Source organism: Abramis brama (assembly GCF_963993115.1).
Source record: "Abramis brama genome assembly, chromosome: 11".
NCBI lineage: Eukaryota > Metazoa > Chordata > Actinopteri > Cypriniformes > Leuciscidae > Abramis > Abramis brama.
Window position 1 is genome coordinate 12646433 of NC_139973.1, and position 288358 is coordinate 12934790.

At 37.0% G+C, this 288358-nt stretch overlaps 7 protein-coding genes across 16 annotated transcripts in view; 1 reads left to right on the top strand and 6 right to left on the bottom strand.

Annotated features, from left to right (window-relative positions):
- Positions 1–47075: 47075 nt before the first annotated feature.
- negr1 (neuronal growth regulator 1) lies at positions 47076–179166 on the bottom strand. Its single transcript, XM_084129807.1, has 7 exons — positions 178737–179166; positions 150247–150485; positions 139586–139711; positions 131551–131682; positions 111203–111323; positions 102972–103120; positions 47076–48955 (listed from the first exon to the last, which is right to left on the bottom strand). Exons 1-7 carry the CDS (start codon positions 179090–179092, stop codon positions 48855–48857), a joined length of 1224 nt encoding a protein of 407 aa, XP_083985933.1. The 5' UTR covers positions 179093–179166; the 3' UTR covers positions 47076–48854.
- A 19009-nt stretch (positions 179167–198175) lies between these two features.
- Positions 198176–208488, bottom strand: traf3ip2l (TRAF3 interacting protein 2-like). Of its 6 annotated transcripts, none has more exons than XM_084128723.1 (10): positions 208320–208488; positions 207472–207561; positions 206364–207016; positions 203204–203246; positions 203010–203077; positions 202083–202180; positions 201910–201978; positions 200615–200728; positions 200459–200533; positions 198176–199886 (listed from the first exon to the last, which is right to left on the bottom strand). In XM_084128723.1, the coding sequence occupies exons 2-10, from the start codon at positions 207501–207503 to the stop codon at positions 199740–199742; spliced, it is 1299 nt and encodes a 432-aa protein (XP_083984849.1). In that variant the 5' UTR covers positions 207504–207561; positions 208320–208488; the 3' UTR covers positions 198176–199739. The 6 variants fall into 6 exon arrangements, with proteins under 6 accessions (XP_083984849.1, XP_083984847.1, XP_083984850.1 ...); XM_084128721.1 differs by having other exon boundaries at positions 206364–207043; positions 208320–208482; XM_084128724.1 differs by having other exon boundaries at positions 207472–207615; positions 208320–208480.
- Positions 208489–208776: 288 nt separating this feature from the next.
- chd1l (chromodomain helicase DNA binding protein 1-like) lies at positions 208777–229653 on the bottom strand. Of its 2 annotated transcripts, none has more exons than XM_084128728.1 (25): positions 229441–229653; positions 228775–228887; positions 228558–228664; positions 227979–228093; positions 227839–227870; positions 227279–227360; positions 226970–227132; positions 225709–225864; positions 225524–225616; positions 225336–225432; positions 224563–224636; positions 224028–224138; positions 222760–222874; positions 222368–222521; positions 222035–222206; positions 221796–221941; positions 221081–221244; positions 220763–220965; positions 220575–220673; positions 212553–212623; positions 212340–212454; positions 211638–211746; positions 210845–211111; positions 210602–210683; positions 208777–209577 (listed from the first exon to the last, which is right to left on the bottom strand). In XM_084128728.1, exons 1-25 carry the CDS (start codon positions 229532–229534, stop codon positions 209455–209457), a joined length of 3057 nt encoding a protein of 1018 aa, XP_083984854.1. In that variant the 5' UTR covers positions 229535–229653; the 3' UTR covers positions 208777–209454. The 2 variants fall into 2 exon arrangements, with proteins under 2 accessions (XP_083984854.1, XP_083984853.1); XM_084128727.1 differs by having other exon boundaries at positions 210602–210679; positions 210841–211111; positions 229441–229649.
- A 146-nt stretch (positions 229654–229799) lies between these two features.
- On the bottom strand, positions 229800–232338 carry sft2d2a (SFT2 domain containing 2a). The gene is made up of 9 exons (XM_084129912.1): positions 232316–232338; positions 232142–232225; positions 231863–231952; positions 231461–231546; positions 231267–231348; positions 230730–230765; positions 230573–230631; positions 230419–230448; positions 229800–230196 (listed from the first exon to the last, which is right to left on the bottom strand). Exons 2-9 carry the CDS (start codon positions 232205–232207, stop codon positions 230145–230147), a joined length of 501 nt encoding a protein of 166 aa, XP_083986038.1. The 5' UTR covers positions 232208–232225; positions 232316–232338; the 3' UTR covers positions 229800–230144.
- A 306-nt stretch (positions 232339–232644) lies between these two features.
- On the bottom strand, positions 232645–239978 carry tmem45a (transmembrane protein 45a). The gene is made up of 6 exons (XM_084129982.1): positions 239697–239978; positions 237540–237741; positions 235677–235889; positions 235333–235517; positions 234373–234515; positions 232645–233711 (listed from the first exon to the last, which is right to left on the bottom strand). Exons 2-6 carry the CDS (start codon positions 237733–237735, stop codon positions 233615–233617), a joined length of 834 nt encoding a protein of 277 aa, XP_083986108.1. The 5' UTR covers positions 237736–237741; positions 239697–239978; the 3' UTR covers positions 232645–233614.
- A 514-nt stretch (positions 239979–240492) lies between these two features.
- lnp1 (leukemia NUP98 fusion partner 1) lies at positions 240493–250321 on the bottom strand. The gene is made up of 4 exons (XM_084129930.1): positions 249647–250321; positions 246677–246913; positions 242851–242949; positions 240493–242517 (listed from the first exon to the last, which is right to left on the bottom strand). The coding sequence occupies exons 1-4, from the start codon at positions 249794–249796 to the stop codon at positions 242365–242367; spliced, it is 639 nt and encodes a 212-aa protein (XP_083986056.1). The 5' UTR covers positions 249797–250321; the 3' UTR covers positions 240493–242364.
- An 8398-nt stretch (positions 250322–258719) lies between these two features.
- The window catches only part of opa1 (OPA1 mitochondrial dynamin like GTPase), a 34870-nt gene continuing 5231 nt past the window's right edge, over positions 258720–288358 (top strand). Inside the window, exons 1-29 of one of the 4 annotated variants that reach the window (XM_084128560.1) lie at positions 258755–258927; positions 260683–261001; positions 261249–261345; positions 262144–262251; positions 262954–263001; positions 264340–264428; positions 267008–267163; positions 269201–269254; positions 269356–269460; positions 269546–269632; positions 269991–270104; positions 270231–270311; positions 270490–270564; positions 270666–270737; positions 270860–270959; positions 271058–271188; positions 271411–271483; positions 271557–271629; positions 271718–271833; positions 274058–274122; positions 274416–274492; positions 275660–275825; positions 276424–276576; positions 276719–276827; positions 276903–276982; positions 277115–277255; positions 277358–277474; positions 277981–278074; positions 278223–278333. In XM_084128560.1, coding sequence (XP_083984686.1) covers positions 258899–258927; positions 260683–261001; positions 261249–261345; positions 262144–262251; positions 262954–263001; positions 264340–264428; positions 267008–267163; positions 269201–269254; positions 269356–269460; positions 269546–269632; positions 269991–270104; positions 270231–270311; positions 270490–270564; positions 270666–270737; positions 270860–270959; positions 271058–271188; positions 271411–271483; positions 271557–271629; positions 271718–271833; positions 274058–274122; positions 274416–274492; positions 275660–275825; positions 276424–276576; positions 276719–276827; positions 276903–276982; positions 277115–277255; positions 277358–277474; positions 277981–278074; positions 278223–278333 — 3040 coding nt within the window. In that variant the 5' untranslated portion in view covers positions 258755–258898. Of the gene's footprint in view, positions 258928–260682; positions 261002–261248; positions 261346–262143; positions 262252–262953; positions 263002–264339; positions 264429–267007; positions 267164–269200; positions 269255–269355; positions 269461–269545; positions 269633–269990; positions 270105–270230; positions 270312–270489; positions 270565–270665; positions 270738–270859; positions 270960–271057; positions 271189–271410; positions 271484–271556; positions 271630–271717; positions 271834–274057; positions 274123–274415; positions 274493–275659; positions 275826–276423; positions 276577–276718; positions 276828–276902; positions 276983–277114; positions 277256–277357; positions 277475–277980; positions 278075–278222; positions 278334–288358 lie in introns of all 4 variants that reach the window. The other 3 variants (XM_084128561.1, XM_084128562.1, XM_084128563.1) reach the window with 3 other exon arrangements.

The window sequence follows — 288358 nt, forward strand, 5'->3', positions numbered from 1 at the left end:
GTTTTTGATGACGAACCCTTCCACCCACGTTCCATTAGAGTGACTGCTCGAGGTGATGATGGAAATCATCAAAACCCACAGATACCAATAACATCCTGACTTAACGAACCTCATAGGTATGGGTTTTACTCTCTAGCCTCCATTTAAAGTTCAATGTTTGTAATACACAAAAAAAAAAAAAAAAACAAAAAAACCTTTTGGTAACACTTTAGTTTAGGGTCCAATTCTCACTATTAACTAGTTGCTTATTAACATGCATATTACTAGGATATTGGCTGTTTATTAGTACTTATAAAGCACATATTAACTTGTTCTGCATGACCATATTCTACATCCCTTAATCCAATGCCTAAACTTAACAAATACCTTACCTAGAACTATTAATAAGCAGTAATTATGAGTTTATTGAGGCAAAAGTCGTAGTTAATAGTTAATACTGGGAATTGGACCCTAAACTAAAGTGTGACCAAATTTTTAAATTAAATGATTCATACAAAACATTTTTAAATCCCAAACCTGTATGACTTACTTTATCTGTGCTGATCACTCTTTTACAATTATGGGGGCTGGAGATTATAGGCTTCAAAAATAATTCAAAGGAACAATAAAATAAGTCCATATGAATCATGCTCTACATTTAAAGTATTTCTTTGGATCGTAATAGCTTTGAGTGATGAACAAACCTAAATTGAAATAATTTACTGATCATTTTCCAGTTATTTCTAAGTCATTGTAACTGGATCATCGAGCTGAACTTGAGAACCAGATCATCCAATCCATGAATGACTCAAATGTTTGAATTGAGTGATTAATTGAAAAGATTTTACTCAAAAGAAGGATTTTTAGATGAATTTCAGTCAGATTTTCAGTCTTTCACACAAAACATTGGAATGACTACAGAAGACCTGGAATATTATTCATTTGGACCACTTTTATGATAATTGTTTTGGTCATTTTGGAGCATTTTGTGAATCTTAATGTCCAAGATATTCTTTAAAAATTCAGGTTTTATGTTCCACAGAAAAAATGAAAGAAGAGGTGTTTAAAAGATGGTGAGTAAATTATAGAATTTCCCTTTTAACAGATGCAGGCTCAAATCCAAAAGCTAAATAAATAAATGGTTTCACTAGGGGGCACTATTGATGCACCCAGTATTGATCATCCCCTCTCTACTGGGGAACCACCCCTTTTCATCTCCAACTAAGCTTTAATATATTATTTGACAATGTGTGAGAGTTAATTTGAGAATGACACACACAAACGCTCTATCCTAAGCAGGTTTGATGATGATGACATCAATCTTAATGCACTATTTACATTCAGCTCTGTCATGCCAGTCATTCTGTTGAAAAGATTCTTGTGAAACAATATAATTGTGACTGCTAGTTTTAAAAAAGGGTTTCAGCAGAATGTGAGCTACAATGTATGTGGGTCTTTATTTTATGAAGTTGTTCAGTGACTTTTGTTAGACTGGTAAATTACACTAATGCTTTTTAAGACAAAATATAAATATGTTGCTATCTCTCGGTGCAACAGAATGAGTTCACTCATCCCAGATTGTGCACCAACCTCAGTATAATAGGTCAGTGACCCACTTCTCACCCTGTTCTAATGGCAAACCATTTCTCTTTTGTTGTCATGCTCACTTCATAAGAGAAAAAAAAGACATCATGAATGCTCTCTGCCCCAAGTGCCTTAGTGCAGAGAGGAACAGTTGACATGCCGTCACCATGGTAAAGAACTCCCAGCAACAACAAAGCTATCGGGGCTCCCACATATATGCCTGGTGACTTTGAGAGATACGGTCTTGGAGCAAAAAAATGCCTTTTTTTCAGGATGAACAGGGCGTTGGCTCTTGGTGCATGTCTGTTTCTGTGATAACAAGACATAAAAACATAATAAAACAAACGGAAGAGTCTCTCATGCCAATACTGAGAGCTCTATCCTTTGATGAGGATGTCACGCTCAAGTTTTCAAATGATTGTGTCAGCTACAAGAGCCTCGGTGCTTCCTGTGGTGTCGCTCAAAAGTGATTCGAACTCATCTAGTTTGACAGGAGCTTTTCATTGATGCCGTTGCCTCCCTTGATGTCAAGAAATTAATAATTTAGTCTATAGAACCGGTCTCATCTGATTGGCCAAGGTTGGCTTTCCAAGAGCGATGATATTTAATAAAACAGTTTAACAGCTTGTACATTAAGTTTCGTTTGTAGGTTATCACTCTGCTTGCTTGTGTTTGCACATTCAAGAAAAACTGTAAGTCTGGGCATTAGTGATAGGGATTTTTTCAATCCCAATTGTTACAATTAGGTGGCGGCAAGTGTGAGTCTTTATGAGTGAATCTTTGACACATTCATTCAACCAATTTATTCAAAAACACTGATTCATTTTGGAGCTAAACAAGTGAACGGCTGAATCCGAACATACCTACTTTACTACTATATAGTAGGCAAAAGATTAGGAGAGTCCCAGTATTCATAAAACAGTAGGCAAAGAAAGTACCCAGATGACCTACTACTTCCAGCGAGATTATGAAGTGTGCATCTAATGGACACTTTACTAAGTACCTACTCAGAGAGAATGTGTTTATAAGTGAGTGATTGAATCATTCACTCAAATGATTCTTTAAGCAACACCACTGATGTGTGTGTCGCTCTGAGATGCAGAGCGTTTGAATGTGCTTTGGCTTTGAATGAAACTATTTTCATTTGCAGAGCAAGAACAGAGAAAGTAACTGCACCTATGTAAGTTTCTCAATATAAATTCACCATTTATTGAATAGTTGTATAAAATCAGTAACAATTAGTTTTTTCCCCTGAAATATCAGCATTGATGTGTCTGATATTTAGCACAACAGCATGTCTGCTCATGTGATGCCAAACTGTTTGTGTTTAAAATGGATGGCATAGTTTTTTTGCTTACTCTGCAAAAAGCAGCAAATAAATTAAGTGAGGGGCAATGAAAGTGAAGTCTAAGTATTTGTGAACTCATTTTTCCTTAAGCACTTTGGAATGGGATAGAGTCTAGGCCACGTTCCAAGGGGTATTCCTTCACAAGAATATTAATTCAAGTTATCTGTGCTTCAGTTCAATCTGCAGATTTGACTGCTTGCACTTCAAGCAATCCATGTGGAAATAATCTGAGATTATCCGTCCCCTTCTGATGCTCCACATTTTCAAAACGGATTTCCCAAAACAAGTGCATCCCCATTCCTACAGTGAAATGACTAGGTCATCTTTTTGTCTGGATAGCATCTGTTTTTGTCAGCAAGCTCTCTTTATGATTAAGGACAGCAGACTCTCTTTCGGAAAAACAAGACGCTGCTCTGCTGGAAATATCACAGCGAGCTGAATATATGCTTGCATGTTTGTTTTTGGTCTTGCCCTTCATTTTACACAAGAATACAATAACAACTCCCACCTATGGTTTTACAAGATTCCAGCCTATGAAGAACAAGCAGGTTTTGTGTAATCTTGGCCAATCATTGTCCCTGATGATCTTCTAAGCTCAGATAGAAACATGTTTTACAGATGTACTGAAACCCCCTCAGGCTTTCTCTATACTTTCAGCTGTGGAGTCCTTAAGGCACTGCTTCACTATCCTACAAGCACACCTCTCCAAGTACCAACTGAGTGTTGATATCAATCCTTGATGAAGTGCTAGAGGATTGGCAATGGCCTGAGGGGGGAGAGGATGCAGGGATCACAAAAAACAAATATTAGTGAAAGGATTTAAGAGTGAGACTGCGAGACTGTGGGTGGGAGTCGACTCAGATGGTGGAGAATTTCACAACAACATGTGATGCGCTGAGGTGCTGAACCACAAATCAACTAATAGATAGACAGACAGACAGGAAATTACAAGGAACCGGTGTGTGGAAACAAGCTTTTCTTTTTCAATTTACATCCAATTGATTTCAAGTAATTGCCTAATGCATGGTTGCTATCCTTCCTTCTTGAACACACTGCCTTTTTTTTTTTTCTAACAATGTCTTTAAGATTCATCATCATAATAACTGAAAAGCCATTTTACATTGAACTTTATTAATACCAATCATGCAGGACAATCATATACTATATACATTAAATGAGATTAGAAATTGCCTACATGAAAACTCCATCTCTGAATATACTGTGACAACACTTTTCTAGAATAGAAACATTTGCCTAAGGTAGACAGTGCGACTACACTTGCACATCTATATTAAAACGCGGCCAACGGCCTGTTAAAATTCAAACTCTTCACGCTCTCTCACACTTCTGACAGATAAATCTGAAATTGTATTCTCTTTTTCAGGCTACAAGGGTTACCATGTGGATGACTAGGGGCGTCATGCATTGTTTTTCTGATCAAAAATACAGTAAAAACAGTCATAGTGTGAAATATCATTACAATTTAAAAAACAGTTTTCTAGTTTGATATATTTTAAAATGTAATTTATTCCTGTGATGGCAAAGCTGAACATGAATATGCTTTATTTTGGATACATTTCTTTTTCAGAATAGAAAATAGTTTAAAAGAACACCTTTTATTTGAAATAGAAATATTTTGTAACATTATAAATGTCTTTACTGTCCCTTTTGAACAATTTAATGCATCCTTGATAAATAAAAGTATTCATTTCTTTAAAAAACTTTGAATGGTATGTACACTAATAATGATGATAATAATAATGTATTAAAAATTCTTTTTTTAAATAAGTAATAAATTGCAACAAAATTTGACAGCCAGTGATTTAAAAACAAAAAAATTATTATTGTTGGCAGTGCATTCAAATTTACTTGGCTTAAAAATCTGTTGGAATATTCATGATGTATCTTTGGAAGACTTAAAGACTCACTCTCACCACATGGATCTATGAAATCCGTGTCTGTCATTGATCTGGGACTCCTTACAGGCCGATGAGATGGCATGGAGGCAGTGTAAGATTTTGGTATCTGGTGGCCTGCAGTGTCTAGGATAAATAAGCTCTAGATTGTTTGTTTACTCTGTGAATGACAAGTGGGAGTAGAGAGGCCGGGGGGAACAGATGGAAAAGGTCTTCAGGGGGCTTCAGAAACACTTCAGTCGCAAAGCCGTTTCACCTCACTGAGGGGTTTGGCAAAGTCAAAGACACCCTCTTGTCTGCTCATTCTCCTGATGTTTGAAAATGAGCTCAGGCAGTTCCCTCACCACGTTCAGATCTGTCAGCCTGATTGGTGCCTCCATAACACCTCACACTTGTATCGACAGCAGCTTTCGACAATCACGGCTGGCAAATCAGGCTGTTCTCTGACAAAAATGACCAGCGGACACCATCCTGTTTCGACAAGGGGGGCAAGGCTCCGGTCACTCACGAGCACCTCTCATTGCTAACAGACCAAGACCGAATCTCGCAGTGCTCCCTGGAAACACGCACCTGTTTCTGCACTAAAAATATCAAGGAACAATATCTAAGTCCATCTGTCACTTATGAGACTCCGCTGACATTTTTAATCAGATGGACAATGTGACTGTGCGGCGGTATTATTGAGCCACAAGTAAACAGCCAACTTTGGCCATAGAGGTTGGCTATAATTGAATTCAATATGATCTTTTTTGTCAGGGAAGGAAACAAAGAGAGCTTGCTGATATGAGTAGGCAGCCATAAAAAGCTGGCTTTTCTATGCAGTCTGTAAAATCCTTTGAGGTTCAGCCTTGCTTTTAGATTATTAAGTCGGAAATACATCAAAGAATGAAGCAATGAATTGCCCATTATTGCCAAATTATTACTGCTTGGAGATGCAGCCAGGATTGTGTGCAGCTATTTTTCTCTCTCCACCCTTTAATACTTTCCTAGATTTCTGTCATGGGGATAAAGCCTGCTACAAAACAAGCAGCAAATGTGCAATTTCATAACACAACGGCTGTACATTGTAAGGATCACACCCTTCGATTCAAATGAACAAATTCCTTAAAATCATAATCTAATAAACTGGCAAAGCTCTGATTTATGAAAGAGATGCACCCTGTGTATGTCCTGCTTAAAAATGTCTACAATTACCATCACAAGGCACCGCAGTACTCGGTCACTAATGTTCGGGGAATTATTTGTGTCTTTTTATTCCACATAAGAGTCCATGAAAGGAGGCTGAAAGAGTAAATAAGGCAGCAGCGGGTGTTTGAGCAATGGCGAAATTGGCCCCGGTGTGTAAAAAGGAGGCGGTAATGATCTTAATGTCTCTCCTATAAATTAAATTCAAATAGCCATTTCATCCACTAATGGATGCATAATTCCAGAGTTATAATTGTACTCCATTAGATCATTTACTAGCCTGTGTCTCTGAAAGGGTACCTGGAGGAATGGAAAGCCAGGAAGTGGCACTGTTGTCTTCATAGCTGAAGTACCATCGCCTACATACATCAGATAAACTTGATCCATTGTCAAATGCTTTCATTCACTCACGGAATGAGCACTGTATGATCTCAAGCACCCGATTCACATTCATTCTCTACTATTCCTCCTTCTTTCAGAGCTTTTGGCAAGCTTTAAGCCGTGCCTGACAGGTCTATTTCGCTGTCCTTCACAGTCAGTATGTGCGGGTCCCGGGAGCTCCAGTTGGCTGCTGACCCTCTGGGGGATTATGTCTCTACACTAACCTGTGAGAGTGAGGGTTGAGGGGCTAATTAAAACTAAATAATAAAAGTTGCTCTTCAATCTAGGGGTGAAATTTCAGATCAATGAAGCCAGAGGGAGGGCAGCTGTTTCCTGCCCTAGTCGTACACTGCTTCACACAGCGTAATTCAAACACTAGGATACTGATTCAGTCTTCACAAATCCATTTTCTTCCTGAAACCATTGACACATTGAGTTAATAACCAAGGTTATTATGTAACTGACAATAGAAATAAAAACAATTAAATGATAACGTCTATGTAAACTTAGACAAGATTATGACTGAAACAACACTTACAAACAATAGCAACAGTTAGTTCTTGCAGAAAACACCACCCACTACATTCAAAACAGCCAGAAGGTAGTTTAAGGTGATTGTATTTGCTTCTTTGCTACAATAACATCATCTTTCACAATGCATCTGAAAGCTTTAATGCTAAAAACAAGTGTTGGAAATGCTAATTCTGCTCTAAATATAAATGCTATGAAGTCAGTCCTAAAGTTACTAGCCATATTAGTCATGATTGCGTTGTAAGAAAAACATAAAACCAGAAAACCACAAATAATTGTTTGTGCTCAAGAAAAACATGGTGCCTCATGTCATTGCAAACACAACGATGAAAAAGAAAAATATGAGGGATTAAACAAAGCCTTTTGCATAAACAAAGAACAAATCCAATAAGGAGGTCAATTGCTGCTTTGGTATTTTGCCACTGCAACATGCTACAAATGGTTGGTTTCGCCCTAGGTAAAACGGCTGTTTTATATTAAAAAAAGAGAATAAAGTACAAAGGACAGTGTCACAAAAGGGCTATTTCTAAAACGAACCTAACCTCATATCGCTTGCAGTACCTACTGTAATACCACAGTACTTTTATGTATAGGCTACAATGGTGCTGAAGGATTACCATATTTACAGTAATATACCATATTCAAAATAACATGCCTTTAAGAAATGAATTGAGATTAAGGGTGTGTTTACACTTGTAGTTCAGTTCTCTTGGTTCTTTTGGCTCTTTTGGTCCGAACCAAAAAAAGAAAATAATACATTTAGTCCTGGTTCGCTTAGCGTTCACACTCTCATTCTTAAGACCAAATCTAAAGAAAAAATCAAATAAAGAAGACCTTACCGAACATCCAAAACAATGCTGTTTTCTGGGCAAAATGCACTCGTTGTGTGTGCGTACATGATGGTATTTTGACCAGATGAGAATTCCTGAAGAGCTTAAAATGTAACAGCAGCAGGAATTCATCCGTTGCACACAAACAAAGATCTGCTGCGAGGAGATGCCGTTTCTGATGCCTGTACCGAATTGTAATGGGCCACGTAGCTCCTATAACAAGAAAAAACAGGTATGCTTAAAGGAGAACTCCGGTCAATTTTAATTTTTTTTTGTAAATTTGGAGTGCTGTCAGTACAGAGAACAACAACAAAAATCGGTGTTGCCTACACCGTGTTATCCTCTTTTTAAAATTTGCACCCTGTTGACTTACAGTGAGGAAAATAAGTATTTGAACACCCTGCTATTTTGCAAGTTCTCCCACTTAGAAATCATGGAGGGGTCTGAAATTGTCATCGTAGGTGCATGTCCACTGTGAGAGACATAATCTAAAAATAAAATCCAGAAATCACAATGTATGATTTTTTAACTATTTATTTGTATGATACAGCTGCAAATAAGTATTTGAACACCTGTCTATCAGCTTGTCTATAGGCCGGTCGAAGTCCACAGTAGTCGATTGTCGAGTTCACGCGCGTGATCATAGGTAACTAAGCAACAGTGGAGAACTCGACAATCGACTACTGTGGACTTCGACCGAAAACAGGAAATAAATACAGGTATGTGCGCTGGCCGAATTAACTTCATTTTTATTCATATCTTTCACATCTACTGCAGTCAGATTCACCCGTGTTCACTCTGAAGGAATCACTCACATTGGCTGTGCACTTTTAATGACACATCAAGGATGTTAAGAGGCTAAAAGCAGGTTTAAAACTTGCCCCATTTAAGTCAACAGGGTGCAAATTTTAAAAAGAGGATAACACGGTGTAGGCAACACCGTTTTTTTTCGTTGTTCTCTGTACTGACAGCACTCCAAATTTACAAAAAAATTAGCTCAATGTTAAAATTGACCGGAGTTCTCCTTTAAGCATTGGGTCCTTTTGGGTCGCATCTAGTGACATCACGTCCTCTTTTTGGTTCGTTTAGACGTCTTTGTCCATGTTGCGTTCATATTTCAGTCGAATCACACCAGAGTTTGTTTGAAAGTGGACAGAAACCCATCTTTTCAGCTGTTTCAGTCTGCTTATTCAGTGCGCAGCAGTGTTCACACTTAATCAAACCGCATTTACAGAGCAATTGCACCAGACCAGATTTTTAATCGAACCAAACCTGTCAAGTGTGAACACATCCTAAAATGCTGTTTAAATTCCAAAACTTTGATATGATGTCGCAAACAGTACACTGTTAAAAAAATCTGTAGAAATTACAGTATTATTGGCAGCTACTTGCCAGTAACTTACTGTAGATTTAAATTGATGTCATTTACTGGCAACAGTTTGTTCAAAGTTAAATGAACATTAAACATTAACAAGTCTTTATCTTTACAGAATAAAACTAAAATAACAGCCTCATGCAAAGCATTCTGGGAACCAAAATCTGAAGGAAAAAAACAGAAAAAGGTTGATGAAGATTTCTGGTTCCCAGAATGCTTTGCATTAGGTTGTTATTTTATAGTTTTATTCTGTAAAGACAAAGACTTGTTAATGTTTAATGTTCATTTAACTTTGAGCAAACTGTTGCCTGTAAATAACATCAATTTAAATCTACAGTAAGTTACTGGCAAACAGCTGCAAAACTACAGCAAATTTTTTACAGTGATGCAAAATTGTAAAACATTTAATTTCTCAGTTGGAAAAATTTCACCATATACACACAACATATGGGGTATTTTCATAAATGAACTTTCATTTTGAAGAATGCTGTAATTTACCCCTCAGTTCTTCAAATTTGCAGAGCCAAACAAACTAAAGCATGCGTAAAAGATTTATTTGAATTACAATTCAGTAAATTTAGCCTCCAGAAGGCTTGGGATATAGAGCAAGAGTCTTATGGACCTTTTCATGGTGCTTTTGAGTCCTTCTTGGAGGCTTGAAAGCTTCAGTCCCCATGGGGAATAAAAGCAACCAGTACAATTATCCTTTTGTGTTCCACAGAAGAAGAAAAGTCATATGGGTTTTAAACGACATTAGGGTGAGTAAATGATGACAGAATGTTAATTTGTGGATGAACTATCCCTTTAATTCCACATGATGTGAGGCGTGGCAAATGCAAATTCTGACTTATGAATTGAAAAGGAGTCAATTTATAAACTTTTACTATCAAATTTTTGCCAAAGCCTGATTTTTTTAACTACTTTTTTCTTAGTAATGCAAAACATGAATGAGACTGACCATGATTTTTCCACTCCATATTCTAAACTAGGCTACTCCTGTCTCACTGGGAGACATCATTAATCCTTGTAACGTTCTTTCACTGTTGCAATCAACAGAGACTGAAGTGTCATTTGCACTGTCAGAATGACCTGGTCTTTCTTCCCCGGTGAGTGCGACAGGAGTGTGAACACAAAAGCCAGCAGTGAAGGGTCAGCTCCATGCCTGGAAGGGTTTGCCGTTACACCGCATGGCCTGATGGGCTTTTCTTCGAGTGCTGCGTGGTTGTCTGAAAACTCATTTGTTGGTGGAAACCACAGATAACTATTTCACAATATGATTTATCTTATTGAAACGGCAACAGAGGACCTTCTATGCCACTCTTGATAACTACTGAGTGAATGAATTTCTTATTTGTACAAATCATACATCAATCCCATAATTAATTTTGATTGTCGTTATGGGATTTTTCTCTGAGAAACAATTTCAGGATTAATACTCTCTAGAGCGATATTTTCATATTCATTATATCTGGCAGCCGCCCTGTAATGATTACTTATTATGTATTATTTCAGTTCCCTTAATTCACAAAAACGATATTTTATTGCGTTATTACAAAATACTATTTTAAACAGAACAATGCATTCTATTAAATAAAAACGTTTGTAAGAGCATCTGAAAAAGATTTTAAAAAAATGTGACCAATTACTTACAATCTTTGAGCAACTGGACAATTTTTGACTAGTAGAGTGCAAGGATAAGTTTTTTTGCGAGCTGTATTTTATAAGCATGCTAGTGACATGTCAGTGAAATGAGATGGTAACTATGCACTCACCCTTTGCCACAGACACTGCAGATCTATGAGAGTGTGAGCCTTGTTGCTAGGATACAGACCATGGCTCCATAAAGGGAGCGCTGAGGAATGGAGAGAAATGAGAGAGAGATTTTTTTTTTTTTTAACTAATGGCTTTTCGATGAATTTTGAAATAGAGATGATCAATGTAAATAATTACACATAACTGTACTGGCTTATTTTGTTGTTCAACATAGCTCTCTCTCTCTGATCTACGCAACACAGCACAGGAGGCAATAACAAATAGGCTACTATACACAGAAAATACTGTTTTTGTCTGCTTTAAACGCCCTTAGTTAACTTATATTAAAGCATAATATACAGTCAATTATCGCAAAAATAAACAGTCTGAATAAATAAATACGTGGACATGAACATTGAATTGGGGCTGAAATTATTTTGTAACTTTACCTAAATCCTAAAGCTTCGGCCAAGCCAAAAATAGTCATTACAATGTACAAAACAGCTTAGCAACAAAGCCTAACACTGCAACAGTATTAAAGTTATATTAATAAATATGTCCACTGAGATCTCTTTTTACACAATTGATGGTTACACCTTATTTCGATGGTCCACTTAAGACATTCAACTAAATACAAAGTTCTGGACGGCGCAGGCTAATAGGACCTTAACTCAAATGCTTGCAATCATATTCTCTATAGGGCACAGCTGATTGGTTCCTGCTGTATCAGTAGCCAATGAGCTCACTGCTCAACCTTCAAATACTGGTTAGCATTTGCCTTAGCAGTGCAGCGCGCTTTCAGAAACCCTCCACCTTCCCCAGCTCCACCTGTATAGATCTGCTACGAGTAATTTATGTACACTATATTATACAGCAGCAGCATGTCTTAATTGCTCACAGCAGTGTCATGATTGTATTGTTCAACAGATTTTGTGTCTGAAATAGTATATAAAAACATGATAATTTACTATTAGATTTGATTCTTGATCTGATTTGTGTGTGTGTGTGTGTGTGTGTGTGATAGCATGACACATAAACTTTGCATAGGAAGCTGTGATGAAATGGCTTTCTCTCTGCCTGTCAACAACAGCTCTGACCCCATAACCCCTGGTCTTAATTACATGTAGGATTAAAATGGATTGTCGTCCTTTAGAGATCCATTGTGAATTTTATTAGATAGCCTGGTTGCAAGGTCCTTGAGTGGATAATTAAAACAGAAAGGCAGTTTGGGTGATGAATTCAAAAATTCTGCCACTGAAATTATTCAAATGGTTAAAGAGTTCTAAGGCATCATATGGGAGCTGTTATCCTCTTATTAATAATAATAAAAATGTGGAATGAAAAAAGAAACCGTGGTGAAACATGCCTTAGCAAATAAATCTTTGGGGTCCCTGTGGACAATTTGAAGGTTCTTTTGGAGTGCAGGTGCTCCTGACACCTCTGTATCATTTATTCTCCACCTTTCGGCCATGACATTTAGTTTCTCCCCAAGTAACAGCAGAAGGGCCAATCAGAGATGAGAAGAGCAGCTGTGTTGAGTTGCACTCCTTTGCTCGGAGAGGTTTGTTTTAAATGTTTGTGTGACAGGAGTGGGGCATCATTAGGGAACTTGCACACACATGAGCACTGGCTGAGAATGCAAAGACCTGCTTACACTGACAGAAAACAGGATGGCCTGATCTTGATGTCTTCGTCAGCCAGACAATCGATAGATGTGAGGAACTGTAAGGAACACTTGCCACCATTGAGACCTGGCAAAGAGCATTTATAAATAGCTTGTTAGCAAAATGTATTTTGTCCCCTGCTACCTTAAAAAAAGAGAGTTTTATCTGATGAGATGAACTCATAAAATTACAGCCATGTAGAATAATCTTCAGTTCTACTAAATTAGCAGAGGCCATTTGCATTTTGGAATGCATAAATATACCCTTGAGATTTTCTCAGATGATGTGTTGTAGGAGAATCTCCAATTTTGCATGCAAAATACAGTGACCCTTCTAACCCAAGACAAATGGAATCATCTAGGCTTAAAATTCTAATCATTCTGAAATGATTGAAATTGGTAACACACATGTTTATTCATAATATTAACACATTTATAGTGATTGCGAGATCTTTAGTTTGATATTTCTGATATTTGAGTTATTTTGTTTCATGACTGTTTTACTGTTTCAGTTTAGCTGAAAAGCCTATAATAGGCAGTTTAATAGCACTGTGACAACTTACCCCATTAAGTATGACAACATTCCCTGCTATTGAGGAATGTTTTCACAAAATGTTAACCTGTGTTAAATTAACTCTGTCTGTTTTCATGGGCAATAATGATGGAAATGTTCAATATGGTTTTTATAGCCAAGGTATGTAGCCTACCAATAGAAAAACTGACCTTCAAACATAAACCTAGATACTAGCTACATTCAAGACATGTTGTAATGACCATAGTCTCTAGGTGACGTTTAATTCGGAGCTGTATATGTCCTCAGACTGGGAATTATGCATTTCTATGACAACACAATCAACGCCTAAATGAATCTGCAGCAACGTGAACGCTTTTTACAAGTAATTATGGTAATTACAACATGGCGTGAACGCACATTTTTATCGGTCATAACTTCTGGAAAAAAATAGCTAATTTTGTGTCAACCACCTGCTCGCGCACGCTATAAATCGAGAATAGGCTACATTGAAAGGCTACGTGTTCGTCTGTACGCATACGCTAGTGCCTGTGTAAAAAAACAACAAAAAAAACACTGAAGTATACTTTGGGAGAGGGATAGATTGAATTACTATGTAAATGTACCTGGTGTAAACATTTGCAGAGTTTTTTTGTGAGTAACGATGTAACAGGTTTTAATGCCGTAGAATAAAGGAAAATATAACTGAATGGAAATGCTAAATTAAAATAAAATGTATCCCACATTTTAAACAGGCTAAATAAAAATAATTACAATGTGGTATTCATGTTTCTGTTCACTGTTAGTGTATTTAATCAGTGTTAGAGTGGTCTGGATGGCAAAATTACACCACCTCAGCACTAAAACTAGCATTTTAAATGTCCTGGATTTTTTTGTGCACATACTACTGTGGCTGTGGCACATCTTAGAGGAAGACAAAATTGACAGCTTCAAACCATTCATTCTCTCTCTCTCTCTCTTTCTCTCTCTCTAAATAATTCTCTAAATAATTATATATATATACCGTGAGGAAAATAAGTATTTGAACACCCTGCTATTTTGCAAGTTCTCCCACTTGGAAATCATGGAGGGGTCTGAAATTGTCATCGTAGGTGCATGTCCACTGTGAGAGACATAATCTAAAAAAAAATATCCAGAAATCACAATGTATGATTTTTTAACTATTTATTTGTATGATACAGCTGCAAATAAGTATTTGAACACCTGTCTATCAGCTAGAATTCTGACCCTCAAAGACCTGTTAGTCTGCCCATGGGACAGGGCGACTGCACTGTATTAAGGAGAGGATGACCGGGGCCATGTATTGCGAGATTTTGGGGAACAACCTCCTTCCCTCAGTTAGAGCATTGAAGATGGGTCGAGGCTGGGTCTTCCAACATGACAATGACCCTGAAGCACACAGCCAGGATAACCAAGGAGTGGCTCTGTAAGAAGCATATCAAGGTTCTGGCGTGGCCTAGCCAGTCTCCAGACCTAAACCCAATAGAGAATCTTTGGAGGGAGCTCAAACTCCGTGTTTCTCAGCGACAGCCCAGAAACCTGACTGATCTAGAGAAGATCTGTGTGGAGGAGTGGGCCAAAATCCCTCCTGCAGTGTGTGCAAACCTGGTGAAAAACTACAGGAAACGTTTGACCTCTGTAATTGCAAACAAAGGCTACTGTACCAAATATTAACATTGATTTTCTCAGGTGTTCAAATACTTATTTGCAGCTGTATCATACAAATAAATAGTAAAAAAAATCATACATTGTGATTTCTGGATTTTTTTTTTTAGATTATGTCTCTCACAGTGGACATGCACCTACGATGACAATTTCAGACCCCTCCATGATTTCTAAGTGGGAGAACTTGCAAAATAGCAGGGTATTCAAATACTTATTTTCCTCACTGTATATATATATATATATATATATATATATATATATATATATATATATATTATCCTTTTGATATTTCATTAACAAAATTCACAAAATTCTAACCTTTCATTAAAGTAAAACATTTGAAAGTGGGGGAAAACACGGTTTTCTCCGGCACAATTCTTGGCGCCACTAGAAATTCTTATGAGTAAAATATCTCTTAAGTATATTCCATTAATATTTAAGGGGTTTTTTTTTTTTTTTTTTTTTTTTTTAGCACACCAGGGTGACTAGGAGCATGAAATTGTCCAGCCATGAATATGAGGAAACACAAAGGCTAAATTCCCTTAATCATCCTTAATCATTTACTCATTGTGATGAGTAAAAACAAAGAATATAGTTCTGATGTGCAGCAAAATATTGTTGAGCTTGACAAAATAGAAAGTGGCTGTACGAAAATAGCTAAAGCATTGAAAATCCCCATTCCCATCAGGGCAATAATTCCAATCAACTAAAGATGTTACGACTTGGAAGAGGATATGTGTCTATAACGTCCTAATGTCCGGTGAGGAGGAGAGTTTGAGAGGCCAAAGAATCTCCAAAGATCACAGATGATGAATTTCAGAAAATTTGTTGAGTCTTGGTGTCAGAAAGCCTAAAGTTTTTTTATTTTTATTTTTATTTTTTATCAAATAGTACCTACATCACCACATGTTGTTTGGTAGGGTTTCAAGAAAAATCACTCAAACTCGGACTGGAACTTCAAAAGCGACCTGCTTCTATGGTCCGATAAAACTAAAAAAAGAGCTACCAGATGGATCCTACCCCATGCCCGCGGTTAAATATACTGCTGGATCTTTAATGATGAGGTCCTATTTTTTTGCTGGAGGTGGACATCTTGTTCAGATACATGGCATCATGGATTCTAACAAATAACAACAGATAAAAAATCAAAACCTGACAGCTTCTGCTAGAAATCTTATAATAGGCCGTGGATAGATCTTCCATTCAGGACAATGATCCAAAACAAACAAATCAACACAAAAAATGTGTCACTGAGCACAAAATGAAGCTTCTGCCATGACTATCCCAGTCACCTGAACCCCATATAAAATGAGTGGGATGAAGAACTGAAGAGAAGAAGCGCCAATATGCTGTGAATCTGTAGGATCTGGAGAGATTCTGTATGGAGAAATTGTCTCTGATCTCTTGTCAGGTGTTCTCCAAACTTATCAGGCATTATAGAAGAGGACTCTAGAACTGTTATCTTGGGAAAAAGATGCCAATAATTGTGGCCAACATGAAGAAAAACATTTCTTACATAATGTGAGTTTCCCCCCACTTGTAAGCGTTTTACTTCAATGAAATGTTAGAATTTTGTGATGTTTTTTTTTTTTAATGAAAGATTAAAAGGATAAATAATGCAGATTTATTTTCACAGCCGCCTTTGTTCATATTTACCAAGGGTGCCAATATTAGTGGAGGGCACTGTTTGTATATATATATGAACTTTTGACACTAAGTTAGTCTTCATTTTAGCCAATTTGCTTTTTTATTTATTATATAACAATTGGGTAAATGAAGGCTTGCTTGGTGTCAATCTTTTTATATTTTTTATTTCATATCCACTGCAATAGGCTTATTTACATTCTTTAATCATTTAAATTAGATCACTTATCAAATTGATGCTTGATATCATACCAGGATATATTTAGTAGCAGCTGCTGCAAAAGTGTTCAGGTTAATGATCATGAATTTAAAAATGGACAAACTCTCTGAGAGCGAAGTGTCCATATTCAGTCATCAAATTTTTACTAAAAGATAAGAAACACAAGGGTGAAAGGACAAATAGTTTGTTTAACTACACAGAAGAAAATAGAAAAATGTAGTCTGACATGTTTTAAAAATGCTTAAGGATAAAAAAAATAAAAACATTGGCACTTATCTCCAGAGGACAGGTGCTCCGGTTTGCTGTAAATAAATGCTAGCCAAGGCAGTTTTCTGTGAAATTGGCATATATTTGGCATAGTGTTGAAAATATGCCATAAAAGCAATGGATTTTAACCAGGTTTAGTCCTTCACGAGGCAATCAGATGTTTTAGAGACAAATATATACTAACTGAAAAAAAGATGAATGATATCTCCATGAATAGCTTGAGAATCAGTCTTGAATGTCCTTCACCTAATAACCGACTGTTGTTACAGCAACACACACCACATAGCACATAGTATTACTAGCTAAATAACCTTGTTGCATCACACATTACAAATTACATGTCTGTTTTACACAGAATACCATCCATCAAGACAAAGCTGATGCTTGTACAAAATCCAAGAGGACATTTTTGTGTGGTGAGATATGATAAGATGACAAAGATGTTTTAAAAAAGAATAGGGAAAGCATTTTTCTTTCTGCTCATTTTAATATACTCAACTGTCTTTTCTTTCTAATATGAGACCGGAAAGTGACAGGGGCCATTGTGATGAGTTTGGTGCATTCCCAGCCCAAGAGGCCATGATTCATAGCACTTTAATTGGAATAATGTATGAAATGAGTCATGCTTGCAGCCAGGAACGCTAACTCCCAGCTTCGCCAGTCTCGACAGAGATCAATGCACCTAACCTCAATTCAAGAAAACATCCTTTAATGGATGCCCTGGGGAATCATGCCAAGCTTCTACCCTTCATTTATTTATTTATTTTTTAATTTGCGCGACTGTACTGCACACTTTCTAATTACCCACCAGAGTACAAAGGGGCTTGTGTCAGAATGCAATTTTTAAATCCCATCACACTAAACAGTGGTGTTTTATCATCTTCATTCAACTTGTGATGTGCAGGTTTATTGTCTCTTTCATGCCTTGATAGTTATGGGGAACATGTTCAGACGAGAGTTGTAAAGTACCTTGTGCTGTGGTAAAGATGCTCTAACAGCACAACATCTCGCATTTATAGAGAGCTTAATGCTTGAGATTAATGAGGTGTTGCAATGATGGCGTAATATAATAGAGTTTTAGTACAATAAGTGACATAGTTTTAATCTCTTTGAAAATTGCTAAAACAAGTGTGACCTTTGGAGACAGTCTGTTACCTCTCACTTTCTTTCATTTCAGAAGGAAATTAAACACATTAAATACATGATTTTAGCTAGTTTAGACATGGCAGGAGACTTTTTCCTCCGCATTTTATATGGAGGTTTTCTCAACCTCTGTGAAAGAAAAGGTGAATTCCAGACACATTAGCTGATTTCTGCAGATTGCATGAAAAGAACCCCAGTGAGTGGGATGAAAAAGCAGTCAGAATAGGAGTCCTGCATTTTACATCTGAGCTTTTGTGTGAGGTATAATTTTGTTTGGCCGCTTTCTTCAAAATAATAAGAGGATTTTTTTATGGCAAGAGCACAAGAGGTCTCTCACCTGACGTTGTATATACTGTGAGGAAAATAAGTATTTGAACACCCTGCTATTTTGCAAGTTCTCCCACTTAGAAATCATGGAGGGGTCTGAAATTGTCATCGTAGGTGCATGTCCACTGTGAGAGACATAATCTAAAAAAAAAATCCAGAAATCACAATGTATGATTTTTTAACTATTTATTTGTATGATACAGCTGCAAATAAGTATTTGAACACCTGAGAAAATCAATGTTAATATTTGGTACAGTAGCCTTTGTTTGCAATTACAGAGGTCAAACGTTTCCTGTAGTTTTTCACCAGGTTTGCACACACTGCAGGAGGGATTTTGGCCCACTCCTCCACACAGATCTTCTCTAGATCAGTCAGGTTTCTGGGCTGTCGCTGAGAAACACGGAGTTTGAGCTCCCTCCAAAGATTCTCTATTGGGTTTAGGTCTGGAGACTGGCTAGGCCACGCCAGAACCTTGATATGCTTCTTACAGAGCCACTCCTTGGTTATCCTGGCTGTGTGCTTCAGGGTCATTGTCATGTTGGAAGACCCAGCCTCGACCCATCTTCAATGCTCTAACTGAGGGAAGGAGGTTGTTCCCCAAAATCTCGCAATACATGGCCCCGGTCATCCTCTCCTTAATACAGTGCAGTCGCCCTGTCCCATGGGCAGACTAACAGGTCTTTGAGGGTCAGAATTCTAGCTGATAGACAGGTGTTCAAATACTTATTTGCAGCTGTATCATACAAATAAATAGTTAAAAAATCATATATTGTGATTTCTGGATTTTTTTTTTAGATTATGTCTCTCACAGTGGACATGCACCTACGATGACAATTTCAGACCCCTCCATGATTTCCAAGTGGGAGAACTTGCAAAATAGCAGGGTGTTCAAATACTTATACTTTCCTCACTGTACCTTGAAATGTTTTCATAGTATACATCTTTATAAGTTCAGCTTATAAAGATAAGATCCAGCCCAGCCCAAGATAAGAAAAAGTAACGCAAAAATAACGTAACACATTACTTTTCATAAAAAATAACTAAATCACTAGTTACTTTTTCAGGAGTAATGCAATATTGTAATGCATTACTTTTAAAAGTAACTTTCCCCAACACTGTACTTGTATTCAATGGATTAGTAGCTATATACAGCCTAGAAAGCATGAAACACCGCTCACTTTACAATCACAATAAAGCCGTCATTCATCTCAGTTCACAATCTCACAACGTTCCATTAAAATCAGTAACGTTGCTGGTAATGAATCTCTTACATCGTGTCTTTCTTTGTTAATGAGAGGATTCGCGAGAGCGAGCAGAACTCAGCACTTGAACAAAAACTCTGGCGTTTTGAGCGGTGACTGGATTCTAACTTAAACACCTCTGATTGGCCATTACGTTCAAGAGATCAACAAACATGTCTGTGATTGGCTACATTTCTCACCGCTGCAAAAACATGCTGTAAACAGGAACATTTTACGTTCTCCAGAGCGCAAACTCCAAAATTCAATGGAGAGTTGGCCAAATCTGTTTCGCCAATAATATTATATTATTACAGTATCAACTTATGGGTGGTCTTGCTTTCGTTTTAGGGTGCTTATATTAAAATTTTACTTTGTGATGGTTTTTTTTTTTACCCATGTTTAACAAAAAAATATTTGTGATCAAACATTAATTGGCGGACCCCATGCAGTAGGCTACCGCTGAAGACCCCCGGTTGAAGACCCTTGTTGTAGAGTTTGATTGGTCAACAACAAAAAGAAATGAAGCATGTTTTCTTTATTTATTTTGCTATTGTACAGTATCTCAGCATTATCATATGGTTAGTTGAATTGCATTATTAGCATAGCATTGTTTTCTGCTATCAGAACAGTCACTGATATTCAAAAATTAGATGTGTAATTATTCATTACATGTCATGCACACTTCGCATAGCTCAGAGTATGTTATTCTCACATATTGTATGCGGACAAAAAAGTTATTAATAATAAGACAATGAATAGCCTCAATGTCACATAAAATATTTGTTTTACCATTCTTTTTTTGCAGTTTAGCCCATAGTGCAGACCTTTTTTTTTTTTTTTTTGTGAAAGCAAAAGCATTACAGTATCTTTGCAGCACACATCAATTATTCATTCTGGAATACTATTATTTTTCTCTGTCTACCTTTTATTACCACATTGAATTTCCTTTCACATTGATATTATAATGAGTACCTGAATCCAGCAGCCACCCATGCTGGCTACATCCTCTCATTTGTATTTACTTTCTCAGCTTAGTGTCACATATTATGAAAGGATTAGGTATGATTTATGTCTTCCAATTCATGAAACCGAACACAACTACTAGGTATTCCGAACCCGTGCGACAAACAATATACCATTATATATTGCATTACACTGCCTTTCAACCCGGATGTTAGAATGTGCTGAATATTAGCTAAATGAATCAAATCCGGCTAAACATAAACCAAAACTCAGAGAGTACCCATTGTCTTCACTCTCAACGAACTGAAAGCATTGATTTGCCACAGTCCTTTTATCTCCTTGCCTCACGATTTGCCCCTTTATAAGACTACTACCTGGCCAGACTCCCCACCAGTCAACACTCCACTGACAGGCAACATGATCAAAAGCCAGAGCTGTCACCACCTCACATTCACTCTTTAATCGCTCTGAGGGGGGAAGAAGGGTAGGGGATCTACTTTGGAACTGTCACTGTGCTCTTTTTCATACTTTTATACAGCCATTAAAGCAGCTGAGACGGAAGCGGGCAGATGGAGCAGGCGAATCAACAGCACACAAGAGAGGCTTTGCAAATTCACCCTCAGCGTATGCTAATGACTAGTTAGCGCATTTAGATTTCACCTGTCATTTCTTCACTGTTTAGGGTTAACGAAAGCAAGGAGGTGCCTATTGTGTCGTGTAGGAGGTTATTTGGTTTGATTACCGAGGGAAGGATTTTTACTTCAGATGGCCTAGCACAAGTGCTTGTGATTGGAGTTAATCGCACGCCTGCTTCTAATTTGTGTTTCAGACTCGCAAATGCATTAAAGAAATTACCGTTCCAAGGTATAAATTATATTGTCAGACTACGGAATCTGAGAGATTCGACAGGTCATCTATGTTCGAGACAGATTGGAAGTGAGGAACACAGATTTGCCTCTTATTAAAGGAAATCACTCTAAGGTAGTCAAATCATGTGCCACAGGCCATCATTATCCTCTTCTCATGTTCAAATCATTATTGGAGGCTTTGAGAATTTGCCCCAGTTATTGCGAATATGAATAAGGGGATATCACAAAGCAGGCATTTACAAGCAATAATCTATACTTAAGAAGTGAATCAGTTGAATTGGATCAAGAATACTCCTCTTACGCCAGCATTATTCTATTCCATTAAATGTCATTACAAGTTGTTTGTGTAGATAAACTCAGACTGACTAAAAGAACTAAGCATGACTGATGACCGCAGAGTGTCTCTACGCTCCGTCCGTGAGGCGAATTAATCATTTGAAGCAGTAAATTAGCATTTAAGTCAATGATTTTCACTCACCACTGTTTCCAAGTGGCGAGAGATTTAACAGTCACTGGCTCAAATACGTTACACAACCCTTAGATACTTCACCGGGACCTTCACAGTTCAAAAGTGGCCACACGGTTGTCTGTGAGTATCCTCTGAAAGCCTTTGTCATGAGAGTCACTTTAGCAATCGGAGAAAAGGTTAATTAGATTCCACCTGATTACAAGCCAGGCTTATGTACAGACGACTGGCATACAAACATGCTTTTAACTCTCTTGCCCAAGCCGACTGCCTGTCACAAGTCTGACGGAGCAATGGCGTTATTCATTCATGCACAATGGAATCTATGCTGCCGCCCCCTCATGGTGCTGCATTCAATGGCTCTCTTACTACAACACATTAAGCACCAATTACTGACTAATTAAAAAAGATCTGTGCATTGGAAAATACAAGGAGGAAAATAATACATTTGATAGGATTAGTTGCCTGAGAGATTGTTTAAAATGTATTCAACTATCAATCAAGGTGCACTTGTGTCTTGTAGGTACTTGGGTTTGAAGGCTAATTGATCCAGATAGGTAAAATATTTGCACGATGTTACTGAAGAAGTGTAAAAAATGGAAATGTCACCAAAGAGCCTGACATTTAACTGACTTTGACAGATGCCAATAGAAGATGCTTTTCTTAAACCATTTGGCAAACATTACGTTATTATATCGTTCGCAAGACACAAGAATGAAGGAATTTAGCACAGATCTGCTGCAGCGCTGACGCACTTCTTATGAAATTAAATTGCTTTTAAAAATATGAGGTGATAAACTGATATGGCCTTGATGTTTTTAAGAGCCAGCATGACAGAGTAACAATCTGACCACTATCAGCCCTCCATCTTAAAAAAACATCAGACATAAAGCGCTGCTAGCTCATAAACAGAGATCAGGGTTCAGATTGCTTGATCTGTATTTCGGCAAAGCTAATCTCCCCCTGCAAGAACCTTCTAAATACTCATGCTGTAAACTCTTTGCATTTGATTTAGTGCTGGAGCAATTAAAAAAAAGAATGTAAAAGCATCGCAAAAAATAAAATGCTATTTCCATACGGGCTCAAAATGCAAGCTGGCATTGAAAACGAGAGCTAATCAGGTATTAATGTATGTAAATGTCAAGTGAAAAATAGCCCAAGCTCAAAATGCATTAGTTTCCAAATAACAGGAACAGGTCTCATTATATTACCTGTGCAAATGTCAAGTTCTGTGATGTTGAGATGGCACAGCTGTGAAAAATGGAAGAAAGGACAAGAGTCAGCCGAAAAGGGGAATGAAGTTTTGGCTTGTTTAGTGATGGCGTGTTAGCCTTAGGGCTTGACTCTCTGTCGGTAGATTCTAGATGGGCAATGTCTTGAAAGGTGAAGAGCACTGTCTATATCATTTCATTTAAGAGGCCGCAACAATAGCACCAACTGAAATTAAATCATGTTTAGCATGTTTATTTCCTCAAGGGGCATTTTTAGAGAGAGTTCATTTGTAGGGTAGAACAGATTTGCTTATCCTCCTAGAATACATGAAGAACACCATTAGTGAAGATGCACAAACTGTATGCAGTTGTATCTTTTCAAGATCTTTGTCTCAGCTATTTTTAATACATTTCACTAGATCTAAATCGCAGCTATAGCACTTTCCACAGATATAATATCCTTTGACCTTTATAAAAACAAAAATAAATACCATGTTTTTATTTTTATTTATTTTTTGTGAAATCTATAAAATGTTTGGTAAACTATTATGTACACTGTAAAAAGGGAACGTGTATTTCTACCTGATTCTACCTATAAAACAAAATTTTGTTGTTGTAACATAATTTAATCAGGTTTATGTAACATAAAACAAGGGAATGCAAGGGAATTTTGCTTCATTGTGAAATTGTGATTTGAGGTTATTATACACATTATGTTGCATCAAAGTAAAAATCATAATTGACATTATAAAACAAATATGCCTCTTGTTCTGTTTAATTAACTAAAATGTGCTAAAGGAACACAATTTAACTTTTAATTTTGTCACAACTTAATTTATTGTGTTCAATCAGCCTAATAAACAGTATTTAAAAGTGAAGTGTACTTATTTAATTTGTGTTAAACTAACTGGTCAGTGGATCTGTAGTTCCCAGCATGCTTTGCAAGGGACTGCATTAGGAGATCAAATTTAGGGATTAAATGTTATTAAAGTATTTAAGTATTATTTTTCAGTAAAGGGAAATAAGTTGGTAGTTTATGTTAATGTTTGATGTTCAGTTATGTTGGACATTTAGAGTTGTTTATGTTATTGAATTTTGTGGTTATCATTGTGCTGAAGAGTAGCGCTTGTGGAAACTCAGTGTTCTATGCTAATGTCAGTAATGACACCAGTCTTTTTTTAGTGGTTCATTTTATACATTGTGTGTATAATGATGGATGACACTACTTGTTTGAAAATTAAGTTTCAGTAAATTAATTAAAAAAATTAGTTTGGTCCAACATAAAAAAAAATATTTAACTAATGTAATGAAGTTAATGTAAACATAACTATGTAAACTAAATTGTGTTGGCTTAACTAAACTGATTTATTTTTAATGAACTAAATTATAATGTGTGTAAAAATTCCTTCAGCTAAATTAAGTAAGGAATTAATTTTTGAGTGGTATTTACATTAAGATGGAAAGTCATTTTAGATGTCACCCCATAAAGTTAATTTTCTAAGTTGAACTGACAAAACAGTGTATTATGTCAAATTAAGAGATTAAAGAATTTTAACTAATTCTTTGTAAACATTTCTGTGAATAATCACGATTAATCACACTTTATACTAAAATTTCTAATCATACATACAGTATACAGTATTTAAACAATTAATCTCCAAATGAATGTAGTGTCTATAAAGGAAATACATTTTACATAGTATTTGTTTAATTGTATATTTTTTACTAACTAACAATCAAGGCTAATATTGCTAATGTCAATACATTTGTTAAATTGAGGATAAAATTACTAATAATAGCAACATTTAATTAACTGCAAATTATCAGACTACTGTTATTGTTTATCATTAACAACAATACATTTCAGTGTCAGTTAACTTACAATCATCTCATAAACCCATAATAATAAATCTCATTTAACTTTGCTTTTATTTATGAGAAATAAATCCAGATGTTTCTCTGCCATTACTCAATCCACTTTCCTGCTTGAATGAGAGATGTCTTATGATTATTTTACACAACAATGTTCATGTTAAATAAGTAATAAAATGCCTAATTAAAACATTTAGTCTAGAAAACAATATTTTCATATGAAGATAGATTCTCTCTATAATGTCAGTATTGCAAGTATCAATTATTCTGTTCACACCTGTGTGGATTAATCTTTGAGATCAGTTTGGATCAACCAAGTAACCAGATGAAGACTGTATTTAGACTGTAGTCACAAATTTTGATAACAGTGTTGCCTTTGTGGCAAACATTTAAAATTAATAGAAAATAAAACACCTCATATAATATTTAGTGTAATCTCCTGAGGTTGACGATCATTTTCTGAAGGTTAAGCACCCCATTATCTGACCATTTGTTTTAAAAAAGAAAAAAAAGAAAAGAAAAATCAAGTCAAGTCATTTTTTCAGCTCTCTTCGTGAAAAGTGCCTATAGTGCCTGAGATGAAACACACATTCAACAAATGCAACCGCAAATCCTCTTTTCATGATAATGGAGGTTGAAGAATAATGACTCATCCATGCTGAGTAAGCATATGGGCTTGAGCGGTTAGAGTCACAGGATAAAGTGAATTTTAAGACCATAACATCAGTTACATAATATACATATGGTCTGATTTAAGTGCCAGGCTTTACCTCTGAGGGCAGCATGCAGAAGCTTGCTGAGATAAACAGTCTATTTCAGGAAGTGGTGTATGTTTGATCATCACCTTGTGCACTGATTTATGCCCGCTATACTACCTCTGCATGTTTTCTTATTGTTTTTGCTTATATTAAAATTAAGGCTAGACAGACCTTGCGTTTCTGACGTAATGTGTACACAAACTATGTAAATTGTGGAAAATATGTGAATGGAAATTAATTATTACTCATTTGTGTTAGCAGAGCTGAAATCCAATGTATTCCCATAAGTATCATTTATAGTCCAGATGATGCAGTGAGGATAGTCGCCGTCGTCCGTGCTCGATTTTGCATTCAGGCTGGTGTATATATATAATTATATTTATATTTATTTTTTTAATAAACGCAGGGTTTAGTCCTTCACAATGCGGTTGGATAAAAAGGAATAGCAGGGTTTCAGTGAGTAATTGGATCAGGTGGTATGGTTTCACAAAGATAAGTCAAACCCATTACTATACTGAATAAGAATGGACAGCAGATTTGAATGTACTTTTATTATAGTGTGGCTGCATTAATATTTTCAACAGCAGGTGTTTTCGGAAATGCTGGGTGGCGTCTGAGGAACGATGACCTTGGGAAATATCCATAGAGATGAGAGGATACATTCGGATTTGTTTGAAAGTGCTTCAGATGTCTATCGGCCACTCCAGACCGAGATTAAACAGAGAAAAATGATAACGGTATTGAACTCACCACAAATCAATGTCTGTTATGTGATGGAACTTGCCCTAAACTCTTTTCTGTATGCACTGGTCCCTATACACAGTTTTATTGTGCAGCAGCAGCAGCAGCAGCAGCAAAAAACAAACAAAAAAAAACACCACTGTGGGTTCATTCATTGTGATGTAATCTCTTGGCGAAGAATGTTAATCTCTCTGTCTCTCATCTGTCACAATGATGGATCTTATTGTTTCACTACTTTAAGCCTTTATCTTTCATTAAAGTGTGACATTTATTTCGCAGAGTGTTTTCCTGCATACGGATGGCCTGAGTTAACACTGGGAAAATAAAGCCATTGAAATGGATGACTTTCCAATATACAGAGCCTTTGGTAGCAAAGAGGAAATGTAGTCATTTTCAGATCTCCCTGGGGACATTCCTGAAATAAATTAACAAAAATGTTTTTTGTTTTTTTTTATGTTTATTTTTGCACTGTTGCTGAAACGGATGGCAGATGTCCCTGAAGGCTTGATTGAAAAATTCTGTCAAAATGTTAGTCTCAAGTCTTGAGACTGAGAAACTGAGCATATTTTATCAGGTATATTTATTATACTGGCTAATTTAAATTCTCTACATCCTTATAATGATTTAAAGCGTTGAGAATTTATGTTCTTACACATTTACCTCATATAGTGAAGGAGACGGGGGTGGGGGCTAATTGTCACACATTGAATATTTCAATTTTTGTACAGGCCAATACCTTTAAGTCCAGGCTACAAATAAGCTATTGAACCTTTTTGATTGAACTATTGATTTCCAAAGACAAAAAAAATTGACCTTCTGTTTACACTTAATGGGGTATGTTGATTATTAAACTACCTATAATAGTTTTGAAGCAAACACAAAATCACAGCAAAAGCACAATACATTTCTAGAAGAATAGCTTCATGTGATCAACAAGATTATTTCACATGCGTTTTTCAGAACAAAAAACATATGTTGGTACAAAAACAAACAAACAAACATTCATTTTAGCTTATTCCAGCAGGACTTCCGTATGGGAGTGATTGTTTCTAGCTGAATAATGTTCTAGTCACTATGGGTTGCTGGGATATTCATCTTATTTAAATATTTCAGTGTCAAACTGGCCATATCTCTGCCCTTATATTAATAAAGGGAGATAAATGAGTGCATGTTGGCAAATCAGATGAGCCAAGTTATGAATCAAATCTGTTACAAGACTTCCTGGAATAAGGGAAACCTTGAGTTTTCCCCAGAACGAGAGCAAGATTATGACTGGAGAATCCCCATCCATATTGTTGACATAAATCAATTTGGTCTGCATTGAGGATGAAATTAGTTTAGTGCCAGAAGGTAGGAAATATAAAAAAATAAAGAAAAAACAGTTTGTCTGTGTGTGTTGAAGGAAAGGTTGGCAAATCCAACAAACTGCATGAGAAAACAAGCTGTTGTGGCTTTTTGGGGGGGAAAGAAAGCAACTATAGATTATTGATGCTATCGTGACACCACAAGACGCAATTCTGTAAACATGTACACATCTCTTGACGGGAAGTCGGTAAGTAATTGTATGTCAGCAACAAAATAGACAATAAAAGTCAGACAGGCCTTAGAGGTATGCATTGAACAGCCTACTGACTTCAGGGCCACTTTTGCAGTCAGTGTGACAGCTCCATTAGTGCTAATGACAGTGTGTGATACTCCCTGAAACAACTATACCTGGGAAATAACATCAATAGTCGCTTCTGAAGAGATCGAGCATTTGATTCTAAATAGGTATTCTCCACGTTAGAGACTTCTAGTCGCTTTATCTCACTAAGATCACTTTTATGCAACATGTAATTTAATGCAATATGCTCTTTGGTGATGTAGAAACCAAAGAGTCAAGTTTTGGCTGTATAATATAATATAATATAATATAATATAATATAATATAATATAATATAATATAATATAATATAATATAATATAATATAATATAATATAATATAATATAATATAATATAATATAATATAATATAATATAATATAATATAATATAATATAATATAATATAATTTAATTTACATTTTCCAGCTTCTCCTGAGTGATTCACATGGCATTTATGACTCAAGTTATCAGCTAAAAAATGCCAGTGATCAGAGCCTCTCAGGAACTATCAGATTTATCCTGTGACCTTCTCCTCAGAGACTGTGGTTAAACAAAAGGCCAGAAGATTATGTTGGAAAATACCATGTTACCTTTATTGAACAAACCTAGATTAAGTCACAGTGAGGGATACATTTGGTTTGATCCAAACTCCATAATCCTTAATGTAAAAAATACCCCTTTAAATACCTTATAATATTGTGTTGTTTAATGCTGTCCCATTTCCACACACAACTGAACATCGTGGATCTGTTGCAATCCAGCCGCTGACAGTTTACAGAGCTGAGTTAAACATATTCTGAATCTGTAAGCAGTGCACTTGTTTGAAAGAATTATGAATACCGCTTAATGTTTCTGAGGCGACATTTTGCACAGCTGTCATGACTGTGATTTTATTCACAAGCAATCCAGGGTTTTAGCCGCTGATGGTGCTTGACTGAAGTTGAAGTGTGAATTACTTCTAATGTGGAGGGCATCCCTGCTCAATGGCCATACGGTGACTACATGGGAAGATTCTGCATATATCAAGAGAAGAGACATAATCAACCTGAAATTGAGGCTCATTTCAGTGTAGAGTGCAGGGTTGAAACTCTTTTGGTATATATTCAAACACATTATCACGAAGCAGGTTTAAGTGGCTGCTTGGGTAATCCTAAATTTAGTTTGAGCCAGCTTTTGATTTTCAGTGTGATGAAAGTGTAAAAACAAAAAGAAGTAAATTCTGATCAGAAAAATCTGAGTCAGTAAGAGACTCTTGAAAGAATCTCTTGAGACTCTTGAGTTTCACTATCATGAAAGTTATCAAGAAAAATACTTCTAAAGCATTTATTAATCTTAGTTAATGCTAATTTAAACATTTAATGCATTATAAAATAAAATGTTTTTAGTTGTTTACTATTATTTAATTGATCTGAGCTAACATGAACTAACAATTAACATGTTTATCAACTAATATTAACAAAGAAGATTAATAAATACTGTTACAAATGTTTTGCTAATTGTTAGTTAATATTAGTTAATGCATTAACTAATGTACCTTATGGTAAAGGGTAATCATTTTTCACAGTATTACTGTTTTCACTGTAGTTTTAATCAAATAATAACATTAAAAACTATTTAAAATAACTGTTTTCTATTTTAATTTATTCTTGCTGAAAAAAGTATACATTTCTTGAAACAAACAAAACAAAAACAAAAACAAAAAACTACTGGCTGCAAGCTTTTGAACGTACACTTTATTAGGTACACCTTGCCAATAGGTTGGATCCACTTTTGCCTTCAGAACTTCTTTGTGGCATTGATTCAACAACGTGCTGGAAACATTCCTCAGAGATTTTGGACCATATTGACATGATAGCAGCTTGCTGCTGATTTTACGGCTGCACTTCCATGATGCCTCCATTTTTTCCAATGTTCTATTTTCCACTTTTGGTAAGCCCATGTGAATTGTAGCCTCAGTTTCCTGTTCTTAACTGACAGGAGTGGCACCCGGTGTGTCTTCTGCTGCTGTAGCCCATCTGCTTCAAGGTTTGACGTGTTGTGAGTTCAGAGATCCTCTTCTACAAACCGAGTGGTAACGAGTGGTTATTTGAGTTACTGTTGCCTTTCTATCAGCTCGAACCAGTCTGGCCGTTCTCAACACGGCATTTTCACCCAAGAACTGCCACTTACTGGATATCATCACTTTTTTTCAGACCATTCTCTGATACCCTAGAGATGGTTGTGCTTGGAAATCCCAGTAGATCAGCCTGTCTGCCATGTTCAAAGTCTCTTAAATCACCTTTCTTCCCCATCCACTTCAGCAGATTGTCTTGACCATGAATTGTTGCCATGTGATTGATTGGATATTTGTATTAACGAGCAGTTGAACAGGTGTACCTAATAAAGTGGCCAGTGAGTGTATATCAGGGATGGACAACTGGCATGTACTCTCTTATGTGAACCAAAATGAGCAAAACGAAAAGAAAAATTGACAATGAAAATCGTGTTTGGATCTGCAATGAAGGATTTTAATTGAAATTGCGATTACACTGCTGCACACAAAGAGGAGTATGAAAGATACACCAGTGATGCCAAAATTGCTCTTAAAATATATTGTTAACAAAACGGTGCAAGAAAGGCATCTTATGCGGTTTCACTTGTGCCTGTGAAAGCAGAAAATACGTTATTAGAGGGCGAAATTGTAAAGCAATATGTGATTGAGATGACTAAACCATTTGGAGACAAGAAAATGGCCAAGAACATTGAATCTCTATCTTTGTCCCGCCGAATAGTAACACGTCAAATTTCTGACATTCAATGTCAAGTCCAAGAAAAGCTTAAACATGCAATTAACAATTGCAAATACTTTACAGCATGATTATACGTACAGGATGAAAGCACAGTTGTGACAGATGTCAATCAGCTCCTGATCTTTGTGAGGACTTTGATGTTCAAGAGGAGTTGTTAAGAGTTGGCTTCATTACACGGCACCACGAAGGTAGAGGATATTTTCAAAGCTGTTGAGAATGTGCTAAATTGTCCGCTATTGTTACTGATGGAGCATCAGCAATGCAATAAACATAATCTGGATTCGCTGGGCTTCTTCAGAAGAGTGGCATTAACAGTCCACTACTGCAATACATCAGGTTAGTTGGCTTATTTTTTATTTCGTTATGTAACATGATCTGTAATTTTCTTTGTTACAGGAGGCCCTGTGTACGAAGATTCTGGACTTCAGCCATTTCATGAATGACGTGACGAAAGTCTTTTTTGATTATGTCAGTGCTGCTTATGGGCATTTACTGATGCACACTGACATCAGATGGATGAGCCGTGGGAAGTATCTGGAAAGATTCTTTGTGCTGCGCATTGAAATTCCTCTGTTTTTGGAGGACAATATCAAATCAGACACAAGCGCTTACTGCAGCAAACTACGGGATCCAGAATTTAGTTGCATCATGGCTTTTCCTCACAGATATGACCGTGCATCTGAATAATCTGAACACACAGTTACAACTAGGACTGTCTCAGATTGTTTCAGACCTCTAGGCGCTTATGAACGAGCGAGGAGATGCGAAAGATGCTCCCAAATGCGAGAAGTTTTTTGCCAAGTACAGAAAAGAAATCAAAAAGTCTACAAGAGCAATTAAAAATTCAATTCCAGGACATGTCATGCAGCCTCGCACAGACCTCGTCGCAGACCCTCTGACCGTGGCTGTCAATGAGCAGCCTTGAGAGATGCAGCTACAACTCTTCAGTCAGACCCCTTTTTTCAGGCATGTCGCAACGAGAGAAGGCTTGAATTTTGGAAACTGCTACCTGGGTCCCGTTTCCCCTCCTCAAAGAAATCTGCACTGTTAATGTTAAGCATGTTTGGCAGCTAACACTTATTATCTGTGAAAGTAGTTTCTTAACAATGAAGCACATCAAATCAAAAGAGAGAAACAGGCTGACAGATGACACTCTCTTTCAGCTACTGCAAGTTGGCTGTACAAACTTTCTGACTGACATTGATTCAGTCGGACACCAGCAGTTTCTCATTTCGAGACTTTTTGATAGTGGGAATAAATGGTAAATGTGTTTTGGGGGTGGTCTGGTATGGAAATTTATGCACTGAATTGTTCTTATATTCATTTATTTTTTAATAACTATTTTTTTAATAAGCACTTTTTAACTGTTCTCTGAGTGTGGCTTGAGAATGTTCTCTATAGGCTACTAATCAAAAATAGGGCATTTGTTAATTTGTTTGATGCAAATTTACAGACAGTGCAGTTGGGATGTTTACATTTGCTTGTTAACTGACAATGAAGTTGCCCTTTTGAATTAGCATAATTGCACAAGTTTTATAGTTGGTAAACTCTTTAAAAACACATTGCATTAATTGTACACTGGTTTTTTCACAGAAAATTGAGTAAAATGATGTAAAATGTGTGAGTGCGGATTAGTAATCTGGCCCCTTAGTATAAAGGAGAAAAAATGCTGGCCCTCATCATGACCAAAGTTGCCCATTCCTGGTGTATATATATACAGTATATATATAGTAAAGGATGGCTTCAATAAAGTGCTTGGAAATAGCTGGTAAAGTGGATTAATACACTGATATCACTGATGATTATGTTAACAGAAACTTGCAGCTCCTTACAGTCTCAATGTAGAGGTAGGCCTACATACAGCTCGTTTGTCTTTGGCTAATCTGACATCCAGACATTGGCTGATCCCATTAGCCCCGACAACAAAACTGGAGCAGCTGTTAGAGGTGCCATCATCATCATATAGTATTGCACTTAAAGTTCAATAAAACCACACTGGTATACCAATTAAGTCTTCATTGCTTTTCACATTGCAGGAAAAATATACAAGGTCACTCTAATAACCAAATAAGGCCATGCAATTAAAATACTGCCAATAGCAGGTTATGATTCATTCACTGTGCACTGTCTGCTGGCCAGCCACTGACCTCAGAATGGGAATCCATATGTGTGTGTACTGCCACCAACATCACATCATTTCCTGAACTGCAGATAACACTCACACAGCCAGCCATAGCCTCAATTAAAAAAATATGAACTCAAACATACCCTGCATCAAAGAGCTTTGTTTGGAGGAGCCAATACCAGATTGGGCCTAATGGGTCTCCTCCTCTGCCACAGTGCAGACCCTTCTCCCAATTTCTCGACACCACATTTTCCTATTTGCTGCAGATGATTTGTGTGTGATAATGTACACAGCATAGTTTGCCATCCTTATGAGTTGGGGTAGCATCTAATTATAATGAAGATCAGGCATAGTCTGCAAACTCTTTTTTCGGGCTAAAGCTGTGATTCCCAATCAGGGGTACATGTACTCCAGAGAGTACTTAAGCTGGTTGTTAGGTCTTTCTAAAGAAAGTGATTGCCCTCAGAACTGACAAAGCTTGGAATAGACATTTAAGCTCAGGTGTCTCATTAAAGGGATAGGAATCAACTTCCTTAGTTTGTTTTATCTCCCACAGTGCTGACTGCATTAAGTTTAAAGGTGAATAAAGAAAATTAATGTAAATGGCGAATGATATCAAATATAACACCCTTTAAGAGGAACACACTTCTATTTTGATGCCGATGAAGGGGTACTTGAGTATTATTGAAAGCGCGGTGAAGGTAAATAAGACAAAACGTATTGGGAAACACTGGGCAAGAACATTATATACAAAATGAAAATATATTAGGCTATTTTAAGGCTATATTTTAATTATTAGCATTTTGTTGTGGATTTATAGGCCTATTTATTTATATACTTGACAGACTATCAATTTTCTTTTGTCTTTAAAATGCTCCCAGAGTTACTCATTGTAATTGTATTTTTACCAATAAAAATTTAATTAGAGAGCTATCTAACTGTAACAAGTGAAAATGATATTACCACTTGAGTGGTACGGTCCCATATGTGGCACAACAAGCTACTCAAATAGTGTTTACGGGCACATGATGTGTTTATATGTCAGAGACACTTCCATTGTTACAGAAGTACCACAGCAAAAGTTTATAGGGCACAATAATGTCAATATATCAATGAAATATGGTCACCTGATGTGTGTAGCCATGTTTGTTTTTAGGTTGCTAAGCGGCTGTCATTTACGTTCACTCAAACAGTGTTCAAAGCCACATGGCTGCGTATTACTATACAGAAAAATATAAACAAACATGGCTTCCTACATAACAGCTAACATGGTGGCGCCCATCGCGCATTATAGATCAGCTAACATGATCATTATAAAGGTGTTTAAAACATAAAAACACATTCATCGGAATTGGAATATCAGTTAACAAGTTTGGAAAACCGGGAAAAAAAGCAATACATCTGTCATACAGCGCTATTGCTGCGTTGTGTCACGTGACAAGCATGATGCGTCACTATGTATATACAGTGCAATGCATAAGTGAATACACCCATGCTAAAGTTGACTAAAAAGAGGAATAAAAAATCATATTTTGGAAATTGAACTTAATGCCTTAATTTAAAAAATTAGGAAAAATCCAACCTTTATGGGAATTTAACATAGGGGTGTACTCACTTATGCACCATGTATTTTAAGGAAGAACATTTATTTATTTACGATACATTATTCATTCACAAAGAAAATTGGTGTCCTTAAAGGTTGGATTTTTCCTAATTTTTTAAATTAAGGCATTAAGTTCAATTTCCAAAATATGATTTTTTATTCCTCTTTTTAGTCAACTTTAGCATGGGTGTATTCACTTATGCATTGCACTGTAATAAGAACTCAGCTAGAGTTAGCTCTTGTCTTAGCTAGAATATTTAAAACTTACATGCAGAATAATAATAATAATAATAATAATGTTTATTTTATATAGCACCTTTCTGCAAACTTAAGGTCGCTTTACAATATTATAACAAATAAACATGACAGCCGACAAAGACCCAATACAGATAAACTGAGATAGGTAACATAATAAACGGAGATAGATAACATAACATACAGTACATAACATGAATCAGATCATAAAGTCATGGCTTTAATTTTCCATAGCTACGCAGATGACACCCAACTTCACATCCGTTCTCAACTCAATGTTCATTTCCCCACCAACTCTATATCAGCTTGTATTGATGATATAAATGCTTGGATGACCAGCAATTTCCTCAAACTCAACACAGATAAAAGATCTACTACTTGTTGGTTCACCTCAAATTACATCCCGTTTTTGTGTTGACAATGTTAATATTGCTGGAGTCTTGGTTCAACCTTCCACCACTGTTAAAAACCTTGGTATAATCTTGGATTCTTCTCTCTTTCCTTCCTCACATTTCCTCACTCACTAAGTCTGTCTTCTTTCACCTCTGTAATATCATTCGTTTACATCCGTTTTTAAATGTCAGTGATGCTAAGACCCTGGTTCACACTTTCATCACTTCACAGCTCGACTACTATAATTATCTTTTCTATGGCTTACCCAACACAACAATAAAGATCCAATATATTCAGAACTTCGCAACTAGGGTCTGTCCTCACATATACAAATAAATCTTCCCACAAAACTCCTATTCTACACAGACTCCACTGGCTACCCATTCGCTTTCATATTCAATACAAGATACTAATTATCACGTTCAAAGCACTCCATGGTTTTGCACACCTGTATATTTCTGATCTCATCCATTTCTTCTGATACATGTCTGTTGTTGATCCCATAACACAAGCATTGTTTGGTGGAAGAGCATTTTGTATCGCTGCCCCCACTCTCCGGAATTCTATTCCCCAACACATTTGCGACCTCTCATCATTAAAGGATTTCAAAACTCACCTTAAAACATATCCTTTTGCTTCCTGTTTCTCTGACCCCTGTTGACGGATAATGTTACCTAAAGGAAGTATGTAGATGATGAAGAGTAGAGGTCCAAGAACAGAACCCTGGGGAACACCATGTGAGACAGGGGCAGTAGTGGAATTAGCTGGCGAATAGAGATGTAATGCTGACGGTCAGACAGGTAGGAAGTGAACCAGGATAGGCCAGTTCCAGAAATACCAAGAGCAGAGAGTCGTGAGATGAAGACGTGAGCAGAAGGGTTAAAGAGCTCTCTGGAATTCTTACTGTAATAATTGATTTAGAAAGCTCTCTAATAGTAATTGTAACTAGCAAGTATTCAATTGTAGAGCTCTCTAATTTTCTCTAATCGCATATGAATAGTAAAAATTTATTTAGAGCTCTCCAATCATAATTGTTACCATTAATAAATTAATTAGAGAGCTCTCTAATCACTATTGTTACTAGAAATAACTGAGTTAGAGAGCCCTTTAATCGTAATAAATAAATTAGAGAGCTTTCTAATCATAATTGTTACTAGTGATAAATGAACTAGAGAGCTCTCTAATTGTAATTGTTACTAGTACGAACAGAATTGTAAAGATCTCAAACTAAATTTTTTACTAGTAAAAATGCAATTACGACAAGTAACGGTTGTAAAAATTTAAGCTAAAATGGCCTGCCATACCACAGTGATGGTTATGTTTAGGGGTTGAGCTTCATTCTAACTTCTTTTCTAAAAACGTATGTGTAACAAAGGTTTGTGTTCAGGGAAGACAACATAACTTTATTCACAAAATAAATATAACAAAACGAAAGTAAAGCGGCAGCCCCTCATGGACGACTACTGACAACAAAAAAAAGCAACTCGTCACTCGTCCTTTTATCCTTCCAGATCTCCTCCATGGGACTCGAGACCAGTGTGGCGCAGGTGGCACTCATTAACTCTTGTGCCACCGCCCTCACTCCGTTCCCACGGCTCTCGGCCTGCCCTACTTGCCACAGTATGTCTTTGTATGATTCACATCATATGAACTCATACTCATATGAGTAGTCAAATAGTCACCTCGTAAAATAGTGACATTTTCCAGTGACATCAAGTTGAGAGATCTGTTGAGTGATACGTTGTCCAGTGTGTGTTTTTGATTGGTGAAATTAATAATTCAGACTTGTTCTTTGTGAACAGGTATTCAGATTCAAAATAATCAGATTGATCAAAATATGCAATTCAAAAGAACTGTTTGGGAATTGAATTGGATTGCGAATTTACACTGTGATTTTTTTTGCAGTTCGCTGTTGAAAATGGGTGGGTCTCAAAAGAGAGTTTAGGGCCTATTAATTGTATTTTCAAAACTGAAGTAATAGAGAAAGTTAACATAAATACTCCAGTAAAGCAGAAATATCCCAAAACTGATACAAACACATCTGATATCCATATATTTTAACAGGCAGTACTACATCATGACATAAGTTACAAGCAAACATCAGCATTAATGCGATTAACATATTGCAAATTATTGTCCAAATGAAACCTATTGGATATACAGGCCACGACTCTCAGGACCAAAGCATTAGAACAGAGAGGGTTAAATGCCAATCATGCAAGCTTGATTTGAAACTCGTGTGAAGTGTTTGCATGCTTCGAGCCTTAAGAAATCCATTTCATGGGTAAGTTGAAGCACGGAGGATGCGTGGTGGGCTGGTGGAGCATCCCAGTTTTGTTCCTTTGTAGATTGCGGTTTTATACGCCGTCTTGCTCATGGCAGTTCTTTGGTGGAACAAGATAGCGCTCTGTTTACCAGTGGGGAAGTTGAAATGGGATAAGAGGGATTTGTATAGGTTTTGTCATGTGTAGTCAATTTAACCCCAAGTTTTGCAAGCCATTTATTGGTTTAATCTTACAAGGTTCTGCCTGGAGAAAGTATGAAAAATGAAAACCAAACAAACAAACAAGGAGCCAAGAAATAACTGCTTAAAATCTTGACGTCCTAATTAGATTTGCTCTTATTGCTATAATGAAAAAACATAAACAGGGCTATTTGCATCCTTGTGCCTTATGGTTTTGCTGGAGTGCTCATTTTTGTGGCATTAAAATCAATGAAAAAACATTCATAAATCAGGCTTTAAATAAAACACTCACAAACAAGAAACAGCCATCGGCGCTTGCTGCAGGAAGAATGAGGGTATTTTCAGTCTGTCAGCGAAGCCTCCCTTAACCACTATTTGCATCTCTCTGTTATTCCTTATCGGGGTGCATTCAGTTTGACATGCATTATGACTGATTCTCCACTCTTGTCACTGATTAAATTTCCATTAGCCATGCTTACCAGTTGTTGTGGCACTGAGAGCTCCTGAAAGATGTTCTCCAAATATGATTGCTGGGAAGAGAGCAGAGGTGGGATAATGACACAGTAACATGATTTTAGGAAGCGCTCTGTGTGACGGCTCCCTCCCTCACCACTTCAGTTTCTCCCTCACACGTCCTTTCTCATTCTTCCTCTTCTGTGTGGAGTTGCTTCTCATCTGCCATGAGCGTTGCAATAAGGCAACCATATAGGGAAAGACAGAAAGTGTGTATGTGTCTGTGTGTAGCAGGGTGAGATCTTTTTAAATCCTAATGTGCACACATGCACACTCACAAAAATAGCCATGTTTTTCACATTCAGATAACTCCCATAATCCCTTTATAAATTGTGGTGATAGTTCACCCCCCCAAAAAAGGGTATATTATGCCCTTTTACAAAGTCTTGATTTTGTTTTTGAGGTCTAATAGAATAGGTTTCCCTCAGACCTCACTCGTACGATTTTTGCTAAATCGTACATATTTTAGTATTTTAGTACATAGTTACCCAATTCGTATGAATTCGTACGAATAACCTACTGACCAGCCCCTAAACTTACCCATCACTGGGGTTTAGACAGTGGTCGTACGAATTAGCCACCTCGTACTCACTCGTACGACTTGGTTGTGAGATAGCATTGGAATAACTCCCTTCTTTGTATCTTTGCAGACATCTTAATGCTCAAACAGCAACATAACACACTAAAGAAAGTTGAAAATGTAAAAAAAAGCAAAGTTAGCTTATACAAAGCTTAAAGTATTTGTTCACAGACAAATTCCCCCACAGTGAACAGTTAATTTGAGAACTGCAGCAGCTAGATAATTGAGTAAACGCTGATTCATGAATGAATCAGTCCAACAATTCATTGATGAACCGTTCAGTCCAATTTGTGAACCATATCAACCAGTTCATTCAAAAGGAAGGCACAAAGCAATGATTTCTTCTCTGATTCAGTTGTCAAGTCAACTTACTGAATCATTGATTCATTTGAAGATGTTCTTGAGTTAACGGCTCACTTGAAGTGAAGTTAATTGAATAAAGACTTAAATTTGGTCACTTTCTCACACAAAGCTATCATATGGCATTAGAAGACTTATAATATGGACCACTTTTGTGTTTTTTGTTAACTGAATTACCTGAAGTTTTATGCAGCTTTGTTTTCCCCCCAAGAAATGTAGAATAGCAGAGTAAATCAGGTAAAACTAATAAATAAATAATGTCAGAATTTTTATTTTTGGGTAAACTGTATATTTAAGAGCAACCTTTGCCCTCATAATTTCAGCCTATATGTTAATCAAGGCAGTTTTACAGTGCAAGTTTCATTATAGAGATAACATAAAATGCTTGGTATTTGAATGAAGCTAACCGTTAGTGCTAATGACCAGCAGGATTAATTAGCGAGAGTATATGGGCAGCTCGGAGAGCAGTCTCTCCCTCATTAATCCGCTCGCAGGTGTTCTCCTGCCACTCTCTCCCCCTCCGTCTGCACATGGAGAAGATCGACGAGAAGCAAACTCACACCAATTCAATCTTATTAGTCCTCTGCAGAAATAACATCCCTGTAAGAACCTCCAGTAGAGGACAGCTGTATATAGATAAGAGGAGCACGAGACTCTGAAACACAAAGATATCAGGAAATTGTGCAAACCAGTGGAACTTTTGTGTGAGTGTGTTATCTTCTGTGCTTAGAGACCAATGAAAGATGTTTCCGAGAGACTTTCTCAGGTTTGTTTTCAGCACATTTTCTTCAAGCTCCAAGTCAAATCAGCATAATGAATTATTTCTGTCATTATTTATAATGTCACTACAATGTCACTAATGCATGAGATGATCAAGAGTAGGGTAACCAGATTTTTCCCCCCAAGACTATATATATATATATATATATATATATATTAGTGCTGTCAAATCGATTAATCGCGATTAATCACATCTAATATAAAAGTTTGTTTACATAATATGTGTGTGTGCGTGTCTGCGTATACATACACACACACACACACACACACATATATATGTGCATAAATGTGTGTGTATATATACAGTATACACACACTCACACAGACGTATATATAATATATATAAATATATACACACATATATTACGAAAACACAAGCTTTTATGTTAAGACGCGATTAATCGCAATTAATCGTTTTGACAGCAGTAATATATAGCCTTCTTATATATATATATATATATATAGAAATTTAATTTGCAAATTCTAATAAAAATATTCAAATGATATCAAATAAATTACTGCAAATAAATGTAAATTATTTAAAATAAATGTACTTTTTCGGCTAACATTTACATTTATAGAAAAACACTCTCATGGCAGTTCATAACTATTTTACTTTTTGGCGAATTGCTGGCTAATTAAAAAGAATTTGTACGATCTCATGCGTACGTTACCAGCTGCTTATGCTTCAGAATATGGTTATGTTTAGGGGTGGGGTGGACCTTCATGCTTGATTTTTCTCGAAAAATCATTCCATTTCAATCATTCCAAAATTTCCATACAAATGACATTGTACAAATTAATACAATATAATATTCTGACTTTCCGACACATTAGATCAAACAAATTTAAACATGAATTAATCATTAATCATAACATTGGAAACTAAGGCCAGAAAATGTATTTCTACATTGCCCAAACACGGTTCAGGGTGCATCATCGGCTTTTCCCTTTTTTCTGACCGCCTTTAACACCCCAACGGGGCAGTTTGAATATTTGGTCTCCCTGGAGGTCTTCCAGGCACTCATCACTCATCAGAGACATGGTTGACCGGTTTGTATTTGTTTACCTCAACGACATCCTGATCTTCACCCAGAATGAGTGTCACCATGTCCAGCACGTCAGGTGAGTGCTCCAGTGGCTGCTTGAGAATCGTTTATTCGCCAAGGTGGAGAAGTGCGAGTTTCACACATGGTCAGTTCCTTTCCTGGGATTTATTCTTTAACCCGAGGGTATAAGAATGGATAAAAACGGTTGCTGATTGGCCCACCCCAGATAGTCGTAGAGCAGTCCAGTGATTACTGGGGTTCGCCAATTTTTACAGGCGGTTCATTTGGAATTTTAGCCAGGTTGCCCTTCCTCTGACTGATCTCACCTCCACTCGAAATCGTTTCTGTTGGTCGCCACAGGCGCAGTCTGCGTTTACAAACTTAAAGAGCTTTGTTTGTTCTCCCATCCTTGCTACTCCTGACCCATCTTGTCAGTTCGTTGTGGAGGTGGGAGTGGGGGAAACTTTGTCTCAGAGATCACCTTCGGACGGCAGAATACATCCCTGCGCCTTTTTTTCTCATCTTTAACCCCCTCGGAACAGAATTACGACATCAGGAATAGGGAGTCACTGGCTGTTAAGTTGGCGCTGGAGGAGTGGCACCATTGGTTAGAGGCCACAGGGGTCCCTTTTGTCATTTGGGCTGATCATAAAAACCTAGAATACATCCGCACTGCTTAACAGCTAAATCCTCGCTAGGCTCGCTAGGCACTGTTTTTCGGTTGTTTCAGGTTTAACATCTCCTACCACCTAAGTAGGGTGGCCTGAGTCTCTGATCAGTCTCTGATCTTTGAGGCAGAGGCAAGATCCACCCTCCCTGTGACTATTCTGACTCCCGATCGGGTGGTGTTCACCTGGGGGGTGGAGTCCAGAGTCCGCACGGCACTGCGCAACATCATGGTTCCCGCGGGGTGCCCAGAGAGCCTGTTGTTTGTGCCCGAATCGATCCGAATTAGCATCCTACAGTGGGGTCATTCATCCGAACTAGCTTGCCATCCAGGAGCGACTCGTACTTGTATGTTAACCAAGCAGCGGTTTTGGTGGCCGTCCATGGCGATGGAGGCTCGTCAGTTCATGTCGACCTGTTCGATTTGTGCTGCGGGCAAGAGCTGTCATAGTTCAGAGTGCATCATCGGCTTCCCCGTTTTCTGTGTTGTCCTGTCTTTTTCTGCAGCTCATGACCTGAGCAATCAGGGCTGATTTTGCAGCAAGGGTGCGCACAGATCACGAGCTGATTTCTCTCACCTGTTGCTTGTTCCCGCTACTCTTATAATCTCTGCTGTGTCTGCCCTTCTTGTCATTAGATCTTTACGTGCTTCGTCTCATGTGTTGTGGCATTGTTCTGTGTGTGATCTATGTCTTACCTCTGCTCGTTGCTGTGTCCAGGACGCTTAGACAAGGAGTGACAGCTGATCGTTGCCCTCGCTGTTCTCTCGGTCTCGTCTTGTTTCTTGTTCTGTGTAAGCGCTGCATCTCGGGTGGTCTCCACAGTTATGCTGTCTACTGAGCACTGTATGGACAGCGCTGGAGCTCCCAGACAATTCCTCTCATTTTTGTTCATATGGGTTGCTACTTTGGAGGTTGTTGTTTTTTTATTTTACCAAAGTTTAATAAACTGTGTTCAAAAATCCTCTGCATTTTAGTCCTCTGTTCACCCCCTCTGACAGAACACAGGCAATGAGTTGAACACAATTTCATACTCAATGTCAAAAAACAAATAAGTCCATTACTGATTTTAAATACAGCAGAGGATCACTGATCTATGTCTACTGTAGGTTTGGAGCTGTACTTAGTAGGGGAGACACTGAGTAAGTTGCAACAACACCATCAGTTTAGCCAATTAGTAATGAGCTACAGGGCGAAATCACTGTCACACATGATGACCACCACTCTCATGAGTATTTTTGAATTAGTGATTTCTATGTTTTACCATTTTGATTTAATCATAATTAGTTAATTTAATAACTTAAATAATTATTTATATATATATATATATATTTTACAATTCATGTACACAGTTTAAACTGGTGTATATGTTTTCTCTTAGTGTTACAACTTGCCCTAGTAAAGGGATATCAAGTGGAATATTTGCACTTTAATTTGTAGCAGTTAAATATAGAAATACTACAGCAAAATTTGAAACACAGTGCAATTTGTTTTTAAACAAATACAAAACAAAATCACTGCAGCATTACAACTCCTCTAACTGGTGTTCTCTATTCAGTGAAGCATTTTCTTGAAGTTGAAAGAACACTGTGATGTGGGCCATTAACTGAGGCTTTAAGAGGGCCATTGAAAATGACCTGGCCTGATCTCCAAATGAAAGATAAATATGCTGCAGTGTGGACATCTGTCATGGGGATGTGGGAGGAGGCTGACAGACTCAGAGTACTAAATCATTTCCACTAAACTCTGAGTATGATTCACTCCGTGACCGCTCTCACACAATGTTTTTCACCACAAAAGGTGAAAGGTTTGGGGTTTTTTTGTGTAGAATGCACTCTATAAACATGAATTGTACATGATGTAACCAAATGTAGTCACTGTGGAATGGTCTTTTTTTTGGCAATTTGGGGTTTTCATCTAGTGCAGCAGGAGATCAGCTTGTTCCCAGCACACATAAAACGCTGTCTCCCATGAGGCACTCTAGTGTAGCAGGTCATAGACCACTGACATGGAAACTCAAATAGACAGGGATTAACTCTTTAAACTTCAACAGACTCCCCAGTACATTATGTTCCTGATTAGAAACCAAACGAGGAAGGCTAGCATGAAAGACAGAAAAAATACTGCTATAGCATGAGGAATGAAAGTATAAACTATGAAAGCCAGAGAGAAAATTAGAGGAAATTGTCAACTATAGACCAGCATCAGGGTGTAAATGCACTTTAAAGGGTCTATATGGTGCCTGAATAGTTGCTTGCATTTTATTAAGGTGCATTATCGTTCACTGTGGGACGTAGTATTTTGGCATACAAGTCTATAGATTCATTTTATTTATCTTAAATTTATTCATATTTATTTCATATGCAATAAAACACACCATCTCATGTTCTTGCTTAATTATATCATATGCAGATGACTTTTTCAGGTACAGTGTTTTAAAATAACATTTCATTAAGTATCATGTAAAGCACATTTCACGGTTCCATCACCAACTTCCAACTTTATTAGTATCAAACCACTGCTACAAAATTACATCAAACATGATGAAAATGAACTTGCATACGTGCTATACACAATGTAAGCTTTAAAGTAATTAAAGTATATGATTCTTTTTTTTTCTTGACAAATATCAATATATATCAATGCCACTTAAAGCCATATATGTCATTCCAGTGATCTAGAGCCTAAAATATACAACTATATCCCTGGTGGCTAAAGTATCTCCATACACATGTAAGTAAAGATGACCATTTCAAATTTCTCATCACAGAAATTTCAGCTTCAAGAGTTGAGGAAATAAAAGTACAGCCATCCCAATATGGTTACAATGTCTATTTCACACCAAATTGAACAAAACAAAATAAAAGATACCAAAATCAAATAAACGTGTATACAAAAGAAACCAAAGCTCACAAAATATTTCTAAAAAGCATTAGTGTAAATTTGGATCATTCTGGCGGGTGTCCTCAATCTGTGCTCAATTACTCAGTAGTAGACTGGTGGTTTCACTGGTGGACTTATTCCACTTCACAAAATAACTGCTTAAGATATGAACGGTGCCAACACAAATAACCCATGCCATTCAAAACAGCTAGCAACAAATTACCAGGCCAACCGACATCTAATGAGACATAACAGTGAATTCAAGAGAATAGTGTGTTTTTATAAAACCCTAGACTTGCGTTCTAAATTGATCCCTTGTTTTTTACGTAAACGCTTCTCCCGATGAGACTCAATTGCCAGTTTCAAACAGAGCTTAGCAAAATACAGCTGTGTTAAAACCTTAGCATTATCAAAACCACTGCATCAGTGCTTGGCTAACTTATTTTCCAGCTCAGTGAAAATAATGAGCGAGGGGGTTGACAAAACACTTCATGGCGAGGAAAAAAAAAGCTTTAGAATTCACTCATTCTTGTTTTGGCAGCTACTTTATTATCCAGACAAATATTTTGCCAAGGAATGTTTCTACAGGCTACGTACAGTCATGGCGGCCGGTTCATTTGTCATCAGTTTCATATCATTTGAAGGTTTAACACAATAGCCGCGAACCAAATGGGCTGCGGTAAGGATTATAGGTTTTTGTTCTTTACGGTGCTCCGTGGAGTCAATTAGAATACTGCAAAACTGCAATTACTGGCAAGCATTTTGAAAAGGACAGAGGTTTATGTAGATTACTGTCAGCCCTGCCAGAGTGCTGCTGGGAGAGTGAGCGCTCACAGCTGGTTAATGCAGCACCCTCCAGCACTCCACAAAATCATCCTCCAGAAACTGACAAAGGCACAGGAAGAATTTTATTAACTGCCAGGTCAGAAGAATCACCTCCCCTGACCGCACACACAGCACTCTCAAACCGACTTTCAAAAGAGTCTGGCCAAGACAGAGATGGAGCTGACAGGTTTTTAATCATTGAAATACCGCCTACCACCCTCATTCTGTCTCGCCAGCAGCTCCGTTCAAGATAGGAGATGAAGTATCTTAAATGTTTGGCTTTTTGGACTGTACACGTGTGGTTACACAACACCGAAAACTTTTCTATACTGATATGTGCTCATAGGATTTATATATATATATATATATATAAAAAAAAAAAAATCGAAATTTCTACCTGATACCACACTGCGACGGATTCAGGAAGGTGTTGGAACTCAAGGGGTCTCCTCAGGCCACAACATAGGCCTACTGTGTTGCTTGCAGTAATTTGAACCCATTCGAAAATAGCATCTGTCTATTGGGTTTTCATGACCACCGGCACCATGCGAGATCTGTCAACAACTAGCGCTTGCCTGACACGAGCCATTTTGAAACTCATCATTGAATATTAATGCATGTCCAGGAATGTGATTATCAAGTCATTAGATGTTCAGAGTGGAAATTTGCAGCACATTTGCCTGTTATTTACAGACTCTTTTGAAAGGCTGTAACTTTCAGGAGAATTATGCATGCATGAATGCCTCTTGTCTGCTTTTTTTAGCCTTTTTATCTTGATATCCACTTACGCAGTTTTAATGATGCTTTAATGAGCTCTTTGTTGATGTTTAATTCTTAATATTAATTAAAAGAGCATGTGCTACTTCTACATCTTTACAGAACTCAAAATTGGCAAACGTTTAAAAAAATGATCAGCTATTAGTTTGGACTGAAAGAATCAAATAGGAAGCAAGAAATACTGCGCAACACTGATATTTGTCTGGTATGCTAGTTATGAATGGCAAATGCATGAGGCTTAGACATGGCGTTTGACATGGAATAGCAACAGATCATATCAATTAATACTTTTAAAGGCACATTTTATACAGTACTTGCTTCTAAAGTGGACTCAAAATTAAGTTTACGTCGATATGAAATGCAGCGTATTTACTGTTCAAAGCTACTGATATTAATCTGGGATTATGAATGTTTGTGGTTATGACAAGCAAGTGCAATGTTACTATTTACATCACAACGGCAAGAGCCAGGCCTTGGTGTGATGACACAGCGATGAATATTTAAACGTCCCTCCGTTTGATCTTTGAGGCTTTCAGGTCTGTAATAAGCAAAGGGACATTAGGTGAAACCTATATGATACTGTGATACCTCATAATAAAGACTCATGTCAGAATATATCTGTTGTAAGTGTACATGAAATAGTCTGATGACTTTTCCTGTCCTTCAAAATGTATTTTGTGCAAGAAATAATAGACAAAAAGAATGTAAGCTTGTCACGCATTAACCAAATAGCCTAAATATAGTCCATAGGAAAGGACCCAATATTGCGCACTGAGCAGAAACTATTCTGTGATGACTTTCACATGAAAAGAACATTTCATCATAGCTCAACAGACAAGCCTTGTGATGTCCAGTAGTGTGGAACACATTTCATTAAGTCAAAGCAGCCTCGAAAACTGGTTTTGTTCTCAAATGATCAATTTATGGTAAGTGGCCACCTTAACATACATATTAACTTGACATGCAGCACATTTATAATTTCTGCACATCTTAGTATACAACAAGTGTGTGGGAACTAGGGTAGAGGTTAAACTAAACCTAGACACTGGCTCTACCAATAAGATAAAATGAATTCTACTTTCTTCGAATATACACACACGTGACTCGTTTTCTATTATACCGTATGACTGGTTCACACCCTCTGAGTTAAAAGTAGATTATTTGATTACAAATGGTTCTTTTTTCCAACTTCTACTCATTTGACAAGAATCATCAACAGTTGTGGCATCTAAAATGAAAGACAACATTGTAAACTATGCCATACTGCATACGTATTTTGTAAATTCACATGTTTGGATCCACACTTGTAAGTTTCATATTGTCCCGACAAGGGAAGTGCATATTCTTTTTTTTCTGCTTCCCTATTCAAAACTATTTCACACTGACAGAAGCAAAGCAGGTAATATGTTCATTATAAAAATCCTGTTCAAATGAATCCAACCATAAAACAATCTTTAAAAAAAACAAAAAAAACAACAACAATGAATCATCATCAGATAAGTTCCATTAGACACTGTCCATAATTTCCTCATTTAATCAAAGTGCACATCAAATATGACCCATTTTCTGCTGTCTTTCCCATCCAGTATGGACTTTGGATCGGCCCATTACATTATTTTGCAAGCTGCCAACTGCTTAATGTCTTTTATGCGCTATTGTTATTTGATATCTTATTTAATATAGCATCAAATGCAACACTGAATATTTTCATAGTATAGCTCTGATTTTTAAGACCCCCAGGGCAGAAGGGACATATTTATTCACTTTATAACCTTTTGGCCACTGTATGCGTCTCATTTTAATTTTACAATTAGGCTCACAAATAATTTTACAAGATGTAAATTTAAATTGTACATTTATCTCATACTACATGCATATTTTAATCTCGAGAGTGCAATCTATGATTTTTTTTCCTGCAGTAAAACAACTAAATCATGTATTTCTAGAATAACTAGAAAGGCTTATGATCTTACTCTGCATAATTCAGTTAAATGCAATTGGGGTCTCTAGCCTAGAGGTCTAAACCATTGAGGTATGCCTGCAGTTTTGGTCCAGAAAATGAATAATCATATTTCATTGTCAGTGGAAAAACCATGCACATTAGCGTATTAAACTAAAGCTGCTCTTCAATTGTTCACTTCACCTTTGATTGTATTACTTTTGATATCAATTTCAATATATCTACCTTTGTGTAATCTTAAACAATGTTTCTTGGTTCACTGGATTTAAATGAGCTCACCAAAAACCGTATTATTTAAACACTTTGCCCGCTTTATGGGTATGTGAATGATGTACCAGCATGGAGAGCAAGGTGGCACACTAGGGTGTCTTTCCTTTTTCAATAACAAAGACACTAATGTCACACACCCTCACTTTTCCAAAGCGTGATTTCAGCTAATTTGAGAGTGTTTGAAGGGGACAATGTGTACCGATTCACGAAGTGGGAAATCAAGCAAAGAAAAGAAGACAAAAGAAAGAAAACAAAACCCCTAAAACTGCATGTATTTACATGATGACAAACACCACAGAAGAAAATTACCATCCCAACATAAGCAATGCTGATTAAAATCCCTTGCAGCTTTCCAAACACACTGTACCAGATTGGATCCAGCCATCAGCAATGTCAAAGGATCTGTAAATGCTCAAAAGGGTTCTTTACAGTCATTGTGTATGGCCGTCCTCAGGGCTAGTAAACGCTGACGAGAGAAGAGAGAGCCAGGATCAGGTACCGGCAGGCCAGCAGGACTTCAGCGCATCCTTTACTTCCATACGGAGCGGTGTTGGGTGCTGTAAACAACAGAGCAGAGACACATGCTGATTAGCAGATTCTCTCTCACTACTGGCAGCAAGTCATAGTCTCAGTCAAGCAGTACCTCCTCCCTTTTCATACGAGCGGAGCTCACGCTGCCTGCCTTCACACTCTCAAATCAAGACTCACGACGAGCTCGGATGCCTGAAGGAGTCGTTCAATAAGACGCCTTGTTTTAAAACCACGCTGGGTACTTAAAAATAAGAGGGCATAACAATTCATCTCAAAGACTTGATAGTATTACCTTTGAGCCTAGAGCACATCAAATCTGTTTTATCTAATAGGAAAATAAATTTGCATAAGATTTATTTTAAAATATATGCAAAAACTTGCTGACATAACGCTTCTAGGTTGTTCTGTGTGGTTGCTATGCAGTTGCTAAGCTGTGCTGAGTGGTTCTTACACATTACTGCATCCTTTGCTAGGGTGTTCTAGGTAGTTGCACCTAGTCGTTACTGGCACATTGCTATGTGGTTGCAAGGGTATTTTGGATGGTCACCAAAGTACTTTAATTCGTTAGCATATTGCTATGCCTTATCAAGGGTGTTCTGGGTGGTTGCCAGGGAATTGCTATGTAGCTGCTAAGATGCTCTGTTATTAGCAACTTGCTGTATCCTTTGCTAGGTGTTCTAGGTAGTTGCCAGGGCATTGCTATGCAGATACAAAGATACACCAAGTGGCTACTGGCATGTTGCTATGTGGGTGCAAGGGTGTTCTGGGAGGTTGCTGAGGTGTTGCTAAGGTACTTTGAATGATATTTAACACATGGGGGGTTCCCCCTCGGTTGATATTGTGTTCCGGGAGGTGTTGGAATGGATGAGGTGGTCGCCCTCGGTTGAAACTGCGGTTCGGAGAGCACCGCAATATGACTTTATACGAGCGATTAAAGAGGCAGGGGCTCAAGCCCCCCCCATGCACGCCACTGTTCTGGGTGGTTGCCAGGGAGTTGCTATGCAGCTGCTAAGGTATTCTGGGTGGTTCTTTGTATGTTGCTATGCAGTTGCTCAATGGTCGATAGTAAAAAAAAAAATATATATATATATATTATTCATGTCCGAAGCATGGTACGAGGCAAAATTGAATCTCCAAGTATGAGCAAATAATAATAGTGATGCTTGCCTTGGCAAACGCCACAGATATGCCTGTGCTGACGTTAGGTATGCTCATATTTTCACAGTCAACACCGATCTCAATGGCAGAAAGCCTTCAGGTCTGTCCCCGAAGCAAAACAACTTGAGTCTAGTACTCAGGAGAGGCGCTTCAGAACAGGTGTGAGAGTGTACAGGCATTCATCTTCATGAGAGTTTTTATTTCACAGCTCTGTTAATGACAGACACTGGCCTACCTAAGGAGATTAGTACATCACACACACACACACACGCACACGCACACGCACACGCACGCACGCACGCACACACACATGATTATGTGTCCTGGCTGGAACTACTGACTTTCTTTTACATCCAGCAATTTTTCCAATGCTTTTGTTGTTTGCAAATACACATCTAATAGAGTCATTATGATATGGATTCATTTGTGGGAACTGTTTTCCTGCATTCAAAACCACAATAAGGCTGAATCACAGCATCAAATGGCACATCTGACAGTAATAAGTATGTTTGTGCATGGAAGGTTGATAAAATAATTGCTTTGTGACAAGTCCTCTCCCGAATTGCAAAAAATGGGAGCTCAAAGCTCAGATGAAAAGCCGCACATCCATTTTCACTTCCATTCCAGCTTTTATGGCTTTAAATTACCAGTGTTGCTTAAAAAAAATTATACCAAAAAATTACAGCCACGTGCAATGGGAAGCCTAGAATATCAGAAATGGCTATATGAGATAGAAAATGATGCAAATTGTGATGATGAGCGTGAGATGCATGGTCAGGCCGGGGAGGAAACGAGAAGAGCGAACTGCCCTGTACACTGCGGCTTCATTCTGCCTCCATCCAAAGCACCGGATAATGACACAGTTTTTGCTAGGCAGAGAGAGTGGAGCCGGTAACCATGGAAACAGCTCACATCCTGCATTGGCCCCTTTGCCAGAGCCACAGAGTGTGCACGCTACCAGTGGAACAGAATCATTTGGGCTATAGGCACCTGCTGCAGTATCTAACTATAAGCACCCTTTGTCAAAAAACAAACAAAGCCATATGGCCTGTGAACGGAAAAGGATGAAAGGCTTTGTCCCTACAGTATATTTCTTTCCACCGCCCACATCAGACTTATAGCTACTGTAACGTCAGCAATGATTCAGGGTCGTGCCAGAAACATCCTATCATCTGGCACTAGAAGCAATTAAGAAAAGCACCAATATTACCTGCCTGGTTGCGTTGTGTGAGTTAGGGAGCTGTTTAATATCCCACTGCGTCTAAATCAGTCTGTTGTTGTGACAGTGCAGGTTGTTACTGCACTTGCCATTTTAATTAACTCAAACCCTCCCCACCCAGACACTGGCTTCATTGTGATTACTCTGCTTTAGGTCTAAAGTGTGTAAATACAGTGAGAAAAGGGGTTATTGCGGTGGCTTTTGCAACAACATGGCTGTCCCAGAGACATATGAGTGAAGTTAGTGCAGGTATTAAGACTGAGATGACATTTCACACCAAAAAACAATCGGTGGATTAACCGTCTAAAGACAGCATATCTTGAGATCCAAGAGCATCAATTTCCTCATTAATTTCGGATCAGGAGGTAATCAGTCATGCGCGTCTAAATCATGGTTATACACTCTATCTAAAGCACACAAAACGCCTCGTATGATTATGAAGAGTACACGTATTATAATCCTTCATAATGATAACCGAGGACACACGGACAGAAGTTTCCGTAAAAATGTCCTTGACTCCAATTAAATGAGAGCTCTTCCTCTGTCCTCCATTGTGCATTTGTTTTGGTTGATTTAGTTTACAGCTTAAGATTTTTAAGGCATAATGTTGTTGGTGTGACACAGTGCAGAATAAAAAGAGGGTCTGTCACCCTATAATCAGCTGCTAGTTCGAGTTCCACCATTCCTTTTAACTGGCACAAGACCCATCGTTAAGCTGCTTAATGAATTTCATCCTTCCATTCAACACTCTCCCTCATTGTGCCGCTCTTATGCTGTGATAAAACAAGTTACAGTTATAATACGACTATTTCCACAGTTTCCATTATTACTGTATTAATATAAAATGGATAGTTTTGGTTCTGGCTTCTGATTAGTCAATTCCTACATTTGAATTGAATTTGAGGTAGCAAACAGGAACTAGTAATGACAATAGGGCTACATTTATCGTCATGGCTCAGGAAAGCCCTGATTATTTTTAATTTATTAAGAATTAATTTTTTTTGGCCAGCAACTGCTCTCTGGAGGACGAAACCCTCAAGACCCTGTTCTGGATCGGGGCGAACTTCCACAACACATCCACCTCCCAGACACCACCGTACTGACTTGGAGGGAAGCCGTCGTGAGGTGTCTGGAGTGCATACGGCCCCGATCCAGAACCTGGCCAGACCCAGTGCCCAGCCCGTCACCACCCCGTTCGATGACTCCTAAGCCCCCCGCAGACTGGAAGCTTCCACCTGCCGCGACGAGTGAGCCTATACCCGAGGATGGGAAGGCGGAACATAACGTCGCCCCAGAGCCAAAGCACCATGGAGAGTCCGACCAGGGGTGTGAGCTGACTTCGCCATCCATCACCATGGGAGTCCTCGGGGAGTTCGAGGGCATGGAAGCGAGCCCCACCCACCCTCCCGCCACTGAGAGTGAGCACCGGCTGGACTTATTGGACAGTTTGAGTGTGGTGAGATTAATTCCCTTTATCCCTGGAACTTATCTGAATCTGAACCTGTATCTGAATCTTCATCAGTCCTATTAATCCCACCCATCCTCCCTCTCCCGCCACCTCTACTAATTGCTATTGACACTTGAGCCCGTGATTCCGTTGGACCCTTGGACCGTCGGCTCCACCTGGGTCGGATATTGCCAAGCCTCAGCTACGGATTTGCGGGCCATCCTTTGCGGCCCTCCACCCCTTTGGCTTCGGCAAGCTCCACCCTCCCTCAGGCTCCACCTCCACCCTCGGTCGCACCAGCTCATCCTCTGCTCTCTGGATCTCCACCTCCACCTCGAGGGGTCATCGCTGCGGCTCTGTTGTGGCCGCCCAGGTCATCAGCGCACCATCACTGCCTTGGATGTCCATCTGCGTGGTGGGCTCCACCTCCCAAAGCTCTGTCGCCGTCGATCCTCGCCCTGAATCCATCACCATCAAGATTCCTACTGCCGTCGACTCTGCCTTGGGCATTCGGCATGGCTGAGCTCTGGGTCATTTCCACCTGGCCACTACTATCCATGTCACCACAATGGATGCTACCTCCTTCTGTCCCGCCCTGGTCGTCATCCTCCATCTGTCTGTCTGCTCCTTCTACCTGCCTCTTGCCACATCCTCGTCCTCCTCCCAAACCGCCTCCATCTTCCCTCTATTCCCTCTCTCTGATGTCACAGTCTGTTCTATTTCAGTTATCATGGACATTGTTTGTTTTCACGTCACATGCCTTCCTTTGTTTGTATTCCCGCCATTTCCTAGTTACCATGATCACCTCATTATGAGTTAATTCTGTTCAGCTGTGTTGCTCGTTACCTAGTTTGTGTTCCTATAAGTTCTTCCTTTTCAGTCACTCCTTGTCTGTTCACCGTCTTGGTTAGTGTGTTGCTACCTGATTGTCTGTTTGCCAGAATTACCATTAAACCTGTCATTTTGGATTTCTTATCTTCGTCTGTATTTGCCTTCCTGCAACCACCATGACAAAACTGAACAAAAGTGACAGTAAAGACATTTATAATGTTACAAAAGATTTCTATTTTAAATACAGTAAATTATGTTATTTTGAACTCCCTATTCATCGAAGAATCCCCAAAAAAGTATTATGGTTATGCCAAAATGATTAAGTAGCACAACCATTTTCAACATTAACACTAATTCTAAATGTTTCTTGAGCACAAAATCAGTATATTATATTAGAATGATTTCTGAAAGATCATGTGACACTGAAGACTGGAGTAATGATGCTTTTTAAGTAATTAATTACATTTTAAAATATATTAAAATTGAAATTATTTTCATGATTTGCTATCACAACTTTTTATCTTTTGTCAAATCAACTTAGATAACGTTGTTCAAATAACATAATATTTGTAGTTTTTATTTATCAATCTCCTTCATTGGATTAACTAATTTTTTATTTTTATTTCAATGAACTAAAAATTTTAAGGCAACCAGGTCACTTACTTTAATTAAAACCAACAATAATTTTTCACAGAGCAGTTATTTTAAATTTGTAATACTACTACTAATAATAATAATACAATATAATAATAAATACAATATTACTGTATTTGGTGAGCATAGAATACTTATTTAAAAAAAAAACATTAATAAATGACCAACTCTAAATTAATAAGTCAAATAGTCAAAAAGGAAAGTTTTTCAAGACAAGCTTTAAATGTTGGATTGAATTGACATAATTTAGTAAATTCCATATCCTGTCATTCCAACTCAAATTCCATTTAACTTCGTGTGAAGCATGACCAATTTCATTCAAATTCAAACTCATGAACTGGCAATTCTTAAATTCTGAATTTTGCACAAACCTGATGGCCCTTAGCATCATTAATGTTGGTTAATTATTTAATAAAATAAACCATATTCGACAAATGTAAAGTCAACTGTTTTGATGTGTACTGTTGTGAAAATTCAGAATCATCACTCCCTAACACAGCACTGGCAGCAGTTTACATGATTAAATGAAAGCAATCATCTCATTGGCGGTTATGTGAGGGTGGCCATATCTCCAGGTAATCTGCACAGACGACGGCTGGCTGCAGCCCTTCTCCCTGGAGGCTAGTCTTCTCCGGCTTCGAGAGAAGGGTTCAATGTCCTTGACCATCAATCAGTGGCCTATTGTTCCCTCTACTGCCTCCAGAGAAAGCCTCTCCACGCAGGCCTAAGCTTCTACCGAGTCCTTGGCAAACTGGCGTAAATCCCACATCTCCAATCTTGGATTTGACAAATATTCCCTTTAAGTCCTCTTTCAGTGTTTCTGCTCTCCATATGATAAACTACCTAATTCCCTGCCTCATAATAGAACAAACATGAAAAACATTTTGTTTTCCTCGGCTTGCTTTCGCACAAACATTGAGCCGGTTGGCATCATTATTGCGATGAGTGTACTTGGAGGTTAGAAAACTTTGCTTGGAGTACTTTCCTTAACTCAAAAGAAGGAAAGCTTTATATATTTATTAGGGTAGTTAATTTAATACATTCATTTAGCACAATTAAGCAGCACATTAGTATGGAAGCAGATTAGTCTCAAATATAATTCACGCAAAAAACATGATTCACAAATGCGTAGACAATTTCACATGCATGAAACCTAATTCACGTACACACAAAAAAAATCCACGTGCGTGAAAAAAAAAATATATTCACAAAAAGCAATTCACATGCGCAAAATAAAATTATATAATCATAAAATACATTTCACAAATGCAAAACACAATTCGTAGATATACAACTGTGCACAAAAACCTTTGAATGTTTAAAATGTACGAGCGTATCCTTGCATTTGAATGTGCAAATCGTCATTCACGTACGAATCGCCTTAGATATGTGTGTGTGTGTTTTTGAGACTTTCCTGGCAGCATAACACTCGTAACACAGAGCAGTCGTACTCTTAAGCCAATCAGATTTAAGCTTATCAATCGACCAATCAGTATCACGTGAGGGCGGGCCTACCTACATGTTACGTCATCAGCTTTCGACCAGTTCATGGCTGAGCAGAGGTAAGTGCAGTTAGTCGTTCATTTCTGTGTTAACTGAAGTTAAAGAAGTTTGAGATCAGTTGAAGCAATAGTTTATGAACTACTCACTGATGTAAGCAAGTGTTGTTGTAATCAGATGTCCCATATCGTGTCAAAAATGAAGAAGAATGATGCTTGTTTTGTTGTATTTTAGCTGAAGGTACAGACAGCTCTCACAGCTACAATCACGCTAATGATTGCAAAACAATCATCTGTGGTCAATAGTCAATACCCATCGAGATTGTTCTTTAAATAGTGAATAGACCTATTTTAATGAGCAGCCAGTGTTTTTTGCCATTTGTGTATGATGTTAAATTATTATTAACACTTGTTTCCCTGCATTTTTCAGGATTACTCGCCTTTGGTGTGACATCTGGATAGCAGTCACGAACATCTTAATTCATGTTGTTTCTTTATTCTCTTTTATACTTTTTTTTTGTATTTATGTCTTAATTGGTAACACTTTATTAAAACGTTTCATTAGTTAACATGAACTAATAATGAACTGCACGTGAACAGCCTTTATTATTTTTTGTTAATGTTAACAATTACTAATACTTAATTCAAATCTTGTTAAAATTAGTAAATGCACTGTAAACTAACAATGAACAGCTGTATTTTTTAACTAACGTTAACAAAGATTAACAAACACAGCAACAAATGTATTGCTCATGGTTATTTAATACATGAACTAATGTTAACTTAGTTATTGTAACTTATTGTAGAGTGTTACCAATATATTCAACATGCATTTCCTTATGCTGTATTGTAATGTCAAGGTTTTTAAATAAGGTTTTTTATTGTCATCTTAAGGTCTCACAGGACAATATTGTGAAGCATTAATTTTACTTTGCCTAGTAAAATAGGCAAATCTGATTTTATGCTGATAAGACAAAGGTACTTATCATAGAGAGGCAATTAAGATTATGCGACTAAGATTACTCAGTAAACTCTATTCAAATATTGTGCTTCACAGTTTAGACTGTCAGTTCATGATCTTCATATGTAACAGGAACATTAATCATGATCAAGTCATTTTATATATTTTATTCCCAAAGGATTAAGAAACTTTCAAATTAATAAAACGTGTACATCAAACTGAACTATGTCTGAATCTTTTAATTCTTACAAGAACATTTAATAATGCATGCATAGCAAGGCTTTATTCCTAAAGCGTGTACATATAGTCCGCAGGAGACAAATGAATACAGTAACAATGCATCACTTTCAACCACTTGTTGAAACAACTGTCAAAATGGATGGCTTGCAACATGACTGTTTTCAAAGAATTACAGTAGAAATGGTAAGATCACAGTACTGGTTGTCTGCAACTTCATACATCATCTGTCTTGGAAATCTGAAACAATAAAACTACATAATATATGCAGATCAAAACATGTCTCCTATATATGCACGTCATTACATACATTATCATCAGTTGAATGTGTGGTGGACAGGACATGAAAATCCATCAATACTAAAAATAAATGTTTATATTCACATGTGGACTAAACAGCAGTTAATAAACTATTGCTTCAACTGATCTCAAGCTTCTTTAACTTCAGTTAACACAGAAATTAACGACTAACTGCACTTACCTCTGCTCAGCCATGAACTGGTCGAAAGCTGATGACGTAACATGCAGGTAGGCCCGCCCTCACGTGATACTGATTGGTCGATTGATAAGCTTAAAACTGATTGGCTAAAGAGTACGACTGCTCTGTGTTACGAGTGTTATGCTGCCAGGAAAGTCTCAAAAACACACACACACACATATCTAAGGCAATTCGTACGTGAATGACGATTTGCACATTCAAATGCAAGGATACACTCGTACATTTTAAACATTCAAAGGTTTTTGTGCACAGTTGTATATCTACGAATTGTGTTTTGCATTTGTGAAATGTATTTTATGATTATATAATTTTATTTTGCACATGTTAATTGCTTTTTGTGAATATATATTTTTTTTTCACGCACGTGGATTTTTTTGGTGTGTACGTGAATTAGGTTTCATGCATGCGAAATTGTCTACGCATTTGTGAATCATGTTTTTTGCGTGATTTATATTTGAGACTAATCTGCCTCCATACATTAGGAGTACAGTATGACCCTGTTTACGTTGGTCTTGCTCTTTTTTTCTTTTTTTTTTAGGTAATATTGATACATGTGATATTATCACGTATGTCAATATGCTGTTATATAATCAGGTTTATTCATATGAATTATATTAATATGAATATCATGTAGTAAATTTGATTTAAAAAATAATCGACTGACAACCCTAATTCATATACTTTGGTTTTTATGTGGTACTGGAGTAAATTAAATGCAATGCACAAAGTTCTTTTTGTTTATCCATGAAATCAGAATTTCGCAATGAAACAGTATGAGAAAGAGAGAAAGATTTCTTTATTTCTTCATTAGGGCTGTCAATTTAACATTCATTTAGTATAATTAAGCTGCACAGAATAAGTAAGGGGGTGTTCACACCGTTATTGAATTCAAAAACAGCTGGAAAGAGCGCAAACAAAATGGAATAGAACGCAGGGGTCTCGAGACATGTTTTTCCAAACTTAATTAATTTTAACTTAACACGACCAAAGAAGTCAGTCTGAACAGCAAGACAAGACATGACAGATAAAGATGCCAATCTGACTCATGTATGTAGACCAACATTTAAAAAAACAGGATGGACGGAACGTGCAAATATGGATTGCTGTGGACTGTAGGCAAGTTATAGGCTTATGTTCAATGATAAGGAAATAAAACAAACAAGTGGTGATACAGTAACCACTTCTAAAGTTCACTGAATTTCCTCCGTTTAGTGGCTTTTCTCACACATATACATGTGTTTATTCCAATTACATTGTTATACAATTTGATTAATTAATCAGAATATCATGCAATTAATTTGTTTAAAGGTCCTATGCTTTTTGGATGCTTTTATATAGGCCTTAGTGGTCCTCTAATACTGTATCTGAAGTCTCTTTCCCGAAATTCAGACTTGGTGCAGAATTACAGCCACTACGAGGCAGTCCCACAATGAGCTTTCCTTAGGATGTGCCATTTCTGTGTCTGTAGCTTTAAATGCTAATGCGGAGGAGAGAGGCGGGGCAAGGTGGAGGGTGGGGGTGTGGCCTTGACCAGCTTGCAGCCACAGTACCATGCGCTAATGTTTACAGTGGATGTATCGCAATGGCTCATGACACGCAGTCGTTCAAGCTTTCCCGTTTGACCTAGAATCTGATCCGGATGGAGAAGCACCTGAAGAAGTTGCAACTCAGCGGCTACAGCAGGACGTCTCCGAATGGTTAGTTTAAAATATTGTCTCTGGATACGGTACTTTAGTTGGTATGTATGCTGTTACAGTTATTATCATGTAGCTAACGCTAGCCTACGTTGTTGGCTTTTCATGTTGCTCTGATTTGCTATCGTTCTAAAGCCCGTATTAGCATCTATATCAGTAATCTTTGTAGTTTAGAGAAGACTGTAATGTTACTCTGGCTCATTTTTTAATGACAAAGTTCTCCATGTCCACGTATATTGAAGTCATGTTACACATAACCCATGATTTACTCCTGAAGATTTACCTCTACTCAACACTTGCTTGTATATATATATATATATATATATATATATATATAAAATATCAGCTATAGACACTAACCAGCGCCACTATATTCAGAACTCTGCCATTATTAATTGTGCCTAAAAATGACACTTACCATACAAAATTTTGGGAAGTTGTGTCAGCGCATTTCCAGAGAAAATAAAATTAACCCACTGGTTCTTCAGAGGCTCGGATGAAGGAACTAAAAAAAGACTTTTGTGTTCATTTGTACATCCAAACACTGAGCACTGCCATGCTTCGCTCGTTTGCAAGCCATGATGTCTCTCGTGGAAAAAACAATATCGCGCTCGCAGTTTTAGCTCATTTTATCATGGGCGGGCCAAACTCTCTGGGCAGGCAAAGCAGAGAAAGGGGAGGTAACCTTTCCCCCATATGACGACATATAGGGAAGATTCCAGATTGGCCCATCTGAGCTTTCATTTTCTCAAAGGCGGAGCAGGGCTTGGTTTACACTTATCGCCATTTCTAGCCACCGGGGGACAATATGCAGGCTAGGGGAACTCATATTAATGTTAAAAAACCTCATAAAGTGAAATTTTCAAGCCATGGGACCTTTACAATTTTAATCACTCTATTATTAATTTATGATGGTATTTACGAGGTACTTCAAAGAATACCATGTCCATAAAACATGGTATTTAGTGGCATGGCATTTTTCGAAAGAAAGTGAAAGAAAGAAACAATAGGAACACTGTACAAAGAGTTTCTACCAATGAGAATAAATAATTTTGTGCATATAATAAAAACTCTACGCCTGTAATTACAATGTGAACAGCAATTGACAGAACAAACACATGGTGAAAGAGCTGCCACTTTGAGTCAAAATTTAATAGCACTTGGAGAAAGTCAAGTGTCTGTGTAACTGTCTGATCAGTTTTGAGTTAATCACCTTGCTACAACTTGAGGTACTGAGGGAGTTTGTTATTTTTCACAAATGTTTATTATGTTTCTGCTGTGATAATGATAATGGGTTTGAAATCCCAAGAATGCATTATCATAAATAGAGCCTAACACTATGTGTGATGGTCTGATGAGATAAAAATTAGCTCATTTCTGATTCTGTGCTGAGTAAACGCTCATTTCAATATTGTACACAGAAGGAGTTCATCTGACATGCTGGTAGTGAATAAGACTCGACTGTGTCTCTTTCTGGCCTTGAGCTTCACCTGAACACCACCAACACAACAGGAACTCTTTTTGATACAAGACTGCGGCAGACAATGCATAAACAACAAAAATACATTTAATTTCGCTTCCCTTGTGGTGCACTTTTCAGCACATTGGACTTTCTTAAAAAAGAGACATATTTTGTGTGATAGCCATGTGCAGTCTAGTCTACTTTTGAAATTTCAATGATCCTAAACATTCTTTCCCCTCAAAGCACGTTTCATCCTCAGCCTTGCCTGTTCAGAGCGGGGAAGCGTGAAGTTATTGCCTGTAATTGACCCAATGTATCGATTGATCATTGTGCTGCATTTTAAACGCCACTATTTCCAGCACATAATTATGCCTACTGGGTTTTGATTAGATCGCAGTGTGCTAAAGACGTCATCAAGCTCTTTGAGAATCCTCTGGAAAAACAAAAAGGAAACACATCTGTTGTGGAGTAAACATGGGAGATTCAGTGTCTTTGCCTCCTTCATCAACAAGCATCCCATGGGTGGCGTAAATAATGAGTACCATGAATTGGAGCAGTAACACAAGGCTTCGCTGCTGAATCAGCCAGTGCTGGTATAATCTGTCGATTTGTCCATTCTTCCCCCTCCTCATCATGTAACTAGAGACAACTAATGAAAAAACCTGCAACTGTCTGTGATTCTCTGTAATACATCTTCACTTCTCAATCATGCTGTGAGATCTGCATAGATATGCTACTGCACTTGGTTACAAATAACATGTCCATTAGCTTTTCACCATTTTTAACCACATCTTTTTTTTTTGCAGTTCACTTGAACATTTGTGACAATTTTTAAAAGTACAAATATTCCATGTAGTGGTTTTAGATTAAGTGTGTGTGTGTGTGCGTGCGTGTGTGTAATTGTGACAGATTTACCCTATGACTTTTTAAATTAAATTAATTATTTTACTTAGCAAGGATTCATTAAAATAATCAAGTGACAGCAAAGACATTTATAATGTTACAAAAGATTACTATTTAAAAAAAATCTGTTCTTTTGAACTTTCTATTCATCAAAGAATACTGAAAAATGAAAATTAAAGTATCATAGTTTCCATTAAAATATTAAGCAGAACAACTGTTTCCAACACCAATAATAATAACAAGAAATGTTTCATGAGCACCAAATCAGCTGAAGAAAAATGTGACACTGAACACTGGGGTACTGGCTGCTGAAAATTGTAATATTATTTCTCAATATTACTGTTTTTACTGTATTTTTTATCAAATAAATGCAGCCTTGGTGAGACTTTCAAAAACATTAAAATATCTTGTTGACCCCAAACTTTTGAACAGTTTATATATATGTAATGTCAGAGCAGATGACACTCCTTTCACTGCTTGACATTTCAACTACCATTTTACAGACTTTTTTTTGTTTATAAAAATAAAAGCAGCATAACATTTAAAGCAACATGTACTGTAATATAAAGCATAATTCCACCAATGGTGTAGAATTTAATATGCAATATAAAATTTCCCTAAGCACAGTCATGCACTAAGCCCAGATACTAAAGTATGTTTTATTTATGGAGACTGAAGTTAACATATGCATTGTTGGTAGGAGATTCACTAATTAGCATATGTACAAATACATGTTTTTAAACAGCAACAGCCCCTTTAAGCTCTATCTGTGATCATTGCTTTCGTATCATTAGATACTTCAAACTCAACACATGAAATATGAGTCAATTACATGAGGATGAAACTCAAGACCCTATTGTGCACAGCCCTGGGAAAACATGGATGAAAGCCATAGTGTCCACGAGTAAGCTATATTCAGTCAGCGCACTGGTTGTGTTATGCACTTCTAAGAGTGGCAAAGATCACCTGCACACTACTAAAAATCTATTTAATATATGTATTATTCATTTCTATTCTTCTCCTCCACTCAGGATGGTTTTTGCAAACAATTCTCACCACTGCAAGGCAGGACGGGGAAATGGTGCTTTTAGCCACCTAATGCAACAAACCATTACCACAGGCAAACAAACTGTATGCTCAAGATAAGCTAGAAGTTACATTATTTGCTGAACATTTGCCTAGAGGTTTTCTTGTGTTTTTATCTGATATCGGACCATTAGTGTGTTTGGACTCTGGAAGCTTTTGGTTCAGACGCTGTATCTCATGAAAGATGAAACGTGGTACGTTAGAGTTATCTATTTCTGAAGCTGTTTGTTTTTATTCAAAATTCATGTAGCTGGGCCTGTAGGCCATATTGATTGACAGGACTGCTAGCACCAGACAGTCTCTACAACAACTACAATGACTCTAACAAACAAGCACTTCCACGCACACAAACCTTCAAATGTTATCACCGTCAAATCCAGACTATCCTTTCTTCCATTGCTCGATCCTTTCAGGCACTCTGACACTATCTGTGGGACTTACAGCACTGCATAAATACCAAACTCCCCACAGTGACACATGCACTTTAGCTTGATATGGATGCTGTCAAACTCCCATCGCTTCAGGCCAGGAAGTGCTTTATACCTTTGTGTTTGAGCCTTTCTGGAAGGGGTCAAAAATTATTGATCAGCCTTACTTGATGATTCCTGACAAATTAGGCTGGGATATTGACCCTATCTACGACCCCCTCTGGCAGCCGCGGTGCAAATTACATTGCAGTCCTGTCAGAAATACATCCACCTCTGGGAAAAATCAAGACGAGAAACAACACAGAGGCCCTTTACACGAGGCAATTCTGTGGGTGAAAGTAACATTTAAGCTCGCAAGCGGTACATAAACCTTGCATGAAAGAACGCTTAGAAAAAACTAAAATGTGTGTTAAGAATGATTCGTCGTGGATTATCACAGCCAAGGAGGTCTAAAATACTAAAATACTAAAAAAAAGCTTTTGCTTAGCTAGTACCTAGTCTTCTAGAAATATGTGAACATAACATATAGGTAATGTAGCGTAACGTAACATAACATAACATAACATGACATAAAAATGCCACCAAAACAGACAAAAATGCTATCTTCATTTAGCAGATGCTTTTATCCAAAGCAACTTGCAAATGAGGAGAACAATAAAAGCAGTTAAACCAACGAAAGGGCAACAATATGTAAGTGCTGTGACAAGTCCCAGTTAGTCTAGCACAGTACGCATAGCAAGTTTTTTTTTTTATAAATAGAAAGGAAATAGAGTAGAAACAGAAAGTGTTAGTAGACAAAAAAAAAAAAAAAAAAAAAGGACAAATTCAAGATACTGCCATACTGGGGCAAAAAAAGCAAACAAAATAGACAAAAATGCCACCCAAATTCAAGCCACCGGGGCAAAAAAAAAGCCCCTGCACAATTAAACTAAAGCGAGCCTAAAAGATGTGCCTTTTCCACAAAAATATATTCCGCAATATATTCCGTTAATCGACATTAATATTCAGTACTAAAATCAAGGCCAACTAGATGTACCGCATGGCGGTACAAAATATGACCGCCGCTCAGGCCTGCACTGGCTTTCCACAAAAAGAAATGACGTGGAGCAATTTGGCTGTATTGCGTGTTTATGTATATACCTAAAAAAAGTAGTAGTATGTGCATGTCTGTCTGTGTGTGTGTGTATGTGTGTGTGTTTGTGTATGTGTGTGTCTGTGTGTGTGTGTCTGTGCGTGTATGTATGCGTGCGTACATGTGTGTGCGCGTGTGTGTTTGTGTGTGTGTCTGTGCATGTGGATTTGTATGTGTGTGTGTATGGGTGTGTGTCTGTGCGTGTGGATGTCAGTGTGTGTGCATGCTTGCGTTTGTTTGTATTCCTGCATGTGTGTGTGTGACAGTTAGGGTTGCCAACTTCAGAAAAGGAAAATGCGGGACAATCGTGGTTATTTATAGGAAAATGAGGGACACTCAAAATATTTGTACTGTATCACACAGTGTACGTCATTTCAGTGGCTGCAGTTAAGTTTGTGTTTAAAAGGTTATCAGACATAAACACATTTGTATTGCTTAACCTATTTATGTATTTAATTCTAAAAATAATTTTAATGTCATACATGAAAAAAGTCACATTACAAACAAACCATAGTTCAAAATAATAGCATTTATCTAAAATAGAAAGCTTTTTTAACATTATACACTAGGCTTACAGTTCAAAAGTTTGGGGTTAGTAAGATTATTTTTTGGGAAAAAAAATAAAGAAAGTAATTGCCTACTTTTATTCAGCAAGGATGCATTACATTAATCAAAAGTGACAGTTAAGATAATGTTACAAAAGCTTTCTATGTACTTTCTAAAAGCTTTAAAACATTAATAATAATCAGAAATGTTTTTTGAGCATATTATTCCCTCAGGTAGATTACATGTTTTCTTGCGTGGCTGGATGTTAGACTCATGAACAATAATCACGTTGTTTGCATTCGCCAAAATTGATTAGCCGAAATCAAAACGTGGACAGTGAAAGGAAATTACCGTTAGCGCGAGACGAGTCCGGCTTGAAGCGGAAGCGACCAGACGGCAGAGGATGTTCGCAAATCAAACAATGATTTGTCTCAAAACAGTGATTAAAAAAAGCTGTGATTGGATGATGACAGGTGTCGGTGATCATTCTCAAGTGTCGTGGTCAGCACTGCTGCTGTTGCTGTTGTATCAGTCAGTGGTTTATCAGCTTGTCAAAAAACGGGACACGGGAGGTCACGCAAGGGACAAATAAATTAGGCCCAAAATGCGGGACGTCCCGCCTAATTCGGGACAGTTGGCAACCTTAGTGACAGTATCATCCTAAACCAGCAACCCTTCGCTCAACACCACCATCTACAGGCCGATGAGTGTACAGTCACTAAATGTGCACATAAATGAATTTATTTTATATTTTATTTTTCCGTAAAAGTCTAGTGGGGCTACATGCCCACCAAATTTCATGTTCCCCGGTGTTTCGGTGTCCCTGGTATCGTTGACGAAAAATTCAGTAGATGACGAAAAAAAAAAAAAAAAAAAAACTTTGACAATCCCTATATGACCGCTTTCGCTAGCTACGCTAGCGGCGGTCATAATAATCATCAATAATTATTTGTCATATTGCAGCTTAGAGTTCTTAAATGTTTAATTTTATTATTTAAAAACTTTATGTAGGCTATTTAAAATTACATTAATCTCATAACATTATGCAATTTTATTGTGTAAATATCTTTATACCATGTTCAAGCAGCATTAAACAGTCTGTGTAAGTGTAAATAAACATGCCATGTCAGAGGCAGCTTCTGTGTCACCTTGGCTCTTTTTTGTAACAATGTCTTTCGTTGATGTTGATCAAATTTTACAGGGAACAGACTACAGCAGTCTGATTGATTTAATTAAAGCTATGGTCTACGATTTCAAAGATTGTTCATTATTAATAACCTCGTTTAGATGCTGGTTATGGTTCTACAGTACAATCCTAACAATATGAAGAGAAAAAAGAATGAAAAAAATCCATTCACTCTATTGGGTGTACAGCTGCAGAGAAGTTGACCAATGTAAGCTGTCCGGCCGGACAGCTTACATTGGTCAACTGCTCTCATCCAATCCCCCGCTCCACTTGAAACTCCACGTGGCGCTCGTGTCTCCACCCCACCGCACCCCACCCCGCCCCCCTCCTGCGACATGAAATTTCGCGGGCAAGCAGCTGACAGTCTATGGTAGCTAGCAAAGTAGCATCAGCTCAGCAGTGGATATTTGGGACTGAAAACCGACGCTGACACGGCTGACTTTTTGTTGAGCAGGTAAGCATTTAATTATACTTTTATGGTGTGAGGTGTTACATAAATAGCTTTTTATCAGTCTGACAACATGCTTATGCTGCCGGTCGGCATTGGAATGTTAGCCGTTTAGGGTCAAAGTAATTATATTTCTTGAAGTGCTTGAATATATTTCAGTAGGCCTAGCGGGTTTCTGTTCGAGCCGATCGGAATTTGAACAAGATGCGCTGTTTACTACCGGTGATCACAGCTTGACTGAGTGACGTTGTTCAGGTCGTTTCCCGGTGGGAGGGATCAGGTAGCACAGAGGGGAGGGGTGTGTGTGGAGGGGCGGGATGAGTTTTTTAAAACTTCCCATCCGTCTCAGGCTTTCTCGACCGATTTTCAACATCGTAGACTACAGCTTTAATTGATTACATTTAAATATTTGACATAAAAAAACAACACAAATACATTTAATTAGGAAACTATAAAAAATTCAAGAAAATGCTCCAGCAAATTACTTCCAGGGGGCAAATATTGCCCCTTAGTAGAAAAGTTAATTTCTGACCCTGCATAACATCGTAACATAATCGTAACGTAACGTAGCATTCTGTATCTGTTTTTATTCTGTCAGAAATCACAGATTTTGATGGCATCTACCAGCAGGGGCTGAGAGGGCCATGCTAACCAGAAAAACCCTGACCCCTTGATCACAGCGACAAGTACCTTAAAGTCATCATTACAACAGATTCTCTTACGTGTAAAGTCATGAAATTCAGTGTTTCAGTGAAATTCAGTGAAAATCTGCTTGTCCCACTCCTCTCCGCTTAGAGTCTTATTCCCACATTATGGAGCTGACAAAGCCCTTCGAATAAGTTATGTTCATGAATAAGATTTGTGGTGTTTGAGGTATTGTTAATCTCCAGGGAGCAGCCAAATTGCCTTCTGACAAAAAGCTAATGATGAAATGTTCACAAGCATTTTTGAAAGTGTCAGTTTTCCCATCATAATGAAAATCCAATTTTGTGGTGGTTCACTGTCAATTAATATGCTCTTTCAAAACGGAGGAAGGTAAACCTTCTAGGTATTCTACAGCACCTTTCTCTTGTCAGATTGTCAGGCAATTGTGTAAAATTCAGCCATCCTGTCTTAAAAAAGAATTCTGTTTATGTTAATGGCAGTAACTATTTATAAAGCTGCTTCAAAATTGACTCTAAACTTTCCACGTCTCTGTATTTGACATAAGGTCTATATTGTTAGTGGTAACACCATAACTAATTATAAAAATAAGTATGAGTCAAACCACAAAGTGCTTTGAATAGTATTTAAGAATAATTAAATATAAAAATATACCAAAGTCAAGAAATATTATAAATCTTTCTTTATAATAAAATAATAATTCTTTCTGAACACGAAAATGATATGAGGTCAACACACACAGTATGCTACATACATTGTATTTATTGTACATTTACAATGTACAAAGATTGTTGAATTATTAATTCAATGCAAACCAATATTGAAATGTACCAATATTGAAATATTCATTGTCCTCAAAAAGACAATCGAATAAAAAAGTGAGGTACTTCCACAGATCTTTTCTTATGATTAAAATCTTTTCTTGATCTGTAAAATATCATTGACTAAGTCTAATAATTTGTTCTGCAGAATAAAACACCAAATCTCACACTCATCACACATTAATTTAAACTAAACCGTAAAATATCTTTAACACTTCAAGAACTCCAAGTCTGTCTTCATTTCAACTTTTTTTTTTTTCCTGGTCAAGAGAAATTCAGCTAATTGTGAGACAATAAAGCCTCTCGTTGGTCTTATTTGTGGCATGGCCATGAAGAAAAAACGTAGCTAATAGTTACACATTATTGCTTTGTCGCTGAAGAGAGAGCATGAATGAGGCATCCAAACAAACCCACCACCCACAGGGTCCTTCATTAAAGACATCGAAAGAAACCGATACAAGACAAAAACAAATGATGCTCTTCTCTCAGGATGACTGAAAAATCCAATTATAGTTATTTGAATAACTGTGATTGAGATTAACCCTTGGAGGTGCCAAAAGTGTAAATGCAGCTGCAGTCAAAATGCCACGCTCTTTGTATCAATAGATTGCGAGTTTATACTGGCACCAAACAATATCTGATATCTGTTTGTAAAAAAGTCTCCTAAGCGAAACTGTTTTCCTTCTTCTTTCCCCAGACAGTGAGCGACACCTCTGCCTCAGTGCTCCAAAAGACCTGCTATTCATCCAAAGAATAAACCCACTTCAATCATCCAAATGTCAACAAAGAAAAGAAAGGACACACCATCAAAAACTAATCTTATTGGAAACATGTACAGCCGTTACAAATAAACAACCCAGGCTAGCAAACATATCTCAGGAAATAATAATAAAAAAGCCCCCCCACAAGAACCTCAAAACACACTTTGGTGAGGGAAGTCAAGGTTTTAATCCTCCTCTGTTTCACTTTGACGAGAGAGAAACACCAGGGTAACGCTGTAAGGCTCAAAAGGTTCTGTGACAGTGTAAGCCCGTTTATCGGTCCAAATGGCGGTCTCCAATAATACGGGGAAGGTTTTTGCGCGTTACTGTCTTTCCTTTTACGCAACACAACAAAATTAAATGAAATACATTTTCTCATATGCATTACCTCGTTATTTCATCTGACTCCATAAATGAAAAAGGTTTTAATGATATCTGAGCATCATTAAAAGTGAGCGAATGTTTGGTTATTCTTTTTAACTCTTGACTTATATTTTACCCGTTCATATTAGGAAACTATGTCGCTTTGAGGTCCTCACGCCTTTTCTGTTTAGCGCGGGTTTCACGATCACAAACTCGCCAGTTTTGATCACTAAACAGAGGTAATTGGCTATATACCTGAGATGGTCGCATTCACGCTTACACAATCAAAGATATTTTTGTATACACTTGAATTAAAGTAACGTTTTCTTTAGACAGAGGTCATGACCACTACTACAGATATACGTCGACCAACATTACTTCTCTGATAGTAGCTTTGGTTTGGTCATGCCGTGGTTTCCCCCGTACACTTGACTAGAGTAACATTACATAAAACAGAGGTAAGACACACCCAAATTTAGGTTGGTCAAGCAGCATTTTGCTGTCCTAAACGGAAACCTATTTCTTGTCTTTACAAACCAAGTACACTTGAATTAGTGACAAATATTAGTCGTCACTAATCTGATGCAGATTTTGCGGTAACATGCGATTCCATTTAATCTACTTGGGAAAACAATTTTAGAGCAAGTCAGAATAAAATCAAATGTAACAATTTATTATGTCAGGTAAATGTATCATGCCAATTTCATAATCAGTTCAAAGATAATACAAAACATCAAATGCTCTGGAATAAAGAGAAAAGATCCGAACATGACATCAGAAAATACATGATGATGAGAGTCTCGGCCACTCTCAGCATCACGGCTAATTTGAGCTACAAATCGCCAGAAGCCTTCTTCAGCATCTCCATAAATACTAGGCAGAAACCTCTTTTCAAATGTAAACATGAGTTCACAGTGGGAATTTGCATTAATCACTGTCCCAGACTTACTGGGGACAGGAGTTGATTTACATGGGGGCATAGCAGTTAACAAGATATCTCTAAACTGTCCACACTTTATTACCTTTTTGGTTTACTTCGGTGGGAATGAGACCTTTGTACCAGTCGCACTGAGACATTTCAAATGATACCAAACATGTATAATACTGTATGATAATTGTTCATATTAAACCATATAGATTTTTGGGTGAATTCAGGTATCGTGTCTCGAATGGGGATGGTAATATAGCAAGAGAGTTCTTCCAGTTTCTCCAGTCTTTCAACAGTAAAACACTAGAAAAATGAAAGCAGAGCAAACTCACTAATCCTCTTTTCTCAAAGCAGCTCAGACAAAAGTGTCTGCCAATCCCTCGCATACAAATTAGTGTTGTTAGTGTGGACAGGATGTAAGACGGGGCTTATTAATGTCGATTGTTTGACTAGTCTCGTTCTGGCGGGATCCTCAAAAAAAGTGTTTGGAACTTCCGAGGCAACATGGTCTTGGGAATTGCACCTTCAGATCTCGTCAAAGAGATCACACTGCTAACTGACCTTAATCTTTCGCACAGCACAGAAAGAGAAAATGACACGTCCCAAGGAGATTTTTACATGCCTGCGTGTAGTCTTGATGTAATCTGAGGTGTTTAGAAAATTAAAATGATGAGCCCTTTGGGAGTGCAGAGGCCTCAATGCATATTTCTTAATTTGAAGTTAAAAATAAAATATGTTTAGAGCTTATGATGATAAAGTTCATATCTGTGATTAAAGAGATCTGATTAAAGAAGTTCCATCTGATGGAAAGAGAGAGAGAGAGAGAGAGAGAGAGAGAGAAAGAGCGAGAGGTGATTGGTTTGATGAAGAAATTAGATCAGTAACTACAGTGGAAAAGCTTACAACACAAAACATCTTCCAATATTTATTATTTAAGCATATTATTGTGGTAATATCATTTGCATGTTGAAGATCATCTTTTGTAGAGTTGCAGAAATACTGGTTACCAAAACTTACGTCCATGTATGCCATTGGTCAGTCAAACAGTTAGCCACGCCCCAAACTCACAAAATTGGTTGAGCCAGTGTTTTGATAATGCCACAGTGTTTACACTTTTCAAGGAAATCAACCGATAAACGGCTTACTTATAGTTGTCCTTCCATATTAAGCTGGGATAGGAGAAAGTATTTTAACATCAAAACAATTACACATATCACCTTTTAAATGGGAACAGCTGCCTGTAAAATTACATTAACTTTCATAATCATGTTAAAAAAACATATGTGCCTGGCTGTGCTCATGACATTTAAAAGAAGCTGTGCTCACAGAAATGTACATTTGTACATTATGTACAAATGCCATTCTAGCTATATCTCTATAAATGTTTCTGTTGTTCTCCAAGGCAAAAAAGCACAAAGTATCAGCGTTGACATGAACGCTTAAGCGTACGCATACAGCCAAATGCATAGACTTTCAAAGTGTACTTCCATCTCTTCAGTATCTTTTTTGCAGATCTGCCAACCCTCACGCATTCACCGTGAGACTCACGCAATTGACACTTTTCACACGCTCTCACACCACACATCCATTTTCTCACGCACAGAAAAATCGCGAAGCAAAGAGGACACGGAGACCGACAGACTAGACAGAGCAGGTTACTTATGATATAAAAAAATCTCAGCTCTCAGATTCTGTCAATTTTATTACGAAATTCAAATTCAATTCATAAATACCGTTTTGGCGCTTGTAAATGTTACGTGACAGATCCCACGTGAACAGACACGTGAACCGATGAACACTGTTGAAAGATACAGTAGACAACTTACCGAAATGTATATTCCTCATACATAATATCGACCAATCAATCAAACAAAGGGGTCAATAAAACAGCTGGAGAACAATTATGTCACATAACATTTACCTCAGGAAAGCCATATGATGACCATAATAGGCTATAGCACGTTAGTTGGCTAGAAAAAAAGAGCTATAGAGAGTATTTTGCTAAATATGTGTACATATTTATTATATTTTTACTTATATCATTAAATAAAGTTGTTATTATAATAAAAAAACGCATTATATTTCATTTGAGTTATTTTTAACCTTAAATAATACTGCCAGCTGATAGGGATCTCTGTATGTTTACAGCTTTAGGTGAGTTGTTTTTTCTTGAGAAAAATTAATGCCTATCTTGTGTACCTAATATTTATCCAAATGAGTCAATATTAAATCAAATCACAATAATTGAATTGAAATAACAGAAATTGTACCATGTAAACATTGTAACGTTGTCACTAAACCTAATAAAATTCGGTTTAGTTACTAAAATGTTAGTGACAATCACAATACACTTATTGTGAGGCAATTATTATTATTATTTTTTTTACATCCCCCAATCACCCCTAACCTTAGAATAGCTAAAAATAGTCTTTCTTTTTTTTTTTACATAATGTTGGTCTGTGACTGAAAGTGAGTGGGGACCAGTGTTGTTTGGACCCCATTAACTTTCACTATATGGAGAAAAAAAAACTTTAGTTTTTCATCATTGAATGCTTGCATCACTGAATTATTATTTTCCTGTTTCTCATTGTAAAGCTGCTTTGAAACTATCTACAGGAGACTTGACTACATCCAATGAAAAAAACTATTCATTCAGGTTTTGAGGGTGACTAAATAATGCAAGAATTTCCAATTTTGGGTGAACTTTTGCTTTAACAAAATCTATTCTGGGCACAACATGCCTTAACAAGGCTTGTTTGTGGTTCAGGTAAAGTGAACAGGATTTCAGTTTTGCAATGGTGAGTGAGCAGGGAAGGCTGGGGTGGGTGGGGCAACTGGCAGAGAGAGAGAGAGAGAGAGAGAGAGAGAGAGAGAGAGAGAGAGAGAGAGAGAGAGAGAGAGAGATGGGGAAAAGGTGAAGAGTGACAGGGGTTTTGCCACATTCAGGTGAGAGCACAACCTGCCACTGGGATTCAGAGATAATTGGATGGTATAAGAAAAAAAAATCTAGCCAGAGATTATTCCAGAGGAGAGTGAAATTCTCATACTATAATGACTAGAAAGAAGTTTGACTTTAATAAGACTGTACAAGTCTGTGTAATGAAAGTTTACGCAGTCTGGAATATTTTAATGCAAGTCATGTCAGTGAAGAATGATCTAGATCTAGCTAGTATATTACATATATCACGTCTTTGTGATAAATCATCTTTGCTTTACCAAAACGGCTCATTAGTAACATTAGAAACAAACAAATGTCACAGTGTGGCTAAACAGCAGCTTATTTGCAAAAATCGTGCTTTTTACTTTCACATACATTTTTTCCTAATTCTCAGAAGTTGCCTTGTGAACTATGGTGGGTTTTTTTTGTTACTGCATCTAAAACAGCTTTTTTTCCACTGGATGCAGGCACACAATTGTGTATTTACTAAAACGAGTGACTTATTCATGGTTTTTCATTGAGGACAGTTTAGAATTTCCTTTCAATCAAATACTCTTCAGCGCTTTAGCTGTCATTTTCCATGTGCTGAAACGGTCATTTAATGAGCCCCTGTGAGGAGCAGATGCAACTGTAGTAAGAAGGACAATAGCTTTATGATGCAACTTTACTGCTCTGCTAACCTCACTAACATGATAACTGTGAATTGTTCATCCACAAAACCTTGAAAGCATTTTATCTCTCTGAGAATGGCATTGCCATTAGTGGCTAAAGGAATAATCTTTTGCATAAAAAAATAAAGTTTGTTCTTAGTATAGTTAAAAAGCTCTGATCGGTAAATACAGGCTGCGTTTAGATGGCTGAACAAAAAATGCTTTCTGGCAAGAATGACAGGAGCGATTATGCATCTTCACAGCATAACTACTGTATCATCAACAAAGAGCTATCCACTGACACTATCATTCTCATGTCATAAAAACCATTCCACACATATTGTAAACTGTGTCAGTGAGAAACAGATTGAGAGTTATTGACTCATCAGAGGTTTTTGCACTCCAGAAAAAAAGAAAAAAGAAAAAAGTAAAACACCCTCCAAGTGAGATCCATTAGTTTGCGGCTTGAAATCACGCTGAAAGAACATTATTTCCCCCTTTAGCTTAGCCACATGAAAGAGCAATGAAAACCAACTTCCTAATGACACTCCCTATGACATTATCATTTAAAGACAATCCCATGTGCATCTTAAATTAGTAAGCCATCGTTAGTATGAATTTGAATAACGTTCAAATGTCGAGAAGGAAGGAACACAGACCATGGCCTTTTGCTGTAGGCATGTGGTATAATAATGAGTTTTTCTTCAACTTCAGGCACTTTTATGTACCAGACGTTTCTTAAAACAAACATATTTTAGCTTTTCTATTTGTTATAAAGAACAATAAAATTTGTAAAAATATTTTCCATGCATTTATCACTTATTTCTTTCAATGTTAAAATCCATAAAACAACATGATAAATTACATTTTAAAACTGCACTAATTTAAATTATGTGAAATAAACAAACCATTTCAGTTCATTATATAAAAAGTATGTATACATTGTCACAAAAATTATGACTGTCCCTCAGCCATGGAATCATCTGTACCACAACTAATTAAGCTTTTTTCATGTTTTTGGCCACCAAGGAGACAACAGCATCAGCGAAGATAAATATTATGAAAGTTTATGATGAAAGATTATGATGTATGAAGTTTACACACACACACACACACACACACACACACACACACACACACACACACACACACACACACACACACACACACACACACACACACACACACTCTCTCTATTTCTATAATAATAATATTTATATTATTTATTTAGGATATATAAAATGTTATAAAATTAGATATATCAAGACAAAGGAGGTGGCCATTTTATTAAATCAATCAATCGATCAATCAATCAATAAAATAAATTTGGAGCAAAAGTGCCCATGGAAAAAAACTAAATGGATAAAAATTTACACATATAGTATTGGATATATATAGTGAACACCCATGTCTGTGTATGTGGCATTATGTATTACACAGACAGAAAGGACGACAGGTAATATTCAAGATGTGACTGAAATGGGACTGACAAGATAAAAGCTTTTCTTTGAGATCAAGAGCAGAGAGGAAGGGAGGGAGGAGAATTAAGAGATAAGAAAGAGAAGAGATGGGACACTGCATGTCAAAACAAAGGAAGTTCCATGCAACATCTTGTCAATCCTGAGCATCTGCAAGCATATCCATTTTCCTCTGAAGCCCTTCCAAAAATGCAATGTTCAGGTATTTCAGACTAAATGGATGCATGAGAGATTTCACTGCAAAATTACCTCTGCTGATTCTTTTGTACAAAACTTTTGCATTTATACTTGAACATTAACCTGCTCATCCTCTGCATCCAGGCGCTTGTTTGGGCCTTGATGCTTTTGTGCAGAGCTGGTGCTAGTGTATGTGGGGGGAAGGGAGAGAGAAGCTACGGATACCATTTAATGGACAGCCCAGTGAAGGAGCCCCAGAGTGGGTGAGATAATCAGGCCGAGAGTGCATGTAGGAGAAGCACAGATAATTGAGCGTAGGAGAGGGAGAGAGAGAGAGATGGGAAGGAAAGGAGGGGGTGATTCAGTATAGGAGAATGGACTGGATGCGAGTGATCATTTGCTATTGCCCATTTATGGCGGAACATGACATCTCAGAGAGGGTACAGAGCTCAAGGCTAAAGATTAATCTTCACAAGAGGAAGAGTGCATTTTTGCCCCTGGTAGAAGATTTTAGCCCATGAAAAATGCATGTTTTCGTTTTTGTGTTTAGTGTAGGTAGGAAAAAAAAGACCAGCTCTGGCTTACAGAAGCTTGAATACTTTTGCGAGGACAGTTCGTTGAGTTTTGTGTGTGCTTAGATTCTAATTTATGCATGTGGAAAATGATGAAAGCAACATTAGTGGCAAAACAACACACACATAAGCATAACCAGAGTCCAAAATCGACTTTTTTGCCACACCTGGCAATGGAAGAAAATGTTTTGTCATAAATATTGTTTACCGGCCATGAAAATGGATCTTGCATTATTTTCTATTAATATACAGGCCTATTTTTGCTATTTTTGGTTTTAAGCTGTTTTTTTCCCCTTGCATATTTGTGACAAACACAACTAAATTGTCAACGCAACAGCAAAAGAAAAAAAAGAAAAAACATTAAAATTTTACCTGAGTTGTGAATGCGAGATCGTAGTCTGTATTGAATGTGATGCAATAAAATCTGTGTACCATGAAATAATAGCAAGAATCATTCTATTGAGTTGTCCTTGTGGGCAGCACATAAAAACAAACATACAACACTCCTGACCAGTGTATTCCAATTCCCAAACTAATGACACTTATGAGTCGCTTCTTTGGATGAATAGCTGAGTTATGATGAGTAGATGAGTTATTGATTTGAATCGGTCTGAAAGATCCTTCACTGAATAAAATCACTCAGATTCAACACCTACTCACTTAACTGAAGTATTCTGAAATTGTTAACAATTTTGAGTGAGGGTTTTAAGGAATATATATAACATACTAACTTCCATTAACAAATCTATGATTTCTTTTGCTGGGGCTCTGACGATTTAGGAGGTGTTCACACTTGTACTGTAGTTTGGTTGTCTTGATCCTTTTGGTCTTGATCAAAAAAGTAAATGATACATTGCACACACACAAAGATCTGCTGCAAAAAGACTGTAATGTATCGAATTGCAATGGGCAATGTAGCTCCAAAGATGAGAAAAAACAGGTAAGCTTGAGCATTCTGTCCTTTTTAGGGCCGCATCTTGTGACGTCATGCACTGTAAAAAAAGGAAAGTTGACTTAACTTAAAATTATAAGGCAACTTTCTGCACTGATTTTTTTAGTTGACTCAACTAAAACATCTCTATAGTTGAGTTGACTCAACTATAACATCTCTAGTTGATTAAACTCTATTAGTTGAGTCAACTCAAAAAATCTATGCAGCAAGTTGCCTTATAATTTTAAGTTGTCAACTTTTCTTTTTTTACAGTGTGTCCTGTTTTTAGTCAGCCTTCGCTCCAACCCATCTTGCAGGAAGGAAAGCACAGCTCTGATCGAGCAAGTTCAAGGGTTCTTCTCGTGAAAAGAACACCACTCAACGAACAGGTTTCACTTCAACGCATAGAGGCGCCTCATAGAGGGGGCTCTAGCGGAAGTGATGGTGTCAACTACCGCCTGGGGTAGGTCACATATAACCTCCGTGCCCCGTCCAGGGACCAGACATGGAATTTCCAGAGGTCTAGACGCAGGTGCCATAGGGTGTCCCGTCTCTGAGAGAGCAGGTCCTCTCTCAGAGGAATGGGCCAGGGAGGGGCTGTCGCGAGGAGCACTAATCTCGGGAACCAGGTCTGGTTAGGCCAATATGGCGCTGCTCCTCATCCTCCCTGACTTTGCACAGGGTCTGTGCAAGAAGGCTCACTGGGAGAAACGCATATTTGCGTAGGTTGTGCGTAGGGCCAGTTGTGTGCCAGTGCGTCCGAGCCGAGGGTCCCCTTGGTCAGGGAGTAAAACAGCTGGCAGCGCGACGAGTCCGGGGCAGCAAACAGATCTACATGTGCGGTCCCGAAGCGCCTCCAAATCAGCTGGACCACCTGGGGTGGAGTTGCAAATCTCCCAGTAGCACCTGCTGCCGTGAGAGCTCGTCGGCTGCATGGTTGAGCAAGACCGGAATGACATCCTGAAAAGGAGGCAGGGTCACGCTTTTGTTGCTCTTTCAGTTGAAAACAAAAAAAGAGAAAATAAAAATCTTTCCGCGCTGAGGCACCCAGGGGTAACCGCGGCTGTAGTGAGTATAAACTCAGGGAACGCCCACCGATACTGACACACATAGACACACAGTTTAATGCTGTGAGAACAGCAGTTGTGAGCTATAAGCTCGCGGCCACCGCTGATTGCGCCGTCACACCAAAGCTGGAACAGAGTTAGAAGATTTTTCCAACTTGTAGAGTCTCTTCTTGCAGCGCTCGTGAAGTCAAATAACCTCTCGGCTCCAAAGTGAAAGACAATGTGTGCGTGCCCCCGCTTCCTGTTTATACCTGCGCTGCGGGGTGGGGCGCGTGACGCGATTCACGCACACCAATGTTCATTGGCTCGTTCTGTAGACACTCGAAGATAATAGGGCTCCCTGAATTGATCCCAATTACGTTGTCACATCGACGTTACGTCGAACGTGAACGACTGATAGGGAACAGCTCATGCGTGATTGAGGTAGTGATAGTAGTTTTTTGACGGGACGCCGTCACCATACTTCAGGGAAGTATTGTATTAAGAAGTCAGATTTAATTGGTTATATTTGTATTAAATATTTCCACAACAGTCTTGGCGAGCCTAGTCAGGAGGCCTGAGGATCTCCTCCCTTCATCGACGGGAACGGGAAGTTTTTCTTCCCCTTTTATCACTGATTTAAAATCATAAGAGGACAAATTTTCCTCACATTGAAAAAAACCCGCCAGAGGAGGGACAAATCCTTTCACGACCTCGAAGAACTTGTAAGGTAAGATCGACTACAACTTGCTCTTTGTTTGAATGAAATAATACTAATAATACTAATAATAATAATAATCAGAACTGAGATCTCAGGAATAAAATTATATGAATTAAATAGAGTAAGAAATATCCTGCATCCTAAGAAAATATTAACAAAATTATAGTTTAATATTGTTTTATATATTGTATCACGGAGTATGAATACTCTATTAAATGTCTGAAGTTGGGTGACCAGGAATCTCAGGAATAAAATTATTTATTCCTGATTGGGTGACCAGGAATCTCAGGAATAAAATTATATGAATTAAATAGAGTAAGAAATATCCTGCATCCTAAGAAAATATTAACAAAATTATAGTTTAATATTGTTTTATATATTGTATCACGGAGTATGAATACTCTATTAAATGTCTGAAGTTGGGTGACCAAGAAGAAAATATTGTAATATTACACTTGTATAGAAACCAAATTCCTACTCAAATAGGAATCAGGAGAATTGTGGAAATACATTGAGGCACTGAAAAATAATAATATCACAATCACTACTGTTTTTCTGCAAAGAACTTGCTTGCTTTTAATTATCAGTATCGCAACGTTTTTTTTCTTCTACATTTTGCAAACCAGAATTTGCTTGATTTCACAATCATTCTATAATTGTGAGTATTTTTCTATTTTGCATCTTGCAAAGAACAGCTTGCTTACTCTCACACTCTGGAAAAAAAATATTGTGAGTTTCTATCTTTTTCCTTTCTGCAAAGAAGAATTGCTTAAATAGAATGGGGAATTGCTGTGGTAAACCAGACACGGTCCCTGAATCGAGGGGACCCTTGAAAAAAAAAAAAAAAAGTGGGAATTTGAGTAATGAACAAATTGAACAGATACAATGGTGGTCAAAATTGACAAAAGGGTATTTTGACTCATGCGGTTCTATGAGTGTTTCAATTCTAGAAGAAACCAGAAAACAGTTGGAGCAGTTGCCTTTGAAGAAGCAAAAGCAGGTAGACTGGATCCTGTTCAACAAGTGGGAGAGAGGGGCAGAGCAACAAAAACAGCAAAGAAAATCTGCCACAGAACCTGCAGCCCTTAATGCTGTATAAACTACAAAGCAAAAACAGGAAGAGGAAGATAAGGCCTGCACAAGTCATTGCACCCTCCCTACAGAATTTTGACTGATCAAAGTGTCCAGGCAGCTGCAACTGAGGAAGCAAATGTCCCTTCTGCCCAATCCATGATGAGGAAAAGATTAAACCTGATGACAATGACACAGAGAGTGATAAGACACTGGCATTGCTATGGAGGGAGGTAAACAAATTGTTTCAAATTGCAAGAGAAAATTCAAAGAGACGTTTGTTTTATCCATTCCTTTCAGATAAAAAGGTGTCACAGTGAGGAACCTTGATGAGAAATATAACAACAAGGCCAGACTGGAGAGTCAAGAAGCCCTCAACCTGCTAAAGCTTCAGTTTTCCTGGAAAGGAGGGCCCATATGAAGCAACCTTGGAACTTAGAGGAACTCCGAAATGAGGCTGCTGCACTTCCAGACCCCGAAAAAGGGATGGAACGGTTTATCAGAGCAGCGGAGAACAATCGATGCCACATACCAAACCCACAGGACGAGACTAGGAAGCTATTTTCAGCAACAAGCTCGGTTTGAAATGGACTGAGGTACGTGGAACTGGTGAAGATGTTTTTTAACCCAAGAAATATAAGAATAAATGCTGATGCAGGTTCCGATGGAACTGACACTCCAGGGTGGCAGACTGCTTGGAACAGGATGAGTGCCAGAATGAGGTTGACTGGGGAGCAATCACACACAAAGCAGCTATAGAGGAGGTCACAAACCATCAAGAAGACCACTAGGAGGCTCCAGAAGGCTGTTAAGGGGCATTATATCAGTGGAAAACTGCTGCAGAACCATGTCATGTCTGTGGTGAAAAAGATACTGGGCCAAGGATTGTCCAAGTGAGAGGAAACAACATCTCACACATGAACCATCTACTCCTCACAAAAGAACCATCTCCTCTTTCCCCTAACAGCTCTTGGTTTCCATCAAATGTGAGAAACCATAAATAGGATAAAGGACTTTGATTACCTTTTTGGTGGACACAGGTTTCCTTTGATCACTGCAGAGACCGCTCTAAAAACAAACAACATATGGTTCATCTGGCATACCATCGGTTGATAAGTTGACTATGCCATTGAGGGTAACAAACAAGCTGAAACAAGTGACCCATTCTTTCCTGGTTTCTGAAACATGCCCTGTAAATTTAATGGCTAGTGATGTATTGTCCAAATTGGAATTGATCAATTTTATTTCAAATGATGGTATTTGAAATAAAAATGACCTATTGTCATGAGCTGTGGGTCATGACCGAAAGGACAAGATCCCGGATACAGGCGGCCGAAATGAGTTTTCTCCGCAGGGTGGCTGGGCGTTCCCTTAGAGATAGGGTGAGGAGCTTGGTCACTCGGGAGGAGCACAGAGTAGAACCGCTGCTCCTCCACATCGAGAGGAGCCAGCTGAGGTGGCTCGGGCATCTGTTACGGATGCCTCCTGGATGCCTTACTGGGGAGGTGTTCTGGACACGTCCCACCGGGAGGAAACCCCGTGGAAGACCTAGGACACGCTGGATGGATTATGTCTCCCGGCTGGCCTGGGAACGCCTCGGTATCCCCCCGGAAGAGCTGGAGGAAGTGTCTAGGGAGAGGGATGTCTGGGCGTCTCTGCTTAGACTGCTGCCCCTGTGACCCAGCCCCGGATGAGTGGAAGAAGATGGATGGATGGTATTGAAGTGTTCAATTCCGAAGGTGCTTTTATGCAAATTACACCAAACTGGTATTATAGTTGGGCTTTAACTCTTTCCTTTGATCTATCTCTGCTTATCAACAAATGTTGCCAGATTTAGAAAAACCACCAAGGAAAAAATTGGATCTTGATTTTATTGGTAGCCCAGCAATACCCTGCATTCTCTGTTAAAGGGGTGGTTGAATATGATTTCACTTTCTAACTTTAGTTAGTGTGTAATGTTGCTGTTTGAGCATAAACAATATTTGCAAAGTTACAACGCTCAAAGATCAAAACAACGGGAGATATTTTCTTTTAAAGAAATTGCTTTTTAAGGATACAACAAATGGCTGGTAGGGAATACACAAGCCTCCTCCCGGGTTAGTGACATCACCGACCCTAAAATTTACATAAACCTCGCCCCCGGAACACAGATTATCAAGACAGACTATGCTAATCAATGACTAGAAGATAACTACACATAAGATAAATAAATTCACCAACTAACCATTCAGAAATGTTGTCTACATGTTGTCACTTCTTCTTGAGTCTCTCCATCTTTCTGACTCCGGTTTGAACATAAAAGGCTAAAAGTTTTTGAAATTTTCAGTGCACGTCTGTGTGAGGTAAAAGGACATGAGCTCTTGAAGCTCCGCCCTCTATGCCGGGAGCAGCAGCTCATTTGCATTTAAAGGAGTTTAAATGCTTTTAGCGTGCTCGGTTTTGGTGGCATTCCACGTTTTAACTGTGTTTATTCCACATGCAGTGCATGCTCTGCTAATGTAGTCCCGAACGGCTCATTTAACTGCTACCCGTTCGCTGCACTGGCAGAACGTCTCGCTGATAATGTCCAGTGTCACATTGAAATGGTGCACCCTACTAAATCCATCCACATTGCTACAATACTTACTGAGGATGACGGAGATCCTCATGACTGTACAACACATTCAAAATTAATTATATTGCTCAAAAACCTACAATTTTCTTCAGAAATTAAAATCTGTAAATGCGCCACACAAGAAAAAGCAATGAACAGCAAAGGATGCTGCACTTAAACATCAACAGCCAATCGTGTTAACTGCATACACATCTCTGGCGCCCGATTATGTTCAGCTCCCACCAACGTTGATTGAAATGAAAAAAATGGCTACTTCCTTGAATGAACTTCCTTTTCAGCACATCATGATGGATTTCTTCGAGTTGACACCATGCCGAAGTTACATGTATTGTCTTGTAATTGTTAGCATGTTTTCAAAGTGGGTTGAGTGTTTATCAAATAGAAAAGCTGATGCTACGGCTGTAGCAAAAGCTCTAATTGGAAAAGTTATCCCAAGATGGGGAGTACCAAAAAGATTGTCCAGTGATAATGGGACACATTTTGTAAATAAATTAATCACAAAATTGGCAATAAATTTGAAAACTCATCCACAAAGTGGAGGCTCAGTGGAAAGGGCAAATCAGACTGTAAAAAACAAATAGACTTGATGGCCATGAGAGCCCGAAAAGGGACAAGGACAGACCTCAGCCCACATTACATTTTTACAGGTTGGCCTATGGGAGTGGGAATCAAGCCTCCTCCCCAGGAGGACCTTGCGGCGGTCGATGAACAATTGAGAAAGTATATGATGTCTTTAACTAAAACTTTAAAATATATCCAATTGCAGGTGAAAGCTGCTTTGCCGGTTTTAGGTGACGAACCCCAACATTCCTACGAGCCAGGACAGTGGATCTGGGTCAAAGACTTCCTGAGGAAGGCGTGGCATTGTCCAAGGTGGTTGGGGCCATGAGATCATTCTGACAACCAACACTGCCATCAAGGATGGCGAGCGTGATATCTGAATTCACGTGTCGCACTGCAAACCTCCCCAACCTGACGGCACACAAACTGAATCGAGGAAATACACCAGCCGAAAAGAAATCACAACATCTTGGAGGAAGAAAATGCTGAGACATCTGTGGGACCGGCCAGACAAGCATGGGGTCTGAGATCAACCGTGGGTCAGCAAATGATTCTGATTAGTGTGACAACAATAGTCTCTATTCAAGTAATTTTGATTATCTAAATTTTTAGGATTAATTCTGAAGTTTGTTTTATGCCTTTGTTACTTACTCTGCTTATCATAGCACTTGTAGTTTTATATACTGCTATATGTATTCATGCACTACTGAGCAAGCAAGAAGGACAGTGTGTATGTACAAATGATTAAGTTGGAGAAAAATGTCTTTGATATTTAGAGAGCAGAGAGAAATGTTGACGTCAGAGAATTTTAGAAAGAAACTGTAAGTAGGGGAAGATGAAGGTCAAAAGTAGGTCATTTTGAAAATGTGATCGTGTAAAAACGATCAGAGGGAGGAATGTGATATACATATTTTATGTAATGGGTATTTTCAACATTAAATGTACAGAGAAATGCAGACTAAGGATGCTCAGGTCAAAGCCATATATGCTTAACCAAAAAGTGCTTAACACAGTAGAACTAACAGTCATATGATTAGCTTAGATCATTACAAACCGATCACCAGAACAAATCACAGTGAAGAAGACTTGAGTGACATTGATTTTTACTCAACTGTATGATTTAAATGTATATTTCTATTCAGGAGACTCGGTTGTTGTGGCCAGTGATCTCCCGGCCGTGAATAAAACTTAATTTCTACAAAGAGCAACTTGGGAGTCGTGTCAGGTATATGCTGCACAGCTGAGAAATAGATTCTATGCTCAAAAGACAACAACAGAACATCTATGTGTGATTGAGGTAGTGAATAGAATAAATAATAAATATTCTACACTCAAAAGACAACAAAAGAAACAGCTCATGTGTGATTAAAGTAGTGATAGTAGCTTTTTGACGCCGTCACCATACTTCAGGGAAGTATTATATTAAGAAGTCAGATTTAATTGGTTATATTCGTATTCAATATTTCCACGACAGTGGCCTAATATGAGGAATATTTCACATATGTGTTACCACATGGGGATCTGGAGAAGGAAAAAAAAAATACCAGCAAACTGGCATAGAAATTTGCTTTATTTACTCTGCAAAGCCAATTTTTACTTGCAATTGGCACTCAACAAGTGTTAATTTGGAACCCTGCACAGCTGAATATTCGGGCACATCTCTAGTGAGTGATACAATTAATGTGCAATATGTAAATTTCTATTTATACATGCTACCTGTACAAGTCCATCTGTGCGATATGCAAATTCAACTTTTATTTGACATTTCTATATCTTCATACTCATACTAGCTGTACAGATCCATCTGCTCTACAAATACTCATTCTCTGCTTCACAAACCTATATATAGCAACTCTCTGTAGACATACCACTTAATATAATCTGTAAATAAATTTTTCTTCTGTTAATCAGCCTGCAATTACAGCAAGTTTCTGTTATCAATTCAAATTCCTTGTGTGGACGAACTTCAACCAAAACTGATTCTAAACATACATATATGCAATGAAACTAAAATAATTAAGGCTGAGAGACATTGATTTTACAAGAAATCTTCCACAGAGTATTACTGCTACACAATTTGATCAGGGGGTTCATCCATTGGTGCATAAGAACTAAAAAGAGAGCAACATAGTGAAACACAGCAGAAGGCTTTTCTGTGATGTACAATTAAAGCGATTCACTGTATGCCCCTGAATGCGAGATCAAAGCAGAGCGCATCAGTATGCAGAACAGGGTGCAGTATTGATTTTTGAGCTATTCCGAGGGCTCATGTAAACACAGGATCATTTAGAATGGGGATGTCTTCCACAAAAGCACACATGAGACTCCAGTTGAACCATATTGAATACAAGCATTATTGCTCTAGCCATGCCTGTTTAGAATCTAGAGGTCAAGAAAGATTTATGACATGCCACATGCTTATCATCCACAACCAGAAATGGTGCCGTTTTTTCATAACACGAAGCAAAATGAAGGTCAGGTAGCACCACATCCCGTCTATACGAGGGGTCTATCCCTCCGTTGATCTCAGCCTTCCTGATGCAGCATAAATCTGATAAGTGCACCTGAAAGAATCGCTAAACAGGATTATTCCCCGATAGGCCACTATGCCTCCATTCTGAGAGAGTTCACGGAGTGCCAGGAGACCAGAAGCCTGAAGGATTATACAAATAAAAAAGGATAGAGGCTGAACGACAGCTATGGTAAGCTAAAAAACTGAACTCATTAATATTGAACTTTGGAGGGACAAGGGGAATTTTAATACCAAATATAATACCAAATTCTATGGCAAGCCTGAAGCATACTGTGCCCTTCATGTGGGACGTACCAACCATTACACATTTTTATTTGAAAACCTGATGTGTGTGTATGTATATATTGCTGTTTATATGGCTTTATTTATTTTATCAAAAACATGAGTGCAGCTTAATATTTTTGTGGAAACCATGATATATATTTTCTTTTAGCATTCTTTGATGCCTAGAAAGTTCAAAAGAACAGCATTTATTTGAAAATATTATTTTGTCACTATTGATCAATTAAATGCATCCTTACTATGTATGTATGCATGTATGTGTATATGTATGTAAAGCAGTGCTTAAGGTTACAAACCTAAACATTATTGTAAAATGAGGTGTTACATTTTTTTCCCAAAACAATAAAATAAAATAAAATTACACCAGGGCTTACGCTTGAAAATCTAATGAAAAATAGTGAAATCCTGTAGTGAAAATGATAACATCACTAGACTGAAATGACTGACTATCTTGACAAACCTGAGATGATATGTACACTCTGGACTTCATTCTCATTAAAGGTGACAATGAAGTGACAATGAAAATTATGCACTTCTTTCAAAATAATTGACACATGGGAATAACCTATGTGATGCTGGACAATTAGTACTGAGAGAAAGAGTTGCCCAAACATGTCATCTTTTATTGAACATTATCAATTTAACATTTTTGACAGCATTTACCAATGTAATTAAACATGCTAAAGGGACAGATCTTTAAAAAATGAAAATACCTTCATCATCAACTCACCCTCCAAAAACAATAAGTACCATGTCACTCATGTGCTGCATTCCAAATTTAGAGCCATATACTAGCATTGTATAAGGAACAGAACAGAATGTAAAATGTTATATACTGACAATCATAGTATTTTTTGTCCTTTAGGAGCTTGACAGCCACTGGTCATCACCCAATTTTGTATGAAAAAGTTGTTTGAAAAGAAGCCACATATTTTTTGTTTGATAATTCATTTTATATTCCACAGAAATATATCATACGCATGATATGAGGATGAGTAGATTATGTCAAAATGTTTTAATGGCTGTAAGTGACGGTCTCATTTAAAGGGTTCTAGTCAAGTCTGGCACACTATAAACACTACAAGAGGAGATTCCAAATGTGTTGGACCTCTCCACAAAATTAGCGCATTTCTGCAAGGCATAGATAAAATGGGAGGATAAATGACTTGGATTTTAGTGCTTAAGTTAATAAAGAGTCTTTAGAAAGTTTAAGAGTATTAAATTAAGTAAATAAATTAAAAAAATTAGATTAATTTGAGCTCAAGAGGTCTAGATGCATGACATTATACACTATAGTACAGTTATACACTTTATATTCATCAAAAAAATCCTGAAAAAAAGAAAAAGGGTTTCCACAAGAATATTACATAGCTAGTACAACTGTTTTCAATATTGATAATGAAATTATGTTTTTCATTATATATTTCTAAGGTGAGTAATGTCTCCTGAAATTTCAGCTTTGCAATCACAAGAGTTAATTCAATTTTAAAATATATTAAATTGTAACAATATTTCACAATATTACTGTTTTTACTGTATTTTTTATTAAATAAATGCAGCCTTGGTGAGCATGAAATACTTACTGGTGAGCATAAAAGACAACCCCAAACTTTTGAATGGTAGTGTATGTAATCTTTTACGCTTTCGCCACTTCAACTACACCATTTTGTGTTTTCGTAAAAAAAAAAAAAAAAAAAAGAAAAAAAAGAACAACATCCATGCCATAAAAAAGCTGACGTATTCTTCATTGACTGACTGGATGATTAGCTGGTTAAGCAGGTAAAGATACCTTTTGAGGACACTAGAACATGCTAAACTTTTTGACAAGGCCTATAACAGCACATCAGCATTTTAATGCAATAAAAGTTCAATATGAACCAGAAATTAAATGGCACAGTGCATTTATTTTGAAAACCCAGCCCTGACACAAAAATGCAGACATGTACAACTAAAAATAAAAACTAAATATGGATTATAAAAATATATCTTCATAATTTCATTGCAGAACATATCTGAGGTAAACAACCTAATTATAACCATTTCCATTCTAAGCAAGCACATGTCCATGGGCAATAACTCTCTCTCTCACGCTGATGCTAATTTTGGTCAAAAAGGCCCTGTTTGCGATAATAATCAGTATTCATGCACCATGCATGCTTGGCATATGTTCTCCCATATGCTTGGAATCCACTGCAAGGATTCGGAACGCAGCGTTGTAACAGTTCACAAGAAAAACACTGACAACACTGTTCCATCACGTTTGCCAGATTAGTTCACATTGGAGATAAAATTCATTCGTGATGCTGGAAAGACAAAAAAACTAGTATCTTGATCTGCTGACAGCGGTAATTGCTTTGTTTTGTAGACACAAAAAATTAGGAATGTGAGTCTCAGAGGAAGAAAAAAAAGCAATGTCAAACTAATGACATCCAACTAATAACCTCATTTGTTGATATGGTGAATGAGACACAGTTGGGCAGGATATTAGAGCTATAGTTATGCTCTTAAACATGATTATGCTCTAAAAAAGCCCTGTAACTAAGCTAATTTGGAGGTATGAAGAATGAGATCACGAGAAGACAATTGAATGTGGACAGTGTCAAATTGAGATTCTCAAAAAGCTCTCCGTGAAAGGATTTTTGTTTGAAATATTTTACTTTGGATATTTACTTGAATTTCTTTTTTGTAAAAGTCCTATCATAAAAGCGCTTAATCAGGAATCAGGTTATGATTATATAATGTATATACCTATAGGGTACCTCAATGTATAGAAACAAAAAGTCAAATCATTTAAGGTTGCACTTTCTTCTAAAGAACAACTTCAGTACAATCTATGTGACAAAACATCAAGGGGAACATAAATCATAACTTCAGTGTTGTGGCCTGAGCTCTCAATATATATATATATATAAAATGAAGCACACTCTATTTCAACGAATAAATCCCAATAGCACAAATGCTTCATAAATCTCACTTTGTGTGGAAGCTGTCTGAACTATTTGTCAGAATGGTTACCGATAAGAGACAGGTTGGTTTTCAGTGGAATCAAAAGCATGTCTGAATGCAGCTGCTATTTCAGCCAACATGCAGAGAAACACAAAAGTGTTGGCAGTGTGTTTGGAGAAAAGCGCATAGTGAAGTAGGGATTGATTTTCACAGTCAATTATAGTCATTTTTAGCGCAGTTGTAAATGTGTAAAGAAAGGCCAAAATGTTTCAAAATCATGCAAGGGAACTATGAATAGGTATTGACAAGCATCTGGTCGGCAAAGATCTAACATCCCCTCCTGTTTCCATTCTGGCAAGTATGAAATATCTCACACATACAAAGTAAAGAATGGATTTAATAGCTATTGAGCAATGTTTTAATTTTATACATATACAGGGAAGACTGGGGCTAATAGTTACACTTTTTACACAAAGGTGGGTCCAATTTTTTTTGCAGACACATATCTTAAATTCTTACAAAAAAGCTATTAAACGTAAATCAAATCCCACCGTTTTTGGCCAGGATAAAAAATACCATTATTTTGTGACAACATGCCCCTACAGCAGAGGCAATAAGCTGTCACAATATAACCTGCCATTATAGGCTTTTTAAAGAAAAAAATAATCAATAAAACAATTATGAAAAACAAAATGATCAACAAATGTTGTAATTAATAAATTAAAATTACAACATACATAAGTCATGTAACACCTGACATTTACAAGGAAATACCCTCGTCTCGAAAGCCATTTGAAAACCAATTGCCTCGGTCTTCCCTTGTGCATACTCATATACATTTCTATATATCATTTCATTTGCATACCGTATGTATTGCTTCTTTCTGAATACCCATAATCCAACCCTCCTGTGAAGAGATGTCAAAACATAATTAGCATTTATCAATTCATTTATAGTCTTTGTCAAATAAGTAGTGCACCTGTTGTGAGGAATTCAAACTGTCCTCTCTCGGCCAAGTCGCTCAACTAGGACATCACAAAATTAACTAGATAGAAATACAATTTGGAACTTGGAACAAAACAAGAACAGTGGGACGTCGAGACAGTTTATCTCAGCGATTGATACTGCCGCTACTGCAGTGGACCATGAAATTGTCATTTGTTCTGCAAGCGTTGCATCAAATGAAAGTTAAGGGCTACACACTGGCAAAGGTCTAAACTCTGGCAGTGAGAGGACCCCATGGCTAATTATATCCATTCCATACAAATGGTATACCTACTAATACAGTGGCATATCTGAATGGAGTATGAAAATGCATTAAGATCTGTAACGTTGAATGATACTCATTGTGGTTACTAAGAGCAGCCATGCAATACAACACATCACACACGCTGTTAGTGTGTGCATTGTGTCCGTGTATGTCAGTTTATGTGTTAAAGAGAAAGCATAAGGGGAAGTAATGTATCCCATTTTAGAGATTACATTTTCACACTGGCTTTCAAAAGACATGTCTTAAAAGAATAGTTCAACCAAAAATAAAAACTTTGTTATCATTTATTCACATTCATATTGGTCTAAACCCGAAGGACTTTATTTATTCTGTGGAACACAAAAGGAGAAATTGTGAAGAATCTACTGGTTGTTCTGAACATTGATGTACATAAATGCCTCATTAGTGGCTGTTTCTATGGGCCGCTATACATAAGCAGGCCGGCCGGCATATTGGAATGCTCAAAACACCGGTCCGTAAACACTCAAGAGCAAGATGACTATGTGTCAGCAACCATAGTTAGACGCATGTCTGAATATCTATACCTGCAATAGACTTCAGATGATTTTGCACAATACTACAAGACAAAGGCGTCAGCTAACACAACATTAAAACGTTACCATAGTATAAAACCTGTAATATTGAGTTAATATATAAAACATCAGCCAACACATTCTCACCTGTGAAAGGTTATCAAGTGTAGTGAAAATGCAGTGTTTTTAACATTTTACTTATTTAATCATGAGTTCTGTGCATTCTCACATAACTCTGTCCTCATTCATTTGTATGTTCATTTGTAAGTGTTGTTTGGGCTTTTTAATATCAGGATTTTATTTAAATCCTCCAACACGGCATCGCACTGTAACATCAAATCCCGCCCTAAGCACCCCCCATGATAAAATATGTCCCTGCGGCTATGGTGGCCAGTGAACTAAGAGAAGAATTGAGTAAACTATAGTTACCTAGTTTATTTCTGGATCAGCACCAGCCAAAGCACATTTGAATTGAGCAGTTGATCATGTGATGCACTGAAAGTTCTAATCACTTTGGTGTGATCGTTCACGTCAAAGGGTTAAAGTTGATGTGTTTTGGGAGTGGAGGTACAAATTGAAACTGAGACAAGGCCTGACAAGGACCCTAATAATCTGACTGTAATCGGACTAGTTGCACAGTCAGAATAAAAAGTCATATGAAACCACGCCAATCGGATTAAAATTTCATTTCGGATTGTATATGATGGTTTAAACCTTTTCTAATCCGTTCAATAGTACATGTAAACACTTGATCAGATTGAAAACCGAATCTGGAATGTTCTAAGCATATGCAATCGAAATGGCATAATGACGTTTGTCACACGTAAACACTATGTTCGGATTCATCAATTGGAATGATTTCATTCCAGTTTAAACAAAAGGTGTCCATAGCTAGTGTAAATAAATTAGTGATTTTAAAGAAAACAAAGTGAACATTCGATAATGGCAAAGGTAATCTAAATGTGAAAATAGAAGAAATGAGCATATCCGATATCCGGTTATTTATATCCAACAACGGTCAGTGCAATTCTTTGAATTTTTTCCTTTTGTGTTATAAGAATGTGTTTGAAACAACATGAAGGTGAGTAAATAATGACAGAATTGTCATTTTTGGGTGAACTACACCTACAACTACACCCCCCCCCACCCCACCCCCTCCACACACACACTCCACATTTCCCCAGATAGAGAATATCATGGTCTGTGATTTCAGTAAGTAGCACAACAGTGAAAACACAGCGACGCTATAGATAGTGAGAGACGTTCAGAGACGGCGGAATCAGTTGCTGCTCAGGAGAAGAGAAAATGGCAGACAACAAATAAAAGAGGGATGTCGAGGAGGCGTATTATCAATATCCTGCCCTTCATGCAGCCGCGCTAAAGCAGAGAATGAGGAAGCCAGAGAGAAGCAGTCAGCGTTTAGGAAAGCCACTCGCCCCAGCGCTACACATGACAGTGCCCACCATAACGCCACAGTGCTCGCTCAGAGGGGTGTCAGTGCTGTACTGTGCAATGCCACAAGTTCAAGAAATAATACACAAAGAAACACAAAGAAAGAAAGTGAAAATTTAGGGCTGTCAATTTAACAGTTTTTAATTTAAAGTGATTAACGCATAAAGAAAATAACGCAACTAAAAAAAAACTAAAAGCATCTTTTTTTAGTAATGTCTAATTTGCTATTATTTTGATTTGGATCTTTTAAAAGATTCATTTAAACTGGTTCACAAAACTGAATCAAGTCCAGGTGGTTCTCGAGTCTACAACTCATGGAACCGAGAACCATCTGTTTTGGACATGTCAGACTCAAAATGATCCGGGTAAACTGCTCACCAACTTGTAATGTGCAAACCAATGAGTGAGCTGAAAGTAAGAGCATTCGGTGTGAACCAAGTTTGGCTGACAGGGTCAACAATTTAAACAGCCAAAAATGTTAAATAAGGGGCTTTCACAACCTTTTCATAGTTCCTAGAACTATTGGCGGAAGTTCCCGGTTTTTGGTGTGTTCGCACCGCAGGAACTAGGAATGATTTTAGTTCTAGGAACTCCTTTTGGAGGAACTAGTTTAGCTCCTACTTCAGAGTAGGGTCTAAACCAGCACTACAGGAAGTATCCGTGACGTTAGTGTACGCTGATTGGCCGAACGCATGCGAAACACCGGCACCCGCCATTTTTTTGAAAAACTGTGATTATACACAGATTATAGACTATATATTTACTCCAGAAACGAACTCTACGAACATAGAAAACAGTGACAGATGGACTTCTTAACCTTTACTTACATTACTGTGTACTTTCTATGTGTAACAGTTCTATCTAATATCATGTTAGACAGATCGTAAACTAATGAACATGGAGAATGCGAGCACTGTTTGTTTGAAATAAATATAAAAATCACAACAACAAGCATGGCTTACGTCACTTCAGAGGTCCTACTGGCGGTGCGAATGCAACCAGGAAAACGTTCCTATGGGAACCGTTAGTTCTCGGGGAACCATCCTGGTGGCTACATCCTAGAACTAAGTTCCTAGAACTATCTGGTGCGAAAGCCCCTAGAAATACATTTACACTACTGTTCAAAATATTATTTTTTTTTAAAGAAAATTATACTTTTATTCAGCAAGGATGCATTAAATTGATCAAAAGTAAACACATTTATAATATAAAAGAATTCTACTGTATTTAAAATAAATGTTGTCCTTTCTGTTTATTAAAGAAAAACAGTCATAAAAACAACATCATGGTTTCATTTTCATTAATCAGCACAATGGTTTTCAACACTGTTAATAATAAGAAAAGTTGGTTACAATTTATTTTAAGGTGTCCTTGTTACAGTGTAATTATACATAAGTATTAATTATGTACTTACTATTAGGATTATGGTTTGGTCTAGTTGCATGTTCAGTAATTATGCATAATTAAAAGCATACATGCTGAAAATTCGGCATTACCATAGTAGAAATAAATTATATTTTAAAATATATTAAAATAGAAAACAGTTATTTTAAATTGTACTAATATTTCATAATATTACACTTCATATTTTGATCAAATAAATGCAGACTTGCTGAGCAGAAGAGACTTATTTCAAAAACATTTAAAAATCTTACCGACCCCAAACTTTTGAACGGTAGTGTTGGTTTAATAAATAGCGTTGTATTAAAATACGAAAAAAACATTATATGTAATTGTAGCATTGTTTAATGTAAATGCAAATTTATATTTAGGTTATAAATTACTTTTTTAGAAGCTACATCATGGCTACAACAGCTTTTTCAACAAACATTCATATGTGATGAATTAATCAACATAATGTAAATAATATGATAAAAACAACAACAACCGATTGACAGCCCTAGAAAAATAAATAAAGTGACGACACACAAAGCTGAACGCCAGCAGGCATCCTGGCCAATCGAGAGAAGGAGAAATTGCAATGAAGAAGAGGTCATTTTTGGTTAGTGCAGCATTTCGGATCCCTTACTGAGCTGCGAACAGCATGTGACATATACTGACCTGGACTTGAGACAGCACTAGTTGTTGTGGGTTCAATAATTGCTACAGGAAAAGAAAAGGAGAGGGAAAAGAGGACATTTATATATTATTAACATAATGAAGACCCAAAAGAAGGGAAAAGAGAACAAAAACATGCAAAGACTGGAGAGAGGGGTGTGAAAACGCTTCTGTGGTCAGCGGGCAATAAAAGGGCCCTTCACACCACAAAATAAAACAAATCCCTGCTGAGGTTCATCATCTTGATCAAAATGTAACGTTCAATCAGGTCTTGTTCGGTTTTTATGTTCAGAGGGGTTTTGACGGAGTCGGTTTCAAATCTTATTATGATCGCTGATCTTTGATACTCCAAATTAGAAGCTTCTAAGCATCACTCAATTCAATGGACCGGAATGAAGCTCAGTTCAATTAACACATGAAATTAAATTTGCACCTAGCAGACAGTCGTTTAATCATGACGATGTAATATAGTTTTCGTATTATTAATAGATATCATACTCTCTCAATTGCCTCAGCTCCCTTTTTGGGAAATGTTAAAAGCAGGACTTTAATGTCAATCCATTTTTAATCTCATATATGCTCAATATTCTCCAGCGAGTTACTTAACCGATGGTAATTAAAACTTAACGTCTAGATCTGGGGGAGATATACACAAACACCTCTGTCTTCCACATTTTCCATCTGCTGATAAAGTAAAATATAAAATATACAAAATGGATCCATGCCGAATGCAAAGCAAAAGTATTTGGACACTTAAAAAGGTGTGAATGTCATTGCATTATACAAAATATCAAGTCAATTGGCATCTGCAAACAAAAGTGGCCAACTTAAAATTTCCTAGCCATTTTTGATATTCCTGTTAACCAGCTGGTCTCAAGGTAATTTTTTAGTGGATGTATGAAGTGAATTCTCCTTAAGTTACCACAGGTGTAGTTCATCACATTAAATGAGTGACACAAAATACATTTTCAAGCAAGATTTCAAGCATTTAAAAAAACTTCTAATAAACAATAGATCTCTAATAAAAATGTAATTGTTAAAATATACCATTTACTCCACTTTCCTGCAACAACGCATAAAGTATAACATGCAGCTTTGAAGTTTGTATTATTTGTATTGAGACAAGATGTTTATGATAGGTCAGAGTTCACCAAACTTGGACTTGGGCACACATCAAAAGGTGAAACTCTCTGCATGTGCTTGCGTTTCAAGTCTTCCATGTTGACTTGCATTTAAATGGAGTTCAATGAAACACAAACTTTAGCCTGACGGGATAGTTTACCCATTAATGAATATTTTGTGATCATTTACTCACGCTCATGTTGTTCCGAACTGGTATGACTTTCTTTCTTCCGCAGAACACAAAAGAAGATATTCTGAAGAACCAAACAGTTTTGGTTACCAATGACCAACTGACATTGTATGGAGAGAAACAAACAAACAAAATATCTACAATTTCTCTTTTTATGGTCTACAGAAGAAAGTAAAGCATACAGGCTTGAAACAGTGAGTAAATGATGACAGAATTTTCAGTTTTGGAACACAAAAGAAGATATTTCTCAGTATTTTGTTTTTGTCCATATAATTAAAGTCATTAGGTCCAATGTAACCCAATGTAATCCAATGGAGCCCAATGTTCTTCAAAATCTATTATTTTGTGTTTCACAGAAGAAAAATGCACACAGGTTTGGAACAATTAATAAACGATGCCAATATATATATATATATTATAGTATATTCTATTATAGTTTAAAACCAGGCACACTTCCTTTTGTGAAATGTTTTGCTTAAAAAGGTCTTTGTGTTATTTTTCTTCAAATTTCCACTTGATTAAATCTCATGCAATGACATTCAAATACTAAAAGCAACCAAATATGTTATTATAGTTTGGTGTACTTCTGCTCGCCTTATCAAATTTAATGAGCCTTTATTAATGAACAATGAATGAATAACATATGACAACATACAAGTGGTTGGATGACAGACACTGGTCATTTGCTTTTTAAGAAAGAAAAGACTCAAACTAAGTCACAAACAAACCATCTGGACATTTGTCAAAAGAATTATCATTCCCTTCCAAAATCCTTTGTGACAGTAGAGATGAACTGAAGGAAGAAAGGATCCGTGTTTTCTCTTTTGTTGTTCAAATCAACATTACAGTGACTCCGTTACAGTAAGAATGACTTTGTGATTAAGGGGTGTAATGACCTCAACAGAGGCTTCTCTTTGGTAAGCCCTTTGCTAAATTGAGTTGAGACGTTGCCAGTGTTGAGACAGAGTGTGTGTATGAAGCAAAAACACAGGGGATGTGTGTTACCGCTTTCAGCTGACGTTTGTGTTAAGTGCACAGGTATGCAACTGAGAGCAATCATCACCACTGACAGCACAATGCACACTTTGGGAATAAACTGACTTTTCAAAGTAAATAAAAGGGTATACAACCAGGTTTATCTAAGGAGTTACGTTTTAAAGATTATGAACAAAGAGTTATTTATTCATAGATGTATTGCATGCACATACATATAGGTTTATCCTTGGTTTGTATATCCAGGAGTTTCTTTTTACTTTCTACTTCTGGCCCTGTGGAATTTCAGAAATTAAAATCCCGTAAAACACACTTTCGCTAGTTTATCTAGCCTACTTTGTAGTTATGTCCAAGAGTGTAAATACATACATATACCACAGGAAAATTCTTTCATTTTAACTATCTCCCATCCATACATATTATTTCCACCACATCTCAAAGCCCAATTTATTCTTTATGGGAAATTACATTGATGTTTTTTGCTAATTGGACAAGCAGTTGTAAAAAATAATAGATGAATGGATATTTTTGCTATGAAATGGCCAGCAACATTCATAGCTAGCATTTTATGCTTCCTACACACACAATTACAATTATTTTTCTGCATAATTTGACAATATTACAACTTGATTACAACTGAGAGACAATAAAAAAAAGTAATATTTACCTTACGCATACCTCAAGCATGCTCTTCACTGACACTGTTGTCTCCTTGGTACAGAACTACACTAACCTTAGAATTACAACTTATGTGATTACAGATGGTTGTAATTTTTGATTAGAATATTACATTATTTTTCATTTTGACTTTCCTAGATTTCAGTTTAAGATAACTAAATAAATAACTACATAACAAAATAATCAGAAAAAATCCTTGTTTCTTTAAAACATATAAATCTTTAGTATCGATACTTTAGTATCTGGGTACAAATACTTGGCTTCCTTTCAGATATTTTTATCATTCATATTTTGCTAAATTTTTTATGTAAATATAATGTTTCTCATTCTTAGCAAACTTGGCCTAAATTGTAATTTTAGTTGAGAATCCCAACTAAATAGTTTTAGTTTTGCTAAAACAATGGTTCTTCTGAAACAAAGATCATGTTACTAATTATATTCTTAGTTTTTCTAAAACCTTAAAAAGATTTCTTCTCCCTCTGTTAATACTGGATGAACACCTTAATGCGATTTGTGAGATTTCTTTCCATGTGGAGCTCTCAGTCTTTATATTACAGTATTGCATGACGTACAATCTTCAGGTACTGTATAGGACAATGGAGTAGCCTGCATTGCATCCACATAAAAGCTGATGATGTGTATACTGGACGACCTCTTCTATAATAACATCTTATTTTTTCCTTTAAAATGCACAAAGAGAGAAACCCCCAGCTTCTATACAATTCACAGAAATGTAAATTGCCAAGATACAAGTAGAGCGCTCTCTGCTGTGCATTATTAGATCATTTTGAGAGTAAAACAAGACTATGAGCTGTGCATTAATTCATTTATTTTATGGCATCCCCTTAATGATTGATTTAAAAGCACACTGCAATACTGATGATGAAAAACTTTGGCTGCATCCTTGAACGGCTAAACCTTCTATCTTTCATGCATGGTCAGACGCATCGTAAGGACTGCCTATTTCTCCAGGCGGTTTTAACCGCTGTCTCCGTTAATGATTGGACAGGAGGTGTTTTATAGCCAAAACAGACTCTTTGCATCACAAACACCTTATATTTCAAGGACTTGCTCGCCGCACATTCAGCGTGCAAATGGCGAGGCGGCAAGACGTCAAAATGATGACTGTTGTAATACAAGATAAAAGTCAATGAGAAAGACAAATGTCAGTCCATCTGTTCAGCTGTCCTTTTCAGAACGGGACTGAATTTCATTAGGACTTCAAAACCACTGCAAATGAAGACAACAAAATGAAACCTCAACAAGAAAATGCAGTATAACATTAATCTTTCATACAGTATGTGCATCAAGAAAACAGCAACAAAATGGGTTAATGTAATAGCATTTGTAGTCTCGGCCTCAGACTGCAAATCCACAGTCCACTTCGTTCACCGACTGTCTGATGCATAAGCACAAAACAACTGGAAAGCACTTTCTCTGTCTGGCAAGCTCTAATCTGATTGGCTGGTTTTATGCAGCTTCTGGGACTAAGGGCACAAAGTTGAGTCTACAAGGCTGAGACAATAAGCGCTTTTTAGGAAGATCAAATCACCGGATTTACCAAAGTTTGCAAAGCTACTGGCATCAAAACTGAAAGATATTCCAGAGTTTTGTTAGAGGCACTTAGCAGAAAGTAAACTTGATATCCATGAGTTGAACTGTATGAGCTTATTTTCTAGCTATGTCTGTGAAATAATCATTATTTTTGACCAGGCTGATCCCATAATTTGCCTCCATTTTTAGCTTTTTTTGGTTAACTTTTTTTAGCTATTAAGGAGAATGTTACAAACAGCGCTGAACTCTTACACAAAAAAAATGTGTTTAGTCACTTTACATGCCAGTGTTCTCCAGAATAGTTGCAATGTGGACCAGACTTTACGTCATAGTCAAAGGTTTGGCTATGTAAGACTACATTAGTGTTGTCTATAAGTTCGTTTGAAATGTAGCCTATTCGGAAGAACTGGAATAACATGGTGCATATACCAGCCAATCAGATTCATAATCCATGGGCACTTAACACAGCACTTAAATGTATCAGCATAAACTGTGCACAGTCTGTATTTGGCAGTTCTTTACAGTGCATGTAAAGGTGCTTGTGGGGGAAGGCAACCTGATTTATGATTGATGGGGAAATAAGAATAGGATCAGGAGGGCTGGTTGAATGGCAAGACGAATGCACAAGTTTCCCAGTCTGGAGAAAAACGATATTCATGAGAAATAATAGACATCATATCTTCTGTTCTAGTTCACCTTCCATTTCATCCTTTTTTATGCCTCCACCCCGTGACTATACATTATAGTAACCACGACAACAACATCCGGCAAAACTCCCAAGAGTGGTAAAAGAAAACCGGAACAACAAGAAACGGCGAGATATGAAAAGATGACACTGAGGTTATGATTGATAGGCATGGCAAATGAACAAGGCTTCCATTAGCTGGTGCCAGCTGAAGATGTGGAGGCTTTATCAAGAAAGGCTAAGAGCTTCTTCGGGCTATGAGTGTTTTAGTCATACTCCAATGACAGGTTGGAGGAGATTATTCGGCAAAGCCTACACTGTGCTATAAGCAAAAATGAGGGGGGAAAGATAGCTTGGATTACAGAGCAGACGAAATCTGCCAATTAAGGACAACAAAATCTTTGCTTCTCAGCATTGCGCCTTACAGTCAGGACAGCAAAATGTAGAAGAAAGAGTTGCAGAAAAGCTCAGACAGGAAAACACACCAGTTATTAAAAAAAGCAGGTTCACAATATACTGTACCTTGCTTGAGACAAAGTGCAAGACACATTTACCTCACACATACAAACTTGTTTACGTTATGTAAGACATAACAAGAGAAAGCTTGGCTGTGTTAATGTATTTACATTTCATTGTTTCTATAAAAACATGCTGCATTTATCAATATGCATAACATGAATTTTTTTTTTTACACGTACACTTTTCAGATCAACAAACTGAAAGCAAAACAGCATATTCAAAGTTAACAGTTGGTTGTTCACCTACATATCCCAAAAATATGTAGACCCTCATAAACGCAAAATAAAGAACGCATTGGCCCCTTTTACACCTGCCCTTATCAATGGTATCCGGATAGTATGAACGGCATTTGTACAGTGCATTACATTAGAGAGGTTGTGTTAACTGCAATTTTTTCTGTCATTCACCAAATTTGTGAAACATGGATAAATCAAAATGCTCGCAGATTAAAAAAAAAAAAGTAATTTGGTCTATTCCATTTGGCTGCGTTTGAAACATTCCAAGAGTAAAGGATGCTAATAGGGATTAGAAGTGAAGAAAAGGGTGGGAAATAAAGTTTTAAAGCACCCACATGAAAACAGACCAGGAGAGAGTAAGGATTTGGGGAGAGAAATGAAAGATTTCAAGTGTAGTGCAGTGGAACAATTCATTGGATATTGTTCATTAAATTGGGTGACCAAATCGTAAGACCACAGAGTGAAACAGAATAAAAAACAAGACAAGAAGCCAAAACACAGCACTTGGTAAGACAAAAAGAGCTTTTGCCACAGGCGTTTTTGTGATATGAATGTTATATTAAAATGATCAAACAACATATGTTTCTCACACTACTTGTCTTGCATACTGTAGTTATAGCTGTCCCTGACCATATTCAAAATGTGGTTTCAGTGATACGATCACAATGTGTCCTGGGTGTATTCAATGAGGTCAAATGCTATCCGATTGTGATCCGATCTCCGAAAACGCAATTTAATGCCAGGTGCAAAGGGGTCAAAAGTCCAATCAAATGTGATGACAGTAAGTAATGGAGAAAGAGCCACGTAAATGTCAAGTCAATCTAATTCGCATCACCAATTTTTCTCAAAGCAACATAAAAAAGAATAAACCCCCCCAAAAAACACACCGTTTGTTAAATTGATCACCTTTGCCTCAGTGCCTGCAGATTTTTGCTTTTTAAAAGAGACTGTTCAGTGAACTGGTGTTCGCAGACAATGGTCAGGAAGGTTTTAGAAATTAAACAAAAGACACACACTAACTGCCAGACATTTGTTACCTCACAAAACCGCAAGTTTGCATTGTCACGTTTGAGAGTGTGTGCTCACTGAAGGAAAAATATCAACTACTATACAGTGACAGCATAGCACGATGCTGAGAAACTCATGGCTGTTCATCAATTCACGCAATCATTTGTCCCAGTTGTATGCACTAAATATCAACATTCTGTGAGATTATTTTCATTATAGTCAGTTACTAATAAGTGCTAAACACATCCTTAAGAGTTAATATCTTCCACACTAATGAATTCCCATTGAGACATTGGGAAAACAAAGTGTGATGACTGAGTGTGATGCTTTGACATGCATTTTTTATATCTACAGAAGAGAATCTGTCTCTGACTATTGCAACCAAGGCCATTAGCTATATTGGGGTCATTTGGCAATTGGAAAGGCTTAAATAATGCAGTTTTAAACATGTGGTTCGATCTCTGAGTGTATCTGACTCTAACGTCATTAGCAGAGTGCATGCCAACGCCAACGTTTCATGAAAGTGCACTTTTTCTTAATGAAAATTTAATCTCTTAAGCATAATGTCAGTTAATATTCTAATTCTGCTGTTAAGGATTACATTCAAACATACACTTTACGTGAAGCATAAAACAATGAGAAATAAAATATTCAGGCCAATAAAGAACTAATGGAGTTGAGACTAGTGTGCCAGCTCTCTTTTAGTGGGAAAACTGGGCCAGTGCAGATAGTGACAATGAAAACACCTGTTTTGAGGGTTAATTTTGGAGAAAGTTCATCCAAAAATTCTGTCATTATGCATTCATCCTCATGTCATCCCACCCAGACTTGTTAAATATTTTGTCTTCAGCAGAATACAAAAGAAGATATTAAATAGCAATTTTCAAATGTTTTTATCCCTATAAAGAAAGTCATTGGTGTCCAAAACAACATTGGATCGCAATGAGTTTTACTGTAGGGACAAATAATCTTGTCTTTCACAGAAGAAAGAAATGCATACAGTTTGGAACAAAATTAAGGTGAGAAAATGATGACCTAAGTTTTGGTTTTGGGTGAACTATCCCTTTAAGAAATGCTAGCAAATATTTCAAAATCAATCCCTCATTTAGTCCCAAAAAACAAAACAATGAATTTTGACATGCAAGTCCTACCTAAACGTCCTATCGAAATGGAATAATGGCCTTTACCTCCTTTACTTTCACCTTGCCACAGAGGACCTTTAATGGGAGCTGCTATTAAAGAGCATTTCACTATGCTAAATACCCTTTGTAGATGCCAAAAGCACTCAATCACCTTGATGTTGGCAGACGTACAGTACAGAAAATGACCCAGCCGGTTCCATAGGGGGGAAGTAGTTAATTCTACAGTGGTCGGCTAGGGATACTGCATGTCTAGGATGCAGAGACAACAAAACAAACCTGTGGGAATAATCTAAGAAACACTTTCAATCGATTCTAGGTATAAAATATGAGGGAGGAAATCATACGCTAGGCTAAAAATAGAGCAAAATGATAGGTTTCTTCATGCTGAGGAGAAAATCAAACACTGCACTTTGATTAGTACTCCACACCTTGTCTCTGAGGTTGAGGTCCTCCATTAAATATTAATGTGTCCCTGAATCCACCTTTGCTTCATCAATAGTTATTGACCAATATTATAACAGTAATTTAGGCCCAGGCAATGATGACCAGTTCTTGCATTTGCAATCTCTACAGATGTGGAGATGTGCGTGTTGTGGAGGAATTGCTTGCCATTTCTCATTAGGAGCACAGTAGGGTAGGTTTCCTTTTCATTAGCAATGAGGAAAATAAGAACGAAGTAACTCTGGTGGGAGGAGAAGATGCAGCTTTCTGGTCTATTCTGGGTTTCCCGCATCACAGACTGTCGGTCTTCAGTAGAACGTGAAAAATGCTGGCATTTTCATCTCAGCTGGGCCTTTGATATGCTTCATTTAAAAGCAAGGGACTCAACTTTTCCATCTGCCACTTTTAAGACTATCACTATTTTTTGTTGTTGTTTTTTTTCCTCATTTGTTTATCTTGTTAGCCCACTTTTATTATTGACTCAGTGACCACTGAAACAGAAAAACACTAAGCATTTCAAACAGACTGCTCAAAGCAATTGCATCTCATTTTAAGAGCGATAGCTCTTTGAAAATGCTTCACAGAAAAACTTCAGGCTCCAAATCAATGACCTATTTGAGTACCATCTTCTCACATTTCCTCTGCAACATTTGTTTTAAAGATGGGTGAAAACTCGACAACAGTTAACCAGGGGACAGTAATGATTGTTACTTACGAATCAGAGGCACACTGGCGTTGGCTGTTCCCAACCTGTTGACAGCCACACAGGTGTAGTTGCCATAGCGATCCTGTGTCATGTTCTTGACTGTGAGAACTGATCTGGAGTTGAGGTTCTTGATGTCTATTCCCTGGCCCATGTTAATCCTGGAAATAAGACCATCAGTTGACATGACATGTCAAGCAGTGACAACGGTGTGCTGCAGTGTGACATGCTAACAATCCATCCATCAAAAACTATTTTAACAGCACTTTCTCTTTTCATTTATACATGGCGAGAGACTACACGGAATATATGTACTTTTAAAAATTCATCTGAAGCGAACTGAAAAAAAAATGGTTGATTAAAATTGTGCAAGAGAAACCCTACACTGTAAAAATTGCATCTTTATTTCAATGTGTTACTTGCCGTTCCTTTGTAATGATTTGTAAAAATTTACTAGCAATTTCTAAATGTGAAATTGTTTACTAATATTTTCAGTGTCTCAAATGTTTGGGGATTTACATTGATCAAAAGTGACAGTAGAACTTTTGTATTGTTATAAAAGATTCTAAAAATAAATAAATAAATCAGTTCCACAAAAATATTAAGCAGCACAACATTTTCAATAATGATAATAATAAGAAATTTTTCTTGAGCACCAAATGTAGCTTAGCCATTACATGAATAAAATTAAATATGTAAATAAACATTTTAAATTGTAATAATATTTCACAATTTTATTATTTTACTGTATTTTTGAGCACAAGAGTTTTTTTCAAAAACATTTGAAATTTTACTGTACCCCAAACTTTTAAACGGTAGTATATATTTAAACATAAAGGGATTAATTGACTAAACAAATTTCAGCTTAAGAACCATATACTGTATGCTTAGATACTCTACTGTAGGTTTACATACTGTACTGTAGATATAAACCATTTGTCTATTTTGATTTGTTTAAATCTATTTTTTTCTACTTTACTTTGCTGTATTTTTTGTTTTATACTATGTTTTATTGTTATTACTATTTGACTAAAATATTCATTTCTTGTGAATGTCTTTCAGGTTACCCGTCTAAGTTTTCTGTTTTTGACACATATTAATGTTTCTTACACCAAAAGATGGCAGGTAGAAATATGGTAGGATGTGAGTTATGAAGGAAAATGTAAAAATATGTTACAATTGTCCCTGATCCTGAGGGAATTGCCAAAAGGAAAATCAGAAGCAGAAAAATTTGCAAATGGCTTGTAGCTTTGTCGAGGTCTTAAGTTCAGCAGCAGTTGCTCTTGAGAGTCCTGACTCTGGGTCATCCATGTTACTCTCACAGGTAAATGTGCTGACCTTTTGTCCCCCAACTCTCCAATAGCTTGTCTCCTGCTGACACTTACTTGAACAAAAACTTTTCTTAAAACAAAAGACCTTTGCTACCACTGTATCTGAGTGTTATAGGACACAGTACAAAAAAAAAAAAATCAATCTGTTTTTACTTACAAGTAGAGATGAACGGATACTAAATTTCTCTGCCAATACCAATAGTTTGATTTTCTCTCCTAATACTACATGGAAACCTCTCATTTAGTAGATTACTATACTAAAGGTTTAAATGAACAAAAGAGCCATTATATTCAACTGCTATTTATTTTCAGATATAATACACTCAAATATACACCTTTGTAATCATTTATGTAAATTTTGGAAATTGACTGAAATTTTGGTAACTGTTTGTTTATTTTGTATGAATCAAGTCCAGAGAGGAAAGTGACGCTCATTAAATAATTATGTATAAAGGGCAGGCATAATACACCTTTTTCAGTTATTATGTATATATATTTTTTTACTATGGAACATTATCTGTGAGGACCGAAAAAATATTTTGTTGAAATGTTTACATAGCTCAGTTGCACATAAAGTAGCTTTCATAAAAACTTTAATGACAAAATTATTCAAACATAAATAAACTCTTCTCTAGTGTTTTTTACAGCTAACTAACGAACTGTGAACATTGGTAACTCTCCTGAGATAAATGCAGTGTTATGTGACATTACAAGCTTATTGATGTTCACCCAAAACTGAAATTTCATTAATTACTCACCTTCTTGTCGTTCCAATCCAAACCCGCAAGTACTTCGCTCATTGTCGGAACTCAAATGAAGATATTTTTTATGAAATCCGAGAGCTTTCTGTCCCCCCATAGACTGCAACGTTATTACCACTTTCAAGGCCCGGAAAGGTAGTAAAGACATTGTTAAAATAGTCCATGTGACTACGGTGGTTCAATCTTAATGTTATGAAGCGACAAGAATACTTTTTGTGTGCAAACCCCCCAACCCCAATATAACCCCCTCCCAAATAATGACTTTATTCAACAATCTCTTCTCCTCCATGTCAGTCTTCTACGATGTTATAGCACACTGACATGGAGGAGCAGTCTATGGAGTGACAGAAAGCTCTCAGATTTCATCAAAAATATCTTAATTTGTGCTCCAAAGACGAACAAAGATCTCACTGGTTTGGAACGATACGAGGGTGAGAAATCAATGACAGAATTTTCATTTTCGGGTGAACTAACCCTTTTAGAGCGCCAAAACGCCATTTATGGTTTGAATTTCGTGATAAAATGGACAGAATTGAAAAGCTGACACTTTGTTTCTTATCAGAAGTAACAATGCACAAAGCTCTTTGCAATTATTGAATGGTAGGCATGATACAAATAATGTATTTTTGGTGTAGGAAAAACTACAGGTGATTCATAGGGTCAAATAGTTTTTTAACTGTTCATGTGTTATTGTCGCGTTAACTTTGACAGCCCTAAATTTAACACAAGACATTTTCTTCACACTGAAATCCTATACTCTCTTGAGTATAGGTACTTATTTTGAATAAATAATTACTTCACACGACCGCTAAAAAAGTATGTTCTGTCTATGAATGTGTGTAGTACAAATGTAATCTGGACGTACTACATTCGCCATGTTGTCATTATCATGTGACCTATCAGTGTCAGTTGTGTCGCTTCACTGCCATTCATAAATCCTTTCCAGTGGCCTCATAAAATAGTAAAGAGTCCATCATATGCACACTTCAGAACACTCGCCGGAAGTAGTAGGTCATAAGGGTCATTTTTGCCTACTCTTTTATGAGTTCTGTGAATTCAGACATACTTTTTTTTTTTGTCACATACTGTTTTACTATATAGTAGGGAAGTATGCGATTTCAGATGCAGCCACAGTATGAGTTGCAGTCTGACACGTTTTTCCGCGCCCTTTTGATTGACAGGATATAGGCCCTGATCATTGGCTGTTTTTAAATAATTGGTCAATGGCAGATAGTGAAAATAATTTATTTTATACATCTGTGCATCCCTACGTACAAGCAATTACATATTGCAACTGGGAAGTGGAATGTTTTCGGGAGTCGCAATTTAATTTCGCAAGTGCTTTCCATCACAAAGGAACATAATTTCGAGACCCAACTACCTTTATATTTATATACATATACATTATAAAAATATGATTATCACTTTTCATGATTATCTATTTTTGTAAAAGGTAGGTTATGATTTTTCTGCATTATACCTGTTGGTTTCCTCAATATTACTTGAATGGTTTCTCTTTTACTATTTCCCTGCACCTCACTACCGTTAGTTCAGAAAAATACAGTAAACCAGACAGTTTAGCAACAATGTTCAATGTAAAGCCTTAGATTAAGCAGAGTACAGACCCAATGCCAATAAGCCTCCTTTGCAATTTGAATAAATTGAGTGAAGCCTATAATTACAATTAGCACAGTGTGAACTGCTGATTCAGATCGTACTCAGCAAGAGTGGGTAAATGACGGGTAATGGGGTAATTTGGTATTTAAATTCAAGAACCACCACTTGAGTCATCACTGATTGGTGCGAAGACTTGGAATGTTCTTTAATAGTAATGAGGTTATACAAACATACAATTAAATGTAGGGTTAAGATAGTATAACAGATATTCCTAACATACTGTAGGTTTGTACCCATTTCTAGTTTAACATGACTGTATACATCATTCAGAAGTAGACTTGTATCAAAGGAAATAATATAAGATGACTCTTTTGACCAAAGCTCTGATCTCATTTCATCACATTTCATTAATTTGGCTGTTTGTAAACAATCAAATGCAGTGTTTCAAGAGTTTTAGTGAGAGTGCAGAACGCGGTAAGTAAGTGGCTTAAAGGGAGCGCTATTGACAATCTAAATAATAGTTTTGTTTTTCATGCTTCTAGAGGACCAGTGGTTACGTTCACAGTGCAAAGTTTAAGGAGTGATAACCGCATTTAAATGTGGAAGTGAACCCGCTAAATTATAGTCCTGTGAGTCATGAAATTGCGATGATTTGACATAGTAACCATAGTAATATGAGAACGTGATAACCATAGCAACATTTTGGCGTCTAATAATGTTATGATTTTTGTTACATTTACATTTTAGTCATAAGTTTACATAGACCTTGCAGAACCTCCAAAATGTTCTTTTTATTTATTTTTTAATAATAAGGATCATAAAAACGTTTTTTTTTTTTTACTGCCCTGAAAAAGCTTACAAACACAAAATACAAGACAAAATACAAACACAAACTACAAGACAAACTACATATTAACTTGATTTTTTTAACCTGAATTTTTACCTGATTCATTACCTGAATGATCCACAACTGTTTTTTTGTTTGTTTTTTTGTAATGGTTGTTCATGAGTCCCTTGTTTGTCCCGAACAGTTAGCCTAAACTGCCCAATGGTCTTCAGAAAAATCCTCCAGCTCCTGCACATTCTTTGCTTTTCCAGCATCTTCTGCTTATTTGACTCCTTAAAAAGCAGTGATTGTATGATTTTGAGATCCATATTTTCAAACTGGGACTCAGGCACAACTATTACAAACGCTGCAAACATTCAGTGATGCTCAAGAAGGAAACATCCATTAAGAGCCAGGGCGTGTAAATTGGTGTAAATTGTTCTTATTTTGTTTAAAAATTCATTAATTAATTTAGTACTGCCCTTCAGAGGCTAAATAAGATATTAAAATGTAAAAGAAAATAAGAAAAATGTACACATCACCATTTTCTTGCTCAAACGTTTACCCCTGGCTCTTAATGCATCTTGTTGCATTCTTGAGCATTACCTTGCAGATTCTGAATAATGTGACCAATCATAATGCAGATATCCACCATTTTTGTCTGACAAACAAACCAAACCAAAACCAAAAGGTGTGTATTGACATCTTTTTGCAGTTCTAATGTTCATTCGTGTTTAATTCGTGCTATAACTAAAATAGATGATCAGTTCACATGCTGCTTGAACTAAGGCGCTACACATTGAAGCGCCACAAAATGGTATTTATTGTTTGAATTTCACAAAAATGACAATTTTAAAGCTGAGACTTTATTTTATTCCAAAAGGAACCTGGTCTGTTGGCACATTGTCAGTATCCTCTTTGCTCCGCAATATATTTTTCACTGTGTGAGAACATGATGTGTGGAGTGAGAGTGGAATGGCTTGTCAGACGTAGCAACAGTAACTAAGAGGGGCGAGTCTTTGTGAAAGGTCAATTTCAAATCATTGAAATCTTTGTGGACTCGGCCGGACTCAGATGTTAAGGACTCGGACTCAAGTCCGACTCGGGCCCCTTTGGACTCAGACTTGGACTCAGACTTGATTGGTAAGGACTTGGACTCGACTCGGACTCGACAAAGGTGGACTCGGACCCAACAAAGTGTTAAAGTGTTACCGATTTGTTATACACGGAAACAGACATCTCATGAGTTCAGTGCTGGACAGATCAATTGATTTAACCATTCATTAAATGGAATTGGTTCAAAGGAGTCATTAGTTCGCGGAATCAGACGTGTCATTAGCGGACCACGGCATGCGTTGTGTGATTATCCCAGCAGTTTAGGACATCGCACAAGATATGTGTCAACACAGAAAACATTTAATCACTGGATAAGGTTTTTTTTGTTTATTCAAAGTGTTTTTTATTTCAGCTGAATGTGCGGAACGCTTTTCAGAGAAGATAAGGCAACGCTTTTTTTAGCGTTTTTTTCATAAACAGAAAAATTATTATAGTATAGAAAATATATATAGTATATATAGTATATATTATGTATAGAAAATTATTTTTGACTTAATGTTTGAAACAGCAGGTTATCAACTTAATCTATATGAAGTGCCACTATGCACTATGCATAGCCAATCACAAAATTAGGCTAACGTTACATGGAAAAAAAGGTGCCGAACGGTTGTGCAAGAAAGTATGCAGTCATACGATGTTGGACGCCTGGCCATCTGCTGTGTCTCTGACTCCACTGCTTCATTTGGATGGTAACTTGACAGGTGAGCGCGATGATTGGATGTCGAGGATGCGTAAGTAAACCGTTTTTTGCAAATTCGGCAAACTACCTTATCTTTAACGGTTACTTTACCATCTACGGTGTAGAACCCAAAATATTTCCAGACACTACTTTTTAGATGAGTTGGGGTCGTAATTGTCCGCTCAGGCTGGGCGTTCTGTGCGTTATCTTCCATTTTCAAAACAGGGTGGCTATTGGCTATTATTCGCTTGATTTGGTCATGGGCCTACGCTACAATACGTTTAGAGCGCCCGCTACTGGATGAGATGGCAAACAATAAAATAAAAAACAAACGGTCTAATCATAGACTGTAAAAAATGTGCTACACATAGCACTTTAAAAACCGAATAGTTTATTTATAGTTCGATTACGGATATTTCACGTCATGTTCGAATGCATATTCGAATATCGAATAAAAAGTGACAGCCCTAATATGTGGCGGCCGGTGTTGATTCTGTGGCGCACCGCCACGAATTAGTCTATGTGTGGGAAACACTGAAATGTTATAGTGAATCATAGAATCATTCCTCAAAACTTTTTTATTCATTTACACAATTCTCTGCTATTTATTCAGCTAGACTCCATACAAAAAACGGTTTGTGCCTTAAGTGTGCTCTCTATTTTTTTGTTTTTGTAGAAGTATACTTTATGAAATTTTTAATTCAATTCTGAAAATCTCCAACTGTGAAATAATTGGAGACGTAGAAATTCTTTTTTAATCACATCTACAATACAGTAGAAAAAAATACAATTTCTAAAATGTTTACAGAAAATGACAAAAATCCTAAAAAGAAACACTGACACTTCCAGAGAAAGGTCGAAAAGGCAATAAATTGGAACAGTTAGCAGTGTGCCAGTGTTTTCAGTGTGCTTGCAGTGATGAATATTTGCATACTTAATTGCGATTGGCATTCTTTCTTGCATTCATTTGCATATTGAATTGTGATTGGTCTTATCTCTCTTACATCTACTTAACCATCTGTAGCCATCATTATACTGCAAAAAAAGAAAGTCACATTATGTACTTGTCCACAGTTGACTAGACTGTCATGACAACTGAAGAGTTAAAGATGTGATTTAACATTTCATTTCCATAGAACCAAAGCCTATACCAAAGCATACTTAAAACTATTCCTTCAATGCCTTGTAAACACTAGTATTTCCTTCTGGAGAGTCCTCATTTTAGCACTTTTTGGGTATGAAAAATGAATTGTGCCCTACTGCCCTCCAAAACCACTTTAGACGGATAAATTGTTATTTTATTTATGCCAACTCTTAAAATAATACAATTATCGACTGATAAATCAAGACATCTTTTTGTATTGCTGAAATGTTACCGTTTGACTCAGAGCTCTTTTAGAAAGTTAGACTATTTTTGCCAGAAGTGTATGACTTTAATTAAAAGTTAAAAATGATGGTTAAGTTGCAAAAGTGATTTTCATGAGCTTATGCTGTACCAAGAGTCACTATCTTTCAAAATTAAGACTCTTTAATAAGACACTTTGTAATATTTGATAAGCTGCAGATCCATAGCTATTAGACTAACACTACTAAAGACTGTAATTCAGCTTTAGATCAACTTTCAGTGATTAAACCTTAGGCAAAATTCTCAAAACTGGTGTACAGTTTGATTGTACAGTAATTATTCTGTGGATTCAACAAATGTAGTGACTGCAAATGAATACTGATCAGAATATTACATCTTTTTGCAAAGGCACACTTGCCACAAAAGGCGGACTTGACCATCATTATTCTCCGTAGTGAGCATTCTGAATCACAAATAAACTCACTTAACATGCATGTATGATAAATGATCACTGTACAGCTAAGCTAATGAAATGAATGATTTTATCGTCTATCACTCTTGGTTTTACCTTTTCTCTCCCTTGTACCACTCAAAGACTGGAGAGGGGACAGCTGCTGCCTCACATCTCAGCAGGGCAATCTGACCGGGTCGAACCCCGTGACTTTTCATCTCATGGATTGCTGGAGGAACTACAGAAAGAAAATAAAAACCAACGTGATTTAGGGCAAGAGTGAACACACATAAACAAACTCAAATAAACTAACCCTTCGAGCCTGAGAGGAAAGGCCTCAAAAAAAATGCAAAGTTTTCATTTACAGTCATGTGAAAAGAGGCAGAAATAAATTAGCAACAAGATTCAGAGTGGTCAATGTGTGTAAATCTTATGGGTGCAATGCTGAGAAATACCGTTTGTCCCAAGGGTTAGAGAAAAGAAATTAACTGCTCAGTGATAAATTGTTTAATGGCTGTTCAAAGGCTGTGGAGCTGAGGAAGGTTCTCTGAATATGTGCATGTAAAATGAGGGTCCTTTCATGTTCACAAATGCAGTGTAAATCTCTCTAGCACCGTCGGTGAGCAAGCTTTAACTACAGGCTGAATTTTTAGTCAAGAAGCAATAACCTCTCTCAGTGGGAAAAAAGAAATGTTTATCATACAAAAACCTTTATTGTATATTATTTCTTATAGCATGAGTAAACAGAGTAAGCAACTAGAATGACATGTGATCAAACTCAAAAGGACATATAGAAAAAGGCTATGAAAGAAATGACACCATACTTAATATACACACAAATAAAGCAGGCCTGAACAGAATACTAAGTTGAACACGACAGAGGCGTGTTCATATATATATATATATAAAAAGAAAATAACTCCCTTCAAGCAGGTGATCCACTTATGTCTTTCTAGCTAGCGTTAAATTACTTGCTATGTCTGAATTTGAGTGGGGGACATTTATATTCCAGGCAACTCGTTCTTTGAAAATCACCTGCAAGTTATTGAGGTCTGTGTTCAGACAATTTTTTCCTGATTGAATTTTTGACATTCTCTTCTATAGCCCCACAGTAGAAGGTATGAAGTTCTCCAGGCCTTCTGTGTTATACGTTTCATGTTATCTGAGAGCTGAAAAAAAAAAAATTCCACTATTGTGGTGATAACAGTAACAAATGATGTTCTTAGATTTTGGGCTCCATTGTTACTTCACACAGATATGTCACATCATTTAACAAATGAAGTCATGAGCTTCCCTACACTGTACAATACATATCAGGAAAACTAATTTGCAACATTTAAAAAATCAAAGCATCTACCAGTAAGTGTTAGGGGAAAACTAATTTACAAAATTTCAAAAAAACAACCCATCAAACAGTAAGTATGAGAGGGAAACAAACGTCTCGGTTACGTATGGTAACCCTCGTTCCCCGAGGAGGGAATGGAGACGTGAGTCAGAAGTGATTCTGACGAATGGGGATCGCTTGCGAGAGCCTATTTACTTTGAGTGTAACTAAATGAGCCAATGCAAATTGGCATGCGATAATTGCCCCAGCTGCCATGCATCGCGGCACGAGCATATAATGAGCAGGTGCCTCACATCCTTATTTTTCCGCTGAGGAGCCGGACCTGTGACTCGGCCGTACAGCGGAAGCTCAGCAACTGTGGCGAGGGGACTCACATCTCCGTTCCCTCCTCGGGGAACGAGGGTTACCATACATAACCGAGACGTTCCCCTTTGTCAGCTCACTATGACGTGAGTCAGAAGTGATTCTGATGAATGGGGATATCTACCAAAACGCCACGGCTGATGGCCCTTCCAGCGCTCCGCTTGAGCCTCCTGGCCTGAGAGTTGGGCAGAAGTAGGAGCTCTAAGCAGAGAAGGTCCGTCACTGCTGTTCCGCAAGACCCACTCAGTGTGACTTATTGGATAACGCTGGGAAAGCGTTGGAGAAACGCTTGGAGAAGGGAACGCTGCGAAAGCCACATCCTACCCCGGAGGGAGGCACTGCGACGGTTACACATATGGACTAGCCAAGCAGGGTTGTATGACATACGGCAGTCTCTGGGGTGGTTTCAGCCTAGTTATAGGGGGGAAAGAACACCAGCAGAGACGACAGAGCGGGCTCTGTCTAAGGAAAGACACGGGATTGTCCGCAGAGGAGCTGATTGTGGAGGAATACACATACAGTATGGGGTCGCCGCAGGGACCACTACATATGGACACCCAACCTTACACAGGTTCCACAATGCATACAAGTGTAGGCCTGGCGTCAGACGCTCCGCAACGTCTGACTGCCGCAGGGGTGACGGAGGAACTCACTGGGTTAGCCATTTCTGCATTGCAAGCCGACACTAAGAACGGGTCCCTCGCGCTACTGGCGCATATGGGAATATACCGGCTCTACATGGAGGCTATAGAATCTAGCGAACGTGTTAGGTGTCGTCCAGCCCGCAGCTCTACATATATCTGTCAGCGAGGTGCCTCGAGCCAGCGCCCAGGAGGAAGCAACATTTGCTGGCAACCCAAACGGGCAAGGCACGCATACTTGTGTAGGCCCCGTGCCGAGGGTCCCTTCGGTCAGGAAATAAAACAGTTGGCAATGGGTCGAGTCTGGAGAGGCAACCAGATCTATCCGAGTGGCTCCGAAGAAGTCCCATATCAGCTGGACCACCTGGGGATGGAGACACCACTCTCCCGGAAGTGTAGGCTGTCGTGAGAGCTTGTCGGCTGCACGATTGAGCATGCCAGGGATGCGAATTGCACGAAGCAACCTCAGATGCTTCTGACTCCATAGGAGATGGCGGGCGAGTTGCGACATGCGGCGTGAGCGTAGACCAACTTGACGGTTGGGTCGCCATCGCTGGGTCGCCCGTCTCAGGGCCACTTGCCCTTACATTTGCCGCCTGATTTAGTGGGGGCCTGGACAGGCTGGGCGCTCCTCTTGCGACTGGCCACCTGCTGTCTGGGTGGACATTAGCTCACCCTCTGATGCAGCGACCGACATTTGTGAGGGGCCCGGGTTACCTCTCACTGTGATCCGCAGGTCACCAAGGTTATTAACCAGTCCTCGGCGACGAGCAGACGGAGGCGCCACCGACAACTGGGTGGAAGCAGCAGCTGGTCGCCGAGGCAGGATGTGCTTAATTGCCTCTGTCTGCTTCTGTGCTGCAGAAAACTGTTGGGCAAAGTTTTCCACAGCGCCGCCGAAGAGGCTGGCCTGGCAGACGGGGCGTTGAGGAGCCACACTTTGTCGGGCTCACGCATGTCTGCCAGGTTCAGCCAAAGGTGTCACTCCTGGACCACTAATGTGGACATCACCTGACCCAGGGAGCATGCAGTGACTTTCGTCGCCCGGAGGGTGAGGTCCGTCGCTGTACGCAGTTCCTGCATAACCCATGGGTCGGAACTACCCTTGTGTAATTCCTTGAGTGCCTTGGCCTGGTAGACCTGCAGGAGCGCCATGGTATGCAGGGTGGAGGCAGCTTCTCCACAGGCTCGTGTTAGCTCTTTCAGAAGTGCTCTGAGGTGCTGAAACACACAGGTAGATAGCCGTGACTACACACCAGGAATGCAACCCAGTGTGAGCACTCACTCTCTATCGTCATGCCCACCGAACTGACAAAGCTGTGAAAACAGCTGTTTATGCTGAGAGAGAAGACGCAGAGAGATCGCGACCCTCGCTGTCAGCGCCGTCACACCAACACCACGAACCAGGGATTCTTCTTGGCAGAGACTCGAAGACACTCAGAAAATCTTTGCAGGAGATAAGAACAGCATACACCGTCTGGCTCTGAAGCAAAAGACAAGGATGCGAGGCACCTGCTGCTCATTATATGCTTGTGCCACGGTGCACGGCAGCTGGTGCAATTATCGCATGCCAATGTGCATTGGCTCGTTTAGTTTCACTCAAAGTAGATAGGCTCTCGCAAGCTTTCCCCATTCGTCAGAATCACTTCTGACTCACGTCATAGTGAACTGATGAAGGGGAACTCACTATTTTTATGGATGATGACTCAGTGTGCGGGAGAAATATTAGTCACAAAATTAACTCATTTTAGATAATGAATTTTTAACAGGGATTCCTATTTGTATATTAGTTATCAATCACTTAAATTAGGCTAAATAATATTCACTAAATAAATGTAATTTTTTTTTTTTTAACTCAGGCCAAGAAATAAAAATGTTCAAATATCCAAGTTTTCATGGCTGTGAGAACTGTGTATAAAGAATATGGATATCCATCACTATAATCACTGCATTGAGATATTTTGTTCTGTGATACTGTGATGCTCATCATTTCTTCATTCCACAATCTCCTGGGAAGGAATGAAAATAGCAATGTGACACATCAACACTGCTTGAATGCAGATTTTTTGGCATATATTGGAAGAGAAGTCTGTCTGATCCAAAAAAAAAGTGGCAATGGATGAATCTTGTGCTTTGGCTGGATCATGCATTTACAGTACAGGCATCAGCCCATGAAAATGCCTAGGGAGCATTACATAACTTGAGCATCACAGAAGCACGCTAGCATAAAATATAAGGATAAGATAAAATAAGAGATTAAAGGAACACATTGCTGATGACAAAGCCGAGGACAAATGACTTCTGAGCCCAAAGGACAAGGCTGAGAATACAGATAATTTAAAATAAAAATGTTGTTCGCAACCCATTTTACTCCCGTAATCTGATGTACCTGTACAGTATGTCTGAGTGAAACATGATATTCAAAGAAAAGAAGAGGAAGGAATGGGTGTTAGATAGTGAAAACTGGGCACATGATATAGAGTTTTTATATACCAAGTTACATATACACATATACATGTAGTAACTTGGCATCAGGTGTCAAAAGCAATTCATTATGCAAACGCATATTTAGAACCGCCAGTCTCTGCAGAGAAAATCATTTTGGCACAAATCAGTGTCAGTCAGGTGGTATGAAAGTATTTGGATTTGAGATGGCAAGTTCATTTTTTAACAGAAAACAGAATATCTAGCTCTGTTCACTTCAAACATTTGCCACACTACCTGACATTTCAGTTGGGATGTAGTCGGCAATATTTCACACCTTCTCTGGCCCGTTAATCAGTGTGAGCTTACTGTAAATGGATTTGGATGCTATAATACGGCATTCAGAGGCAGAATAAGAAAATTCTCTGCATATAGAGCCAACGCGAGAGAATCCAAGAGTGCTTTTACTAGAAACATCTATGCGTCTGTTATGTGTGTACATGCTTCAAATCTGCAAAAACACCTCCATATTGGAGGTTACACAAGTGGATTTCAAGTTAATTCAGCTTATGTGTTTTGCACATAAAAACAGAGATTTGAGAGCGGCTGAAATCTGCTGAGGGTGAGATATGGTATGTATCTGTCTGTGTCATTCATCACTGAGATTTTCGCTGTATTGTAAGCTATTGGCATGCCTTGGCAGGCTGCCTAATAGCACAAGAGAAGCTGGCTCTGATATATATCCACACAGCTAACTTCTCGTATCTAACAAACCACTGCATCTGTCCTCACTGAGGGATGATCCAGTTCATTATAAAGCTGCATTAGCAAGAACTACCCAGGGAGGAAAACAAAGCATTAGCCACAACTGCAACCACAACTTTTCATATTAATTAAAATCGTTTGAGCACATATACTGCAGTGATAAAGGGTCCGGAGGGACAGAATTCATGCAAGTCATCTAATTTCAAACATCAAAAATATATTTTATAAGTAAAAAAGAAGTGAATGTTTTAGCGAGTTACTGAATACATTTTGGGGGGAAAACTAACAAACAAACAAACTACATTTGGTCAAAAATAAATAAGTAAATAAATTCAGAACTTATGCCAAATGACAAAATTCTCATTTGACTAATTGTGAATAAAAACCATTTTCTGTTTTTAATAACAAGAATCTGCTTCTCACAGCTATTCAGCTATTCACAGCTTCCAAGATACAATTACATTAGTCTTTTAATGAGCTCTCATTATACCAATCACATACCAGCATTCGCTAATGTAAAATCACGGTGTAAAAAACACAAAAGCCCTACAATCCTAGTCATTTACAGGCTTCATAACAAAAGATTGCAACTGTAAATCATTGGTGAGTTTCTAAGCTTGTACCAGATGGGAGGGTCTGAAAATAGCAAAGTTGGCATGAAAAATGAATGCTGCGGGGCTTACTGTTTGACAAATTTGCCAGTTGCGGCTTGATCACAAACGCAAATTAAAATGACAAGGTAGAGATTATGTTTGAGAATACCTGTGAACACAGCACCTCACAAATCAGTGAATACATCAATATATGCCAAACAAGGTTCCCTAGGGTTAAGCGCCTTTGTGATTTTTCTTTCATGCACAGATTTGACATGTACAAAAAAGCAGGTTGACTAATTCAAAATAGACTGCTATTGAATACTATTTCTATTGTTGGGATAAATCTTGGCTTGGTATAACCTGGTCTTTCAAGGGGAAAACAAACCTAAAGTGAAATAGGATTTTGTATTATCACACTGGAGCCAGAGGTTAATGGGTTAACTGAAACTGCATGGTAATCCACTTTATTATTTTTCCTCTTAATAGGTTTTATAACATCACAGCATGTCTGACTTTAAAGTTCACTGATGTTGGTGTCGGGTGGATGTACAGGATGACTAACTGGCACATCTCCAGTCCAACAATAATTAATTTATCACATGTAACAAAGATGCTTTGGAGGAAGGGATGATTTATATAGTCTTGCACCTTTATCCTCCCAACAAGTATAACATGTTATTTTAATTACAAGATCAATTAATAACCCACCTCTTCAGCCAGAGGCTAAAATGAGTTTTCTTCACAATTAAGGAATGGAATCATCAGTCCATGACTTATCAGCTTATAAACAGAGAGACTGCTCCAATTGCTGTCTCCACCTCATTGTCCTATTCTGTTCGCCAGCACTGGGTTTAGCAGCCAGGATTTATTAATTCATTAAGTTTTCCATTTAAAATTCAAGAATAACATCATGTTCTTTCTCTAACACATCCAATCCTTATAAATAACACTCATGCTAAGGGAACATAGGCTTTGTGTGCCCCATAGAGAATATGCGCTGTGGAGAAAAGTATTGAGTTGAATGAAATCATTAACCACAGTGTCACAAATCTATGTAAATAGACAAATGGGCTTTTAGCCTATCATGCTGAAGAATAGGAGCCATATTGTACTGTGCAGGGAAGATGGGCACTCCAGACAATCAGTTATTTATCTGTGAAGCCTTATAATATCAAAGCATTATTCATAGAGTAATTTATGAAAATGTATTACAGCCTTTTGTTAGTATGTGCGCCAGAGTTACATAGTTTGCAGTTTCAGGGAGCAAGTGGTTCAATCAGTGAGGCCTTTCGTTACTTCTAGTTTCAAAACCTACATTTACATCACAGAAAATGACGAAGGACAAAGAATAATGTGCATCCAGTGCATGCCAGAATTACATTAAAGGGGTGGTATAATGCCGTTTTCACAATATGTAAAATAAGTCTTTGATGTCCCCAGAGTGTGTATGTGAAGTTTTAGCTCAAAATACCCCAAAGATATTTTTATATAGCATGTTAAAATTGTCACTTTTTGAGGGTGAGCAAAAACGCACCATTTTGTGTCTGTTCCTTTAAATGCAAATGAGCTGCTGGTCCCAGCACAGGGGGCGGAGCTTCAAGAGCTCATGTCCTTTTACCTCACACCGACATGCACTGAAAATTTCAAAAACGTTTAGCCTTTTATGTTCAAATCGGAGTCAGACAATTATGGAGAGACTCAAGAAGAAGTGACAAAATGTAGAAGCAACGGGACATTTCTGTATGGTTAGTTGATGAATTTATGTAGCTTATGTGTAGTTATTTTCTAGTCATTGATTACCATATTCTGTCATGACAATCTATAAATCGCGTTCACGGGGTGGGGGCGGGGTTTATGTAAATTCTAGGGTTGGTGATGTCACTAACCCGGGAGGAATGTCATGTAGTCCCTACCAGCCATTTGTTGTAGTCCTTAAAAAGGAATTTCTTTAAAAGCAAATATCTCCCTTTGCTTTGAACTTTGAGCGTTGTAACTTTGCAGATGTTGTTTATGCTCAAACAGCAACATTACACACTAACTAAAGTTTGAAAAGTGAAATCATAATCAACCACCCCTTTAAAGACAGACATCGGCTGCATCTGAAAGCTTATAGGCAGCTGACTTGTTGCCTCGCTGCCCTATCAGACAACGACACAAAGGTACCTCACAAAACTGATTTGAGACATACTTCTGAGGCAACATAATGGTTTAATGCAACAAAATAGAGAGAGCTTTGATGATAACCAAGTAAATAAATGTTGGCAAAATACATGCATACATTACACACAAGCTCACATGCAACATTCAGATGTCATCTTTATTTTTTTAGCTCAAATGTCACAGAATGGAGCTCACAGGATAGTGGGACATCAAAAGCAGCAAAGGATACATCTATGCTGCCTTCAAAAATCGATCAGATGAAGGTATCTCGGGAGTCAGGAAGTGAAGCTAACATTGGATTCCTACCTTGGAATGCATCCTCAGAAAGCAGCATTTTTAAGCTTTCGGATGCAGCCATTTAAAATACTTTGTGGTTCTTGAGAACTACGCAGCACAATATAAAAAATATATTGATGAAACGTTCATTGTAATTAAAAATATCATATTTTATGCTTATTATATTATTATAGTGTTGTGCCATTACCTTAGCAACATGTTAACAGTTAGCACTATTGAAATCAATTGCTGCTTATGTAGGAGGTAGGCAGTAGGCAGCAAGGCAGTGTCATGCATTGATTTCAAAAGCCTATTGTAAGCCCTGGACAACTGCTAAGATTGACTTCTTCTTGCTAGTTTTTATTCTAGGTTTCTACTGAAGTAAAATGACACTGAATGCCATCCAAAGGCCTCCTCCACATCCTTCTTATCCAGTCTTGCAGACATAAAGGCTCTTTCATTGCATTACAATGTTCAGGAATTTTAGTATATCTACATTTACTGTTTCTTGACTGGGAAACCTGCTACACTTTCAGTCACACTTCAAATCACACAAAAATAATGGGTCACTGTTGGACTGTGCCAAGTAACAGTGCATTTCTTCTCTGATAAATCTCAATGTTCCATAAAGTCAAGCCTTGCTTTTTGCATATGCTTGGTTGGCTGCAATGTACTGCACAGCCCAATGAATACAGCTGTAAAAGTTGGAAATTCTTTCAGTGACATGAATATGTCAAATGTAAATGCATGTGTCCGTGAATGAATATAATCATTAGAGTAAAATGTCAAGCCAGTAACAGGATAAAGTCTTTAATTGCATTTACAAATACCACAAATAATGTGAATACAAATCAGGACAACCCTGATGAAGCTGTGACTAGGGTTGGGCGATGTCTACAGTTTGGCATCAGACGATGTCTACAGTGAAACATCGCGATGGACGATAACAGGGGGGTAACGTAACATTCTCATTTTCCACTAGATATTTTCCTCTACATCTCATCAGCAATTTCGAATTTGGCACGCTCTGCAGCAGCTGACCACTAATGAGGGAATGTACAGTGACGTGACAAAACTGCCAGATTCAAACTGTGCTTTCGCGCTATGGCTGGCGTTGAGCCAAAGACGGACGCGCTCAGCGCTTGTCATATCACAACTATTCAGTGTTTTTTAACCACATAATGTTTATTTTAGGTTTCAGACATTTAAATACATGTAATTTATATCAAAACAATACATTTATAGTTTGTAAAATACACAATGGTTGGTGTCTATGGAAGCAGCAATAACAATCCATTTAATTATTTTTACCGACATGTTTTATTCATATCAGATACACAGTGTAAGTATATGAAGTTTACTCTATTCTTCTCCCAGTTCACTGGCCACTTACTTTCATGTATTTCGGGAGAAACTGATGAATTCTGAATTCAGAAACTGAATCGCGATACAACACCGGCTAAACATTGTGATGTCTGTCATCCATCGCGATGGACGATGGTATCGTCTATTGGCCCAACCCTAGCTGGGACTTTTTAAATACTAGTGCAAAGTGCCCGTGCAAAATCAGTTTTTGTGTGTGTTTTTAGTAATTGTTGGTTCAGTGTGTTTGAGTGCTCATTGTTACAATTACACAGCAAAAGTTCAGTGACATTTTTATATGTGCATGGTAGAAAGCAAATACTGATACTGACATAATGACATACAATAAATATGGAAAATTGAACTACACGATTGATGGAGCAGGCTACACGGTGAACTCAGAGAAAACGCTACGCTTGAGCAAACAGTTTGTAAATAGGCTACTACTAATGATGGCCATGAAAGAGACTGTGAATACATTGAATAGGATATGTTTAGTTGGGGAATAGCATAGGCTACTATTACACAGTAGCGATAACGTTAAGTGCACCAGAATAAAATATAATATTCAGAAATAAACAGTGTAGCTGACTTACAGATTCAGTTAACATCCACAAATGAATAAGCGCGATGATTCAGGGAGCAGGCTACACAGTGAACTCTGAGAAAACGCTACTTAAGCTCCGCTGCTTTCTTCGACCCTCTCTGTCTCTGGTCCTGCTTTGTGCTCACTCAGGGCGTTTTCACACCTGAAAATCCGCACCAAGGTCCGAACCAAAGTTCATCTTTTGATACATTGTATACATTCGGTTAGTTTTGGTTTGGTTTCACATTTCAATTATGCGAGCGCACTAAAGAACTTTACATGATGCACTTGCGTCCTGTCGTCATCATCTATAGCCTGACGTCGTCATACTCAGATTCTAGTCAGAATGTGAGTCTGATACTGCTCCATTGGGCTGTGATTATGGGGCGTGTTTCCACCGAACCAGGAAAGAAAATGCCTCTGCACTCAATTGGATAGACCTACAACCAATCAGAGCAACTGATTAAGTGACGTATGCTTTCATTCATGTTTCCGATCGACAAATGCCTTGATCGCGGTCGATATCTTCTATAACAGACGTGATGGCGGAATCTACACATGATGTTTTATAAACAAAGTTCAGGAGGAGCACGTTCAAATTATCAATCCAATCAACTTGTCATCAAACAATTACCATGTCTACCCTATCAGCATGAGAGGAAGCATATATTTATTCACTCTGTCAACTCACCTAACATTCCTTGACAGTTTTTCAGCATCCCTCCACTCACTCTCGGCTTGTTCTTCCACAGCCTGGAATACGGGGGGAGTACTTTGGGTTCGGGCCGAATACCGAGCCCGGAGCCTCTCCTCGGACAGCACGCCAAATATGCATTTATTCTATCTGACTTATTTGTAAGTGTGAACTCGTGAAATCTCAATTCTCCAGCGGCAGTCATCTTTGTTGTAAACGAATTCAACCCAAGCGCTCTTTGGTGACGTAGATGATTATGTTACTGTTGATCATCTGTCCATCATCGTATAAAGCCCGCCCTAACAATTTGATTGGTCCGAACAACTTTTGTTCGGGCATAATAGCTCCTCAACGGATCAAGTCCAGACCGAACTTCCCGACCTAAAAAAATTGTGGGCGGGGCTAAGTTCGGCTGGCATCCAGGCTAATCTATATGGGCTGCATCTTGACACTGATTGGTTTAAATAAAAAAGATAAAAAAAGCACACAATGCATCGCCATGTGGGGACATGAAGGGACAAACAGGGCCATTTTGTTGATGGTTTATCACTGCAGCAGCACAGACCATGTGCAAATAAAACTATCGATTATTGTTATGACCCATCTAGAATCACCATAAGACTAAAGTGCATACAGCAGGGTCCGAAATTAACACCTGCCAAGCGCCAAATGCGGGTAGATTTTCCGTTTGGCGAGTAAATCTCAAAAGGCTATCCGCCACAGTGGCGGGTGAATGTTCATACCAAAATATGAAATATTCAGCGCGCCCTTTTCAGCGCGCACGCGCTCTTCTGCCTCTTAACGCTCTCATCTGTTGACGGCGCTGAGGAAAAAGGATATGTGAAGCTCCCGCCACTGGAAGAAGTGGTCGCCACCCATTTGTGTCCTCCCACTGCTGGCAGTTGGAGAGCAAAGGCCGCGCACCCATCTAGCCATGCAGAACGTCTTCAGCACTCGCGGATCGCGCATACTCTGCCGCTGGCCAGGCTGCTTCTGCTTTACACACCATGGCCGTTCTTTTCTCGAGAAAAGGAGTTTTCTCATAGCGTTTGCAATACTCGTTCCCTTATCTCTCAGGGAACCAAGGTTACGTAAGTAACCGAGTACGTTCTGCCTTCCCTTCCACATGAGTCAGGTAACAAAACTGAAAAAACAAAAAAATTATTTCACCCCAATGATAGTAATATTTCATATATTTCTCTCATTTTGATCAATATATAGATTTTTTTATTATTATACATTTCAAATTTTGCTCTGGACAATTTTTTATGCTTGTATTCAACATAATACCTTATTATCTCAATTAAATGTACTGAAATGAATGTATATGTGACAAAAAAATGCTGTTTATTATTTTGGCCGGTAAAAAATATGCTTGGCTGGTGGATTTTTTCATCTACCAGTCCACGTGGCAGGTGAGCCAAAAAGTTAATTTCGGACCCTGGCATACAGTCAGCTTGTAACAGGACGATGATGTAATGAACCCAAGTGCAGTTTATTTAATGTGGTGAAAATCCAAAATCCAAAGCGTGAAACAAACTATATACAAAATACAAAAAGATTCTGAAGTGTGCATATAATGTACACTTTACTATGCCATGAGGCCGCGGGAGAGGTTTATAAATGGCAGCGCAGCGACATATCTGACGCTGGTAAGTCATATGATAATGACAACATGGCGAATGTAGTACGTCCAGATTACATTTGTACTACACACATTCATACTATATGAAACATACTTTTTTAGCAGTCATGAAGTAATTGCTTATTCAAAATAAACACCTACTCAAGAGAGTATGCGATTTCAGACACAGCCATGATCACAAGAGGGGCAAGGGAGTCACATGACAAACCAGAAAACAAGACTAAGACAAATTTCAAAATAAAAGATATGCAAGCATGAACAAGACCAACAAAATACATGACACAGCTTTAAGAGTATTTATTTCCAAAAACGATGAACCTTGAAAGAATTACAGACCTTGATATAAAAAAGATGTCCATTTATAGCCTAGCTTTTATTAATATTTTGAATAATTTTTTATTTTTTATAATTTTCATAAAGTTTTTTTGTTTATCTTTTTTGAGATTTTATTCTACTTCAGTAGGAGTTTCTTTTATTTTAAGTAATGAAAATTATGGTTTTAGCTAAATATAATAACTAAAACCCTGGAGTGAAGTCCCATTATTACATACTTAGCAGTAAATCCTCAGCATTCAATGAGTGACTGAAATCTTGCCCATAGGACCATGGTGATTTAGTTTGTTTTGGGCATGTGAAAGCCATCTTTAGTTGTCTTCAGCGAGTGAAAAGCATGCACAACTGGATTAGGGAATGATTTGGTTGGTCAAGAGTCAATACCATTCGTCTACTGGGTTCTGAAAAACTCCTTGGTTGCATTAGCAGCATTCATCTTCATTACAGCTCACATTACATTAATAAGCAATCACATCACTAAAGTCAAGGGAGACAGAATTAGCCACACATGCCTGGGGCATAGCACACAGCCATGTCTCACAAATAGGGTGGTATGCTTTGGATCACAAGTACTTCTTTTTTTCCCTGTTCTGTGTTTTTCAAACTGGTGATTTGGACATATAGTACCTGCTTTGCCTCTGATCAGTTTATCCTGCTGCTCGGCTTAATGACAACATGCTTTATCAGAACTGACACGTCTTTGGTCCTCATGTTGAGAAACTTCAGCAACAAACTCGAAATGCAAATGGCTAAAATTAAGCTGCTTTCTGACAGCTTTCTTGTGCATGAAAAATGCAACAACATAAGTTTGGCCAAAAGCAACTGGCTGAACAGCCAATTTAAAATCGAATGAATGTATGAAAAAGGGACTGTAATTGCAACATTGTTCACAGATTGTTTAAATAACCTCAAATTATAGTTGAAGTTTAAGCTGCACTATAACCTCTTAGTAAATGACTATGTTTACACAGAGTGCAGAAGTGGACTCTTGGCCTCATTAGGCAATAACAGGAAACCGTCATGTAAACACATCTATTTAGCCCCTTTCACACAGAGAATCCGGAAAATTCACAGATAAAGTGACCCGGGTTCGTTTGATTTTGGTTCATTCACACTGCCAGTGATTTTCCGGAATCAGCTGGCGAACGATCCCGACTTCAGCATCATTACTACGACACAGCATTATTACGGCTTTTGTTCACACAGCGCACGTTCCCGGGACTGAACATGGCAATGTTACTAGGTCCCCAAACCGGCATCAATCCCGGGTCGTGTTTGCGTTCACACAGAAGGCGTTCTGGCAATTTCCCGGCAATTTGCCGGGATCATCACGCTGTGTGAAAGGGGCTTTAGAGACATGGACTATTACGTATAGCCTACAGACCTGGTTGATTTTTCCATCTAATTACAATGAATGGAGACAGTTTGGACATTCCAATAGGTCCACAGCAACATTACCTCAACCAGTGATGTGAGTTTAGGGCAGGGCTACACTGTAAATATTATATGATCAATAAGTTTTGACTACATATATTTTTATTTTTTACATTGCTTTAACTTTAAAAGTGGTTCTCAAAGTGTGGGGCGCGCCCCACTGGTGGGGAATAGAGACGTGACAGGTGGGGCGCGCCAAACGGGAGGAATTTTTTTTCTTTTTTATGCCTTTATATCTTTATCCAGACATCCCAACTGTCCCGGAAGTTCCAGGAGTCTCCCACATATTGATAGCGGCTCCTTAACGCCTGCAAATGAGATCCAATCTCCAGGAATCGTGCACTAGAGAGTGACTGCGCGCGCATGTGTGTGTGTGTGTGTTTGTGTGACTATAAAGGCATATTAATATTAGCGAAACAAACTTTCTCGCCCATAGATATATGTGTAGCTATATCTATGTTTCGCGCCGATGGGTAGCAGGCTAGTGTGGGCAATAAATAAATTGTGCAATGCAAAACAGGCTCATTGCAGCCACTAATGCAGGGATAAATAGACCTGTCTTGCCAAATGGATTTATCTTCTTTTCTTTTTTAACAGATTGCAAAGTGGCAATTTTATTGCTTTTCTATTTTTGAACTTGATACAAATTTTGACACAGCTGCACTTTTATTTTCTCTATTTTTGAATTTCATGCAAATTATGACACAGCTGCACTTTTATTTTCTCTGTTTTTGAATTTCATGTAAATTATGACACAGCTGCACTTTTATTTTATTTATTTTTGAACTTGCTGTTATTTGATGTAGATAGTTAGTTTGTATTTAGATATAACTTGTTACTATACTGATACTACTTGTTAATTCAATAAATTTGAACATTTTATTTCTTTAGCATGTTGAGGCAGGTGGGGCTTGGAAATTCTCCTTGTCCAAAGTGGGGAATTACCGAAAAAGTTTGAGAACCACTGCTTAACTACATTGCAATTTTCAACTTTTTTTATGTTATATAAGATTCAAATCATTTTTTAAGTCAGAGTAATGTAATTTAAGTTGTAATGACTTAGACATCCAAGTTGATTGTACTTAAAAAGGCAGCAACTTTTTTTTATTAAATTTTTAAACAGTGTGTCTGTACAGAGATTTTATGAATAGCATCATGCATAAAATGTACAAAACAAATTGCATGCATAAAAATATACTGTATGACCTTAACCAGCTCAAGATAAAACATCCATCAAAGATTAATATTCTACTAATCATTCATGCAGCTATAGAGCTTAAATCAACCTCTTATGCAACACAATAACACCAATCCCTCTCTGACTACAAATTCCTATAAAACACTAGGTTTAAGGAAGGTGAAATCTGAATGTAAACAGACTGTCTTTCTTCGTAATTTGCAGAACAAAGTGGTTGTTCCAGGACACATTAGCTCAAAATGTGACTTGACAAAATGACACATGAAGTAAAGGCATTACATTGCCGCTCGAAAGCTCTAACAATTGCATTTTGCATAAACATTCTAACATCTGTGAGCTACATGACATCACCTAATCTGTCTTATTTATATATTTCTATAGCTTGATGTCTTTAGAGCCACTGGAACTTAAAACTAAACATCTGGTGCGAATTCCAACAGGAAAATAAGACAACGCTGTGGCATATAGTTAGACAAGACAAAATGAGTTTCATGACATCTCATTTCAAATCAAAACAGTGCAAATTTAAAATGCAATAGCTGTTTCTCATATATATATATAGATAGATAGATAGATAGATAGATAGATAGATAGATAGATAGATAGATAGATAGATATAGATATATAGATAGATAGATGTGTGTGTGTATGTGTGTGTGTGTGTGTGTGTGTGTTTTTGTTTATATTACATTGTGGGAACCAAATGTCCCCACAAGGATAGTAAAACATGAGATCACCTCCATTGTGGGGACCAGCCAGCGATCCCCACGAGGGAAATGGGTTAATAAACATACTAAATTATATTTTTTTGAAAATGTAAAAATGCAGAAAGTTTTCTGTGATGGGTAGATTTAGGGGTTGGGTTAGTGTAAGGGGACAGAATATACAGTTTGTACAGTATAAAAACCATTACGTCTATGGAGAGTCCCCACAAAGATGTGTGCGCCTGTTTGTGTGTGTGTGTGTGTGTGTGTGTGTGTGTGTGTGTGTACAGGTTTATATTACATTGTGGGGACCAAATGTCCCCACAAGGGTAAAACCTTTTTTTTGTGAATGTTTGATTTGGCTGGAACTGAGCACCAGGTCTGGGTAATGTTTACGAGAGGCCGAATTTCTGCATGTTAGGAATTAGTATGCTTACTCAGAGATACAATCGCTGCACACCAACCGAAACAATAATTTATTATTTATTTATTTTTGCATGAGTGGTTACATGTGGAGGTCATCATGGGCATTTAAAGTGTTAACATTATTTCAGTTAGCTGAGTGATCTACATGACTTTCACAGAATGCTGACAGAAGACTATCTGAGGATTCACAGGGGAACGAGTAACAACAACAGTAAATTATTCAAGGTGTTTGTCACACATGGGTCAGTTGGGATTTTAGTCTATACTTATCAGAAGATTCTTGACATTGACCTGTAGGTCTTCATTTAGATATTATTATGGTGTAAATGGCTGAAAAGGAAAAAACAAACAAACGTCCTACACTGTAAAAAATTTCTAACCCTCCCAAATCAAAAATTTCAAGTGACCGATAACATCTAAATTTTTCAATTGGCCCAAGTGAAATTCTTGTTGCAATAGTCTGTTAACATTGGCTCAATGAGAAATAATACGTCAGACTAATTGAAAAATTTAGATGTTATCGGTCACTTGAAATTTTTGACTTTTTGATTTTTTTTTACAGTGTATTCATAAATTTCTACAAAAGTCCTTGTGGCTTCAATGAAGTTACAATTAACATATACATGTGTTAAATGCATTCAAACACAGAATTAGGTTTCATCTAATAAATTAGCTTATTTCAATTAGTGGTCATAATCTGCAATTAACCTGAAGGTCAGTTCCGCACATACCTAAAAGCCGTAATTATTTTTAAACCGGATTATTTTCGCGTGTATTTAATTACACTGATTACCCTTGAAATGTCAGAGTCGAGTCACACTATCTGCAGTGGTGTTAGGCTAATAAAACAAATACAAAAGAAAGGTGTCACAGATACCACATCATCAGTTATTCTGCCCATGTAACATTTTACACATTTTTGTGTACATTTAAAAAAAAATGTATTTACAACTAGCCTACTTGAAATGAATTGGTAACCTAAATTCATACAGAATGATACAACCTGAAATACACAATGAAACCATGTCCACTACATTACACTGGTAATATCCTCAGATACAGTACAGCATGTATTACTATACTCTGATGCAGAGATTTTTCTTCTTTTTACTGTTGAGTGGTTGAATAAAAACATATTAGCTCTGCACATTTCACATCAAGGATTTCTTTGAGCAAGGGAATGGGCACTAGCAGAGTAGTCCTCTCTCGCATCCTTCTCACTTTTATTTTGGGACATAATGGTGAGATAACACTTCTCTTCTAAATCAAGCATTGGTGCCTCCATTCCAGCTAATTCTTTACCCAGCTCTAGTGGGTAAAAGTGCTTTGATTGATACATTGGGATTATGTCTATCCCTTTTCCAGCTCAAAAGCAAAATGTTTCGAAGGGAACAAGATCAGTTGTTACTGCTTCCATTAGATGTCACTGTAAATCACTGTGAATCAACTGAAACATCAACCTCTTGGTTCCAGGGAGGTCTATAATGCCTGGAAAAAGCCATCCATTAGTGTAAATGCACGTGACTAAACTCTCCTGAGCCACAGGAAAATGTCAGGACAATGGCAATTGGCTGATGGCACCACAAAAATGTCTCAAATGTCCCAACAAACCTTGACCCCTTGCCACCATCCAACCCAAGAAACCGGTATGTAGCATATGTAGAATAGTGTAAAAAAATAGTGGGTATAAAATGAAGGAATTGCACATTGAAAATGGTCATTAAGCTGAAAAAATTCTGGACCAGCAGACTCAGCACTGAGCTGTTCCTCTATCTTCTCAGCTTCACTCCTCATTAGAGAGTGTCAATACAATCGACGGGGAGGAGATGTGATATGACTTATGACTTCATCCTTGTCATCTAGCCATTCCTGCTCAAATCTTGACATTTCCAAGTGGTTATCTGCCCATTAGTCTGTGTTTGCATGATAGTAAAGGGAGCTGGCGTTTGATGGTCTGAACGCCACATTTATTCTGGTGTGAGTGTCGGGCTATCTGATTTATGTGCTCTTGCTGTGCCATGATTCAGCATATGGTATATACGGAGACAAAGAGATTAATGATCCCTGTGACCGCAGATGAGACAAAATGACTTAAAAGAGAACAGAGGAGGAAGAGAAACTGTCAAGTGTCCTTCCCCCTGTATATGGTGGGAGGCAGAGCCTCACTATGAGCATGATGGGTAAAGTCAGTATAATTCATTAATGCTTGGAGTGCTCATTACTGTCTTTTCACACTTTGAGAGACTCATTACCTGCATAATAGAAGACTCCGTATAACACTGAGACCATTCCTCACTGAAAATTAATCATTCCATCCCAGACAAAAAAGGGAATTCTTTCGTTAAATATTAAGGAACTCCAGTACCACGAATTCTATTCTAATTTCCATCCCAGTCGGCCTTGGAGATACAGAAGTAAGACCGTAGCTCTGTTTCAAAATCTAGTGAGCAGCCAGATGCCACAACAAGAAGCTGAAATGGAATTTAAGATGGCAGATGACCGAAATGTGGATTATATATTTTAATATTATATTACATAATTATAATAATATAGAATATTATATTAGGTCCCACTTTAAATTAACTTTCTTTATCTACTATGTAGTAACATTTAAATTAATCATTTAATACAATGCAATTATTGTATACATGCATGTTTTTACATTGATTGTAATTACAGCTGTAATTCATTTCTGTAAAACTTACACTGTTGACCCTTCCCTTATACCTTAATTCACCCTTAAACCTAACCATACCACCAAACCTGTCCCTAACCTTACCCGTATCCCACATCAATAGCAGCAGAAGTGTTTTGCAATACAACATGAACACAATAAGTACATTGCACCTATATATCTTTTGATGTAAGTAATTAGTTTTATTTTACAGTACATGCACTTACGTGGACTTACAGTGTAAGAAAGTACTGGGTGATATAAGGTAACTACATGGGTTAAGGTTAGGTTTAGGGGTAAGTTCAGGGTTAGTACCAGTTATTACCCAGTTATTGCAATTACTGTAAGTACATAGTATGCACATGGGGAACAGGACTGTAAAATAAAGTGCAACCATTATAATTATAATAAAAGGTAAAGTTATAAACTAAATCATTAAAAAAAAAAAGAATTCAGGATCAATAAAATAGTTCAGTGTAATTAAATAAGACTAGCCTATTCCAACAGATTTTATTAGGTTATTGTCCCGTTAGCTTATCAACATGCTGGCACCACACTCCATTTAAATCAAATGTGAGGCACATTTCCTGTGTGTTTTGCAAGATTTCTGCTGTTTTATAATACATGGAGTTTCTGCTCATGTAGAGCTTTCCAAATCGGTCACTTACAATGTCCCATTTCAGTTAGGATGCAGTAGACAGTTGACAGCCTCACTAGGTTTCAGAACAGAGCTCGAGTAAGTATCTCCAGTAAGAGAGGGGGGAAAGACTCAATGTCATTGTGCATGTGATTCTACACTGTCTGACAGTACACAAACATAAACAAAATTTGGTACTCACAGTTGACTGTGACTCTCACGGTCTTAGTGTCAGGTGAAGCAATGTCGTTTTCGGCGCCGCACTCATAGTCCCCTGCTTGATCCCGAGTGATGCCTGTGATATTTAAATACTCCCCACTTTCGTACTTCCTGGCTGTGAACATAAGAAAATAAACAAGCACAATCCTTCAGAAGAGTTCTTTCACAACCAAGTACTAATTCATGGCTAAATGCTTAAAGGTACAGTACAAACAACAGTAAAAGAAACCCAAGTGCACCCAGAAAACTAAAAAAAAAAAAAAAAAAGGTTTAAGGCACATAATTGCTTTGTTGGCAAGACATCCAGTGGGATGCATCTCCCCAATGAGCCGTATTCACACAGGGAGGAATATTATTGGTGTCAAATACTGTGAGGAAAATCAGAACTGTGCCAATATAACAAATATGACTTGAGGTCCTTGAGTAATGAGAGGAAATAAAGCACAGCATGAGGCGGCCATGCTTCTATTGGACTAAAAACCTCCCAGGGTTCCCCAGACCAGGATCCAACCTTATTGTAATATTACTCAGTGAAACCTATTTATACCCTACTTTACAGTGAGGTGAATCTGTCTCATGGCACAGAGAGGTAAATCCTGCACTGGCATACGGAAGAGGAGCCTTTGACTCAGCAAAAAAAAAAACACAGAATAAAAAAAGCAAGGAGAGAATTGCGAGGCTTTGGGAGGGATGTGTTTTTACCAAGTGCTTCGTAAAGCATCAAAGTGATTCAAGATCTGACATCAAAAAGCTTTAAAGGGATAGTTCAGACAAACATGAAAACTTTGTCATCATTTAATCACCCTCATATTGTTCCAAACATGTCCTGTATAGTGTGTTTGTCGCTCTTTTCCATACAATTAAAATGAATAGGGATCAGAGTTTTCAAGTTCCAAAAAGGACACAAAAGAAGGTATAAAAACAAGTATGTTAAAATGGTTCATGCACTAGCCATAAGATTGCTCTGCAGTGTTTTCCACAGGATTTTGTGAAACTATGGTGGGCCTCTGGCCGTTTAGAAAGGTTTTGAATGTTTCAAAGTCTATTTCAAAGAAAATTTCAAAGTCAATTTCTTCACTTCTTCACTTCAATTGTGATCCTCCTTAAAAAAAAAATATATATATATATATATATATATATATATATATATCTATGAACAATTTTAGTCAGAATTTAAGACCCATCATAGCACAGAAACTGCACTTGTTAAAATAAAAAAATACTTGCTTCTAGCCTTTGACCAAGGCTGCATCTCAATACTAGTTTTACTTGATCTTAGTGCTGCGTTCAACACTATAGTATATCGATTGCAAAATTACACTCTATTCAGGGAAAGGCATTAAGGTGGTTTAGATCGTACCTACCTAGGTTACCATTTTGTTTATTTAAATGGGGAATTATCCAAGTTAACATCAGTAAATTTCAGAGTGCCACAAGGGTCTGTTTTTGGCCCTCTGCTATTTTCAATAAACATGCTGCCCCTTGGTAATTTCCACTGTTATGCCGAGGATTCTCAATCATTTATTTAATCACCACCAGATGAAATCCCTAAATGATCAAAGTCGACAATGTGTGTTAAAGATTCAAAATAACACATTCAGGTGTCAGAATAAAAATATTGGATGACCAGTAATGTTCTTCTAAATTCGGATAAGACCGAGGTATTACTTACTGGACCAAGGACCTGTACACACAATCTCTTAGATTACAATTTGCATCTGGGATGTACTGTTACTTCATCCACTACAGTTAAATACCTGGGTGTTATATTAGACAGCAACTTCATATTCAAATCATATTTAATATGTTACAAAAACAGCCTGGTTCCACCTCAGAAACATCACTGAGCTACGGAACATAGAAATAGAAACACACCCAGTTTAAATCTAGATTAAAGACAAATTACTTTAGCCAAGCATTCGCATTACCTTGCACTCCAGTTATATCAGATCAAATGTGCATGACTATCTATTGCTTGTAATGTTACGTACAGCAGCTACGCTAATTATTTTCCATTTGCTTTTCTGTTTCTACCTCAGGATGCCCATCTATTATGCCAGCTCCAGTTTGGATCCAGCCTCTTACAAAGATTTCAGATGACCCAACACTTGTGAAGAGATGACACCAACTCTGAATAAACATACACAACAACTGCCAAATGTTCTATATATCGTAATCATTATGATCAATTTGATTGTCTAGCAGATGCTTTGCCAAAGCAATGGCATAAAACATTTTTATGTTATTATGAGAAGTTAATATATAAATATTTTAATAATTAATGGGAAACAATGTTTTTATGACAAATATATGATAGATATTTAGGTTGGTTAGGGTTAAGGATAAGGTCATTGATATTTGATTTGATTTGATATTTGACATTGATTGTCCAGTGAGCTGTTAACAGCTGAGACAAAATTATTAAAGTTAAATGAAGTTGGAGTTAATTTAACTGAAAATCAGTCTGAGTCGAGAAAGAATCATTCAAATCAGTTGTGTAAACTAGATCACTGATTCACTGAAAGGATCTGACTGAAAACAAGGATTTTTTTTAACAAATCAGACATTACTTCTCTCATAAACTTACATTTCGAACTGCTCCTCACACAAAAAAAACATTATTCTGACTAGCTGGTACAACACCAATAGAAATACAAGAGCTCCAAGACCAAATTATTCAATCCTTGTGTAATTTGCATAAATATTTGTGTGTTGCATGAAAACAATTACATCTGTATAGTAGGTAACAAACTGAAAAATTGAACAAAATAGTTTGCTTTGGGGTTATCAAGAAACTGACAAAGACGTGTATCTGAGCTGGCAAGGTGCTATTTGGCTCCCAATGATTTACAAATGAATAGAGGCAAAGACTGTAAAATAGGATAAATTGTATCAAATGTATTCATGCAAAAACAACCCATATTCAAATGTACAAAGATGAAAAGAAAAATAGGCAATCAGAGGAAGTAAACATTATAGTATGAGATTGCTCACCCAAAACTTAAGGAATGTTTGTTTCTTTTACCATAAAAACTACATGTTGTTTAGCATGACATCTAACAGTCTTTGACCGAGCACAAATTATTTAAGCCAAGCAGGACATAATGCATGCTTTTCAAAGAAAGTATTCGGTATGTAAAATGTTTAAAAGATTAACTAAATCCATCTGTTATTGTTAACTTAAACTATTTAAAATTGTTTTCATTAACTGAAATAAATCTGAAATAAAATAAAATATAAGATGAAAAAAAATACAACTGTTGCCTTGGCAACTAACTGAAAATAAGCTTAAGTTGAAGTACTAATATTACTAAAATAAAATAAACTTAAGCTAAATAAATGTTATGTGACACAAAATTACTAAAATTTAAACTAAAATAAAAAAATATACAAAAAGTATTCTAGTCGTTTCATAACATTACGTTTGAATCACTGTAGTCAAATGGACTATTTTAACAATGTCTTTATTGCCTTTTCGTGCTTTGCAAGTGGTTATAACGTTGCAGTCTATGGGGGGTCAGAAAGCTCTCAGATTTCATAAAAAATATCTTCATTCGTGTTCTGAAGATGAATAAAGGTCTTACGGGTATGGAACGACATAAGGGTGAGTAATTTATGACAAAAAATAATAATTTTTGGGTGAACTAACCATTTAATATTAAAAAGTTGGTAATATGAAAATAATTTACGTTTTAGTCCTGTAAATACATCAATATTGTACATTTCAGTGTCTATGGAAACGCGAGTAAATGTATGTGTCGTACACTTAACGTACATTCAAATACTCAATAGATCTCAATAACAGCAGTGACAATCATCACATTATTAAAACAACCGTTCTCAGGTAAGAGACGAACTTATAAAATGAACAAACATTGACTACAACCTACCATATTTCTTCCTCCAGGTAAAAACCAGAGGGATCATTATCAGTGATTAACTCACTCCATAATTCCCTTAGTTCAGTGATTTATTTTCTTTTTCCTAACAGAGACTTCACAATGAACTATCATTTATCTTACTGATTACACCAAAAGAGGAAATTACCAAGGTTTAGTGACATTTAATAAAGAATGGATCCTTTGTGAAATCAACCTTTGATGCATCAACCAACTTGTTTGCTATACTACATAAAAAACACACACACTGGAGCATTTTAAAGGCTCAAGGGACACTGATTATGTGCCAGAAACGTATTCAAATGTAAACTTGCCCCTTATCGTCCGCAATCTTGCCTGGCTGCCGATTGCCGAACTGTGCATGTTGAGAGTTATTTGAAAAGCTCAAGAGAGACTCGTCGTATAGCCTCTGGGAAATGTCACTCCAGCCAAATTAGCCAAATCATAGCAAGGTTAATCTAGGATTCCACATTGCTCTGTGTTAAGTGCAGTCACAGTAAGCACTTTCCCACATTGTATGGAGAGCACAAAGTACATTTCCTTAAGGTCTGCCTGCTGCTGATATGATGAGCGCTGGTGAAGAATACATTATGGGCTAAGGTGGCAGTTCTCTGTACATCCCTTCCCTTAACCTGTGAGAGAACACTGCGGCAGCCCAAATGTTGCATTATGAGAGTCTTCCCCCAGGCATTCATTGAGTTGTCAGCAATGAACCATCAACCATCATTCAACCGCCACACATACTCGCTCTCCGGCTCTCTCACACACAAAACGCACATGCACATGAACCGCCTCCACTTTTCCATTCCCCGTATCTCACTTTAACCCTGATAGCCTCCTCATTGTCCCAAAGTGCCCCAAAACAATTGCTGAATATCGGTCCGAGCACTTTTTAAGAGCTGGTCTTTGTATTGAAACCATTTGGCGATGTTTAGACAGACTGTCAGTGCCGAGTACAGAGCTATTGTTCGGGAAACAATAAACCAGAGTAAAGACAATTTTTGGAGGCTGAGGCACGAACAAAGGATTGACAAAAGGACAATTGAACGCTTCACTGTAGCCTTATCATATGAGAAAAAAAATAAAATCTGAAGTGTTATAGTCAGCTATTTGAAAGGTCAGAGTTCCTATATCCCGAGGCCTTAAATCACAATGGAAAAAGCTTATGAAAGCATGTTTGGGATCAAGCATGCTGGGCCAGGCTGTACGAAGAGCATGAGGCCACCCTGCAGCCTCAGTATGCCCCTATATAGGGCTCACTTTCATCATCTAGCATACAGCATTTGAAATCATGTCTATAAGGCAATTTTCAATGCCCTGAGTACTGAAATGATTTAAAGCTTAGACAAGGAAGTGCTCATTTAAAGTTCTTCAGTAATCATTCAAAATCTGCAGCGCTGGAGAGAGTGTGCTGCATACTTGAAAGTCAGTCCAACATGATTGAAAGTGTTTGCGTGTAGTGTGGTTCTAGTTTTAGTAACTGAAGTGCACGTTATTTACAGCATCTAAAACATACACATTTTGAATATGAATAGCTTTAGAAATTGACAAATCTTTAAAAAATCTTTGAATTCATGCATTAATAGGTAGATTTTATTGTATTTAATCAATGACATTAAATAAAAAATTTTCAATAGCATCACATTTAATGAATGCATTATGTAATCTTTCGTTATAACAGTTTCATTCTGTTCTGTGTGTTTTATTCAAATGTTCCATTAATCAAAATATTTATACCATAGTAAAACGTAACTATACAAATATATTTATAATATAAAACGATTCACACTGTAAAATTCTAACATTTCTAAATGTAAATACATTCATATTTTAGATGATGTGAATACATCCATATTGTACGTTTTAGTCTAAAATCTACAAACGTTGTGAATAATTGAGCATAATAATGCACTCAGTCAACTACCATTTATAACAAATACTTCTTGTGGACCAAACCTTTGAATCAGATGGAAAGCTGTTCATCGTTATAAGTAAAAGGTCTTTAAGAGTAATTAACTCTTAGGTTTATCAATGAAAAGACTATATGCCAAGCAATAATTAGAGGCACAGAAGTCAAAGGTCCGATGACACACGCACAAAAACGAATGAGGCTAACTGCATTTAGAGTATTTCAACAATTAAATCTAGTGGCTCTGTTGAAGGTTCAGCCTCCTGCAGCGTCATTCGAGAACTACTGGAAATCACAGCCCATGAGCTACAGTGATTACAGCTCTGCACTATTACTACAGTGCTGCCATATATGCATCAAATACTGTTATACTTGATGGTAGATACTGATATCAGTTTGAACATAATGTTGGCTTGTTCAAAGGAAAAATGTCTACTTTAAGGCTGAGCCTTTAGCACTTTTCCAGGTATTTTTGTAGCCTCGTACAACCATCAGTTTCATGCATATTTGTTTGAGCCGTTTAAATATTGTAAATGAATCTTTTTAGTAAATAACAACCTTCAGTGGCAGAAGCAGTAGTATTTTTAAAAAGTTTCTATTCTCAATGGCTCTCGCTTATTGTCATCCTCTCTTCCCACCCAGACTGAATCTGTTGATCAAAAGTAAAAGTTCACCCAAAAATGAAAATTCTGTCATCATTTACTCACCCTCAAGTTGCTTCAAGCCTGTATGAATTTCTTTCTTCTGCTGAACAGAAAAGAAGATATTCTGAAGAATGTCGGTAACCAAACAGGCCCAGGGCCCTATTGACTTCCATAATATGGAATAAATACTATGGAAGTCAATGGGGCCTATCAACTGTTTGGTTACTGACATTCTTCAAAATATCTTCTTTTGTGTTCAACAGAAGAAATAAATTAATACAGGGTTGGAAAAACTTGAGGGTGCGTAAATTATGACAGAATTTCTATGTTTCTATAATTTGAAGTATCCTACCTTTGGTAAGAAGTGGGTTTTATGATTCTTTTGATCAGAATCTCAAAAAGCAGTTCAATCGCAAAATACACTGGAGAATGAAATGAATATGGCAGTCCAAAGATAAGTGTAGCCGACTTCAATAAAATTCACAACCACTCAAAAATACTGCTGTTGTACTGAATTTTCAATTTGCTTTGAAAATGTGCCAGAATTTCTGCTTTAACAGCTGAATACAAACTATAAAAGGTAAAGATGAGGTTGATGCTTCCTCAACATGTTGTTTACGCTGCAGCAGAGTGACATCTTTGTGAGAGCAACTGATAAATGAAGCGATAATTGATTAAAAGCCTTTCCTAAACTCAATTATGGAGGGTTTAGAACAGAAACATGTTAGTTTCATCACCTTAATCTTCTGAGCCTCAAACTCCACCACATTGAACAACCGGGACAGACATTTCTACTCTGTTCTACTCTGTTCTGTTCTACTCTGTTCATTTCTAAGACGATGTGAAATTCTGTCTAACATATTAGGGTGTTTCACACTTAAATAGTTAACCCTAGGTCATTGTAAACCCTGGGTAAACGTAATCCTCGGTTATCTTGCTTCACGTTTCACACTGCTCATAATTTACCCGGGGTTAACAATTAATCCTGGGTATTCATAAATTGACGTTTCACACTGGACATTCCTAAACCCCAGGTTAACGTCCTTATTTACACATTTGCAGTGCCAGTGTCACAGATTTGATGAATGCTACACACGATATGTTTACATACAGGCTCTAGCATTGTGCATCCATATATTGCTGACTGCACTACCAAGTTTATCCTGAATGGGCTTTTCAAACTATAAAGGCAAGAATGAAATAGTGTCTTCCTCACTCCAGTTGTTACATTTTCTTGTCACCATTTGACATTTTTCTCCTCCAATGCTTAAACGACTGTTTATTCAACGTGCTGTGTTTCCGAGACTGTTCAAAGCACATGAATATGAGACGCAATTCGTTGTCTGTTGCTAAGCATCTGGTGTACCTTTCTAACACTACATCATTTCACACTATAGTTTAACACCGCAATGCAGGGTTAACACCACAAAAGCGGTGCTATCCCTGCTAATCTTGCTTCTACATGACGAAGTCTGAAACTAGGTTTACAACGACGAGAACCTGGGGTTAAGCGCAGTGTGAAAAGCCCTATTGTGACATATTTTACAGTAACTGCTTTGAACTCACCTGATGGGGTGATGTGTCTCCAAAAGATTTTGGGCTCTGGTTTCCCACTGGCTGTGCAGATGAGTGAAACATTGCTGCCTTCGTTTACTGTAATGTCCGATGAAATGTCATAGATTTTGGGAGGAACTGTGAAACAAAACAAACAGTTAGATAAACAAAGCTGCAAATGAGCTCAATGCCAAATGCCTGGATCTAGAATGTCAAGCATAAACAACAACAAGAGTCAATATAGCTGCAAGCAGCAATTATAGAGGTCCAAACACAATACCACTTTATCCCAACAAGGTCATAGGTCTGTTATTCATATTTAAAAGAATAGCTGTTCTGCTCTAATCTTTTTGTTGGACATTGTTAACATTGTAATTATTGTTGATGGCTAAAAGTAGCCATATAGTTTAGAATAGATAAGCCTATTTAGTTTTGGAAGGGTCCCACCACAGAATATGACCTCACACTCAGAAAGATGTTCTATATGTGTGTCAAATTCTGTGAAAATCAGATACAACCATTTACATTAGACTACACCTGATATATCCATGATCACTCATTCATTTTGAATATCAACTTGTTTTTGATAATTATTGACATTGGGAGACCAGAAAATCATCTTCCATGGTTTCATTCTGACAGGGTGAAAATCCTAGGATTACTTCACAATTATAAAGCCTAAGGGTAATATGATTTAAATAAATAATAAGGATATTCATAGTCCATGAGCCAAGAGATTGATAATATAAAACGTTAAATAAAACTAAAAACTATTGCAACATCAGGTTAATTTATTCCCTATTTCTACTATCTACACTGTAAAAAAATATTGTTGGTTTAACTTAAAAAGTAAGTAACCTGGTTGCCTTAAAATTTTGAGTTCAATGAAATAAAAAAATTTGTTAATACAATGAAGAAGATTTTTTGGTAACACTTTATTTTACAGTGTCCTTGTTACATATGTTACACGTACTTACCATTGTAATAACAGTAAATTATGCATAATTACATGCAACTAACCCTCAACCAAATCCTAATCCTACCCTAACCCTATAGTAAGTACATGTAGTTGCGTAATATTACTCAGTACTTAAATATATAATTACACTGTAATAATGACACCTTAAAATAAAGTGTAATCGATTTTTTACAGTGCAGTTTATTTATTTTTTATGTTGTTCAGTATATTTCATTGTAAGGCAGAAAAAGTATACAGTAACAATGCTGACAAAAAAATTATAGAATTCTCAGAATTGTATGACTGGACCCCCAAAAATATAAGAAAGAAGAAATGAATTGGTATTGTCAAGCATTTTCGAATACAGGGTGTCTACAGACATAAACAAGTTAAATGTAAGACTTTTAAGATCTTTTTAATACCACCTTGTATGAAATTTAAGACTAAACCTGTGATGGAAATACACATTATATTACATACGTACATGTAATATTTAATGTGTTCAATAAAACATCTGATTTGGAATTCTTCATGGAATCTTAGGTAACATTTTGGTGCAAAAATTAAAGCGATGGTTTTCTGGCAGATGAATAACTAAAAAAATAAGTCTAGATGTAAATCTTTCTTTACCCTTAGTCCCTTACACCTATCATCACACACGGCCTTCACTCTTTCTAAAAAACACGTCAGTTGTCAAGGGGTTCATGAATTAATGCCTAACCTCCTGGTTTTGCTTTCCTACATAAAAAGGCAATAAATTGTCAGGAGTCTGCAAAATCAGCTATTCCCTTTGTTCATTTTTTTGAGGTCCGGCTATGATTCAGGTTGTTTGAAGTGCTTAGCATTTAACTTCTGATCCTTTCCCTCTCTACCTCCAATATAATATTCTAAACGCATGCATTTACTGGAGATGCATGTATATTGGCCGAACTTTCTCGAGAGATATTTATTTGTTCTTCTCAAACAGTAAACTGAATTGTAATTAATTTGTATTTTATTGTACATGTCACTTAATAGTTATCCTCCCCACTGCATCCATGTATAACCAGCTGCAATATATATATATATATATTCATGAATTATGCTATACTCATCTGGGGGAAATCAATTAGAAGAAAACAAGACACTGACAGAATCAAAATAAGAGCCTTTAAAACATACTGGACTGAAATAATTAGCGGGCATTCAAGTTTTCAATGAAATGCCGCTACTTCCAAGCAAAAGGAAATCAAACATTCAGGAATTTGTACCTTGCAAACAAACAGCAACATCATTCACTCCTACACAATTTGATCTTTGATCATCTTAAGTCTTTCTTATCATGTTTTTTGTAATCTGTTGGTACTAAATGGATGGTTGAAATTCCAATGTTTCCACTGATCTGATGGTCATGCTCTCCACTGCAGGTTTACTTGAACTTCCTCCCACTGTTGACAAATGTCCACAATCACTGATAGCACAAAGGGAAAATGTTGCATTCGTCTACTGATCATATCTGCCTTCAACAGGATCAAGACCCTATTAGTCAATGCCTGAGGAGTCAGGTACCGGCCCTTTAAATGAGATGTGGGGCCTTTGAGGATCTTTAAGCTGAACATGTTCGAAGAAACATCTTGCCATATATCCTAGAACTTTCTCTGTGAATGCGCACCATCAGATTTGAAATCTTTTATTATTGTGCCCCCCCCCCCCCCACCCCATGTACACACACTTCTTTACTATTACAATTCAATAATAGCAAAATTGTGTTGAAACAATTGAGCTTTTTGAGCTTCTAAGTTGCCAGTGAAAAAGTCTAGAGGATTTGATGCATTGAAGGAATATCTCTCATTACAGCCCAAGACAGTTTTGACTTTCATTACTGGTCTTGTGTGTACCACCTGTGAATACAGAGTATATTATCAGATGAAATGAAAACCTCTCTGTATTTTCAAGTAGCTTAAAAAAGCCGAGAGGACTGGCATGCCACGGCACTCCACTGAAATGGCAGCATAAACAGATGTAAAGGTCAACAACCTATCCCAGCATGCTCTTTTAACTATCACTAAATTCATAATGAAAGCACGTGTTATTTAATCTCAAGGTCTAACCACAATTTGACTTCTATGAATCCATTCCGATTGTCACCCTCAATGCTTTTGGCCATAGTTATTTTTAACCTGTTTATTTCCACTATGTCTGTTCAATTGGTAAGGTAATGATGACAAGAGAAAAACAAGACAATGCTAAAGCCCTACCCCAAGGCCCCATTCAAGACAACCTGATGCTTTGTTTTCCATTTAATTCATTAACTGTTGCACGATTGTCATGTTTGCCCATTCAACTCTAATTCTCCCTCCTCCTCTCCTCGGCGGGAGGCACTGAGATGGAGCTGCCACAGCTGATGGGGGAGGCATTTTCTGTCTCTCAGCCCCAGAGTGAATAAATAAGCCTCTAATGACGCCACCTTGAATTACTGAAACGCTTACAGCTATTAAAATGCAGAGTTTCCTCTGAATAAAGTGGAGTACATGGCTTGCCTTTCTATAAATTCTGACAGGTTCTTCAGGGCTGACTGTTGCCACCCAATTCCAAGACCCCATTGCTTCACACACTGCCAGCCCACATTCCAATTACAGAGCTGAGGGAAAAGTGGGCTCCTGTCATGATGCAGACTAGCATAGGCAAAGAGCCAAGGAGAGACAGGCAAAGAAATCAGATGCAGTCTTATCTAGTTGTTGTCTTCTGGCTGAAAAAATAATGAAAAAACAAGTTAACACGGATGTATGATAAAATGAACTTGTATGTTATTACTGTTGAAGCCAGCAGAGTTTATGAGTTTTCACACAAGAGCTTTTAGTTCATTTGGTCAGTGGAAAGACATTTGTTTCATGAACTTATAGTGAACTCTCAGAAAAAAAGCTATAAAAGCTTTTACTGAGGTGGTAAAAGTAATAATATGTACAATTTAGGTACTGATATGCACCTTTTAGGTACTAATATACAGTGAGGAAAATAAGTATTTGAACACCCTGCTATTTTGCAAGTTCTCCCACTTAGAAATCATGGAGGGGTCTGAAATTGTCATCGTAGGTGCATGTCCACTGTGAGAGACATAATCGGAAAAAAAAAATCCAGAAATCACAATGTATGATTTTTTAACTATTTATTTGTATGATACAGCTGCAAATAAGTATTTCTGGATTTTATTTTTTTAGATTATGTCTCTCACAGTGGACATGCACCTACGATGACAATTTCAGACCCCTCCATGATTTCCAAGTGGGAGAACTTGCAAAATAGCAGGGTGTTCAAATACTTATTTTCCTCACTGTATGTACGTTTAAGGTACTAATATGCACCCTTTAGGGTACAAAGGTAAACCTTTTAAAGTTTTTTGGTGTGCGCACATCAAACCATATCAGAGTCTGCCTGAAAAAAAGTATGTTTCATGTGTACAGTTGGTTTAAATGCTATTGGGTCTTCAGTCTGAAAATAATCCTGCCATAAATCACTTGACAAAAAATATATATTAGGATTTCAGTTACGAAATGTTAGGAAGGACATTACATTCACTGCATCAAGCTCACACTGACTTATCTAGAAAGAGACGATGAGATCAGGAAGGCAGAGGGTCAGTAACATAATAATAAACTTCTGTGTCCTGAGCATCCAATGTGATTCACAATGCGGCTCTTTTCCAAAAGCTAGTAAGCTGCCAACATAGGCAGCACTTGAAGAAATCCTAGGCGCAAACCCAATGCTACGGCTGTTCCAAAAGGTAGAAAGCATAATTTTGCTGCCTTCTAGGATAATAATGTAAACCAAAAGAACAAGAAAAGGAAAGAAAAACAGAAGAAACAACCTAATTATAATCCACCGTCACAGGTATTCTTCACAAGAGAGTCAACTTCCTAATTGCTCTGAGACAGCGAATATATTCTAAAATATAATTCATGCACTACTGTATGTATTTTTATGCTAAGAGTATAATTTTGTTAGCCACCAAATTAGTCTCTTTTTTGTAGTCTTGCTATTTGTATGATGCAGAGTTGCTGCAAATGTAAAGCATTCCAAATCAGTTAGGATGCATCCTTAATAGAAAGCGTAACAGGTTTTAAAACAGAGTGCATACTGGGAATACTCCTTATGATTCATCCATGCACACCATTACAGGGAATACTGAATATTTTGATCCAGAGACTATATTGTAGTACAAATATGCACATGTATTTTAAATATACTCATGTGGCTGGAAGTGGAAATACGCTACACTTGCAAAACTGTCAGATTTCACATTCATTCATAGCGGTTCCCAATTCCCCATACAACCTGAAGGCTGCTAAAACCAACCAACTTAGATCCCTAATTAGTTGTCATAGACAGAAACAAAACACAAACCCTCTGACAGGCTGCTCAACCCACAGGGATTTCTTCAGTTGGTAATGCCACGGAACGTGAGACAGTGAGGTTGTGCACGACCCAGTACATGAGCTCTCTTGGTACAACGTGTCCATTTGAAGAGTTAATTGAAATGTAGTACTTTGATTAAAAATGATGTATTTCTAATATTCTGATGATATTTCTAAATATTCTCCTCGTCATTTATTTATGTCTCATTTAAGATATTAATACAATATAAAAGGTATACAAGTAACATTCTGACATAGACACACTGCTTTGTTTCCCAGCACACTGTATCATAGGCAAGAGTGCTTACAGTATGAACAGAGATATCAGGGAGAGGAATATTAGGTATTCATGAAAGGATCAACTTTCACATTAAAGACTTTGCAGAGTTGCTGTGAGGTGCAGACTCACTGGTACAGAATCTAAAATGAGGCTTAATATTTCATGACATTTTAGATGAAGTTCAAAACATCTTAACCTAGCTTAACGACGTTCCAGCAAAATTGAGGACTAATGATTGAGATACCAGTGTTGTTTTTTGCTTGATCAGTTCAGAATAATTGTATATGCCAATACATACACACAATAATGTTTTAAATTCATATCAGTTATGCAAATAGTTTTTGCAGTAGTGTCTACATTGGACATTTCATTGGATATTTCACTGGGTCTCTAAAAATTTAAACCACTGGGCCTACTGGCCAGTAGAAAAAAACCTTAGATTTGAGCCTTGCTGGAGAATCTCTATATATGCGCAGTGCTATTAAATGAAAGACAAAATAACTGAAGGAAATATCTATTTGCTAAACTAATTAAGCCAACTAATATGATTCACATTCTTTTGGTATGGCCAATATTTGAAAACATTTTAAATGCAATGAATGTAAATACAGGTATCGTATCGGTGATCGGTAATGGCGAGTACCAAAAATGAAAGTATCGTTCTTGGATTGTTTATAGAAAAAGTGGTCGCATACATACATACATACATACATACATACATACCTAAATATTAGGGCTGTGTATCAGCAACAATGTCATGATATGATACACAGGCCACGATATACAGTATATCATGATACGGGTCTGCACTAATTTTACCTCAGCAGAATTTAGTATCACAGCTGTTTATTAAACACTACATACTATAGGGCCATTGCAGTTACCCTCTGCATCATGAAGGGCCTCTGCAGCACTGTATAACAATATAGGTAATGGCAATATAGGTAATGTTAACATTGGGCACTTCCCACCAGGTACAATATTCTGATTGTTTTCTTCTTGTTTTTTAAACACATAAATAATAATGTACTCATTCTAATAAATGTATATTGAAATGTACTCATTCTAATAAATGTATATTGAAATGTAATCATTCTGATAGGCTCACATGATTTCATGTGACACTGAAGACTGGAGTAATGGCTGCTGAAAATTCAGCTTTGCCATCACAGAAATAAATGACATTTTAAAATATATGAATAGAAACTTTGCGTGTGTGTGTGTGTGTGTGTGTGTGTGCGCGCCTTCTTAGCCATATTTTGGGGACAAATCTGTACCCAGAAGTGACCTAAAATGACTAAAACTACTTTCATGGATGTCCTTATTTGTAAAAAAAATATATATATATAAAAGTAAATACACTTTTTTTTTTGTGGAAAAATGCAGAAATTTAAATGTCAAAACAGCAGTAGATCAGAAAAAAATTATATTTGTGTAGCCTTTGAAAAAAGAAAAACTATTAACTATGCTACTGGATAATGCATAATTTCAGTTAAAAATCTTCTGTCCAATAATTATTCCAGTAAATTCTAAACATAAGTGTGAACTATTCAGTGGGGGAGGAAGAAATCAAAGAGAATTTAAGTGTATAACTTCTACACACAAAATGTTTGGCTTAATTTTTTATACCATTGAAATTTTATAAGTCTTGTTACCAATTTCAATATCACAAAGAACTAATACTAGCATAAGTAAAAATAAAAAAATAAAAAAAGTAAAAAAAACTCTCAAGCTTACTGAAGACAAGTAAACTGTCAGTGATAAAATAAGAACAAAGAAACTAATTACCAGCAAAAGGACACCAATCTACAATAGAACAAAGACAAAAATGAAATAGATTTACCTGAAAACTTTAAGCACTAGAAATAACTTTAACTAGGCTACATAAATTGTATAAATTAATCAAATGTATAAAAAAAAACACTGCATAGTCTTTACTGTGTAAATTAAATATACATTTATTCTTATTAAAATTAAAAAAGTGATTTAGTCAAGAGCATTGAGAGATTTTCTCATTTTTGTTGTTTGATTAACAGTAATGACACATATGACAGCAGGTATAGGCTGCTGTCACTTTAAGACTACATGGATCCAGTATACTGTTAAAGATGTGTTTTCTTTCTCAACTGTTTTCATTCACTTAAGACATAAATGACTGTTTACGAGGCTTTTTGCGCTTAATGGTTTTTAAACTGCATTTGCTTAAAAACGAATGCAAATGATAAGCTTTCGTGACTACACAGCACAGCAACGTCACTTCAGCGTAACCGCGATAGAGACGATAGTCCAAAATCTCTACAAATTTCTTTTGGTTTATCATGCCGACTGGTATATCACCGACCCCTAGTTTGATGTCAGTGACACAATCAAGCCAAGTTGAAGCCACTGATGTAACTGAACATGACAGACCAGTTTGGCAATGTGAAACAGGGAATGGCATTTGAGAGAGGCCACGGAGAGATCATGTTCTCTGAATAACATCTTAAATTTCAGTCTGTTTGTCTACAAAACTATTGTATGACTTTAAAAGACTTGGAATTTCGATGTTAAATAAGGTTAGAAGCCCTTGAAATTTAGATCTTTCTGTGTGACAATCAATATTTCATGACTGAACTTGACTCATGAACTCATGAACAAAACGTATAGAAACAGCAAAGTCCTTTCTATTCAGTCTTACTGTTGCCGCTATACTGGAAAGTATGCAATGCCAGGCTGCCTTATTTCTTCTTGATCAATAAACAAAATGGTGGTTGCTGATGACAAACAGACCATCGCTCCTAATATTTAACTAAGTTAGATATATAGGGTCTATGTGCAGAATAGCAATACATTTTATCTGTCATTCACAAACTAAGCACATCTATAAAAGAATAATGTGGTGGTCTCAAACTGCTCTATTTAATGGTGACTCACCAAGGACTTTGACAAATGGTACTGTCTGGTAAACAAGGCTAAGATTTAAGTGGTGGAGAAGATAGGTGATTATTCTCCAAAAAATGTGTGTGGGCAATCCTCATTCGATCCCTACAAAACAAACAAGCACACTCATTCTCTGATGATGCCCAGTATTGACCCGTCGGCTAGAAAGAATGACCTAGCAAAACTGTTTCGTCCACACAAATGTTCAGGATACATCAAGATAGCTCGAAGAGCCCACAAGTTCAGTCTGTTCAAATTTCCTAAAGGACAAATAAGACATTTTAATCGCATTACGTACGATTTGGGGTTCCGGGATTTGTGCCACTGTAAGAGTCAATCTAGCAATTTCATTTTTGATACAATTCTGCAGGAGATTAAATTTACCACTCACCGATTCCTATTACAAGACTGCTGTTCATCATGTGTTTCCTGTCGTTTCTCCTCTCTCTCTTTAGTTTTTGTCGTTACCCCAACAGTGCTTGTATATTTTCTTAGCAGTACTTATTAATTATCCTAGATCATGCAGAGATACATGCAAGTAATGTATTCTAAGGATAAAAGATCCATCATGATCATGAAACAGCCCTCGGCTAAGAGAGTGAAAAAGAAGGACATTCATTTTGTTGATTATAATTACACAGAAGAGACTCAGTGATGGGCTACAGGTTACAGCCTCTAACTACACATCTTCAGATATGAATGGTCTGTATTAGTTAGGGTCCTTACAGTGATCTTTCTCTAGTTAATTATAGACAGTGGACTTGGAAAACAGAGCGCATAGAAAATAAGCATATTTGCCACTGCTGACAGTCAGCACCTCCTACTGAGGTGTCAACCATAAACACCAAGTTTACTTTGCCGGAAAAACACACAATAACAGCCTACCAGAGAATTTAGACAAATATTCGTCATGCAACTATCTCCTAATGACTGGAATGTGAGGGGAAGCCAATAAACAAAGCAGATATCTACACAACAGCTCAAAAGAATAATTAAATATTTGTAAAAATGGATATCATATTTATATGCCTAAATATGAACTACTTTATAAAGCTAAAATTGTAATCAATTTAAATGAGCTGAAAAAAAATGAAAGAGTTGGAACAGATAGTAAAAGAAAAGCAGCCAACATGGGAACCAGCATACATGGGAACTCCTTCAATAGAAATTATAAAGCATCCCAGGTGGCATCTCATGAAAATTCTGTCATTATTTACTCACCTTCAAGTTGTTCCAAACCTGTATAAATGGATTTATTTTGCTGAACACAAAAGAAGATATTTTGTAGAATATGGGTGACCAAACAGTTGATGGGCCCCATTGATTTTTTCCCCCATACTATGGAAGTCAATGGGGCCCATCAACTGTTTGGTTACTATGATGTAAAATGTTATTTCACATGGACATTATCAGTAATTATGCTGCTGAGCAGAACGGAGAACATTTTTTAATTTTTTCCAGCATAAATTTGGACCATAAATGGAGCCACTCGTCTAAAGACAGTCTAATTTACTTTTGACTTATTTGTCCACCGTTAAAAAGAAAATTCATCAATGCATATAAAAATTAACAATCAAACCCCATAAAATGTATATTTAGATCCACTTGAACTTGGCAGTATTTAATCATTATGTTATTACGTAACATAAAATCTCATACTACATCCTACACTCCAACTGCTATCTATAGCCTATAGGCAAATTTTTTAAAAGGGGAACACACATGTAGAACTAGAATCCCAATTTACATAATGAAATGTAAAAGGTTTTCACCAGCGTTTGATGATTTCATAGTCATTAGTAACACATTCATTCCATATTTTCAGTAAGACTGCAAACATACAAGTATGAAAAACTACTCTAAGCTTTAATTAAAATTTTGTTTGACATTTTGGGCCCTTTGAAGTCAAAAAATACTTTCATGAATATGGATGTAAGTTCAACACAAATTTATCGATTCTTTTAATAAAGAGGAAAGAGGAAAAATATTGTTAATGCAATGCAGTTCAAAGCCACCCCTAAAAACTAGTTTAGTAATATATCGCTAAAGTAGTTATTTATCAATGAAAAACATGGCCAACCATAATGAAAAAAGTAGTTGATATGAAATCTGATGAAATACTCACCTTTTACAATTAACTGAATGAGCTTTGGGCGTAGGTTACGTTCACTCTGTATCGAGCAGGTGTACAAGCCCTCGTCCGTTACATCCACTTTCTGTATCTGTAAGCTGTATTCATGTTTATCCCCCACATTCGATACGATGGACACACGAGGATCCCCTGACCACTTGTCATTCCCTGCGTAAATGATACTGGAACGGTTCAACCATGCTCCTTTTGAGATCCCATCCAACAGGTAGCATCTGAAATCAGAACGAAGGCAGACATTTCAAAACTAAGGACCTGGACGACAGATATTACAACATCAGCCAGATCATTTCCATAATGACCAAGAGCAGCGCAAATTAGAGTCTGGTTTAAGACTGGTTTAAATAATGGCGCAAATACCAGTGTATTGACTAGCAGAAATTCACAAACCTTAATAAATCACCTTGCATTATTCATTTAAAAACTCTCCTCCCATAAATGTTGCATCTGAAAGGGAAACTCCTACAAATAGCCTACATATGCAATAATGTCAGCGTATCTGCGTATCTTTAGTAAATCCTGTCAGTAGTTTTTAAACGCCAAAAGAGGGTTTTGCACTGGAGCAAGCTGTTAGTAATTCTGGCTCTATGAATGAAATTGCAGATTTACACAGAACATATTGACCAAGAACGTGATTTACTAGCTGAAGACTGTTTTCATTTTTGCAAGACACAATGCGTCTTTCCACGCGTAACACTCCAAACTGACTAGAATAAACAAAAAAAGAAACAAACCAAAAAAAAAAAAAATTTTTTTTTTGATTTGATTTGATTTTAGACAGTGGGAAAAGTCATCTTGACTGTTTAATAAACACCACGTGCAATTCATACAAACGACATCAGTCCCTGGTGTGCACAAAAGAAACTGTCAAAAACAACAACAACAAAATAACTAATATTTAAGCAGTAGCTCCCAGCTGGTGGGTCGAGACCCAAAAATGGGTCACACGTCTGTTCTAAAAAAAAACAATGTTAAATGCAAACTAAAATGCAACTAAGTGTATAATCATCCATGTAGGAGAGCAAATGAAATAGGCTTATCAAATTTTTAAAGGAATGAGAAAGTGGTTCCATATCTTTTGCTGTTGATGTCAAAAGCCACACAGCCCAATTAAAACCAACAGTATTTTGGTGGAAATCCAACTGTCACTTCGTAGAAGCCACATTATGCAGATCCTAACATGGACAGGTTGCACGACATTCCTTCTTCCTCAAAAAACATGTTTTTGTTTTTTAATTTCAAGGTCATCTTGTTTTGTTTTTGATTCTGGATTTCTATCTTCTGTATGTGTTTAAACATCTTCAAATTGACAGTTCTGATTTCAAAACACAACACACAAATATTTAATGTTTTTAAATCTCATGTAATTTCCATATTCCATGGCAGTATTATCAGGCTATTTTCATGTTGGGGAGATACACTATTTAAGATATACCAAAATAAAAAATTGTGAAGAAAGTCACAGGTTTGGAAAGACATGAGAGTAAATTATGACAATTCTTTGTCATAATTGAGGGGTGGGGGGAGGAAGGGGGACCTATCCTTTTAATATCATCTTATGTTGTACGTTATTTTACTGTTATCCTAAACCTGAACAGAGATTGGTATGCAAAATTTTACAGGCTAGTTCACCCAAAACTTTAAATTCTGCCATAATTACTCGCCCTCATTCATTTAAACATGACATCTTCAAATTGACAGTCCTGTCCTTGAAACACAAGACTTTGAAAACGTAAACCAAAAAAAAAAAAAAAAAGATGCAGCTTGGAACTTTAATCTGGTGGCACATCTAACATATTTGTTGTTTGTCAGCAGCAGTGATGAGAGTTATCCACACAGGATACTCTTGAGGTTACAGGTGAGATGGGAGTCAACATATCCGTCAGTACCTTGAGGGGCTCAGCTCACTTCCTCGAAGTTGAATGGATATTTCTCAAATGTGATGGACATGTTCCCATGCCACAAAAAAAAAAAAGAAAAAAAAAGAAAAAAAAAAAGAGGCTGATGTTATGAAACGGGATTTAACTTTTGTTTCACTAGGGCTTGTTAAAAAGTGTACACACAATGACAAGACAAGATTTAAAATGACACAGTTGAGTTACCATTATGCATGAGAAAAGCCCACTGGAGAATGTGATTTAGAGCAGATCTTATTAAAAAATGTATTGCTGCTTCTAGAATACAGCCTCCTAAATTAAAAACATTTCATAATGTCAAATTGCATGCTGTGTACAGCATCATAAATCCAATAAAAGTAACAACTAAAACATTAATTGTTGCTTTTATTAGTACCATTAGTACCATCTTAAATCTGAAATGTATGAAAAACCATCTAAAATATTAGTGATAATATTTTGCCCAGAGCTTATGCATGCCACATCCCTGAATTTCAATGACAGATAATAGGGTATAACTTATGTAGGCTTAGATTCATAAGCATAACTAATTAATTTCAATACAGATGATATAGCCTTCACATTAGCATTAATGTCATAATAGATATGAGACACTGCAACAGTTTTTACACTTAAATAAATAATTATCCAAATAAATAAAAACTTGTGCTAAATGAGCATGCATACAGTATATAGCCATAACTTCACATTAAGTGTTCAACCAAGCATGCACATCTACAAGTGACTGCAGAACATGGAATCACACATCTTAAGCACATTCCTAGGGTCTGGCAAATGTTAATGCTCAACATGTTCTTACAAAAGCCATAATTCTTCTTCTTCTGGAATCCCCCTGCAGTCTATAATTATATCCCTTAAAACTCATCTTTGATAATCAAAATGGCATATTTAAATATTTTTTTCCTGTGAAAATAATTTCTCCATGCCTTTAAATAGCTTGAATGTATCTCCACTACACCCTTTCTACATTTAGCATACACGGAACCATTAGCCTAATATGCAAATTAGTCCCGCCTTCAATCAATCACACCAGCTCAGACTACCTGATCCACTCGGTCAACTGTAGTAAACGCTACACATAGCAAGTGGAAATACTGGCTTAATTCAGCCATATATGTTTGAAAAGGAAACATGATTTAGAAGAAATGGAAGAATGAATTATACAGGGTCGTCTACAAATCGATGTATCAGAATGGTAATGCGTTTTATGTATCGCTCTCTACAATGTCGGACACATAACGGTAATTAATATGATTAGCCTTTGGCTTGACTACGTAATCAAACAGCTAATTACGTGTTGCTAATGTTACACAAACCATGTTCCTTTCGCCAGTCAGACAACTGCCTTCTAAATATCAGCATCCTTAGAAACGCTTTGAACATTAAGAAAGTCTGTGAAAGGCATATAAGTGATTATAGCATCATTATATACATTCATATACATAATTCACCAGCTATATTGCTATATGTACCCGATTTTTCCAGTCCCTTCTTAAAGGTGTTCTTGTGCTCACTGTGGAAAAGCCCCGCCCCACACGTAGTCGGTACTGGTTACATGTCTGTGATGTCCAAACTGTGTTTTTGAGACTGACTTCGATACACTGCAGTTTTCAGAAGAAAATACTAAGCAATGGTTTGACTGTTGAATTTGCACATAAAGCATATTAAAACACCACATAGACATATAAACAACATTAAAAACTTGATTTTCACCACAGGGGCTTTTAACATCTTATGTAATTTCCATATTTCATGCCAGTATTATCAGATTATTTTCATGTTATTTCACTATTATTTGAGATATTACAAAAACATTTTGAAGAAATAAAGTCACAAGGGGTTTGATTGACATGATTTTAACATCTTATGTAATTTTCATATTTCATGCCAGTATTATCAGACTATTTTCATGTTATTTTGCTACTATTTGAGATATTACAAAAAAAAATGTTTTTAAAGAAAGTCACAAGGGTTTTGATTGACATGAAGCTGAGTAAATAATGACAATTTTGAATTTCCTAGTGAACTATCCCTTTAAAAGTGTGATTTGCAATGTTAGATCATGTGATGGATTTTTTAATTAATCAACTTTAATTAATCAACTAACGTTTGTTTTTCTTGCAGGAACGACATTCATATGCTTTTAAATGTTTCCAAACTCTTTGGGGAAAACTTGTGACTTTGATTGTGTGTGTGTGTGTGTGTGTGTGTGTGTGTGTGTGTGTGTGTGTGTGTGTGTGTGTGTGTGTGTGTGTGTGTGTGTATAAATAACAAATAGGGGGAGTGAAACTAGACAGATGACTAGATCTCAAACCTTGTGATAAGTAATCACAAAAACAGAGTTTGCTAGTGCCAGTGACAGAGGGAAAAGGTTGGGGCTTTTGGACCAGTTGAACCAATCATACTGAAGGTGACATGTTAGTCTTATTTGTTTTCTCGATTCTATAAAAACTGTTGTATCCGTGTTTTCTGGTGGGATTCTCAATGGAATTTGTCTGAGATCCTCTGGCCTTGCTTCTTGGGAGAGATTCCTCGGAACTGCTCGGGAAGATCTCCCGGCCGTGATTATAGCATTTGAAGGACTTTTGCTTAAGTCTGTTTGTCGATTATTCCTGCGCAGGAAGTAAGCTAGTTTAGGGAAGCAAGTTAGTTAGAGTAAGACTCGGCCAGTTGTCGACTGAAGACGCAAGAGCTAGAGTATAAAGGTATTGGGTGTCGATTAGTAGATGCCCCAGTTTAAGGAATTGGGTGTCGATTTGGAGACACCCCAGATAAAGGTATTGGTTTCGATTTGGAGACGCCTCAGTTAATAAGATCAATTGGGTGTCGATTTGGAGACGCCCCAGATAGTTAGGTTTAGGGAAAAATTATTTGATAAAAACTGTCTGATTATTTGGTAAAAGCTAAACTGTTTGATCTTCTTGTAAAAGCTCCTCAGGCAGACTCCCTACATCCCTGACAGTGAAGGTTTCATCACCAATTCTAACCCCTGAAAAAGCAGGGTGACTGGTGTTAAAGCACCGCAAAGATCTACTCGGACAAAGCCCACCATACCTCCACACAAAGGTGTAAGTAGTTCCCACTGAGGTGTAGGATACTGTGAAGGAAAGAGTACGGACCTCCATGTGTGCTATATTTCCTTTGTGCCACCTGAAAGAAACAAGTGGAAGAGGTTCAAAGGCGATTTCATGCACCTACTAGCATGTGTTAGCCTAGTCTTTGAACCTTTGGACTTCTGTGGGACTTCTGTGTGTGTGCACACTATAACTCAGGGGCTAGCTAGTTTGGTTTGTAGTTAAATAATTAAAATAAATAATTAAAGATTATTTTATCTTACAATACTGTAACTTGAACTTGAAAAATGCAGTAAACACTCAATAATAAAACAGAATGAGATTATTTAGCTTCTTATGGGTTCAACGGGTTCAAATAATGTTACTGTTATTGTTACATATAATGTGAATTGTGCTTCTAATGCTTAAAAAATATAGGCCTAATGTGATATTGAAAGTGCAGAAATACCAGCACAACTATATTGATTTAATGGAAATGCGGAAGGAAGCGGAAGTCTTTTAACTAAAAGATAATTAAACCATATGCTCACTATAACTTTCGTTAACAATTCATGGCTAATTTTAGCCAAGGTTTGGCCTGGTTTTACATTTGTGATATGTATGATATATTTTAGACCTGGATATTTTTTTTGTTTTGACATCTTACCTTCCATGTAGAAAATTTACTTTGACATGCAAAGTAAAAAAATCAAACTTAAAATATATATATTTTTTCATGAATATCTTTCAATCACAGGCAGCTGTCTATGGTAAAAATGCACTGTCGCATCTTACCCCACTCTCCCCTATCCCAAAACCACTGCAGCCCTGTATATTTTGCATCCAGATTTGTATTTCCAGGCCAATTCGCATTGTACTAATTTAAATAAGCATGTGCTCTCAAAGTCTCAAAACAGCAGAGAGAAGAGACTGTAATCAAGTCATGTTTGTTCTTCCTCTCTCCCTGAAATTTCCCTTAATCATCCTTATTCATGCCTTCAAAGCACTGCTCTATGAAGCTCATAAGGGCAAACCTCTTCACTGGTGGGATTTTTCATCTCATGATCTCTTCAAAATCCACAGAGGCTTTACACATTGTGAAACACTGATTAGGTCTTCATCTGGTTTATTCAAAACATGCTTTCTGAAAAGCAGATTCATGAGGCCTTTGTCTTTTTTTGGCTTGAAGTGCACGTTTTCGGATTTGACGCATCTAAAGAATCGTGCCACCATAAGTTAAACACACTGATATCCTTTAAACACTGACTACGTTGAGCTCCACCAATTACAGTTGCTTTTACAGTACAGGGTGTTTTCTGTAATCTAAACTGGATTTTCTTTTCATTTCAGATTGACCCAGATTTTTTGTTTTGTTCTTCTGATCCCTCTTTCCAGCTGAATGATTCACTTAAGGTATGTTTCCTGGCAAAGCCTTTGAGATGGATTCCATTAAGGTTTAAAGAACTCTGAACACACGATATGTTTATTTAAGAAAGATGTGCATTTTATTAAAAAACTAAATGCATTTACCAGAATAAATGTGTTTATTTTCCTTCTCCCTTCTACCGTTCAAAGGTTTGGGGTCAGTACTTTTTTTTTTTATATACTTAAATTAATCATTTTATTCAGCAAAGATGCATTAAATCGATCAAATGTGACAGTAAATACATTTATAATGTTATATGTTATTTCAAATAATCCTGGAAAAAAATGTTTTATACAGTTTGCACAAAAAGTTGTTTTATATTCTATCCCCTATATCCCTACCCCTAAACACAACCCTCACAGAAAACTCTCTACATTTGTACATTTTCAAAAAACATAATTTAGTATGATTTCTAAGCTGTTTTCCCCATGGGGACCAAAACATGTCCCCACAAGGTCAAAAATTACTAGTAGCTAGTAATATTATCTTTGTGGGCACGCGCACACACACACAAATTGTGGAAGCATTCAGGAGTGAAATGCCTCAAACTAAACCACAAACTCAGTGATATTCTTCCTTCTTCAAAGTGGAACAATTCAAGCCAGCAGGCACATATCCAGGCTAGTTTGGGAGTGGGAACAGGGAACAGAGTTTTGGGAGGGAAAAAGCTGAAAACGCACCTTCCAGCCATATCTGTGTTCGCTACGCTAGTTTCATATGGTGGCTGCAGCTAGCAGCAGACAGTATTTGAAGCATGTTATTTTTCCCTGCTGATCATGATGATGTCAGGCGAAATGAGAAGTCGTTTCAGAGACAAAGCATGCTATTACATTTTGTTTAAAGATTACAAAGACAATAGCATGCACAGATGAATCGGCCACAATAAGAGCAGGAACAAGTAAATAGGGTCCATTTTGAAAATACCTACATACCATATCGCATTACTAGAGCAATTTGTATTACAAGAGGCATTTAGATCAAACATCACAGGGATTCAAGCACAGAATGTCACTGGGATTGCAGCATCCTCCTCAAACCTCAAAGGAGTATTCCCACACACTATTTGTGCCTTTTTTTTCTTTCATAAGACATATGTTGTTGACCCCACTGTTGATTTTGCGTGTGCCAAAGAGCTAAAGCAAGAGAGGTACTCTTTTGTGAAGACCAAGGATTAAAATAAGATTAAGTTGATCCCAGCCAACAAATCTTGTCTCACAATGTGCCACAAGTTCTCAACACCAGATTAAATGTCAAAGCCAAGCTATAATATTGTCTGTAATGTGTTTAAAACCACCTGGCAACATTCCCATAAGTGCCCTTAGCAATGAGAAATGATGATAATTACATTTGGATGTACGTGGACATGGAAACAGAGGCTATTGGCTGCCAAATGCCAAACAATGGCCAAAATTAATGAAGATCACTGAATGTGGAGAAGCTATTAAAATGCTGCCTAAGTGCACATAGGCTCTCATTTCTAAAGGACAGAGTTCTTTTTATACAGTTTTAATAAATGAAGTAAAATGCACATTATATTGCAGCTAACTACCATTTACCTCTACCTCCCTCCCTCACTCACATACACATACTTTCACATGCATGCACAATATTATCTCAACATCTGCTATTTCAAATGAACACTGTATCTCCTGTGTCAAAATTACCCATTCAAAACCGGCAAAAATACATCAAGTAATCCACTAGGGATCTCAGCCTCCCCTAGCCATCTGTGCTTCAGTCCAAACCATCAGACAGCTAATAGTTATGGTTATTACGGTGTTACCTCTCAAAGGACAAATTTAAAGTTTCCATTTGAATTTACATCATGTTCAGATTCCACTCACCTAACAAGCTTTTGCAGGATAATAACAATATTCTCCTGTCAACGTGATTTGTTCTGAATATGTCTTTACTCTGTTTGACTTGTGTATTTTGTGTTTTATTCATTTTACATTAAAGTCAGGGAGCAGAGCATTATGGTGAGCCATATTTTCATTAAATCTAAAATTTGCCGAAATCCTATATCATCAATCATCAATTATGTCACATTTTCTCAATAAATCTTTTGCTATTTGCCTAAAGGCATTTTGGCTGAGTTTGGTTTTATGCAAGACAAGTTCATCGCTCCAATTACTATTAATTTCATGGTGAGATCCTGTTCTCTCTCTAACAAACTTTAAAAAAAAAAACAGTAATAATTAAGGCTGGCTGGAGTATTGTATATTTTTGTGCTAAATATAACATTTTGCAGGTCATTCCAGTTATGCAGTTTGAACTATCTAAGTAACTAAGTTTTAAAATATGCTTGTGTACTATTTTAAGAAAGAAGTTCAACTTTATCAATTAAACTTTAACAGTATTAATTATAGCTTGATTAATAGAAAATGAAAGTAAATTAGCAGGATGCATAAAAGGATATAAAAAACATGTTGGACATTCCCATGTCCAAACTAAATGTAACAGAAATCATGAAATCCAACAAAAAAATTGGTTTGTATATATATATTATATTATTTTTGGTTTGTATATATATTAAGACACAGGCTTATTTAATTGGGCCATAATGTACTGCCAACCAATTTCAATGCACTTTTAATCTGGCCATTATGTTTCCTAAAGAGTGTTATTCGATTCGTTTCTCAAACCTTCCTTGTGACTTGTGATGGAAGCATAACTGCAGATAGAGCAGAGATGTTTGTTTTAAAATATAGTGTCAATGTAGTAGTAAACTTACTGAATGTGACATTTTTCATGTTTTAAAATGTTTTAGCAATAGACAGCAATTACTACTAACTACCAATAATTATTGGAGCATATGAAATAATTGTAACTTTTCCCTGTGTTCACAACAAACGTGCATTGAAAATATCTAGATTTTTAAAACATTCTGAATCTATTTGGCAAAAAAGCTGTTTGGTCAAAATTACGACTGAAAAAAAAAAATCCTTTTAAGCACACATTGGCAACAGAATCACCATTGACTAGTCAAATGAGGATTATGCATAGTAAAACTAGGCATTGTAAGCTCCATATATGGTTATTTCGGGAGGAGACGGGGTTGAGATGCATGTACGCACAATCTTCAGCTGACTGGGTTTTATAAAGGGAATGTTGCGCAGGTTCTGGCGTACACAGGGTTTTATAAATCTGAAACTGTTGTGTGTATGCTCACACTTTTAAAATTAACTATTGAAAGTTTTATACAAGAGGCCCCTGGACTCAATTTACACGTCATTCCGGTCAGATTTACAGGTAGGCCTATACTCATCCACTTCTTCCCAAACACATGAAAGTGGCTGGTGAACTGAGAGAAGAACAGTGTAAACTTTATAGTTACCTACACAATGTTGCATGGCTTGAATAAAACTGTCAAATTATGTTTCAAATTTTATTTCGATTATTGCTTCCATACACATCAGAAGACATGGGGGAAGATCGCCCAACACACTAGAGAGAGATAATTATGGGCTGGTGTTGGTGCTCAAGACATTGGTCATTAGGGCTGTCACTTTTGTGAAAAAATCCTGTTCGATTTTTGAGACATAAGTGTTCATTGAATCGATTGTAAAATCAATTTTCCATGTCTAAAGACGTTTCCATTTTAAACGCCAAATATGGGAAAATCCACAGACAACTAAAAGGCATTAGGACGAACGTAAAGAGGGCGCTTGAGACGCGCGCAAGTCAGCAATATTCCTGATGATTTATTGGCGTGAAGTTTCGTGCACAATGACATAAATAAGCAGAGTGGACTGCCATAACATCAATGGAAAACATTACTGCAGGCTTCAACATGGCTGTGTTTACGATTAGAAATGTCAAACAAATTTCGCCTACGTAGGCGATTGTAGACCGTAGAATCTGTATCTGTATGCATGAGACTGTCTGAATACCGGCAGAATTCACATTTTTGTAGTAAAAAGAGACACATTATGCAGAAGTATAATTTGCTGTTATGTGTGTTTGTCAGAGCCTGCAGTTGCTGTGTGACGCGCGTTCGCTGCAGGCGTATCGTGATGAGCTGAACGCGCTCATCACATTTTAAGGCCGTTAAAATCGATTCCCTATTTTCGTTTTTGAAATTTGTGTTGGTTGGTCCGATCGATTGTGCAATCGATTTTCGAACGTAAAGTGACAGCCCTATTGGTCATTCAATGTTTCTGTAAAAAAGACTAACAATAATTCTGAAATAAGAGTCTGAAAGGCTGCTGGTCTCATGAATAGTAGTATTAATTGCTAAAATCAAAACATGGACATGTTTAATAAGTGGTAGGGAATGGGGTTACCACACTAATCCCACACACTGCATTGATATCAACGGCAATAGTGCACAGTAAAGATGCATCCAAAGCCACTTTAAGCCAAGTCTGCGAGGTTTGCAAAAAAAAGAAGAAGAAGCATAACGCCTTTTAACCATAGACTGTAAAAAAATATGGACGTAGTGTCCGTGACATCACCCGTAGGTTTCTGAAGAGCATTTTTGAAGCCTAAAGTAGGCGGAGCCGGCCGTTGCCATCTTGGCCTTGCGTCACTCCCGGATAACAGAAAATGAACAAAGAGGCGGGGCGTGAGTGGAGCTGAGGAGCTCAATTAAAAGTTCCTCTTTTTGCCCTTCGAAATATTATAATAGTTAAAAGACATGGCTACAAGTGAGACTGTGTATCGTGATTCTGTACTATTCTGCTAGTTGAAAATGCATTATGCAGTAACAATATTACTCTGAGAGTGTGTGTGTGTGTGAGACAGTGATTTATGTGCATGCATGTCAGTCACTCTTTTTTTATAGTCTATGGTCCGTCAGCGCGGCATCGCTCGCTCGTCAAGTTCGTAGAGAGCTTATTCAGTCCATTTTAAATTCTGATTTTGGCCACCTCTCCATAGATATATTGCCTATGAAGTTCAAGTAAATGCGCTAGAAAATCCGCGCTCATTCAAGGATGTGCATTTAACGTTATTGCATGGACGGAGAAAGCGCCGACGCCTGCAGGATTTCATCTGACGGTACATAAGCATATTATAATCTATCTGTTCCGTGAGAGCAGAACGAACGCCTTTATTGACGTTTTTAAATCTGATAACTCCAAAAAGCAACGAAATTGTCAGACATCCATTAGTGCATGTTCACAGAGGAAAACAACTGAAATACAGCGCTGGTTGTTCTCTCGAATGATACTCGACGACAACGACGGAACCCAAAGCCGTGGGCGAAGTAATGGGTGTTTTAAATTGTATGAAATAATCCCTAAAAAAGCACAAAACACTGCAGAGGTGGCAAGTTCAGCAGCTAACATTTGCTGAGGTGAACTGACGGCTAGTAACAGCAGACAAACGGCTAGCATTGACATCAGCGGCAATCCACCTGTCACTCAAGTGGCCACACCCTTGCAGAACTTTAAATATTAATCAACTAAACAGAAGAGTTATAAAAAAATTCACCCCCCTCACAGTTGTCATGAAGGGCAAAATTAGCTGTATAGACCAAAGCCACATACAGACACCAGGCTGTAAACATGTTTTTTTCTGCTGTAAAGTTGGTCATTTTAACATGGGGGAGATACAGATTTGACTCACTTCTGACAACAGCCTCAAGCGGCCAGTCAACGAATTGCAGTTTAACTCACTTCCGTGTTGGTTTCAAGAGAGAGACGGGGAGGTTGCCGCTTGCTTTTAACGCTGCAGGGAAGGAAACCAGTGGCCGTTTTTTGAGGAAATGGCTTATTTAAAAGGGTCCTATTATGGTTTTAACACTTTTTCAGCTTTAGTTAGCTGATGTTGCTGTTTGGGCATAACCTAATGTTGCTGTTTGGGCATAAAAAAAGATCTGCACGGTTACAAAGCTCAAAGTCTATATCAAAGGGAGATATTCTCTTTAACAGAAAACACTTTTCAAGAACTAGGCCTACAACAAATGGCTCGTTGGGACTACAATGCGCTTCTTCCGGATCTCTTGAAGTCACAATGTGACTCATTTCAATAATCCTACGGGATGTGCCAAAAAAGGGGGCAATGGTTGAGCTGAGCGAGAGACCAAAACCCCTTTGTTTTGCCTTCCTAAGGTGGACAAACTTAGAAAACAGTGGGTAAACACTGTTCCTTAACATTATAACCCTAACATCTGTGCTGCACATTTTACGGACGACAGCTTCGGAAAAAAGCATTTTAGGACCCAACATGTTTTACACTAAACAATACTTTTGTTGGGAACTATGTAAATTGTACTATGATAAAATGAAGGTAGAGTAGAGAATGTTGTGAAAGCTAGGACTCATTTACGGCATTGTACTGTTTAATAATAGATGTTTATAATATAATGTGATATTGTATAATGTCTAACGAAAAATTTTTCTTTGGCTTTCATGTTTGCCAATTAAAATAAGACTTGAATTGTAATGACTATATTTGCCATAGCCTACCTATGATGTTGATATAATGCATTTTAAATGAATAAAAAGAAAATGGATAATTTAATTATACATATTATTTTATATTGTATGTTGTTTAATAAATAAAAAAAAGTGTTCTCTCTATGGCTTCCAGGTTTCAACAAATAAATTAGACTTGAATTGTAATGGTTTATGACTGCTGTGTGCCTAATGATGATATAACGTTTTTTAATGAATGTAAAATATATATATATATTTTTTTTTTTTTTTTGTATTATTTCTATGGCTTCCAGATTTCAACAATTAAATTAATTTATAATGACTAGTACCACTGCTATGTATGAAGCTGTTTAATAAACAGATTAAAATCTAATCTTAAAGGCCCAATATGTACAATTTTTGGATTCAATTAATCAAAAAACCACTAGAACAATGTTATATATTTTGTTGACTTGTGTACCTACATTATCCCAAATGTTTCCAACAATGATTAAATCCAGAGAAATCAGCTTGTGTGAATTTAGTTTAACATCTTGGGCCCTATTTTAACGATCTGAAACGCAAGTATCAAACGCGAAATGCAAATAACTTCTCGAGCGCTGTTGCTATTATACCGGCGGGATAAATGACTCTTGCGCCCGACGCAAATCTAAAATGGGTTGGTCTGGACGTAACGTGAAATAAACCAATCAGAGCATCATCTCACATTCCCTTTAAGAGCAGGCGCACTTGTTCCATGGCGGATTGCTATTATAACGGCGGATTTGCCAGGCGCACGCCAGGAGCGGTTCACAGCCGAGGAGACCGGCGTTCTCGTCAGGGCCGTAAAAGACAGAGAAGTGACATTGTATGGGGATAGAGAAACCCACCCAAATAAGCTTAGGTTAAACAGGCGTATAATAATTTTGGTAAATGTGTAAGCTAGATTTATAAAAAAAAATTCACATGGACACCACAATGATTTCCCTCATGTGGAATATTTTTCCTTGTAATTATGTATGGTTTGCAAAAATGGCAACTGCTGCGTCTGTGTTTAGATGAGAGAAGCAAAGCGTATGTGCGTTTTGCACACGCTACATTATGGCCAAGAATGCCCCCTTAAAATAGCATCTGAACGCGCCACTGAAAATGCCTGGTCTGTGGCGGAATTGTTTTCTAGAACTGCAAAATAGCACCAGGGAACGTTTGCGCCAGAACACGCCTCCTCTTTTTGCTGAACCGCCCCGGGGAGCGCAAGTTGATTCCCTAATTTACCGACGTGCGTCTGTGGCGGGAAAAGTCCGCTGTGCGCCTGGTGCAAAATAGGAATGATACATGCGTCGGTGTACAAAGTCAATTGTGCTGGGTGCAAGATAGGGCCCCTTGTGTCAATGACATAATATCCGCGTTACTCTGATTTTCCGGTTCTACTTCCGTAAAAACCATGGAAACACCAAAGATGCTTTAATATATCACGTGTTTTATCAGACAGGTAAGCAACTGTTTAGATATCTTTATTGACAAAAGACTAATCATTGTTATCTTATTAGTTAGACTTATACTCTTTTTCTTGATGTACAGCGAGTAACGTTTGTATCCAAAAATTAAATCAAACAACACTATTTTGCCAAGTGACATGGCATAATCAGAAAGATCTTTATTTGTAGAAACAGTAATACAGCATTTTCTCCACTATACAATGTTTTAAAATGAATTGCATGCCATTTAGCAACACAAGTCATCCAACTTTTATTAATATAATATTCTAATATCTATCTAGCTTACAAGCGTCTCATACCAGCCACCGAGCTAATGCACAGAATAATGTCATAACTTTCAACACACTCAAAATGTATTTTAGTATGATTGTTTTGACCAAGTAAAACAGACCTATGTTAAGTCACAGTTTTAATTTGTCAGATAAAGTGACCTGTATGAGTAGTAGTTCAGCACGAAAAAAAACCCCCAGAGACATGTCTAACGTTACACATGAAACAAGAAGCTAATAAACACACGATTACGATAGTATATGATTTCTGTGTGATTTTCATGCGATTTGGGGGATTTTCATATCAATAACGGATGTTTAGATTATAAATGCTAAGCAGGTGTAGCGATTAGCTGCTTATAAAACGCTATACATAACATATTTCTGTAACTCTTTATTTTACAGTGTCCTTGTTACACGTTTCATGTACTTACCATAGTAATAACAGTAAATTATGCATAAATACATGCAATTAACCCCAATCCTACCCTAACCCTATAGTAAGTACATGTAGTTAATTAATATTACTCAGTACTTAAATATATAATTACACTGTAACAATGACACCTTAAAATAAAGTGTAACCCATATTTCAACAAAATGATATGACTAAAATCCACATTAGATCACAATCAGAAGTTATTACAAACACTCCTTGGTGGTTTAAAGTGAGTTTTGAGTAAAAGCATATTATTAATTGTATAAATTGTCTTATGTAGCTTGTTGCTGATTGTAGCTCTCATGCATCTGCTGCACAGGTGCAGTTATACATAATGTATTTTGTCAAAAGAATTCTTGTAAGTTCTTAAGAACATTTTTTGTTTAGTTTTCTAGAGAGACTATTCATAATAGGTGGATAAATGTATATATTGAAATCAAACCGATGTGGATGGGAAAGCCATAATGCGATAAGGCTAATAGCCTGTGAATAAAAACAAAAGAATAGGCTAATAAAGATTAGGTCTCATACCCGGCAGAGGTGTGAAACGTTTGTCGAGAGAAAACAATAGAAACATGAATGGGGCAGTTTGCCACACCAGACACGGACAATAGACTGCAAGTGAGCTTAAAGGGGGCAATACATTTTTTCATTAGCCTTTTATTAGCCTTCTCTAAAAACACACATGACATGGTCTTAGAAAATGTTTAATAATATTCATAATTTTAGAGATAACATCCTCAGATTAAAAAAGAAGCATGAGCAGACTTGTGGCTTCAGCTTCATTCTAAGTTGCTACAACGCAGCCACATACTAATATTTTTATCCATTTAAAAATAATATTCTTAATATTTGTATTTTTGTTTTTATCTTTGAGCTTATATATCTCCATATTAATTACAGTCTGAGGAATTCTGAGTATTGAACTGTAAACTCTCAAGTGTTGGCTTTCTAAATTTGGTTCTGTGTCTAGCCTTGGCCTAGCCTATATGTTGGTTTTGTCTCTAGAATGACTTTTGAGAAGCGACCTCTTTATTTTGGGTATGTCATTTATGCCCCCCTTGCCAAAATGGGGGTTGCATGAAGAGGGGTTAACGTGCAGTGAATGTTGAACAACAATAATCGGGGGCTGTAGGTGATGCGGTTAAAATCACAAACATTTTAAATTAAAACTTACAATTGACAAAAACAGCTGACTCACCTGCCTTTTTCTATCCCCAACTTAACCCTAACCCTAATACCTAACCCATGTTTTAAAGTAAAGAAGTCGTATGGGATGCAACATGGTCAAAATATATCTGTGCTTAACTTATGTTTAGCCTCTAAAGTGATTACTTACAATGTAGAGGGTTGTTAACCCATTTCAGAGTAAATTTATATTCAAAAGGATAAAAAATGTAATACAATATAATACAAGTGCTCAGTAAAAATTAATCAAAAATATGACTTGCATTACCTGCACACTAATTTAAGAGATTTAGGCTTCTCTGTATAAGGTACACAATATAAATTCTAGCAACTGAGGTGCGCAAATTCTGTATTTAGCCTTTTATGTCATTTTGTTGTAGCTCGAGTCTATCATCAGGTTTCAAGTGTGTTCAACTAGGCAGCATTTTCTCCCTTTAGAAGGTGCAGCTTTTCCATAATCTCAGGATTTGTGCCAATCTCTCAGATACCAGGTTAAAAGTGTCGGAGCGCCACATTGTCAAAGTGGAAGAGATGCAACAGTCTGTTCTTTATATGGAGTTAAATAGAGCTAGGCCTTTTAATTACACCCTAAAAAGCTATTATACAAGCTATCATTCCAATGATTATACACAAGTGGTCCTGCTCAGGGTGATTTGAATTGAATTCTTTGTAAAGCTGCTTTGAAATGATTTGAATTATGGCAAGCGCCATACAAATATCACTGAATTGAATCGAACATGACAAACAGCATATGTGAACAAGGAGCGTTCAGCACTGTACTACGACTCGACCCCTGTTGAGACTAACAGTGTGTGCATAAATCAACAGAGATGGGCAAGTGTCTCTCAACTTTGGGCCTAATTCTAATTCCTATACAACAAATACTGGATAAATTATGTCTGTTAGGGCCCACTGGGACCCTGACATATTTTGCATGACCTAATTCTGCACACTGCCTTCCTTAAGTGACATATTTCTCGCAAGCCAGCACACCCTTTGCCACCTAATGTAGTGGAAGAACTAGGCTATAGAAAATCTCGATCATTCACCCCTGATGTTTTCTTTGCGCTGGGAGATCTCAGTGCTTCAAAAGAAGACGCAGCGAGTGAAGGAAACCCGTTCTTTGTTGTTTCTGTGCCAGTATTAAAGGTGCTAACTGTCAGAAAAATCAGCCTCGCTGATGGATCATGACATAACAGACTACCAACAGATATGTACTAGGTTGCCATTTATAGCAAGAGGAAGACGTACAACATGAAGGCGTGTGTGTTAAGACCCCTTAATTTGACTGGGATGGAAGGTAGATGAATAAGGAAATTTAATGAGTGTTCCACCCTCACAAACGCTGCATTTTTGGCAGGGGCTGAACCTCCTTGGGTAAGCTTTTTTCAGAGACCATTTGGCAGAGATTATGCCCAGCTTAACGTCCGTCCCACAAAGGTCTCTGATTCATAACAGAGATTTGAAAGCACACTTACATTCATCGAGTAACTAGTGCATGTGAGAACGCTTTAATCAGATACAGCTACAGAGCAAAGGGATTAGAAACACTAAAATGTAATCAGTGTGATTAAAACATTAATGCGTTCACATACAAAAGCATTTCAACAACAACCCGGCTACGCTGTAATAGCATAGTGGCAAAGAAGGGGGGAAAATATTCCACCATGCTGACAGTCAAATAGGAAAACAATTGCAGAGCATTTCAATACTAGATGAGAGTCAACAGGGGGGACCATTTTCTTTAAAGGGACTATGATAGGTGCTGTGATGCTGCAATAGGGGAAAATTGAAATGCTGCAGAGAACGGAGGCTGAATCAAAGGAAGATCCGTTAAAAATGCGTCCATGCTAAGATGTCTTTAAGAAACAGTGAGCAACATGATATACATTAGAGACACTGTCACTGGTTTCTTCTTAGCACTTGTGTTCCCGATACAGAAAATGACACCTGGCCAAAGTAACCATGGCAACACACCCTATGGACATGCACTAGATAGCCACTGCTATCTAACACTAGTTCAAACACGTATGTGCGGGGATGAAAGATTTGCTTTGATTATTCTGTACTTTGTTGTACTTTGTGTTTAACTTGGAAAAACCCAATAAACATAATGTTAAAAAAAAAAAAAAAAAAAAAAACACTAGTTCAAACACCTTGGTAGGCATTTACATAACAAGGAACAGTCCACTTGAATATAAAAATTTGGTCATCATTTACTTACCCTCATGTTGTGCCAAACTTTACACGTAGTAGCAGTTCTATTTAGAACCATGTCGTCCCGAAAAAAACTGTTTTATGATCAAATGATTTTTTGTGTTAGAGTTTAGGGTTCTTTATTCCCGCCTTTTTGTTTTTCAAATCTGTAACTGTCAAAGCCACCTCACTGTCTTGTAAATGGTTTCCTACCAATCATGTCTTTTTCTCTTTTTAATTTAACAGAACATGTGACCAGCTCTGTTGTGTTAAGGATGCTTTTCTCCTCTTCTCCAAAGATATTGCATTTATAATCCATATTGTTAGATCTTTTTTTATAAAAACAGACAATATTGTGTGTAAAATATATCACAATATTAACTTCTTATTTATTGAACTGTTCAATCAATATCACATTTGCACTCATGCTATTCAGGATAAAAACAGCACTTGTGTGATATTGTGCTTATTACTTGTGTGATATATTACATCACAGGCATATATATGAGACAAAAACTCATACAGGGCCATGATTACCCTGATACCTTTTAGGGGCATTCTAATTGCATTCTATAGGCTATATCACCCAGTGAGTTGTTGCCCTGCATCCTGTTCACCAATCAACTATACAAAATGCAAGATGAACTACGTAGGTCTGGGGTGGTGCCTTAATTATTTCAACACATCATTTTTCCATAACTAAATAATTAAGTTAACGACAGCCCTAAAAACAACATTAAAGCTATCCCATGACTTTATATCACTTTTTCCTTTTGACATTGCACTGAAAAAAATTTGGAGTAGGATTTACTTGAAAAAAGCTAGGCAACTTTTTCCACTCAGAAAATGCTAGTAAATTTACAAAGATTTGCCAAGTAAAAACCTAAACATATTTATCAGTAGCTTTAATTAGAAATCTTTACGTTAAATTTACTTGGAATATGGAATTAAGTAAACTTTACTTAACCTAGTTAAGTGAAAGTAAAGAAAATAAGTAATTTTATCTTGGCTAGTTAAAGGTTGATTAATATCGATTTAGTTGAAATTTCCTTTGCATTACATTTGACTCAAACAATAATATTGAATTACACCAGTCATTTATAGTATGTGCTTTACTTAGATTATCTAAGTAATTTATACTACATCATGTCAGATGTTAAGCATCATGTGAATGCAAAGACCTCAATACTTGGTAGACAATACACAATGACGGTAACATTTGATGGATCATTTTTGTGTTTGAATGTGTCATTTTGAGCAGAAAATTTACTCGAAATGTCACAAAATGGCAAGTTACTAATCCTGACAACAAAAGCAATGATAAAACAGTGTAAATACAGCTGGAAACCAGTGAAAAATGAACCTCATTAATTATTCAAGGTCCAGTGCATGATGGGAACCCCAGTATCAGGAAAGTTGAGTAATTTTTACTTAATTTTATTGAGTTGATATTTACGCTTTCATTTCTACTCGCTTGAATTAAGTACTGATATGGAATTTACTTAGTTTTTTTAATTCTTGCCTGAACTAACTTTTTCATGTAAATTACATTTTTTTTCTTTTCAGTAGGCTAGTATTTACTTCACCAAAAAATCATTTTTTACAGTGTGTGAAGGGCTCATATCCTGTCCTCTTATGCTACTTTTGGCCTTCGTAAACAAACGGAAGAGACACACTATAACTCTAAACTCAATTGTGTATTTCTTCCCAGATGCCGTTACATCCCACTCCCTCATCATCTGCAGAGAGAAACTGCCACTCAATTACACCAAAATAATGGAGTTAAAGGCATCATAGAGGATTGTGAAGATTTTTCACTGGAACTTATACTGTGTCTGAAATCGAATAATTCCCTACTAGGCCTATGTAGTATGCAGTAGTAAGAATAGAATGTCAGAATCTATAGTATTCGAAATTCAGTAGACAAAAAGTAGGCCTACCCGAATGACTAACTACTTCTGGCGAGATTCTGAAGTGCGCATTTCACTTTACTATCCCATGAGGCTATATAAGAGGATTTATGAATGGCATTGTAGCGATGCAACTGACGCTGTTAGGTCACAAGCAAGGTTCTTATAGTTTTGCATTTTTAAAATAGTTTTTATTTTAATATCATTTTCAAAGTTATTTCAGTTTAATTTGAGTTAGTTTCATTAATGGTTTTGTTAGTTTTAGTTTAGTGTTTATTTTGTGAACACATTTATATTTAGTTTTTATATATGAATATATAGTTTTGTTAATTATAGTTAAGCAGAGTTAACAGAACACTTCCAGTTAAAGACATTTAAGTTTAATGTTTGCAGTTTACAGTTAACTCTTGTGCAAACCTCTTAATAATAAAAATAAAATAATTGTTTGAGATTTAACAAAGAACCAAGCAAATGCAACTTAAAAGTAAAAAATATTCATTCATAGTCATTCATATTAAAAATTATATATTATTAAACATGTGGTTTATAAAAAAAAGAAAAAAAAATATGCGTATGATTATTATGATTATTCTTTTATGGTTATTTCTATGATTAATCCTTTCATCCATTTCTGCTTCTTAGAGCTGGTTCACACAGAAAGTTGTTTTGCTTTGAAAAACAGAAAAAAGACGTAGGCAGTGGAATGGGGGAAAAGCGCAAGGTCTTGAGACACGTTTCTTAAAAGTTTAACTTATTTTAACTTGAGTGCCGCTTTTTTAGAAAGTCGTGTCATGCACAAGACGCAGCAAAAGATGTGAGACGAGCGCAGCGGTCAAAGAAAAAACTTTTGTAACTTAAAAAGGATTAATCTATATTTCATGTATATAGTGAAGACTATGCAGTGTTATTTTACATTTGATTATTCATTTTCTCTACCTGAAAATTACTGTTATAGACTTATACCTGAAACAACATGAAAAGCATTGTTTATTTTATTTGTATGTTTGTTCTATTGTATTTGTGCTATTGCTCGTAATTTGATTATTTTATTACTGACAGTTTACTTTAACAATATTTGAAATATATTTAATTTAGTTAGGCTAGTAGTTTTTGGTGTCACAACCTTATTTATTAAGGTTATGGGTCAAAAACAAGGAACAAATAACTAGGCCTATTTTATTTATTTATTATTTTTTGTGGTGGGGCCGGGCCAGTAGAAAAAATCCAGAGAAAGTCCTGAGAGGGCGCCGAGTATTACATGACGTCATATCTCGGACACGAGAAAGTGAAAAATGGCGGACGTAGAATGGAGACATGAAGGAATATACGACCTGTACCATCATGTATAAATGTATTAACTTTTCCCCATGGTTTACAGTTAAAAAGCAAACAAAAAAATCACAATAGCACTATCGAATCACAGTACTTGTAGAATCGCAATTCCTAAAAATGACTTCTATTGTACGGACAAAACCGTTCCACAGAAGAATGTAAGTCTTACAGGTTTGGAATGAGAGTGAGTAAACGATAAACTATCCCATTATCTGAGAAATTCATGTAGCACACAAGCGTCATCCAACTGACACAATAGAAGCCTTTTACACTATCCACAATGTGTGAAAAATGGCAAGCATTGTGAGTCTGTTTTTATGACTAAAACATAATCTCAGCACAGCACTTAAATAATTGCAGTTTGAGTACACTGCTTTTAGCATAATTTCATTAATGGCCTTTAAAAGAGTCTCAAGCTGTTTACAGAGGTACCAAACACCTTTAAAGAGAACTGACAACAAAGAAAAGTTGGGTGATCCAAAAAGTTAAAAGTAGTGAGCTAGTACAAATTAAATGGCATTGTTCATGTTGGTTGGGTTTTGACAGCTGCAATTAAAATTCTCATGTTCTTGAAGGAAACCAGGCGCTGCCATCTCTCAAGAGGCAACTGCTTTAATTTCATAAATAAGCTCACTTCCCATCAGCTAATATTGTGTCATAATGCCAATCCTCTCTGGTTCTGACAAATGGAAAATGCAACATTACGCGACCTATTAAGCAGCGCGAAAACAATACGAGATATGCAACGCATGAAAAAAAAAACATTTGGAAGAACTGACGGGCATCTTAGCAGCTGACAGTCAGTGATGATGGTGTGGCGTTCCCAGTCGGAGCAAGGCCTCCAGTCTGCCAAGAATGCAGAGGCAAAGCTGTTGAGATGATTGATGACACGCCTCCACTGGCCCTCTCTTCCCTGCTGACATGCACTCACAACCCAACACTTTTCACTGCTAATTGGACAACCTTGCAAATTCCTTCTCTGAGACTGTGGTCCACTAAATTAGCCACTGATAACTGTCCAGAATTGGTTCAATTTATGAACGTCCAGAACTGTCATGCTAGTAAGGTGTCACTCGCGCTGCAGAGGCTGTTGAATAAACCTGTGTCAGGCATGTAATTTCTGAGAAATTTCCAATTTTGATGTTTTGATCAAGCTTGCGGGTGACAGTTCATTTAAAGTATAGTTAGGTTGAACTTTGTTTGAAATGGTGAAATAGATGTTTTTGTTCCTAATGAGTCCCAGAAGACAAAAATCACATAGCGGCCCTAAATGGGGCATCACATTATCTACTTTTGCTTGTTTGATTAGTTCGAATCACATGCTAATTATGTTTTTATCTGATAAGATTCAAATAAAACAGATTAAGCTATATATATAAATTGATAATACGAATATAGCATTGTCAATTCAGATTTGAAAACAGTTTCTGGAAGATCTAGTGTTTACAATATAATACAGCCCTATGCTTTTCACAGACACTAACAAAGTAAAACTGCAACAGCCATCCAGACAGACAAATCTAGGTCTGTTATGTAACACTAAAGTGGTCAATGGCTATTTAACATTTTAAAAAACTACCAGACTCAGTGTGAAGCTTTGCCAATCTTCTTAGCAGAAAGCTAACAACACACAATCAGATATTTAAAATATTTGAAAACATGACCTTCTAATCTGTCTAAGGCATTCGGACTCTACAAGAACCCTAAGGAGCTTTTGGCTAAATTGTTAAAGTATTGTGCTAGAAACCAAGTTAAATGGGTTTGGTCTGCAGGAAACACACATGCTGATTAAAAGTTTACCTTGAATACACTGGAAGTAGTTTCAGATAAAAGCACCTGCAAAATAAATACAATTCATTCTTGGAAAATTGCACTGACTATCAAGCTTGTACTTATACCTGAGATTGCTAAACCAAATACAAAAATCAAAATACAACAATTTGGTAGCTGAAATGGGAATCTGTTAAATAAATTATCCCTATAAAAGAGCCCAATCATCCAGAATATTTTTTTTTTTCCAGTATACAAGGAAAACTGCAATCAACATTGCCTTACATCAAGCAATTTTTGATTTCTTTGTTGGCAAACATAGTGATATGTCACATTAAGCTCTCAGAGGGGGAAAGAAAGCCTAAATGCTATTGATCTGCTTCACTGCTTTGTATTCCATTCACTAATAATTACCAATGCAGTCCCTCCAATTACTCGGCTCTACTTAACATTTACAGCCACGTGCAATCCACACACATTGATTCATTATGCAAATGACAGGGACTAATTTAAGGCTTGCTTACATGACTCCATTTAAAAACCTGCAGCCAAGGCAATGCACTGTGCACAATTGAATTGAGAGACAATTTCCTTTTAATGCTGAACAGAGAACATTACAAACATTTAAACCATTTGTCGACAGACAGTTAGACATAGGATGGATGGATGGATGGATGGATGGATGGATGGATGGATGGATGGATGGATGGATGGATGGATGGATGGATGGATGGATGGATGGATGGATGGATGGATGGATGGATGGATGGATGGATGGATGGATGGATGGATGGATGGATGGATGGATGGATGGATGGATAGATAGATAGATAGATAGATAGATAGATAGATAGATAGATAGATAGATAGATGTCTACAGCTGAAACTCTTAGCCATATAGTATGGAGCCAATGAGAAATGAGCCTTCAATATTAACAGTGAATGTGGTGAGGACTGATGATAGGATTACTGTTAAGGTGAACTGCGCAGGTCTGTATGCTCTCCAGTTTGAGAGTAGAGTGGGTGTCTAGCACCTGAGGGACAAAGAAGCTTATCTGGTGTCTAGTGAGCCTGCTTCATCAAAAGCCATGAAAATCAGTGACAGGTTGAGGAGAAGGGAGGTTAAATCTACTTAAAAGGCACTACTGGTTTTTTCAGAAGTGCTTCAGGTATAATTGCTTTGAATATAACCATTATCTGGTAGCAATGATAATTTTTTTCTGCATATTTTATCTCATAGACTCATGACTTCTCCCACAACTGGGAAAGGGGGCTTCTTTAGGAATATTCCATTAAATTGTTGCATATACATATATATATATATATATATATATATATATATATATATATATATATATATATATATATATATATATATATATATATATATACACATACATACATACACATACATACATATACACATTTACTCTGTCGCAATGTAACAACTAAACAATTTTTTTTTCATATTTACTAAATTCCTTCAGTGCCTTCAACAAGGAAAAAAACAACATGAATATTACAGTATTATATCTTGCCTTCTGGTATTCGTGGCTGGTAATTGTCAGATACCTGATGTTAAGTTCTGGCCTGGTTTCCAATAACTGTATCACCTTTAATAACCAGGGCTCTCTCTATTACAAGAGCAGCATTTCACGAGTTCACACTTACAATTAGATAGAGTAAAGGATATGCATATTTGGCGTGCTCTCCGAGGGGAGGGCTCTGAGCTCGGAATTTGGCCCGAACCCAGAGTACTCCCCCTTCCCAGGTTTGGGATAGGACTAGTAAGGAGATGGGGTGGTGGAGGGATGCTGGAAAACTGTCATAGATCAGAGGTAAAAACTGCTGTATAAAAAACTGCCTTGGCCGATATTTGGCATTTTCGTAAATTTTTCTGTTCGGCCGATGTGTCGGAAGTGGAACTTTTATTTTGAAGGTGCCGAGAACGCCAGCACATGAGTGCGCTCCCATTCTCCATCTTCATTAGTTTGCTCTCTCTGTTTAAGTTTTTTTCTAGGTTGTTAGATAGAACTGTTAAATAGAAAGTAAATGGTACACGAAAAAGTATTATAGCGTTTTCTTTTATATTATTAATAATAGATAGGCAAACACTATAATACTTTCTCATTTACTGTCATTATTCAGCAAATACGCATTTATATAATTTAAACAAATCTTTAAGTAGGCTATATCTATTAAAAATGTATTTTCGCAAACCTTGCAGGCTCGTGTTGAATCCAGCTGTGAAATCTTCTGAAGTGTGCATGTGTAACCTGCATGATCGCCTGTATTCTTTGCGTGACTGGAGTACAGCGCTATATTGAGCTGTCATATTCATGTCATTTTTACTGTATGCTGTATGTAAAAATGAGTGTTAACTTGTCTTTATTTGAAAAATAAGATTCCCAGAGTGCACAAACTTACCAGATATACTGAGTTCCCTGTTGGTAACAGCTTACTTTCTTTTTATTCATATTTTTTAAAACAATTTATTTTGATGAAAAATACTGTAATAGGATGAATTAAGAATCTTACAGAATTAAGAAGTTGACATCTAAAGTATAAGACTGTTTATTTAGTTTTAATTAATTTTCACATTATTTATTTCAAATTTATTAAATATTAAATAAAATAAATATAAACATATATATCAGCCATCTGCCACCCTTCTCTATAAGATATTGGCATCGGTCATTAAAAAAAAAACACTATCAGTGAACCACTACACAGAATTTAGTTTGACTCCTTGGCAAAATAAATATTGAAGCTAATAATCTATTATCATGAGCTATTCTTTACTTAATTTAAGAACAACATTATTATTGTGATGTTAAACTGTATCACTGTCATCATATCTGTAGAATATGTTAATATATTATTGCAGTCAAATTGCAAATATTAAATGTAGGATCATTGGCACAAAGTCAAGAACCATTTAAGGAAGATCACAGTCATAATTTATGCTCTTTAGCTCAGGAGAACAACAATGTCAAGGATAAAGACAGATTAGATCCACTCTAAGAAGTCATTAACATTTTAAATCCAAAACACTCTCCTTAATACATGATTAAATTTGTGAGCAAAGGAGTTGCTTGTAAATATATTTTTCTATCTATGGGATCTACCAATACGGTAGGCCTATACTACTCACACATGATTGATACAATTCATCTGGCTGTACATCAGCAAAACAGCAATATTTCTACCACATCCATTAAATATTTTAGAGAGTTGCAGTTCAAGTCAATAATAAAACAGAGGAGATAACATAGGGTAAAAACGTCACATCATTGGTAACATCCTTGGGATTAATCAGCACTGACAGTAAGAGGTGTGGCCTGAGGAGAAAAGGAACAGGTTCCCACCCACAGCTCCAAGAAGCACTGATGTTGGTTAAAGTATAGGCACTAAGCATTCACAGACCACCAACTGACATTCTCTGGACATCTGGGACAGTCATGATGACAGCCCTATTCACAGTACACAATAGCCTCCCATTGCATTTTTTTTTTTTTACCCAATTCTGAGATACAATAATGTTGTCACATTGAAATTACTTGGCATAAGTGCCTTCACTTCTGAAAATGTACCAACAATACAAGAAACATTCTAGTGTGTACTTTAGTTAAAGCGAAAAATCTAAGATAACAATCAAGGCTTTATGGAAAAGGAAAAAAAAACCAGCAAGGTGCACAACTGATGCATGAATAGCCTTTTAAACACAGCCTAACCAATTGAGGAAGTTGACCGTTACTTAAGCCAGGCAAACAATTTTATGGCAAGAGGTGAACAAAGGCTGCTGGACCATAACTATTTTGCCAAAGCTTGAGACAATAAACACAGATAATACGAAAACCTTTAGGCTGCCTAAGAGCTGAAATATCGAATGGACCAGATAAAGGTGTTTATAAAGGGTTTATGAACAATTTATGAACCAATTGTTCTTTTGAGTCGGATCTTTTCAATGAATTGTTTTTTAAAGAGCAACATGTATTTTTGGAACGTTTTAGCGCGCGCAACGTGCCATGCCAGCGTGACGAGAACAACGTGATTACGAACTTAGCCTACATAAAGTATTGCTAAATGGACTTTTTGAACAGGTTCACTGAAACTGATTCAAAAGAGCCGATTCGCAGAAATGAGTCGGACTTCCCATCACTTTTCCCCACCACTAGTGGTCCTGTGCTAAAAATATGTGTGCTAAAATATATTTGGATAAATATGCAAAGCGAGTCAAAATTACATCAGAAATATATTCTGACGCATATAAAATGTCATATAATATTTTAAATGGTTTTGCAGTTGTAGCAATATGTGAACGACGTTTGGAACAATTCTTAAGAAGGTAAATGCACAATGATCAATGGGGGAATCAGTAAATTTCTGATATTGTGAATAGCCATTTTGTTTAAATTAGAGCATAATATCAAGCAGCAAACGACGAGAATGGACATAATGAAACTTAAAAAATAAAATAAAAACTTAAGAGTCAGACACTTGCATCAATTAGCTACCGTCAGACACACCCATGAAAAAATATTTCAATCAACGTGGACGGGTTAAATTTCATTATAACATGTTTTAATCACAACGTGTGACTCAAATTCATCATTTAAAAACAATGTGCAACTTCTCTATCTTTATTTTTCTCCAAGACGCAAACATCCGCGAGGCTCATTCGGACGGTGGGAATCATGAATGACTTCATTGTAATTGTGCAAAGTGTTCCGCTTGGCGGGGTTTACAAAACTCTACCCCCTTCCCCAGCTCCTTATGCAACCCCTTATAGAGACAATCTGTACCCTACACTTCAATATGTATGATTGAGCCCGTGCATCTCCCAAACTAAAATATATGTAACTTATATGCCTATCTCTATGCCTAACGTTATATGTAAAAAAAAAAAAAAAAAAAAAAATCATCATAGTCCCAACCTGTTCTGGTCAGTATGGGAACCAGCAGGGATTGTGACCCAAATAAAAGTGACGGAGCGGCACTGGGGGAATCTGCCGAGTGTTGTTTACAAAACTGAGAGCAGAGCGACCGATGCAGGTGCCAGGCAAGTTTAGTTTGAACACTTCTACAGTGACTTGAGTCTCCTACCTGAGCAGCGCGGTGTCCCCCTGTCTGCTGACCACACTCTCGCTGGACGCATAGTCCACAGTTTGTCCTGCGGGCAAACACGATGGTAAAAAGCAGCAAAGACTAAGAATTATAGCGGTGAGCCACTGACCGGAGACGCACGCATCCTGCACTGCAATCATTATGTCCATCACCGCCGAATGGAGTACGATCCGCGTCGTTATCAAAAATACAAATAGGCTACAAATATCTGGATGAAAATATATTAATCCTCCGCGAAAACCCCGAGAAATGGCGTTCCGTGTAGTTTTCCAGATTTGTTTTGATCGGAACCAGACCGCGGGAGGAAGTCGACTCTCCAGTGGCTTGCACACCATCTAGTGAGGAAATGGGAAACGGGAGCAGAGCTAGCAGCAGACAACCCCCCGGCTCTGATCCTGTTGCCATGCGGCCGTTTCCCAGGCAACCTGTTCCCTGTAGCTCGTGATGGAGCAGTTAAGCGGGTGCTTATTCTTGATACGGCAATACTATTTAAAAAAAAGAGTGAGTTTTGACCACCCGAGGTTTAACGTCCTGCAACCTCAAGACGTCCTCCTGCAAACACGCACTTTGTTTTAGGATTAGCCTATTGCGTGTAACGTCTCGAAAACGAGTCATTGAAAAGGGCGAGATTTAAAATGACAGGGGTCAGGTCTTGTTTGTGTCATCAATGGCCCGTGCAGCCCTGCAATAGGCTGCTATTCATTATCAGCAGGCTATAGCTTGACATATTTCATATTCTCTTTATAGCACGTGGTTTTTGGCTTCAAAATTAAACAAAAATGTCCTTAAATGAAACATTTCGTACAGGCCTATATGATATTGATATTACATAACACTAAAAATAGCTAAGCCCACACTGTTTAAAAAAAAACACACACAAAAAAAAAACATGGCAGGCTGTGGTTGCCAGAATAATTCTGTAAAAGATACAGTAAAATGTAAACATTTGTACAGAACAACCTGAAAACTTTACAATTGAAAACTTCAAAAGCCTTTATTTCAAACAGCCAAACAACCACCACAATGACTCAGGGACTGTAAATAAAGTCATATAAGTTCATAAGTTTTTTTTTTTTTTTTTTTTTTTACAAGCTGAGGTAAATATATATTACAAGGTGCACACAGTGCCATGAACACAATTCAAAAACACCATGGTAAACCACATGAACATTTAACAACATAAGACGCAACATAAAACCTGTGCATAAGTGATAACAAAAAAACTAAGAAGAAACATAATTATTAAAATTAAAAACCATCAAATCTGAAGTGTCTCAGGGAATTTGGGAGTATGTCAGTTTAAAGCTTTACATCAAAAAATGACAGCCTACGCAACTACCACTTTGATGCTGATTTTGAACAGATTTTGAATTCAATCTGTTCATCATATGAAGTGATTGAGTCTCATCAGAAAATTTGGTCTAAACTGATCAATTCATATGGATTAGTTTTATGATCTCTTTATGAACCTTTTGAAGCATCAAAGTGGTAGTTTACAGTGGTAGTTTAGTGGTAGTTTCTGGTCTAAATGACATTGTATATCAACAACAAAAGATATGGAAGCATTTTCTGCCTTTCAAATGAGGATAAACTAGTTTGTTATTGGCAATCAATACACACAATTAGTCTATATATTTTCATTTTGTTATATTCATTTAGAATTTTTTCCCTGCTGTCCGTGACCCAATCACTACAGACTTGTGGCACTTCAGTTGAGAAAGCCACTGCTAGAACAAAGGAAAAAGTGCTTGAAGGAAAAATCATTCACAGCTAAATAATGGTCGACAGTTCCCACAATAGAAGCTATAGGCTACAACAAAATCTTTCATTAAAGTAACCTACATTTTTCTTTTTTCCCATGCTGCTCAAGGCTATAATCGCCAGTGCTTTTCCTCTATAGCCTCTCTTTTTGGTTTTTAGGAGTCACAGTAGAGTACAATACAGCTAGTATAGTTTAAAACATAAAGTGAGGTCCAGATCAGCATTTTCACTAATAAGCTAGGGGAATTTCTTGCACTCATTGCAAGTTTTTCCTTTTTGATTTGGCGCCATTTGAAACACTGCACTTTGCACAGCAGCAACTTGTATGCTTGCTCACATTCGCCTCTCTTTGATGAGGATGATGTGCAGGTTGTTGAATAATCTTCTAGGTGCACAGAATATAGTTTTTCTTGTGCATGGTGTGTGTGTTCAGTGAATGTTTCCATTTTCTTCTCATGATGATGACCATTCCTTTGATTTCCTTTCCTCTCGCTGGTGTTCTTTTTGTTTCCTTTTAAAAATATATATTTTCGTTGTTACTGCTCTCTCTCTCACTGCTTTCTGTGGTACTGCCTTCTTTCTTTTTAATAATACACTCGATGTACAATCGCACAACACTCAATGTCAGTGGAGCCAAAGGTTTCTCTTTTACATGTGGATCTAAGGTACATGTCAGCGTCTATAAGCACATTTAGAGTATTCATGCCTTTTGTTTTATAGATTGTGCATCCTGCAACTAATGGATTTATCTAATAAGGAATATATTTACTGTTGACTCACTGACATGGTTGGGCCATTTGTAAAACGGCTCTGATAAAAGCATTTTGAACCTGCTCCTGTTGCGTATTTGCCTTTTAATTGGGAAAGACATGGTTTGGATATAATTGCCTGAATGTCATTAGCGTTAATGGCAACCAAAGTCCCTTCTTTCCATTCTGTATCTAAATTGGACTGGCATAGTTGGTCTGTGCTAATCATTTATGCTGCCAAAAGCCAAACACTCATTACTAGGTAATTCTAGCATCATGCCTCCAATAGGGCAAGAATACATGCATATTAAATAGGCCTACACTTCAATTTTTTTTTTTTTTGGGAAAAGTAACAACTATATTGATAATATTGACAATGGGATGTCGGTTTAATGGGTTATTGAAAATAACGGAGACAGACAAATATAAACCAGATGCTAAAAAGAAAATAAATGCAATCATGTTGGTATTTTGTCATCTGCTGTGAGAGGCTGGGGCCAATTATAATGTTTTATATTTTCCTTCATAACTCTCAGACTACTGCTTGCCATCTTTTGGCATACGAAACATTTATGTGTGCCAAAATGACTAGACTTGATCATATATAAGATTATATTGCACTCGCCCAATTATAGTAGTTGGGAACATCTGTAACTTGAAAAATGAAATATATCAATCCAATGTATCTCAAATAAGACCGAAATAATAATATCAGTGCATTTACATTATTAATATTTTGGAATAGTTTTCACCTTTAGGGACTGTTTTTGCTTTTATTCAACTACTTGAATCAAATAATGCTCATTACATATTTTAGATATTCCATTTTTATATTCAGTGATTTTTTTTGTTAGTTGCAAATAACAGTGTGGTTAATGTTAACTTTTAATCAACAACCGAGAGATGGAAAAGATGAACTCATTTGTTATGAATGAATGAATGAATGAATGAATGAATGATTCACACTATATTTTTGCAAGTGTCATCACTCTTATATTCTGATTGAAGAAATTTGGTGTCACAATTGCCCTAAATTACAATTGCCCCCAGTCTCAACGGCTGAGGTAACAGGTTTGAGTCACCCAACAAAACAATACAGCAAAACCCTCACTTAATAACTAGAATGACTTTTGAAATTCTCTCAAGCACACAAAACTGAGTCTACCTGCTCATGCATGAAAGCTGTGATTATTATTACTCCCCATCCTCAACACAGTTCTGTGAAGATGTGAGGGAAATGGGAGCTTTTCACACTTTTACACAATGCAGCACCTGAAATAATGGACAAGATAAATGACGCCCAGGATTCTACCTCAGTGGCAGGGTCTTTTGTTTTGTGCTGTCTTGCCAAAACCTTTATAAGAAAAAAAAAGCACATTTTGAATCCATAGTCCTTATTATTTTACCCCCGTGTATTAAACAAGCTGCATTCCTAAAAGAATGTGAACGATTCAAAGAATAACGTAAAATGTTAGTCAGGGAAACTTTCATCTCTTCATGCACTAGCTGCCCAAAAGTAAGCCTGCATGGCTGAAGGCCTGAATTTATTTCCCCTCACACTTGCATGACATCGGTTACATGCTTGACATGAGGAGTCCAAGAATAAGCAGTGAACTCAACAATAAATGTGATGTTATGTAGTCAGAGGACTTCCAGGGGCGGCGCGTGCCTATAGGCGAACAATAGGGCGGCAAGAAAGAGAGATATTTAATTTTTAATTTTATTTATTTTGTGGACATTTGCTTGGAATTATTGCACTTGTTAAGGAAATTTACAGTTAAAGACCCAAGGACTAGATATGATTAATGAAGACCAGGAGTTAGAAGTGCAGTCAATTTAAGACAAGAGTCAGAATTATAATAAATTGAAGACATTTTTTACTGAAGATAGTTTGCAGTTTCATCAGGCAGAAGTCAGCTTCAAGACTCACAAGGAGTTCGTAGGCCATCCCGCTTACAGTTACAAAGATCACAGCAGTTATACCCTTCACCAAGGTCTCAACTACGTCATTGCTCCAGGTTGAATGATTCTGATTGGCTAAGAAATAGATAAACATAGTAAATTTCCACACATGGACTGATGGGCTGTAGCACATCTCCATAGTCTGTACGGCTGCCAGCAGGACCCTGAGTTAGGGACGAGTGTCCCTCCGAGGTCACAAGACTGTGTGTCTAGTCGCCAACATGTCGAAGAAAACAAGTCAGTCAATCGCCAATAATGCCAATTGTTCCTTAACCTGTAACCAAGAATACTAACACACACACACACACACACAGACACACAGCTTCTTCAAGGTTGGATTTGGTCGGGCTCTAACTATAACCAGGAGACTCTTCCCAAACATCCAGATAACATGTTATTTCTCTCAGTGAGAGTACACTTTAATATAGAACAGTAAAGTAAATGTTTTAACTAAGAAATGGTCACTCAAACTATTGGTTCCAATGACCCTTGTGACCTATAGTTGTCATGGTGAGCTAAAAGAACAGATATATGTTTTAACACGTTGAAGACCTTTCTCAAACAAAACGAGTCCATACTTAATCTCTGGAAACTAGGCTGTTACTGCATTCCTGCATGGGCCAGACCATCAGTCACCTCTCAGATATCAAATACAGACATTAGAGAATACATGAGAGAACATTTCAGTAATGACACTACTTCTATAATTAAAAAAAAATCTCATAAGCTTAGAGAAGTCATCCAACTCATTTGATATTTAGAAGGAAAAATATTGATTAATACCTTGATTATAATCACTCATTAGTTATACATTGAAGCAGCAGTGGATTCCAGAATCCACTCCCTTCACACTACTGTATATCAAAAGGTTATCACCCCATAAGTTATTATAAATCTAAATCTAAATTAAAAAAATGAGTGCCAGTCCCGCTCCACCCCACCCACCCACCCCCCCCCCCAAACCCATTCTTTTTGCAGCTAGTGGTTGCGTGCTGATTTTTATTTTATTTTACATTGCAGAATGAAATGTTGCGAAATGGGGTGAAAAACAGAATCTCAAAGATTGTGTTTAATTGTGAGTGTGAAGTGGGGCGGCAAGACGGTATTTTGTCTAGACTGGCAGTTGAGCTTGTGCGGGCCCTGAGGACATCTATATAGGTCACATATAAATGGTACAGGTATGACATCACTTTGTAGGCCAAAACGCGGAAGCATTTTAGCACTTCTGGTTCCATCGTCCCGAAGTCAATGGGATTTTTGAATGGGGTTTTGGTTAAATGGCTGAAATAAGGTCTGTGGTGAACACAAGCTCAAGACACTCTCACATTTTACTCTACGACATAAAAATACATCAATATTACCCCATTCATGATTCATGACAGCTTTTACGTGTCTTGAAGGCAGTTGCTAACAAGTTGCTAAATACATTTTCAGGGATATTAAAGGTCCCGTTCTTCGTGATCCCATGTTTCCAACTTTAGTTAGTGTGTAATGTTGTTGTTAGAGTATAAATAATATCTGTAAAATTATAAAGCTCAAAGTTCAATGCCAAGCGAGATATTTTATTTAACAGAAGTCGCCTACATCGAACAGCCCGTTTGGACTACATCCCTCTACTTCCTTCTTTAATGACGTCACTAGAACCGTTTTTTGACTAACCTCCGCCCACAGGAATGCTCCCTCAACTCTACCGAAATTCGTTTATGTACTTGCGCACTTCTTATAACTTACTGTGTTTACTCAGCTCTTACGGTGATTTTCTGAAGTAAAACTGACGCTTCATCTTTTGTGTGATGTACACAATAAACTTTATTAAACTCATCAGTATATGTTTGATCATCATTCGGACCTGATCCGAAACAGCAGACTTGTAGGCTATTAATAAATAATGGATACATACAAGCAGATGACAAATACGTTATAATAACCGTAATTAAACTACTAAACTATGCCTGTTCCATCTCTATACAGCACTCTGACTCTGTAGGCATTATTGTCCGACTCGAAATGAACACCGTTACTGAGAGTTTCTGATATTATCATCATTCCATGAGATGAAATTGTCCTGAGAGACTGAGCGTGAGCTCATGAAGCTCCGCCCCCTGGGTCGTCCAGCAGCAGCTTATTTGCATTTAAAGGGCACACACTAAAACAGTTTTTCTGAGCCCCAAAAAATGACAATTTAAACATGCTGTAAAAAATGATCTGTTGGGTATTTTGAGCTGAAACTTCACATACACACTCTGGGGACATCAGAGACTTATTTTACATCTTGTGAAAAGGGGCATAATACGGGACCTTTAAACGCCATACACACATACAAAAATGTAATTATTTGTAATAATTTGTTATTTGTAAAGAAGTAGTATATGTTTTCCATGGTAGAAATCATGACCTGCAAGCTTTGAAGTATTTGATTTATACCTTCATTTAATCTCAAGATCCAAGAATGACCTTTAAGATGCATCAAACAGTGACAAATGGGGTCATTAGAGATAACCTTCTCTTAAACATTGCATGTTGACTGGTTGATGTGGTTGGTGAAATCCATTTCAGGTATTATTCTTTGTAGATAGGGGACTATGCTGTGTGGCAAATACATGCATAACAAAATTTGAAACTGTAAAATACCAAGTCAAGAAGGACTGAAGTTATTTGAGTCGAATTGTATTAGTTTCAGAGACTTATAAGGATTCTGCCCTTAGTAAATGCTGCAATAAAAACATGAACTTATTTTTATTGTTTATACAGCTAAGATAAAGAAGAATTATATAACTTTTTTGATTATAAAGATGGCATTTTGATGACATTTTCACTTTTGATTAGTAGATGGAGACATAGCAGGCAAGATATAATTAATGCATAATGAGAAGATGTATTCAGAACGTTAATATGTTCATCAAAAGGCTTCATTTCTGTAAACTGAGATGGTCTACAGGAGGAAGATTGGGATGAATTTAGTTATCCATGCAAAATATCCACCACACTGACAGTTATTGTTCTGCCAAAATGAAAAAGAAAATTCTATCCTGCATTATGCTCAACTGGCATCATCAAAGAGAGTGACAGTGGATGCCAACAGGATATTGCCCACCACAAACACAAATGGAGTCTTGCAGTTCTTTGATTTAAACATTAAAAACTTTACAAATACACTGGATCTTTTGTGACTGCAAAGTATAAACTTGGAAGACTTTTGATTTCAAAAAAGAAAAGAAAAGATAATTCTATTTTATTCCTATTAACCATTTGTTTGTTTTTTGTTTGTTGTTGATCAATTATCTCTAATTTTTTGAACACAACAAAAAAATGCTGAAAACTACAGTCAGGTTCCTTCTCTAAATTACAACACATACTGAGGGAAATCTTTCCAATGAAAATAGACAGTGTTTCAGTGAAAGAACCACTTCAAGAGTCTGACCTTCATATGCCAGACTGGAAGTTAATTTTACATCTCATTTAAAGCCAGTGATCAGAGAGGCTGAGTTTCCCCTGCAGATAGTGCTGCGGAAGACTGGGATTTTCAAAGCAGGTTTTAATCTGCCTGACCCTCTCACGTGGAAAGGTAGACTACCCACAGTGCACTTAGACCTCGAACGGCTTTATCAGAGCTCAGCCTAAATGCAATTTAGATCCATTGCCTTGAGCTGAATGTCCATACTAATACAATACTGAAACATCGAGTAGCCCATAAGGTCTTGGTGAGTACAAAGCAAACAGACTTTCAGTATGCTTATGTTAGAACTCATTTTATTTAAATGTTTATGTTATTTTTATTAGCGCTGTCAAATCGATTAGCCTAATCACAATTAATCACATATAATATAAAAGTTTGTAAATATATAATATATGTGTGTGTGTGTGTGTGTGTGTGTATATGTACATATATATATATATATATATATATATATATATATATATATATATATATATATATATATATATATATATATATATATATATCAGTAAATCAGACAGTTCATCACGATACGATATCGATTCACTCAGCCAGCGATACAATATTTGCAGATACCTCAAAAAAATCTGCGATACGATTACAGTTCGATTCAGGGCTATAGGGTTTGATTTATCAATATTTAGATATAATGTGCCAAGTTTACACAACCAGTTACATTTATTAACTCACAAATGCAACTAAAATATATAACATGAACATGTAATTAAACTCTTTGAAAATTGCACACCCTCTCCCAATTGTGGCATTTACAACCCCAGGGGGGCAATGTTTCACAAAACACTGAAGCTTCCCCGGGCGCCACCATTGATTAGCGGACCCCCACCTGCTGTTAGCATTCCATTGACACCCATTCATTTTGGCGTCACTTTGACAGCGAATAACTTTACATTTGAGGCGTTTAAAGACTCCATTTGTCCATTATTTATTTCTAAAGAAACACGAAAATGTATAAAAGGCTCCATTACCTTGTATCTTATGGCCCCGTAGAAGCAGTTTTTGTAAAAACAGGCTAACGATTGCGTCATAACCAGGCGACTCTCTGTCGCACAGTAGAGAAAATACCGTATGGACAGGAGGAGAAGCTCGCGGGCAATCGAGCGGACGTGGAGGCAAAATGACAAAATAATTAATCAGAATACTTAGCAAAAGTTTCTCCTGCTCCTAGCTCATGGACACCTACTCACACTCTCCATCTCTGCAAGTTTCGGAAGGGAATGATTCAGATTTCTCTTGGCACAGCTACTAGAAGACAGACAGGTTGCTCACGTCACATATACGTCGTCAAGCTCAGTTTGAGTCTGCGCAGTACGCTCAGCCATCAGAAAGTGAGTGCTTCTAATTGACTTCACTTTTCTCCGTTGAATCCAATGGGGTCGCTGTGTCCATTTCTTTTACTGTCTATATTTACAATAGAAGAGTTAATTTGCAAAGGCAGATAATTCCAACAATATATATATATATATTTTTGGGGGGTAAAAGCAGATAACTCCACATTTTTTATGTTTCAGAGTTAAACAAAACCAAGTAATTGCTATGATACATAATAAAACACTCAGTTAATCTTTGTAACGTTAATCTCCTCAGTGTAGCCTACATAACTGACCCATGACAAACTTTGTTGTTGTGATTACATAGGCTAGTGATTAACTTACACGCAATACAGAGAGCTTTTCCCTTACCACTAACGTGCTGGTTGCAAGGTTCCGTGGATGGACCCTGCTGGTTTGCGAGGTTCCGTGAAAAAGTTTCAGCTTTTATTTTCCTTTTACGTGAAGAAGATATTACGCGATAATCAAGTTCGTTTAAATTATCCATCTCGATCACTTTTAGTCAGCTTCAACAAAACTCCTCTTCTTCTTTGAATTTTTACGGCAGCTGGCATCCTTTGAACAAAACTCCTCTCAGCTAGCGCGTCTTTTCGAAGTGACTAGCAACCTTGTCACCTGACCTGAAAACTGCGTGCTGATTCGCTAAAACTGTCTTTTCGGGTTGTGTCACAAACAACGGTTTTTGTCGGTTTTCTTCCATAGACTGTAAACATTTCTGCTGTAAAACATGAACTCGCGATGCCTTGACAGTGGATAATACCGTCTTTTGTGACAAAACGTGTTTAGGCTTCAGTCAATCTTGTCAGGCGTCTATTTCAGCCGAGAAAAGTTACGTGAGGATGTGGAGAGTGTCAAAATAAAGATACCGTATATCGATATTTTGTGTGGCATCGATGCATCGATTCGATCCATATCGATGTATTGTTACACCCCTAAATACACTAGTGTGTCTCGCGAACCAAAGCTCTCTGGACCAAACCGAAGCTCTCTGACTCCCCCATTCAGACAGGGGAGCCCCAAATTTAGTGATTCAGGTAAGGAATAGTATTTTAGCCTTTTTTAAAATATTTGTATTTCTTATGCATGATATTTTTATTTCGTATGCGCGTTGTGATTAATTTATGATTATTTGAATTCCTTTTCTATGTAAAGCACTTTGATTTACCATTGTGTATTAAATGTGCTATATAAATAAACTTGCCTATATACACACATAAATGCATTGATGACAAATGTTTCTGTTTAGATGATAGTCAGTATTTCATTGTCATATATATTAATTTTAGTCAGTTTTGCTCAATCTAAAATTATGTCATTTTAGCCAATGAAAATAAAAGTGCAAAATTAATAACATTTGATGATTTTTTTATACATTTATATATATTTAACTAGATATACTTGACTAGGTGAAATTCAAGTTCAATTCATTTTGTGTGGTTCTTAAGTTAATATTATGTTTATTTTGTATATTATGTGTATATTTGTGATAAAAAGATGGAAAGATCTTTACTCTCCTCATGTTGCATTGCATTCGGAGATCGACTACTTTTGACTGACAAAATTCCAGCCACCGGAAACACTAACTGATAAAGTGAGTCGTACAAAACCTTTCTTTTTAGTAAACTTTGTGCACACAAACAATGTTGTCAATGCTCAAGTCCATGTGTAGAGCCACTGGTGATACTTCAAGCACAGTTTCATGTTGTGTCGAGCCTCCTCAGTGTTTTAAAAATAGCGATTTTGATGCTATCATTGTAGTGCCCCTTAGCACTCCCATTCAAAAGGCATTTTGACCGAAAACGAAAATATGGTCAATCTTAAAAGTGGCGTGTCCATTCTAATTATGCTTTTACACAAATGTTTGACTCGGGTAGATTAACAAAAATAGCCTATTTTTCAGTCATTTTATCCACGCAATAGAAAACTTTGCCTGAGAGTGAAAAGTTTCCCAACGTAGGTAACGTTAAGGGGTTCGACTTGATCAATCGGATTCGCCGTGTTGATCAACAGAAAGCTGCTTGGTTTGTGTGAGCTGTAGGCTACACTATTTACAATAGACAGCTAACCTTTTTTTTGCTACAAAATTTCACTGAAATTTCAACACAATCTCATGTTAATTCGTAACATAATATAAACGAATATAATATTCGTTTTACATTTAAGTGAATATGATCATATGATCTCATTCATTCATATGATCTCGTTCGCACAGTTTTGTAATCTGTTTACGTTTGGGGAGTGGGGTGGACCTTCATGCTTACAATTTTTTCTAATAATTGTACATTTTTGTATGATTCACATAGTACGAATTAATACAAAATCACCTTACATTTATCGTGAGATAAGGTTGGAAATTTCACTAATGTGAGTGACCGCATTTGAACGAATATTCACCGTCTTACTGTAGCCTACGTTTCTACCAACTTTGGCACTCTGTGAATAGGGAGGAGGAAGCTATTTAAAGAGGCCATGTCACACATTTAGCAAAGATCAATATATTCATATGAATGTGGTGACCTTCTCACATTCAAAGACAAGAAGGACTGCCCTCCAGCAGTCTTTTCAAATACTTTCAGAGGTCTTTTGTGCTGCCTGATCACTTCAGAATACCTAATTCAGATCGATAAAGCCTTATTGGTCCACAGATTCAAGTAGCTCTCTGTGCAAGATCATATCTTTGATTAGAAGTTTGCTTTCCACTTTATACAGAGATACACAGTGACCAAGCCAGAGCTCACACTGCAAGCATTTTTAGCGGTAGCTGTCAAGGGGCTCATTAAAACGGGAAATAAAATACATCTGAGGGCTGTGAGTAGTTCAGGAAATGACCAGCAATATCTAGGCTCTTCCCATCTCGCTCCTGTGGCTGGCAAATAAACCCTAGGAGAAAGCAGGAAGCAACTTATTCAGTCTGGAATTGGCTAGATTGTGATATTCAGCAGAAGATAATGAGAAGTGATGGGGCAAGGCAGACAGGCCAGATAAAAGGCCTCCAGGCATGCTGAAAGCCGTTTAAAGGTGGGCACATTGACGATTCGCACCTCACGTTCAGGAGAACTCTTTATCCACCCATGTTGTTTTTGTCCGCCGCTTCTCTTGCCACATAAGCACAAGCTTTTATTTGTAGTTCCTGACAATTTCTGCGAGCCACTGCGGAGCAGAAGCAATGGAGGTGAACATGTTTGTGTGAGGAGAAATGCTATCCAATTCCAGTGGGGTCCCTGTGGTAAGGACCCAATATCTGCAGACACACAAGCAGAGCATAAGTAAATAGCCATATAGTGCTATAGTTGAAGAGCCGGTTGGAGTCCATTTCATCTTCACTGAGCCGGTTCAGGAGATGCACTGAATTTTTACTTGCCAATTTAAATGTATGCTGGTGTTTCCATGTGGTAAATTCAGTTTACCACCTGAATTGATTTCCTTACTTTGGCTTCATTTAAATGCAGCTGATGCATTTCAACCAGGTTTTCTTTTTTCCTCTGCAGGGGGACCTCGGTGTCTTAGTGCGATACAAAGATACTTGCAGATGACACAGGCAGTTATGTGCCCTCTGGGACAGCCTTTGAATGAAGGTTTGAATGTTTCATATTCAACATGCTTTTTGTGATCACACCTCACTCATATGAAAACAAGCGCCAGGGATAAGATAAGATTTGATTTGGTACTTTTGTCCTCCTTCTATAGTAGTAATTCTTCTTTTTTTTTTTTTTAAACACGAATTGCTGCTTGCATTATAATAAGGCCTGATGTTCCAAGCACACAATTCATAGTCAACTCTCTACTTGCGTGCCTGGTATTGTTTTTAGAATACCATTCGACGTCTCCTCTGTGTATTAGTGTTGTCTGAGCTGCATTCGTATGTTCGCAGGTTCACAGATAACGTGACAACAAAGGTCTCGTGTTAACCTGGGTCACACTGCATTCAAGACAACAAATTTACCAATGTCCTATTTATGACAGAATCTGCATCAAATTGTTAATCTTTTCAAGCTGCTCGCTGTCTTCTCCAATAACTGCGTTCATTTTTTACTCTTTTTTTCAAATACATTTATGTCAAAGCCCACATCACCTTCGGTTAGAGCTCCTTTTAATATATTGCATATAATGACCACAGGGAATTACAAAGAACTGCTAAATGACCTATTCTGTTATCATAAAGTTATAACCTAAACCTCTCAGCCAGGTGATTACTGCTGGGGCTCGGCTGACTTACTTCTCTGAATACTGATGATATTCGACGATATTCAAAATATTATAAATATTTAAAATCATCATCTTGAAGATCATGAATATTAAACCGCTAGATGTATACTTCATATTGTGCATCTCAATATAGATTGTGATTCTATTATATGCTACATTTATTAAACAAAGTACTGTAATCCCAAGAGATTTCTGCTTGCCAGTCAATGATAGCACACGCCTAGAAACTGTTAGGAAGAAGGAAAAGGCAGTGGATTGTAAAATTCATTATTCTACTGATTTAGGTTAAAATGATGTGGAAAAACATTTAGCTCCCGGTGTATGTACGTAAAAAAAGGAAGGGGGTCTCCTTTTAGTTTGATCATTCATGTGTGCAAATGTTCCTATTTCTGTTCCAAATGATCAAAAGTTCTCATTCAGCTGGCACATAGAGGTCCATCAATCATGTACATACTGAAAAAGTTAGCACAGAGGATTCACAAGGGCAAACTGCAAATAGTTTTCTTCACATTGAATTATTTAATTCCAAATTAGCATCACATTTAACTTGAGATAAATAGAGATGCTGTCATAAAATCCTTTTTTAGCAAAGTCTGCTCGTTACACATCATTGGATGTTTGATTATGAGCTCTACATCTTGTGCACATTTGCCAATACGACTTGAATCTCTCTCCTTTTTTTTATCCAGCTGTATTCAGTATACAGGATAGCTGCTTAGAGAACAACTTTCCGGTCATAAAATATATGTTTTTGCTGTAGTTATGATCAACACCTTAATTTCCCCCATCTACTTCATCAAAGCAATGACCTGGAAATATGTCACCTTGTAGTGTCACCACGTTCAGTCATCTTTGGAGGCCACCTGCAGTTCGAATGTCTCATTTTCAGATTCTGCACATTTGTAACATGGTGTCTCCACAAGTTTCCATCTAAAATGACATTCTGCAAATACTTGGAAATTACTTGTGATGCGGTTTTATAAAGAAAATGCCCACATCCTTACAGGGCTCGCTGGTACAGTTGATCTCCTGATCTCATCTCTTCTGTGAATTGTGTGCAGAAGGTGAAATTAAATTGACGACAGACTGAATCCAGCATTTACAAATGTTTGAGACATTACAATGCTGTCTATTGTGAAAAAATAAACATTAAATGAAAACATTATATAAGTGAGCAAAAGCAACCGATGCAACAGTAAAGCGTATGGTACCGAAATGATTGATCTCGACGCCAGAAGACAACCTCCCCACATCCTTGACACTCTACTCTCCCTGAAATTAAGGCACATCAGAAACGATGCACCTTTTGATATGCCTACTGTTGAGGGAATGAGCAGTGCTGAACAGATGGAGAGAGCAGCAGGGGTCTGGGTGGACCCACATTCCTATAGAGATTCCCCTGGACAGACAGTGGAAACTGACTGTGGTAATTAATCCATCTTCCTCGTTTCTCTCTCTCTCTCTCTCTCTCTCTCTCTCTCTCTCTCTCTCTCTCTCTTTCTTTCATCTCTTTATAACAGGACGGGGTCACGGTAGGGCATGAGTGTTTTTCTGCTATTTTAAATGTACCTTTTTCAGCTGGAAAGAAGAGCCAGAGGTTGGTGTGATACTCATGCCTTATGTTAGAAAAATACAGGATTTATTGTGGGCTCCAGTTTAAGAATATAAAGACAGCGGATGGATGGATGGGTGGGTGGGTGGGTTGGATGGATGGATGGATGGATGGATGGATGGATGGATGGATGGATGGATGGATGGATGGATAGATAGATAGATAGATAGATAGATAGATAGATAGATAGATAGATAGATAGATAGATAGATAGATAGATAGATTTTAATGGTTCTTCTGGCATTCCATCACATGAGCAAAATATGTATGGAATCCTTCACCTTCCACTCACTGACCCAGTTTTCCATACTATGCTCATTTATAATGGACAGCCATTCATGTCAATTCCTAGCCTTAGGGCACAGGAAGACATGAATAAGGACATTGCAATAAAGTTTGAGATATGTTTTAGTTATAGAATTGAGAGCTTATATTCAATCATATTTTTAATAAATCAGAAACTCAATAGATCTATTTTGATGCTTGCTGCTTAGTTGGAAGTTGGAACCATGGGATATATTTTCTTCAACCCCCTCAAATTTAATTAAGTGTCGATTTAAGACTCTATGGCCTGGTTTCACAGACAGGGCTTAGATTAAGCCAGGACTGGGCCTTAGTTCAATTAGAGCATTTAAATAGCTTTTATGAACATACCTTAGAAAAAAGCATTACTAATGTGCATCTTGAGACAAAACAACAGCACTGACATATTTTAAGATATAAACATGCATTTAGTCTGGAACCATGTTAAGCCTTGTTTGTGAAACATATATTTGGGGTAAAAATGTATGAGGTACCTTGCAATATGTCAGTAAAATGTTAGTTATGTAGCTTCTTGTTTATTGAACTTGTATAAAATATCCAAATGTCTGAATACCAGACATTCATGCTCATGTTGCTAAACATAAAAATGCAATATTAGCCTATAGCTGAAAGTAATCCTTGTAAATGACAGTGACTTGTTTTCATTCCCAGAAAAGCTCTGCATCTTCCTTCCCCTTCTCAGCTCTTAAAAAACTGAAAGTTTAAAATAAACCGTGAAACATGGCTTCAGAAAGAGATTGAGTGGTTCTGGGGGTTTGTTTCTGGGGAATCTGGAATGATTCATAAACTGGAATTAATTTGATTTAAAATGGAATTTCCTTGGTTTGAGTTACTTCCCTTGTTCCAGGTTGAATTATTGTCGGCACACTGCAGTATCTCAATACCAAAAAATATTAGAAAGTAATTCATTTCAGGTCAGAAATATCCGACAGTCACAACTTCAAGTAATACAGAAAGACACATTTTACTAGTTCAATCGTTTTTTGTCAGGACTCGTTCTGCTCTTGAGTGAAGAGCAGGTCTGGGAAGATGACTACTTTGATTTTTGTCTCATTTCAGCTTTCATTGTTTCCCACAGGGCAAGAGATGAAGGCTTTTCCCAAAAGACTGCTGCTGTAGACTCAGTTATTTTTCTGGAGGAGGCCCTTGAACACAGAACTGACCTAAGCATTGAGTTTTGAGCCTGACTGCATTGATGTAATGGAGGTAAAGCTTCTTTATCATTTGTCATAGAGTTATAATGCCTTCTCCTTTGTGAGTCACAAAAATACTCAGGCAAATGAGCCGGAGGCGTTTCTTGGATGCATGTGCCGACCGCATATTTAGTTTTCTTAGACGTATCTCACCTGCTGCGACCAACACACATTTGAAGACCAAAATGAGCTCCACATAGTGAGAATGATAACAGGCACAATTAGAAAATGTGAGTGCGTATGTTGGTTGCTTTTCCCCCCTCACTTCTTGGTGGAGAACTGGATATAGGCCTAGTAATTACAGTACTAACAATGTTTACTTGAATAACGGCTAGAAAGTGTCAGCACAGGCAAAATCTTTCAGAGGTGAAATTTAGTATTAGTGATTTCATTACCATTTTTGATGAATATCAGCATGTATGTTCGCACGTTCTTATTGCATCAGTCCATAAATGCCATTTAAACTTTGACTCATTTTATTACACAGAACCTTGATGAACTGTGATGTTACCATGGCAACAACACTTTACAAGTTTAAGAATCACCCCGGCTTCCCCTTGCAGGAACGAAACAGAAGCCGAGATTTCATGCGTAGAATTACTCCCTCGATACTTCCTGAAGTAACTCCTATAAAACGTTCCCACAAAATGCAATCAAAATGAAAGAAATACAGGGCCGTCGGAAGCATCAAAAATGTGATTTGAACACTTCTTTTTCTTCCTATGAGAGTTCATTTCCTTCTTTGATATTCCTGTCCTTATTTGCCATAAAGAACATATTAAATTGGAATTTAATGATGAAATACTGTGTCACTGATCTAGTGGGGGTTCAGAAGCATGGCAATGGACCATTACAGAGCATGCTCAAAGAAATCTATTATGGCAGCCTCGTTTCGCATCATTATATCCTTTCTGTAAACAGAGAATCAATTGAAGTTGAAAATCGAGGGTGGTTTTTAGGTCATTGTGTATATTTATTAATGTCATTTTCTGTTCTAGAACAAAGATATTCATAGTTTCACAGCTGTATATCACTTTCGAGACTCCACATCGAGGATCAAGTGATGCAACCCCATTGTCAGACTGCTAGAAAAGAGGAAATGTCACTGATCATATATGGCTCTGTATTGAATTATTCAGCAGTGTAAAAATAGAATGTGTGAAACCTTCAATTCTGGGTGGAACTGAAAAACTATCTTAAACAAAGAGCTGATGAGATACTGCCCCCTACAGGACTGCAACAGCAATGCAGATCATGTTTTATCATGGATTCTTTTCTAATTAGGTCAGAATGTTAATGTACAGAAACTGACATTTTTTCCCCAGCATTATCCTGTTATTAGAAAGACAAATTCAATATTACCTCATTTGTTTCATATTATTTTAAACATACAGTGTAACTAGAGGACAAACCTGAATAATATATTTTACTACCTAATTGGAAAACAAATTGCAGCTATTACCTCTACTAAAATACATTTTTATAATAAACTTCCATAATAATATTTTGTAGAAACATTATAACATAAAATAGTGCTTAACATATTAAAAAAAACCTATAAATTACAAAAGTCACTGAACATTAATGTAAAGATTTTCATATTCAATATATATATTCATATTTTAATGTATATTTAAATAATTGAAGATGCACTCTTACAAGAATATAACCTTAAAGGGATCTGACAGGCGATTAATTATTTTGTTTTATTAAATTTTATAAATTAAACAGCTCAAAAATGTGCTTTATCCCAAGAAAAAAAAAAAAATGAAATAGCTAATTAAACATGAAAGTTTTATGCAATAATTTAAGACGTTTTATTGGGCCTTTTTGGCATAAAGAGTTCTTTGAGAAACCATATGTGGACTTTATTGGCACACTGCAAAAAACCTTTTCCAGGATTTGTTATCACAACTTTTTATCTTTTGTCAAATCAACTTAGATAATTAATGTGGTTCAGATAACATAAAATTTTAAATTGTCTATTTATTAAACTAATTATCGTATCAACTAATTTTTTAATTGTATTTCAATGAACTCAAAATTTTAAAGCAACTTTTTAAAGTTAAATCAACAATAATTTTGCAGGTTTCCATTGTGACAGCACGCCCTGCTATTGTGTTTCCTAGATCAATAAAGATGATCTTCTTCAACATTTACAGTAATAACACACGTGAACAGTGCCATCTTAAGGCACAACAAAGCAATGAACAGCAGTTCTGTCCTGCAGATGATGACTGATGCATCTCTAATGCATTGTGGATTTACTAAATGAATGTAAAGGTGTTAAAACACTGTCACTTCCTATTGTCAGTGACAAGCCTTCACAATATTTCACAGAGCCGTGGTGCAGTTGATGATGGATGACATATTCCTGGAATTAACTTGTTTCATCTAGAAATTAACCAGCTATAAAAAGACTACTTTAGAGATCCTGTTCCCATAACCTTTTCTGTCACTGCGTGGAGTAATCAATCATTCTGTTTCTCGTCTCATTTTAATTACAAACTGATAACCATTTCTCCTCAGCAAATCATTTTTGGATACTGCTAATATTGTTTCAAATGAGGATAATGTCAGTCTCTCCATGACCAAATCCCCTTGATTATATTGTTGCGGCTGATTTATAATAATTAATTCCTGATAAGCCTCAATAGAAGGGGTTAGTTTGTTTAATGGGGCTTAATTAACCTTCAGTAACTCCTTGAAGACACTGACTAACTGGGTTGAGCTCTCGGAGATTCCATGCATGACAGATGTTTGACAGGTTTGTTATGTTCAACAGGGTTCAGAGGCTTCAACGAATGGTTTGCTAAAATTTTTTAATTCTGATATCATTTACTCAGGTCATTCCAATACAAGACATTCTACACTCTTACATAAAAACAAAAATGTGGATGGGGGACCAAAGCTGATAAAACTGCAAAAAGGTGACCCTAAAATAGAATTGTGTGGGGAACAGACAGATATTTAAGTTATTCACTGAAAATTTTGCCTGGATATTCTGCTTGATAGCCGTGGCCTGTCGATAGACTTTTATCCAAAGTGACATTGCATTTCAAGATAAACATTTTATCAGTTCAAAAAACTTGTTTGTTAAGCCAGTGTTGAGTAGTTACTCATTTTGAGTCTCTAGAGCATGTAGCAATAGCCTCAGGCAGGTATGTTCTGCACCCCATGACATTTTTATGGCAAAACACATAGCATGACTGCAATCACATAAATATGTGCTCATACACACATCCATTCATCTAATAAATAAAATCCCAAGAATCTTCCACTAGTATTTTCAATTCAGTTTCTTGAAAAAACTCAAAAACATGGTACGTTAAACTGTACTAATAATGTCCCTGATTCTGACATCTAATTTGATCAATAAGTTGTACAAACAAACCAAATTTTTTCGTTCAGTAAAAGGGGATATGCTGATAAAAACAAGTCAGCATCATTTAGGAACATGAAAGATCATGAAATCTCAGCATGACACTGGCAGAGCATGAACTGTGGAAACCTGCTAACTGAAATCAATTTAAATGTTTTTGTCTGGCGTACTAAGAAAAATTCTAAGGCACAAAGCACAAGTAGTCTGTTATAATAAACTCTCTACAGTGTGTGTGAAGATATTATAGTACCAGGTCTAAAGGTAAATTCTGTCCTCCATCTATTTCAGGTTCATCCAACAGCAAAGAAGCGTGATGATAAATGATACATGTCTTTAAAAGTTCCTGGTCTGCTACAGTGAGTCAAGGTTAAAAATGTTCTTACATAGCTATTATTACAGAAAAACTTCCACTGTTTACGAATTTTCAAAATCCAGTCATTTCAATAAGAATCCACAAGGTCAGGTACATTGTGTGAGGGCGAAAGATTTCCCTACGCAGATTGCGCAACGGATTTGCGGCATTGACCAATAGAAAGCTGCTTAGTTTGAAAGTAAATTCTGTGTGAGTTTTGCTTCATACATCTTCTACACTGTTAACAACAGACAATGGTGAAATTTTGGCAAAACGTCACACAGTTTATAACAATTTTTCAAACTTCAAAGATGTATATATATACAGACACACACACACACATATATAGTATATATACACACATACATTATATAAACACTTATTTAAGAATCGATTATTCACGATTAATCGATTTGACAGCACTAGTAGGGATTCTGATTTATTCAACAGTCATGAGTCGTGAAATATTAATTAAATGACAGGAGTTTTATTCAAATATTACAAACTATGACATAAGCTTCAGGGGTTTTAACATACTAAACAGTCATCTAGCAGTTCAGAGGGGCAAATAAACTTAAAATGGATCACAGGCCTGTCCATAACTGACATATAATGGGTCTAGGAAACCTAATCAACTAAATGGGGATGGAGACAATAGTGGGCAGCTCTCCAATGGGCGGAGGGTTGTACTTCTCAACACGCATGAGTCGACGAAGAATGTCATCTCGGTCCCTGGGCCAGGTGAAGACTTGCGTGCTTTGAAGCCATGAAGGGACATGGCACTGAAAAGCAGACAGAAATGTTGTAAACTAACGCAGAGGCATCATTACATCTGAACTGGATTTAAGAGGAATATATTGGAGTAATCCTTTAGGTGTTACCAGAGCATTGTACAAACAAACACAGATGTCTATTGCTGTTATCATAATAGTTCATCACAAATGAGGATTTTGGCGAGTACTTGTTTAAACAAAAATACATTTTCATTAAAGGGATAGTTCACCCAAAAATGAAAATTCTGAAGTTGTTCCAAACCTGTATGAATTTATTTCTTCTGCTGAACACAATTCAAATATATTTTGAAGAATATGGATAACCAAACAGTTGATGGGCCCTATTGACTAACACAGTAGGAAAAGAATACCATAGTAAATACTAAGTCAATGGGGTCCATCAACTGTTTGGTTACTGACATTCTTCAAAATATCTTCTTTTGTGTTCAGCAGAAGAAAGGTTCATTCATACAGGTTTGGAAAACTTGAGGGAGAGTAAATGATGACAATTTTCATTTTTGGGTGAACTATGGGTTTTAAATAGTTAAATAATCAGTTGCTGAAAAGATAGACAGTTTTACCTTCTTGGCACCAGGAAACAAAATGGGGATGAATCTATAATTCCTGGCCCCATTCTGAATGAATTCGTTTTGTAACTAAAATACAAAGTTTTTTTAAGTCAATTGACAAGAAAAATAAGGAAAAAGCTATTTCCACTAATTATTTGTGAGTTGTACCTGCTTGTGTATGTAGACAGTGTTGAGCGTTTCATCGTTTTCCATGTAAAACGAGGCATTGGTCACAATCTCGTGGTACTTTGGACTAATGACTATGATGATCAGATAGTCTTTCTGTGCATTTAAAAAAAACAAACACAAAATTAGACAACTTTATGGACAGAAAGTAGCAATTAGGCCTACTTCACATAATAATTAAAAAAGTTTGTTCGCTCTGTAAATGCTGAAACTAGAAAAGCAGGGTTTATCGGTCAGAAATATGCTAGAAATATGTCCTCCCCCACTTGAGGTCTGAATTAAATTAATTAGAACTACTTGTTTCAGGGTTACATGTTTTTTTATTAGATGGTCTAAAAATGCATAAAATTAAAAGTTTTGCTGGATTTGTTAGTGGCAAGATTGTTCATGCCATTCAGATTAATGCAAAATAAGAATACCTGGGCATCATAAAACTACTACTTGTAGACATTCATTTTAAAGGGAAAAGGGTGTCAGGGATCAATCCTTGGCATTTATACGGTTTATAAGGTTAAACAGTGACATTTAATCAGATATATATCGCATCAATGATATTTTTTTTTGAGATTTGTAAGAACTGAAGACATCCTCAACAAAGGAGAGCACCCACCAATAGGCTCAATGTGTTGACCATAAACAGCGATATTAGTTCTCCCACTGCTTGCAATTCAATAGTAAGCATTGCTTTATAAATGCAACCATTGAACAAGTTCTCCTAGCTTAAGAGGTTACATACATCTCACGTCCTTGATGATGCATTAGAATTTGGTTGTTTATTTAAGAAGCCAAAATGTCATAGATAGACCTTCACAAATGACCTATGGCCTATTCATAAATAATAATAATAAAGAATGATCACAGATGAAAATGTATGTATACAGAGTAGAAGCACTACAGTCATCCACACATGATTTGGGCTAATGAGTGATAAAAACCATCTTGAGGTCATATTTAACACATCACTATGCAAAATTGTCTTATGGTCTCTTTTTCTGGTGTTTTATATACAAATTTATATTTTTTTAAAATTCACTTTGTCAGTTATTGTGAAATATGATGCTATTAATCTATATTGTGAAATATGATCTCTTTCCAATAAACCTGCTCCTGAATGGCCTGTAAAAACAAAAATGGTTTGGTTGCTTTACAGTTTTCGGTCTTACAATATTACCCTGTAGGTGATTCTTGGCCAACATAAGCTGCAATGTGGTCTAGAACTTATGCTGTGCAAGTCAAACTATAAAAAACACACTCTCTGAAATACTAGGTCTACTTACTTCACTGATGTATCTTTCCATGAAGTCAATCTTGCTTATGCTCTTGAACTGTTGTTCAAACATGTCAATCTGTGCAAAAAGAACAAACGGACTGAACATTATCTCTGACAGACCCCGTACCAGGTGACAAACATGGCTGCAAGGCAGTGTTTGGCACAAGTTGCATGTCTTACGTGAGTGTAGAAGCCATTGTGTCTCAGTAAGGCAACAAAGTTGATGATCTCTTTGACATGTTTTTCACTGTCTGCTTCATAAGTAACAAACACCTTCCCTGCAATAATGAAGAGTGAAAAAGTACATTTAATAGATCCTTCCAGAATTATAATTCAAGATATTATATTCTATTTAGTGCTGTCAAATCGATTAATTGTGATTAATCGCATGTAACATAAAAGTTTTGGTTTATATAATATATGTGTGTGTGTGTGTGTGTGTGTGTGTGTGTGTATATATATATATATATATATATATATATATATATATAATATTATTATTATTATGTGTGTGTGTACCCATATATGTTTGCATATATATATATATATATATATATATACATACATACATATGTGTATACACACACACACACATATATACATATATACACACACATATATTACATATAAACAAAAAAAAATGTTTTGTTAGATGCAATTAATCGATTTATTAATTACACGTTAGGGCTGCACGATTGTGACAAAAATCATAATTGTAGATTATTCCTTTGAAGAAACCCCTTCAGAGTGATGCAAGACCCCTCCGCTTCGCATCCTGATCACTCTGTCTGGGTTTATTTTGCGATAACAGCCAGCTGGATGTACATTATCCCTTACATATTATTATATTATATTATTAGTCCTTTTGTGAAATTAATTTTTGAAAAATATATTTTTGTGGAATTTGATTTAAAGTACCATTAACTAAATGTAATCTACCATATAGCATCTTTAACACAATCACCTTATAATCAGGTGACTCTGAAGAAGAACAGATATGATCAAGTTTAAATTGTTTCTTTATTATAATCTGAAGCTACTGGCACACGCATCTTATTCAAATTCCACATTCTTTCAGTGTTGCTCAACATCAGTGTGTACACTCACTTTGCTCCAGGGACAGAGGGGCTGTACTTGGAGTTAGTTTAGCTCGAGGATGAGGAGAGGTGTGGCCACTGTGAGAGATCAGAGAATTGCATAAAGACCTCAGAAAGCGGAGCTGAATTCATCATTGAAAACCAGCAACCTGTAAAATCACCTACAAGACCCACATTAATTGTCCCACCACTATTATACATTACCTATGAGTGAACTCTGAGGCTGATTGTCTGCTGTTTTCAAGGCCTGATGGAGATGAAATGATGAAGTGAGTGAGACATTAATCTGCATACACTGTAAAAATGCTTTTATCAGGTAACCTAACCAAAATATTATTTAATATGATTAGATCGGCCTGATAAATTGAGTTACTTGTCAGTCAGATCAAGTAAAAAAAAAACTTTTATTATGAATACTTGCCCATTTATAACATGCTTTTCCATCATTTGATGAATTTCTGCTGGCATGATCAATACAAATGTACACAAACATCTCATTTTATTAATATTACGTTTACCGCCTGCAGTAATAGCTCAATGTTAACTGTGCCAGACAAATATTCAAAATTAAAATTAAGCAATAAGTTTGAAACATAAAATAGAAATAATCACTTTTTTTTTTTTAAATGGCCTAATCAACAGACTTTAAAATGTTTATTTTAATTAATATCTTAAAGTAGTTAAATAAAAAAAAATAAAGATTTTTTACATGGAAAAATAAAATAAACTGACATTATTTAATTTGTGTTTAAAAAATGTGGTTAAATAAAACAATAAAATAGGGAATTAAAAGTCATTTTCAAATGCACATTGTAAACTACATTTCAAAAAGACATTTGTCAGCTGCTTTTCTTTATCCATTTGTCAATTAAAATGAATGAAAAAAGCCATTGTTCAGTTCACTTGTCTGTGCAACCAATCAGCTTTAGAATCGTTAGACTTTCAGCTTTTAGGCATGTCAGATGGACTATCACTGAACAGTAGGATATATTATACATTTATTAAAGTGGGAAGTTTACATATGTGTCGATTGTAATGCAATGGAAGATGTTGCAAACACAGCCAGTCAGCCACTTCAGAAATTATGCATTTAAACAAAAAGGGCTACAATCACTTAATTTAAATATGGTTCAGCTACAGTATTTCAGTTTATACCATGGTCTGGGTGAATACTCGATTCTGATTGGCTGCAGGGTGTCCATTAAAAAGTGATAGAGGACACCTAGTAAAGGAGTTCTGGTGAAACTGACTGTTTACGTTCGAAATTAATAAATAAATGCGCTGGCTACATCAGCTGTGAGTAACCATAGCAACAGGCAGTCAAAGTATCCGTTTACATGTAAAAAAAAAAATAAGTGTATTGTGATTGTCACTAACATTTTAGTAACTAAACTGAATTTTATTAGGTTTAGTGGCAACATGTTACAATGTTTACATGGTACAATTTCTGGTAAGCTACACTTTTTTATTATTTCAATTCAATTCAATTATTGTGATTTGATTTAATATTGACTCATTTGGATAAATATTAGGTAGGCTACACAAGATAGGCATTATTTTTTCACCTAATGCTGTAAACATACAGAGATCCCTATCAGCTGGCAGTATTATTTAAGGTAAAAATAACTAATTTACATTATTAAATATTATTATATATTAAATATAATGCGTTTTTTTAATTATAATAACAACTTTATTAAATGATATAAGTAAAAAATAAAATAAATATGTAATATAGTACACATATTTAGCAAAATACTCTCTATAGCTCTTTTTTTCTAGCCAACTAACGTGCTATAGCCTATTATGGTCATCAAATGGCTTTCCTGAGGTAAATGTTATGTGACATAATTGTTCTCCAGCTGTTTTATTGACCCCTTTGTTTGATTGATTGGTCGATAATATGTATGAGGAATATACATTTCGGTAAGTATACTGTATCTTTCAACAGTGTTCATTCGTGTTTATTTACTATTAGCTAGAGATGATCGGTTCACCTGCCGCTAGGGATCTGTCACGTCACATTTACAAGCGCCAAAACGGTATTTATTGTTTGAATTTCGTAATAAAAGTGACAGAATCTGAGAGCTGAGATGTTTTTATATCATAAGTAACCTGCTCTGTCTAGTCTAGTCGTCCTCTTTGCTTCGAGAATTTTCTGTGCGTGAGAAAATGGATGTGTGGCGTGAGAGCGTGTCTCTGCGTGTCTCATCACGGTGAATGCGTGAGAGTTGGCAGCTCTGTATTAATGGACTTCGGTGGAGGCCGACGCGCACGCCTCGCCGTCGTCCATTAATACCTGACGGCATTAACCCTTAAGGCCTCATTATACTTCTGCGTCGGACCTACGCCGGTGTCGTGCCGAATTTTGACTCCTGCCAAATTATTACCCCCCTAGTATTGGTAGGTTTAGGATTAGTTGTGGGGGTGGGGTTAGGTTTAGGGGTGGGGTTAGGATTAGGTAATCAGGTCTGACTTCAACAAGGGGGGTAATAATTTGGCAGGGAGTCGAAATTCGGCACAACACCGGAGCCTATTCGCCGTAGGCAACGTGTTGGTTTTAATTTATACTTCTGCGTCATTGTCCGCGTTGACGCGCACCTAGGGAGCATGTGAAACCCCGAGGGAGGGGTGTTGTGCCGAATTTCGACTCCCTGCCAAATTATTACCCCCCTTGTTGAAGTCAGACCTGATTACCTAATCCTAACCCCACCCCTAAACCTAACCCCACCCCCACAACTAATCCTAAACCTACCAATACTAGGGGGGTAATAATTTGGCAGGAGTCAAAATTCGGCACGACAAGGGGTTCTGGCACACCAATCACAGCGTTTGCGTCCGCGTAGAATTGACGCGTTGTTACATTTTTGGAGAGGTGCACGTCAGGGTACGCCGTACCGCGCGCTACACACAGCCTACGACGTAGCTACGGTGGCAGTTCGACGCAGAAGTATAAATAGGCCTTTACACATTCAACATTTGTCTAAACTATATTGTTGATTGGTGCTCAGTGAATAAAATGTAAAATGTGAAATGACATACCGCACATAAAAGTCATATTTAACCTTCTGACAGTAAGTTGGGTGAAATGGAAACTTGTTGCTCAACTAAATGCCATAAATTTGATTTGGCACAGGCTGAATTTGCTGTAGGCTTGATAACGATCCCTGATAAAGACAGCATACAGTTATTAAGTAATTTTAAAGACAATGGGCTTGTTTTAAAAGCTGGTATTATTCATCACTGTTTATGGTCTTGATTGACAATTTTACAAGTTTCATGTAAAAAAAAAAAAAAAAAAAAAAACCTCAATTATGACTCAATCATAACAGGCATTGAATTTTTACAAAGAACCGAGACTTACGTGAAGGCCAACAGGGCGTCTGGTAATGTGGTCTGTAATGACAGCCATGATCCATTTGATACACATCCACAGGGTGCTGACTACAGCAGGGCGGCCCACGGGACGCGCAGGGTTGTGCGTGCATGCAGTAGCTGTGAGGCGGGAATGCAGTTGGGATAGAGTGCAGTGAACGTGGCTGTTCTAGGCTCCCCTCTCCCAGACTGTGCCTATCTGGAGAGCAAGAGTAGCAGGAATCACCAGGATAACTGGAGTAATTTCCAGACACCAAGCAAGAGGGAAGGTTGCCACTAGGGTATTCCACTGAACTTCTGCCCACTGAACTCGAGTGGAGCAGGTCTCCGTTGTGTGGCTCTAGGGTGCTTAGACATGCTTCCGTCTGACTGGGATAGGGCGTCTGGGGACTGTAGCCGGAGGGTAGACCTAGCGGGGGTTGGTAAGGTCTGTAGCTGGACTGTGTGGATCTGTAGTTGGTCTTTCTGTCTCGGCAGATATCCGTGAAGTCAGCCTGTGCGCTCAAAGACTCATTCTCAGACATGCTACAGTCAGCGTGGAAGAGCTGGGAATCGGTGGAGTCTGAGTCACAGATGCCGTCCTCAGTAATGATTTTATCCATAGTTTCGTCGTTCTCTTCTGGAAAGTTGAGGGATTGTAAACTGTAGTGGTCAAATGGAGAAAGATTCCTAGTTAATGAGAAAGAAAACGTAAGACCTGAAAAATTCAGATAAAGAGTAGGCCCTACTTGAAAAGAAATGGAAAATCAACATTTGAAGAGTGACAAGACACAATGACACTGCAATAGATTGAGAATATTGCTGTAGCTTGCAGACTTTTTAATATTTATTCAAACAGTGATGTTTCAATCAAACAACCTTAATGCATTTTGAAAACGTAACAACTGGTTCCCAGATGCCAGAAGGCGGCTGTCAGACAAAAATGTTTGAATAAACAGGTCACAAAAATAAAGACAGCCCAGTGCGAGCTGTTGGTTTATGTTAATATATATTGCATACCATATTTTATATTATGTTTATAAATTCTTAATCTACTAGCCATAAGTAAAAATAAGTATCTTGATAAAATTGGTGTCATTATGGGAGGTATATTTTACCTATATTGTAAGCAGTGCTGAGCAGGCATCATCCTTGTGCCTAATACAAAAGAGCTGCAGCCATTTCATATCCCCAGTCAGCACAAAAATCTGTAATGTGGTTAATAAGATATGAATACAGGAAGCCTTGACTGCATGATCACCCTGTGAAATAAAGTTGTATTTGAGAAAATGAACAACCTTTGGCTACTGAAACACAGGAACCCACAATTATGCCAAGGGTTTTTCTCTCTCTCTCTCTCTCTCTCTCTATATGCTACTGTATGACATTTAAATGCACATTACATAAACAGCGGAAAACACCTCAATATGCAGTGGAAACCAACATGAGACATGGGAAATCACAAGTAACTAAGGCCATCAACCTCAAGCACAAATGGGGCACAGAGGATACCAATACAATAACTTCCATTACCACAACACTTAAAATCAAAATACTGTAGTTATATGATCAAAATACATTAAATGGGATCTGCGAGCAAAAATAATAATAATAATTGTAACAATAAGAATTATGTTTACTGTAAAACAAAAAGAAAAGAAAAAAAGTAGTAGGCTATTTTGGAAATTTTCGTTTGTGTTCCGCTTTCCGTGTTCAGACTTTAAAACTGTCACTGCCGCGGGCTTCATACTCAGGTGAACATTGTACAAGAAACGCATATTAAGTTTTTCATATTTCTAGCTTCGTAACGTAGTACTATAAAAGTAACACCTTCCAAAATGAAATCTTATAGAAGATTAACAGCTTAAATACTTTTAAAAAACGTATAAAACTCAGACTCTGGTCTTATACGACTCTTTCAATTTCACCTATTCGACGTCTAATGTCACATGAAACACGTCCATACCTGTAAGCTGACCAGCAGATTTGGTGACGTGAATGATTTAATTCCGATCAGTCTCTAATCGCTGGACATTACAGACCGCGCGAGCTGTAGCACTCGAAGAAAAGATACATACTGCCTGGAAGTTTCTGAACACCTGCCTGTTTTCACACCACAAACTCCCCCCACTTCCCAGAAAGCACATCCTCCTCGTAGTTGCTTATCTGCCTTCATCAAAAATCGTTCTTATAAGCCGATTCTTTTTAAAGATTCTGACGAACCGATTCGCACAGTGTTTGTAAATCACTTGACAGTAAACTTAAATGGGAACTAAACTGCAAGGATACTGACAATACCCTAAGTAATATGATTAATAATAATTTAATAATATATTAGTTAATATTATTGGCTACAATATTGTTAATTTTGTCAATACTGTTTGAACAACAACACATCAAAGGATAAACAACTCACAGCAGTATTTTGGGGGTTACTTTTTATTACTAAAAATGGCCAATGAGAATCACTTTCCAGAAACATTAGTACATTATCATAGACATCTGTGGTTTTTAGAGCTATACATTTCTGAGTAAAACCCACGTACGAGATCTGACTCTGAACTAACAGCTTTTACACACTTTATCTGTGACTTTGCTTTATAAACAGTATGTAAAGTAGATTTGCTGTATTGGTGTCTTTTTGCAATTTTATTAATTTGCTCAATTACATATTTAGTGCCATGAACATCTTTTAATAGGTATGTAACAGATATGAGCTTATTTATTAAGTTAACATAATTAAAAAATGGTGACGTTTTAAACCAAAGCACTGGTTATCATGTGAAATGTAGGAAAATGTCAAATAACGTAAATGTTTTACATGCAATCAATCTAACACAGATAAGAGCATAAATACATAAGTGTTTTTTACTGTAAAGTCTCTCCTGTGTGTTGTTTCTCTTTCAACAGAAAGCAATGCTTCATTATTTAAATCATACTATGACAAACCTTCTGATGTCATTTAGCCGTAACTGGATACACAGCGACAGACCAGTTAATTTCAAAGTTCAAACCCTGAACAGAAAATAGATGTGATTGTAGATTAGCCAAATGCAAACTGATTTGATCAGTCACTTCTAAGGAATGCAGGAGGAGCTTTGTCAACTTAACCTAATAACATATGTGGACACATTGACTTTTCTTTGGTTAGCAAAGCAGGCTTCCAGCCACTTTTTATTTACAAGGAGAGCCTGAGGGTACTGATGCAATAAATCTTGCAGTTCCTGAAAAAAAAAAGAGAATAATGCAAAGTATATTTCTGTTACTAAATCAAATACCAAAATATTAGTATTAATAAATATTAATCTAAGTAGCATAAGGCATATTGAAGGGGTCCTATTATACATTTGTACATTTTCAACTTTCTTTAGTGTGTAATGTTGCTATGTGAGTCACGAAGCACAATCACTACATAGGGAGTTATTCTCTATATCCATAAGCACTGTTTCTGAACTCCCTGAAACAGCATGATTGTAGTCTTAAACTTTCTTACACGAATGTACATGTGATAATATTCCTCATTTAAATAATTCCTGCCAAAGGCATATGCAAAAAAGGGACGAGGCCTGGTTGAGTTGTTAAAGTCCCCCTGTGGTGGAAATCAAGCTTTTAATGTTGTTTATATGTCTACGTGGTGTTTTTAATATGCTGTAAGAAAAACCATGTACAAATTCACAAGTCAACACCATTGCTGAGTATTTCCTTAAAACTGCAGTAAATGGTTTCAGTCTCAACGAAGACAGTCTCAAAAACACGTTTTGAAATCGCTGGTGTTTCTGACGTCACAAACTACCTTGTGACCAATCACGTCAACGTGTGGATCTCTGAGCTGGTATGAGTGAGCGGAGGCGGGGCTAATTTGCATATTCATAGAACCGTGTATACTAAATGAGGCAAGGGTGTAGAGTTACATTCATGCCATTTTAAGGCATGAAGATTTTTTTCAAGGGAAAAAAGTTTTAAGGGATAAAATTATTGACTACAGGGGGACTTTAATAGTGTGTTGAAACTCACTGTTAATTTAAAGGGGCGTGACATTTCCAAAAATGAATCACAAAACACTGGTCCAGCCGACCAATCATAGCAAATTGCACTTTTTAGAAGGAGGGGCTTCATAGAGCGTCATATAAGTCAAGCATGAAAACTTATTCTAATAGACCGCAATAGACTTTCAATAGACTTTAAAAAAGGGCATAATAGGTCCTCTTTAATACCTCTTTAAAAAGTTAAGTGTTTTGATGGTACTACCTTTGCATGGACAGGACTTTCTACCTCTCCTATGACATGAGTGACGTGTGAGCTCATGAGATCCTCTTCATCACCATCATATGTGCAGAAATGTTAAGGAGTAAACTATCAGCTCAACAAGATTTATCATCATAAATGTGATAAAGACAGACGTGTTGATGTAGTCTAATGGTTAAACGCCTTGGTTCACTATTGTTTCATGCATAGGAAATGTGTGGGTAATGGAGGGCCGTGAAAGGATATGTGATAAGGTAGCGGGTGAGCTTCTTCTTTTCTGTAGCAGCCATGTTGTAGAAGTAGACATGAACACCTCTCATGAAGTCAGCCAACCCAGGTGTGTCCTGACTTTCATGTGACATAGTGGAGATTTTTGTTTTGTTGTTACCAAGAGGCCTGGAGGAGTGTGGGGAACCTGCTGTTGATGCTGCAGGGTCTGAGGTTGATGGAGTAGCTGTGCATGTGGTGGAAGAAACTGTAGAAGAGTGTGAAGCGGCTCGTCTATAATAGTAGCTGAAAAACAAGTCAAGGAATATTCCTGTTTCTAATTCTGATATCAAATCCATTACTTCTAAAGTACTTCTAAAGCAATAAGTGTATTCATTTAGGGGTCTTTCACACTTGCCACATTTGATGTGGTCCAAACTTAAGCTTGATAGTTCCTGGTGCCCCCCATTGCATTGGTCTGGTTTCACACTCTCTTGATTCTCTCAAACCCCAGTGCTTTGTGCTTTGATCTTGCTACTTTCAAATTCACGCGAATTGTGCCCCAGTTCCAGTGCAAGCGAACTCCGACCTCCTCCTATAGGTAATTTTGGGTTTGGTACCATGGCGCGCTCTCTGGTCCACATGACCAATTTTTCATGTGAACCTATTTTGAACTAAACTGCCATTGTGAAAGCACTCTTAGAGTAGATATTACATTCTATTGACATATCTAGCCAAATGTCAAAGTGATACAAATAACTTATGGCTTCAGTTCATGGTTTTTACTAGTAAGCAGTTTTTGTAAAAAATTAGGACTTCTGGAAGAGGATACATAGATGTGGAGATGCCTTTGGTGGCCAGGTGCTTGCGAATGAGTCTTTCTGTACCGTACCAATTGAAGCCTTTAGTAGAGTGACCAATCCGAGGTAGATGGACACTTGCTATTGAAGATAACACAGAAAAGGTTTAATATCAGAGGTTAAAGACAACATTAACCAGGCATTCACACAGAATAGAACGGTGTGTCAATGGTCAAACACATTTTTAGAATGGTGTGTCAATGGTCAAACACATCCATCTAGCGCAGGGGGTGGGCAGCTCTAGCTCTCGAGATTCACTTTCCTGCAGAGTTTAGCTCCAACCCTAATAAAACACATATGAACAAGCTAATCAAAGTCTTTAGGATTACTAGAAAGCTACAGCTGAGTTTAAACCAGGTTGGAGCTAAACTCTTCAGGAAAGTGGATCTCGAGGGCCAGAGTTGCCTAGCCCTGATCTAGTGTTTACATAGAAAAAGAGTTTGAAATGAATCTACCTTTTGGAAACAATCCCAATCAAACCTCTATAATACTAAAAGGTATGTGCACCGTGCAGTAAACTTGGGTTTTAAGACAGGTTTGCAGCACAGATGGTGTAATTCAGCTGTAATAGCCGCATTAATAGATTATCAACCCAAGTCATTTGTTTAAAAGTGAATTTATGAAGCCATTTCATTGCAACTAGCTCAATAGTTTCACAAATGAGTGCAGAGTACCCTTCTTTTGTTTGGCATCTTTGTATATCTTCTTGAGGCCCTCATCCAAGGCAGTGAGCCGAATGCCTGACAACTTGTTGGCTTTATCCCTCTGCTGGGCAACTATGAGTGCCAGCTAGAGAGACAGGAGGTATAAAATTATTAAATAAATGAATGATTTAAAATAATTAACAGCAGTAGATTAAAGACATAAACAGCTTGCTGCTGACTTACGTAGTCTCTTCCACTGAGCCTTGACTGTTTATCATCAATAGGAAAAAGCAGAACATTCCCAAGTTCTAAGTCTGCAACACACAATTATCACTTTATTATTTATATCTTTTGTTCATTGCCCTTCAATTTTGACCCAATCAGTTATGGAATGGAATCTATGTCTGTTGAGTAAGCTGTCATTTCTAATGATATTTATTTAATTTCATTTTTAATTTATTGGTATTGGTTAATATTCAATAAAATGTACTGATATTGGATATTGAATTGTGTAAAGATTTATATTTCAAATAAATGTTATTCCTTTAAACTTTCCATTCATCAAATAATCCTAAATTATAATTTTGTGATCTACTTGTATTTTAAAATTAGTAATTATAATTTGAGTGTTTTATATGTTATGTAGCGTCTGGACCAATCAGACACACACAAATTATTCATTTATTTAATGAATAATCCAGCAAACTCACTCTCCCAACAAATGCCTGTGAAACTTGCCCCAAAAACTAACATCCCAAATGAAGCTAACACACTGGCAAAACGCGGTGTCGTGTTACAGGACATACTGAGACTGATAAGAGTTTTACGACCAAAAGGAATTTCTTAAATTCTTGAAGAGGAAGAGAAATAAACCCTGTAATCCTATATATTCTATATATAACCACTTGAGAAATGTGTAAACATGTATCTAATTTTCCCATCTCATGATTTTCCTTTTATGTGGTTTGGCTTTTGTATTCTTGTAAACTTTTAGTACCTGGATGGGAGACCTCCTGAGAAAAACCAGGTTGCTGCTGGAAGAGGTGTTAGTGAGGCCAGCAGGGGGTGCTCACCCTGTGGTCTGTGTGGGTCCTAATGCCCCAGTGTAGTGACGGGGACACTATACTGCCAAAAGAGCACCGTCCTTCGGATGAGACGTTAAACCGAGGTCCTGACTCTCTGTGGTCATTAAAAATCCCAGGATGTCCTTCGAAAAAGAGTAGGGGTGGAACCCCGGCATCCTGGCCAAATTTGCCCCTTGGCCCCTGTCCATCATGGCCTCCTAATCATCCCCATATACTGATTGGCTTCATCACTGACTCCTCTCCACCAGTAAGCTGGTGTGTGGTGGGCGTTCTGGCGAATATGGCTGCCGTCGCATCATCCAAGTGGATGCTGCACATTGGTGGTGGTTGAGGAGATTCCCCCATCAATGTAAAGCGCTTTGAGGTCTCAGAAAAAGCGCTATATAAATGTAATGAATTATTATTATTATTATTATTTGCATATTATGGTTAACCAAAATCATAGGTGTGGCATATTTGGTCTCTATAAAATCCAATCTTCGTCTCCGATTTGTTAATTTACATTACATTTTGCTAACTTTGTGACACATTAGTATTATAAGAATCTTAAAGATTCTTTCCTTAAACACCCAATGAAAGTACATATTCAAATGACCTCAGTGAAGTTGGCACCCCATAAAACGAAATAATTTCCAAAACTATGCCATTCGTTTGTGCTGCGTTTGTGCCGATTTGTGCCACAAAAACGAACGTTTGTGCTGGTTTGGTGTTTGAGATATTGAACATTATTTTTTGGGTTGTGTGACGTCACTCTCCACCCCATGTCCTTCAAATCGCTCCAAACCGGTGTCGTTCGTTTGTGCTCGGTTTGTGCTGGTTTGTGCCGTTAAAACAAACACTGTATCTGTTTTCCTTTCGCAGATATAACAAATTTAATTTGGGAGCTGTGACGTCACTCTCCACCCCACCTCATCTAAATCGCACCAAACCGGTGTCGTTCGTTTGTGCTCGGTTTGTGCTGTTAAAACAAACACTGTGTCTGTTTTCCTTTCGCAGATATAACAAATTTAATTCGGGGCAGTGACGTCACTCTCCACCCCACCTCATCTAAATCGCTCCAAACCGGTGTCGTTCGTTTGTGCTCGGTTTGTGCCGCTGAAAGAAACATTGCAACTACGATCCCCTCTTAAACATAAAAAAAGAACCTTTTTAAGTACAGTTACATAACTGTCCACCCCATATGGTCCAAATCGTTGCAAAACTGTGCCGCTCGTTTGTGCTCGATTTGTGCCGGTTTGTGCCGTTACAATGAACATTGTATCTTTTTCCCCTCCTTAGAAATAACACATTGGATTCGGGACAGTGACGTCACTCTCCACCCCATGCCGTCCAAATCGCCCCAAACCGGTGCTTTTTGTTTGTGCTCGATTTGTGCTGTTTTGTGCCGTAGAAAGAACCATCATAAATTATTCCATTCTTTAGACATCACAAAATCTTTGAAGGAGTAGTGACGTCACGCAAGCAAGCCGCGCTCTCCATCCATCTCGTCTACAAACCTGTCCGGTTCGTTGGTGCTCGGCACAGGGCCGCAGCTGTCAGTGTTCTTTTCTTTAGATATGGGAATGTTTTATTTTAGATTTGTGCTATTGACATTTGGTCTTTATATAATCACCAGTGCACTATGATATCATGCAATGTACTGTCACTACTCTGGCTGTAAGATACGTGTGACTGCTTAATTTTGTATTAAAATAAAATAAAATAAAATAACCAATAAAATTGTGTAGTGTCTTAAGTTTTCTGAAAACTTTTAACAGCTTACAGTGCCGGTTTGTGCTGTAAAAAGTTTAGTTTGTGCTGCTTCGGTTTTTTAGATATTAAAATAATATTTTTAGGTAATTCTGAGGTCACTCAGCCAAATTCACCCAAAATAGGCTCGTTCGTTTGTGCTTCGTTTGTGCTGGTTTGTGCCGGTACAAATTTACTTTGTGCTGCGTCGGGCTTTAAAATATTATAGACATTAAATTAGTGTTGATGACGTCACCAGCCCCCCACATGCTCCAAATTTACCCAAAATAGTCTGTTTCGTTTGTGCTGTTTTGTGCCGGTACAATTTTCGTTTGTGCTGCGTCGGCCTTTAAAATATTAGACACTGAATGAAAGCGAATTATAGACGGTGACTTCACCAGCTATCGTGTGTCTTCGTGTGTGCTGCAAAGAGTATATATATTTTTTTAACAGTAGGCCTAGCTAGTTGAAGTAACAAGGTAAGACCGAAACGGCAAACCAAATAACAGTATTCACTTAACTGTTATTTATCCTGCGCGTTTTCAACTTTTAACGGAGACTGCGGATCACAGGATGTGTGCAATAACACAAACTCCAAGGTAGGCTAAGTGTTTTACTTATATTGTTTTGTTAATAACATAATATGAACATTGTCATAAATACGCACCTAATCTGAATTTTTAGCATCATTACTCTAGTCTTCAGTGTTATGAATTTGATGCTCTAACAGCTCTAATGTGCTGCTTAATATTGTTCTTTTTTTTCTGGAAACCAAGATATACAACCATTCAAAGGTTTTGGTAAAGTAGTAGGCTATATAAAAAATACTAATTTTATTTAGCAAGGACGCATTAAATTAATTAAAAGTGAAACAATTATCACGGTTTCCACAAAAAATATTAAACAACAAAAAAACAACAAAAAAAAAACACGCAATGTGTATTAAACATTGATAAAAAAAAAAAAAAAGAGCCTTTGTTAACTGAGCAGTGAGCACCAATAATAATTGAGCACAAAATCAACATCTTATGATTTCTAAAGAATAATGTGACATTGAAAACTGGAGTAATGATACAGAAAATTCAGCTTTGACATTACAGGAATAAATTATATTTTAATTATATTAAAACAGAAAATATCTAGGCTATTTATAGGCTAATCATTTTTCACAATATCAGCAGTGTTGTGCAAGTTACTTCCAAACTGTAATACATTATAGATTACTGTTACTTTTATTTAAAGGGTAGTTATTTACCTTACAATATTAGGCTGTCTCAGAATTGTAATGCATTAGCTACTCCTGTATTACTTTTGAGTTACTTTCACCAAAATAACTAGTAGAACTTAACATTCTAAAACGACTAGGGCTGTGTAACGGTATGCAATATGAAACCGAAATCCCGACATTCAGATCCACGAACCTGTGTCGCGGTGTGAGAAGCAGAATTGCGACACACCCCTTCAAACTCCAGAGTTATCCTTCCCGTCCAGATCCAATGCTACCACATCTTCAAATTACTATTATTTGAAGTTAACATTATAAAATAGGCCTACATAGACTTACACCACAAAAATAGTTAAATTGGTCAATTCCAGCGTTATGGACGTGACATTTGCAAGTCAAAACTTGAAATATAAATTATAAGAAAATGCACTTAATACCAATATATTGAAATGTCTGTTTATATATCCATAGGCTACTCCCTTAATAAAGGAGTCCAGACATTAGAAAAATATCAGTCTACTCATGCGTTTTATATTTAATATGAGGGAAATAGCCTAGACATGCATGTGCATTACTTTTTTGTTTTGTTTGTAATTCTATGAATTACACTGTGCAAACCAAAAGTAATACTACCCACCGGATGAAGAAGCGTTGGCTCTACGCAGAACATAAATTATTCATTTTATTTTATTTTTCGTGTTTGCATTTATGAGGAAAAAATTATGTTACGGACGTGAGCGCTCTGAAAGCGGCACTAAAAGACTGCTTTAAAACTTCCACAAAGACCTCTAACAGAAAGCACAAAGCCTTTCTTTAAGGTGAAATTCATTTTGTATTAATTGTATCTTAATTTTAATCAATGTTTCATTAACCAATTGCCAGGATTTAATAGGCAAAATAAGAAGTAAATAGGCCTGTATCAGAAATAGATAATCAGGACATGGAGGCGCCGGCGCCTGAAATGCAGCTGGTCTCATAAATGAGCCGAAACTCAGCACCTATATTTGCATCACAGACATGTCTACTTTTAAACAGAACAATTCAAAACGAAAGAAAACAGACTGCTCTCTGCTTATGTATGAAATGTGCATTTCTCTGTGGCGTTCACGAAGATCCAGGTGGGGGGCTGGTGAAGTCACCGTCTATAATTCGCTTTCATTCAGTGTCTAATATTTTAAAGGCCGACGCAGCACAAACGAAAATTGTACCGGCACAAAACAGCACAAACGAAGCACAAACGAAACAGACTATTTTGGGTAAATTTGGAGCATGTGGGGGGCTGGTGACGTCATCAACACTAATTTAATATCTATAATATTTTAAAGCCCCACGCAGCACAAAGTAAATTTGTACCGGCACAAACCAGCACAAACGAAGCACAAACGAACGAGCCTATTTTGGGTGAATTTGGCTGAGTGACCTCAGAATTACCTAAAAATATTATTTTAATATCTAAAAAACCGAAGCAGCACAAACGAAACTTTTTACAGCACAAACCGGCACTGTAAGCTGTTAAAAGTTTTCAGAAAACTTAAGACACTACACAATTTTATTGGTTATTTTATTTTATTTTATTTTAATACAAAATTAAGCAGTCACACGTATCTTACAGCCAGAGTAGTGACAGTACATTGCATGATATCATAGTGCACTGGTGATTATATAAAGACCAAATGTCAATAGCACAAATCTAAAATAAAACATTCCCATATCTAAAGAAAAGAACACTGACAGCTGCGGCCCTGTGCCGAGCACCAACGAACCGGACAGGTTTGTAGACGAGATGGATGGAGAGCGCGGCTTGCTTGCGTGACGTCACTACTCCTTCAAAGATTTTGTGATGTCTAAAGAATGGAATAATTTATGAAGGTTCTTTCTACGGCACAAAACAGCACAAATCGAGCACAAACAAAAAGCACCGGTTTGGGGCGATTTGGACGGCATGGGGTGGAGAGTGACGTCACTGTCCCGAATCCAATGTGTTATTTCTAAGGAGGGGAAAAGATACAATGTTCATCGTAACGGCACAAACCGGCACAAATCGAGCACAAACGAGCGGCACAGTTTTGCAACGATTTGGACCATATGGGGTGGACAGTTATGTAACTGTACTTAAAAAGGTTCTTTTTTTATGTTTAAGAGGGGATCGTAGCTGCAATGTTTCTTTCAGCGGCACAAACCAGCACAAACCGAGCACAAACGAACGACACCGGTTTGGAGCGATTTGAAGGACATGGGGTGGAGAGTGACGTCACACAACCCAAAAAATAATGTTCAATATCTCAAACACCAAACCAGCACAAACGTTCATTTTTGCGGCACAAATCGGCACAAACGCAGCACAAACGAATGGCATAGTTTTGGAAATGATTTTGTTTTATGGGGTGCCAACTTCACGGAGGTATTCAAATGCCCTGCTAGAACACAATGGGTCGTAAAATTTCCCTCCAAAGGGAAATCTTCTCATTGGCTCACACACTTCCAGAGGTTGTGCCATCTTCACGCTTTAAAGTCACTGATCAGCTCTTAGCTCTTGCTTACTCCCTTTCTGAAATGCTGTCGTGAAGATGATGCTCAACTAGAAGCTTCTAAGGCCCCACCAAGCTTGTGCCAGGCTGCGGTCTTGTCTTTCCATTCACCAAAGATACTCTGACTACCACTGGTTCTCTCTCATCAAGACCACATCAGCAAAGATCAACTGGAGCCTCAACAAATTGCAGCAGTTTAATTCAAATGGGCGAGACATGCAAGTATCAAACTTAGTCTCATTATATGATACATTAAGTATCCTTAACCCTTTTAAAGAAGGGCGTGTTAGAACTAAACTGATGGTTTGCTCAAGGCTGTTGATCTGCTGAATTTCAAACAATGCTATAACTTCTTGCTTTCCTGTATTCTGCTTCAGGTCTCTTTCCCTTGGTAAACTGTATGCATGTATGTGTGTGTATGTTAGAGTAGTTTAAGTGTTTAGACGAGTTAATAAAATCTTGTTCATGTCACACGTAAAGTTGTCCGTGTCTCAAGCTCATAACTGGAGTCACTAATCATATAGATTTTTGCTACTGCTCTTAGTAGTACTGTAAATTAAGAAAGACATTTCCCATGCCCCGGAAATGTACATTTCTTAGAGTTAATAAACATTTAATCCTGAGTGTTCACGGGACAAACAGGTTAATTGACTGTTATATTAATTTACGACAGTAAGTTAATTATATTAACTGATCCAAATATTCATAATCAATTATAACCAGTTATTATTGATTATTAATATTTCATACAGCTAATTTGCTACAGTTATTTAGTCAATGTAGAATTTATCATAATAACATGAAAATAATTATTGGCTTATTTGTACAAGAATTTTAATATCAGTGGATTACTTTTGTACGCTTAAAGGTGAACTAAGTAACTTTTTTACCTTAACTGAACAGCTTCAGAGTCATTGGAATGGTTATATTACTTATTTCGGGTTGAATGGTGGTCGTTTCGCACCCCCCTGGTGCCCGTGAGCGGAAAATCCGCACTTGCAACTTTGAGCCGGCGGGCCGCCGGCCGTCGCATCAGGAAGTATCGCGTGATATCAGGTCTCGCGATGTAAACAATTGCTTTACGGCCAAAAGAAATCTGCTAAAATGCTGTCATTATTGCGCTCCCTCACGCTGTTCGAACCCGAATGAAGAAGACGTTTTAAAGAATGTCCCATCTGCTTTGATGTCGTTGATCTACTAGTCTCTGGTGTCTGAGAATCACCAACGAGTTTTTACAACAGTGTTGTCAATTATCTATTCCGAAGCTGTGGGGGGAGCTCTAGAGAGAAACCTGCGAGCAAAAAGCAAGAATACAGCGAGGAAATCCCGAAACTACTGAGCCCTGCTTTAAACTGCTAAAATGTTTAAGAAAACGGGCTTACAATTGTCTACAATCACCCCAGTGTAGAACAGAACTACAGAACAGAACTACATTATTATGTGAAAGTACACAGTAAACTGTTCTACCTAAAGTGTAAATACTAGTTTTATAGTTCTGATACCACAAACTGTATGAAAGCCACAACTTTCAAATATCACATTAATTATGGGTATTAAATCAATTCTGACAGCTTAATTGAAAGTCAGCTTGCAAGCAACATAGTGAACTGTGTGAACTGGATCCGACATCAGAATGGAATGTTTGTAATGGCAGAGCATGAATTAGACCTGTCACAGCAAACAAAAAAATGTTTGTCACCTTTCATGTCACCAGCCAACTCATACTGTTTCCTCGGCTCATCTGATCTGAGCTCCAGTGCGGTGAACAATCCTCCTCTGCCCCAGTATCCAGAGTCATCTACATCAAATACAGTTAATCACACATAGGGGTACTTCACCTATGGCAAAATGGGCCACAACTTTGAGAAGTTTTTAATAGTGACGTACCAACACAGTGCACAATGATAGCATCTTCTCGATCGGTCTGAGGGCGAGTCACATCACCCAGCACATAGCGAATGGCTCTGTGTTCCGAATTAGTGGAGCTCCAGCTGACATCATCATCTTCATCAGACTCCATTTCCTCACCCTCACTGTCGACACTTGGCAAGCACAGCGATCTGTAGCCACACGAGTCCCACCATGCCATCCTGCCATTGAAAAACAAACAGAGATACACATACACACAGGCAATTAAATAGACATACACAGGAACATAAAATAAATATACTATATACTGGTCAGAAATGTGCTTTTTTTTTTTACTTCTTCTTGTAATTTTGTTCTTCCTGTTGTTTCTTCCTTTCCTCCTGTAGCTTTGCCCTCTTTGCCGCACCTTCTTGTCTCTTCTGACGTCTCTGTTCTAACTCTGATTCTGTAAGAGGTCTCTTCTTCCTCCCTGGGTCAATCAAGGGTCCAGTCAGGGACACCTGATAGGCAGTGACAGACATTTGTTCAAATTAAGTACATGATTAAATATAATAAAAACAATCTTAAATCTTGATCATTAGCCATCATGAAAGAAAAAGAATGACAACAAATTAAACAGTTAAATTCACATTAAACACTACCGTTCAAAAGTTGGTAAGATGTTTTGAAGGAAGTCTCTATGCTCACCAAGGCTGCATTTATTTAATCAAAAATACAGCAAAAACAGCACTATAGTGAAATATTATTACAACTTAAATATCTGTTTTCGATTTTAATATATCTTAACGTAATTTATTCTTGTGATGGCAAAGCTGAATTCTCAGCATCACTGAAGAATGGCAAGTTCAAAATATTCAATTAAATAGCATTTATTTGATATATGTATATATTTGTAACAGTGTAAAAGTCTTTACTGTCACTTTTGATCAATGTAACGTCCTTGCTAATGCTGAATAAAAATACAATTATTTATTTTTTTCCAAAAATAAATACAGACCCCAAATCTTATCTTTAAGATGTGTGTTAAGATGTGTGTTAAGATGTAAGTTACCCCAGCTTTGTTACGAAGTGCGCGGCCCTCTTTCCCAGCATCCTCTAGATCAACTAACTGCTTCTCAAGTAACAGTTCAAAGGTCTTCTCATCCTCTGCACTGGGGTCTTTAGAGTAATCCTTCCCCTCGAAGTAGTACATGTGGTCTGGAAGTCAGGAAACACATTAACAGTTCATTTCATTCTCATTTTCAAGTGCAAGTTATTACAAGATTTCTGGAAAGAAGCTAAGTGTTGTACTTTGACCCTCCATGTCCTCATAATCACTCTCATTAAGCTTGACATGCTCTTCATCCGTTAGCCATTGCCCATCTCGAGACTCCCCTAGGATCAGCCTGAGGTCCACATCTTGAATAGAGCTCTCCTCTGACGACAGCAGTTTATCCACACCAAACTTCAGGATCTCACTCAACTAGATTGGTGGGGATATAAAAAACAGCACACTGAGAAACTGTAAACGTGTGCAGTTTCACAATAAGCAAAACCACAAGTGCACAAAGATATGAACCAGGAAACAGTGCACAGAAATGAGCTTAAGAGATAAGACGAAGAGAGTCAGAGGACTCTTTCTACCTGAAGGCCAGAAGCTGCGGATTGAGCCTGGTCCAGCAGAGAAAAACGTCCCTCCTCAATCACCGTGTCTGTGAGACGTAGTTTAGACACAGCGCGGGAATAGATGATCTCTTCTACAGTGTCTCTACCGAGGAGCCGGATGACTTTAACAGGCCTGCACACAAAGAAAAGATGAGAATTTATCTACATGGTCAAGTAAAGTGCCCTTAACAGGGAACATTTAAAGCGTGTTCAAACAGGACAAAAAACACCAATGTCCACATGACATTTTGGTCTGGTCCTCGCACAAAACCATCACATGAACCACTTTTGTGGCACTTATTCCTTTTTTATTCTTGACACTTCAAAACTAGCTGGAACAACATAGAATATGCATTTTGCCAGTGGAGTACCTTGTTTGGCCAATCCTGTGGGCTCTGGCTGCTGCTTGTAGGTCATTCTGTGGGTTGAAATCACTGTCCACAAATATCACAGTATCTGCTGCTGTTAGGTTCATTCCTACCCCTCCTAAAAACAAAGACTCTGTTGTAAGCCAAGGTGCCGCACAGTCAGCAAATACAGGTACACTACCATTCAAAAGGGCCCAGAAAGATTTTTTTAGTTTTTGAAAGATGTCTCTTATGCTCACTAAGACTGCATTTATTTAATCCAAAATACAGTAATATTGTGAAATATTACAATTTAAAATAACTACTTTAATATATTTTAAAAATGCAGTTGATGATGGCAAAGCCAAATTTCCAACAGCCATTACTCAAGTCTTCAGTGTCACGTGATCCTTCAGAAATCATTCTAACATGCTGATTTGTTCTCAACAGTATTATTTTAGTAATTTTGTATAGACAGTATTTGTCTATATAGTTCATTTGAGTTTTAGTTTGATTTATTTCAGTACATGAAGTTAAACTAAATGAAAATTAGAAATGTTGCATTGGCAACTAGCTGAAATAAAATAAGTTTAAGTTTTTTATATCTTATTTTATTTCAGCTAACGTTTGTTTTATTTCAAACTTAATTTTTAGTTTAAGTTTTAGTTTTAGTTTCAGTTAACTATAATAACCCTGGTTCTCAAGTTCACATTATTATTATTATTATTTTCACAGTTGAAAACAGTTGTGCTTGCTTAATATTTTTGTGGAAACCGTGATAACTTTTTGAGGATTTTATATGTAACATGTAATATATATGTATATATGTATCAATATAAGGTAAAGTCTTTTTACTATCAAGTAAAAAATCTTGATGACCTCAAAATTTTGAACGGAAATGTGTAAAGAGTTTAAATAAAATGTTAGAGTGAAAGTGAGGCTGTAATTATAATATGAGCAGCTCTGAGAAAAAAGGCACAAGATGAACTGAATCTCTCTCTACATCACACAGGTTTTGCACCACCATCTCATACAGAGACTGTGCATGCTCTCAATATTTATGCATTATCTTGTCACGACTTTCGGCTTTCAATTAATTGTGTCTGTCTAAAAGATGCAAATAAGATTCGCATCAAACACATAAGGCCAATATTGCAACCTTGAACGGTATTTAAATATAACACTCTATATATTATATAAAGTAACTAATAAAAAAATGGATTTGTACTGCTGTTGATTATAGAGTGTGATAGTGTGAATTTCAGATTGGCTTTCCCAGACTGTGAACTCACCAGCTTTGGTGCTGAGGAGGAATATAAAAACATCTTTGGTGCTGAAGTTTTTAATAGCTAGGTTACGTTCCTCTCCCCGGACTGAACCATCCAGACGTTCATAACTGTAACCTGCAGGAGAAGTGGGAGGGCTGGCAGTTACACGGCCGGTAGCACATTAACACACAAAGAAGCAAACACAGGATGTGATGCTAAACCCACATGAACTGCTCTAGATCAGAGGGCTAGATTACTAGAAGAACATGTAGGGTACGGTTACATAAATGTTCCAAATTGAAACGTACACTGTTTTACAAACACAAAGCTAACACACATTCATTTTAAAATTAAAAAGCCTGAGGAAGCACATTGTGGTAACATTATATGGTTTGTGATTTCACTTTAATTTCATCATTTAAAGTCTGTTTAGACGATTTTTTTTCTGCCTTGAGGTTATAAAAAAACAAGCAGTAAGCACTTCTTACTGTCATGCACATAGTCACAGGTAAATAAGTAAAGGTGAAGGCTCTGACAAAGTCAAAGTGTGTCTTAGTACCTCTGTGCTCCAAGTAATCTTGCAGAATATCCAGCATCCTGGTCATTTGAGAGAACAGAAGAACACGATGGCCCCTGAAAACAGTGACAAAAACATATATTTTATATCACCAAATCAATAAAACACATTTAAAGCTACACAATTGTAACTTTTGGCCTTCTGGCAGCTTAAAAAAATAAAACTGCATGCATCTTTAGTTGTGCTTTAGCTATGCTCCTCTGCTTAGATGAATGTGGTTCAAGGAACTGGTGTACACATGGATACAAGACAACTTTGTTTTTACAACCTGAGGTTTGCCATTTTGAATGAACCATCATTTTTTCTTGTTTGTTGTGACATCAAACTCTCAGCTTGAAACTGCCCACAGTCTGAGCTACTTTTCTCAGTGTACGGATATGGTGACACACATGGTGGCATATGGTGATATGGATAATTTGGATATGGTGGCAAATTACATATAACCATTCCGACAGTGTATTTTGGTAAAGACATGATTTGGAAGATTTTTTTTGTGTGCCATTCTATCATTAATTACATTTAATTAAAAAAAAATATTAAATTAATCAAAAATTATAAAAAAAATAAAAAAAATGATATGATGCTAAAACAGTTTAGAAGGTTTTTCACATTGCTGCAGGCCAAATATGGCTAAAAAAGTTCAGAAAGTTCTGTTTCACCATCAACTGATTATGATAACAAAATCTCAATATCTACAATAGACCAGATCAGTTTGCTTTTGGAAGGAAGCTAGACTTTAGGTCAACAAGACAAACCCCTCCTGAAGATACGCCAGCATTGTGTCCAACAAAGAGAGCTTTCCACTGGCCTCCACTAAATGCTCCCCCATCTCAAATGGTTCTGGTTCCACACCTTACATGGAAATGGTGCGGAATAAAGACAGTTAGTTGGATAAATAAATGTGTTTCCCATAGAAAATCACAGAAAGTGATAAAGTGATTACCATCAAACAAGTAGGGATGGTCCACACATTTCCTGAGCTGCATTAAAACATTCAAAAGTCGTGTCTTAGTGCTTTGTTCTGTCCTGAAGGCATCTGAAATTATTTTACACTAGAATGAACACTCATCCTTTTGTTGCTAAAGTATTCAATTTTGCCTGTTGTGACATGATTCAGGGAAGTCTTACCGAGGTCTCTCGTCAGAATGGCTTTATAGTATTTCTTCTGAAGAGCAGACAGCCCATGAAAAACAACAAGTTCTGTCTTCTTGGGCAGTTCAGCTGCCACCTCTGCTTTAACTCTGCGTAGCAAAAAAGGCTGGAGCACTCGATGAAGCTCATCAGCTGCAGACAAGAACAACAATGTTACAAACTTCCACACAAGGTCACCAGAGTACAAAAAAAAAATGAATTTATGATCTATATCCTCTAATAGCCACTGGCAAATCTGACTGGTGAGTCAAGGAGAGATGATCTATTCTGACATCTTTTTTGTGCTCTGCCAAGTTTGTGAGTTATCTGATGTGTTCAGTTTGGCACCAGATCTGTCCAATTTTTCTGTGTCCCAGAATAGTTATATCCGTGCTCTTTTGATGAGCAGAACAAATTGGTTTCAGGAAGGAGTCATGGCAGAGTAATTTTCACCATAAACAGCAATTAAATCTCTACCAGTGAAAGAAAAGAGATATTAAAAACATGATTGCTTAACTAAAGCCCTCAAGGTCAATGATGGCAGTTATTTTGGATATTTAACATTTGGATATTCCAACAACCTTAAAGTCGTTATGAAACAGAAGTTGCGATAGTCTTTTCTTCCCTATTGTGATGTGTATCTGAATGCAACGGCTTCTTAAAAGAAAAAAGACGGTGGGACTTGATTTTGTCCATCGGGAATTGATAGGATCATTGTGGTTTGCTATTGCTGTGATCTCATATGGCCCTGTTTACACCTGGTATTAATATGCATTTTGGTCGATCGGATCACAAGTTTGAGCTTGTTCACTTGTTGGTCGAATGCGTTTAAAAAAATGCCACAAAAGACTGCCTTCTCTCCGCCTATTAACTTAATGCGTAAACATTATGGGAAGCGCGCTAGCGAGACGGGATTTAAACTTTGTCGGCTGAAGACCCAAGTTTGGTATGAAGGCGAAAAGCGTACAGTGAGTGACAGGTTGTCCTGCCCTTGCGGCTAAAAACACGAGAAAAGAACAGATGTCAGTGTAAGAGAGAGGGGAAGTTGTTTTGATTAAAAATTACAAGGGTATATGAATTTTGAAAAAAATATGATGTGCACGGATAAATCATTTATAATTATAAATACTACAGTATTCTATTAAAAAACAAGAATTGTCAGTTTTGATTTCATGTTGACTTTAAGTGCTATTAAGGGTGGTGGAAGAGATAAGTTTTGGTTTTCAAACTGAAACAGCAAAGGTTGGTGATGCCATACCAAGGCCAGGTTCAGTCTGTACGTCTGCATAGGCCCTAACAAAGTCCTCAACATCTTCAGGGAGAAACAGACTGGGCTGGATGAAGGTGAGAAGGGAATAGACTTCTTGCAAGTTATTCTGAATGGGAGTGCCTGTCAACAGCACTCGAAAACCCACTGTAAACTGAGAAAAAGCAGACATCAGATGGCAGTTAATATCAAGGGAAAGCTGAAAAATTGACAGGCAGTGCTCGGTTTATCATCAGGGGTTTTACACACTGACAGTGACATTAAAAACAGCATGCCTATATTAAAATGCAATAGTGTAACCTGTTTGAGGGTTTGGTGCAGCAATGATTCCTGGTTCTTCAGCCTGTGAGCCTCATCAACAACTAAAATCTTCCATTTCCAGCTGTGAGAAGAGAGTGGAATGGTACAGTTGAATTTGAATGAAAATTTGATACCGTCACTGATACCGATAAGCTGATAATTATTTTTATGTTATGGCCAATAACTGATAAATGTCACACAAAAAAAAAAATCTACACTGTTATGTAAAAAAACATTAAAAAACACATAAAAAAACACTACAAAAACAATTATTACCAATTAGGTTTCAAAAAGATTAACTTTAAGTGTTAGATGACAGGAAAGATAATTTTAAAAATAAAAATAAGTCAAATGAGCATGAACAATTAAACATTTAATATCCAAAATCGACCAATATATCTCCAATTATGGCAGATAATGAAAAATAAAAAAGCTTTAATATCACCCAATAATTGATATGGTATCAATATGGTCATTTAATTACACGTAAAATGTCTGTGTAGCAGAATTGTGTAAATAGACTGTATTTTTTTAAAGTTCTGTTCACCAACATAGATCACCTTTTCAGGAATCTGGCATCCTTGAGGCACATCTATTAAATACGAGAAAGATTTCACATTAAAAACAGTGCAAAAACTTTGAAAGCAACCTTTTGAATGTAGTAATCGTGCATTTATCCTCTGAAAACAGGTGCACTAACCTCATAGGTGGTGAGAAGAACATGGAAGTTTTTGCCATTCTTGAGCTCTTCTTGGAGCTCTGCCCTTCTCTCTTTATCCCCAGTGTAATAGAGCACAGAAAGACTGGGACAGAAGCTAAGTAAGGAAAGTAAGAGCTAACCTTAACTAACCTTATATGTGAAGCTTATATTGCATTCAAGGTAGATACTAATCCAGAGTTTATATGCTACTGTCTCCATCTAGTGACAGTGACAACATATTGTCTTTCAGGTCAAATCAGTTCATTCTGGATTATGTACACATTCATTGGGTGGCATTTATAGTCCCAATAAAGTAACAAATCAAAATGTTTAAAGTCATCATGAAATGAAGTTGCGATAGTCTTTTCTTCTCTATTGTGATGCATATCCAAGAGGCTTCTCTAACATGGAAAAAAATTAGCTCGGGTCTTGATTTTGTCTATAGGGAATTGATTGGATGGTTGTAGTTTGCTATTGCTGTGATCTCATGTGAGTGACAGTTTGTCACATATTTTGATTTCATGCAGTGACTTTAATACACCGACCACACAAGTCTGATCATACATTAGTATCCCTTACCGTTCCAACTCTTGTCTCCAGTTCTCCAAAACTGATAAGGGACAAAGCACAAGGAATGGTCCGTTCATCTTAAGACATCCTCGAGCATATGCCAGCAAAGAGATGGTCTACAGCAGGGGATGACATCTCAGTTATCTGATATCTGACATCTTGGAATAAATCTTTGGCTTAAAAGCAAGAAATATAAACAAGGTTTTCATTCCATAACATTACTAACCTGACAAGTCTTGCCCAGACCCATCTCATCACCAAGGATGCAGCCCTCCTGGATCTCCATGCACTGTGACAGCCATCTAACTCCATCCACCTGATAAGACCTCAGATTAATAGCTGTTAGGAAGAAGATAAATTATTGTAGTGTTGTTTGTAAGAAAGCTTCCAAAGTTCCAAAGAAAAATTTCAAACCATAAAATGGACACTCAAAGCCTTTTTTTCTCACTGATTAAATTAATGAGACACATGAAAAGCTAATCACGCCTAAACATGTTGTGCGATGAAATGGATTCCATTGGCATTGCCATTGGTGTAATTTCAGTATCATTATAATAGACAAGATGATGAAACATGGCGTCATGATTGACTGCATAAATGTACTATTAAATTAAATTTGAGTAATAAAAAGTATAATTTACTGGACTCAAGTCATGGAAATATACAAGTATTCAGCACTCAATTGTGCTCAAGAACTTACATTAGGGATCCACCTTATTAGGTTGAGACACTGCAACTATATATAAATCTATGGACGTAACGTTACTCCATAAAAATATATTTATTTATTTATATTACACGTCGTTTGTGAAATAATTTCATGCATTGAATCTTAAATTCGCAAATACTTTTCCGTGTTTCTTTTAAACATAATAGCTTTTCATTCCCTCACCTCCTAGTCCCCATTTTTTCAGGTCACTTTCAGTTAGTTCCGATTTGTCCTTTTCTGGTATGTTGCTTCTGACTGCTTGAAGAAATATTGACATTGTGGTGGTTTAATTACGTTTTTCTTTCAACACTTCAGTCGAATATTAAAGTTATGTTAGGTTGCGCGCGCCAGAGGAGTTTGACATGAACTACTTCCTGCAACAGCGAGTGGGCGTGTACAAGACAGATGTAGTCCAATGAGTAGTCGGCAATGCAATTACGTAAGTCTACTTTAAAGGCGCCAGTGTTAAAAGAGAAATAAAAAATTATAAAACACATTTTTTTTAGATATACTGCATAAAAGGAAACAAAATAACAAAAATTATCTGATAAAACTGTTCTTTATTTACATGATGATATCATTATACAACATAAGGCAGAGAAAAATAGAAAGTGCAACTTTCAGAAGCCACCCCCAAAATATTTGCTTTTATAAATATCCATTTTCAGGTATCTTACAATCTTTCCTAACTGATCAACAACATATTTAAAATAAAACACCTTCAGTAAAAATTAGTCTTATTATTTATGTTCAGAGTTAAGAAAATGCCATTAAAACTAGCAGTGTCCCATTGTGCCATTCTGTCAATGATGTTTTGATGATCCCGGAATCACAGAATACTTGACCAGAAAGTATCTGGAGTGGTGAAAGGCCAAACCTCAGCCTTGTCATTTCACGCATGTGGTGAACAGCATGGAGAAAAACTTCAGGACGGCATCTCTGGTTAAGGAAAAGAGAATGTAAGGCCTTTTAAAAGATTTCTAACAGACTCAATATTCTAAAGCAGCCAGGTCCAAAAAAGCCTGTGCATGATTACTGCTGTCATTTACCAGATCTACCTATTGCAAAATAATTAATTTATAACAGAATACAAAAAAAAAAAACTACACATTTGTCAATGTCAATCTGTTAATATCTAATACTGTGCAATTCCAGACTAACCTTGCGAAAGGAATGTAAGACAGGCTATACCTATAGAGAAGAAAAATGTTAATTGATAAAAAAAGTATTTTAGTACAATAATAAACACTGGATGCTGTGCTACTGGTTTAAAAATATACTTAAAATATTTAATGCTGTGTCAATGGAAACCTACCATGCAAATGCAAGGACTTGCAGAATGACAAACAGCAGAGTGAGTGCAAAGATCTTCCACTGTGGTACAGAGATTAATGTTAATAAAAAGTTAAAATAATACTGTATTTGATTCAGAGTTGGTTTGAAATATACAATATAGATGGATTAGAACTCACCCAAAAAGCTGCACAGAGTGTGAGAACCAGACATGTCTATAGACCAAAAAATAAAAAGTGGAACTCTTAATACTTGGTCAAAAATACTGTATCTGTAATCAAAATCTGTATATGCTCTAAAGGCTGCACATAAACTAAAATAATATTTTTTTTCTAGTGTATCTGATTTGTTTTTGAGATATGGCAATAAAAAAAATTACTTTCAAAATGAGATGTAGCCTATATCCAAATTAAACAGGATATTTAATGAGAAAACAGAATGCAGCATGACAATTATTAACATTATTATTATCGCCATTCTCCCCTCTTGGTGACATTGTCTAAAAAAGTTAGTTGTTTCAGGTGGAACAACTTTTTTAGTTAAAAGATTACAAGGATAAACCAATTTTAAATGTGCACAGATGAACTGTTTACAATAACACCAAGAACATGCATTAAAAAAAGTTCTTTAAACATATTTGTATACAAAAACAGTATATATTTTCACAATTAGATTCTGATTTTTAGTTTTATATGAGGAAAAAAGGAATAACTCACTATCATAACAACAGTAGCAAAGGCTCTGGTCTTGTCACACATGCGTTTCAGCTGTTTTAATGGTCCCATCAAAAACATTGTGCTGTGGGGGTGGATTCAAATTAAACAGAGAAGTCAGTATTGTCTCAAAGAGAAAATTTAAATAAAATAATACAAAGTTAGTACATTTAACTTGCTATAGCTTGTTGACCGACCTTATTAAGGAGCATATGTTGCCCAATGTGTAAAACACAATGAAGAGAATCAATCCTATTTTGGGAATAAATAGGCAACATACTCCCTGATAAAAGAAAGAAAGAAAAAGCTAGTTATTAATATAATGATACTTAATAGTCACAAAGTTATACCAAATAAAACCAGTTTCTTTCCTAAACTTCTCACTCAAAATACTTGGATGTAGCCTCAGCGAAATGGCATTTCAACGCAATACGCATTCATTCCTGAGAGCAGGTCAAACCGGTGACACAGCCCTGCTTCTAAACATATTTCTCCAACTCATCGCCTATCCCTTCTCACTCAATATAAAGGAAGTTACCTGTGTGTGTAAAATCTCGCTGATAATAAAAATAAGGTTGATTAAAGTTTAAGTCACTGACCAGGATCGTGCACACTACTCCGATGACCATACAGACAAGGAATCCTTTCAGGCGCGACCCCCATCCCAGCGTGGACGCTTCATTCGCCACCTTTAGTCAATGGAACAGACAACTGAGATTTAGGCTACATGTTTTTTTCCCCTTCAAAATAAAAACTTTCAAAATGTGGAGTTGGAATGGAATGTCAATATGTGCAAATTAGCGTCATCTTTTAACGTTTATGTTTTAGTTTAAATATAAAAGATCTTAATGAAGATTTATATCAGAGCAGTTCCTCACCTGCAGTATATTTGTGTTGTCATTGTTTCCATCACGACCACCCAGAACCGCTCTGAGTTTGTCCATGACTGAACATTCAATTCTCTGTATTAAATGAATCAATTCACAATAAATCCCAGAGAATGTGTTGTAACATCGTCCAGCTGGCACTAACTTGACATCACCTGTGCTCACCTTTGCCTTGTGGGCTCCCTTCAATGAACATTATCACATTTTGCTCAAGCACGCCACCTACCTTCTCAAGTGCACTAAAAGTAGTTTAGTATATAGAGTATGGATGATGATAGTCAGTGGTTTTTCGTGTTACTGGAACACGTATTGAGAGACAATTTCTTTCATTCGTCTATCTATCTATCTATCTATCTATCTATCTATCTATCTATCTATCTATCTATCTATCTATCTATCTATCTATCTATCTATCATTAGTTGGGTCTTTGAACTATTCAGAAAGAGAAATATGGAAAAATATGTGAATACCAGCACATCAAATACACTGTAATAGACTAATCAAATATTTTATTGGAAAAAGTTTTGTTTTTAGAAAATGTATTTATCAAGTCAAATTAAATTAATCAATAAATGCATGTGATAAAATACTATAATGTCAAGATTCCACATACAATGGTCATTCCTGTTTTTTTTTCTTCTCCCTTGTCTTTTCCAAAGAATACCATGGAACAAACACAAAAGACTAACTGAGGAATAAACAAACACAAAAGACTAACTGAGGAATTGTAATGGCTGTCAAGAATTGTCAAGAAAATACAAAAGTATCATTATTTGATGACTGAAAAGTGACTTAAAACCCCCCAAATCCTAGGGGCATTAAAACATAATTATTTCAGCATGTAGATCATATAGTACCATTAAAAACAATATGATTAAAATATGATATTCCCTTGAGTGACAACATATAAAATACTGACAAGGCACACAAAGAAAATACTCAAATTTACACAGTAATGTGTCAAAGAGAAAATTATGTAATGCCAACAAATAGTCTACGTAATGACCCAAGAATAATCAATACATCATATTTGATTGACTTAATCCAAACTTGTATAGAAAATAATCAAGTTTTAACTAACTTCTCAGGGGTTGGTCTTGAGGTGCATCAGAGAAATGAAGTGGAAGTGAGATAATGAAATAAAAAGGAATGACCACAAAAAGATAAGACTGTTGTAACTGGAGTGATCATACTGGGAACATGCGAGAGATTTAACACTATGGCTCTTGTGATTTACTCAGAGTCACTCTTGTTGCAATTTGATGAAAAAAATCTTGGAAGGCAAGACTGTCACTGTTTGTCATCTCTCATCTGCTCTTCAGGAAATTAAGACAAAGCTAATATTTAGTGACAATGCCTCGACTGTTACTATCTATCTCTCACTCTCTGTCTCCATATTTATCTTTGGTCTGAGGCCCAAATGAATTGGGATGCAGGGTTGAACGCGTAAAGATGATAAAGACTCATAAAATCTCGTCTTCAGACTCTACTTCCTTGTCCCTTGGTTTCAAAAGCCCCATTTCCATGGGTGGCATCCTCCTCAGTCTGGAACGCACAACACTGGAGGGAGAACAATGAAGGAAAATGAAAAGGAATTCAATAAATCTAACATACAGAAAGGAAATTCCATAAAAAATATGATTTCATATGCAATATACATACACTACAAAAGTTTGGGGTAGGTATGTTTTTTTTATGCTCACCAAGGCTGCATTTATTCGATCAAAAAAACAGAAAAAACAGTAATGTTGTGAAAAATTATTACAATTTAAAATAACTGTTTTCTATTTTAATACATGTAAAAAAGTAATTCATTCCTATGATGGCAAAGCTGAATTTTTAGCAGCCATTAATCCAGTCTTCAGTCTATATGCTGATTTGGTGCTCAAGAAACATTTCTTATTATTGCCAGTGTTGAAAAAGCAGTTGTGCTGCTTAATGTTGTTGTGGAAATGCACATGATAATTTTTTTTTTCATCTTTGATGAATAGAAAGATCAAAAGAGCAGCATTTATTTAAAAATATTAATCTTTTGTAACATGATACTGTAGATGTATTTACTTGTCACTTTTGATCAGTTTAATGCATCCTTGTTGAATAAAAGTATAAAACATTTTTAAAGTACTGACCCTAATCTTTTAAAAAGACATTTTATGTTCCTTTAGATCTAATTTAGGTTTGTGTATTTCATGTTAGAATAAATAGAATATGTTGTGCTCACCATAGAACAGACCAGTACTGTACGGCTACAGTGAACAATGCAAACGCGAGGTGCCAGCAGTAGCATAATGTGACAAACATAACATTGCCATGGTCTGTCAGATCCCATTTCACTTGACTGGGCGGGTACAGCACGAAGCCAATCTAGAAAAATACAAGAAAAAATAGTTAAACAGTGTTGAGTCAAAGGGGCTGTTTACACCTGGCCACTTCATGCGTTTTCTGTGATCGGATAGCTATCTGATCGTGAAAAGACCAGGTGTAAATGCCCGCCAAAACGCATTCGAGACGGATATGAATCAGATCGCTCAAACCACTTCAGGAGGTGGTCTGGGCCGCATTCCAGACGAAACTGGACAAGTGTAAATGCATCTGGTTGTTGAAACCACATATGTAAATTGTACTCCTCCCAAAAATGCTAAAAAAATAAATGTGTGAGAGTGTGTTATAGGCTATATGTAACATTATAGCCAGATATGAGGACGCTACTGCAGTCATATCACCGCAGATGAGAAGCTGAGCATCTATTCATCAAGCCAACGCGCAAACTATCGCAAATCAAAGTGAAAGTAAGTCGCAGACGCTTAACACACAATCATCATCATTAAACGTAAAGAAACTAAATGCTCTTACCAGGGCTGTTACTGCTCTCTCTAATTGCGGTCTTTGATTTTGACATTTTAGCTGATGATCAATAAAATGCAGCTCATATCTGTTGCTTTCAGTGACGTGCACTCCATTAAATCTGCATATAGCGTAGGAATTGAAGATCGGATTTTAATCCGTTTTGCAAAAACACATTTATGTGACCAGGTGTAAATGGAATCGTTTTGATAAATCAGATAGCTATCCGATCTGAGAAAACGCATGAAGTGGCCAGGTGTAAACAGCCCCAAAATGACTTAAATACGCACACATTATGTATGCACTTACGCATGTACACATAGGCACACACACTGACCTGCCAAAACCAGCTGCCCTGCAGTATGGTGAGAGTGGCTCTGAACAGTTCTAGTAGAATATTCCCCCTGTGGAAAACCTCCAAAAGGCAGATGAAAGCTTGTCCAAAGATGGCGTAAAGGAGAAGAGTGTGCACATGGACATCAAGCAGGTCTCTACCATGGAGATGATAAAGGAACAGAAATCCTGCAAGAGGCAGACGTGTACTTTCAATTTTATGTGTTGAATTATCACAAAAACAGAAAATTAGGCATTTCAAGAGTAACAAAGAGTGCTCAATTTAGGTAAAAATTCACACATTCTCTAACATTAAAAATGCATGAAATCAATTTGAAATCAATATACCCTCATTAAAGAAAGCAAGACCCAACAGCATTCGGTCTAAAGCCAAAGGGGCGATGTCTGTGCTGTGGACAGTGAGAGATATGGCCCCTGCGATGGCAAAGAACAGGTACATGGTGGTGTGCTGCCAGTTCATCAGCTGCTCCCAGTGCTGAGTGGAAGAATCATACAGTTGAAACTTGGGCCCACCTGCTAGAAGCTGCTCTGCTAACATACCTGTGTAAATGGCAGAAGAAAAATAAATATAACAAGCAGCAATTACGGGGCCAAGCACCACAGAGGCAGAATGATGAGCTAGAAATCAAGGCAGAAAATGAGTAAAGACATTTGGAGACGATTTTAAAGCCCATAAATACAATCACTTGTAATGTGACCTAATTACTTTTGACCAATAGGTGGAACTGACACCAAATTGATCTGGTGTGGTCAGTGTTGGGTGACACATTTTTTTGTGTGAGATTTTTGGTCAAACTGTTCAGAAGTTACAAGCAAATTTGTTTTAATATATTTCGTGACCACTAGGTGGCACTGTGCCAAAACTGTACAGGTACCCTGAGGTCATGGTTGTCATAACCATAACACACACCAAGTCAGAATATGCTAAAGCGTTGCAGAGATATAGTCTTGCGTCCATTTTGGCGTGCTCTTTGTTAAATTCGCTTGCACGTTATTCAAGAACAGTTTGACAAATCAACTTGATTTCCACATTTTTTTCGCCGTGGTCTGAAGAGTATGAAGTGATGAAGATGAAAAGTTAATAGCATCAACGTAAGTGAAATTTTGGGAAGTTGGTGGAGCTAGAGGGATTGGGTTAGAGACTCCAAAATTACTGTGGTTAATATTCAGACTGTCCACTATCTATGTGCCAAATTTCACAACTTTTTACCATACGGTTCTATGGGCTGCCATAGACTTTAAGAGCGAAAGGAAGAAGAAGAAGAAGAACCAGAACAAGAACAACAACAAAAACAATGGATACAATAGGTGCCTACGCACCTTCGATGCTTGGCCCCTAATAAACATGCTTCCATAAGATTGCTCACGGGGGAGCAAGTTAAGTAAAATAAGGCAAAACAAGCATTAAAAACTAAAAATCAAGATATTTATTTTTTTCAATGACCCCCTCAAGAACTGTATTTTGTCTTTGAAGAATCAGGGTTCCCACTGCTTGAAAAACCTGAATATATGAGGAAGCCATATTATAAAAGTGTGATATTTAGACCTAGAGAAAAATTATGGACAGTTTTATGAATTATACATTTTTCTAGTTAAGCCAAGCTGTAAAATATTTGACTGGCTAGAAGTAGTAGAAAATATTCATCCTTATCCAGTACACATACAACTGGAAAGCACAGATATGCATTTGTATGCACTAGATTTGGTATTTGTTCAAAGGTTACATGCAATTTGAAGGATGGTTTATATATATTTGTGAAGTATTATCTTGGCTCATTTATTTATATTTGTAAAACACAATACATATTTGTAACTCCACTGCATTTTCACTCAAACTGACCTTTGTGCTTGCACATTGCTTTCTGTTTGTTTGCGAGTCGAGTTTTCCTTTGCAAAAGCGGATCGAGTTTGTTTGCGAGTGGAGTTTTCCTTTGCGAAGTAGATTGAGTTTGTTTGCAAAATGCTGGATTTGTTTGTTAAATTATGGCACATAATTCGCTCCATAGAAAACACCATTACACCATTCAGTCAAGTTAATAACCCTATATAGCAAAAAAGAAAGGTTCTTAAAAACAAATTTATTTCTTTGCTGAACTTAAGGTGATTTAAATACACATTTGACAACATTTATTTGTCTACATCTATAATGAAACCACACATTATATTGATGAAGGCATGGCGGCAACTCACCAATAATAGAAAATGATAAAATGACAGCTCCTTCTATGATTTCTATGCGCCGTTGTGTAGCTCGAGATGCAAGTCTGCCCGCACCAGCACTTTTGTTCCTGCGGGTGGCGTACAAAAAGGTCTGCTTCGCGGCCCACCACAGACCAGTGATCAGGAAGAAACTTCCAGGCAATGCATGGCCTTTAAAACTTCCCATGATTTCCTGGAAATAAGAATAACAATTGTATTTATTAATAATAAAGAAATAAAAACTACAAAACCAAAATACCTCATAATGATAATAAGTATATATATATATATATATATATATATATATATATATATATATATATATATATATAGACAAAATTATTGACTTCGTATTGATACGCCATACTTTTTCATCCTCAGGACTGGCATATCAATACAAGATCTCACATTTTACAGGTGTGATATTATATTTGTGTTATTTTGTGATAACATTTTACATTTACAATAATGTCTCATTAGTTAATGTATTAACTAACATTGAACAAAATATTTGTTACAGTATTTATTAATCTTTGTTAATGTTAGTCAGAAATACAGCTGTTCATTGTTTGTTCATGTTAGTTCACAGTGCATTAACAAATGTTAACAAACACAACTTTTGAATTTAATAATGAATTAGTAAATGTTCAAATTAACATTAATTTAGATTAAAAAATGCTGTAGAAGTCTTGTTCATTCTTAATTCATCTTAACTAAAGTAGTTTTGTAGTTACACTAATGTTAACTAATGAAACCTTATTGTAAAGTATAAACAGATTTTGTTATGCCAGGATGTCATATAAATGTATTGCCTTCCTGAACAAACAATTCCACACACTATATTTAGCAATGAGTTATATTAAATGTGCAATGCGAGGATAGATTTTAAAGCCTAAAACCAAGCCAAATCACAAAGTCTACACTGTTAATCTTGGAAGTATAAAACTACAAAAAGCAGGCTAAATGGCAAGTTGATTTGTACTTGACTGAACGTTAATTTTGTGTTTAACATTTAACTTTAACGATCAATGAAGTCAATTAAATTTTTTATCAGTAAAAGTAATCAAAGCAGTACATAATTATAGGAATGGCAAGCCATGTTCCTCCTTTTCTCTTGTAGAGGATGATTTCTGAGTAATATTTAATCAACAGGCTGATCAGTACTTGGCCTCAATGTCATTCAAGTCCCATGACAATCAAAAGGAAGGTGGTCATCACTGCCATTATCAGATGTGTGAGTGTCTAATCAGTGTGTCCATGAGACCAAGACCTTTTATCAGATAAAAGTATGCTGTTTACAATTGCTTTCAGAAAGAAATCTGAATTCAAACACATGAAAAGGAGGCTATGCAATTATACTGCATAGACTTTATGCATCCGCAATGCATATTTCAACAGAGGGTCTCAAATGTTGTTCTTAAAATTACATTTCTGTCATCATTTTCTCACCCTCATGTTGTTCCAAACCAATTCACCTTTTGAGAGTAAGGAAAGAAATTCATACAGGCATGGGGGTGAGAACATTTTTATTTTATTATGCACTATATGACTATATGAAAATCAAGGCAATGAGTAGCATCTCTGCAGCTTTGATCTAAACACACTGTTTTTCAGGATGCTCTGCTGTTACCATAGAGACAAACTAAAGCTTTGAGAGTCTCTCCAGTGAAGAGGCCTGATCCTTTCATGTATTTATGACAACATAAGAACGACATTATTTGGAATTGTACATAAAAACAAAGTCATTTTTGTCTGAACCAAAAAAAAAAAAAAGAAAAAAAAAAAAAAATAGAAACCGCAGTGCACTTTTAGGCTACACACACACACACACACACACACACACAATAGGATCTAAAAATACATGGCATAATAGCTTATCCAGCAGGTTTCACGAAAAGATGACAAAAACAAATAGGCTTTTTAAAATAGTTTAAAACGTTACCTGAAAAACGATTCAGTACACCGTAATGGCTTTAACAACTTTTACCTATTAATATTTATTGGATAAAGGTCTCTGTGATTTCACTTTTTATTGGGCTTAAGAGAAAAAGCCTTCTGTGTCCGTTATTTCATTAAGAAACAAAAGTGGAAATAATAACTTCATTTAGGCACAGTAAGTGGTCTGAAATATGATTTAAGAGTTCTTACCTTATCGACTGACCAAATAATTAGGATAGTCTTGAAAAAAATAAGAAGGAACCTCACAGTCGACGTTTTTCTCGAGTGTCTGCATTTGATGCTGTAACAGTTCACTAAAAATGTTCAAACATCCTCACACGGTTAATTTTAGTCCCTCTTGACCATCATTGCTTTTGTTCCATCAGAAATTGACGTATCGACTTCTTTTCCACTTTTCCAGCTGTTTCGCAACCAGATTTGTGGGGTTTATCTTTTTCAGAGCGTCTTCCTAAGGGAACCTCCCATTCCATCAACGATTCGTTCATGAAACCACTAAACGTCATTGTTTTCGAATTTGATTGGTTAGTTCACCTGTCAATCAACACTTGGTCTCTTTTCCACGTGTGCATTTTTTCTCAGACCGAAATTTGAGTCCAGTGGTTTAAGAACTAAAAGTAGGCTAGTTATTACAAATGTATAAGTGTATTATTATTATTTTGCTATGTTTTTACGGTTTTTACATATTTTGAAAACCTTGACAAATCAAATATTGTGAATAGACAGACCACAATTCGCGGTAAAATTTGGTAGGCTACTTTGCAAGAAAATATAATAGGCTACGCTTGCTAAACACTAACGTTTTACTAATGCTTTGGTACAAAAGTTGAATAATATTTTGCTGACATACTGTTTTATAAGAACAGTATTCACAGAGTTTAATTGGTTTTTTACAGTTATTGTTTCTTTTATAATTGCACAGTAGGGCGGGACAGCCTACGTGCACAAAGGCACGGTCCCTCGAGGAAACGGAGAGAAGAACATCTCATCTGTATATTCATTATTTATTTCACAGTTTATAACGTGGCACTCACTTACATAGAAATTGAATGCATATAATCTAAATAACATCCTACCAAATCTATAAATTCAATCTGTTTTGTAAAAACAAAGTAATGACACATACAAACAATAATGTCAAAATAACAGCACTATATAAAAACTTTGCAACAATATAGGCTATGGGATTTCTTAATTTGTGTGAATTCTTAAATTCAATTTTAATTAAAAGTATGGTTGTACAAACAACATATTCTACATCATTGGAGCTTATATTTACATTTCTGATCATCAGAAACATCACAATACATTGGACAGAGTCTGCCTTTGAATTTGGGATGTACGTTAATGGGTAATGCAGATGTGCATTTTGTGCAAAACACAAAAGTGGAGAGATGGAAAAAGTGAAAACAAAAAGGTCATACATTTAGCATCCACAGTTTTCAGCCTAGTCAAATATGTCCTCATGACACCACAGAGGAAAATAAGCAAGAAAGACAGAAAAGGAGGGTAAGGAATGTATAGAGCTGAGGCTCTTGAGAGTCATATAAAGATGCGCATCCAATACTCATATATCTTAGACAGCGTGTGCAAGTAACAGATCATATAATCATGCAGGATTGCTACACACACTCGCCTGTACTTAATTTAAGTCTTAAACCCATGCCTCCACCCATGCAGAGATGATGGTCTTGTTTTGTTTTTATTTACATTTAAACACACTAAATCAGCAAGACCAGTAAGACCAGCAGGCAGACATGGAAAGTGAAGAAATGTGGACATTGTCAGGGAAACTGGACGGGAGCAGACATGGTCACATGAACTCGACAGGTGGGACATGACTGTCTCTGCCAAAGCCTTTATTGTGGAAAAAGGTGCTTCAGAATATTAAAATATTCTTCCCACTGAAAAAATAAAAAGCTTCTTCCATGGCATCACTGAAGAAACCCATTGAAACCTTTATTTTTAATTAAATGCTTAGAATATTTTGTTGTTGTTGATTTTTTGACAAATATACAGTACATTACTAAAACAAATAGACTGGTAGTGTGTGACATAAATGCTATAAAACAATGTTAAATGAAATGTTTATTCTCTGTTTATAAGTTTATTCTCCACCAAAGAAAAGACTTGAACTTTTTTTTATATATAAATATTTACCCATAACATTTTCTATGACTGAGCAGTTTACAAGAGCCATAACGGAGGCATGATGGAACCTGCATGACAACTGCATGCATGAAAAACTGATCTGTTGACCCTTGAGGGGCAAAACCGTGGCCCACCATTGATTTCCATTACAGTGGTGAGATTAGCCACCAGCTTATTTCCAGCATGTGCATTTAACAAGCTACTGTATCTTCACAACTGCAACTCCTGATCTGCAAATTCAGGATACCAGTTTCAGCATCCATAATTCATCCAGTCTAGCACCAAAATAACCCTAATCGTTTATATTCACAGCTTAGTTTTCTATCCAAAATTGCTGTATATTATTCACTGAAAAATAAAATTTGATTGAAAGTTCACTAATACGCATAACCATATTATGGTTCATATTATTATAACTAAAGAAAAATGACAAAAAGTATTTAAGACATTTGTAATATTGTATTGTATTGTACATCTTGTAATATTTAAATGTAAATGACTTGGAATAAAAAAAAAAAAAAGGTATCTAATTCTTTGATTTGTCCTCCAAACAAGAGATCACAAGGTTAATTTTTAAGCAAAAGTACTGTGGAGATAAACACAAACAAAAATTGACAATTTCAAATGAACATGATTTTTGATAATACACTGAGTGATTACTGTTTAGTTGAACTACTATTGGTACCATGGTATATTTCACTGGAAACAATCAACGCTGTCTGCGTAAAGACAGTTGACGACGGGGCAAGTGATATTCCTCTTGTCCAGGGCAGAACGGTGTCTCCTTCCCTCGTTCACACGCGGGTGCAGAACTCCCACTACGTGGACGTGGACGCTGCTCTGGCCATTTTGCCTGCCCAATCTACAACCAGAGACAGAATATTCAGTGTCACAGCTGATACAAGAGCAGCAAGTAACAAGATAAACATGCATGCAAGGAGGAATTTTGAAAACGCTCATTTGGTGTCACGCGTAAACCTCTATATCCATTAACCCACCGCTTCAATTAACATGGGGTGTCTGGACTCCACACACTAATGAGGTTACACTTTGAACCCCACCTGCATGTTGAGGAGGAGGGAACACATGCGAGATAATGATCAAGTGCTATGGGTGTGCTGTACAAATGTTGTTGGGATGGATTTGGTGCTGTTAGCAGGCAACAGAGGAGAGAATTGATGCAGGATGTGTTTACCTTTTTATGAGAATGATGGCTGCAGTGAAGCTCTTGGATGCCACCCCTTCCATTCCGTAGTTCTTCATGGCAAACAAGAGATATGCTATCTGCATTACCCTACAAATAAAGCAGCCAAAATCATTTTAAAATATAATTATTATAGGGCACTGATGCACTTTGTCTAATACATGTATATAACTGTACTGTATTGCAGACTAACACTATACCGTTAAAAAAAATGGATTTGATCAAAAACAGTAAAAAGAGTTATATTGTGAAATATTGTTACAATCTAAAATAACTATTTTGTATCTGAATATATTTTTAAAATGTAATTTATTTCTGGCAAAGTTGAATTTTGAATAGATAGCCATTACTCCAGTCTTCAGTGTCACATGATCCTTCAGAAATCTTTATAATATGCTTATTTGGTAGAAACATCTCTTCTTATGTTCAAAATATTTTAATGCTTAATATGTTTGTGGAAACCGTGATACTTTCTTTTTCAGGATTCTTTGATGAATAGAAAGTTCAAAAGAACAGGATTTATTTGAGATAAAAATCTTTTGTAACACTATAAATGTGTGTCTGTCACTTTTGATGAATTAAATGTAATTTAAAAAAAATCAGAAATCAATAAAAAAAATCTTACTGACTCCAAACTTTTAAACAGTACAGTTAAGTATATTAGGCTATATAAGCCAAACAATAAAGATGTTAGTTAGTTAGTTGTATCAACAAAATAACTAAAATATCCAACTTCATTAAACTAATGTTAACTTAATATTTTAAGTCAAGCACAAACACATACTTTTTTAAGTTGAAACAACACACAGCAGTATTATTTTTTTTACAATGTGTATGTCATTGTTATGTTGTTGTTGTCACCCAGATCCTTTTCCTATTTAGCACCAAAACTTTGGAACAGTCTTCCTAACATTGTCCGGGAAGCAGACACTCTGTCAGTTCAAAGCTAGACTAAAAACACTTCTCTTTGGCCTAGCATACACATAACACATTATAGACTATCATTCAATGTTTGGCTGCATAGATTAGGTCAACCCGGAACCGGGAACACTTCCCATAAATCCTGATGTACTCGTTACATCATAAGAAGAATGGCGTCTACGCTAATATTAGTCTCTCTATTTTTCCTGAGGTTTACCGCAGTCCGCCGGATCCAGGCCGTATCCAGATCTGATGAAGGACCTGCACCTGGACGCGACGACAATGCAGTCCTGAAGTGTCAACTAGTCTCTCTCCTGTGAAGGCCTTACTCCCCTCCCTTTACCTCTCTACAGATAAAGCGTTGTCAGGATAATTCCGGTTCGCGTGGCTACGCGGAAGCAATACAAATTCTGGTATGTTGTCTGGTAGTGTTCTCACAGGTTCGCGTTTTTAAAGTTTGCGCAGAGAGAACTTAAGAGTTTTCTGTTAAAATGGTGCCGTGTTAGCGCCCCCAAAATTAATAACTAATGATCGTTGCGACGGAAAGTGAATCAATCAAACTAACTTTAGCTAGACAATAACTTTATTCTAGAGCTGCTATAAAGCCAAAACAATCTCTGTTACTTTAATTTCCTATTATCAATGTAAAGCCGCTTTGGAACAATCAACATTGTTAAAAGCGCTATATAAATGAAGATGACTTGACTTGACTTGACAGCCAGAGCACAGTCTGCAAAGCATCATGAGAGACAGCGTTAAATTACCTCATGTCTCAAACACATATCTTTACAATAATAATGAACATAAACAACTTAGAGCTCTGACTTGTACCACCTGAATGCTGCAGATTAATTTTGGTGCTGATAGTGTCGCCATAGAAACACGTGAACATCTCCTGGTAGAATGTCACGGGTTGTTTTGGTTCAGGAGGAACTGTAAAAGGGGGCTGCTGTTTGTTTGTGGTGCTCAGTGACTGTTTGTCTACAGGTGCTTCTCAGACGGAAGGCTGCATCCCAGTGAGGCTGTGTCCTAGTCCAGTCCTTCGGAGTCCACCTCACTATCAAAGGCGATCACCTTCAAAATGAGCCGAATGAAGGATGCGAAATGAAGATTGCCTTCCAAGGATCCTTTAAACTGAAACATCCTTTGACAGAGTTTGATGACGTGGTATGAGATATGCAGCCTTCAGAGGATGAATTGAGATGAATTGAATCTTCTGATTGAGAAGATTGACAGGCAGGTACGGACTGAATGCAAAGATTGGATGAAAATTTTTTTTCGTCCTTCCACAGAAGATGTATGTACATTTTTTATATTTAGACCACTTCTATTAATGATTGCTATCGGGATGTGAAGAGAGTTTCAACCTGTATAACAAAAAGTGTTTCTGAAAAAAATTATATCTGCCTTAATGTCACGTTTCTTTTTATGTGTGGACTTTCTGTTTATATTTTTGATCAGTTCCTGTGTTCATTTGTTCTGTTTCCCGCCACTCCTTTGTTTCTATGGTTACTGTCATTATGAGTTCATTTGTCCCAGCTATGTCTGATTAATTATCTCGTTTTTGTTTACTATTTAAGATGCACCCTTGCTTTCAGTATTTGTCGGGTCTCTGTTGTGTTAGTGTGCTTTCTCTCAGTGTGTTCCAGAGAGTTATTATTAAAGTTTGAGTTTGCAGCTTTAATTGGTGTCTTCAGTCTGTTCCTGAGATAACCACACTGTGACAGAAGACTGGACCATTAAAATGGATATAGCAGTGCAGTTTGCTGCTTTGGCATGAAAGAGTCTCAACTTTGTAGATTACTCTGTGGAGTTCTGCTGTCTTGCCATCCTCTATCCCTATGATGACGAGACCCTCAGAACTCTATTGGATCCGGGACAACTACTACCACCCAGTTGAACTCCCAGACAGCTGGAAGACATGTACCCCCGATCCAGAAAACAGCCGACTCCAGAGCCTCGTTCCGTTATGGCCGCCGTTCCCGAGTCTTGTCCCGTCATGGCCACCATGGAGCCCTCTGCCAAGATGGCGGCCGCCGCGCCAGAGTCTCGAGTCTCCAGTCCCCGTCCAGGGCCCAGAGTGGCCTTCAGTCTCTGAGCTCAGCCCAGAGGTGGCTCCAGTCCCTGAGTCCTCTCCAGCCCAGAAACCCATAGCTCTCCGCGGGAAAATTTTAGGGAGGGGGCTATACGTCCCTGGCCATAGTGGCCGAGCCTGGCTACATCGGCAAGGCCACGAAGGCCGATCCGCCCTGGTCTCCCGAGCTGCTGGCTCCGCCCTGGTCTCCCGAGCTGCTGGCTCCACCCTGGTCTCCCGAGCTGCCGGCTCCACCCTGGTCTCCCGAGCTGCCGGTGCCCTGAACTGCCGGTGCTGCCCTAGTGGCTGTCTGTTAACCATAAGCTGCCCCTGGACAGCCTCCAGGGCTCCCACCTCAGTCTGTGGCGTGAGGATGTACCTTTTGTGGAGTAGTGTCACAATTCAGTTTGGGTGTGGACTTTCTGTTTGTATTTCTGTTTGTATCAGTTCCTGTGTTCATTTGTTTCCAACCACTCCTTTGTTTCTATGGTCACTGTCATTAGTTCACTTGTCCCAGCTGTGTCTGATTAATTATCTTGTTTCTAATTGCTATTTAAGATGCACCCTTGCTTTCAGTCTTTGTCTGGTCTCCGTTGCGTTAATGTGTTTTCCCTGCCTGTCAGCTTGTTCCAGAGAGTTATTAAAGTTTAAGTAAACTTTGCATCTTTAATCTGAGTCTTCAGTCTGTTCCTGAGAACCACACTGTGACACTTAGTGGTTTGGACCTTGTTTTGGCGGGTATGCTGTTTTCACATTAAGTATGACAGTTTCAAAACCTTTTTGGTCCATTGTATGTGACGTATGATCTGGCCTCTTACCCACCATTGATATCACCTTCTGGTTGTGGAAACGCAGCCTCTTCTCTAAGCACTCGGAGAGCTCTGGAATGGTGGTGATGTGACATTCAGGTCCCCCTGCTTTGGTCCGGCTGTTTTCGTCTGAAGACACACGGCGGGCACGAGGGTGAGAGCGCATCTCCTTCTCCTCACGGCTCTTTAGGTGGGCAGAGGCCATGTTGTTAGCATGGAGATGGTTCAACTGCATGGCTTCTAGCTGAGACTTTTCAGTACAGAAACCAAGACAGAAAGAAAGGGAGAAAAACCATGATGTATGAATGGGATAGGAAGTGATAAGCTACATATTCAAATAATCAGAAACTTTAAAAGCTAATTTAATAATGCTTTCATTAATGATTATTGTTTGTTTGCACATTTTGAAGTGGTGTGTATGTGTGTGTGTATCTTATTAGACAATGTGCAGAAGGTTAACATATATTGCATGCACGTGGGCTTAAATGTAATATTGCAAGCACAAGGGCTGCCTTAAATTTAGTACAATCAACTTGTATGTTAAGGTCATTTTAACTTATAAAAAAGTTGAAAATTGCTTAACTTATTTTGAGTTAAAGCAATGTACAACATACGTTGTCATAACTTATTGATAATATAATTTTTTACAGTGATTACATTTAAATTCAGAACAAAATTTAGATTCAAATCCAGATGTAAATGATGTCCACTCTTAGTTTTTATAAAAGTTAGTGGGAATAAATTACATTTATGAAATGACAAACCACGCTGCACAAAGTGCCATATCAAGTAACAAGTCGGCCTCAAATTTATTTTCTTTACGTAACATTTATTTACTGTTTACGTAAATTAGGATATTTAAATCTAACTACATGCAGGAAAAAGTGAAGGATATTCCACTTAAATAATAGGTTCTGGTTTAAATCTATCTGGCTCACCAGCAAAACATGTGTTCTTTTTAGAATACTTTGCTGTCATTGCAGATCATTAATTTTCATCTGTTTTTATTTTAAATTAGCAGTAATCCAGACAGCCATCACACATTTTCTTTTAACATTCTTCTCTCCTGACTTTTGGTATAAACACAGTCTTGCTGTACATTGTTTACTTAAGGAGGCTGTGAGGCATGAGAAAGAGCGTGTGATCCACTGATTTGTGGGGGAAGAAAACAAATTTCTGCTGGGTCCCCACCTCTAATCAGAGCACACTTTCTTGTTTTCACAGAGGTTCTCTTCCAAAACCCATTATGCAATATTTTGTCCAGCTTTGTTTTCAAGATCGACTGCATGTCAAAACACAGTGAAAATCCTGCCATAAGCCATAATCACACAAAAATAGTCCCCAATTGAACTTCTAGACTGGACTTTGTCAATGGATTCACTTGCTCCCAGAAGCATTAAAGAAATAAGGTGTGAGGCTGCATTACAGTGATTTTACCATGATTTGGGTTGCTCTTATTTTATATTTATGGTAAAATCACTAGCTTACTCCTTTTAAAAAATGGCACCAACAACACTATCGTCACCTTCCTAAAATAATTGCCCAAGTAATTTTTTCAGGTTCTCAGAAAACACAAAAAACTGAACCTAACTTCAGAGGTTGAGTAGGTTTTCGTTCTTCTTGATGCAGCTGCCATCTTGAAAAGCTTGTAAAATTGCCTAAGTCTCATTGTCTTTTGACTTAGGCAAAATAAAATGGCCTAAGTCTCACTCTTGACACAGGCCATTATACTACAGGGGTAGAACTGCATGATCTGTTCAACTGAGGACGTGGGCGATTTTACCAGAGGTGGCCAGCATCATGAGGAGATGACTTATGCAAAAATATCATTTTTGTAAAAAAATGACTTAGGCAATTATTTTAGGAAGGTGACACTATGATAAAATACACCAGTATAATGATTCTAAACAATATAATTTTTATAATTATATAAAAAAAATCATTAGTATAAAAATAAAGTTAATCATTATAAATAATATTACATTTGTGTGTTACATTTGTATTATTTTTATACTATACATTTATAATTATAAAATATGTAGGCCTATAGTTTATGGTTATGTTTATGTTTATGTTTATGTTATGTTATGTTATGTTATGTTATGTTATGTTATGTTTTATGTTATGTTTTATGTTATGTTATGTTATGTTATGTTATGTTATGTTATGTTATGTTATGTACCTTATTTTTAATGTAAGAGCGGGCACGGCCATACTGTATGTAAATTGAATGTGTTTGGCTTCCGGTCTCATTCATTTCCAGTTCCTTTTAGCTGTACAAAACAGCTGCTTGATATTGAAAATTATTATTTTTCATCATATTATTCTAATGTATTGTCGTAATTACAAACACACTGGTTCTATATATATATATATATATATATATATAGAACCAGTGTGTTTGTAATTACGACAATACATTATATATAATATTATATAATATATATTATATATATAATAATATATAATATTTTTTTTTTTTTTTTTTTTTTTTTTTTTGGTTGTAGTAACATTTACAATTAGTTTGGTTATTCTGTGTTGACTGTAGTTACTGTGTTTGTATTGACAAAATTTAAAAAAAGTTATCTCAAAATTTGGAAGTTAAACCCCCAAAAAAGTCAATGCAAAAAAGAAACAAAATATAATGAACTGAGAATGTATACAGTGGCTAATGGATCATGAGTCTTGCACATTCACATAAAGTACCTTATTGCAAAATAAGATGGATGTTGTATTTATAAAAATAAGTTAAATTAAATAACATTCAATAATATTCAACAATATTCCCGCAAAGAGATATAGTTAATAATCCTAACAGTTGGCTCATTTTACAATGACTTTGAACATTTCAAATCAGAATTTAAAGTTGAAACTATCCATTTCATACCAAAATCCAATGTGGGAATTGTTTAGTAACATAGGCTTCATTCATGAGCAATCCCATTCCCTTAACATGATTCCACATGTGTGATCACTACCTTACCATGCAGGGCAAAGAGGCACGGCGGTCAGCTCTGTTTCGAGAGGGCCTCCTGAAGCTCCTCTTTCTTTCTTTGTCGTGCTCCTCCCCGTGCCCCCAGTAACTGCTCATCCACTTGGTGAAGTTCCCATCATCGTCCTCCTCATTGTCCATAAGAAGGGCGGGAAGCAGCCGAAGAGACAGCGTGAGAGCTGGTGTGTGGAGCTCTCTGTGAGGCTCCTGTCTCCTGGAAAGAAAAAACGGAGCAGGGTGCAGCCGGCGTAATAAGATGATCCAGCTGGGTCAGACGTGGCTGCTTTTCCTGCTGCTGCTGATGTTGTCCTGGAGCTTCTCAGGAACTCTTTCGTTGAAGGCAATGTGCGGTCCAGACTCCAGACTGTAGACGATAGGCTGGGCTTGGCTTTGTGGTTGGTTGAAATTAGATTCCTCCAGTTAGGTGCTCACAGTGTGTGGGTGTAATTGCTCTGAGCCGTACCCAAAATATGCATGCACAGCTTTTTGTCGAAGTCTTTAAATAAGTGAATCCTCTGTAATCTATTTAACATGAGAGAGGGAGGGGACTATAGTATAAGGGCGGGAGAGAGGTAAAGCTAGGGAGAGAGTGAGATGGACAGAAACAGAGAGAGAGAGAGAGGATGGTGTTTTTTGGGTTGGTGCTCTGCTTTTAATCTTTCCATTACAGAGCAATGGGCCTGAGGGTGGGATGGTGGGAGTTAGTCACACACACTCTGTGCAACTCCAATTCTCCCATACTTTCCACTCAATGAGCACATCAAACCTGTCAATAATTATGGACTGCAGCAGGCGAGAACCAGCATGTGTTATGAGAGTCGGTGTGATCATGTATACTTATACTGTCTGACAATGAGTAAAGTAAGATTACCAATCAGTGCAGAATGGCATCTATCGAGTGCGATGGCTAGACTTTGTTCTGATCATGACAAATGCTTTGTGGTATAACCATTGGGGAAGTAATGTGGGTTGTATTGCAGCAATTTAATCAACAAACCAAAAGATGATATGGTAACACTTCACTTGAAGCCTTTATGTACAATGTATTAAATAGATATTCATAATGTACATTGTTATGCATTATATCTTTATCTTTGTATATCATTGTCATCCATCCATCCATCCATCCATCCATCCATCCATCCCAAATATGTTATGAATCACTTCGACAGATTATGTCTGCCTATACAGTCCGAAAGCTCCACTATATATTTGCAAAAAAGCACAACATTTAGCCAAATTATTCTCACATTCTAAATGTTGCAGCTGCACGTTCAGTAGCACATGTATTTTCAGCTGACCCCATTTTAGAATATGATAAACCCCCTCCCTTTCAGGAAGAAGCAATCTGGGGCACACAACAACCACCCCCAAGCCTCGCCTACTGTCCTGCTCCAGTTGTTCCCACCGCTGGACTCTGGGGCAGCAGAGCGTACAGTATGAGTGGCCAGAGACACTGAAAACACACAACACCTGTGGACATGTCTGTTTGTCCTTAATTGTTATGTGAATTCTAGGTCACTATACGCCTATTTATTTATTTTATTCCTTGTGTTCGGCAAAGAAATATTGCCTGTATTATATCATTCCAGAAACAGATTTGCACAATGTGCATATGCATGTTTCTTCAACTATGGGCACTAACTAATTATGAAACTTTTTTTTTTTTTTATACTGTAAAAAGGGAAATTCCCACTATGAATTTTCTACCACATTTCAAATAATGTGCTGTGCTTAATAGCATTTTGATGTAGAAACTGATTTGCCATGCAAAGGTAAATTTCATTTCTAGCATTTCATGTAATGTTTATATATGATTACTGTATTTAAATACACATACAACTATGCTTAATAAATTCATAAATTCATGCTTTTTGAATAATTTAACAGCTTGATTGGAAATAAGGCTGAATAAAAATCGTATGTTTTTGTGATATTTTATGATATTATGCATTGCTTCAAATTTCTAGGCCAAGTTACAGGTATATATAAAGAAGAAGTCTCTTATTCTCAAAGCTGCATTTATTTGATCAAAATACAGTAAAACAACAGTAATATTGTGAAATATTATTGCAGTTTTTTATATTAATATATTCTAAATGTAATTACAATTACAATTATTCATTTAGCTGACGCTTTTATCCAAAGCGACTTACAATTGCTATATGTGTCAGAGGTCGCACGCCACTGGAGCAACTAGGGGTTAAGTGTCTTGCTCAGGGACACATTGGTGTCTCACAGTGGATTCGAACCTGAGTCTCTCACACCAAAGGCATGTGTCTTATCCACTGCGCCACCACCACCCTATAACCATGTTATGATAAAGAATTTATTTTTAACAATGTAGAAGCCTTTATTGTCACTTTAATGCACTGCCAGTTTATAAAAAGTTTTCAGGGCAGTTATAATGTAACGTACAGTATAAACATTCTTAATGAATGAATGAAAGAATTTAGCCCAGAATGGAGATAATCTTATAATTTAAGATCAGCCAAAAACTTATATAAATATTAATTCTCTCTTCAGATTTTTTTAAAACAAAAGTACTACACAAATGTGTGAAAAAAATAGATCTTTATCTAAGCGAAAGGTAATGCTCTAAAAAATGCAATATGTGATATTTCAGATATTACAAGCATTGGGATTGTGTCAAGCACTGACAGAAAGACCTGTCCTCAACTTAAGTGGTTTTGGACTAAAACCCAAACCCGATTTATTTCCTTAAACTAACAAAAGGTGCTTCTAATCACAGAAATCTATAATGACCATCTCTTTTGCTAATGATCTTACTCTTATTATCCTGCTATCCTATGTTTTTACATAATTTAGATTATAACACTGAGGAGTTTAAAGTTGATGAATCATGTTGTTATGGATAACAAGTAGAAGAGGTTATTCAGGGGGTTGAGTGTGACCAAATCCAACTATTTCCTGACAGAAGAAGCAGTTGAACGAGAATAAACACTAACTATAAAATTAAATCAGTACTTTCCCTCTCAGATTCAGTGCAAACTTCTGTGCAAGCGACAACTGACTGATTTGACCATATAAAGGTTGCTTTGTTTGTGGTTCTATTTCAGGTGTTTTCTTACACTAAAATAGTCCAAGTTCTATATTATCCCATCTAAAAACAGCAGGGATGACAATATTTGTTCTTGATTTCTAAACAGACCTCTGAATAATGAACTTATGGTCCAAAAATTTGACTTAGAGTCCTTGTAAAATTGGAGCCAATCGTGGAGTATAAGTATAATTATCTCAAGAGGAGGTCACATACACACACCAAGGTCTTGATGACGACAGCCTTTAAATGTGGCAGTTAACTAAAAAATATTTTGAACACTGTTTGTACAGAATACAGAGAAATTGTAATTTACAATATTAGTTCAAACTAGTAATTTAAACTCTGTCTGAACAGAACATGATTAATCACATTTAGCTGGAGTGTGTACTTGACCAGAAAGTGTTTATTAGGCCTCAGAAGATCTCATGACGCAGTTTACAACACTGAGGAAAAAGTGAGTTTCTTTTGAGGATAACCACTATTGTTAAGGCATCTATAGAATCAACATATATTTTCGGTGTGTTAATCATATTATGAGTTTTGAATGGCCTTAACATAAATTCACTGACTGAATGATGAGTGAAAAGACCCAGGCTGAACTTTTTGGCTATACAGGGAGACTACAGCTTTGTTCCTGTTTCATAACTGCGTTACTAGCACAAATACAAATTGATCATGTCTCGTGTTTTAGCTAAGAGCTATGATTGATCTAAACTTGCTATGGCAGTGTGCATTCAATTGACACTTTACATCATGTGTCAACCAAAAAGCCTAGATACAGTATAGCAGCCTTTTAAACTGCTGAAACCGTCTTTAAACATTAAAGACAAGTAAACAGTCAGTAATAAAATAAGAACAAAAAATCTAATTACAAGCATAGCACAAACAAATGGAACAAAGATACAAATGAAATAAACTGTGTTTTTCAGGTCTAACAGTAGCCTAGTTTTCAGAGACAGAAATTCAATAAAGTAATCAAATGTAAAATAACACTGAATGGTCTTCACTGTATAAATTAAATATAGATTAATTCTCAAAGTTCCAAATGTTATTCAGACAAGAGCATGGGAGTGCTTTTATCTTTGTCTTTTGTTGTTGTATTAACATAAATGACAGACAGCAGCAGGAATATTAGACTGCTGTCACTTTAAGACTGGCACGGATCTAATATACTAATACAAATGCGTTTTCTTTGTCATCTGTTTATGTTCAGTTAAGACATAACCAACTATGTTTACAAGGATACCCGCCGAGACGGGCATTTTGTCCATTCAAACGCATGAAGACGTTGTGTAGGGGAGACCGGGTATGGTTGTAACACGGGGAGAGTTGTAACACCACCATTTCCACCAATTGGGGATAAGATAGGAGTCATGCAATCATTTTAATGTTTACCTACTGTCTCCCTGACAACGCATGGTGGTTGACAAGTCTGAAAACTGACACAATCTGAACTTATCGAGAAAAAACTGATTTTGAGGTAAGAAAGTAAATTTTTTGACCAAGACTATTTTTTGTCTAGTATCTAAACTATTGCAGATAAATAAGTTTGACTTATATTAGATTAAAATGTAGTTTCTTAGGCAAAATGTGATGCAGTTTTCCCCTGCTAATTTCAAACCAGTATGCTAATACAGCTAGCTAAACAGTGACTGACAGGGGTGGGGTGGGTTGTAACACACACAAAAAAAGTGTTACAACCATCCCCTATCATACAACTGATTGATTTTAAAGCCGAAGGAGGTCTGGGAAAAATGTGCCCTATGCGGTCTCTGGGCCCACAAAACCTGCACTCCTGGGTTTACCGGCATTCATTTGTCAGCACTGTGACTCTGATTAACACACACACACACACACACACACACACACACACACACACACACACACACACACACACACACACACACACACACACACACACACACACACACACACATAATCAGACAGTCTGTTCCAGAGAGGGATTGAGACATTGTTCTTTTATGTCAATAAACCTGTTTTTGAAGCATATCTTATAGTGTGGCATCCATTTTTGCTTCTTTTGTGTAATTGTTACAACTTACACCGGTATTGGGGTATTGGGGTAGGTTGTAACGAAGGTACTTCATGTATTTGACACCAACTCACAAGGTCTGTGATATTCTTGTAGAGGATTGAATTGGTGCCATTTGTAGTGAACACATGTGGGTACTTTGTATAAAAGTTTGAGAACTCTAGCTACAAAATTCAGTGAGTTATAGTTACTGAAGCAAAAAGTGTTACAACCATACCCGGTCTCCTACTGTCTGGGTGCACACTTCGGATTTGTGCGCACAGAAATCTCCAAGTGTGGGTATCTATGGAAGCTTGTTTCCATCGCAGAATAAAACAATTTGACATATAACTGCAACTTTTTATCTCAGAATTGGGAATTTACAACTTTATAACTCGCAATTACAAGTTTATAGGCTATATATCGCAATTGCAATTTTTAAAGTCCGAATTGCGGGATAACTGCGGGATAGCAATTCTGACTTCTTTTCTCAGAATTGTGAGATATAAACTTGCGATTGCGAGTTATAAAGTCCCATTCTGAGGAAAAAAAACAAACAATTTTTTCTTATATTTTTTTCTCAGAATTGCAAGTTTATATGTCACAATTCTGACTTTATAACTCACAATTGAGTTATAAACTTGCAATTCTGAGAAAAAATATATAAACTTGAAAAAAATATAAGCTTGCAATTCTGAAAAAAAACTACACTTGCAAAAATATGAATTCCATGACTAAAATTTTTAAAAAATTGTGAGATAAAAAGTCGCAATTTCATTTTTTTATTTTTTATTCAGTAATGGGCGTGGTGAAAGATCTTTATTTGGTCGCAAAATCTGTCTGTCAGGATGTGGTCAGGTCAAAACAAAGCAAAACGAAAGCACTTTCACTAGTTGTCTCATATTTTTCTTTTTACCCTATTGTAGCACAAAAGCAAGACACACTAATCTGAAGAAGTTCTCTTTCAGACATTGTCTAAAGAGAAATACTTCACGGTCTAGCCATCATCCCAAGAGGTCACACGTCATAAGCACATGTATTCAGCCCGAACAACTTGTCTATAGCCTACACTATTCACAGTCCAGAAGCCAGAACAAAGAGCACTGACAGTTTAATAAAATTTGACCGTGCCAAATGAAAACAATCAAAGAGGAACACATTCAGTAGGCTACAGACAGTCTTTGTTCAGGGGGATAGTCCATTCATAATAGAAAATAATATTTTTTTTCTGAAGCTTAACTTGATCTGTGAGGATGACAGTTATAGTTCTACAGTCATTTCGGTAAATGTTAAGTTAAAGATTTAAAGGTTAAAGCTAGTCGTCAATATAGCATCTATGCAATGCACTGTCTGTGTCACTTGTCCTCTAGTGGAATTTATTTGTATTGCAATCACAAGTAGAACCTAAAATTAATCTCAGAGGTATTGCCTACAAATTGGACTTGATTGAGTCTTACAATGTCCCATTTTATACAGGTATGTTTCATTACCCTCTCATAATGAGGAAAGGTATTAATAAATAAAAAAAATGAAGGAACTCCATTGTACGGACTGCACACATTTAGGAAATGTCATGTTTATAGGCTACACTGTGATGAAATCCTATTATAGTCAAAAATCTGACTGCTTACAGCCACTTTATTTTCTGACAATGTAATGTACTTAAGAAACCTTTGATTTTTGGTGTTGTTTTACCTTAGTGTTTAAAAAAATGGTCCTTAAAATTATTTATTCTCCAGTTATACTGCTCATAAAAAGTCACATCTTTATATCATGTCATTTCAGATTACAAATAAATAAGAAAATCTTCCATTACATGTGACCTGAGGGTTGTTCCATAAAAGACGCTTAGAAAAGCGGGGATTAAACTCCAAAACCGGACTTGAATGAGCCTAACAAATAAGTTGGGGCTAAAGTGGTTCCATAAAAGGTAATTGAAGTTCACGCAATCTCACTAATTTGGTTTATCAAGTCTAGATAATTGCGTGTGCACGCGTTTTTGAAGCAGCCCTAGAGGTCGATCGTGGATCAAATCGATCCACCATCAAACAGCGTATATTTTATGCTGTTTTTTTCCCCCTCAGTACAAAACTTACATTTTACAGTTATATTCTCCATCTGTAAATGTTAGAAAGTCATGCAAATGTATCCATTTTGCTGCTAATCTTCATATTGAACGAGCGCTGCTGCGCGCATGCGCGCCAAATAGGAGCGCAATAATTAAATATACATTTTGCTTGGAAAATTAATACGCGATATTTTATAACACTAGAAATATCTTCTAATTATAATAATTTATCTTTAGGATGTTGGATAAGTTGCCGTAAACTTCTAGCGAACAGAAGTAGGCTACTTCAGTGAACAGAAGTAGCCTAATTCAGGGAAGTTTATTTTAAGAAACTAAATATATAAAGATACAAAATATAGTTTTGGGTATAGGACCTATGCTACTTAATAAAGATGATGTATACTTATTTAGAATGCTGAGAATTACAGCTTTTAATGCAATACTTTTTGGAGAAAGCAAGAATCCCCAGTTTTAAATGAGTAGAGTTTCTAAAGTACATTATGGAGAGGATAACATGAAATTAAGAGCAAATGTATACATTTTGAAAAGATATGTGCAACTCTAAAATCAAAGAATATTCCATAAAATAAAGGAATATATATTAGCCTACATTAACTACATTTTTATATAACCCTCCCTCCCTTTTATTTCTAGTTATTTTATTTATTTACTTATTTAATATTGAATATTTGATATTTAAATAATATTACTTGAATAACTATTAGGAATTATTAGGAAGAGTTTGATATAAATATGTGAATGTTAGATTTTTATTAATATTTATTTATTGTTTTTTGTCTTTTTCCCCTTAAATCATATGTATGTGTTGGTGGGTATTATCACAAAAGAAAAAAAGTAGAAGGAAAAATAAGGAATATTTATTGGGGGAAAATATGATGTCTTAAGGAACTGTCCATTTGTATAATTGTGTTAAATGTGTTTGAATTGAAAGACATAATATATATATATATATATATATATATATATATATATATATATATATATATATATATATATATATGTATGCTAAAATATTTGTTAGTTGGACATTAGATGTCCCTTATTTAGAATTTTAAACCTACAAGTGTATTTTTATGATAGCAATAACTGTAAAGGGACTATTGTAATGGGGTAAATCAAATGTAGGCTAATATACTGTCAATTACTAAGCTCAGATTCATCTTACCAGTTAAAATTTATATTGTGCTTTTGTAATTATTTATTTTTAATTTTGTGATTTTAACTTCTGCTTTAAAAAGCTTTTTTTTAGATTGTGTTCTAATGTTCTTCTAATAATCATAAACATGTACTACAGCTGCCAAACAAAACCAGAGAGAAATGTATTCATAAATCTTTAAAACAATCTAATTAAATCTTGGGCACAAAACATTCAGCCAGTAAAAAAAGAAAACCTGTAGTATATATATTGTATTTATCTATCTATATCTATAAATACAGTACATATATATATATATATATATATATATAGAGGTCTATATTGTCTAATTTATCATTGCAGCCTTATTTAAGTTGATTTTCTGTATACTGTGTATTTATTTTTGGACTAATAATGGTTAATAAAGTCCAATAATGGCATGAGAGAGTGTCAGTGGTAATATCATTGTGTTCTTGTCGGTCAGTGTTAGAGGATCTGTGTAACAGCTGAGGCTTAGCCTGACAGTTAGCCTGCCCTGGACCAGGCTAGTTTCCCAGCATAAGTTGCCAGGGTAACTGAGTTTGAACTATTTTAAGTTTGCTTTATGAAACAGAATCCACCGACAATAAGTCTGACTAACCAAAATAAGCCTGGCTTGTATTCTAATCTTGTTTTATGGAACAACCCTCCAGACAGTGACTTTTATTTTTGCTGACTTTTGTTGTGAAAGCATGGCGTCACGCTGTGGACCAGGAACTACTTTCCACTCCTCCAGCAGCAGTTGACACTGGTGATCGCCTGCTTGCTATGCCCTTGTTAGCCACGTAGCTAACCTGAGTGCCACATTTGGAAAGATGAATTGAATTGTATATCGGAAAGAGATCTGATAGACCCCTATATATTCCTTTATTGCCAATAGCAGGATGTTACGAGCCGGAAGTGTAGTTACCTGGTAAGTAGAGTAACGTTAGTTCTTTTGCAGCTACAGAATTGAACGCATTTTACAGACTGGAAACCAGGTGATTGGATATATAAATAAAAATGCCTAATCCCATATGTGATATAAATACACTAATTCACAATTTTAAAGGACGGTAGACTGTAAAGATTCGCCCTTAATGACAAATGTTGCTTGGTATCGTTTCCTAAATGACACTGACAGGCTAACGTTACACTACTGCACTAAATGGACACCACCCGAACACTGACTCACTTGTCACGTTTTTAGATAAATTACATCAATTATTAACAAAAATTCTACGTTAATATCATAATAATATACTTAAAATATAACAGTACTAATTTTAGTCTAATTTGACATATTTACTCCAATTTTAAAGCTCTAAGTTAGCCTTTGGACAGCTGTTATAGGAACCACCAAGATCTTCTCTGAATTTTTGTTTTGCGTTCTTGCTTAAAAATGTATTTTAGTCACTTAAAAGGTAACGTTTTCAGGCATTTGTCGGTCTATTAACACAGCTGTCAAATTTGGGACTTTATATCTTATACAGTGATGTTGTTTTGCATGCTGCGTGTGTCTGACAGAAAGCTGCCAACATTTAGGCTAAATTAAAATAGAATGATATTTTTCATTAGTTAGTTATTAACAACTTAGTTTTATTAACAAAAACCCCTAGAGTTAGTCAGTTACAGCTATAAATTGTCACTTAATCGAAAACGATAGCACACCGCGTGAACCATTAGTGTTTTGTTTATCATTTTCAACCCATTGTAACTCTAGCTTCCAAGTCATTCTCATAGTTTCAAAACAGTCTTTTTTAGCTTTGCAAGACCTAAAATGTGTTACAGCTGTCAAATTTGGCACTTTATATCATATAATACTATGGTGTGGTTTTGCATGCAGTGTATGTCTGACAGAAAGCAGAATACCTGCCAACATTTTCGCTATTTAAATAGCTTAATTCGCTATTTAATTTTAGCTTTTTAACAATATGTTTTTACAGTAAGAAAATACTGAAAAAGTGTATTTTTCATTAAATGTTTATTGCTACTTAAACCCTAATTTTACTCCATAACAACTATAAATTGACACACTTGATAGTAAACATTGGCATTGCGTCAGTTCTATCAGCTGGCCCATTACTTTGATACTTGCTCTGGGCCATCGAGCCAACCGTACTCTTGAGCCCTGCATTTGAACAATATATTCTTACATATATTGTTATTAGGGATGCACTGATATGAACATTTTGGCCGATACCATAATTCTTCATATTTGAAAGTCGATAACCGATATATTGGCCGATAAATCTAAATCGAACTTTTTAAATAATTTTTGAGAGCCTGATTACAAAATCAAAAGTCTCACCATTAAACGCCATGTCACAACCACACAATTATAATGTTCTCATTATAATTTTATGTAGCCTATATGACAGAATTGCGCTGCACATGTTGCACTTAACTGTATTTTCCTTTTCAAAGTGATTCCAATCATATTTCAAGCAATTTAAATCCATTATGGCGAACAGTGCGCATCTGAATTATCTCAGCTAAAGGAAATAGTCCATTATTTATCGACATTATATATTTTTTTATTGAGCCGATAACATTAATGAACATATATCAGCCGATACTGATATGGTGGCTAATATATCATACATCCCTAGTTGTTATAATCTGGAAAATAAGAGACTCAGAAGAGTATAAATGTGTCAGAATGATCACAGTGTCTCTCTCTCCACAGCATTGCCTGCAAGAATCTGCTTCCCTCCAGAATGGGGGTAAAGTTCAGAGTTCCGTTGCAGAAACTGCACCCATTCTCTCGTGCCATCCATCACCGCTTCTCTGCTAACAACAATCCACAAAGACCACCTCACTGCTCAGCGGCCCGCCATTACACGTCTCTCTCCAGGCTCCCCATGCGTCCTCCAAAATCCCGGTCAGGAGGACACGGCTATCAACAGCACCGGACATTCTGGGTCGCCCGACTTGCTGCCAGACTGTTGAAACTGAGATACATCGTGCTGGGTTCAGCAGTTGGAGGTGGATATACAGCGAAAAAGGTACGCTTAACTATTTGGTTGTGTTCAGCCAATTGAAATGAATGACCTCAAAAGCATTTTACTTGCACATGCAGAGTCTGAATTTAAATCTGAATTTGAATGAACACTGGGTGTTCTGCTTGTCCTATTTCAAACAAGAAACAATATGCAGATATATTAACAAACATACTAATTGGCTGTTGGAATCAGGCAAAATGTTTATTAGTCCACTACTAGTCAATAAATACTGTCTGTTCTGTTTTTACAGACTTATGATGAATGGAAGGATATGCTTCCTGATATGAGCCAATACACATGGATTGTGCCAGACTTCATTTGGGAGCTGAGTGAAAATATTGATTTAGGTAAGTAATTCAGAGAGCCATATTTTGATTAAAAAAATGCTTATGCTAGGGATTCATTGATATTAAATTTTGTCTGATTTGATAACCAATAATTCTTTATATCTGAAAGCCAATAACCGATATATTGGCAGATAAATCTAAATATTTATCTTATAAATATTTATCATATTTTTAAATAATTTTTTGAGAGCCTGATTACCAAAACAAAAGGCTTACCATTTAAAGCCATGTCCCAAGCACTTCAACAAAAATCAAACATACTGTAGCCTAGTTAGAACAAGTGGAAGTTTTACACTCCAAGAGCCAAATTTATGTATCAAAAAATAAAAAAAAGTATTGCCTCACAATGAAATAAAAATATGCCTAAATAATGCAAACAAGTTATTAGACAACAAGTACAAAAAAAATAAAAAGGCATGTGCCATGGATAAATAAAATGGAACAGCCTCCACATGGACAATAATGAATTTTAATTAAACCATATTGTTGATGAAAATAATATGAGAAAAATAAAAGTTAAATTAATAATGCAGCAATATTCTTGCAATAAACGAAACAAAAAAACATCTAAAATTAATATTACTTTTTAAAATAATAGCATTGCTGTTTGAGCTGTGTGTGCGAAGGCCGGTCAGCCATATATCGGCCGATACCGATATGGTGGCCGATATATTATTTTATTCTGATATATAATATATATATTGTTTTTGTTTATTTTAATTAATATTTTTAATGCAAGTGCACTGGATACATTTAGTTGGGTTGCTAATGATGTAATTTCTTTGCTCCCGAATAAAGACAAGCTCGCCAGAGCTTTGCCTGAACTAGAAGAGATAGCCAAACTACTACCTGATATGGAAAAGATCGGAGAGAACTTCACTTTCCTGAAGAGCCTCCTCTCCAGCGGTAAGCAATTTCTTTCACACACACCTCATGATGGATACAAACTGAATAAAGAGAAACGACATAGAATAAAAAAAGAAGAAATTAATACTTTTATTCAGCAAGGATGCAATAAATTGATCAAAAGTGACAGTGAAACAGCTGTGCTGTTTTCAACTGTTTTCAAGATTGATAATCTCAAGAAATCTTTCTTGAGCACCAAATCAGCATATTAGAATGATTTCTGAAGTATCATGTGACACATAAGAAATGGTCAGCTTTGCCGTCGTAGTTTACTGCATTTTTTGTGAATGTCAGACCGTTTATGTGAATGTGTTTGAATGTTAAAATCTTTAAAGCTTCAAGGTGCTAAATCTAACCATGTGGTCCATGTGGTTTGTCTCTGTGATTTTTGCCAACTAAATGGATCAGGATATTCTTAGACACTGCATTGCTTATAATCATTTTCATATTACCATTAGGAAGAAACTGATTATATAAGACATTGAGGCATTTTAAGATTTTTCACGTAAGTCTGGGTTATTTATTTGCTTAACATGTTTTCCAGTGTACAGTGCTGATGACACTGCTTGTCCGCTAGAATCCCAATCAAATATGTAATGGAATGAGCGCTCCATGCTTTTTCTACAGCCTTCATTTTATTTTCATTTCATTTGTTCCTCTTGTTCCTCCCTTCTCCTCTCCCTCCCTCCACGTTCTTCACAGGTTTGGGTAGTGAAGTCAATGGAGCTTCTGGTCTGCGTCTGTTATTAGGTGTGTAAATGCCTCACTTAGCGTGCCTCGATTCCTCCTGATCTGCTGCACTGATGTAAAATGGATTTAAGTTGATGGTGGGGTGTGCGCCTCTAAGGATGGACCAGCAAAACAGGGAATAATCTTTAAAATATCATACTAATGTTGTTAGTCAGAAATCGCTTTATTGTCTGTACAGAGCTACAGCTTCTTTATGTGACAGAAGCTTAATATTATTAAGCTTAAAAGATAAAGTAAGCTTCCTGTTGCAGTTGCGTTACAGTGTTGCGTTGTCTTTCAAAAGTCTGGGGTTGGCTATATTTTTTCTAATGTTTTCGAAATAACTGTTTTCTATTTCAATATGTTTTAAAATTGAATTTATTCCTGTGATGCAAAGCTGAATTTTCTGCAGCGATTACTCCAGTCTTCAGTGTCACATGAACAGAAAATTCAAAGAAACAGCATTTATTTTATTTTGTAACAATTTAAATGACTATACTGTCACTTTTCCTCAATTTAATGCATCTTTGCTGAACCAGTGTATTGAGTTCTTTCATAAATAAAACACCAGCTTACTGACCCCAAACTTTTTAACGCTAGTGTATATTTAGTCTAAACTGGATCACAAAGACTCAAGTGTTATTTAGTTTGTTTGACTTTTTATAATATACCTTTAGCTGAGATCTTTTAACTGGATGCTACAGCGTTCAGATGCATTTACAGTAGAGATGCAGTTAATGACACTAACAGTATCTGTGAATGTGGATTTCTCCGATTTTAATTGTCTTGCCACTTGGTCCCTTGACTTCACCTTCTCCTCTCTAATGATTTTGTGAGCCCTTCCCTGTGTTTGTCACTTTCTCTCTCTTTCCATCGATATTACTAATTTATTCTATATGTGTGAAGTTCTTACAGCTCAAGAGTTTTGAAAAGTACACTGACTGAATATCTAATCCGAATTCTTGCTAGCTTAGAGAAGGAACGATTGTTTAGAACTGCATTTTTATGTAATGTTCATATCCCTGTTCATGTTTTCTATAGCATATTGCACATATTTTCTCATACAGTATATACTCTCATTACTACACTCACTACAATCTTAAAATAATATGCTCTGTTATGTAGTCTTAAAGTGTGCCTTGATAATTTATGAACTATTTCTCAAGCATTTTTGCACCATTTACTTTTCAAACCTTTGAGTCTCTTTTGGGATATGGTGACTTGATGTAATTGCTTTAAACTACAAGCAAATATATGCTTTCGCATGCTAATTTTTGTTGTCACAAGACAGTTATTTTTTCTAAATGTGAAAAAAGGGAACAATAATTTGTATTTGTATGTTGTATTTATTTTTTCTAGAAACCACAGGTGATTCATCCCTGAGAGCACCAGATATCCCACCAACGTCTGCATCCATGTCTGACAGCAGTGACAAACAGTTCAAGAAGGTAAATGTCTCTCTTTTCACTGCATAAATGATGTTTCAAATGGCTTTTCTGAATGCTAAAGCTTGACCATAATATTATGACGGCTCTTTTCATCATTTAGTATTTTAGCCGTTATAATAATTAAAGCAGCTTAAGTTTTTTATTAGCATTTTTCTGCCAAGCTGTGTTGCTTGTTTTTTTTTTTTCAGCTTTAACTGAGTTGCCAGTTGCTTTGCTATTGTTTTGACTATTCACTATAAGGCAACCACCATTGGTTGATGACTATCCTGATGTTTTGTAGTCCTGGTAAATATAGACACTGTTTCAGTAGCTTGTGGCAGGCAACTTGCTAATGCTGAAGTTAAGTTTATCTTTTATCAACTCTTTCCCCGACATTGCCGAGTTATCTCGTCTTTTATGAGAAAACGCTTCCCTGCCATTTTACTGCTTTCCGTGTTGTCACTGTTGTAAGGTAGGGGGCGCTGTTATGCATCTCCTGAACTAGGCTAGTACTGTCTCTCCAGATCAAAACACAGGCAAAGAAGCAGAAACGAGCGATCTCATATGTTTGCAGATGCATATGAAAAATAATGCGATGTTACCGAATGAAATGTTGACCCAGAAAGTGCTATTTGAAGCTTTGGGGGTGTTGATGTACTCCGTCTACTCCATCTATGTTTTGATCACCGTACTGAATCTGATCCAGATGTAGTCTTTGACAAAAACGTGATTTTTCTCAGCTTTTTGCTCAAAATGTAGCTTTTTTTTTATGACACTTACCCACATTGTACACGATTGTTTTTGTTTAAAAGCAGAGGGTCTGTTCTTTCTTTTGATATATTGCATGTTCAGATATTCATACAACAAAATATTCTGGGGGCCATGATATTTTTGTGAAAATTATCAAAAACGCTGGCGGTTTCTGGCAACAACAACAACAAAACGCTGGAAAGTGTTAAGCTGCCCCATTACTCAACTTATTAAAATTGTTGTTTGTGAGCAGTCTGCATTTTGCTCTTGATATTTTTCCTCTTTTGGACACCTTCACATTATTTGAACGAATTGTCTCTCTCAGTGTACAGATGTCTCTTTTTATTGTTTGACATGCTGAAACATTGACTTAATTTTAGATGTTCTAAAATCTTCTTTTTCCAAGGTGTTTTAAAGGTCAGATCCAGTTGTATAACCTAAATCCAAAGGGTTCACATATAATTTGCCCTGCAACTGTATTTAAACCCTTATTCCAGGAGATTGATGATTCATTTCTGTCTTTCTAAGCTTATTGTCTGTCTAAAAGCTTCCCTCTCCTTAATTCCATGTTTGTCTACCATGGTCATTTTGTGCTCTCTGAGAAAACTTGCTTCTCTGAGAGCAAAGGATTTACTACTTGATATGCTAATGTTAAATGTCAGTGTTCTGTTTTTCATTTTCTTTGTTTCATCACTCATAAATCACTTTTTGTCTACAGTGGAAAACTATACACTTTTCAGTTTATCTTAGATTAAAACTGAAGTTTTTCATATTAGCATTCTTAAAAAGAGCATATATCCCATAAAATGTCTTAACAAACAAGGTTGTTGCAGTTATATTGGAAGTCTAAGCATATTTACACTTTCATTTAGTTTGGGGTGAGTACATTTATTTTTAATACTTTATAAGTTTATACTTTTATTCATCAAGGATGCATTAAATTGATCAAAAGTGACAGTACATTTATAATGTTACAAAAGTTTTTCATTTCAATTAAATCCAGTTCTTTTCAAATTTCTATTCATTCAAAGAAATTTTTTTTCATGGCTTCCACAAAAATATTTAACCACACAACTGTTTTCAACATTGATAATAATAAGTTGTAATTCTTTAGCACCAAATCAGCATATTAGAATAATTTCTGAAGGACCATGTAACACTAAAGACTAAAGTAATGGCTGCTGAAACAGTTATTTGGAATTGTAATAATATTTCACAATATTACCGTTTTATTATATTTTTGATCAAGCAAAAACATAAAAAAATCGTACCTACCCCAAATTTTGAATGGAAGTGTGAGTGTGTGTAAGACGAAATGATACAATTGAATTAGCCTAATACATATATTTGGAAGCAGCGGCATTGAAAGATGTGTAGTAAATATTTGCTCTCTCCAGCTTCAGGCTTTGCACTGTTCTGCTACTCAATCACTTATTCCTCAAATGCTTGCTTTGCCATGTAGCACTAGTTTTATATGATATTAGTTCATCTATTAAAACTTAGATGTGCCCTTACTGCAATTATAGCAGCTTAGTCAACAACATTGACTGTGAGTGCAGGTCTAGAATGTGACTCAACATTATTACTAGTGCGAATAAATGTTCTCTTTTTAATTTCCTCTGATGTTCGAAGTTCAGCTCTTCCCCTCCCGTTTGCTGAGAGACCTTTATGGTAATTTCTTATGCTCTTTAAGATTTTAGGTTCGCCGTAACCGAGTTCAAAACTACTGTATTATCAAGAGCAGTACATTAAGTGAGGTGGACCATTACCCAAAGGCTCTGCCATGTCCTCCTATTGGTTGGTAAGCAGGTTGATTGACTGCCCCTCTCTGTCACTGTGCCGTCCCTCAGCAGGGGCTGCTCAGCGAGCTCATTCTCATTCAGCAGCAGATCCAGCAGCATGAGGAGGAGATGCGGCGGGCGGCAGCCAATAATGCTCCGCCTCCGCCGCTTGAACCCAGTCCCAGCCCGGCCCCGAACCCCAGCCCCTCGCAGTCCAAACGCAAGGTGAAGGTCCACTCCCCCACCACCCGTCTGACGCTGTGGCTCTCATGCCAGTCTTTGACTGCCTCACGCCATTCGATTTTAGTTACGTCAAGCTTTTAAAAGGATATATTGAATTTTTGACACTCAGAAATATTTATTTCTTAAATTCTTATTAGCTGACTATAATTAATATTATTAACTATTGTTTATATTTATATAGCTAGTGGAATGGTGGAGGTATTCACGACTGGTGTGAGAGAACTACAGCTTTAATATACTTAAGTTACAAGCCAAATAAGTAGCTCCACCCATCCAAGCGCCTGTTGGAAATTACACGCGAGAATTTAGCTTAATCCGCTTTTGTATTTTAATTTAATCTGAGCGTCTGTATGGCTACATGCTCTTCCCACCAAAATGCTGATTTCACTGTGATCTTATTCCATCTCATAACTTATATAGTGGGGTACAAAGTCTTAGACCACTAGATAAAACATTTTTGTTTATTTAATAAATAAGTTTTCATTACAAAATATAGAGGATACTGAGACTAGTTGGGCTAAGTTGTCACAAAGCCTGTCTCTATTTAAACATAAAATTAAAAACTGCCTTTAATCAGAATAACTTTTGAATTCTGTCCTCAAAAAATAAAATTACAGTATCATAATTTTGTAATAGGTAGATTTTTGAGGAAGATTTTTAGTCAGGTGTCAGGGATATTTTTCAGAAATGTCGGGTCAGGGCAAGCTGAAATGTGCATTATATGTTATGAATATTTTAATTGCAACTTTTGTTGGACAAAACACTGATCTGACATTTTTGTACCTTTTCTTACTTTGGATATTTTCACTGTTTCATGAATTGTTTTTTTTATCATTATTTAGATTTAGCTGAAAAGCCTATAATAGTTTTTTTAATGGATTTTTTTTATTGTGACAACTTACCCCATACAGTCTGGCAAAATGCCTTTCTATTTTAGAATGGTCCAAAGAGCATTTTGTGATCTTTAACGTAAAAAGAAATCTGACCTTTTGTACAAATGTTTTTACATGATCAAAGTCACAAACTTGCCCTAGAAATAGAACAGAACGTTATGTATACAATATTTCTTATTCAATTAATGCTATAGTGTTTCTTGGTTTATAATTGTAAAAATAAAAATTACTTCCAAGATTAAATAAACTTTATTTTTTGAATCTCAGATTTTCAGAGTGGTCCCAGACTTTTGAACCCCATGGTTTGCGACATAGACATTGATTTCTAACAATCAAACTGAGTGACTTACAAACAATACAGTGAAATGTTTCAACGTTTCATTCAAGTAGTAGTATAAAGTGAGTCTTGTATATTTTCATAATTTTTGCGATAAGCCCAAACTCGATCCATTCTGCCTCGCTCATGCAAACCCATTTATTTACACAGTCCCACGTGTACAGTTTATATTCACTGCATGGAGTGGTGTGCCGTCCTGCCACATGGAGTGCAATGCAATTTGCTTCAGCTGTTGGCCAGCAAAATTAACCTGCCTCACACCAGAAACAGTTACATAGTCTGTCTGCACATAGGCAAAAGACATGTTATTTAGCAGGAAACCAAAAACATTTTATATCACACACCCTTGTATTTTACGTAGACGTGTGTTTGTGTATGTTTGATGTTTTCCTTTGTGTCCTTTCCTTTGTGTCCTATCATTCACTGATTTTCTGTGATTTGCCCTGTAGTTTGAGGTGTGTGTGCTCAACAATTGCATTGCAGGTGCGGGCCAATAAATGATTCAAGAAACACTTTTGATGTGTTGATTTATAATCTAAGCATTCTTCACAAATCGGGTTTTTTTTGTGTGTGTGGTGATTTGTGTAAATAATAAATGATTGATTAAATGCTTGGAAGTGTAATTTCTTCTCTTTGCATTAACTTGCCTTTCCTCTGCTGGGTTACTCGCTGGAATTGAATGCATGAGATGTGCAATGACTCTTACAGGGGGATATTAGGAAGATGATCAGCTGTCCTGAAAAGAAATAACATGATCATAGTCTGCTACATTGTTTCTTGTGCTTACAGTCATCTGATAAAGAAAGAGTTGATCAGCTTCAGGAAGAACTTCTTCGAACTCAGGTATTGACTGTTAAATGCCATTGATTTTAAGCCTTGATTTTGAGTTGTTCATTTTTAAGTTCATAATCATTTTAAACTCCATTTCTCTCATGTTTGTATAGATGAAGTACCAACGGATGCTGGAGCGTCTGGAAAAGGAGAATAAGGAGCTGAGGAAAGTCGTATTGCAGAAAGATGACAAGGGGATTCACCAAAGAAAAGTCAAGGTCAGATTCTTTTTTTATCGGTGAATACAAAGAACAAATCGCTGAGTTTCGTTGAAGCATTTATCCTGTTTTTGATCCTGTGCAGAAGTCTTTGATTGATATGTACTCTGAAGTCCTGGACATTCTCTCGGATTATGATTCCAACTACAATACTCAAGATCACCTGCCAAGGGTCAGTGTTATTCTTATTTATTCTTCTTTTAAAATGTCAAAAATGTACACAAAGCTAGTGATTAGTAACTATTTTGAAAATCGATTAATTTGTAGATTAATCTTTAATTAATTGATTAATTGGGTATTCTTTCCATCAGAAAATGTCTATAGAATGTATGCTGCATTGTGCAAAATGGTTTAAAATATAAAGATTACAATATAAAGTCAAAAGTTAACGAACCACAAACTGCATTTTACAGGTAAAAGTTAGAATTCTCTACAGCAAAACTCACATTCCCTCCTCTGAACATAACTTATTACTGCAATCTGATTATTTCCCTGTAATATGGCCTCATAAAACACCTTCTCTCCTCTAGGTGGTAGTGGTTGGAGACCAGAGTTCAGGAAAGACTAGTGTGTTGGAAATGATAGCTCAAGCTAGAATCTTCCCCAGAGGCTCTGGAGAAATGATGACCAGGTCTCCTGTCAAGGTGCTTTAAACTAATTCACTTCCCAACTTCTCCTGACCTCTGATTTGATGCTAAAAAAATCTTAATATTATCAATGTTGAAAACAGCTGTGCTGCTTCATATTACCTGACTTGTTTTATTCTGAAGGTGACATTGAGTGAAGGCCCTCACCATGTAGCAATGTTCAAAGACAGCACTCGTGAGTTTGACCTCGGGAAAGAGGAGGATGTAAGTATCTTAAAATGATGTAGTACAAGTTTGTGAGCCTCTATGTTTGACTGTCAGGTCACTGATATGAGTTTCTTTTCTTTTCTTTTCTTTTCTTTTCTTTTCTTTTCTTTTCTTTTCTTTTCTTTTCTTTTCTTTTCTTTTCTTTTCTTTTCTTTTCTTTTCTTTTCTTTTCTAGCTTGCTGCATTGAGGCACGAGATTGAACTCCGGATGAGGAAGAGTGTGAAGGAAGGTCAGACAGTCAGCCCTGAGGTGAGACCCTTGTTCCTTCAGTGCTTTGTGAAGACATTTACTCTTGAATCTGCCTAAATGATTTTATATTCATCATTCATGTGTTTTCTATTTTGTCTCAGACCATTTCTCTAAGTGTAAAGGGCCCAGGAATCCAGAGAATGGTGCTTGTTGACTTGCCGGGGGTTATCAGTGTAAGTTTTGTGGACATTTTCATACAGTTTTACTCATCGCACATAATATAAGCTTATACATCTATGCAGAACATGTTGCACTGGTTCATGACTTTGTCATTGACTGTTTCATTTGTGTACAGACTGTGACGACCGGCATGGCTGCTGACACAAAGGAAACTATTTTTAGCATGAGTAAAGCCTACATGCAGAATCCAAATGCCATCATCCTATGCATTCAGGGTGAGTTTTCACTCTTTCATTAATATATGTGTACTATCACTGTTTCTAGCCAACACTATTAATATTTCTCTGTCTCTTGTTTTATTTCTCTCTTTCAGATGGCTCGGTAGATGCAGAGCGTAGTATAGTCACTGATCTTGTCAGTCAGATGGACCCTCAGGGCAAAAGGACCATCTTTGTTCTTACCAAGGTTGACCTGGCAGAAAAGAATCTAGCTAGTCCGAACAGAGTAAGACCTTTAGATATTTCACTACACAAAACTCCCAATACTAAGTGCTACCTGCTGTATTAGCCACTAGAGGGAGCTCCTTTTTATCCTCTGACACTAAGAAGGAAATATTAAATGCTGTTGTCTGCAGGTGATGGCATTCATGGGAATGTTTTACACTTCATATACAAGATTAAAATATTTTGTTATTTGCCTCAAATTATTCATTTTCTCTATTTGTAGATCCAGCAAATTGTTGAAGGCAAATTATTCCCAATGAAGGCCTTGGGCTACTTTGCAGTAGTAACCGGCAAAGGTAAAAAATTAGATCTTTCTCATTTGCATTTTGATGGATTTAGATGTCATTCAAACCCGTGATGGTTTTGTAGGCAGTACTAATGAGAGCATAGACTCCATCAAAGACTACGAGGAGGACTTCTTCCAGAACTCAAGACTGCTGAGGTAGGACTCAAATGCATATTTCTACCTTACCTTTTCTATAATCTGTCACATGTTTTTGATTGGACAGTCTTTAACCAAACTGCTATAGGGATGGCATGTTGAAAGCTCATCAGGTGACCACAAAGAACCTGAGTCTTGCTGTGTCAGACTGCTTCTGGAAGATGGTGAGAGAGTCAGTGGAACAACAAGCAGATGCCTTTAAAGGTAAGATAGAAAATAAATACAAAATGTGTAGATTGACACGTCCCCAGGACCAGGATTGAAAATCACTGTTCTAAAGCTTCATGATAGCACTCTGCGAAGAACAGACTGAAAGAATGTTTTTTTTTCCAGAAACATTTCCTATTCACCCTCTTTCTCAGATAGGTCATTTTTGTCTTCACTATCCTTTTAGGACAGTGGTTCGCAACCAGTGAGCCAGGGACCATTAGTAGGACCTTACTGAACTTACAAGGAGGCCTAAAGATGACTTAAAATTATTTAAAATAAGACAAAACAAACATTTAAATAATCTGAAATTATTAAAAATTATAAATAATAACAATAATAATACAAAATCACCCAAGGTAAAAAAAAATCAGATTTTCTAGACTTGGAAAAGTCATGTAAATTAAAAAAATCTTTTGAACTATTTTAACATTTTTATAGTTAATACAATTTTTATTGTTATTCAATCAGGTAGAAATTGTGAGTAATTTAAAAATCCTTATTCTTAGTATATTTACCCTTTTCTCCTTTCTGAGTTCTGAGAAGCAGTTTGGGTTTCTATTTGCTCCAATAGCAAAAGAAAAAAATCCCTGATAGCATTTCTAATGATTTTCCGAAAGGGAAAACAATATTGAGAGATCGATTACGGTTGTCGGAAGAGAAAGGTGTCAAATGTGCCGTCACTCCCTGTCGTACAAACACCCTCACAGCAGGTTTTCTGAAATGTAATTCCAAGCTAATTTAACAAAGTGTAGTATTACATATATATACAAAATATAAAACAGAATTGCTAGATTTACAATGTTAATAATTGGAAACGCGTCATCAAAGTCTATGAAAAATGGTCCATCGTTACTCGGTATATCAAAAATAACTGAAAAGGTCATGGGTCCTCTGATTATTCTTATGGACAATGGGGAGCCTTGAATTCAGAAAGGTTGTTAACCACAGCTTTATGACGTCTGAAAACCATGAAATAAAAAAGGCACATGGACTGTGCTTTTAAGTCTTTAGTTTGATTATTGTTATTTTTAACTCTTAACAAGATGTTGATTTTCAAGGGCATTTTGAGAAGAGTACACATCAGCTCTCAGGAGACCCAGTAAATAAACCTTAATAGAATCCAAACCAACAGCTTGACAGCCACTTAACTCTGAAACCCACCTCAGCAGAGCTGTTTCCCCAGTCCTGTGCGTGCTGATTCCCGTCACACTTCACCTCAGCTCAGACGTTCTGCACAGGGCACGCTGTAGACCTCCACGCTGCCAATTAACAGGCCACCCCTGCTAACGCTCTACCTCTAGATTTATTACCTGACCCGGGACGCTCCTCAAACCTTTGTGTGGGCTATCGATCTCCACAGCTGCACCAGGGCCGGTCCGATAACCAGAGCAATTAGCGTCATCTCCATTGTGTGAGCGAGACGTCCGGCCCGTGTGTGTGCTGGGGACGCGGGGCCCCAGGGGGACGTGGGGTTGCTGATACAGTGCACGCCTGGCTCCAGGTGCATTGATCACGAGCACAGCGCAGGCTATCTGGTGTCCCTGTTCGGGAAACGAGACAGAGATGGGAAGTGTCTGAAGAATAGGGCTGTTGTCACTGAAAAGTTTTACTCAAAGTTCACTCTATTATTTTAGGTGGCTAAGTGAACTTTGAACACATTGTTTTATAGAAAATCTTTTTTTATTTTTTTCTAGTATGACATCAATCGCAATGTTGCTAATGTTTTAACCTACTGTACGTCTGACCTACTTGCTACAGTCATATAAACTGAAATCGAAATGTTATGAATTTTGTAACACTTTTTACTGCATGTTAGAGGTACTGAGATTTCACTGTTGTGACTTTATATAAGACACACTGTCCAAAAAATTATATAATGGGATAGTCCAGCCAAAATTGAGATGTCAAAATGTTCCAAACCAGTTTGAATTTCTTCTATGTAACAGAAGAACACATTTTGAAGAATGTTCAATACAGTTTTGGTTTATATCGACTTCCAGTGTAAGGACAAAAAAATATAATGAAAGTCAATGGGAATCTTCTTTTGTGTTTTGCAGAAGAAAGTCTTACAGGATTGGAAAGACATAAGAGTGAATAAATGATGACAGATTTTTGGGTGGACTATCCCTAGTTTTAAAAACATAAAAAATTTTCCTTTACAAATCTATAGATATTAATGAAATTGATCTAAATTCAACTTTCCTTCCTTGTTGACCAGCATCTCGATTTAACTTGGAGACTGAGTGGAAGAACAACTATCCTCGCTTACGAGAGCTTGACAGGGTAAGATTCAGCTCCTGCCTGATCTAGACTAGATCTTCAAGTCTTGGACACCTTGTTAAGTGTATTTTATTGTATTTTATAAGTATGGCATATAATCAATATAACATTATTGAATATTAGTAATGTAAATATGTTGCTAATGTGCTGTCCTTGCAAAAAGAAAGTGGGGAAAAAAGTAAAGAAGTACTTACAATTCTGTAATGTACTGTAAAAGCTCCCTAATAAGCATATGTGATATGACCAGAGCTTAAGTTTATGTTTTATACTGTATATGTCATGCTCTTTATTCATAGAATGAACTCTATGAGAAGGCCAAAAATGAGATCTTGGATGAGGTGATCAGCTTGAGTCAAGTTACACCAAAACACTGGTGAGCACTTCTTTTTTCATTAAATATAAAATTAAATCAAATTGCTAATTTAAAAAAAAAAATTCATAATGCATGCTGTGTGGATGGCTTCTTACTAATTTTGTTCTGCCTACTACGTAATTGACTTTGGATTTACAAAAACATGAAGTTGGTTCTTCCAACTTAAATTTCTTCTGTAGTAGTGTGTTCGTTCGTTTGTTCGTTCGTTTGTTCGTTCGTTTGTTCGTTAGTTCATTCGTTCATTCATTCATTCGTTCATTAGGTGTGTTCGACTTTAAGCAGCGCTGTGCAGACCAATCAGTATTTGACATCATAGTAGAGTGAGAGCGCTTCGAAAGCATACAGAGCCCTCTGTTCTCGCTATGAGATCAATCTGCGCAGCACCTCTTCAAGTTGAACACACCTATTTGTTTGTTCTTTTATTTGTTCATTCATTCATTAGTTCATTCATTTCATTTCATTTCATTTTATTTATTTATTTTTTATGATATTTTATTCTATGATATTAATTCTTTGCTAAACATACCTTTTGATATCACACATCCAAGGTCAAAAACCATGGACAATATTGAACATGTTATATTGTGTTAGTAGCATATATCAGCAAAACCACAACAAATGAGGAATACTCACTCTTCGACTCATTGTTGGCTGACTGACTTTAAACTCAGCTTCTCCATCTCATGGCTTCAGGGCTGCCTCTACCATCAGAATGCAGAGCTGCAAGCTGTACTTGGAGTTATGATCCCCAAAACCCAAAGGAGCAAGCTAAATGAAATAGATCAGATGTTTGTAGGCGGCCCAGTGTGCTCCATCAGCCTCTCAAATCAATGGCATGATGAATAGCTGGAGGGTGGCAGCGCTAGTTTGGTGTTATTGAAGATGTGTGTATATTGATGTGCCACGATAGAACAAAGCAAACAGGAAGCTATGAAATATGGTGCCTTTTATGATAAATGAGCTTGACCGTCACCCTCGGAATATTCTCATCTTTGTCTTAATGTCAAGTCCTATACTTTCCACATGACTGTTTAGAATTATGAAGTACATTTTTGATGTTATTTGATAGTTGAGGGGACTGAACATAGCATAATTAACATTGTTGATTCTGCTCTTGGTCTCTATTTGATAGCAGTTTGGTCATGTACATACATTTTGTCCTTGTAGGGAGTCCATCTTACAGAAAAAGCTTTGGGAAAGGGTCTCAACACACGTTATTGAGAACATCTACCTGCCTGCCGCCCAGACCATGAACTCGGGCACTTTCAACACCACTGTAGACATTAAACTCAAGCAGTGGACTGATAAACAACTTCCTCATAAAGCACTAGAGGTAATCATCACTGGTGAAACACTGGTCTTTCCTTTGTGCTGAATGCTGATATTTAGTAGTTACATTTCCCAAATCATCAGGTTAAAAGACTTTTGGTTTTAAAAGGTTTTTGACATCCCCTTTGCTCTCTTCTAAATTTCATATGATATTATATTACCATTCAAGTTTGAGATCTGTAAGATCTTTTTAAAAGGTTTTTTTTTTTTTTTTTTTAAAGAAGTCTCTTATGACATTTATTTGATCAAAATTACAGTAAAACAGTAATATTATCAAATATTATTAGATTAAAAGAACTGTTTTCTATTTTGTTGTACGTTAAAATGTTATTTATTTCTTTGGTGGCAAATCCAAGTTTTCAGTAGCCATTACTCTAGTCTTCAGAAATCAATAGTATTTTTGAAATACTATATTTTTTGCAGCAATGTGAAAATCTTTACTGTCACTTTTGAGCAATTTAATGCTGGATAAAAGTATTAATTTAAAAAAACAGCTACAAGTTTTTACTGACCCCAAACTATATAGTGCTATATAACACCATGTGAAAATAAAATTTCTCTCGTCCAGTTTTTAAATCTATCCTCTTTTCTTTCATACTCAGGTTGCTTGGGAAACGTTGCAGGAGGAGTTTGCACGATTCATGGCAGAATACAAAGGGAAAGATCAGGATGACATCTTTGATAAGCTTAAGGAAGCTGTCAAAGATGAGAGCATCAAACGACACAAGTGGAACGAAAGAGCCATGGACAGCTTGGTAAATATCATGCACAATACCAGAAACACCATAAATTCAATATAGAATTTATAACCAGAAATAATATGTTATTTTGCTAATGCAGCACACAAGGGTTTCTTAAGTGCTGTTGGTAAATGTTACTCATGTATGTGCGGTACAGAGAGTGATTCAACACAACGCTTTGGAGGATCGTTCTATCACAGACAAGCCCCAGTGGGACGCTGCTATTCAGTTCATGGAGGAAACGCTACAGTCCCGTCTTAAAGACAGTATGTCTACCCTTTATAAACGCATTTCTTGTCTCTCTGTGTATGGAGTGTGTGACTCATCTTCCTGTGTTGCAGCTGAGTCAGTAATAGCAGATATGGTGGGGCCAGACTGGAAGCAGAGGTGGTTGAGCTGGAAAAATCGATCACCAGAGCAGGTTGGACAGACAAAACTACATATTTGTCTTTTTTTAAATATATTTTTTATGATCATGGAGCCATAATTAAGTGTCACTGTATTTGTAGGTACTAGTGAAAAGAGTCAATGTAATTTTCTTTCCTAATTGTAGCACATCCGTAATGAAACCAAAAACGAGCTAGAGCGTCTGTTGAAGCTGCATGAGGATCACACAGCTTACCTGGCCAATGATGAAGTCACTACAGTACGCAAAAACCTGGAGGGCCGAGGAGTGGAGGTGGACCCTGTACTGGTCAGTGAGACCCTGAGTAAAAATGTGTAGCATTACTACCTGCACATCTGATTTTATGCCTTTTTTTATACAAATGTGTGTATAACTGATTTCTCCCTGTAGATCAAGGACACGTGGCACCAGCTCTATCGACGCCACTTCCTGCAAAAGGCATTATCACATTGTAACCTCTGCCGGCGAGGTTTCTACTATTACCAGAGACACTTTGTAGACTCTGAGGTAGAGAAGATGCCTTTTTTAGGAAAATCTTTTTTGAGAATTAAATGTTTAATGAGATTAAATGTATTTATATATGCTTATTTAAATTTTTTTGAGAGGAAAAAAATAGATACAACAAAATTAAGCATTTTAAAGTGCAAAAGTTAAATAAATAAGTAAATAAATGTAATGCATTTAACATTTAATTAATCTCAATTGTATAACCACCATTGGTGTCTGTGTTCAGTACTCCAAAGTTATGAAAGTTATTAACAGGAATTTATTTAAAAAGGAAAACCAGAAATTATTAATTATCAATAAAACAAAAGTCATTTGCACTCTTTGTATAACTGAGCTGAATTATCATCAAAGCATTTTTCTCTCTCTTTCGGCCAAAGACTGAAAAGTTTCTGTGTTTCCTTACTTTATATACAGTACACAGTTTATGTAAAATAGCTGTTTTTGTCTTGGTTTGTGTTAAAAGATTATATTTAGCTAATAGTTTCTCATATTTCTCTGTGTTCCAGCTTGAGTGCAATGATGTAGTTCTGTTCTGGAGGATCCAGAGGATGTTGGCCATCACAGGCAATACTCTTCGACAACAGCTCACTAACACTGAAGGTAAGCTTTCCTGCAAAGTCTTCAGTTTTGGTTGTCTCTCATTACTAATTAAACAGGCTTCAGTGAGAGGGAACAGTGATAGACCACTGGTAGCATTTCCATTCCATGTTCAAACAACACAAGCATTTGTGTGTGTGTTTGTGTGCAGTGCGGCGCTTGGAGAAGAATGTTAAAGAAGTATTAGAGGACTTTGGAGAGGACAACGAGAAGAAAGTCCAGCTGATCACAGGCAGGAGGGTTCAGTTGGCAGAAGACCTCAGTAAGTTTATCCTCATACTTTCCCTTCATTCAGTCTGTGAAACGTCAGCAAGACAGGTCAACCACCAGAGGGCAGTGTTGTTTTGCACTGAACAGCCCATTCATTTGGTCTATGTGGGGTAATTTATCAAATTTCACTCCAGCGTTAAATTTCCATTTTTCTGGGTCCATTTATAATATTGCTGAATATAATTTTTTTTCATGAATACTTTTGTTGTTTATAAATCCTCTTTTTTTTCCCAATGCAACAAGAGTTCAGTTGATTGATTTGTTTTTATTTTTTGTATTTTTTTATTTTTTTTAAAACAAACTTTGTATTTTTTTTATTGTAATGCGCAAAGTCAGAATAGTTAATCAGATCTGCATTAATTTTTTTAAGGGCCAAAACCATTTGTACTTCAGTGTCAGGTGTCTATGGTTAGAATTCCACTGTTTTCAATCCTTTTTGTGTTGTACCTTCTACCTCATTTTAAATGATATTAGTTCAGAAAAGGGTACGGATAGCTTTCCACACACTCTTCTCTCTCACACTCGCTCTCATTTTTTTTTTCCTGTTCCTTCCTCTGTTGAGGCTTGAACCCTTAATTGCCCTTCACAGTGTGGGAGACAGTGTGAGAGAGCTCCTGGCTGCACACTGCCTGCTGTCTGTCATGTCTTCAGCCCTGGTTACTGTTAAACACTCTGTTGATTAAAGCAGCAATTTGTGGAGGCACGACTGACATGCTCAGACTTGATCTCGCGCAGACACACGACTTGCACACACGTAAATCCCAGTGCTGTCATTACTGTGATAACAGAGAGTGAGGTAATGGCCCTGCCGCCCAGGTTAGTGTGTGCTTAGACACAATGGTCAGACTGCCCATACAGTGTCTTGAGTCATAAAGAGCCACTCTGCCTTCTCTATGAAGTATGTCTTTGTGTATCTAAGAGGCCTCTCTAAATGTTTAGTGGGCACTGTCTCTTTTGACCAGGTTGACTTGCTTAAGTGTCTTTGCAGTGGACAGGAAAAAGCATGATAACTCCCAAGAATATTTTTAGTAGTCAATAAAGCATTAAAGCTTTGCAAAGCTCTCATTCAGATGTTTTATATATTCTGCATGTTTTAAGAGACTTTGTTTTAAGTCAACCAGCAAGAGTGCTCAATCTGCTTTTGTATCTGCCCGAATATAAAGACCAGGATGTTTTTTTTGGTCCCGTGAGCATGTCCTCTAGTTTTAGAAGATGTCTGACCCTCCACTGTTTAAGCCCGATGCTTGGCGTTGGGTAACCCTTAGAGTGGATTCCTGTGCTGTAAAGCATGACGTTGCTTGGTGGATAACCAGCACTTAGGGAAAACACAAGCATGACCTCCCAAGAAGTGGCTGTTATGCTAATAAAAGCAAGTCTGGGCATGCATGCATCAGTGCCCTAGCTGTTGCCACTGCACAAAACACATGGTCACTCTATTAAGGTGCAGTCAGTCTTTATGAAAGAGAGAGACGGCTGTAGTGACAGGACTTGAATTGTTAATAATGGTTGCCATGATATGAAAAACAATGGCTGCGTTTAGTAAAACGTAACAATTAGGGCTGCCAAAGTGATCATATGTGAGATAAATTCAAAATGCTTACTTTTTTTTTTTTTTGACTTCGGAGCCGATAGCCTCGTGGTCAGCACACACATGTAGCGTAATTGCGCTTCGGTCGACAATTGCGCTTTTAAAAAAAATGCATTACATCACATTTTAATAGACACATTAAGCATTCATCTGACTTTATTAATAAACAAAATAGTATGTTTTGAATTGAAGCAGAAACTGTTTCTTACTATAAATAATTTCAGACCCAGCTGTTTTCATCCTGTCGTCATTGTGGTGCGTTTTGTTTTAAGTTTGAAGTGTAAAAAGGCTTTTCTATTTGGCATAAGTTTACAGGAATCATAATGGCTTGATCATGTGCAGTATCATATTATATTCAGTTTTTCAATTTTCTTTTACAGTATATATTGTAATTTGTGTACATGGGTTAAATCAAAAGCATGTTTGTATAGTTTTCAGGCCAGAGGTTTGCCAATGTGTGTTAAGTATAAATATACTACATTGTCTGTTCTGTGTGTACACAATTTACGCAGTATGTTGTTTTTGTAAGTACATTAGTTTTGCCACCCCTTTTGATCCAGTTTTGTGGTTTTTGCCACATCCTGAAGGGATATGCAAAGTTCAACATGAACATGAGTTTGGACAGAATCCTGGCTATTTCCAATGCCTTTTCAAATAGCAGGGAGGAATTTGTGGGCCTGTCTGGCCTTGCCGCCTTTCCTGCGTGAGGTGGCATCATGTTCCCAGGGTTCCTGGAGCTTTTGATGTATTTTGATGTGCTGTCTCGGTTTCCTCTCGGAGAGAACAAACAATCTTATTTTGACCGCACTCACCTCCTAAATTCTTAAACCATTTAAACATCAGCAAGCTTTTCAATCTGGCCTGGTTTCAGCACCATTATGCATTGAGATCAGAGGATCTCAAATTAATATGATAACAACTGATCGATTTACGACTGAAGTGATTTTTTTTATTTATCATCTTGCAAGCTGAATCAAACTCAAAAAAAAAAAAAGGTTCTTTATTGTCATGTATGTTTCCATGAATAACCCTTAACATTAACCCTTAACCTTTCCATTGCACAAAAGGTTCTTTATCAGTGGAAAAAGTTTCTTTAGATTGTTAGAATCTTTTAAGAACTGTTTACTGAAAGGTTTTTGGGTAATCTCAAAAAACACCTTTTCGAACCTTGGGCAAAAAAAAAATCCAAAGATTTCCAAAAGTTTAATACTCTCTCAGTTGGTTCTTGCTAAAGTTCCATCCACTTTGAAGTATCACTTTCTGACCAGCAGTTTTGACAAGCGTCTCTTAGATGTTTGACTTCTGGAGTGCTTCTTGAGATTTTTACAAATCAGTGAAGCCCATTACGAAGCACTCTGAGCGTTGTGCTTCAGTTCACTTTGATGACGCTTTGCTAGATCCAATCTTAGACTGCATTGAGTTCACAAAATTGGACCTTTTATGCCATTGATATATTCCTGGATTGTGATTTTTAGAAGGTGGAAAAGTGGGGTTTTTTTTGGGTACATGTCTCCAAGCCACATCTATCCCACGTCGCCCACCTTACAAGACCCAACAGGAAAAGATTCCAGAATCCAGTAGCGGGCGGGAGGGGGTTAGGAAGCAGGGGGATTTCAAGCTCCATGCTCTTTAAATCACCTATGAGCTGTTGTTACACGCTCCCTGTCTTGCTCCCTGTTTGCCTTCTTTTTTTCCCCTTTTTATTTTTTTTTAGATGGATTGGAAAAACTGACAGCCCCCTTCATAAAGCGAGAGATGTATTGATGGGCTCATGGAACCTGGGGCTGGGCCAGGGGTTTAGTCCGGCTCACACGAGGCCATGAGGGGCTATTACTCCCACAGGTGCAGGGAGCTGAGCTGCTGACCCTGGCCTCACCTGTCTGCCTGTTTGAAGATGAGGAGCTGGGGGAGGACAGGGGCACTTCCCTTAACAAAGAGAAAAAATTTAGCCCCTGGGGCAAAGTCTGGTTAAGAGCGATTTGCCCTTACTTGCAGGCAGGCATGCAGGCAGAGAGCTGCTCTGGTTTCACACTTGGGGATTGAGCATGTGTGAGTGAGAGAGTGGGAATGCGTGGGATTAGATGTGCAAGATGGCTGCATTCAGGCTTGTTACTCTGGCTGCCGCCTGTGGGTGATGTGTCGTGTACGCGCGCAGTGCCAAGGCAGCTGTATGGCACTGTGCCTTTCGCTGGAGCTCTGCCCACATCGCTAATATGCAACTGCAGGCACGTCAGGCGACGGCTTTATGAGTCTTTGATTTACCTAATAGACTCAATTCAATTACAGCAATCCAGGGCGTGCGGGGCTCCCTCTCTTGTTAGCCCGTATGACAGCCGTAGACTTGGCTCTTAGTTGCGGTTTATTTTTTTTTTGAGTGGTGGAAAATTGATGTGTAAACAGCCAGAGTAATTATTTTTTAAGTACTTTTTAGGCTTTTTAAGGGCCTTCAAAATTATTCTTTTGAGACATGGCAACTGAAGTGTGGATTGACATTACTCTCACTTTTTATGGGGCGATAGGATTATTGTAAAGAGGAGGGAGGAGGGGAGAGCAGGACAAAAATAGTCTGGGCTCAAACTTTCAACCCTGCAGCAATACTACAAGTCTACAGGCATGTGAAAGTAAACACGGTTGAAGTTATTTTGTATTACATTTTTGGAATCCATTACTTTTCTGTTTTTGTTTTTGGTATCCATTACTTAATTAGTACATCATTTTATTATTATTGTCAATCCAGCCCTAATTGGAGGTTACATCTTCTCCACAGTTTCACCTCCTGCAAGGATTATACAGAAGTTAAACCAGATCAGTGTTATGCAGGTCCTTAAGAACCGCTGTTATGTTCAGTCTCCCCCTCATCACCTTTGCATCATTTTGTCTCTCTCTTGAAAGGATGACATGGAAACCAGTTTAAGTGCTCAATGAAAACCTCTTCTCTGTTTCCTCCTAGCGTTGTGATGTACTGTTGCTGCCCCTGAGCTCTGTATACACAGGGTTTAACTGTGTTTGCATGAGGCGTTAGGTCACCACAGAAGCTGGTGTACCACCTCTTTACAGTGTCTTTCGCTCTCACTCTCTTTGCCCTCTATCTAATCATTCCCTTGACTGTATGTTCTTGCCTTTTATTGGATTATCTAGGAGCTGGGAATATGAAACATATTGCACATATGGTGCAACTCAGGTGTAACTCAGGTGTGAACTGTTAATCCTGTGAGTGTTATCATCTGTTCGTGATGTTGTCCTGCTAGCTAGATTATAGAGCTTTTCATCAAAAAGCTAAACTAAAGAAATAATCATCTATGAATGTTGAGAATTTTAAGAACCAGTGTTATTTTAGTGTCATTGATATACACAGATCTTGTTAATATTTTGAATTTAATTTAATTTTTATATTTTCTGTTTTCATTTTAATTTGAACGTTTTAGAACGTTTTAAAAAACTAATAAACAAAAAGTTTATTAGTTTTTTACCCTTTTTAAATGTCAAAAAATGTCTATATAGTTTTTATTAGTTTTAGTTTTAGTTTATTATTTTAGTACTTCAACTTAGACTTAACAAAAATGAGAAATGTTGCCTTTGCAACTAGCTAAAGTTTATATATATATATATATATATATATATATATATATATATATATATATATATATATATAATATTATTATTATTTTATTTCCAGTAATGATTTTTTTTTAATGGTTTAAGTTTTAGTTAACAATAATAACCCTGTTAAGGATGTGAAAATAGGCAATTGTTTGGTCCCCATTAACCTGGTGAATTTATATATTTTTTTGACAATTTTTTTACTTATTTTTTTTAGGCGTTTAAAGGGGCCATGAATTGAGAAATCGGATTTTCCTTGATCTTTTGACATAGAAGAGGTCATTGTATTCTAAAAAATATCCTGTACATTTCAGAAATCAAAACTTCCTTGTTAGTCCAAAAACAGCTTTTATTTAAACCAAGCTCAGAAAATTATTCATTTCAGATTTTGTTACATTATGTCAGAATGCAATGAAAGACCGCCTCTGCACCATTGCCTCTTTAGCCCCGCCCACCGATTCACGTATGTCATGTAGTAGTAAATATGAAATGGATGCAAACACATTACTCCAGCAACATAATGATACAGATGCCCCTGAGGATTACAAGACGTTTTGAAATGCCAAGTTGTGAAAAAATTAATTTGCAATCCATGCCCCCCCAAACGAGTTGCTTTGCCCCCCTACTTCCCTCCCATCTCCACTGAACGCGAGTGAATTAGCCCCCCTTAAAATTATATCCGCCATATCCGAGACTTACAGAGCATATACGCATAAATGTTTCAAATTGTTGGCAAATGTTTCAACTGTGTAACGAGATATTTTTCAACATCAAAATATTTTAATATGCAAAACTGTTACCCAATCATAGCAGTGGGTGTTTACACCTATCAAAGCAGAGTTCTTGGAAGACAGGGTCAAAAACAGGATAGAAAATACTAAATAGCAGGTCATGACGCCTTAATTTTTTAAATATTCAATTTATATTTATTAAATTTCACAATTCGTTACATATTGTATTTTAATATAATATTAAATAAATAAATTTCAGTTTTTTTAAAGTAAAATAATTGTCATACAGCTATAAGTAACTCCATATAGGACACTTGATGTTCTTTTCCAAGCCGGATTGGACATGTGGTGGTCTCTTCAACTGGAAACCATTGAGTCATTCTTGCTGTTGTGTTTTTATTGATTTATGCAAATTATTGTTCGGTTCGGTCCAGAAACTGATTCAACCAATGAACCGCACGTCACACATCAATTTCTGGAGAACTATATGCATTTGCCTTTCATCTGTGGCCAGCTTCTATGTTTTTCCTCCTCTCACTCCCGCCTCTTCTTTCTCACACGCTCCCACCATATTCCCTGCACCCCGTCGCTCTGATGTGAAAAGCATATTTTTGGCCTGCCCCTCTAGTGACAGAAAGACGATTATGCCTTTCTTTCAGGCTGAGAGGAAACCGCTCCCATCTCTAAAACAGCTGGAGCGAGCCCCCCTTCCCCCCGAAGCTGGCTTGTAGCCCCAGTCTTCCCATGCAAGCCGATAATGGGCCGCCCTCTCCCACCAACGTATCCCCGTCACTCCACCCAAGTGCTCTCAGAGGTCCTGCTCTCCACATATAAATCTCTCAACACTCGTCATCCCAGTGAAGGAAGTATTTTCCCACTTCTCTCTTTTACCGTCACCCTACCTCTGAACCTGGGGAAGCGGAAGTTAAATGAGTGGGAAATGGGCCGACGATCTTGCATTTCCATTTCACCATTCGTCCCATCTCAAAAAGGACCTCTGGGGTTGGCAGGATCAAGTCCCGTTGTCAGTCGGTCTCCTGCAAGGCTGTTCTCAAAGCCTCTGCACACCACACTATACATCTATCTGTCAGATAGTATGTTATGAGGTAATAGGAAAACCATACATTTCCTTCCTCACTGAGGAAAAACAGAGCACTTGTTTCAATGCCTCACCTTCTGGACCAGTCACGATGACACTGCATGACATAGTGCTGCTCCTTTATCATGTCTGTTCTCAATGAATAGTTAAAAGAACGGATTTACTGAAGCTATAATTTTAGTCCCCGGCATCACTTTAATATATTCTGCAAACCGCGGCAACAAAGTGTGTTTTTCTCTTTTAAATCCAGTGTCCTCATATTTAACCCTTAACCTAGAGCACAACATCCATCAGAAAATATGTTGTCCAACCTAATGATCCATTAAATCAGGACCTGATGAAAGGCCTCTAGATTTCTGCACACACATTAGCCAGTTAATATGACTGTAATATTCAGACAGATCGGGTTCCACGTAAGTGGAGTTAAAGAGATAGTTCTTTAACTAACTTTAAAGAGATAGTTCTATCCCCCCCCCCCCCCCCCCCCCCCGTATGACTTTCTTTCTTCTTTGGAACACAAAATTTTATATTTTGATTGTTTTTGGCTTTATAATGAAAGTCACTGGGGTCCAAAACAACATTGGTCTAAACTGCATGGACAAAAAACACAGACATTTTATAGAATGTCTTCTTTTGTGTTCCAAAGAAGAAAAGTGAACTATCCCTTTTAGATGCCCATCAGTGGTGCAAGGAATTAGGGGTGGGATGGAAACGCACTGTGACCACCTGCAGTTGTGAGTGCAGGGTCAAAGTTGGATCTTTATGCTGACTGACATGCAGTTATGAGATTGTTCTTTCCAGCGAGGATAACTTTTGGTCTCAAATACTCGTAGAGGGACGGCCATCTATTGTCCGGTTGACTGTTTTCTGGCTGTTCCACGTCTTGACTTGCCCCTGTCTTACCTGTGCCAAAGCCCTGTAATTAAATGCTTATTGGAGGCCAGGCTGGAGGGAGGCTGTGAAAGGTAGGTGAGGTGTTCAGCATACACCTGGGTTGACACAAGGTTTTCTGCACAGCCCTTATTAGTCTCTCACACAGCCTAAGGGAAAGTGAAGTCAAAACTCCCATTAGATGCACCATCAGATGTTGTTCAAAGTTACTGACTGTTGGGTGTGTTGAAATTAATGCTACAAAAGTTCTTTGTGGTCTGTAGTGGTTAGTTTCCTTAAGTCATGCAACAACATCAACAATACATTTTACTTCAATATAGGGATTGGGAATGATGATTTCTTTTTATTTTTTATGTTATGTTATGGACAATCATTTATTTTTTTGGTTTGGAATGACTAGGTGTGTAAATGATGACGGAATTTTCATTTTTGGGAGAACTATCCTTTAATATATCCAATATCAACCAATTCGGATGAAATGATATATACATTTATCTTGCATGTAATGTGATATATTTTCCATTGTAGTCACAGTATCACATTGTGATAATTAGCACAGCTCTATAGTATATGGCCTAAAATGTCATTCTAATAAGTGGTTCTAAAGGTACTGTAGAAAGACCATAAAGAGGGCTTTTTCATATTTGGACAGAAGGAATACATGTAAGATTTGTTTGTCAAGAATGTAATATTTAGCCAGTCATGTCAATGAAAGTTCTGGGAAATCAGCCTACTAGTGACTTATTAGTTGTCTCTTCACTTTATGCTGTGATGGGGAAAGCGTTTTAACTTCAAGAAATTACGCACTTCATCTAACTGGCTGTTAGATTTCACACACTCAAATAAGCCAGTTATCTGAGGTAAGCTGAAAGCTACCCTCATGTTGAACCCTGAGGTTCTCCACAGCAGAGCTCCGGCAGCAGTTCCTCTCCTCCTTGTGACCATATGTTTTAGAGACAACTTGGAGAGCTGATTTGTGGGACTGCTGTTTTCCATGGTGTTGTGACGCTCCAAAATTAACATTCTGTCATCATTTACTCCCCTACACACACCCAAAGTTGTTTTTAACCCTATTGACTTTCATTGCATGTACAAAAAAAAAAAAAAAGGTTCTTCAAAATATATTATTTTGTGTTCTGCAAAGGAAAGTCAGTCATGCAGGTTTGGAACAGTATTTTAGGGTGATCTATCAATTTAAGGACCTCTCTCGTTTTCTGTTTGCGGCTTGAGAAGCTTTTTTTCTTGTCACACAGGTTCACACGTGATGTGACATTGATTTTCCGTAGACCGTCTTCAGCAGTTTTGTTTCCGGGAAGGCATGGTGGGAAACGTGAGCTGCTGAAAAGGCTGTTGCCACATTTTAATTTCTTTGCCATTTTCCCCATTAATGGTCGTGCTACTTGATGGCAAATACCGAAGGCCACCATTTATATCAAAAGGGATTGAGTTTCTCTTCAGCTCCATCTCATTGGCGGTATCCCGTGCCCTGACTCTCGCTTTTTTCCTTGTCCTTCTGTTCTCCACGGCCACACTGTTTCACAGTCTAATTACAGGTCAATTAAGGGCTTTCTCCAGCCTTCTGCCGCTCCGGCCCAGGAGGCTTAGAGGCCCGCAAGAGTGGGAGTGAAAGAGATATCATTTCATGTGGAGATCAGGCGAGAGCCCCCTTTCAAAGAAGGGATTGAGGAGGAATCCTGAAAGAGAGAAAGCCACCACACACCTCCTAAAAAAGGAGGCTGCTGGGACAGGGGCCAAAGGATTATGGGAATATTCATGACCAGATAAAGAGAGAAGACCTATGAATGGATGTGTCCAAAAGCTCATCTCTTAGGTAAACAGGGGTCTAAATGGAGTTTGGACCTGTTCTCGGACTCACAGAAGCAGGGGAAGGAGCAGTTCTCTCTCCTGCTTCAAATTTCCGAGGCACTGAAAAGACCGGTCTTGTTTTGGCCTTTTCTTAGCCGTCATTCTGCGTTCCTCCGTGTGGAACAAACAGATGGTGACCAGAAATAAATATCTGTTTCTCACAGTCTTTTCAGACACTTTAAGCCCATATACACACAAGTTCACATCATCCTTAGCTGTTCATTCTTCTTTAAAACTTCATT

Coding starts and splice junctions, on each gene's coding strand:
- negr1 (XM_084129807.1), bottom strand. CDS start 179,092: ATGGTGTGCAAGCCACTGGAGAGTCGACTTCCTCCCGCGGTCTGGTTC. Junction 150,486..178,736: donor GGGGACACCGCGCTGCTCAG/GTAGGAGACTCA, acceptor TTCTGATTTCAG/ATGCTACCTGTTGGATGGGA. Junction 103,121..111,202: donor TGGTACAAGGGAGAGAAAAG/GTAAAACCAAGA, acceptor TCTTATTTCCAG/GATTAACATGGGCCAGGGAA.
- traf3ip2l (XM_084128721.1), bottom strand. CDS start 207,503: ATGATGCCTGCTCAGCACTGCTTACAATATAG. Junction 203,247..206,363: donor GACGCCCTGTTGGCCTTCAC/GTAAGTCTCGGT, acceptor CATCTCCATCAG/GCCTTGAAAACAGCAGACAA. Junction 199,887..200,458: donor TGTTTCCTGGTGCCAAGAAG/GTAAAACTGTCT, acceptor TCTGCTTTTCAG/TGCCATGTCCCTTCATGGCT.
- chd1l (XM_084128728.1), bottom strand. CDS start 229,534: ATGTCAATATTTCTTCAAGCAGTCAGAAGCAACATACCAGAAAAGGAC. Junction 220,966..221,080: donor GAACAAAATTACAAGAAGAA/GTAAAAAAAAAA, acceptor TTTCAATGGCAG/GATGGCATGGTGGGACTCGT. Junction 212,624..220,574: donor GTTGGCTGGTGACATGAAAG/GTGACAAACATT, acceptor TGTGTGTTGCAG/ACTTAGAACTTGGGAATGTT.
- sft2d2a (XM_084129912.1), bottom strand. CDS start 232,207: ATGGACAAACTCAGAGCGGTTCTGGGTGGTCGTGATGGAAACAATGAC. Junction 231,349..231,460: donor AACATATGCTCCTTAATAAG/GTCGGTCAACAA, acceptor CCACCCCCACAG/CACAATGTTTTTGATGGGAC. Junction 230,632..230,729: donor CACTCTGTGCAGCTTTTTGG/GTGAGTTCTAAT, acceptor TCTGTACCACAG/TGGAAGATCTTTGCACTCAC.
- tmem45a (XM_084129982.1), bottom strand. CDS start 237,735: ATGGGAAGTTTTAAAGGCCATGCATTGCCTGGAAGTTTCTTCCTGATC. Junction 235,890..237,539: donor TTTATCATTTTCTATTATTG/GTGAGTTGCCGC, acceptor CCATTTACACAG/GTATGTTAGCAGAGCAGCTT. Junction 233,712..234,372: donor CAGTACTGGTCTGTTCTATG/GTGAGCACAACA, acceptor TTCTCCCTCCAG/TGTTGTGCGTTCCAGACTGA.
- lnp1 (XM_084129930.1), bottom strand. CDS start 249,796: ATGGACAATGAGGAGGACGATGATGGGAACTTCACCAAGTGGATGAGC. Junction 242,950..246,676: donor ACCAGAAGGTGATATCAATG/GTGGGTAAGAGG, acceptor CTTTATTTGTAG/GGTAATGCAGATAGCATATC. Junction 242,518..242,850: donor GCCATCATTCTCATAAAAAG/GTAAACACATCC, acceptor CTCTGGTTGTAG/ATTGGGCAGGCAAAATGGCC.